Source organism: Rosa chinensis, chromosome 1, assembly GCF_002994745.2.
Source record: "Rosa chinensis cultivar Old Blush chromosome 1, RchiOBHm-V2, whole genome shotgun sequence".
NCBI lineage: Eukaryota > Viridiplantae > Streptophyta > Magnoliopsida > Rosales > Rosaceae > Rosa > Rosa chinensis.
The window spans coordinates 62,101,373-62,359,383 of record NC_037088.1 but is presented as its reverse complement, the minus strand read 5'-3'; the positions used below and the strand labels follow the sequence as shown (position 1 = coordinate 62,359,383).

Genomic DNA, 258,011 nt, shown 5'->3' with positions numbered 1-258,011 from the left:
GGACCATACTTAAGTTCTAAAAATTGGATCCAACCATGATATCTATTCCGTAAATTTATATAGAATGTTCTCTCTATAAAAGTAAATTGAGAATTGGAATTAGTGTACTCATTTCATTTCATAGTCCGGAAGAGAATTACAACAGAAATATCAATTACAATGATGACATTAAATGTTGATTGATCCGTAATTGTGTTGATTGATGGTAATTGTTGATTCCTTGATTTCCTCTCCGTCAATCGCTTTGACGAAGGCACATAATATATTTTTCCTTTAACACTTTCATATTTGTTCTTCTTCCATGGACATGGTCATTTCGGTTTCTCAAAACGCCATTAAGGAAAACCAATTATTTTCATTGGAAGTTTATGTTCAATGGTCACCACATCCTATTCAAGACAGTTTATTGTTGTAATTTAAGAACGTCAAACCAAGAATCAATACGAAATTATTACTATAATGAGAGGATTTTCCAATTTTGGGTCTGGATTTTGAAGCTTGAATGAAGGTAAAGTGATTGAACTTTACAAAGCTATAAGCATCTTTCCTTGAGGTGAGAGTTTGGGAAGATATGAGGGCAGTAATGTCACAGCCGCCCCACATTACTTGACAATTATACCCAAGATGGACTCTCTTCGATGTTATGGAGTTGAATTTTGTATGTTAATTAAATGCCCAAATAAGTCTATTTGAACAAAGAAGGCCCAATCGATCTTGGGTGAGTCTAGTTAGACCTCCTAATTTTCTATTTGGACCTCCTTTAATTTTTATAAAAATTTAATCACTATTTTGCCCCTCTTATAGAAAATACAAGATTTTGGCCCTCATATATGCCATTGTTAGTGCTACATTTTTAACAGACTAATAGATCCGATTCGATATTCAACTTCTTTTGTCAAAAAAGAAAAACATACAGATTGATAGTTGTAAATAGGCTCATGAATTCATGAATTCAAATTTTCAAATATGATGAAAAATGTAACTATTTCTATTGAGATCATTAAAATGATAATTTCATGAGGAATTTCTTATGAGATCCATTTTTCAATCATATTTTCGCAAATAGATGTTTAGATATTCATTTGTAGATCATTTATGTAATTTTTCAACCAAATTGAAAATCGTTAAGGTATTCATAATTGTGATTTATCATTTATGAACATGAACGGTTCATGTTTGACAGATTTGATTCGTCCATTGATTTTACCTTATTCGGTACCTTAACTATTAACAATCTGGAAGAAAGTTTTCAGAAGTGATCTACTCGTGCATACATAAACATCTAGCAGTTGATTTACAGTAATGTAATCGAAAAGTGGACATCCCAAACCGTTGATTAAAAAGTTCTCATGAAGTCCTTTTTTTATTGGTCCTCATTGGAAGCCCTCCCACTATCAAATATATATAAGGCCCTTTTACTAAGGGATCCTTTTTTTTTTCTTTCTTTTTTTTTAAAGGATTCTTTGTGGGCCTCACTTTTCACTCACATATCGGTATCTCGATCGTTCATTTCTTAGGACTATATTAGTCACTGTTAAGGTATTGAACTAGATTAAATCAATGGACGAACCAAATCTGTCAAACATGAACCATTCACATTTATAATTGTAAATCACAGTTTTGAATGTCTTAACGATAATCAATTTGACTGAATATTTGCATAATTGATTTACTCATATAGACCTAACAACTTGACGGTGGAGATGTTGATAAGTGATCAAAAAGTTGGTCAAATAATCAATTTCTTAAAATGGCCAAAAAAAAATTTTCTCTCACTAGAAGGGCCTTATATGTGTGTGTGTGTGTGTGTGTGTGTGTGACTAAATACTCGTTATTCCTCATACTTTTGCACTAATATTTAGTCCTATATTATATATACTTAGCTAAAATTAAACAGTTTAGTCCTTATTATTTCTAATTCTCACACAACATGTCCTAAAATGACTATTATACCCCTTACTTTTTATTTTTTTTTATTTCTCTCTTTTTATTTTTATTTTTTCTGCCTCTCTCTCTCTCTCTATACACACACACACACAATATATATATATATATATATATATATATATATATATAGAAAGAGAGAGAGGGTATAATAGTCATTTTAGGACATGTTAAGTGAGAATTAGAAAGAATAAGGACTAAGCTGTTGAATTTAAAAAATTTGGACTAAACTGTTTTTCCTGCAAAAGTATGAGGAGTTACGAGTAGTTAATCCATATATATATAACTATTATTATAGCTACATAGTCCTTGATCACAATAAAGTCGCAATTTTCACTAACCACCGTAATAAAAAATTCACTCATGATAACAACTTAACTTTAAAATCACACTGAACGATTCAAATTAATCGACCCTATAATATTTTGGGGAAATGATCATTTACCCAATTTCAGCTTAAAAATTGCCCACTTGCTCCACTAACAGTTTTTTAACCTCATTTATCTAAAACACTCTAAGGGATTATTTCCCTAATACCCAATTAATTCTTTTTTTTATTCTTTTTATTTATTTTTAGGACTTTTTTGCCCTCTCCTTCTTTCTCACTTAGAGAGAAGTCATCCTCCACCTTGCTGTGCTCCGGTGACCAGTGGCCGGCCGCTGTCTCCGGCGACCGGTGACCAGAGTCCGGTGTCCTACAACCAGTCACCGGAATCCTGAATCCGACTGCCGGACTGGTGACTGGATTCCGAAGTCTAATTTTATTACCCCCTAATAATTATATTATTGCCCCCCCCCCCCCCAATAAACCTAATTATTTTGGTTAATGAATCTAGCAGCATTGAAATGACCTGTAATAAATGAACCACAGTTAAGACATTATTGCAAGGAAATAATCTGTCTATTGCCTCCCAATAGACCACCCCAAAAATCACCAGTTTCTATCATTGACAGATTATTGTACTTTAATAAACTCAAAACAACATAAGACTTATCAAAACTCTAATTTAAGTGATTAATTAACAATAGTTATGAAATTATTGGGGGGCAATAATCTGTCTATTGCCCCCAATAGACCACAGTTTTGACGTCGTCTGAGACCTACAAACGAAGCCCAGACTCGATTCGGGCGTGGAGAGCTTCCCGGACATCTAACGAACAAAACCGGCGAAGCCCAGAGGGGTTGGGATAGTGGAGTTGGATGGCGTCATCCTCTGGTGGTCCGACGGTGGGATAGAGCGGCGGCAGTGGAGGCCGTCATTGACGGTGGAGTGGTGGGCGTGGTGGCTTAGAGAGAGAGAGAGAGAGAGAAAGAGAAAGAGAGCCTGAGACGAGGTTAGAGAGAGAGAGAGAGAGAGAGAAAGAGAGAGAGAGAGAGAAATCGATGAGGGGGAGGAGAGAGAGATATGAGTGTAATTTGTTAATTAAAATGAGGGTAATACTGTCAAACACTGTTAGATTGGGTAAATGAGGTTAAAAAAACTCTTGGTGGAGTAATTAGTGGACAATTTTTTGACTAAAATTGGGTAAGTGGTCACGGCCCCTAATATTTTTTGGTTTGTATGTAGAAAGATACAAGTATATGTGATAGTCTTGGATGCAATCTTTCCTCTTTCACTGGATATAACAAAATTTAACAGATGTTCTCATTGTATACTTAGAATCTCAATAAGGAATATAAATGGATTAACAAAATCATTAGTCAATATTGAAAAACTCAACAAAATATATGTCAACATGGATTGCTAGCTTCTATAAGATCCCAGCTACTAGTGCATTATGAATACATATTCATGGTTGAACCACTTGAACCGTAAAGAGAAGATATGTTCGCGTAGTTTACAAACTAACCAGAATAGCACATGGGGGGTTACCCTAAACTTAAGGCCTGAATATTGAGTAATCAAGAACATGGTTCACACTCCTCCCGTCCAAGAAACTGTTACTTTCAACCTACACATGATGATGATCCATGATCAAATTACTCAATCCCCCAGTTATCATAAACAATTTCGTACTACATATTGCTATCATGCGTACGGAACATGTTATATGCTTGTTTTTGATTAGTCTACTCCATGCATTTAGTTTCTTAATTTATTACTATAGTCAATGTGACCAAAATAATTTACCTACTTTTGATTTTCTTGGTAAAGTTCTTTGTAGTTGAGGAATGAGGATCTGTACGTTTAGAAGATATATTCCAAATTGATAGTCAAATCGTTTACTAAGTCTATATTTTCCACACAGAAAAACCCTAAGCCGGCAGCTCAGTTTTCATAGCACTAATTGTAATTAACACCCTGCAATGGCCTGCATTAGTAAAACATTATATCATCCTGCAATTCTTAATTTTAATTTTGTATGCAAAGAAATATCCCTTAAAGAAACAATATCATCCCTCATTCTCTCAATGCTAAGATCCATTATCTCTTCCTTATGACAATGTTAACATGCATTTTGCTTCATATATGATACATTAAGAAATATATTATATTTATTCATTTTTCAAAATATATTATATTTATTCATTTTTCTACCCAAGTTTACGTAAAGCCAACATGGTATATCTTGTTTTGCAATCTTACTCTATCATGCAATTTCACAATATTTACAAAATCTAATTGTCATCTATATGTCAAACAAGCACCAGCCTGCTTCTTCTCTTTTTAATTCATGATACTCTTACATAAAACTAGAAATCTCAAACCCCCTTAAGATAGACCCTCAAAAACCTCAATACCCCTCACATTCATATTCATACTCATTTCATTGATCATCAATTATGGCTATGAAACTAACTTTCCTACACTCTTTACTCATTTTCTCATCCATGCTCTTTCAGACAGCCCTATCAAGAAGCCACCACCATCCCTCCAATCGCATTCGAACATGGTGCAACAAAACCCCTCACCCGGAGCCATGCAAATACTGGATGTCCCATTACCCCCACCGTCTCACCCCGAAGCACTCCACCGATTTCCGAAAGCTGATGGTCCAGGTTGCCCTCGAGAGAGCCCTCAGTGCTAAATCATACGCCTCCCAATTCAAGCAAAACTGCGAAAGCGATCCCCAAAAGGCTGCGTGGACCGATTGCTTGAAGCTCTTCGACAACACGGTCCACCAGCTCAACCGCACCCTGCAAGGCCTAGACACCAAGCATAAAGAGACCTGCACCAATTTTGATGCACAGACTTGGCTCAGCGCCGCCCTCACCTACATTCACACTTGCCGAGACGGATCCAAGGAACTGAACGTATCGAACTTCATAACCCCTATTTATACGTCCAACAACAATGTGTCCGAGCTTATTAGCAACAGTTTGGCAATTGGTTCACAACTTCTGGAGAAAGAAAATCGAACAACCACAGACGAAGGGTATGAGTCTTTTCCCAGTTGGCTTTCAAACCACGACAGGAGGCTATTGGCAGCTTCTTCGATCAAGGCTAACCTCGTGGTGGCGAAAGACGGATCGGGCCACTTTCGGACCATCCAGGCGGCATTAAATTTGGCGGCAAAGCGAAAAAGAATGACCAGATTTGTTATCCATGTCAAAAAAGGTGTTTATAGGGAGAACATTGAAGTTGTCAACACCAACACTAACATCATGCTGGTTGGTGATAGCTTGAGGTATACGATAATCACAGGTGGCAGAAGTGTCAAAGGAGGTTACACTACTTTTAACTCTGCAACTGCAGGTATGCAATCTCTCTCTCATTATTAGAAAGATAAATTTCCCCTAAAGCAAAACTAGTTGAAAATCATTGAAATTCTAATGAAATTATACTTAAGTGTGGACTAAGCAATTGTAACGTTACAGGCAAGTCATGAACCATTGCAAACTACATAGGGTCGAGTCTCTTTCCATGAGATTGTAAACTAATACCCAATATTACTTTACTCACTCTATTATGTTTAGTTTTCTTAACTATGACTTTTGTTCTTTGTTCAAAATATGACTGTAGGCATTGACGGGCCTGGCTTCATTGCCCGCGGCATCACATTCAGCAACACTGCCGGAGCACTAAAGGGACAAGCGGTGGCCCTTCGATCCAGCTCCGACCTTTCAGTATTCTACCGTTGCGCCTTCCAAGGCTACCAAGACACTCTCATGGTCCACTCTCAAAGACAATTCTACAGAGAATGTTACATCTATGGCACCATAGACTTTATATTTGGTAATGCTGCTGTTGTTTTCCAGAGTTGCATTATTTACGTAAGAAAACCCTTATGGGGCCAAGTCAATGTCATCACAGCCCAAGCCCGAAACGACCCGTTTCAAAGCACGGGTATTTCAATCCATAACTCTCAAGTTCGGGCTGCCCCAGACCTTAAGCCGGTGATTCGCTACTATAAAACATACTTGGGCCGGCCATGGATGCAATATTCTCGGGTTGTCTTCATGAAATGTTACCTTGATAGCTTGGTCGACCCGGCAGGTTGGCTGGAATGGCAAAGAACTAATTTTGCTCTAAGCACTTTGTATTATGGGGAGTACAAGAATTTTGGTCCTGCCTCGTCCACCAGATATAGGGTCAAGTGGCCTGGTTTTCATGTCATTACTAGTGCAAATGTGGCAACATCGTTCACCGTCGGAAGCCTTATTGCCGGACGATCGTGGCTGCCCACCACTGGTGTTCCGTTCACGTCAGGCCTTTGATCATGTCCTATATGTGTAGTATAATTGGTTGTACTCTAATGTATTTATTTGGCAGAACAATTATTTGTGTGGTGCTTGTTGGATTTTGTGCATTTTTAGTACATTCTCAAAATTGAAGGAACTATTTACTGGCCAGCAGGAATGTCTTCTTGGATTTACAAAGCACACGTATTGAAACCCAAATTCATAGACCCCATAGAATGTTTGAGCAGAATATTTGCGAAGGTCGACTCTTCTTTAGTGGAATACCAATGGCTCCGAATAATTGCATATGAAGAAATGGTTGTTTGCGTATAAGTTTTAAGTATTAACTTATGCCAAAGTTATAGATTACGAAAGAGGATAACAGATTAAAGATGACTTGCATATGAGAATCTAATTAATTTAGTGGCGGGACAAACCCTACGGGACATAGTCAACTACGGACTCTATGCACCCAAAAATTGTTTCGTCTTCACACAAAGGCAAAAGCGGTGGCATGCACGTTAAGAAGCAACAACCACGAAGTGGCCTGGTTATATAAATATACATACATATTAGAATAGTTTGTTGGGTATTAATTTTGCAATTCTACCCTGCTCATTAATCAAAATGTTCATGTATGTGCATGGCTTTCTTAATTTGTTCTGCCCCGCATATTAAGGATACCTTGAGGGCTCAAATTCTATTCGGCTAATTGTCCAATTTGTCATAATTGTACGTCAAGTAATTATACGTCAAGGATACCCTCAGGCGTTAGGGCTCAAGTTAAGTCTGTTGAAAATACGAAAAAATATAACTTCTACGTACATTGGACGAATATAATTTTTTTTTTAGGCTTATAAAGGTTTGGATCACTTCATCCATTGCCAATTGATTTTGGATGCGAACCCTAGCTTAATTTATCATGGTATCAGAGTGAGTCACCCATGTGTATGGTTTTAGAGATAACCTCACGTGCTCATCGTCATCCAATATAACTTGTCCACGTGTATGGCTTGAGAAATCGCCACACATGCAAAGGCGTGTTGAGAATGTGAAAAGATATAACTCTCACATTTAAAAATATAACCTTTCATATGAGCTTATTTGGGTCACTCCATCCATTGGCAATTGGTTTTGAATGCGAACCCCAAATTATTTTCTCAAAGTCATTTAGCTACATTAACCTTGATTATCTTCAAGTTCCAGATGTAACCAAAAAAACAATCCATGTCATCAAATTTCTATTGAGATAATGTATCTTCTTAGTTCCATCTGGAACAAATTGATCTTAATTTTAGTATTGAAATATTCCATAATGATTATGAAGACACTTCATTAATTTATGCATGTCTATCCTAGCTTTCTGCAGTTGATTAGCAATAATATGGTGGACTAGTCTTTTTGTTTAGTATTTTTGTACATTAGTAAATTGTATCAACCTTTGTAGATTAAGAAAACGTAAGCGCTTAAATTACCACTTGGAACTAATTTAAGTAGCTCTGAATATATGTACATGACTTGGTTTATAAACTTTTCGCAAGCGTACGAATCGTTGTCAAGTAAGGGAAGTAATTGGACCTTAGTTTATCGTACCTTGGGGATTAGGTGTTGGATCTAACCAAGATAATTGGCAGTAGGATACTAAAAGCACAAAAGAAAAATAAAAAGTAAAATAAGACTATAAACAATCAAGGCACCAAGTCTTGGCAATGCTCGGCTTAGCTCACACCAAGCCTATTCAAAGCCACTAACTTGTAGCCTCAAGATGGGTATACACAAATGAGTCGATGGATTTAATGTTTGAGAGTGGACTTGAACTTAACAACAAGTAATAAAATGTAAAACGATTAATAAAAATGCAAGAAAATTAAACTAGAAAAGTGTGAACAATATAATGGGAATGTCGGGTGCTAGGGAGGTTCCTTCACCCAAATCTCATGTGTCGGAAGCTAATATAATGTAGATGCATATTTCCTACTTTGGCGGTAGTCGTATCCAAGGCGGTTCAAGGCTCAAGGACCGAAATTCCCTTTCATGGTATTCCTACTCCGGTTCAAGGGTGGTAGGAACTAACTTGACATGAATTAGAGCCGGTTCAAGGGTCTCTAATTCACATCAAGAGGCCTAAAGATAAAAGAATTAGACTACTAAGCGACCCGCCCGAGCATTCACGCAACGGGTGTAAATTACCATGCTTATAACCCCTCGAATACGAAATTGAAGGTTTCTAGCTTAGAAATTAGAGGGGGTCAAGTCTCTAACTCCATCCTAGACATGCTCAAAATACACACCCTAGAGTTGACTAGGCTCCTAGACATGTATTTTAACCCAACAAAAATATATATAAGCATCCATCATATGAAAATTGCATCATTATATTAAAATAAGCATTTTTTTACACAAGATTTGGACTAGGGCACACAACCCTAGCCCCCAACAACAAAACTACTCACTACCCATCATTAAACAAACATCAATATACATAATTTAAAGAGGAACAAAGTGAAGAGAAGTAGGAGTAACAAGAACAAGCCACAAATTGCTATAAAGCAATTATGGCTCCCCACTTTTACCCAAATTTGATTTGATGAAGATTTTGATGCTTGGGCTTCCCTTTGAATCTTGTGAAATTGATGATAATTAGTGGTGGAGTAGTGAAGAAATTATAGAAAATGGGTTGGTGGTGGTGAGTTTCGGTGTGAGAGAGAAGAAGGAAGAAAGAAATGGGGTTAATTCTTAATTGGAAAATATATGGGTCTGGGCGTGAGTGATAAGAAGAGAGGCAAATGGGGTTGGGTGCGGCGTTGTAGCTGTGTAGGGTTCTCGGGTTCTCTGTTGAAGAGTGAAGGGATTGGTGATATATATATATATATATATATATATGCCAGTCAATCATGTGGCCTGGTGGTGTGGTTCTCAAAGATAAAAAAAATGGATATCTTCACAAATTGTGTATGAACTTTAGGCCATTCTACATTTTGGTGTACCAACTTTCAAAACTATCAGAATGGTGTATCAAGTTTGCTCCAATCTTTCATTTTGGTGTACGCCGTTAAATTTTCCGTTATCTTTGCAAAAAAAAAAAAAATTCCGTTATATTTCCTTTAGTTTTGTCAGTTTTTTTTTTTTTTTTTTTGTAAAGATAACGGAAAATTTAACGGCGTACACCAAAATGAAAGATTGGAGCAAACTTGATACACCATTCTGATAGTTTTGAAAGTTGGTACACCAAAATGTAGAATGACTTAAAGTTCATACACCATTTGTGATATTTTCCCCAAAAAAAAACAATGGGTGAGGTGGCAGCATGGGAGAGGCTAAAGAGAGAAAATAAAAGAATTTAACTTAAATAAAAATTGGAAGATGATCAGGTCACGTGGCTTGAGTATGAGCCTGGTCAATTAAACATTGTTTAATTGACAATAGTTGCAGCACATTTTTGCTAATTAAACAATTAAGCAATTAAGCATAATTGTTTAATTAAAATATCTACTAACTCTCTTTTTGTCAAAAATCTCAAGTTGCTTCATTTTCGCACCATTTTGTCTCGCATCTGCAACTCCGCTTATTTCCTACAAAATAAATAAAAATATATTATTACATATTTAATTGACTTGAAGATTAGCTTAATTCTAGTGTTAGAATGTAATTACGCGCATAGAAATGCGTGTAATCAGTACATTCATACAATAGCAGATGTTGGCAACTTGGCATGGAATAGAATTTTCCTGGACACGAATTATTTGCATCAGAATGTTTGCGGTAGTTAGACAAATGATCACAAGCTAAATTAAGCCGTTGAGTATATTTGTTCAAGAGAAAAATCCTTGTTTACATGGTGGTTCATACAGAACTATCAATATTGGCCAGCTAAATAGTGGCAGGAACTGCATTTTAATTCATTTTCTTCTTGAATTATATGTTTTCATCGGCTTCTATTACAAATTAAAAGCCCTGATTCTGTGTATGAATTCTGAGATATTAATTGACCTAATTATCAACATTAAGAAATCGTCCATAGCGTTGAAACCAGAAACTAGGTGTGCCTTTCCATTACGCGTTCAATAGCTACTAGCATGCTTCTATAGATGTTAGAATATTCAAAGTTAGCAACCTAAAAAATTAAATAAAGGTCCAAAATCCAGCTGTGGAAAAACTGGGGGGCTACAGAAGTACAGAGTTTAAAGTCTACTATGAACATTAATATACATATGTATACAATTATAAGATTCGGCGGAGATATTTCAATTAATTAAGGAGCCTAATGTTTTGCAAAAGCTTCCATTGGCCCCTTTGACTAGAAAATTCATAATCCAATTTGTTTGAACAAGTAGACCATTTATTACAATTTTTTGGTTTACTTTTTATTCAATGCATAAGCTAGGCCTCCACATATAGGAATATAACTAACAAGAGTTAATTGTTCATTATGAAGCTTCTATTTGTTTAATTCCTTACATGACCAAATTATAGAGTTATTTTGAACTTGATACCGTACTCTGATACATTTTAACTGCGCTATCTTTTTTTTGGAAAATATCTGCGCTATCTTTGTTTGGCGATTTTATACCTTCCAGACTTAGACGCAATCAACTAGTCTGTTTTTCTGATGGTATTGCTCGTATATGACATGGCTTGAGGCCTTGATTTCGACCCTAGACCGATGCGTTTGTGTCTAATGTTTCCTCGTTGTGTGTAGAATATAGTATGTAGAGAAAAATGCCTTCAACGTTACCACACACAAAAAAAAAAAAAAAACTAAAATCAGCCAAGTTTAGTGCTTCAAAATATATATATATATATATATATGTGTATGTATGTATGTATGTATGTATGTATGTACATGAGATAGCTGTCTAAGTTAAAGGTTTTAATAGCTGAGGTATGTAATTTAAAAATAGAGAACCTCAAACTGCCGTGATGAAACAGGAAAATGTTTATTATGTATGTATATATGTATGTTTTTTTTGTGTGTGACGTTTATTATGTATGTTTTAGTTAGGAATATGCCGGGGATAGACTTGAATCATTTAAACAAGTGAATTCTAGCACGTCTTCATTAAAATCATCCGCGATCACCACTTTTTCTGGTTGTAAAAAATCTCTATGTTGGTGTGCTTGAAATTTCACAGATTAAATCCAACCAGGTTTCCCAAACGAAAATGGAAACTGTCAAGATCAGCGTACTGCACGATTTCTATTTTTTTCCTATGGGGATTGATTTTCGTTGATCGGGTGCGAACCCGTTGCGTAGCTAATATTTATGTAGTCAAACTCAAGTGCTTGACATGTTCTTCGATCGCCTCTCAAATTTGAAAACACACCCTTGATAATATAACTTTATTATGTATAAGAAATCATTCGCTAGCTACTCAGAAGGTACCATACATATTTTATATGAGAAGAAATCAACAAAAAGACAAGGATTGAGAATCTCTGTACTGTTATTTTGCGATGATTTCCACTGTCACCATCCTCCATGTTCAAATTAACCAAAGTCCAATCTCTGCTGTCCCTATCCCAATCCCCTATATAATCACCAAACTTCCCACTGAACAGCACAAAACCCTCAGAACCTAGCTCATCCAGCAATGGCGACCAAGCTAAGCTCATTCATTCTCTGCCTCTCCTTGGCTCTACTATCCTCAACAGCCCTTTCCAGTGTTCTCTCCACCGGCTTAGATTATTGGTGCAGCAAAACCCCATACCCTGCAGCTTGCAAAGCCACCTTCGCCCATGACCCTAAACACTACTCCATCCCCAAAAAGATGTCCGACTTCAAAAAAATCGCAATTGAATCCACACTGGAAAACGCCCTCAAAGTACAGAGCCACAACAAGTGGCTAGGGCAGAAATGCAGAACCGAAAAGGAAAAGGCCGCGTGGTCCGATTGTCTAAAGCTATACGAAGAAACCATCACCCTCCTCAACCGAACCGTGGACCCTAACACTAAATGCACCGAGTTTGACTCGCAGACCTGGCTGAGCACTGGCCTGACTAACCTCGAAACATGCCGCGCCGGGTTTGTTGAGCTAGGCGTGTCTGACTTTGTGCTACCACTCATGTCCAACAACGTTTCCAAGCTCATTAGCAACAGTCTATCCATCAACAACGGTTCGAGTACTCCAGCGGTAACAAACCAATATAAGGAGGGTTTTCCGGCTTGGGTTAAGCCCGGTGATAGGAGACTGCTGCAGTCTACACCAGCCACCGACGTGGTGGTTGCTCAAGACGGGTCAGGTAACTACAAGACCATCAAGGCGGCTTTGGATGCTGCGGCCAAGAGGAGCGGGACTAAGAGGTTTGTGATACGTGTGAAGAGTGGGGTTTACAAGGAGAACCTTGAGATTAAGTTGAAGAATATTTATCTGCTCGGAGACGGGTTGAGATCTACTATTATCACCGGTAGCCGGAGTGTAGTTGGTGGTTCTACGACTTTCAACTCTGCAACTGTTGGTAAGAAACTTTCTCCATTCAATCCTCAGAGTCACTAGTATTATGAAAATGTCAAGAGAGACGAAAAGTACTAAAGAATATAGAAGAAGTAAAGGAGAGAGAGGTTTCAAAACTTAATTTGATTATCTTTCACAATCAGAACTAATTAATATTCCAACCTCTAGAAGCCCTAAAAGTTCAAATTATGTGTGCCATATGTCCTATATTATTGATGCTAAATATTTGTGCAATAAATTATCTAATTATATTTGCACCGCTTCACAATCGAAATTATAATGAGCCACTATTCATCATCATGACGATGTGGTTCGGACATGTTAATATATATATATATATACACACACACTAGCGTGATAATATTGCGTGTCTCACTTTAGAACAACGTACGTAAAAGGTTACAAAACATAAATAGTGAGTGTGAGTATCGGTGTATTTTTCCAACTCGATCATGAAATTTTGTAATGCGTCTTACAGCGGTAACTGGAGATGGCTTCATTGCAAGCGGAATAACATTCCGCAACACAGCGGGACCAGAAAATCATCAAGCCGTAGCCCTCCGATCAGGCGCTGATCTCTCCGTCTTCTACCGTTGTAGCTTCGAAGGCTACCAAGACACCCTCTACACCCATTCCCAACGTCAATTCTACAAAGAATGCTACATATACGGTACCGTAGACTTCATCTTTGGTAACGCTGCAGTGGTCCTCCAAAATTGCATGATCTACGCAAGAAAACCCATGAGTGGTCAAAAGAACACAATCACTGCCCAAGGCCGGACCGACCCGAACCAAAACACAGGCATTTCGATCCACGATTCTCGAATCATGGCCGCCCCAGACCTTAAACCGGTGATCGGGTCAGTCAAGACGTTCCTAGGAAGGCCGTGGAAGGAGTATTCACGTACGGTCTTTTTACAGAGTTACCTTGACAGTTTGGTTGATCCAGCTGGGTGGTTAGAATGGGATGGTAACTTTGCTCTGAAAACTTTGTACTATGGAGAGTACAAGAACAAGGGACCTGGTTCTGGGACTAGTGGAAGGGTTAAGTGGGGTGGTTATCGTGTGATTACTAGTTCATCAGAAGTCTCCAAGTTTACAGTTGGTAACTTCATAGCTGGAAGCTCATGGTTGCCTGCAACTGGTGTGCCCTTCACTTCTGGCCTCTGATTAATTACATCTCATTAACTCTGTCTAAATTATTCTTTTTTTTGAAAGGGTGTCTAAATTATTCTTTATGCATGTAAATCTGCTTCTTTGGCAATTCAATTGTAATGTTCTTTCCTTATTTTAGTCCTAATGGGATAATAAACGTATTGTACTTCAATTTTTTTCGAATTTTTTCATGTACAGTAATTTGTTTTCATGAGGTTGCAACGTTAACAATAATTTCAATTTGACAGCATGCAGTAATAACACAAAGTTATACATAATTTTTTTTTCTCCAATAAAACTACCATAACATGTCATGACATGCATGTCAAAACATGCCAAATCTTATTGAGACTATTATTTATTGAAATAAAATTTAATGTCATAAACTCATAATCTCTTCATTGGTAAACCATAATTTTTAAGAGCTACTTTAAGTGATGGAGCTAAAATCTCGACTAGATACACCTTGGGCCTTCATGCAATTCTCTAATGCAAACGTCGGGCTTGACTCGGAAAGAGGCTTGACCCACAATCAAATTCAAATCAAGGGACTTCCAACTGCACTCCAAAATCTCATAACTACACCCATCTCACTAATAGTGTGGGTTTAATCCCTTTTCAAAAAAAAAAAATAGTGTGGGTTTAATTTGTTGGTAACATGCAAATCCATAGTGAATAGCTGGCTCACTAATTTGCATTTGTGCAATTTTGCTCCGTGCTCATAAATATTCGGTGAGTCATCTGTGACAGTGACTCAACATGGTTCTAATCATTTCAGCTTTCACTCTCCTAGCTTTATTTGTTGTCATTTCTTATTCACATGATCATGGTTATCATAGGCATTACAATTTTCGAGGTGACATATAAACCAAAATCCAATCATATGTAATATGCGATTATTTAATTTTAGGTAAGACTTTTGAATTTTAAAAAGTGACAACTGAATATAAACACAATTATTTAGAATGATGCTCCTCTTAAGTCAATAGGTTTGTTCTTTTTTTTGGGAATAATCTCTTGAAGATGCACAAATAGAATTGTCCACCGTGTGTAACACAACTCAACGTGACAAATTTTTTGTCACATTTTTGTTTGGATCTTACCTATGCTAATTACTCACTTCACTTGTACGAGTAATTTTATACTTGTATTTGTTAATTTACCTCTCATGAAATAAAAATAAATGTTTAACTAAATAAATTTATAGCCGCCAACACACTTCTTCATCCGTACAGTGACTTTGCTAAATTATCATTTCTTCACCTGCAATTTTAACCCCAACCCCTCCGCCCTCTATTTTCCCCTCTTTTTCACTATATATCTTTTAGCTTTCTTAGTATAAGGTCTTCTCCAACTCGTGTGGTAAAAGGGTTAAAGGGTTAAATTTTGGCCCTATTTATGACCAACTCAATTTGTTAAGGGCTAATAGGTCAAAATAGAGGGCTAAAGTACACACCAAATGGCTAAAATTAACCATTCATATAGCATTTTAACCCTTTAAAAAATTGGATCAGAAAGTGGGGAGGCCCACATATGGGGCAGCTGCCGTGCATACATGACATCAGCAAATAATTATGCTGAATTCATCTAGCCGTTGTTGTTGTTGTTTTTTTTTATTTATTTTTTAACATATAGGCGTTGTTTTGTTTTTTTTTTTTTTTTCACATATGATTGTTTTCATATAATTTTAGTTATTCAATTTTCCTTGTAATTTTTTTTTGTTACAAACGGGGCCTAGAAGGCCCAAACAGACTAAGAATTGGAGTAAACACTTCTTCTTGCTCTAGACACAGAGGCTATGTCATCCAGGTAAGGTTGAAATAAATGTTTGATAAAAGCAGTATATTGGAAAAATATGGAATTTGAAAAGTACAACCAGAAACATATTTTTTATCATAAAAATGATTTCTATTACTATAAGTAAAAATCTGATAAAAAATAAAAACTTATATATATATATATATATATATATATTGTTATAAAATATTGACTTACTTTGTAGAGAGTAAGAAATGTATAAAAAGATATGAGGAGAAAATTGAGAAGTATATTATTCAGTCACAGAGGCCTCCCTTATATATAGGTAGGGTTTACATGATAAGTGTTTAGACTATTGAGATATTACATGTAGATCCGTAACTAATAACGTGGACAGCCACATAAGAAATAATATTTACAACACTCCCCTTGGATGTCCACCGATTAATGATGGCATTGGACGCGCTTATTGTTGCCTCGTTAAAAACCTTGCCAGGTAACAAAAACCCAGTGGGATAAAAATAACCATGGTCGAAGGACAAAAATAGCACAACGCGCATATGTCCTAGGCAGCATGTTTCTTGATGCTCCCCCTGATTGAAATCTCCCTCTGATCTTTGCATGCGTCGCTTGATAGCTTCGAGAGTCGTCTCAATCCAATCCCTTCCACTAACTTTTGGAAAGTACACTTAGGTAGAGATTTGGTGAATAAATCAGCCAAGTTTTCGTCGGATCGAATTTGCTTCACTGCAATTTCTTGATTCTTTTGAAGCTCATGAGTGTGAAAGAACTTTGGTGCGATATGCTTAGTCTTGTCACATTTGATGAATCCTTCTTTAATCTGAGCAATACAAGCAACATTGTCTTCATACATGACTGTTGGATTGTCAGTTATTGAAGGTAAATCACAAGTGTTTCGAATGTGGCGAATCATGAATCTTAACCAAAAACATTCTCGACTAGCTTCATATAATGCAATTATTTCTGAATGATTAGAGGAAGTTGCCATGAGTGTTTGCTTAGATGATCGCCATTAAATTTCCGTGTCTTCACAAGTAAAATAAACAAATGGGAATTCTAAAGAGAATGAACTCATAGATCATGTTTTATAGTTCAAGGCAACGACGTTGCACCATAAAACATCTGGATCATCATAGAGTAAGAATATAAGAGCAAAACGTGCTGATAACGTGTTATAAAGTATTGACTTACTTTGTAGAGAGTAAGAAATGTATAAAGAGAGATGAGGGGAAAATAAAAAAAGTATATTATTCAGTCTCAGAGGCCTCCCTCATATATAGAGGTAGGGTTTACATGATAAGTGTTCAGACTATTGAGATATTACATGTAAATCCCTAACTAATAACGTGGACAGCTACATAAGAAATAATATTTACAACATATATAACATATTCAAAATTTTAAAATATATTTTAGGGCTTTAATTTAGCATTAACGGGTTGCAGGTGGTTGATGTCACATCGATAAATAGTAAAGAAATTAGGGCTAAAATTTGGCCCCAGACTATTTTTAACCCTTTCGGTTGGAGAATGCCTAATTTCCTCATGTAGATCTTAATTATTGCTATCAATTATCTTACATGATCACTTTAGTCTTAACAACTCCAAATCTTATTAGTTCAATTCTTCTTTTCCTTGAACAAAAAGGGATAATATGTACAATTATGTAACAAATTGACAGTGTATCAAAACAACCAGGTGGACATGGACAGAAAGGATTAAAAAAAGGTCCTACAAATTAGTGGCTGATCCGAGGTGGGGCCCAAGCAGTATTATAGAAACCGCTTCCTTATTGGTTGAGGTCAAGTTCAGCCAACCAAATTGTGCCACGTCACTAACAACGGAGTTCTACCGTCCACCCAAACGTTCGGACGGGAACAATGATGATACACATCCGTCATCATGAGTATACGGACCTACTTCATTATCTTTTCTTCTACAAGCTCACCTAGCTACTTCTTCCATTCCCACTGAGCTCATCTCCATGGATCTAAGTTCAAAACTTTGCAAAGAGCTTGTTCTAAAAGAGGATCGAATGTCCGTAATATGATGATACATAATTTCGTATCTAAATTTAGTATAGTCGGTCGTGACATATGAGAGTTGAAAATAAATCATAAAATTAAGCTTGGGATTTCTATAACATCGTTTTGTTATTTGAATTATACCTTATGAATTTTTATAAGAATTGAAAACATTTTAAAACTTAAAGGTCTGTACTGCATAATGTCGATAACTATAAATATGTAGTTGTCAAATATTTTGAATTGTATGTAAGTTATGCTTGAACTTTGAAGAAGTTGAACTCACCCATGTTATCCATTCTTCCTCTCCATTTGGGTACCGCTAATGGTTTTACTTTACATCGCTTCACAAATTTACCCATTAATCTAGCCTAGATAGTCTAGGTGAAATAATTTCTTTGTTCACTCAACAGTTTCACTAGTCAAAACTCAAAAGTCCCAACAGTTTACAAACGCACGTGGTTCAAATATGTTTCTTTGCCTTTCTGGGCTGGCGAGGGAAGCAGCTCCTGACACCGGCCAGTCTTAGTGACAGAAAGTGGGCCTCTTCCAAAAGCTTCCAAAAGCCCAATTCATGGGACCTACAATAGCCCGTTTGGGACAGCCGTGGGTCCTACTCCCCTCAACTAGCGAGCTCAATCATAGCGGCTAGCCCACGCCGGATCAGCAAGCCGCCAGGCCATCATTCCCCTCCTCTGGGCCCCACATTCCACCACAGTCGTTGCCGTGTTTTGGTCGCACAAAAAAACAGTCACGAACCGGCTCGGCTCAGCCGGCTCAGGAATCAGCCGCGGCTTTAGTGTTTGGAGGACTGTCTCCATCGGGATGTTGAATGCCGGTTAGCGGGTCCCACCTCTCGGCAACCGCTCGTGCAAAGCTAACTAACAACGGCCGGAGGTCCACGGATAAAGAACGCGGAACGTATACTAGCCAATAGAAAGCCGGCACGTATGCACCCGTGCAGTTGTTCTTTCATTATTACCCTCCAGTTTTTACAACATTTTCATGATGGTTGATTTCTAGTCCGGAACGGAACGGGGAAAATGAAACGTAGACTCATCGAGCTGTTGAAACGGAGCTTGAGCTCCGTAACGGTCGACTCAGCTGACAGTCGTATACTACAAAAACCGAGTAGAATGATGACAGCAGAAACGTATTGATCACGAGCAAAGATTGTTGAACTCATTGAAATAGGGTTTAGGGTTATAGAGGAGGGGCGGTTATTAATTAGACTAAATTTTGGTATTTGAAATATATTACTCTTTTCTGTGGTGGATTTAACACGACTATGCTTACCTCACCCACAATTCCACAAAACATGCATGTTATTGTCGCAAGCATTGATTAAAGTACAGGCTAAATAGAAATCGATGTGTTCAGAGCTCCTAGAAGAGCAAGTTATTTTGCTGGGATGTTGATTAAGTATAATTTTTGGATAATAATTACGTGAAAACATGATGGATTTAATGGTTTTGAGCTAGCTAGAACCATATCAACCGAACCAAATTAAGACTTTCTTCAAAAACACTTGAAAAATCATGCATGTAGCAAAGCTCAATTTCTACTTTAATTATCAGAGTAATTATAGAACTGAACAAACTTACTTATCATTAAACAAATTAAAGGCCACTGAGATAGAACCCTAACCAATTTGGACCCAGAAAAAAGAATGTAATGAGATATAAACCCAAGCTATTTTCCACAGTGCAGCCAATGACTGATCTGAAATTCTGAATCACTAGTCCAGAGTCTACACGTGTCGCTGCCCCACAAGAATGTCACGGAAATTACCATGAAACCGTGGGTCACTTGACACAGCTAGCTAGAAGGAACATCATCATCGTCATTTTATTGCAGGGAAGACTTACAAGGCCATGGAGGGGATGGAAATGGTAGGGACTAGGAATGGAGACGAAGTTGATGATAGGGCCACCATGCCTCATCTGTGCAACCCCAGCTTTTTGGCTGGTTGCTGTTCCATTACGTCACACCCGCCCATATAATCCCTTATATTTAACTTTTTAGCTTAATTTTTTAGGGGTCTTGTTCTACACTCTCAAGGGGCTTGAATTGGCTTTTTAAGATTGGTGACTAGTCTCTGTTAGTTGCTTCTATCTGACTCGCAGAGAGATAGAGAGCTCAGAAGTGAAAGATATACATTCATTCTTCTTAATAGTTTCTATCTCTTCTTCTTAATAGTTTTTTGAGTTGGGTCTCTATCAGTTGCGGGTAGAGGTGGCAGTAGAGAGAGAGATAGAAGCTTTGCTTCCTGTTCTTGAGCCAATTTTGCGCCACAATTTCTCTCCGGCCCCAAATCTTTCCCACCAATCTAGCTTATCCCGATAATGAGAGTGAGAGATAAGGAGAGCTTAAGGCATTGATGAGAAGCTTTGTGTTTTTTAATACCTGATATTTGGTGGCGTTTAGGGTTTTGCTTCTCTTATTTAACCCTACCTGTTCTCCATTTTTCCATTCGTCAACTTTTACCTTTCTTGGCTCATCCTCGGGATCGATACCCGACAGCTCGAGCGACATCCTTGGCCAAAGCTTTTTTGGGGACCAGAAAACCAAGTGCGGGCGGGGGTTCAATTCCCGAGGGTAGTACTCATGCATCACCGTACATGTTTCTGTTTTTGTCATCTTTGTTTATTTGCTTTGTCTGGGTTTTGATTTTACTTCCTTTGTGCTTATTAGGAGGGAAGAGTTTATCAGAAGCCACAAGCATAAACAAAGAACGAGTGAGGTAGACCAGTTTGATTCATAACACCATTCAATATCTTTGACGAAGAAGGATTTAGTTTCCTGTTGGAGGAAGACTGAAACACGGCCCAGATCGAACTGTACTGGTGTTAAGAAGGTACTGACTATAATCAGCTGCTTAATTATCTCTTAACTCTTTCTCGTTCATCGTTTTCTCTTAATGATACGAGCGCGTGCCCAAACATACACACACACACACATCTATTCATCTTCTCTGATGGATCAATCTTGGAGTCAGTTGGTTGATTAAGCTAGCTAGGGCACTAAAATCTTGGTTTAACTTGATGATCACCCTTATATCTAAATTACCTCTCCCTTTGTTTCCTTTCGTATTGTGTTTCTGTCTCTGATCTTTCAAAAATTTCTTGAAAAGATCGATCCTATAGCTATAATGTTTTGGCTAGGTTTCAAACCTTTTCCGTCTGTTTTTCTGTTATTTTGAAAGAGAAGAAAGGAACAAACGATATGATGTTCCAAAATTCTAGATAGATAGTGATCATTCAGTACCATCCAAGAAGTACAAGTGGCCTCTTGTAATTATTAGTGATTATGATTAACATGAATGTCATGTAATGCTGGTAATTGATAAAGTACTTCTCCATGTAATACCAAGAGAAGCAGTGAGAATGAATTTCCCAAGAAGTGCTTTCTTTGATTAGTTCATTCAACTAATATTATTGTTCATAATTAAACGCCACTTTTCATCATCTCATGCACATAGGTCAACTGCTTTTGTAGATATTTAGGCATAATTCAAATAACTTTCAGAATCATCAAATTTATAATCTCAATCATCAGAGTTCATTTTGTTTGAAAAAACCGACAAAACATAAAATTTGGGATAACATATCGAGTACAATTAGATTTACTTTATCATATCATGTATTACATATTTGTCTTCGAAGTTACTACACTGCCGTCATATCTATTTGATGAAGAACAATGCAAGGACCAATGACAATGGTACCACATTTCTATAGTTAAGGACAAATGACAATGTGTTACCTCCTATATATGATGGTTTCAGTATCACATATAGATTCTGTAGTGTTATCTTGTTTGGAAATATTAACTATATCTGCATAAAATATGAAAGTCAAGGGTTCTATCTTCTCCAATTAGATGCAACAAAAAAGAAACTGTGAGAGTATTTAAGTTTCAAGGATGCCAGACTGATATTAATATTTAATTGGTTGAATATTGGTACACTAATTCAAGCATATGATCATATGATAAATGAATTTCAGGACTGAACAGCGAGAAGCAGGATAACATGAACACATTCTCACACGTTCCCCCCGGTTTCCGGTTCCATCCGACTGATGAAGAACTCGTTGATTACTACCTTAGGAAGAAGGTTACTGCAAGAAGGATTGACCTTGATGTTATCAAAGATGTCGACCTCTATAAAATTGAGCCATGGGATCTCCAAGGTATATAGTAAAATTGTTAAAGGAGTTGTTTAATTTATTTGATCAAGAAATTAACTGTACCTACTAATATTAATACTGTCCAATATGAATGTACAGAATTATGCAGGATAGGGACTGAGGAGCAAAGTGACTGGTACTTTTTCAGCCATAAAGACAAGAAGTATCCAACTGGAACTCGAACAAATAGAGCAACTGCAGCTGGGTTCTGGAAAGCCACCGGAAGGGACAAGGCCATTTATGCAAAGCATGACTTAATTGGGATGAGGAAGACCTTGGTGTTTTACAAAGGTCGAGCCCCAAATGGACAAAAGTCGGATTGGATTATGCATGAATACCGCCTTGAAACTGATGAAAATGGAGCTCCCCAGGCAAGTATAATCATACTAATGAATTTCTTGCATTGTTCAGCTTCAAATGCTCATGTACTAGGATGCGCTAAGCTAATCAAATTTGTTCACCACCTATGGATCAAAGGAATGAAACTTGCCAACTTTGCATTACTACAGCTTTTCTTAGACAACTTGACATTTGACAAACACATTGTTTCAGTCTATATATGTGATGTGCCTCCCCACTCCTTAGCAAGTTTTCTCTTTGCTAAGCGTCCTCCAAACTCCTTAACAAACATGTAGATATTTTCATGGCTCCATAAAAGTATTGATTTAGAATTGAGTTCACTACCCTCCTTGGATCCATCAATTTATGTAGACATATAAGTATCTTAAAAGAAATATTGTCAAGATGATCGGTCTTTTACACACAATATTGTCATATTAGTGAACAAATTTGATGAGTGTAGCAGTGCGCTCAAAGATGATAATTAATAGTGAGGTTTTGTTTGTGCAATTGATGAAGCAGGAAGAAGGATGGGTTGTGTGTAGGGTTTTCAAGAAGAAACTCCCAAGCATGCGAAGGATGAGTGAACACGAATCCCCTTGTTGGTACGATGAGCATGTCTCCTTCATGCCAGACTTGGATTCACCAAACCACAACAACTCCAACAGCTCCATCAATAATCAGATGGCATACCATGGTCACTTTCCTAACTATCCTTGCAAGAAAGAGCTGGATCACTTGCCATTTCAGCACCATGTTCCGAACGAGCACTTCTTCCAGCTCCCGCTTCTAGACAGCCCGAAACTACTACTTCAATCTTCAGCCAATGCTGCTGTGAGTTCAAACTCTATGACAGCGGCTGCATATAGCATTGACATTAACCAGAACTTTCATGCAGTGTATGGTAATAGCAGCAATGAGCTGCAAGCTGTAGATGATGATCAACTAACCGATTGGCGAGTGCTTGACAAGTTTGTAGCTTCACAACTCAGCCAGGATGATGTTTCAAAGGGAAATAGCTATTCATGATACTCGGGACAAAGCAAGATATTAACTAATGCGTGCAGCTGGAAATGCCTCAATTGACAACCTATAGTTGTCAACTTGAAATGTGGAAGTGATGACACCTTGAAATCATTGTTTAGTGTATACTCTGATCATAGGATTTTAAGTCCATAAGGGAAAGTGGAGGTTATTGATTATGATCTCTCAAAGTTCCTGTACATTAATAATCTAAAACAATATAACCTAAGTTCTGATGAACTTCTGTCTAAGTAGTAAGTTAAGTCCACCATTGTTACACTTGTAATATGGGTATATATAATATATATATTATATAGTTAGCAGGTGGGCTCTGAAAGTGAATTTGATGTAATTGAAGTATTAATTGTATTGGGATGTAATGGGCATTATTTTCTGGCCCTATGGTCTAATTAATAGCTCCTTGTATGCTGTAAAATGGACTTAATCGATGAGGTGGTCGATCTATTGCAGATTTATATGTTTTGTATGTTAACTCGATGAAATATATTCATTTCAATAAGAATGTTCTTTTTTCCTTTAGTTTTTGTCAAAATATATGTTTCATTCCTCTATTAAATGGTTCTTAGTTTTTCCTTACGCAGATTGTTCTGAAAGCTTCTTGTTACAAAGAGCAAATTCATTTTCTTTTGTCTAATGAAAACAGATAAAAAAAATTTCTCACACATTGATTAGCCAGGTCTAGATAGCAGCCAGAAAAATGAATAAGAAGAGTGAAAGCACTATATATCATGAATCATGATGATATCTGAACTCTGAAGAGATAATAGATATGAATGCTTTGCAGTAAAGCTTGGTAAATGTAGGTGTATACAGACTTGGTCCTTTCAAGCGTAGAAGGCAAGTATATGTGTAGTTCAATATATACCATCCATATAGTTGGCACCACAGGAAAGGTAGCTTTCAAAATGCTAACAGAATTGCTTAGATTTAGATTCCTGCCACAGTGAAATCAACATCAACGTTTATTAAGCATTTGGACAGGCTAGAATCACTTGCATTCCGTCAACGCCCTAGATCTAAAGCTAGTAGAAAAACAGAGTCTATTACACTTCAGCAATATGCCAATATGTGTTCCTATTTCCAACTTGCATGAAAACAGAAGATGCATCCTCATATGCTTACCTTGATATATAAGCTGAACTGAACCGTACTTTAAGCTTGTTGAAGAAGTGAGCCATTGCGGCCAGTAGTACTCATTATCGAGCTCAGTGGTGACTAGCATTGAAACGAAAACAGATTGCTTCCCAAGGTTGGGGATTTGCAGTTGCAGTGAGGGATGGTGATCTGTGTCAAGTAATTAAGCACCGCAGCAGAATAGACCTGTTTGGCTAGAGAGCAGGAGTAGGAGGATAGCCTTTGAATGGTTTTGTAACTACGTTGCCAATGGAAACAAACAAAGGGTTGAAGTGAAATTTGAGAACTTAAACATTTAAGAGGAAAGACCAATTACTTGTATCGCAGTCAAGGTTAAAAGTCCCTTTTAAGCAATGAAAGTTCTAGAGCGACACACTCATTAGGCATGGCATAATATTTTCCAGAGTGAAAGAGACAGGTTAATTAAGAAGGGAGTCCCGAGTGTTAGTGAACTAAAAAAGTCGCTGCTTCTTTCTGACCAAGAAAGAGAATGTTACCCATACGAGACACATAGAGTTAAAAGCATGATTAAGGTTTTTACATATATTTATTATATGCATCAAATTTTTGCTTGTGAAAGAAGGAAGATATCATCATAAAATTAAGCACAACAACAGTCCACGGTCCACATGATACTATTAAAATGTGACTGCTATCATGTTCTTCATTTGACCCACAAATGCATCCCGGCCTTTTCTGATCTTTGTCCTCACCCAATATATCCATCTTTAAACATAATTCGGTTTGGCCGGTAATGCTAGGTTGATAGGTTCCTTGATACTGAATGAAATATGTCCCTTATGCTTCAGAGAAGAACAAACTTAATATTAAATTTATATGTACTCGGTGGAAAAATTGATGAATCTGCGAGGTGAACACTGGCCACGTACTTTCTTTCACATCATTTTAATCTTCCAAATTTTAAGGAAATAACCGTCCAACCATGTCATAACTAGGAAGAAATAATCACCAAACCATATAGTAAGAAGGGTAAAAGGATGTCAAATGGTATTGAGAATGGGTTAATCATTCACCAGTACAGATAACAACCAGAGTTGAGACGCACAAAGAATGACGACCGATCGAAAATGACCTAAATTACACTTTAGTATGGACTATGGAGTATCGCAAGTAAAAAAAATGAAGCAAATGTCACTAAAACCACCCAAAGTAAAAATGAAAATGGTAGTACCCATGACTCAATGTGCACACCTAAACTACAATATGTATTGCAATCACCAGCAACAGAGCAGGAAAAGGCAAGCTGCCACTGCACGGACTCATAGAACTGCTATCATCTATCACCTAAAAGTGCAGACCAATGTGAAGAAAGCCATCAGCAGAGAGAAGAATAGCTTGAAAGTTTCACTGGAAATTGATGATGCAGACGACTGTTTCTGTTGCCTGGATATGCCAAAAGAAAAGGTGATGTTAAGATTTCCGTCAATTAAGAGGGAGAGAGGGAGAGAGAGAATGAGTTAATGAATTTTATGTGCACATACTTCTGCAAGTTGGCTAAGGCACCACAATACAGAACATTATCGGGCGCGGTAAACTCTGTTTCACCATTCTCCTCCGGATTGACAATTCTCAAATAGGTCTCTTGTCCCAGATACCATCTATCAAGGTTTTGTGATCTAAGATTCCATGCTCCAGGATTGTCAAGTGAGATAAGCACTGCAGTCCATGCCCCAGGGTAGACCTACACACAGTAACAAAACAGAACTCAATGCAAGACAAACAACAAGCAACAAGCATTCCAAAGTAAACCTTGCAAGTAATAAAAGAGTAGCTCCAATAAGAAAACAGACCTGTGTAGTGCAGCGAGAGATTGCATCCCACTTGTTATAATTTCCTTGATTGTCTACTGTCCAATTACCATAACCCATCCTGCAGAAAATAAATCAATTTCTCAAAACGGATATTGATCAAAAGCAAATGATATAAAGAGATTAACAAGGAAAAAGAACTTACCCAACCACGAAAAAGGAATATCCATCTAAATGAAAAGTCTGCACAGTGGTGTCATTGTTCTGGAATACAATTTCAATAAAACCCTTATATGTAGCATTAATAACAGACATGTCTCTTCGGGGAAGTCTATTAAGTGACATGTTGGGAAAATCAAGCTTATATTCTCCTTTAACTTTATGCTGATCAGCAAGCCTGATTGGTGTCTGAGGATTGACAAAAGAGATGCCATTTATTGTTGCTCGGAGTTTCCCATCAATAGTGAGAGGTGGCACAATTTTTAACACGTAAGTATCAGTGATGTTAATTGAACCATAGTGAAATGATCCCTGAGGATTAGGGCGAGCTCCACTTGCAGAACCGTTTTGCCTGACAGTGAAAAAAACAAAACAATCAAAAACAAATACTTTAGAGGCATGAAATAGTAATAAATTCACACCACAGTACTACTAGACATGCTACAATAAATTTACTATTCAAAACTTAACTACCAGCTATCAGTATCATCAATTATAGAAAAATAAGTGAATATAATCAGTCAAATTGAAATGAAAAGAGCCTGACAACTCCTCTAACTTTTAACATATTACTAATACTAGAGCTACAAGAAATATAAACTAACCACAAATTTAAAAAAGCTAACCTGACAGTCAATGCCTGATTCATCGACCATTGTGGGTCAAAAGCATCCTGGGGAGCATCAGGAAGAGGACCACTTACCGGTCCTTTAGAGTTTGAATAGTGTAAGACAGCAACACCTGTAACCCTCTGCCAAAGTGATTCATTCACAAACCTTGCACTTGCCACAATGTAGTAATCACTACTGGCATTTTGATCCATGGTAACAAGAAAAGAATACGATTGTCCAACATGAATATCAAAGTTTGTATAGTTCTGCTGGATTGTATAATATCCCTCTGTTTCAGCTAGAAGCAGATTGTGACTCTGAATTCTGAAGTTCAAACTAGTTGAAACACCAACATTGTGCACACGGAGTCGATAAGTTTTCCCTGCAAATATCAAATACTTTAGAGACATGTAGCAATAGCAAATTGATTGCAGTTCAAAAAATTTAGCATCACATTTGGGTGCAATATGAAGACTAGACAATCCAATACTAATATCACTGATACACAGGAGGAAGGGATCTGACAGAAATTCCAACTCATGACACTGAACATATAAACCTCATAGTAACATGGGGTTTGTCAACAATTATTTAAAATTAAAAGAATATGATATTGGGGAACAGGTCTTGAGGGTGCAAATTCTATGTCTGAAGTTATACCTGGTTCAACATTGATGGTTTCATACTGAATCCCATCAGGTACTAGTGTCTTGTTGTATTGATAAGGCCCCTTTCCATTGATGAGAACTCCATCCGGCATCCCAAGGTCTTTTCCAGCATCAAGAGCAGTCTTCAATGCCTGGAATACAACAGAAAAGAAAAGGGCCATTCATGTACTTCCACCTCTATTCTTCACATGAAAATTCCAAAACAACAGCAGATACTAACCGTATGGTTCCGAGTATACCAGTCACCAATCATAATAGCAATATCCCCATCAGGCTTAGCAAATGGAATTTCAATTATCTCCCTATTATTGAGATGAAAAGAGCCAAAGCCACCAGCAGCCCTCTGAAAATTCAGCGATGGGAAGTAGAAGAAGCTCCCGATCTGATCCTTGACTTGGAAGTTATAAGTCCAGTTCCAAGTTTTTGGGATTGGGCAATTTGTACCAAGCACACCATCCTGCCATGAATTCCGCCGCATCTGGATTCCAGACCTGGTACATACATTCAATTCATAAACTTCCAATTCAAGAAATCAAAGGGCTTCAGAAAGAAAAGAAAAGAAAAGGCCATGTAGAGCTGAAGCCTACCAAGTCATGAGGAGGTCTTCATCCAGCCCATTATGCACATTAACAACAACATTGTTGTTCGTAGTAGCGTTGATAGGATCACCCGGAAACTTCCCGTTAATTGCTATAACCTGCAGTCAGAATTCCATGATAAACAAGACGAAAACCAGAAACTATTGTGATCTAATTACAAATTAATCAAACTCCAACCCAGAAACTACATAGTTATCCAAAGTTAAACAAGAATATATGCAATCATTTTAGTAAAAACACTAAAAGGCCAGGAGTACAAGAGTTTAACACAGTAAAATCTCAACATCAGGATTCAGGACCACACATATCCGCATGAATTAAAGCAAACATCTTTAAAGACCCAAGACCCCCAAGAAAATTACCCTCTGGTAAAACCCCAAAAATTTCACTGTAGCTAAAACCCTCCTCTCTGATACAAAAACCAAAACCCATCAAGATTTCACAAAAAGCACAAACCCCATAAAAGATCCACAAAACTTTAACCAACAGATCCAAAATTAACATGAATCTTTAAACCGCGTAATGAATCACCACCAAGAACCAACTAAAACCCAGTGAAAAAAAAAAAAAGAGACAAGGGTATCGAGCACAAACCCTCTGAGGAACGCCGAGCGGTGAGGCGGTGATGTAGGAGACCTTGAAGTCGTAAAACACATAAGGGTCCGCCGCGAAACAGAGAGTCGAAAGCAGAGCAATGTGGGTCAGAGAAACCAGAGCCAACAGAGAGAGCCGAGAAGCGGCCATGAGAGCTTTAAGGATTGTATATCGATATGGGTATGTGAACTCTGTAAATGATTGAAGGTTTTGGGGAGACTTAATGAAGGAGGGTTTACATGATCAGGCAGAGAGAGTGGGAAAATGGAGAAGAGAGAAGAAAGAGAGGAGAAGAGGGCAGTGGGGCACAGCACCACCACAACCACTCTGGGCGCATATATTGAGGGTTGACTGGGCACCGCTTCACACGGTTGGGTTCCTACTTAAATGAGACGAAAAAAGATATTCGGCCATTGAAAAAAAAAATGAATCAAATCAATGGATCATGTAAACTGTAAAGTGTAAAAAAAATTGAGAAAATGTGGTAGCATGTAAAGTGAAACACGCCGATTAATCAGAAGATTTTTTTATATATTTGAATAGATCGATGGACTAAAGTATTTTTGACACACAAATAATTTCTTTGATTAGCAGATATGTTAGAAAAAAAAGTGGAAATTGAGTTGACAGCAATGTATTAAGACAAGTAAAAAATCAACTATTATTGGTTTTTCCTTAATCTTTTTTCTTTTTGGTGAATGGGTTTTTTCTTAATCTTTATAGTAGGAAATACAAACATTTTTCTTTTAACATTAATTTAATTTATGTATACTAGCAACTTGCCCGCGTTTCTCGCGGGTGATATTATGATATTAATAGAAAATAGATAAGCTAAAAGTAATAGTTGTTATTTATTTTTTAGATATAAAATAATGGTAGTTTGGCTAATTACACTTTTACACTTTTATCTATTTATATTATATTAACTTAATTTGATAATTATGTTATTGAAGGGTATTATAGGTACTTCAAAATTTGGTTAAGCCGTTTGACACCCAAAGAGGACCTCGATTTATAGTAGTAAAGGTAACGATCTCCTCATCATCTTGTAACCAAAAATGTCATGATCACTTACTGTTTGATATATAATTAAGAGATAAGGCTAAAACACCAAAGTTTATTCAATTTTGATAGAAATATCATAAATATTTACCCATTTAATGCCATTAAATTTTGATCACGCATAAATTTCTAATAGAAGTAAAAAGAAACAAAAAAAGAAAAGAAAAAGGAAACATCAAACTAATTGCCATCACTAGACTCTTCTCATGAAAGGAAATGATTATGACTTTACAATTCATTCCCCCTCACTTTGCACTTAGGCCATGTTTGGTTCATGGATTTGAGGCATCAGGAAAGGAAAGTCTTTCCTTTCCTTTATTTGGTAACCACAAAATCTGGAAGCATTTTCCTGACAGAGGGGAAAATTGGGGGGAATGTCATTCCACTCAAGACCCATGGGATTGATTTTCCCCTATTCTTTCCCAGCATTTATGACTGCAGTTTTGGACAATAATAACCCTACTCAAATATACAATTGCCAAATTTACCCATTGAAACATAGCTTGTATTTTTATTAAAATACAAGGGTATTATTGAAACATAGCTATATTTTTATTTTCATTTCCTTCACCAACCAAACACTGGAAGGGAAATCAAATTGTCTTTCCTGGATGTTTTCTCTGCTTTACCAAACACATGAAAGGAAACATGACATGAACTTTAGTTTCCCTTCCCCACCGGAAAGACAAGGGAATTGATTTCCCTTCTGTGAACCAAACGAGGCCTTAAATAATTTTTTATCTTTCATGATTTATGTGTCTAAATAATTGACTTTAGAATATGAAAATTTATTTTGTTGTGATTAATAACCGGGTGTCGCCGGTGATACCGAGTGAGGTAACAACTGGCCCACTAACGGCACAAGTTTCGGCGCCTCTCGCTCGCTCAAATTTCCTTAACGTTCTCATATCTGAAAAGCAACCACATGCACAGCTTCGGGGCCCACTCTTGGGGACCCACTGTGCTGACGCTGGAATTCCCTATTTTAATCCCCGTGGCACGTACCACGCAGACAACACGCCGTTTACTAATTCCACGCGAAAAAAATAATTATAAGTAACAAAATTGTAGGGATCTTACTGTCGCCTGTCGGTAATGGAAAATGATTAATATTGATAAATTTTTTCTTTTTAACAGTTCTTAATTCTACTTAATTATGAGCAATTTTTTGCGTGATTAACTAAATCTAGATTTAAAATCTGTCATTCGTTACTTTCCTCAGTTAAAAGGATTTCTTATTTTCGTTTACATTATGAGGTTTTGAACTTTTGATTAACATATGGATCCAAAAAAGAGCAGTTGAAATTTGGTTTTCATTTCATATTTGGTTCATGTAGATAATATACTCTATTAATTAAAAAAATTTATAATGACATACCGTTGCAATAATATTGTGAGAATATATAGATGTTGCATGTGCGATCAATTGTACCATGCACCAATTCCCTTCTTCTTCTTCTTCTTCTTTTTTTTTTTTTTTTTCTCATAATTTAGTGTCAAATTATAAGATTATAGCTGGTGGAAATTAGTCAGCTTGGATAATTGGGTTACAACTAGGGGATTAATACTAATCGTGTAGAAAACAATGACCAAAAATGGAAGGGAGTGGGCAACGGTTGGTGGAGAAAAATTAGTTTCTTAAGACAATAATTATTGTCATTAAGGATTGGTGTAAGTTAATGATTATGCTGTTCTTGGTGGGAAAGTGATGCCAGTATGCATGTATGGTTCAGTACTAATTAGGGTTGTAATACTATTACTGCTGGTCATTAAGGTAGGTGAAATTTTGATTTCATTCATTAATTCATCGTAACCTTTTGTTTTTGTAATCGGTGTTTAGAACGAGCATATATCAACTTACGGACAGATAATTTATGAAGAATTGAAGATCATCACCAAAAATAAAAAGCTTATGATAATAATAAATGTAATGGTTAATATGAAAGTGAGTAGTTTAATTACTAGTTGTTTCATCATCACAACTAATTATAAGAATGAAATTTTAGAAGTTCAAAACATTTAATAAAGAACGAAATTGAAATGATAACTCGAATTTAGAACCTCTCAGATGTAAAATAAGTACATAAAAGTATGCAACTTGTATAAAGTAAGGCATTGCTATCTTGGTCTTACTATCTCGATACCCATGCAGGCAAAAGAACCTAAGGGCTAATATGGGATAAAACACAAGGAACCTTCTAGTTCATATGTTAATTGCTAAAGGCATTTAATTAAAAGCTTGTAGTGTTACTGCAAAAACACTTCACCCCAGCACACATCCACAGTAAAACTTTTGACTCTCTTCTGTGCTCTGTTCTCCCTATAAGCATAAGAGAGGAAAAACGTTTGAGTGATTCCTACGCGGCATTAATTCTCGGGGCAACTCGATCAATAGGGAAAGTTGACCCAGAAACAACAACAATTGTGTCTGTGATAATGTAAAGAATCAACCAACTCGTCTTTTGGTGTTTTTTATATATACACGAAGGAACCAACTAACTCTCACATGGCTTCTCATTCTTTAAGCAGGCTTTTTCTTAACTTGTTCAACTGTCTCTTTTATCTCCTTGCTGGCTTTTCGAATCGTTCTAGACAACTTTGACACCGGTTCCTCATTTTAATCAAAAGTCATTGTGTATATACAATAACAAGAACAATTCAAAATGTCTGGGCAAGTCATGGAGAATTGTAGATTAGTATGAAGGACTAGCCAGGACAGAGAGTCATAGTCCAACTTCACAGTGATAATGATTAATCCAGTTTGACACTTACTGCCTAATCTGTTAGGTCTCTGAGAGTAATGTATTCAAATGTTAATTTACTGAATTAATAACCTAATCTCCTATGTTTAACAACCTTAAAAGGGACATTTGATTTTAATGCAGTGTTTTGCCCTCTTGGTATATTTGTACTAATTGTATGATGCATTTTATAATCCACTTTTTAAATTATAAACTTCCATTGAGATTCTATAAAACCCAGGTTTCAAAAACACGATCAAAGACAAATTTTATAAAACCCTGTTAAGATTTTCATTGGGATATCCATCAATCCATGTATCATGTATGCATGAAGTCGGTTGCTTGGTTCAAACTTCTAGTACAGGTGCAGAACCTTCATACTTAATGTCCATATGGAATTCGCATCTTGAAAATTAACTCTAGCTAGGACAAACTGTCATTGTAAAACAAGAATATAAAGCCAACAAATCGTTACAGGGAGGAAATGACAGTTGAAAAATATATAAAATTAAGTTTATCGATAAGAAGGAAATGACAACATCGAAGACAAAGGAAAGGGCTGGTTTCCATTCATGAAAAAACCCAGAAAGATAATATAATAGTTTAGAACGAACAGAGTTGGCCATGATCCATAAATTAAGCATAAAATGGCTGCATTTTGGGGCTAATGAACAGTTTTGGCTGCATTGATGGAGCCAAAATGTTCTCTAATTCAAATTAAAAGTCAAATAGGCACCTTATCACTTTTGAAAACTTTGGGCTTTGGGAGTTTTAAATATACAGTAACGGTCGAATAGAGAGAGACATGCACATGTAGGACGGGATTTAAGAATGAAATGGAATAAATACACATTTTGTGAATGGTTAACACATTTGGCATAAGCATCGTTCTAGATGATGACATTTCGCAACTAACTAGTTATTTTGAGTGCCCATATCCATTGAGATGATTTATGCTGCCGACTATATGATGACAATGACAATAGGTTTTTATTCCTTTTCTAGTACTCCTTCCCCATTGATTATAACTTGCAATGTGTCGATACATTTCTTGATAATGAAAGCCGTGAACAACCAACTAGAGTGATCATAATTAGGGCTGGGCACGGGTCAGATCCAATAAAAATTATGATGGACCCGAGATCGGCCCATTTTTTACAATTCAGGTCCAAAACCCGTTTTGCAACCATCAAGGACCGGCCCGTTTCATTTCGGGTTGGGCTGCCGGGTTTTCTATATATTTCCAGATTTCAACATATTCAAAGTTAAAATACAAATCCATTAAGCCTTTAATGCCTCCATCAACTTTGGCTAAATAAAGATACTTTTTATTTCCTTTTTCTGGGCTTTAAGCCTTTAATGCCTCCATTAATAGAGATAAAAAAATTATAAAAAAAAAAAAGAGAAGAAGATCAGTAGCGTGCTAATTCCAAAACAACTTAACAACATAACAAAGACAAAAGTACCATGTTCGTATAGCTATCAACGAACAACATAACTAATCAGATCTTATTTTTACATAAAATAAAAATTAACTGATCCAAGCAAAGGAACACAACGGGCAGGAGAGGAAGAGCGGACTGTGGGATCCATGGAAGAGGATGATCCAATTGGAGAGAGAAAGAGATTATGGAAATATGAGCGGGCCAAAGCGAAAGGTAGGGGACGAGTGAAGACGGGGCGATGAGATCGGTAAGATGGTGGCCGTGAGGAAGGTTCTGGATTTCAAAGATGGGAAGTTTCCAAAGAGGAAGAGAGAGAAATTGAGTTCTTATAATGAGAATAAGAGAGAAATGGAGTTAAGAGCAGCTCCAGCAGCTTCTCTATAATTTCTGTATAATAGGGAAGTAAAAGTCAAAGCTTTAGCATCTTTTTCTTCTCCAACTTCAACAGATTCTCTATTTTACAGCAATCTCTAAAATCTCCATATTCTTCCTTAAAATTTTAGATATTGATGTAAATATAGGGAATTTGGTTTTCTCTTTCCTCACTTTCTCTAAAATATGGATAGTTATAGGGAATCTGTTGGAGCAAAAGAGGCTTATTTTTCCCAAAAGTAGAAAAAAAAAATCAAAATATGGGAAAGCTGTTGGAGTTGCTCTAAGAGAGACAAAGAAAAAAGGAGGAGAAGAAGAAGAAGAGAGAAATGGATTTCTAACTTATGCAGCAGAGTGGAAAGTAGGGCTGGGATTTGGAACCGTAAAACCGATGGAACCGCACCGAACCGCACCGAAAGTCTCGGTTCGGTTCGGTTCTACAACATATGTATACCAATTTTTTTCGGTTCGGTTCCTAGAGTAATATGATCGGTTCGGTTCCGGTTCTTGTTTTTAAAACATGCTTGGAACCGAATTACACATGTCACTGTATAAGTGGACATTAGTGGTGAGCTTATTTCTGTAAAATAGACCCTTTCTCATGTGATCGGGCCTTCCAAATGCAATAAGAGCCTTCCATCTCTTCTCATACTATCCTAACCGTTCGATCAAAACCCTATCTGACTTATCTCTTCGACTCTCCCGAGTTCCCTCAAACTCTCACTCTCTCTGTCTCTCGAAACACAAACGGCGCTCGGGCCGCTCCCTCATCATACATCGATCAATCCAGTCATCCGGTCCTCGTCCAGTCGTCCAGTCGTCCTCATCGTCGTCCAGTCATCCAGTCGTCCTCGTCCAGTCGTCCAGTCGACCGAAACCCAGACGACCTCCGTCGAACCGAAACCCAGACGAAACCCAGACGAAATCCAGTCCAACCGAAACCCAGACGACCTCCGTCGAAACCCAGACGTCCTCCGGTCTCCGCCTAGGTATCTCACCATCTCTCTCTCCCTCTCCGAGCCCCGCTCCTCCTCTTCTTCTCTTCTGAGTTTCTGAATTCTAATACCAACTAATCTGTACAATTGGGTTCAATACTTGGATTTCCATTTAATCTTGTGGGAAATACTTCGATTTTGAATGGGTATAGTTGACTAGGTTGATTCGGCCGAGTTGGGAAGATAGTCTTCTATGGTTGAATTTTTTTTGCAGACTTCATGTGTTTGTGATTTTGTTTGATGATGAGAATTTCGGCCTATTGATGATGAGAATTTGATAACTTTGAGATAGTACTGTTACTGTTTTAGAAGATGAGAAATTTGGTTTTGGAAATGGATGAGAAGTTGCTTCGTGAGGGTCTGTGTGGTGGAGTGGAATTGCAGTGGCGGTTTGGATTCGTAGATTATTGTGTTTGTTAATGTGTGAAGTGTGAACTTGTATGTGTGATTTGTGTGGAAACTGGACATAAAACCACTATACCAGTCCATTCCCTTGAGCTTGTACAAATGATCAAAATAGGTTCTTTAGTGCCAGTGAAGTGTGCTCGACTTTTTTTAAGTTTGCAAGTTCAAATGTTCAAAGTTTGCTTTTGTTACTTTTGGAACTGAGTGTCAAAAAAATTTGGTATAATAGTCAGGTCAGGATGCAACCGAGGTGATTAAGGACACAGACGAAAACAAGAAGTTGACTGCAGAAAAAAAAGTTGAAGTTCGAGAGGCTTTAAACCTTTTGAATTCAAAACACTGTTATTAATATTGATAACGGTTGTACACTAATTATTGAGTTTTGAATAATATTTGATTCAGAATGGGAATGTATATAAGGTTTCCTATTGTTGGGTTGGGTATAAACTAATATCGTATAGACAAGAGTTTATTAGAAATTAATCTGTTGCTTATACATATATTAGAAATTAATTTCTAATCTGTTGGGTATAGGATGTTTTACGGTATACATATGTTTGATCGATTTTAACTGATTTGATCTTGATGTTAATTTTAAATGTTGTTGACTGGTCAGATTGTCAGAGGAATCTTCATGTGTAGCAGTGCATATACTAATCAGGTCTGTTTTAAACTTTTAATTTGGCCTTGCTTTTTAGTCAATTTGGTGTCCTGTGTTTACAATTTAGCTAATTTGGTCATGTTTATCCGGATTGGCAGGAAATCTTGACCTACTTTCGTGGATCTGAGTCGCAGAATTTGTAGGTACAGATTGCTTCTTGCTTACTGCCTTGGAGTTGGAGATCTAATTCCATGTCCGAAGCATCTGCTAGCTCCTCTGACCCATCTGCTAGCTGGTATGTGTTTTTGATGTTTTTAGTTTACTATTTTTGAATATGGTACAAGAAATTAGTTATAAAATCTATGTGATTTACTGTTTTGTGTTTTGACATTGTGCAGACCATGAAAAAAAGGATAGAGAGAATGATAAGGGCAAGAACACTATCGCTGCTGCATCTGCATCTGCATCTGCACCTAGTGGCAGAGTAACTAAGAGTTCTGAGGCTTCAGCTTCAGCCCCTACAACCAAGAAGAAAAGCCAGAAAAAATGATGCAGCTGCAATTTAGTTTGCTGCAAATTGATTTATTTTCTGCAAATTGATTTATTTTCTGCAAATTGATTTAGTTTTCAGTATTTTAGTTTGCTGCAAATTGATGCAGCTGCATTGTTTAAATTGGACTAAGTTTATTCACTTTATTGTTTAGTTTTATTTGCTGCATGTGAGACTTTGAGTTTGCAGTTTATGCATGTGAAACTTTGAGTTTGTATTGCTGGAAATGTGTATTATTGCAGACTTTGAGTTTGTAGTTGTATTGCTAGAAAAGTAGAAAGTGCTTGAGTGTTTGTGTTTGATAGTTTGAGAGTTTTGAACTTTTGATTGTTGGATAGTTTAATGCTTTCATCACTTTCATGCTTTGACAGTTTTGGAGTTTGCAGGAAATTGTTAATTTGCTATGAAGCCTATGTTGATGTTGATGTTGATTGTTGAATATGTATATTGTAGATACTGTTTTGAGTTTGAATGAGTGAATAAATTGTGATATATTGAATCATTTGAATGTATGTATGGAAATCAGGAAAAGTGAAAACTAGAAAGTAGAAACAGCTGAAAAGCAGTGTTTCTATATGGAAAAACTGAGGAACCGAACTTGGAACCGATCCGAGTTTGGAACCGAAAAACCGAGAATGGAACCGATCTGGAATGGAACCGAAAAACCGAGGAACCGAACTTGGAACCGATCTGAGTTTGGAATCGAAAAACCGAGAATGGAACCGATTTGGAGTGGAACCGAAAAACTGAGGAACCGACCCGAGAATGGTCGGTTCGGTTCCGCATCGGTTCTTCATATAAAAAACATCAAACCCGAACCGAAAATCATATATCAGTTTCGGTTCCGGGTTCAGTTCTTGACATTGCAAAACCGACCCGAGTCCAGCCCTAGTGGAAAGAGAATAGAGGAGAGAGAGTAGGGTTAGGAATTAATATTAGAGAGAATGATTTGGTGTGGGGGAGGTCTACATTAGTAATGAAGACCAACAATATAAAAATATGATGCCCTATTTTATAGCCAATAATATAGAGACACTTGTCTCTTTTTATGTAAAACGGGCCTGACAGGCTTTTTCATTTCTAAAAATCTAGGCCCGAGCTTGAACCATATTTTGAAAGTTAAGACTCGGCCAGAACCGTTTTGATAAAAAAAAAAGAGACAAGTATCAGAGAAAGCGCCACACGCGCGGAGAAAGAAAACATACGAGAGAGAGAGAGAGAGAGAGAGAGTCCTCACCTGACCTGGCATTTCCAAAGACCTTGCCACAGCTTTCCTGCCCCGGGAGAGGTAGATATTTTGTTATGGTAGGCCATGGCTGCGGCTATGATTGTATTGGCTCCTAATGGGGCTTCGGCAGCAATTCAAATTCGATAGTGTTAGCATTAAAGCCACCCTTAAGTATAAGGACAAAATTATAGTGTATAAGATTTAGAATAAGAGATACCGTACCCAAGAGATTGGTAAATCTCACTTTAGCAAGGGAAGACCTAAAGGAAAACTAGAAGGAATTAATATGCAAAGTTACATTCACAAACAAAGGCTCACAAGTAACTCAAGTTCATGGTGAGTATGTTCAAGATGGTGTGTAATGATTTGATTTGATGTTTGGAATAGTTTTGATTCAAATTGAAATAAGCAGACCAAATAAAGTAAATTAAGCTAAGCTAAACAAATTCCATTTCACATGGAAGTTAGAGCATATATTGTCCGCCATATATAGCCTCCCTTACATGCGTTGATGTTCAAACCACAAGTGATGAGAACCCAGAAGTAGAGTGAGTTTAGATCCACAAAAAGTTCGAATCCACGGCTAATAACATTGATTCAATTGGCATTGACATAATAAGAATATTTCGTCTATTAAGGAGGATTCCCCGAATACCTTAAATAGAGATGATTATAGAAAATGTAAAATATTTGATAAGATCCGTTTCGGAAATGTAGAATGTCAGAGAAATTCAAATGTTATAACTCCCCCCGGCCAGTACGTCAGGAAACCCCAGCTTCTTACAACTTCACATTATTTCCACCGCTCTCGGTCCTTTAAATACGTGTTCAGCGGTGCAATACCATCGTACTCTTGTAGAACAAAAGGAGCATGATTGAATCTCCATGGTCAACCTCTCAAAACCTTGTTTCTATCCGGGAGCAGATAAAAAACCAGCACAAATCTGTTTTGTGTCCGGTCCTGAATCTTGAAGTCCCTATCACCCCAAACACACTTTAAAAAGTGCCTCAGATTGTTCAGTGCCGCTGGTTTGGCGGCCAGAGGCCTAGCTAGTAGATAGGACTGTGAAACTTGACATTGAGATCCGCCAGCCATCTTGGAAATATAAATGACCTCGCTGCCTGCGAGGGACAGGGAAGCAGCAAAAGATGTGGTGACATAGTCAATGGACGACATACTGTGAAGGTTTGCAGTGAAAAAATGGACAGGAAGAGGCCGTCGTTGGTTTAGGGTTTTGGTGCGGCTTGCAGTAGCGGCTTAGGGTTTTTTTTTAATATAAAAGCTATTGTCCCTCGATCTGCTGCTCTATTGAAGAAAAATTAAGCCTTTAACTATCCGATTCCTAACACATCATCGTCTTCTCATCTGCATAGTCATCCATTCCTTAGCAGAGCCTCTAGGTTGCTTCCGGATCGATCGAAAGCGCGTGACTCTCAGGCCAGTTTACCCTTTCCGGTAGATTACTTTTGTTTTAATGATTTCATCTGCATCGTTTCTCTTAACGATCTGTGATCTGTAATTTTATCGCAGCATACAATCTTCATAATCAGTTAATAGGTCTGTTATCACATGTCACTCAAAACAAAAAACAAATCACTTGTTTGTTCGATTTAATTAACAATTTTGTACCATTGATTGAATTCTATAAGTACAAAGAACATCTATCAGCAAGGCAAATGGTAGCTGTTCGTTTGATCTGCCTGGACACCATGTTTTTAGTCACACGATCTTTGTGACATAACAAAATTTAATGTTATACCTGAATAAAAATCTTGACTCTCAATTTTGTTACTGTTAATTGTAGATAGCGATATTAAAGTAGATTGTCTTGCAATTGACTTGCTTTGTTTACTTTAGGTCTCTCTATTTAAACGGTGAACTTGGCTTGTACGTTCAGCTTGGCCATGGAGATGAGTGTAAACCAGCGGAAAGATAAATCCATGTTTGTTCTGGTGAGTTTCTATTGTGGTCCATACCATGGTGCACTATATGAAGTAAAACTTGAGCATGGAGAATCCGGTAAAGCTTCGAGTGGTACACGAGTTGAATCCCCTCCACCAGTACTCGTCCCAGTAATTAAGTTTTTTGATAAGCATTTGGATCTGCCAAAGAATTGTTTGTTTGAGGGTGTGAGATTTGGCAGCTGCTCCAAGTTATATCTGATGGCAAATGGACACGGATCACCTTGCAAGCCCATCACAATCCCTAATTCGTTTATTTTTGACACAGATACAAACTCAGGCTCAGGCTCAGGCCTCCAGCACTTCTCTCCATCCAAAGCAGCTAAACCGTATGGTGTTGTTATATCTGCATATGGGATGCTATATTACTTTGCACATCCATCATGCTCCCCATGCATCCCAGACTTGTTGTTCGAGCAATATAATTCCGCCACTAATTTATGGGAGTCCTTGCCTTCTTGTCCATATAAGACTCTACCAAAGCCAAGCATGGAGGTAGCGTTATGCCGTCTGTTATGGCCATATATTGATTTCAATGTATAACTGTAGAGATTTTGTAGTGCTGGCTTTTCATATTAGTACAGAAAAACTGGCATGAAGTCCAAGTCCCCAACTCCAGATATTATCCTTTCCTGGGGAGGGCCGTGGTTGTAGACGACACTATATATTCCCTATCTTTTACTCTGAATCAAGTTTTAGCATTCTCTTTTTGGCGGGATTCAGATGATAATTGTTTCCTAGGCACTCCCTTGCCTTTGCAAGTAAGGAATGCCTCGAAGCCACCATTCCTGATTGGGGAGCAGATAACTCAGAATTTGGTTCATTTGGGGAGGCTGGACTTTTGTCTTGTACAGACAGGCCGGAACGAATATTCTATTGAGCATCAATATCTTTGTATCACTACATTTCGAATCCTCCGTGAAGGACGAGGAACAGAAATCAGAACCCTAAGTTCATCTATTTTTCAAGTCGACTTGATGGGCAGTGGCCTTTTCGAAGTTAACTTCAGCTTTACACCGTAAGTTACCCCACACATGTGCTTGTTTTAATTCTGTTCCTCTTGTCATATTGATACATCGGGATTCTATTTGTCTGATGAATTATTTGAGTCTCTGCTGATTGTTATTTTATTTTAAAATTCAGAGGTTGTGAGGATGTTGAACCAGCAGAAGAAGACTACTGTCCGACTGCATCAGTTAAAAGTAAAAGTCAAACTACCAGGATGACATCGGAGGACGAACTAAATAAAGCAGATCGGAGGTTGTATATATGTTGCTACAGGCAGACAAGAGGACTTCTTTTCCATTCCAACCAAAGTGGCAATTCTTAGCTAGATTTGAGGGCGTTCTGCCGCATTACATTAGTTTTGGGAGCAAGTTGATTGATTGCTTTTTTATATTTATTTGGGTGATCATTAGTCAATTTATTCACCTTTCAACCACTACACGTGGCCTAGTGATTCTTACCTAGTTGGATGTGCTCCCCAACCTAGGTTCGAACCTCGAATCTGTCAAAGTGGTCAAACACTGTGCTGCAATGCACAGTTAGAGCATTTCACATGCGCTAAAAGAGTTTTTCTTGGGCCTAAGAAGCCTTTAGGTTCCTATTGACAAAGTCATGCGCTAAAAGAGTTTATTTTGGGCCTAAGAAGCCTTTAGGTTCCTATTGACAAAGTAAAAAAAAAAAAAAAAATTTATTCACCTTTCGTTGGCTTGTAATTGGTCCAAAGCACAACTTTTTGTAATTTTTGTACTTGCATGCCATATATTCAAGGGTGCGGCTATTGCCACCATACTATTTTCTTTGTTCACCCTACTTACTCATTACACCCTACATTTTAATTTCAATTATTAAAATTACTTATCTAACCCATTTCTCTTTCCAAGAGTATCCTTATATGATATATCCAATTAAAAAAATATTTTTTTTAAGAAAAATCTCTTATTTAATTTATACCAATAAAAACACTAAAATATATTCAAGTTTTCTAAGTATTTTTTTTTGTTTTGTTTAGATGTTCCTCTATTTTAATCTATGTCAAAAGGTTAGTAAGTTAACAACTAAGAGCAATAAAAAAAAAAGATTGATTTTTTTTCGTGTTTTAAATTTTACTTTTGTTGTTCACAAAGGGTACTTGAAAGATTTTGATGAAGTTAACGTTAATAGTTTTGTGAATTGAATGACGAATTAACGATGAGGATGCAACAAAAATGAAAAAAATAGTAATAAATTCAAATTTGAATGGAGAATATGAAGATTATTGTTATCCAATGAGGAATTAAGTAGTTTTTGTATTTAATTAATTAGTTATCTATTTATTTTTCTTACAGATTTGGATTTTAGAAAATCAGTGTACTTATTAGTCATTTTGTACTTGGATAATATAGTCTTTCTATAATTTAAATGTTTGTAGGGTGAACTAAGAAAATAGTAGAGTGGCAATAGCCGCACCCTATATTCAAACTCCTGTTTCAATTTTCAATCTCTGTGCTGTGTTCTAATACAAGGTAGCATACAACAGGGGGGTAATTGGCTTGGTGAAAGTAAATGATTAAGGATGACTTTAGTCAGCAGGAACTTTATATTCCAGTTCAGAAAATGTCTCTTAGTTAGTTGCAATAAGACTTAAATTTGAGTACTGAGCAGGTGTTCCACATCCATCACGAGGATCCGAAATGTTATTCTTTGAAAGAATATTTATCTTCCAAAAAAACAAAAATTCTAGTCTTAATGGAGAAGCTCTAACTAAGCTTAACGAAGGGGATACCCTAGTTACAATTAAACTGAATGGGCACATTTTACATTTCTTTAGTCATTCCTTGCAGACAAATGTCAGTGAATGCAACTCGATCCGAATGAAGGAGCTACGAAAATTGTTACAACAGAGATCCAATTCAACTGGCTTCCCTACAAAAAAATGTACTCTCAATGAATCTGGTCTAATGGGAAAGGGTGAATGAAAGCTGAGTTTAGCTGCCAAATCTTGAGGCTGGCCTTAACATTCACTCCTGTTGCAATATTGTTGAACAAAAAGAATCGCGCTGCTCCGTAGATTGCTTCCGTTGGAAAATCCGTGATGTAAACACCGTCCTGCTCCTTGTGCATAGTTATCTACAATTGAATGATCAACCTGCAAACATTCTACACCCGGCAAATTAGTTTAGATCGACAACCTAACATGTTAGACTATTTGGCTCTCATTACTAAAAAGAGAAAATATAAACTTGTCAAGGAGATTAAGATACACCAATACTCTCGCGAAGTAGTTTTCACCATCCACACAGGAACTTCACTTCCATAAACGTTTTTGAATACGTCAGGAGCCTTAGATGACCTGCATTGGTAAGCAACTTCCATCAACATCAGAACACTACACATACAAATTTAGCAATTTCTCATAAGCATATATGTGCAGACCTTTCGTCTGCTCAAAAATAAGTTGTGACATCCCCATCAGTTGAATTGGCGAGCTGTTTAAATAGGGGTTAGCCAAGAAAGAGTCTCCTCTGCAATGACCGGAATACCAAATGGTCCAAATGTGCTTCTATATATCTACAGCACCACCACCACAACCTACACTGCTATTCACAGTCTGATGAATCTAACGATTCTAATTCAAACTCCACAAAAATGTCCAACTGAATATCAACAATAGAAAAGAAGCAGTTAGGTGAGTCAATGTGATTGATTATGTAACAAAATTGCATGTGTAGCGAACTTTACCAGACAATAACAGATTTTCTGTCAAGATTTTCATTGGGATATCCTTGCATGCATCAAGCCGGTTGCTTGATTCAAACTTCTAGTACAAGTGCAGAACCTTCATACTTAATGTCCATATGGAATTCGCATATTGAAAATAAACTCTTAGGACAAACTGTCTTGGTAAAACAAGAATATATGGAGTCAACAAATCGTTACAGGGAGGAAATGACAGTAGAAAAAAATATGTAAATTAAGATTATGGATAAGAAAGAAATGACAACACTGATTGAAGACAAAGAAAAGGGGAGCTTCCATTCATCAAACAGAATTGGCTATCATCCATAAATTAAGCATAAACTGGCTGCATCTTTGGGGCTAATGAACAGTTTTGGCTGCAATGATGGAGCCAATTAAAGAGGATCTCTAATTCAAATTAAAAGTCTAATATGCACCTTATCACTTTTGAAAACTTTAGACTATTGGGAGTTTTAAATATAGGTTAAGGATCGAATAGAGAGAGGCATGCACATTTGGCATTAGCAGTAGTGGCGGATTCAAGATTGGAACCTTGGACAGGCTGGATTTCTTAAACAAAAAAAAATAAATTATATATATATATATATATATATATATATTCAGGATTGGAACCTTGGACGGGCTGAATTTCTTAAACAAAAATAAATAAATTATATATATATATATATATATATTATGGAGAATCTAGATGGTGCGACAGAATTTTATTAATTTAAAAAAAAAAAGCTAGTCAGGGGGGACGTAGTGAGCCTTACCCCTCAAATGTATATCTATACAAAACTAAAAAACTAAATCAACAATCACCTAGTCAGAAACCACATTTGAACTTGAAGACTCAACATTTGTTTTTTTAAACCATGTGTCAATGAATTTTGATCGCTTCGGTTTTGGCTCATGATTTGACATTTTACTCTAAGTCTCTAACACCTATAAATTAAGAAATTAATTTTGAATTAACTACTTTTCATAATAACTAATTTAACAAAAACAAAAGCCACAATATAAGCCACAAATTTATATGCACAATGAAAGAAAAGAAAAAAGTACCTTGGAAAGCATTAGATTGTAGCTACTCTAATAATAGAGTCCAGAAGACCAGAAGTACTTCCATCCTGGCATCCTGCAGAAGATCATACATAGATGCACACATGAACAAGAAATTAAAACAGAGAAACCCCAAGAAAGCAGCGAATCTTGAAGTAGAAAAGGTGCAAATCTTTAAGTCACCGAATCAGCCCACAAATCTAACTCAAATTCCAAGAAATTGAAACTGAAGACGAATCCTTCACAAGACGAATCATCTTGACTACAGCCTACCTGATTTCCAGTCTGCAACCTTCATTCTTCAATCCACGAAAGCTTCAATCCAAATATCCAATACAACCTACGAAATTGAATTTCACATCAATCCTTAACCCTAAAAATTGCCCCAAATTGGATTGATTCAATTAAACAAAATTGAACTTACAAAATTGAACTTGATCAGTTCATCAGTTGATCTCTGACTCTCTGAGATAAGTGGAGAAGGGAGAACCGGCTGAGCCACAGGCGGCGAGAGGAGGAGGAAGTGGGAGAGAGTAAGACTGTGAGAGACGATTGCCGTAGACCCGTAGTCGATGAGTGGACTAGTGGAGTCGGGAGAGTTGGCTGAGCCGCAGGCGACGAGAGGAGGAGGAAGTGGGAGAGAGTGACTGAGTGAGACTCAGAGACTGTGACTCTGTGAGAGAGTGAGAGACGATAGACGATTCACTGCAGATGAGAGGTGACCTATAGTCGATGTCGATGAGTGGAGTGGGGAGTTAGTTCGGGTCGTCTACTGCGGGCTGGACAAACTCCAATTAAAAAAAAATGCATACATCTATATTTTTTTTTTTTGGGCTTCAAAATCTCAGACGGGCTCAAGCCCGTCCTAGTCTATGCATGGATCCGCCACTGATTAGCAGAATATAAGGGGATTTAAAGATGAAATGGAATAAATACACATTTTCAGAATGGTTAGCACATTTGGCATTAGCATAATAGCATCGTACTAGAAGTTCAACAATGGGGTGTTTTAGAGAACTAGACATATAGAAGTAGTATGTACGGTGATACTCTTACTACTATCTGTTTGGCTAAGAATCGTTCATGGCCGTTCATCCCTCTTCGGTATTATTAACCGCTGCAACTAGCTAGTTAATTTGAGTGTCTTCTTACCCATTTCCATACAGATAAAATTATGCTGCCGACCTTATGATGACAATGACTATAGGTTTTCCATTCCCTTTCTACGTACTCCTCCCCATTATAACTTGCAAGTTGCAAGGGTTTGGCTAATGATGTTATAACTTCTAGCTTAGGGCAACTCCAACCATGGGGTTCAAACCCAGATTTGGGAGAATTATAGGACTTCTCATCTACAACCATGGTTTTTGGGGGGTGTTGGTCCTAAATTTATAGGACTTGGGCTCATCCCAAGTCTCAAATATGTGACTTTTTCAAGACCATAACTCGTCACTATAGCTACGGGGCCACCAAGTGGGCTGTCTCAGCCCAACAGACGAAGAGACTCGCCTGGAGCTGGGCTTGAAGGAGACACGCGCGTCAGGGGAAGGTAGAAAGAGAACGCGCGCGTATGCGCTGGAGAAAGAGAAGGGCCTGATGAAGTCTGGTTCACGGGCCCCACTAGAGCTGCGTTTTGTCCCCTGCCGACCGTTGGAACCCCCAACGGTCATCAAACTGAAGGGCTCTGATCAAACCATTTTGAATATGGACGGTCAGATGTTGGGTTAATTTGTTTTTATTTTTTTTGACTGAAATGGATCTATTTTTAATCCAATGGCTCAGATTTTTTGGAAAAAAGTGATCAACGGCTCTTATTAATTGAAGGGTTATTATTTCCTTTTTGTTCCAAAAAAAAATAAAAAAATTACCAGAAAATTGAGGGAAAAAAATATACCCGTTGGAACAGTAAATTGTAGGAAATTCTATAAATACCTACCTGTTCTTTTCTATTTCCTCACACCAAATATCCTCCATCTCCTTCACAATTTTCCATTCATTAACCCATCTTCTTGTTCTTAAATATATCATCCTTTTTTTTTTTTTGTCTTGGAAAAAATGGCTGCAAGAGGGGATTCTTGGAGGCACAATGAAGAAGTTATTCTTTGCCAAGCTTGGATCACCGTTGGGGGTGATGGTTGCGTCGGAAAAGATCAAAAGTCGGACTTATTGTGGAGTTGTGTGGTGGAGGAGTACAATGCTCACAAATCAGCCGATTGCATGGATAGAACACATTCTAGTTGCCACGCTCGTTGGAAGAAAATAAGTCCGGCATGTATGAAGTGGCGCCAAACGATTAATTGCAGAAATGGTTTGACAAAATCAAAACAGAAAAGAAAGTATTTGGATATGAGAAGTGTTTGTGAATTTGTGAGAGATGAGGATGACAATGACCCCATATTTATGGACGGTTTGAGTTCATATCATTATATAAGATATGACACGTGGCGGGCAAAGACTCAACCGTAATTTGGACTGCCAATTAGAGATTGACACTTGGCATTGAAATCACATCGAAATTCGGCTGTTTGGCATATATGCCGACACAAAACATCAAAATATCTTCTAAATAGTTAGATTCTTTGTCATATGTGCTAACATATGCCGACAAAAAAATATTAAAACATTTTTTTAATTCATTAAATAATAAGAATAATTTTTAAATATTATGTTAAAATGTTAAATTATATATATTTTTAACTTATTTAATTAAATTAACATATTTTTAATATAATATTCATTAAAATTATACTCATATTATATTTTAATCAAGAATAATGAAAATAGCACCCCCATATAGCACCTCATGGTTGTAGATGAGAATTAAGTAATATAAATGAGGTGCTAAAATGAGAATAGCACCCCCAAATGATGTCAATGATTAGAGTTGCCCTTAGCTAAATATTGACATGCTCATTTAATTCATGTTATTTGTTGGGCTTCAGCTTAAAATTGTATGCACCACAAAACAATGGAATAAATACACAGAAATTTACTTTTGCCGGTGAGTTTTTCCATAATTTGGGCCGTCGGAAGTTTATTGCTCAACTCTCAAGGCAATAGAAAACAACCCGAGCTGCCTTCAATTTGGGCCCTTAGGAGTTCCTATAGCCCAACGTAATAGGTAATCCAGTTGCCGAAGATGAGAATGTTCTTGGAATGAAATACACCAGCGCACAAATCAGTATTCCTTCTCGTTAATTTCTATCTTTGTACGAAGAATGTGTCATAAGAGATTGATATAGGAAGTTGTAGGATAACGAAAGCCGTGAACAACCAATAAGGGGCAATCATAATAAGAATTTTGAAAGTGTAATGAACAAAAAAGTAACATATGAAACTCTTGAGTTAATTTGCGTTATAATCGTCCCGTAGGCACCTAGAACTTGATCATGTGGTCATTGGTCACCAATCTCCTTTCCTCACACTCTCATGCCTATGACGGAATGAAATGGTTCGATGGGCTAATAGATCAGAAAGAGGATCTTACAGGACATAGAAACCATGAAGAAATTTTCATGGCCAAAAACAAAAACCATGAAGAAATTTAGTTCAGTGGACTAATGCAGCAGAGACGAGGTATTCCAATAGGCAAAATTTATATTTCATTTTCAAGATGATTATTCCTTTGAACCAAAAAAGTCCAAAACAAACAGATATACCCTAGTTACATACTGAATGGGCAACCAAAGAATATTACAAACCACATTCTACACTCGTTTGCAAGAAAATTTTTCATTCCTTGGCAGACAAATCTCGGTGAATTAATGCTCCTAATGACGGAGGGAAATTGTTACAACAGAGATTCAATTCAACTGGCTTCACTACAAAAATTGTACTCTTATTGAATCTGGTCTAATGGGAAAGGGTGAATGAAAGCTGAGTTTAGCTGCCAAATCTTGAGGGTGGCCTTAACATTTAGACCTGTTGCATTGTTGAACAAAAATAGCCTTGCTGCTCCGTAGATTGCTTCTGTTGGATAAACTCGTGATGTAATCACCGTCCTACCTCCTTGCGCAAAGCTCTCTACAATTGAATGATCAACCTGCAAACATTCAACACCCGACAAATTAGTTTAAGTCGACAACCTGAAATGTTTGACTATTTGGCACTCGTATATACTAAAAAGAACATATAAACTTGTTAGGGAGATCAAGATACGCACCAACACTCTTGCGAAGTGTTTTTCACCATCCAACACAGGAACTTCACTTCCATAAACTTGTTTGAAGACATCAGGAGCCTTAGATGACCTACATTGATAAGCAACTTACATCAGAACACATAACAATTTAGCAATTTCTTAAAATCTTAAAATCCTAAAACGTTGATGAATTCGGAGATGCAAACCTTCTTTCGTCTGCGCAGAAATAAGTTGTGACGTCCCCTTCAGTTGAATTGGCGAGGTTGAAATAGATAGGGGTTAGCTCAGTAAGAGTCTCATCTGCAATGACCAGAATACCAAATGGTCCAAACGTGCCTCTATCTACAGCACCACCACCACAACCTACACTGCTATTCACAGTCTCTGATGATTCCAACGGTTCTACTTCAAACTCCACTAAAATGTCCAACTGAATATCAACAATAGAAAAGTTAGGTGAGTCAATATGATTGATTATGTGACAAAATTGCATATGTAGCCAAGTTTACTAGACAAACTAACCTGTGTAGCTGTTCCAATATCTAGCTCAACAACTGTTCCTGCTTCAACTAGAACATCACTGAAGTCGGTATTGTTCAATCTCAACTCCTCGATCTCTTCCACCGGCCATTGGATCAAATTGGTGCCGGTTTTATTGTCAAACAACACAGTCCTCGGAATAGTCTGTAATATTTATTTGTTAGAATGTGATCCACAATTTTATCAGCAAATAACTAAATATGGTACAAATAATGTTAGGATAAAAGAAATCATACCTGAACAGATGCCCAACCTTTTGCCAAGTCATCAGATTCGGTATCAGTCTCATTGATCCAACCCCACAGGATCCTTCTCTCCTTGTTCTGGTCATAAAATGTCTTTGATGCATAGTATCTTCCATAGTCATACTTCAACCCAATACCCACATCAAGAGCCGGGTTATCGGGTACCCATGTTTCATTCTCCTCAAAATAAGTCCCAAGTGCATAGTGATCCACTTTTGTGTCGTCCAAGCTCGCCTTCAGGACATGCTTGACGCTCGGGTTATTCACGGACGTTTCCACACCCTTCGACCCGTTTATGACAACCGGGTAAAAGTCAATGCACTCCCACATACCCGTACCCGGAACAGCATGCAAGACCCCCTTCGACATATTGTAGGTTTTGAAATCCTCTGTGTGGTACACAAAGGAAATACCGGTTGTATTGACCTTTGAGCCAATAGTAATGCGCCACTTGCCGTCCGGTCCGGTCCAAGCTGTGGTGGGGTCACGGAAATCGGTGGTTAAAATGCCGGGCGGAGGAGTCAACACCGGGTTACCCGAGTACTTGACCCAATCTATGAGTAAGGGATCAGAGAGGTTGGCCGGGTGCGCAAGGCACACCACTTGAACAGCATCGACGGTGTCCCCCGTGTACAACATTACGATCTGACCGTCGGGGAGAAGCGTGGCGGACCCGCTCCACACGCCATTCGCATCGTACCATTGATCGGCGACCATTGCGAGGGGGAGGTATAGCCAGTGGATCAGGTCCGTCGATACGGCGTGGCCCCACGTGATGTTGCCCCATATGGCTGAGTCCGGATTGTATTGGTAGAACAGGTGATACCAACCCTTGTAAAACAATGGACCTACAAAATAAAAAAAACACTGATTAAGTTTCATGAAAAAGGTTAAGTAAGATCATGTGTAATATGTGATTTATGGATTATGATGGGCCCAGAGACACCTAACTCTGTCACAAATTGAATGGTGGGTGGGATGTACGGTTGGGGGATGAGCACATGACAAATCTAAAATCACATGTTCAAAAATCCATATCTGTTAAATCACTATCACCGATTTTATGGGGATTTTGGTGCCAAATGGCAAGGGATGATTGACAAGTAGCTGTGTTAAGGTGGGCCCGGACTAAATCCAGGTACAACACCTAATCATGATGCTGGGCCGGGCCGGAACGGTTGTGGCTCTTGATTGGTCCACAACTCATAAAGCAATAGTCCTCTGCTGGATTTCCATTCCACATATAACATATAACAATAATATAATTTTTTTTATTCTTTTAGTAACAACAAAGAAAAGTATTTGGTGCCGTGGTTGACTAATTCTTGGTAAATTTTTTTTTTTTGAATAATAATAAAAAACAATTTTTATCATAGAGAAAATTCAAAATTAGTTGAGTATGGACTTCCACCATCAAATGGAGAAAAAGAAAATGACTACTATGACTTAATGTATAGTATCTAATTTATATTTTGATTGACTACAAATTTTCTAATTGTTACAACTGTGCAAAAACGACTCTCTTTTTAGATTTGATCTAAAGATGGACATATATACTATATATTATATTATCATAAATACCCACCACAAATTTTTGTGAATGCAAAATAATTGCTCATGAATATTCAATTTGTCTCGCTATTTGCACTGTTCTAGAACTTCCCAAAGCAGAAGCAGTAATAATGGGGTTTATTATTGTGCTCTAATGAAAGAAGCCAAGTAAGGAAACTTACCATTAGGATCTGAAGTAGAGCAAAGCCACATTCCCCCACAGCGAAGATGGATGAAACAAGACAATAAATTGTGATTAGTAACAGTAAAACATGACCAAAAACAAAATCAAAATAACTAATTATAGAATTTGGATTCATGTCGCTTATGGAAAGCGAATCAATCATTGAATAGAAAAGTGAAAGAAACCTAGCCGTGCTGGGTTGTACTTTGTACCTACCATTCATCCAATTCCGTTCCGGTTGAAAGTGAAAAGCTGTTCTCTGCCAAGAGAACATAGCATTGGTCCAGTTATACGAGAGCTCGTCGGAGACCGGCGGGTTCGACTTGGCCGAGACTCCTAGTGCCTTCCCTCTCGGCTCCCAGGACGACGTAGTCTCTGAAGCTGGAGTAGTTGACTGAGGATGATGATGTTCATCTTGTTTATCCGGCATTACATCTGGCGGTTGTTGCGGGCCTTGATGGATGATTAGTCCGACCAAAGACAAGAGAAACAAGACGGAGGCGAAGATCACGGCGAAGCCCTTCCAGGATCGTCGGAGACTTGCCGGGGGATGACCGGAAAATAAAGGGTCTTCTCCCGGCAAGGGAGCGTAGGCAGAAGTACTAGTGTCCATTATGAGCGTGGTTTGGTTTGGTCGTGAAATTTGTTGTGGTGTTGATTATGAGCGTGGAGAAGAATAAAGCGGGGGGGGGGTTTAAATAGGTGTGGATTGGTGGTTGTCAAAATTAGATGTGGAAAACAGAGAGAGATCGGAGAAGGTATGTCATTGAAATTTTTTGGTGAGTGGAAATTACTTGACCTAATTTATTATGGGGTATGTATTTTAATTTTGATTTTATGAAAAGAGGGACAAAAGTGAAGGTTAAGAAAAGTAGAAAACTGTAAAGGCCTGGTTCACCTAAGGGACAGTCAACTGTGAGGGACAAGTGAATCTGACGGCTGAAAATAAATACACAGTTTTAAGTTGTTATAATTTCTACTTTTATATTTAATACATGTGGTTGAGATGCATTTGTCCCTCACAGTCCCTTAAAACTGTTCCTTAGGTGAGCAAATCTGCATACATATATATATATATAAAATATTATATATTTCAGGAAATAATTATCCACATTATGTTGTCTTGGTTGACAGCCTTATGTTTGTTGGCTAGTTTGTACGAAAATTGACGCTTAAAAAGGAAAATATATCTATGAAACAACTTTTTTTTTCATCAAGCTATTGTTTTTTTTTTTTAATCGAATGAGGTCAATCAAATTTATAATTCAGCAAGCAGTACCAGAAACGATACACCCCAGAGAAGCTGACAGAAAGAGCCGTCCTTTAGGACATACAAAAGACCTATTATAAGAAAAATAGAACCTCGCACTCCCGGGTACATCATCCTCTTAAGGACAATTAAACACTTTTATTCTAACAAAACCTAGGAACTCAGAAGCAGAGTAAATAAATGTAACAACCGAGCAACTAGATCTTGCTACCCAAATGAAATTTAAACAATAAACAAAGAAGCCCTAAGGGCCTTTTGCACCCAAAGCAGCCCAGTCCAATCCAAGCCCAATAACCAAGATGGAGTCCAACAGTCCAATGTTGCAGAAACCCTAGCACTCGACTGCTCCACCCCGCCGCCGCCACTGACGACTCTACTGGCCATGCCGACAACCACCGTAGAAAGTCGAGACCAGGCCACAACATCATTCCTGGAAGGCCAAATTGGAGCTTCACTTTCACCACCTATGCTCAAGAGCAAGACGCAGGCATGAATTCGAATTCGAATTCGACAAGAGAACCAACTCCGACTGATCCCAACCCCAACATACCAACCTTCAAGGACAGAAACCACTCTTGAGCCCAAGCCCGAAAGCCGGAGCCTATCTTGATCCTGTGCTCAAGAGATGATCCCAATCCCAAGCTCGACGCCAAGGAAACAGACTTTGCCATTGAAGTCTTTTGACCTAACCCCGAATCAAAATCACACCAATCTATCATCACACCAGCCTACAGAGAAGACCCCGCCTGGAATTGCACTGGAGGCAAAACACCCCAGCCAGAGATCAGATCAACACTGAAACCAAGTAACAAACAGAACCCAAAATTCAGGACAACACGATGAAGGAAACCTCTGCCGCCGCGGTTCTCAGGCCAACCAGAAAAGATAAAGGAGAAAATCTCCGCTCTCCTAGCCGCAAATGCATCACCAAGAGCCATGATGAAGAAATTTTTCGATGATGGAAGTCATCGAGTAAACCCTATCAAGCTATTGTTTTAAAATCTAATTAAGAAGTACGAGTTTGTTTTTTCGGTGACTAACAATATTTATCCTTATTATTTCAACTATTTTTGTGTTAATCATATTATTTGGAAATCACGAGTCTTGTTACAAAAACGAGCTTTACTTTGCAGAAATCCTGCAAACAGAGTTATTTTTTTAGGATTGTTGAGCCCAAGCTCATTTAGCTAAAGAATGAGCCTGATGGGCTGATTACTACTACCTTACAATGATTTAAATCATTTAATTGTAATCCCTGTTCTTCATAGTTTGATTCTATGGCCCCCAATGTACTAATGTAGTATTGTTGAGATTGAAGTGATAGCAAGGGCTTAATCCATTTCTATAAAAAGTAATGTTAAAATTAAAGCTAGCAGTACTTTAATGTCCTTATCTTAACATGTGAACTTGATAAACTAATTAGTTGGGCACATGAAAATTACAACAATTAGTTGAGTATCACCTCCGATTTGGAGAGAAAAAGACTTGGCTGGTGAAAAAGACTTGATAAATTAATTAGTTGAGCATGTGAAAATTACAGCAATTAGTTGAATATCACCTCCGATATGTAAAAAAAAAAAAACAGTTGGCTGGTCTTGTCAATTCAAGATTATAATTAGGAAAGTTACCTTCCTTTTTCATCCACCATAATTTATTAAAGCTAGAAAATTGATGAATTTGTGTATGGGTGATTCTATTGGACCTCTAAATTTAATATTTGGATCTCCAACATTTTTCAATTATTAATAGACTTTATCAAGTCATATGAAAAGACAAATAAGGACAAAGTGAGAAAAATGAAAAAAAAAAAATTACTCTTCTTACCTCCACATATATAACATTCAATTAAATTATTTTTTCTTTTTCCGGAATTTTCTTATATTGCCATATAGTTTTATAATTTACCTAAGAGTTTTTCTATTTGAACCTCCAAATTTACTCACTTGAACTCTATGCTTTTTACACCTTCTATCAAATTTTCAAATACTAAATTTACTCATTAAACCTCACTAAAGTTCCTCAAATAACCTCACTCATATAATTAATTTACAAACAAACTAAGATCTTTATAATAAAAAAAACTTAGTCATTTCAATGATTTAATTACTCTATAAATCTTAATTACATCTCCATTCCTTAATCAGATAACATAAATCTCTTATCCAATAAAAAAAAAAATCAAACATAAGGTATTGAGTTTTAAAAATTAATAAAAATAAAATAACATGAACTATTATGTGATTTTTTTATTACTTTTTATTTTTTAGTTGTTAAAAAAAAACAAGATTAATCATTTTTTCTTAATGTTTCTCTATTTTTTGTAACTCATGATTAATTATTTAAATATTTTTTATTTATTTTTATTTGCTAGCTCTTTTTTTTCTTCTTCTTCTTTTTACAAATATAATAGATAAATTTAGATTTAGGGCATAATACAATTTATTTTGTTCTCCCTCATTAGTATGCGTTCAATATGCATATCATACATTTTTATCTTAATCATAGTTTTATTTCTTAATATATATATATATATATATATATATATATATGAATGGTTTAATGAGTACGTAGTGAAATTGAAAAATGAAAATAGATAGGGAAAATAATAAAGAATGCAATCTAATATTATTGAATTGGAAAGTCTAGAGAAAATAAATATAACCATTTTTTTGGTATAATTATTGTTCTTAATAGTCATTTTATAGTAGGTTATATATGTCATTTAATAATTCATAATAGAGTAAGGTCAAGTGAGCAGATTTGGAGGTCCCAATAGAAACTCTCTTTACCTAAAACAATTAAGTAAAAATAATAATTTCTATACATGACCCATCATTTAATACAAAAGTAAATTAAAAACAATCTGATTTAGAATTTTCTTAAATAAATTAATTGAATATGATATAGTTATTATTCAATCTTCTAAGCCAAAACCCTTGAAATCATTCTTTTAGCAAATTCAAAGTGATTCTAGCAATATATCAAGATCAAGAACCAACCCTCTGATTAATTTTGGTGGAGGAGAGACATACTCATAAGAGAGCAATATCATGTGATTTTGATTCATTCTTTTTCTCGTGGTTGAAGATAGAGATAAAAAATAGAGTAACAGATTATTGTATCTTATGTTCAAGGATGTTTTGGTAAAAATAAAGAGGTCTACTTATTTTTTCAAGTATTATAAAAAGTTAATGTACTAAGTATATAAGGTCAAAATAGCAAATTTGGAGATCTAACTATAACTACCCTTTGTATATTGCCCTTAGGAAAGGAAAAAAAAAGAAAAAGAAGCTCTTAGTTGAATATTAACTTTACTTTGTAATCATCATATAGGTTGGAATGAACATAAGTTTGAAACAAAACCCACATTAGTATAAACGTAAGTACATGCCAATCTTTGTCCACTAAAAATGGCTTAGTATGGTTAGTTTTCTTCCAACTATGTTACGTGCAAAAGGGTACTTAAAATCGTCATTTAGTTCGATTCTTCAAGCAAGGTCTAAGGATCTTAGTAACACGCTTGGGGCATTACTAGTTACACAAAATTTATTTATTTATTTTTCAATTTGAGTTTCAGTTTATTTTGAGGTCGAAGAAATGTCATTTTGTTCACGAAAACAAGCAAGAAAAATTATAGATGTACATTAGTTAGTACAAATGTATAAAAACTCTTATGACAGTAATGACTCAAAAGTCTTGGACTTAGTTTCGTAGATTAGACCCATACGCCAAGAAATTTTGACAAAATACAATCCTCTAAGTTTGATAGACGTGCACGTGTAGGTAGCATTTAGCCACTCTTCAATTTTGATACGATTACAAAAGTGATCTTTCATCCTCATAGAGTTTAGCTAAGTTATAATTAAACCTTTTTTGAACTCTGGCAATTTTGACTGTGGGAACGTTATATTCATAAACCTAGGATTTGATCAGTTTGAAAGTTTTCACTATTTGATCAGTTTCATCCAACAAAATTGGAGAACGAAATTATGAAAGGAAAACTGGAAATAGAACAATCATGCGCAGGACTTTTCTCTGCTATAATAATCTGAAAGGGGTTTCCATCAGACGGCTCTACACTGAAACGTGGCTACAAGTGTAATGATAGGAGCATAATGTGCGATATTTATATTAATATTTCCTTAAATTTGGTCACGCTATTTCTCTTAATAGAAAGTATTAATGTTTGTTTTATTATTTTATGATTCTTGTGGAGTATAGGAGAAAATAAAGGAGAAAAGACGCATGAAAGGCGAAATCAGGAAATCCTCCTGTGCAGATCAGTCAACTTCGACAAAGTACAGAGAGCATCTCAGAACGAACCAGATAATGATCTTTATATTGTTGGAAAGCCTCAGATGTCTCGTTTCCACATCTTTTTACGATTTGTCGATATCATTTTTCTAGAAGAAGTTATGGCCGATTTAGTACAGGAAGGTCAAGCTGAGTGTGAATCTGGTTTTTGATGGAAATTTATATTTACATGAAGATTCTAGAGTCTATGACGTCCAAAGGCTTCCCCAATCATACTTGGATACAAATTGGAGATGATGAATCAATCTTGATGACATGGAATTATTTTATTGTCTTGAAAGTAATTAAATTGTGCACCAATCGAAGGAAACCTCAACCAAATTACAAGTAGAGTTGAATAAGGAAACTAGGGTTGAGTATCTCTTATATAAAGAGCCTCTGCAACACAATGAGAAGTACCGCACCCTTCACCTTCTCTTCTATCTCTCTTTCTTTTTCCTCCACCACCATCTGTTTCTTTATCTCTATTTCAATGTATAACTAAATTACTCTTGTTAGGGGCGAGATTTGAAGCCCCTAAGATATGTTTTTGACAATATTTTGATTCCTAGTTTCGTGATTGCTTTGTTGTGAAATTGTTTATTTAGTTTTGGTTTACAGATAACTCTTACATGTTTATGTTTTATGAATGCGCACATAAAATATTATGATCATGTGAGTGGGGCTAGAAATAGGTATTTTAATATCCTAAATGGTTAATAATACTTATTTCATTGGTAGTAAAACCTATAGGACAATAGGTGAAACCAAATAAAAAGGATTGCATGCTAGGTATGCGTTCCACACTAGTTTTGCACACTTTTTTCGATCAAACTTCCACATGTGATTAATGCTTAGAATAAATTGTTGATAGGATAGCTTTCTATACCTTGATTGTTTATTCTAAATGCTTGGTAATGGTGCGTTCATCTTGCTTAAGTAATCTAGGGAAGTAATAAGAACTTATGCAGTGCATTCACGGTTTGTTCTTGATTGAAACTTTTTCATGACTTAGTAATTGAAACTAGGATAATAAATTTGTCTTGAGCATGTTTTGGTGATGGATTTCTGAATCTCTAACATCTTCATTCATGTTATTGTAAATCCCGCATTGTTTTATGTTTTACTTTAATTTTCTGTGTTACAAAACCTAAAAACCCCTTCTTTTTTTACAATTTCATGTTCATACATTCTTTCACTATTTTCGTACATACTTATATGGGTTAAATACTGTTTACTCCCTGAACTTTTACCCAAAAAACATTTCAGTCTCTGTCATTTTAATTTCACACGTTTACTCCTTGTACTCTCAATTTTGGACCAATAAGTCCATTCCGTTACTCTCTATCCAAAAATTCCGTTAACTCGCTGATGTGGCAGACTTTTTTTGTGGTAAAATGTCCATTCTACCCTTACTTTTTTAAAATTTATTTATTTTTGAAAGTTTTTTTTTTCTCTTTTTTATTTTTTGTTTTTTTTTGTTTTGTTTTTATTATTATTAAATTTTTTTATGTTTGTCTCTCTATCTATTGGATTCCCATTTCACCTCCCTCAAATTGCTTCTCTCAGACCTCAACCATCTTCTCCAAACCTTCTCTTCCGCCACCACCATGCCCCCAAAATCAAAACCCAAAAAAATGCAAAACCCCAAAACCAGTAATCATTCCCACACCAGAAAACCCAACCTGTCGGAGTTCTCCACATCCATAGCAAGAACCGCCATCACCCAGATCTCCACCCTCAAAATCCCAACCCGAAGTCGCTTACGTTCGAGTCCGATGTTTGTGAGGAACAAAACACGATCGCCGTCGAAACCCAAGAGCCGTCGTCGCCGAAAATGACCTACATGGGCTAGGTTCGGGTCAGGTGGTCATCCTTCATGGCTTCTTCGCGACCCGGAAGGTGAAGCAGTTGCTTGGAGCTTCGATTCAAACCCAAAATCGAGGTTGAGAGAGAAGATGATCCGATCTGGGGAGGAGACGATGACTGTCGGCCCGGGGTTGTCACAGGTTGGGACTATGATACTGCCATAGTTCTTTGTCTTCTCCATTCTTTAATTTTGAAAATTGAATCAATTTCTAATTCATTGAATCGAACAAGAAGGAATGGTAATCCAATCATTCTGGGTTCATCGAACATGCCTAATCTCTTGTCGAACCCACTGTTTTGTCCGACTGTGGTTGCCGGAATCTGGCTCCTCATGGATTCTCGACCGTGCTTGCCTGATCTGGGTTTTATGATGGTAAATGGTATTGTTGTTCAAATTTGTGATTGAATTAGGCATTTTAGTTTGTAATTTAATGGTAGCCTCTTGCAATTGCTCTGTTTCTAGTTCCTGTTGTTGCTGAGGAAGGCCAGGTTTGAAGTTTGGTGACCAATTGCTTGTTAGTTTTGGCAATTTTGAGTTTTAGTTTCTTTTTTGCTATGTCTGGAGTTTCAATTTGTTGGAAACGAAAATTGAAAGGAGGACAATAGTATGGCGAAGTTGAAGAAGAGAGAGAGAGAGAGAGAGAGCTGGAAGAAGAAGAGATAAACAGGAAAAAAAAATTTGATTAATTAATTAAGAAAATGAAAAAAAATTATTAAAAAAAAAAATGAACCGAGTAGACAGTTTAGCCGGAAAAGGATTGCCACGTCAGCGATTTAATGAAATTTTTGGACGGAGAGTAATAGAATGGATTTATTGGTCCAAAATTGAGAGTACAAGGAGTAAACGTGTGAAATTAGAAGGACAGAGCCTGAAATGTTTTTTGAGTAAAAGTTAAGGGAGTAAACAGTATGTAACCCTACTTATATTCATACTTTAATTCTTTATTGAGTTAATTTGTTACGTAATTACTTGTGTACCCTCAATTCTCGGCTTAAAAGATCCCTACTTATTCTATACTAACAACTACATTTTTGCAGGGTTAAGTTGAGCGTCTATTTTGGGCATATCATGTAACACACAGTTACTTCTGGATAGGAACTGGATGATCATGTGGTAAACTGAGTATATATATTGATAGATGGTCCATACCAATAAACATATGTATGGTGCCTAATCGATAATAGTTGCAATGCCAAGAAAACCCTGATAATTCGTATATACTAAGAAGCAAACAAATACAGCGGATTCAATTGTAGCTATGTGCCTAGCTAGCTATATGCTCCATTTGTGGGATGGAGCTATTGGGTTGATTATTGAAAGTGAATGAAAAGTTACGAGTAATAGTGTTCCCCTGGTTTGATTAAGAAAATATACATCAGCTATCAATAAAACATACTCTAGAGAGATTTTTAAGTTAAATTAAGTTGTTTTATTTTAGATTTTACATTTTAGATTCAAATTTAATGTTGAATATCAAGATCATTTAGATCAGATTAGGAGAACGCCACATAAAAAGCACTGTAAGTTTTGACTAATTGAAAAACATTTGTTTACTATTTTTACGAGAAGTAATACCAAGATTTTTTAAATGATGACACTGTGAAAATGACAAGTACGCATTAGCGGGGGAAGGCAAAGAGATTTCATATACAATGACTGGAGTAACCTAAAAGACAATGCACATATCATGCATTCCAACATGGGAACATGTGGGTATGTCTCTGACCTATAACAAAACAACATGTGAGATCAGATCTTGGAGTGTGTTATAAACTAACCCTTTGTTCGAGCTGACCCAAATCTAACATGGAAGGTCTCAAACCTAACATTCTTCAGAGCACTCTTGATGATTATTTAGAATGTTTATTGAGGATGGAATGGTAGGTCAAATATCAAATATATTGCACTTTTTGACACTAGTTGACTAGCAATTAACGGAAAGCCTCGACCAGATTGTGATTTGTGCAGTAGGTCTTTGTCGATTATGTACTAATCACTTTCTTTAGTACTTGCATCGAATTAGATTAAGATGCCAAATCCGATATATGTGTTATGTGGCTCTTTAAAAACGGCACATGTACTGAAGGGGATCCAAGGAAACTAGATTCAATACATGTTCGATCTATCTAGCATTTAAGGTGCAATTCTTTTTGTCAACAAATAAATTGCTAATTAAACATGCGTTACTTGATTGCATTTCCTAACAACATACAAAGAATGATTTTTGTCACACTATAATTAACTTTAATTATATGTTCATCATGATTCAAGAATTGTACTTCATAATTCACTTATTCTTTACTTCTATAAATTTTGTCCACACGCAGAAAATATAACGCATACATTATTAGTTAATTAGGTACAGACAACAAGCGTACATAAAAGTTTCAATAATAATAATAAATAGAACTCATGCTTCATGCTTTCACACTTGTTGTGAACCTTCATGATTTATCACTCCTTTAATGGATATGCAGACATTTTCTTGTGAGTGGATCACACTAGAAACTTCAGGGTTATTGGCAACATGTGATACAAACACTTTATGATCAAGATTAGGGTCATTTCTGATCAAATGATCATGATTTATACAGTAGATATGGAAAGCTACAACAAATTTTCTTTACAATTCTAAGCATTACTAAGAGATCTATGCAGATGACCCTCTGATAGTGATCGATTTGTACTATTTTTCACTACTGAAGACTGAAGTTGAACTGAAAAAGTTGCTAATTTGGGCTATTTACATACAATAATTCTGTTTCACTACAAGACCAACAGGTTCTTTTCATGTTTGAGAAAAAGGCCAAAAAGAGGAAGCTGGCACCTTCAGCTATAAGTGATCACTGATCAATCACCAGGCTGTCACCTAGTAGAGGGTGTTTCAGTCGCATAGTGATATATTCCTGGTGATGGGAAACAACAATCCTCAATCTTGATCCTGTTCCATCCCCTCACTCTTCGATCACACAAGGGTCGAGGGTCTAGCCTCCAAGCTTGACTGCATTCCAAGTTTTAGGTAGAAATTAAGACACAAGCCTTTTACTACCATAACGGCTAAACTCTTCATGTATTGCCAGTGACAGGGAAACAATCAATTATCAACATCTAAAGAACTAAATGGTTCATTCTATTACCAATGACAGTGAAAGAATCAATTATCAACATCTAATGAACTAAATGGATTCATTAAAAATAATCAAGGAATAAATTAGATATCTGTAGAAACCTCACGAGGGAGACAATATACTTGAACCAAAATCGAAAAGGAAAAAGAAGTGAATAATACATCTCAGAAGTGAGGATGAACCTCGCCTTCACAAAGAAATAAAAGAAAGAAATAATGATGGCATTCCTTTGGCATAAATATAGAAGGCCCAGATACAAATAAACGCAAGGAATTTACAAATTAAAGCAAGCTTTGAGCAGAGACAGATAGACGGACTCAATTAGGCACCACCAACATCTTCGATATTGATGACATAATAAAGGTCTTCTTCTATGCAATATATCCTACTATTCCAAAAACTTAGTATACTTTTGCATTCTAGACAAGTCAAAAAAAACGACGGGCTGGCTTTGGCTTCATCACATCGTGTATAATGAATCAGGCCAACAATCCTGTCTCCTCTTTCTCTATTGTATTAGTATCTCATATTTATAGAGCACTTGACTTCCTCCATATCACCAGTGACTTCAGAAACTCCATCACCTACATAAATTACAATGCTTCAGTGACTAAACTAATCCGAAATCCCTTATCTGAAGGAAGTCTAGACCGAAAAGAAGGGAAGCCTACAACGCAGCAAATTATTGAATATAACACATTAAACTTTGTACCTCTGAGGGGTCCCTTAGTGAGTAAAATGCATTGCTTTCCTTTGGCACAGCAGAGACTAAAATGCCATAACCCCTGTTTCCTTCCCTCAGAACCTGTCACAAGTCTCCATTAATTTATTTGATATTCAACGGAAGATTAGAATTCAAATCCATCAAAGCATATCCACCACAACTTTCCAAATTTTACCTTGAATGCATCTTCATCTGTGCGGTCATCTCCAATATATATTGGGAGCACATCTTCACAATCACTTAGCCCTAATATAAAATTTCATTGTAGTGACAAATGAGATGGAGTTCAATGATATTGAAAATCTACTTCAGAACAGTAAGAGATGCGAAGAGGAAAGAATACTCAATACTCACCAAGAGATTCAAGTAAAAATGTGACTGCCTTCCCTTTATCCCAATTTATCACTGGTCGGACCTCTAAAACCTACAAATACAGAAAAGACAAAAAAGAAAAGAAAAAAAGATAATATAATTACAGTTGCAAAAGAAGAACAGATTATAGTTGAAGTCTGAATTTGAGGCTTTATACCTTCCGTCCATGAGTCAACCGCAGGCGTGGGTAGTTTTTAAGAATGTCATGAACACGCTGTGCAACTACAGCCCAATACTGGAAACAAAAGTGTAAAGTAAATAAAGGTAAACAAGAAGTATTAGTTTTGTTATGGTCCCACTGCTGGGCTAAATAAAGAGAGAGAAAATCCCACTGACTCAGTATAATTGAGATTACCTTCTCATCTACATTGCGGTAGTGTACAGAGACACAGAACTTGTTATTCTCAACTTTAGCTCCTTCAATGTCTTTGGTAGTTTCTACTAGGGATTTAAGAACCTGCTCAAGCATAAGCAACCAGAGGTTAAACTGTCAATTACATAGAGAAGAAAAGGGGAACTTGTGGTTAATTGCAATAAAGCACTCTATTGCAGATAACAAACTTTACGAACCTCGCCAATCATAGGTAAAAACTCTGCTGCAGGCTGGAACAGATTAACATCCTTGCCCTGAATTTTCCACAAAGAAAGATTATGATAAGAGATAAGAGGGGAAAAAAAAAATCAAACATATAGTCTATGAGCTACTTGTAGCTATCTACCTGTCTGTCAGTAGACTGAAAGCCATGTCTATGGTCACCAACTACTGACTGTCTAACAGGGCCCATTATGTCCATCCCATGACTACCAGCATAATATAGTTCATTTAGTCCAACAAACTCGTATACCTGATAGAAAAAATCATTGGACATGCAACAGTCAAAATCAGCACACCAAGACAGATTGTTGAATTTTATAATTAACTAGGAAAATATCAGGATATTATTTATGGCATCAACTAGAGATTACCTTGTCATGGCTTCTTCCACTAATTATTGCTGTTGGGAAATGTTTTGCCACTCTTCTTACAGCCCTTCGCATCTGAAAAGATTAGAATACCTTCTATGAGCAAGTAAAAGAAAAAGGGTAAAGTTTTAGACGAAAATCACACAATCTAGAAATTCTTACAGCATCAGACATAAAGGCACAGTCAGGGTTATCTACAATTGGCGAAAGAGTCCCATCATAATCGAGAAACAATGCTATTCTTTTGCCCTTGGCATAATTAGTGATTTGCTCAAAAGATGTAAGAGCTGATGGATACTTAACCTGCAAGATTAGACACATGTGGACTACTGCATAAAAAACTTGTTTAGAAGGTTGCCAAAACATCAGAGGTAAAACAGATGAGAAGAAATAATTATTACCATCCATGTGCGATAGGCAATATCATACTCAGTTGCTGGAGAGTCATTGTTAACATCCTTAGTTATCTTTCTGTGAGGAGGCGATGAAGATTTCATAGCATCAAGCCAAGAGCTGGAGCGAACATCATCAAGAAATCCATTCTTCCTCCTAGGGATGGTTAAGAGTGCTGGAAAAGCTGTTCCTGACCCTGAATATGTTAACAGACTGGAATGTACGCCAAGTCTTGACTTGCCTAAAGGCGCAGGATCAGTGAGAACAGGAGAAGTATGGTTTGATTTCAGGTCCATGGGATCCAGATTTGTTGCTCGTAATCCAAAGCAAAACTTTACAACTAAACCAACACTGCAGTGTAAAGCAGTTTCTAATTCTGTTATATCTTCTTCGGTGTCTTCTTGTTGCTTCTATTTAAGCAAGCTATCCATCAAGCGCAGAGCTCCTTAGATCTAGTGGACCAAATAAATATCATTAGTGAAAGACCAATGAAAATTTTATATATAATTGCACATGACAAAAGGATTTGCACTTCTCATGTATTTAGCAACCAGTGGAAGCAACAAGGAAACAACATTATTAGCTTTCTATTTTCATAGAGTATGTATAAGTTACAAAACATTAATAAGAAAAGGAGAGGTATCTGAAGGTATGAAGCACATGTTCAGGCAATATTGAAAACTATCACAATGCTTTGATGTTCTAATTTTAGTACGAGGAAATGCTAAAAGCTAAATGAAACTCAGACTTACACTTGATGTTCTCATCAGAAAAATGTAAAGAACGAGGGTGTTAAAATATTAACGACTACAGCCCTCTGGAAATTTAAAAAAAAAAAAAAGTATTTAAGTGGACGTCAATATATGTTATCTTCGGATAATGATATTTGCTTAAACAGTAGTGGCAACATGTTCAGTTGTTTGTCTGAGTTTCCCTAATCGAAGAAGACACATGAAGCATTTTCAAAAGGAAGAAAAATTACAAGAAACACTCCCATATATACAGCAATGGTAAAGAGGTAAAAAAAGAACTGGCCTCAAAATGTTCGTCATAAAGAAATGCTTCAATCACAACTCCAAAGGTTGTAAAAATGAAATGCAAAGTTATTTCACTTATTTGCTATGCCCCAAATAAGGTCGAGAATCATCTACTATACAAGGATGGCAACTTCCAGCAAACACAAACATAAGTTTCGAACACTGGTACTTTCATATTGTAATCTGCTAGTAACCTTCGATAAACACAAAAATATACTATACAGAACATCACAGATTCTTCTGCTTGAATATGGGAGTATACTAAAAACAGGACAGATCTGGTATAAAAAATTTGTGCTTGATAATCTCATACCATAAAAAGCTTTCATGTCCCACATATATGGAAACAATCACATACAACCACAAAAACAAGGCCCTACTTCGATAAATGGAATCTTATATAACATTATGGACACAACATATAAGATTGAGGTATGAAATAGACAGACATAGATGGAGGAAATAGACAGACATAGACGGAGGGACAAATGTGACCCACCAACAAAACCTCCTAAACGAGAAAACACATTTCGAAAGTTTACATACAGTTATATACTATTCAGGCACGTATAAAGCAGGACAGAATATACAGTTTTACTTTCTGCGCATTCACGAAATTAACACCATAGACCAAACCTAAGATGAAAAATACTATATTAAAGTTTTAAGGTCAAGATTTCCCAATCAAAAATATGACCTCAATGATTATGACTCTTCATTTTCCTTTTCATTTCCTGGTTTAGAACAGTTCACGCGATTACGACACAAATCGATATTTGACCAATCATTTTGCCTTCAACTCTAGAAGCAAAGAAAAAATATACATAAACAAAAACTCAGCATTTGCTTAAATAATTCAAAACATTAATACAATATCTATATCACATCAGCTCAACTGAAAACAGCTCCAAGACATTTCCGACAGAATCAGTTTTTCCGGTTACAAAATCTGAAATATATCAATTCATTCCAGAAAATCCACTCTAACCACAAAAATTAACATAAACCCAGTTAAAGGTCAAAACTTTGATAGCTAATAAGCTCCAAAACACAAAAAGCTTCGACCTTTCTAACAAAGAAGTAAGAACCCAGAACTTGAAAAAGGATCAAACGACGACGTACCGAGTTCAGGAGGCTTCAATCCGAAGTGGGAAATGCAGGTGCGGCGGAGGAAGAAAACCTTCAAAAAAACAAAACTAGCTTTAATAAGGCGGATGGAAAAGCCCAGAATGCTCTGTTTGGCAGCCAAGAAAACAGAGGAAAATAAAATGGGGAAAATAATAAATCATTCTTCTTCTGCAACCAAAAAAAAAAAGCTCAAACTCAAATTAAGAAATTCGAGGTTTGAAATGAACACAACCAAAAAGTTCAAATCCAAGTTTTCTCGGCGGCCAAACAGATATACCAAAAGCCAGAAGCTTTAAGGGAAAACCACCCAAAATTTAAAAATGACATTTACCTAATATCAGCGAGGCTTCGAAATTTTGAAAGAAACCCAAAAATGAAAAAACCCAAACGCCCAATTAGAAAATGAGAAACTTTGATTCCGAATCAATGAGCGAGATTTGGTGAGAGAGAGAGAGAGAAGGAAAAAACCAGAAGAAAGAAAGTCCTCGAATTTAGAGGTCGGGTATTTATAGAATTTTCGGGTATCCGCCACAAACGTGCTACACAATCCAACCCGGAAAAAAACCACCCCCAGCCGGCGTTGACGCGCGTGGTGCACACACGCCAATGTACGGGCGAGTGATGATGATTAGGAGCGTGAATTTGTTATGGCGGGTTTAATAAATGATTTTGATTTTGTTAATTTCGGTTGTAACTGACGGTCTAGAATGATTGGCTTGTTTTTATACTGCTTTCTAATTTTGAGTGTGGTTAAAATAATAATAAAAATTTAGGGGGAGGGGGAGAAAGTGGGGCCCAGAGGATCCAGGGAAGACACGCACGGCTGAGACTTTCGCGGGCAAAGCGCGTGTGCGCACATACTTGTGTGTTGCGTCGGATCTGACATGGCCACGTTATGGGTCCCGCCAGTGAAGTGATGGACGTGTGGGCGACGTGTCATCACTATCAGTAATAAGTTGGTGGTCGTCGGTGGCCGTGGGGCCTAATGACGATAATGCCCCTCCAGGGTGGCGAGCTGGCATTACGTAGTGGTATGGGCAATTGGGCACGGTGGACCTCACGGATATTGAGGGGAGGACGTTAAACGACAGAGAGAGGGGTGATGTTAGAGGGCAAAACGACATAGCTTGATGCAACTCGTCCGCATGTGAGTGGTTAGAGAGAAAAATGGTACATGGCAAGTTGGCCAGATTAGCTTTGCAACTTACCAAAAAAAGAGTTTGGGATCGATCGTTTTTGGTGTTAAACTGTTAATCTGTGTTCCTCTGTAGAACTGAGCTGTTTCCCACACAAGAAATGGAGGGTAGGAAATAGACGATACACAATAATGTGTTCATGTAAGTTTAATGTTTATTAAACTATCATTTAGGTAATTTCGAAACTTAAATCAATGAAATCAAATCTCCTCACTATTGAGTTCTCTTATCACCAAAACTTATCTGACACTAATAAATCTAACAAATATGATGATTAGATCCGTCAATCACGATTGAAAAATTTTAAATCGTATTCGAATGATTTAGATTTCGCTAAATATTTTAAAAATATCTTTGATGTCTACCTCATTTATATACATGTAAGTGTATGATTCACCGAGATCTTTCCAAAGATAGCTCATTTTCTCTAGGATACGTAAAAGAGAACATTAGCGTCACGATTTCACGAACATATATGTCACCATTTTCCGGCGCACAAGAAATGCTACTAGAAACTTGGGCAACGTGTGGGATACGGCGGGACCCAAATCCGAGCTGGAGACACATAGATTTTTGTCAGTTGGTCAAAGACAGAGACAAGTGAGGAACCAAAAGGGAAATGGAAATTACGAGGAAGACTCTGTTTAAAAAAAGTTGGGAAAAATTTATTGGAAAAAGTGAGAGTTGCCTTTTCAAGAGGCTTGACTGACTTTTTTAGAAAGGGGGTAATTAATTATTCATTAAACACCGCCATGGGGCCTAATGGCGGTTGGTCATGGTAGTATCCTGGAACCAACGCGGCAGCTGCGGTTAGCGTTACATGACCATTGTTTATATTTTTACTTTATTATGCCCACTTAAAAAGAATTTTAATAATATGGTCGTTCGAGCGGCTTATCATGAAACCTACACATCGTTCAAGTTTCAACTCTCAACGTTTGTAGTAAGCAAGTTTGAAGGGTTTCTGGGTTTATGCACCTGCAACGGGAGTTTGGTCTACTTTTATTAGAATGTCCTCGTGAACCTTAATATAAATGCTAATTGAATAGGTGTGTTGCTAACTCACATAAGTAACTAAAGTGAATTTTTTTAGGTAAAAAAAAAAGGAGGATAAGAGAAAGACGTTTGTAATAGAGAACCACAACATTTATCATGCTTCTTGATCCTCATTGACATCATTATTTTCACAAGCACAGTGTTTAATATAATAATAGAATTGGTGATTGCACGGGTGTGGTTGGGAGTTAGTTGAAGCATATGATACGAAGCACTATATCAAGTTTACATCACCTACTACAAAAAGGTAGCTATAAAGAGCAATAAAGTCAATTGAAAGCCTAATTAAAATCTTTTGCGTGATTAGTTGAATTAGACATTGCTCAAGGCATCCCCTTTCCATCGCTGTCAAGCCCTTGAGACTAATATTAGGTGCAATCACATATTGATTTGCACATGTTTATTAGCTGCATTTTGCAGATAAAATAACAATGAGGAAATAGTAGAAGTGGGTATCACTGACTCAATGGGTCGTGTACTCGTGTTGTATTGTGTCATATCCGATCAAAATATTTATCGTGTCAGAAGAAACAAACTCAAATATAAACTCAACTTAATTAAGAATCGTGTCAAAAATTTAAATTCAAACTTAACATATTTATTAAACATGTTACTTATTTCCAGCCCGCTTAACCCATTTAATAAATAGGTCGTGTCGTGTTAAACAAAATGACTCATTTAAGGGTTAACATTGCGATCTATTTACTAAAAAAATACATAAATGGATTAAATTCACTAGTCTTTATAGCGTTCACGATGAACTGGTAACTCTAGTTTAAAGACTTATTCGACTTTTATATGCATATAATATTACTTTTTTATAAATGGGTTGTCTACTAGGGTTATATATAATATACAACCAGACTCATTTAATAAACGAGTTGACTATTTAATACATAGGTAATGCGGGTTCACTTTGTGTTGACGTGCTGACTCATAGCCAACTCATTTATTAAGTAGGTCATGGCGGGTTGTATTAGAATTGACAGCCCTTAGTATGTCTTGCCTGTCTGCAATTAAGGGTCGAAGAATCCTGTTTATTTCGTGCGGGTTGAGAGCCCTAATATCTGGTTGAACCCGCTTATTCGTGAGGGTTCAACTTGTTTTATTTCGTGCAGATTTCGAGTCATGTTATTGGATCGTGTCAGAATTGACAACCATACTATCACATAATCACATCTGTAATGATCGATTTACTTTATACTAGTATGCAAAATAAGTTGGGAGTTTTTAAAATAACTTAGACTAATACTTCCCTATACGTTTGGGAACATGAAGAACAAATGGAAGTAATAAAGTAAAATTGAATCCAAATATGCTGAAGGGCTTCGAACCTTTGTTTTGGGGCACATGCTTTCTGGTGTACCATCATCTGTAGTTCAAGGTCGAAAATAGCTATACGTTTCCGATTCTCAAAACAGTAATTTGCGTATCAAATTGAGCCTAAGAATGTGAAGAACACGTTAGCGGCCATATAGAATACATTCTTCAAGCAAAGACAAAATCTTCAACAACGAGTAATGATGTGTTAAGTTTCAATATTAATATTCAGAGATTTTCTTAACTCCCAAGTAATAGCATTGCTTTGACTTCAACAGCTATTTGTTTATGTGTTCTACGTGCAGCATTCGAAGTTTCGAACCCGAATCTCTATAAACAAATCCATCGGCAACGAGAGAATCAGACAGCTAGCGAGTTTCTTCCTTTGTAAGAAATAGAATACTGTACTCCTAGCAGACTGCTGACAAATTTTCAACTGCAATAAAAGAAGGGATTTAAAGTTGGCCTTTTCTTGTTCTGAAATTTCCTTCATTCATTCACTGTGACCGAAAACGAAAAGGCAAAGCAAGCAGGGACCAGCTAGCTGAGGGCCACATTTGGCCCTGCCCTTTTAGGCTTTTGGCATGGAGTTTTTGAATGTCTATTCCGTTCATACTGCTGGGGTCTCGATCTGAGAGTTGAATATTTGACTTGTTCAATATCAGAGTTTCAATGCATGTCTTGACTGTCTGCAATTAGGGGTCGAAGAATCGCAGAGTTGAGTTGATTTGTTCTGGTTTGATTTTTATATTTTCTTCCAGAAAACTGAATCGAGTAGCTAGCATTGCCAGTTTGCCACCGATGTTGTTGTGCGGAAGCGTCAAACATGTATGAAGTATCAGAAATATGAAAAGATAAATTAATAGAAAAAATCTAAAAGACTAAAGATTTACGTGGTTCACCCCAAAATCAAAGGCACTGGCGGATCTACATACATCATGGGGTGGGCTCAAGCCCGCCCGAACGTTTTGGAGAAAAAAAAATTCTATATATAGTGTCAACAAAATGTTGTCGCCTTGATGTTAAAGCCCACCCGAAAATAATTAGGAATAGGTTTTCAGTCTCCTCTCCGACATTTTCATCACTAATCAGCGATTAAGTCTTCGTTTTATTCTTCACTCAGGTTTCTCACTCTCGTTATGATAGCCACTAAACCACTGCTTGTTCTCTTCCAAATACTCTCGCCTCCCAACGATAATACAGAATAATATTTCTAACATTTGTGCATAGTTGTACCGAAAAAAAATTTGTTCTCTTCCAAATACTCTCGCCTCCCAACGATAATACAGAATGATATTTATTACATTTGTGCATAGTTGTACCGAAAAAAAATTTGGGCTTCGCCCAAAAGAAGACACTTGAATATGTAGCCCACCCCAAATTTGAATCCTAGATCTGCCACTGATCAAAGGGTTACATTCACGGGCAGAAACAGTGAGGAGATTCCACTAATATCAAAAGGAGATTACAAGGTGTTTAGCACTCAAAACCAAAACCCAATTACACCCGAATACACTCACGGAAAGAGAATGACCAAATAGAAGAACAATTACCTCAAATATATATTGTCGCTCACAAGAACAAAAGCAATAAGGCAAAAGGTAATTTTCTATAGAACCCAAAACTGCGGCTACTTCTCAATAACCCTAAGTTGTGACTTTTTCTTTTCTTTCTCACATCTTAATTGGTGACAGAAAGCATATATTTATATGTGCATGAGGCATACTCCAAAACCTAATTGGTTTGATTTTTATATTTTCTTCCAGAAAACTGAATCGAGTAGCTAGCATTGCCAGTTTGCCACCGATGTTGTTGTGCGGAAGCGTCAAACAGGTATGAAGTATCAAAAATATGAAAAGATAAATTAACAGAAAAAATTCAAAAGACCAAAGATTTATGTGGTTCACCCCAAAATCAAAGGGTTACATCCACGAGCGGAAACAGTGAGAAGATTCCATTAATATCAAAAGGAGATTACAAGGTGTTTAGCACTCAAACCCAAAACCCGATTACACTCGAATATACTCACGGAAAGAGAAAGACCAAATAGAAGAACAACTACCTTAAATATATATTGTCGCTCACAAGAACAAAACCAACAAGGCAAAATGTAATTTTCTATAGAATCCAAAACTGTGGCTACCTCTCAATAACCCTAAGCGGCTTTTTCTTTTCTCTCTCACACCTTAATTGGTGACAGAAAGCATATATTTATATCTGCATGAGGCATACTCCAAAACCTAATAGAATTAGGTTAATCATGTGGGCTTAGTCCAAAAGATAATTGATGGGCTTATTAATTTAAGCCACAAACTAACAATATCTACCTTGGCTTATATTAACTAAAATCTCCTCCGAATGTCTCCTCCATCAAACCCCAAAGGGGTACTAAATGCGAATAGCAATCAAGCCCAAGCCAAGCTTGAACTTGCAAACAGGAACTGGCTTGATCAAAATTATATGACTCTGACGAAGAGACTAAATTTCTTCATACAAAGCAACCTTGTAGAACTGAAGTTGCTTCTCTTCAATATCACCAACAAAAACAAGCATCTCCTGACTAGGCTGAATAAAAGTGCAGTCTACCACTTTCTCTGAAACTTGAACAAGCTCCACCTGCTTACTAACACCGTGGCTCGAACTTGCATCAATAGACTCTCCTCCAAATAGCATGGCATACTCTTCAAAGTTCATAACTTGGCCGATTACAAATTTGGGTGACTTAGATTGAACACACCACAAGTTATAATTATTCACCCCATACACAAATCCATGGAATTTAAATTTTCCCCTCCACTCAAGCTTACCATCACTCACATGAGCACCAACATGACAACTAATATCAGAATAATAAGCATGGGTACCAAACCGTACCTTAATTGGAGTCTTCATACAAAATGCGGATGATGGAGACCAATTAATCAAGTAGTAGAAACTAACAGATTCAACATCAAAGTCCTTAGATCCAAGTTAGAAAGCATGCAAAGCACTTTCTCTATAAGGGAACATAAATATGTTCTGCAATTTTTATATGTGGTGTTTTCAAGATAGTGTGGTGTCTCACTATCTGATCTTCACAGAACTGATCAAATTAGCCCTCAACAAATACACCTGTACCAAAATCTGAATATGGACTTGATGAAGAGGCAACTGATGAAGCACCAATAATTGTGCTACCCTGAATTACGTAGAGGTCATGGCAAATCAACTTTCCCTGAATCACAATAAGAGCACCCTAATTACTAACTCTTAAAACTCCACCTTGAGACGAATACTTATAGCCTTGTGAGTCAAGAGTACCCAAAGATATCAAATTGTTCTTCAAATCTGGGACATGCCTAACCTTTATCAAAGTCCTGATAATTCCATTATGCATCTTAATTCGAACTGTTCCAATCCCCATTACTTTATTAGGAGTATTATCCCCCATAAAGACGGACCTTCCATCAATAGACTGAAAATTGTCAAACCAATCTCGATTGAAGCACATATGGTGCGAGCAACCCGAATCAAGAAATCAAGCATTAATAGAAGAATCACTAGCAAATAAGGCAAAATCAAAAGTAGTAGACTCATCATCCACATAATTCGCATCATCACCAGAAGATTTTTCATAAGACTTACCTCTATCTTTGACTTTAGGGCATTCAGATTTCCAACGACCTTCTTTGTGACAATAGTGGCATGTACCTTTTCTAATTCGAGACTTAGATCTCGAACTTCCTCTATTACTGCTTTCTTCTCTACCTCGAACTACCAAACCATGATCTTGATTATCATTCAAATTCTCTGACACTTTCTTCTTTAGTTATCTAGAACTCAAAGCTGCTTTGACATTTCCTAAAGAGATAGCCTCTCTTCCATACAGCATGGTGTCAACAAAATTATCAAAAGAAAGAGGCAAAGAGCATAGCAAAATCAAAGCCTGATCTTCATCATCAATTTTCACATCCATACTTCTCAAATCAGATATAAGCTTATTAAATTCATCAATATGGCTTTGAACAGGTGTACCTTCAGACATACGAAGAGTGTATAGTTGTTGCTTCAAATTAGAGGTGGCAAACGGGCCTAGTGATAGGAGCATTTTAATGCGACGTTTTAACTGCATTTCCCTACATTTCTTACGTTATTTCCTTATTAAAATCCTGTTTAGGAAAGTTTCCATTCTTTGATTGGGAAAGTTCCTATTTGTAGAAAGTTTATATTTTTGTAGTTTCTATTTATCATTTTTAGTAAGTTGCCATTTTTCATTTTAGGAAAGTTTCTATTTTCTTATTAGTTTCTATTTTTAGGACCTCCAAGCAAGTGGAAAATCTTGAGGAGGAAAATCAAAGTTGCAACCAAAGTGGAAAATCTTGAGGAGGAAAATCAAAGTTGCAATCAAGTGGAAAATCTTGAGGAGGAAAATCAAAGTTGCAAGCAAGTGGAAAATCTTGAGGAGGAAAATCAAAGTTGCAACCAAGTGGAAAATCTTGAGGAGGAAAATCAATTCAAGTTGAACAAGTGATAAACAAGTGGGAAGATATTTTTTACAAATTTGTCTAACATATCTAGCCCTTCATTTATGTTCATCTCCACCCTCCATTCATCATTTTTTGGGCTATAAATACACTTCTCCTCTCACTCTCAAAATACAAATTCCTTCATCCATTTCATCTTCTTTGTCTCTCCATTTCCTCTCCATATTTCTTTTCCATTCTCTAGTTTTCTTGTTCTTCATTTTCAAGCCAAGAGAAAGAGAAGCCATGCAATACATCAATTTCCTAACCGCCATCCACCCTTGTGTCGTCCCTAGAAGATTGCTTGCTTTCAAGGATCTTCAAGTTCTTCGTCTCAAGGCTTTATCATTCATCTTTCAAGGTGTATTATATCCTTTCTCTTGTTTTCTTTGTTTGATTTTGTAAAACTATGAATTCTAGTTAACAATAATGTTTAGGGCAAAGTTTAAGCCCAATTTCTATGTTTAAATAAAGTTTTCGAATTCTATAATTGTGATTCTAAGTTGCTTATGTGAGTTTGTTCGATTAAATTTGCTTTACAGAAAACTTTTATATGTTTATCTTATTTGGGTCGACACTTATAGGATTTGCATGTAATTGGTGCTAGGTTTAAGAACATGAAATCGACTTTTCGTTTTGTGTAACTTGAATCAAAAGTAGTAAAGGTTCTGGACAAGAATCCAATTTAATTGAAGAGGATTACAATTAGGTGGACTTTTCCATAACTAAGTTGTACACTTGAGTTGATAGCCTTTCTCTATGTGTAATGCGTTAAACATGACATGATTGACTAGCTTTCTAGGGTTTGATTGCATGTTTAATAGGATTAATCTAGGTGCTTTCACTTAGATTAATTAGCATTGAAAAGTAAAATATGGGAAATTGTTTGCTTTTAACGTTTCACATGATCAACTCCTCTCTCATGACTTGGAAGAACAATTATAGGGTTTGAATCGAATTTGATTACATGGAATTGATTTTGATCTTTGTTCCTTGCGTTCCACCCTTGTATATATGTTTTTACGTTTTCTTTATTTTATTTATTTTAATTTTAATTTTAAGAATCCTAATCCCCCCTTATTTGTGTTTACTTGTATATATTTATTCTTTATTTTATTTTTGTAAATAATACTTTTCTTTATTTGTTTCACAATTACAAGTGTACCCTCAATCCCCGGATAGAACGATCCCTATTTGCTTATACTACTAACGATATTTCAGGGTTAAATTATGCGCTTGCTTCGAGCGCATCACCTAGTCGTGCTTGGGCTAACCCATTTATTTTAGTGCCGACCTATTTACTTAAACATTAAGCCCAGTCCGGCCCATGGCCCGAGCCCATATTGTGCAGGGTCGTGCTCGTGCCGGGCCAATAAACTGGTCGTGCTCGTGCCTACCCAGTATAAAGCATGATTTTAAAATCTTAATTTGAATAAATAAAAAATAATTTTATTTAACTATTTAGAAAATTCAAATAAATTAAGTTCTACAATGTTTTTCTCAATCTCAGCTTTTTAAGATTAGTTTTCTAATAATTTTTTATATTCCACTACAAGAAAGAAAGAAAGAAAAAAAAAATAACTCAAAATATATTGTTTTTAGTATATTATTGTGAGATTAATCTTTATTAATATAATGAAGATTTATATCATATTATTATTATTTCCTTCATTCTATAGTTGTATTATTATGAGATTAGTCTCTATTTATAAACATATATTTAATATTTAGAAAAAATACTTTATGTCAAAACAAGGATATAATGTCTTTTTTCACTATTTTGACAACATAAAAGAAATAACATTAGTGGAATTGTCATGAGATTTTTAATATGGAGGTCTAATATTCAAGTCTCATCATTGTGGTTTTTTTAATATTTTAAAAAACAAAATGAAATTTTGTGTTTGAAATGGGCCGGCCCAAATATGTCGTGCTTGGGCGGTGCCGGGCCGGGCCAATGGGCTAATATTCCTAGGCCCAATCCGGCCCGTTATTCTAACGTGCTCGGGTCGTGCCGGACCACTAACGGGTTTGGGCCGTGCCGGGCATCTTTTAAGCTTGCCGGGCCCGTGCCGTGCTCATGCTTAGCGGCCCGTTTGCCACCTCTACTTCAAATATAGTCGACTGGTCAGAGATTTGGTCATATATAATTTCTCCAGCTTTAGCCACAATCCAGATGCAATTGTCTCATCAGCAACTTCATGCAGAACCTTATCAGATAGACACAACAAAATTGCACTATGTGCTCGTTCTAACATGTCTCCTTTTTCTTTTTCTGACAAAGTAGTTGGCAAAGCATTCACACATTTTAGCGCCTTTAATAACCCTTGTTAAACTAATAAGGCTCACATTTTCAAAAGCCAAAGGTTGAAATCATCCCTCCCGTTAAATTTATCAATCTCATATTTCATCGAAGAACCAGACTTCATCATTGAATCAAATAGCCCAAGCGTAGCCTGAGCTTTGATACCACTTGTTTTGCGGAAGCGTCAAACAGGTATGAAGTATCATTAATATGAAAAGATAAATAAATAGAAAAAATTCAGAAGACCAAAGATTTACGTGGTTCACCCCAAAATCAAAGGGTTACATCCACGGGCGGAAACAGTGAGGAGATTACAAGGTGTTTAGCACTCAAACCCAAAACCCGATTACACCCGAATACACTCACGGAAAGAGAAAGACCAAATAGAAAAACAACTACCTCAAATATATATTGTCGCTCACAAGAACAAAAGCAACAAGGCAAAAGGTAATTTTCTATAGAACCCATAACTGCGGCTACTTCTCAATAACCCTAAGTTGAGGCTTTTTCTTTTATTTCGCACATCTTAATTGGTGACAGAAAGCATATATTTATATGTGCATGAGGCATACTCCAAAACCTAATAGAATTAGGTTAATCATGTGAGCTTAGTCCAAAAGATAATTGATGGGCTTATTAATTTAAGCCACAAACCAACAGATGTTACGTAGAAGCTTTTTGGCGCTATTAACTCTGTCTATGAGCTTAAGGAGATTCTTTTGACCAACTTAAGATCTAGATGTCACGGAAAATAGAAGTTGAGTCCAAGTTATGCGCACACAACACAATGTACGAGAGGGAGTTGAACACATTGTACTCAATTCTTAGTAGAACTAGTATATATAGTATTTGAGCTTGATTTCACCATCGTATATATAGAGTAGAAAGACGTGTTCGCGGTGAAAGTTTTGTGAGGAGGCCTCTATTAAATTCAGCATAACATGATCACAGTCTTTATGATAAACTTCTCATACTATTTGCAATTGCGTACAGTCATTAACATGACATTGAACTTAATTACAAGAATGCATGAAAACTATATGGGTTGTGCCATTTAAAAGGAAAGGGGATGAATGAATTTTGTGAAAATCGTTCAACTCGCTTATATTCATATAACTAGCCTTCCTGCACGCGCGATGCGCGTGCGGAAGGGCCGCGCTCGCGCGTGCGTATTGTCTTTCCTTTCTTGCTACGCATGCTTGAAATGTTACTCATGAGTGAAATATAATTTCTGTGTTGCATGTTACCTAACTCTTTGAATGGTGTACGTAGTTTGTGGGATGAATTTTATCCATTTCTGTGCAGAAGGGTCGCGCTCGCGTGTGCGATTAGGTTCTGTGTTTTTTATATTATTTGCGGGCTATTATCTTTGTACGATGTTTTCACTATTACTTTTGCATCTTAAATGTGTCTACTTCCAATCTAGTGCCGTAACTATTATGAAGCCGCATCTTTAATTTTATATAAGAAAACCTCGAAAGTGCGAGGAAATTTTTTTTTATTTTTGAAAGAAAAAAAAAACACTTAGTCAAGGGGACGTGAAAGCCTTATCCCTTGAAAAAAAGTTTGCACCGGACAAAGAGACCCTCTTAATCCTCTACAAACTAAGTTGAGCTTCTACTACCATTACCTAAGAAACAATGACTTCCAATAACAGTGGAAAAAAAAAAAAAAAAGGCATCTCATATATTTGCTGTTTGTACCCAGATTAAATAAACACAAATGACAATGATAAGAAAAAAAAAACTAACAAAATATAAGTACCTTATATAATGCTGCCAATACAAAAAGCTTTAAAAATATAATAAAAAGTATTATGATCACCGTAACATGAAGACCAGTTTCTACACACTTGCATTCACAGATTCTTTTTCCTTTGAAAAGTTATCTTCCTTGCGGCTCTTAAGATTAGCAATCTCATGGTGTCCTGAAAAATATAAATGTCTTAAATATGCAGCTTTATCAACTAAAAAAAATTTCTTTTATAAAAAAAATAATCAATTGTCTTAGGTACCTTCTAAAATTGCATTATGTGGAAGGAAGCAAAATTTCTTTATACACAACGTTTGCTGTGAATACCCCTTCCTCACCCTCTAATGAACCTTTTTTTACCAAAACTTTGGTGCTTGCCTCTGAAACTCCTCTCGATAAAGCCACGTACAGCTGTCCATGGCTGAACACATGATCAGGAAGGTAAATACCAACATTTGGTATTGTCTGGCCTTGTGATTTATTTATGGTAAGTGCAAAACTCAACTTTACGGGGAACTGCTTTCTTGTCATCTCAAACGGGAGTCCAGAACTTTCGGCACTCTTAAGAGCGATTCTTGGCAAGAAAATTCTAGTTCCCGAAAAATGTCCTGTTAAAATCTCTGCATCAATTAGATTGTTATATGCTCCGCGGCAAGTCAATCTTGTACCGTTGCACAACCCCATCTTTGGGTCAATATTCCTCAAAAGCATAATTGGGGCACCTTTCTTTATAATCAACTGATGTGGCGGCATACCAGAAGGTGAAATCGAATTTAAAAATTCTTGTTGATACATATTTCTGGTGTCATCCTCAACTGAGTCGAAAGAGTATAAGATTCGTTCAGGCCCTGGAAAGTGTTGTATGATTCTTTCATTGAGTACGTCAACATCATCATTTTTTGGAGTAATTATTGCTCTTTCAACCATGTACCCGGCATCATTTACATGACGATCCAAATTAGGGAAGACTTGATTAACCAACTGGTTGATTGATTCTTCATTCTCCCATGGTATGATCATGGGCCAAGGTATTTGTATTATGTCTTCAACCACAGTTGGTTGTTCTCCATTACCAACACGAAGTAAGAACTCTGAGAAATCTGGATCGTTGATGGATCTCATATTCTGTGTCAAACGAAGAATCTTCACATCCTTCCAAAATGAAGCATTAATCAAACTGGCTTGCACCATCTCAGATCTCGTACCCTTATGGATAACAGGAAGAACTTGTCGGAAATCACCCCCGAAGATCATCACCTTTCCTCCAAATGGCAAATCGACACTTGTTATGTCTCTAAATGTTCGATCAAGAGCTTCAAACCCATATCGATTCATCATTGGTGCTTCATCCCAAACAATTGCCGATGACTTTCTTATCAACTCTGCTAAATCAGATTGTTTACTAATACAACATGTTGAAGATGCATCAAGATGAAGGGGAATTTTAAACCTAGAGTGTGCCGTCCTCCCACCAGGTAGTATTATTGCTGCTATGCCAGAAGTTGCTGTTGCCAATACAATATGATCATTGCTTCTCAAGCTTGCTAATAATGCACGATATAAGTATGTCTTTCCAGTTCCTCCTGGACCATCAACAAAAAATATGGCATTGTCATGACACTCAATAGCAGATATTATGGAATTGTATGCAAAAGTTTGATCCTCATTCAAATGATGAACTGCATCCCGGTCTTCTTGAGGAATGTTAATTGAAATTTCATCTTGTATTAGCCTTGGCATTGAAGAATTTTCACCACCATCTTGAGTCATTTCTGGCAAGTCATAATCAAAGACGGACTTACTGTACTGCACCAACAACTCGTTCAAGTCTCGTAAAAGTCTATTTGTGATATGTACATTGTCCGTGGTGCTCGAAGAAGGATAATCCTCTATCATGAATGGATAAAATTCATCCCACAAACTGCGTACTCCATGGGGCATGCAATAAACCAGGATGGTGACAAACAATCTTCTTAAAGATGACGGCATACGTATATTAGAGGCCTCACGTAGACATTGTCTAATACTTTCGTCATCTTCTAACAAACCACGTTCTTCAACTGCTTTCTTGAATGTCGGTTGTAAGACCCCATCAACTGTCCTTAAATCCTCAAATGACTTAGGTCCTCGAACATGATTAAGAAGAACACGCAAGTAAAACTTTTCTCCTTCTGAAGGTGACACTGTGTAAATTCTTCCAATGACTTTTTGGTTGGACTCCCTTGCTTCCCATGTTTTATGTCTCCCATCCCATTTGTAATGCTCAGGAAACTCTCGATATAAGTATTGACGTGCACTTTCAAAATAAGCATTCTTAGTAAAAAATTCTGTGAGCATTGTCATCGAGCTTCTTTCATTTGCCAGAATTGCTGTTACACTTTCAGTGGCATTAAAGAAAACATTGTGTCGATTTGGAAGATGAATTTGCAATCGTTCCACTGATGGATACATTCGATTCATCACGAATTTAAACATCCTCCACAAAGCTTCTGGTGCACAAACCCATCTTGCATCAACAAAGTTTCTTATTTCATCTTGATTTGCTTCAGGTCGAACTTCAAATGTTACTCTGTCTGGACCTTTGTAGACATATTTATACAAATACTTGACGCTCTTAATGCTGCAACAAATTTCCACATTGATATGACAATCATATTTTGTGAGTAACCATGGATTATAGGGGATAACCCAACTATTATCCAGTGGTCTATTTTGATTGCCATTAGATTGCATATCTGATTGATTATCTCGTCTACGATAAACAGGATAAGAATCATTTCCTTGAAATGTGGTTACTGAAAATGGCTTTGGATAGCCTCGTTTGCAGCTCCCACGCTTCATACATGGAGCAGTTCGCCTATGTACCCCACATGGACCGTGTATCATGTGCCCCAACACTGCATTGTATAACTCTGGCTCTTCATTTTGATTTGGAATTTCAGCCCGAACAATGTGGTCATAATCATCTGGGTTGTTTAGTTTATCATCGACACTCAACATGAGAAGCATATGAACATGTGGGAGACCACGTTTTTGAAACTCGATGACATATACGTATGCAACAATAGTACCCAAGACTCCTTTTTTAATAACATCATTCTTTAACTCTTCAAATTTGGCACGAAAAATTCGAGTAGTTAGATCCGGACGATCTTGTGCCACTTGACCAGGTAATAACTCTGCAGTTATTTCTTCCCAATTTGGATTACATGTCATTGTGAGAAAAATATCCGGTTTTCCATATTTTTGGACCAAAGCCATTGCATCCTGATATCTTTGGTGCATATCACGTGGACTTCCAATAAAAGATGATGGTAAAATAGTCTTGCGACCAATGTTACCTGTTTTCAATGCATTTGATTCATCTCTACTAAAACAAACTAACTTGTATAATAAAAAAAATAAAAAAAATAAAATTAAAAAATTTAAATTAAAAAATTAAAAGTTGAAAAAACTCATACCTGCATTATTTTCACCAGCATTAAGTGAGTCATGTAGTCCGTCATACAACTCACGTCGAAGAGTACTTTGATTGCTGCGAATCCATCTCAACTTTTGTGTTTCAATTTTGACGTAATTATCCACGACATATTGTTGCAATAGACGGCCCCCTCGGAGTAAAAGTGAATCATCATATTGACGGATCTGAAATGATAAATTTAGTAGTTAACGTGATATTCTTAATCATTCACAAAAATAGAATACAGGGATGTCCTTTAAGATTAATTATTTTTAATTCATAGTAAAAAGATGAAGGAAAATTTATTCACCTGCAAAATATACGCATAATAGTCACGACACGTCAATTTTTGACCATTATTATTCCTACTATTCACATCCCATCCATATGTTCCATATGGGAACAATAATGGATATTGTAAGGGATCATAGTACCCAACACAATCTCGAATATTTAGAAGCTGGCCTTGCTTTGTTTGCACAACAATATCACGACCTGTCAGATTTTCCACATCATTTGTACCCACTATTATTGCAGCAACCTGGGATGCTGAAGGCAAACTGTACTGATGTTGGTTTGCAGCTTGCTCTCTAATGATGAGTCTGCAATTTTGCAAATCCGGACGCTGAGCTAGGTGATGAAATGTTTGCACAAATGGGTTATGTTGATTCAAAATTCTCTGTATTTTTTCAACCACATCTCTATGTAATGCTGCATTCTCCAGCATACGATTGTCCACTTCATGGTCAGTATCATATATATACAATTGTAGATATCTTGGTCTATCATTGACATTTGGTAAAAGACTTCCTATCTTATGATATATGGATCCCTGAGCACGAAATGTGAAAGTACCACCCCCGGTTGCAAGACTTTCATCGACATGCACACCCATTGATGTGAATGAAAATACATGGTTGTAGGCTCGAATGTTTTGCCTAAAATGTGCTCCTTGTGGAGATTCAGAGGAGAATAGCTCTATCATATCTGGAGGAGAATGTATGGGAGGCAAGACAATCTTTCCATTGGAGCAACACATGTCTCTACTTTCGTGATAGAATAAACAGGCATGACAATGTGGACATGTCGTCGATGCTGGCAACTGAAATTTTGTGACTCCGATGGCCTCATTAAAATTTCTAGCACAATTATGAGTTCCGCGCCCGTGCCTGCGTCCGCGACCTCTACCACGTGCTTGCGCAGTAACATTACTACGTGGCCTATTGTTTGGATGAATAGGATCGAGACTACTTCCTGTTTTTAAATAGTAATGTTAACAATAAGCTACTATATTTTTAAGTGGTAATGTTAACAATAGGCTACTATAGTTACACACATAATAATTTTAGATTTATAAATTACTTGTGCTGCACATGTAAATTGTATTGTTCGAATAATTTCTTGTATTCGAACATGAGCAGTAATAAATGGTAGTGAAATTCAACAGCTTTAGTAATTTTTTTTTTTTTGCCAGGAAAGGAACTAAAAAGCTTGTTTTCTTTAATTTTGTTTTTCATTGTTCGATCCTTGTCTATACTATTGATAGAAAAGTTTTGTATTTCAGCAAATTATGAACAACATAAAAAACGATAGTGTTTGCTAACAAATATAAGAATTGAGACACACGAATTGAATAAAAATATTCAATAATCAATTAGTGGTGCTTGGTTTTTTTTGAAAAGATTTAATACATTCTAGTTCTAGAAAGCCAAGTCAGTAAGTTACCCTCCCTTGCTTCCACTTGATTTCCATTGTTACTTATATTTTCCATAGTTCGCCGCATTTGATAATTGGCGCGTCTTCGGGCTGAACACTCAGCTCGTTGTGAGGAATTTAATGACCGTCGCCTTTCTCTTTGTCGGGCATTCCTACGATGCCTTTCTGCCTCTAATGCATGTAGCATTGTGTTTCCCTATATTGTTAACCACATAAACATAATAATATCAATTATCTTTCTCAAACCTATCTAGCAATGGAAGTCAGAACTTGTGAATGTACCTGATCTCCATTAAGTGGCAGCTGAAGAGACCGTGACGAAGAAGCCATTTAACCAATGCGTACTTCACTGGAAGCATACCATAATTCAGCAACTATGTCTTGAGACCTATAAATGTAGTTTTAGTTTGATATCAAACCACTACCTGAAAAAAGTTCAACACACCAACCAATTGACAAAAAACAAAATACAAATTGAAACCATGTATGAAAATTGGGCATCCAAATAAAACTTGGGAACCCAATGTATACCAGCAGAAGTAACTGATACATGAGAAAAAGACATAATGTTTATTGAAATTCAGTTGCTTACCAGTCCTTTTTTTTGGAAGCAAACCACCTCACTTTGTTTGTCAATAGTCTTCACAACTCTAGTATTAATAACAAAGTAAATCAGAGAACAAAAGAAAAGAGATGGAGAGATTTTGAAATTCATTAAAAAGAGTACCTTAAAACTTGTAGATGTATTCTTCTTTATTTCGTCAATAAAGTTTATGATTTTAAATGTCCTGCACCCCAAAAACAATATAAGGAAAAAAAAATAAATGACCTTTGTACTAATGGGAAAATCTATTAATTTAAGGAGGATACTGCATTCTCATGACGACTGCAACTCATGTAACATTCCATGCACCTACCCACAGATTTGCAGCAATGATGTCTTAGTAACATCAATGACCTCTGTACTACTGACAAAATCTACTAATTTAAACATATATACTGCATTCTCATGACCACTGCAACTCTCATGTAACATTCCACGCACCTTACCCACAGATTTGCAGCAATCAGCTACTCCCCAGCTACCTTTGCAACATCAATCAAAGCCCCAACTTGATTTGTGTAGGGTATACGCGCACCGAGCGAAGCAATTCAGTGGTTTGCTTCACCGTTGCCTATGAACTCTCAACTTTACTGCCACCACAGAGCATCTGAAATCAATTTTACTAAGTAAAACAAAATCAAAGTAAAGCGAAGCACTCAATAAGCAGAAAGTCACCTCATTTTGTTTGTTAAGAATCTTCACAGTTTCAGTATTAGAAACAAAAGTAAAGGAAACAAATAACAACCCTCTATAATCAATTTTGACCGGTAAACAATATTAGAAATTAAGATTAGAAAAAGCCAACAACATGAATGAGGTAGAAGACACAGAGAGATCTGGCCTTGAATGATTAACTTTGAGCAATAAAAAGAACACAGTTTGCATGCCATCTGACTGTTCCTAGTAATCTGCAGAAGCAATTACTTCCTACGTATACAGTGAACATAACATTTATATTATTTTAAGAAAATTAGATGTTTTAACAGACTCTAGAAATCAAGTAATAACCTTAAAGCTTTGTTCAATATGCTCCTCAATTCCTCACAGCTTCAATCAATTCTTCCTTAATTGCTCACCCGTCCTGTTAATCTGATATGGAGCAAGTTACCAATTCTCCTCTCTCAAATGATGCATACACAACCAATCATAAATTAAGTGTAAAAGAAAACTACAAACCAATGGAATTGCTAATCAAGCATGTAATGGCATACCTAATAAGGACTTGAATTCCAATTTCATCAACCTTCCTAAGATCCTTACTTCCAATTGTTGCTGATAACTCTAAAAGAGGGGCTGGGTTAAGGCCTATGCTGGAATCAATAGCTGCATTAACATGAAGGTATTGCACATCTAGCTGCAATCACATAAAGAAAAATAAAGATATGAACTGATTCTAGAAATCAATTAATATAACCTTAGAACTCTGTCCAAATTTGATACCTTTTTTTTTTTTTTTGTAACGACCAAATTTGATACCTTAATTGCTCACTGATTCTCACCAATCCTGTTACACATATAACAACACCATTAGTAGAATCGAAGGAATTTATTTTTCTTGTTTCCCTTTTTCTGGGATGTACCAGAAAAAAGAAAAAGAAAAAGAAAAAAAAACAAAGAGTACGATTATACCTTCTAAACACGATTCAGTTGAGTGCTCTTCCGAACCAAATCGAAATCCAAATTGAAATTGCAGGAATTTGATTCTCTTCTTTTTCCTTGTTCTGGGTTGATCATCCATCTTGCCTCTTTTATAGCTGGTAAATCGTGGTGAGCCCATTGAGCGCCGATAACTTCCCACGTTCGTGTTAAGATCGTGAGTTTTCTGGTTGGTTATTACCGGTGAAGGAGGCAATTCTCAGTTGAGTGGGTATTTCGTGCGTCTCCCACGTCCGACTCTCTCCCCGGATAAACAAATTCAATTTCTTTTTGTTTGGTTTTTTTACAGTAATAACCTTGTGTTTGTTTGTCAGAGTCAGATGAAATATGGGTAAATTCGGCAGTTCAAAATTTGGTGAAGCTTTTAGACGCTTCGCTTTATTGTAGTAGAGATTTGTTAATTGTTATCTTAAAACTCTTTTTCATGTGTATTGGGAGAAACTGATAATTCATAAAAAATTTGAAATAGAATAAATAACATTACCATACGAGTCATTTGTAAATTTTGTCATCTACAGTCTAACGTTGGTTGTGACATTGCGACTAGTTGCCACACTTTTAGGTAATTTATGAAAAATAATTTCATGGCATATATATGCCACAATCCTTAAGAGATGACTAAATTTATATTATGAATTTGAAAGGACGAATAATATACAATATATATTTTTCAGATTTCAGTCATGAATGTATCTATGTAAAGTATATATACCACCCAGTTGCAGTCTTGCAGAAAAAATCTGTTCTCGGCTTTTGTATGCAGAACAGCATTAAGAAGTAATATAAAGCCCAAATCAGTTCCTGGCTTTTGTATTCAGAACAGCGTGAAGAAGAAATATAAAGCCCAAGAACTGCCACGATTTGTACCCAAAGCACGTAAGTCAAAGTAATCAACTTTTAGTTTAGTCCATATATGACAGTACCATTTTGTTTAGGTGACTTGATTCACAGGGTTCTTTTACTACACATAATCACATATTTTACGATATTTGGGGTGATTTTCAAGGATGATGCGCCATTTGACTACTACTACTACTAGGAGTTTCATGCAATCAGAATCGTCTGTTTGTTGATCTGGTTCAAAATTGGTAACTTGCTCTGAGAAAGAACCACTTTGGAGTAGGTTTTTTGATTGGAGATTTTCTAGTGGCCCATTTTCAAAACTAAAACTTGAGCCCAACAGGCATACACAGTTCCAGTGCAAATAAAAGGTAGGGAGGTTATGGATTATGCTTCGGCATCAGAGACTCTCATTTCGTGAATGCTCTTCACACAAGGACGATGAAGGTCTGCTATGCATTAGTACAGTATCAAGGACATAAAACCAATCTAAGCACAAGTTATAGGATAAATTCCTCGCCGGATGAAAGAGCCAACATTCCGCCATTAATCAATAGTTTTGGAAAGGAAGGACGGAGAAAGATCAGCAGAACAACATACATCTACCAAAGAGATACCACTCTGATTGCCCAACAAAGTAGATTTGAAAACCAAATGATCTAATATATAAATAAGGCAGCACTTCAAAGATACAAGTCTAAGCACATAATGAGCAACAAAGTACACAACAAAGTAGATTTGAAAACCATTTCAAACCCGGAGTTGCTAGAGTAGGAGAAGATCATGCTAGTTTTAAACAAACTTATACTCTCATAATAAGCAAGTCCTTCAAATTCCTCGTCTAGACTACATCTTTCTAGTAACAACTACAACATTGGAACCTCTACAAAGAGAGGTAAACCGGGGCATTATCATGGGGTTCTCACTTCTCACAAACATGCCTCAAAGGTAGAACTGTTCTCTTCACGATCAAGCATTTGGACAACCTGTGCCACACCTTCAGCGATCTCCCTTTGAATGACACCATCTGGCATATCAAAGGTCCTCCTCCTCATGGACAATGATTTTCCAGCTGGTTGGGGGTCAACCACTTCAAGCATAGCTTCCAGCTCATCCACCATCGACCTCTTTGCGGATCGCACCATTAAATCAGCACCCTAATACAATGCGAAGTGTCAAAACCATTCAGTAACTTTTTGATTGCTTTATTTTTGAGGTCAACTAGGCGAAAACAAGAAACCTAACATGTCGGCCAGTGAAACAGTAAACTTTGTTAACTTAGGAGCTTATGAGGTTCACTATCAATTAAACTTCTCAACTCAGAAAGAACATATTGTCAAAGCGTCAAACCAAGATTCATGGCAGGTGTTCCAGATTATCGTAGGGGCATGTTTTGTATTAAAACCCATTAATGGTACACACCTTTTGACCAAGTAACACAAGTTGGAAGAAATAAAGTTAATTAACAAACCACACCTGTGGTTCAAATAAGAAGATGGAATATTGTCCCCCCCTAACCCGTAATCACAAAGGTAGTGAGTCCAGATTCCTAATGATTGATTGAGTAACTAGTTTGAGTTTAGTATCCTTTGGAACAAAGAATTTTACATGAGCATAAGATGATTTAGCCAATATCCATTCAAATTATAAGAATCCCACAATAACATACTATATGGAACAACATCATTGCCATCAAATTCAAGTTTTGGTCAAATTCTGGTTTTGATCAAATTTGAATTCAGAAATATAAAGCTTAATGAAAGATCAGGGTAGTTACCTCAATGGCATCCACAGTAAGGAGCAGAACAATGATTTTTTCAGTGAACCTTTGACGCTCAGCTGTATCATGGGCTACACGGCGGCGGTAAGAGAAGTTATTAAACAATGCTCTCAGCTCCTTCAGCTTGGACTTGGCAACAGCCAGGTCTCTAAGGGCCCGAAGAGCCTGTGATCTACGGATCAGATAAGCTCTGAAATTCCCTTGTATCATCATGGCTGCATCCTGAGGAGACAGTTCCTTGTTCTTTCCCTTAGCAACTTTACTACCTCCAGTTCTCTTAGCAAAAGCCTACACTCATCATGAATCATATTACAAAACCACATCAAAATAAACCCCTTCATAACAACTCTACTTGAACCACAGGCAATCAAAACCCCATCAAGAAGTTTTCTCCAAATTTACTAGCTTCAAAGATAGTGAAATATTAACAGTAACCTTATCCTAACTTTGACTAATTGACATGATGACTTCAAGGCCTATATAACCAAGTAATCAAAAATCTAAGCAGATAAACTGAGATTCCAGAAGTAATCTAGAGCTTAAAGTTTAATTTAAGCATTACCTGTCTTAGAACCACAGCTCCATGATCAGCTGCAAGCTCTTCAATCTCCACCACACGAGAGCCACCCTCTTCCTTCTTCACCTTATGATGCTTCTTCTTCTTCTCCTTCTTCTCACTGTGATCCTCTGCATCGCCACTCGAAGCAGTAAACGTGTACTTCCTCGAGATCTCTCCCTTGCCTTCAACCTCCGCCGTCCACTTGTACTTCCTCTCACTCTTCTTATGCTTCCCCTCCTTGATCTCCGTCGTCCACATGTACTTCTTCTCCGGCGCCTTGATCTCCGCCGTGTACGTGTACTTCCGATCGCCAAGTCCGGCGGCGGCGGCGGCGGCCTTGATCTTCGCGAGGCGATCGAATCGCGACTCCAGCTCAGTGACTCGGTCGCTCAGGCTCTGCAAGTAGAGCTCGCCTCCAAGCCTCTCCACGCGCTGAATCAGCTTGTAGGACAAAAGCGACGGCGTTTTGACGGGGCTAGGGCACAGCAGGTCCAATGCGTATCCGAGCTCGAAATCCTCCTCCATCACCTCTTCGAAAAACGAAGGGAGTTTCGGCGCGGCGGCGAAAATGGAGGTCTCGCGGACGAGAACCGCCGGCGGCGGCGGGCAGTAGTAGTAGGGCTCGATGAGGTCGATTCTCCTGAGCCAGCTCATGGTCAACTCGGTGCGAACTCAGTGAGTCAACTCGGTGGATTTGGGGGAATGTTTGGGTAGGGGTAATCTGTGTGTGAGGTGGTGATGTGATCTCTGGCGATGTTGAAAGCTGAGGTTAAAAGATGTGAAAAGGAGAGAAGGCGACAAATGTGAGAGCTACGAGGCCAGTGAAAAAGCAGAGGGGAGGGGTACAATCGGCAATTTGGTGTGAAAAAGCAGGTGGATTTGGGATTTTCTGATTTATGAGGATAAGATTTTGCATGTCGCCGCGTAATTTAGGGGAGTGAAGGGACGGATTTGCCCTCGCCGGGGAGTTGAAATTCAGGGGGCAGAATCTCTGTGCGTGACTCAGCGATTTGGGATTTAGTGGAATAAATGGTGGTGACCCACGTGAGAGTGTGTGTTTTTCTGACTTTCTGATGGATCTTGACCCCACGTGAGGCTTTCGGCGCCCATGGGCTGTGGTTAATTGAGTTGGGTTATTCGGCTTTGAGGCCCATTAGGCTTGGTTACAAAATCCACATCGGTCATGTCTCTCACAACGAGTCACCTGCCCATTCACCATACTTTTTTTGGTGGATAGACTTCGAAGTTCAATTAATAAAGACCCAAGGAAGAGCCCAAAGGAAGGGAAAAATCACCTCTGCAACCTGGTTCGACAAGAACAGGACAAGGAAGGATATCGAAAGCAAAAATAGAAAACTCATGGAGGACCAGGCAACCCATCACTTCTTAGAACTCGAAAAAGTGAAGGTGGTGGTCGGTCAACCCATCTTTGCAGACCCACCTCCTCCTTATCAAGAGAAGCCGTCAAGTGCCCGCTCACTCTACTTGTGAATAAGAATTCTCACCTAGCATTTTAATCATCATAACTGGTCATGTTAAAATGCATCAATTGAAGATTTATCATGATGATCTTAACTGTTGTTGAAGTCGTGCCTATTTGTTTGTATAATTGGATTACTGAACGACTTTAAGACACTTTTACTTGCCTACAATGAATATTTCAATAAGGAAATCGATTCTAAAACATGTTTTTCCTAGCATTAGCAATGCAAAAGGAAATCGGAAAGAGAATGGGTCCCACACACTTATTCCTTAACAATTAAAGTTCAAAATCCAAAAAACTTTTAGAGTGGTGATAATGTTTTTCCATTTCAAGTAAAAAATGTGTCTCTTGGGGTGTTCTTTTGGGGGTCTTTTTTAGTCCTCAGCTTTTTCCCTTCTTTACATATAGGAAGATTTGCTGTCTTTAATGTTGGCAATTTCAGTCTAGTTGTATTGTTTCTTGGTATTGGGAGAGGTTTTGGTTTATGTCCCCCTCTTCCATCTTATTTTTTGTTTTTTATTTTTCTAATAAAATAAAATAGAGGGACGGGGGGTGGGTTTCCGGGTGTAGTGGTCCCTTCTTTATTATGGGGAGGGTAGGCGCCTTGCGCAATAACCGCTAACGAGGAACTAATATCGCCTAATCCTCTATTTTAATTATATATAAAAAAAAAGTCAAAAGTTTGACATTCGTTAATTACAAGTGAGATAAACGAGCAAGTTACGTGGATCTATTTGATAAAAATAAAAAAGTTACGTGGATCTAGAGATTGTTCCGCAAGGAACGGGCCTTGGCTCATAAGAGATGGGTTAAGAGCTATTCGGCTTTAAGGCCCATGAAACCACTTTCCAAACTCTATTTTCCTTTTCGGCCATCACCTACCAAATTCTCAACCGTCACGTCTCACGCCGAGTCACGTACTAGTATAAAACTACGTAACCGCCAAGCAACGCTCTTGAAATATCACAACCCTAACCTCTGTTTCAGAGAGACACACATCGATCTCCTTCAACAATGAGGAACAAGAGGCCCTCAATTTTGCCGAAGAAACTCAATGAACTCGACCACCTAGTCAACAAGACCTTCTCTGTTCAACCCGATAACCCCAGTCTCCAACGCAATGAAGCAGAAATTGAGCAGAGTCTGACGTTCGTGAAGAATCTGCTATCGGCGGAGATGGCATCACATCCGGCGAAGCAGCACTACTTGGAGAAAATGTCGGAGAGAGTACGGGAAATCGAGGCGGCGTTTCGCGGCTTTGGGACAGGTTCCAGTACGACAACCTCGACGCTCGACCATGTCGATAATGTTGGAGACGACGACGACGACGATCATGCATCGAAGTGTTCTTGCAACAAGTCTTCTCTCCAGGACGAGGAGGAAGGTGACAGTGTTTCAGATGATCTTGAGTCAACGCTTGGTCAAGATACGGGAGGTTGTGTGGATTTGGTTGAAGAGAAGAAGGCTATGCGGGTGACGGTGTTTAATAATGAATTATTTGAGGAAAAGGTTGATGATGATCGGGTTGAAGATGAGTCTCTTGATCGGGTCGAAGATGTGTTTGATGATATGTCTCATAATGGCGCTTCTGTTGAAGATGGGAAGGAGGAGAAGGAGATTGGGGCTGACATGGATTTGAAGGAGAGTGAAAAGAAGGAAAATGGTTTAGGGTTTGGGAAGTTATGTGGGGCTGTGGTGAGTGGGTTTGTGATTGGAATGTTTTCGATGGCTTTGATGACGGAGAGCCTTGATTACGAGGGCTATGAGGGACATGGACACTTTCTTACTCCTACTTAGAATTACTAGTCAGAGGTGTATTGCGTTATAATTTTACGTTTTGGATCTTGGTAATGAACTTTGTATTATTGAAGCTTGTTTCTTTTCTTTGATAATTTGCCACATTAATTTATTTATTTAACCAATTTGTATATGTGATTATGAGTACTTATTTTCTAATATGTAATGTTATGGAATATATTAGTTTCATCGATGTTAAGCATGCATCTGAATTATTTGAAGATTAATTTTTTGGAGACAAGTAAACTACTGCATGCATCGATTCGTATGGCTGTGAGGGACACGGACACTTTCTTGCTCCTCCTTAGAACTACTAGTTAATTAAAGAGGTATTGCATTATAATTTTACGTTTTGGATATTGGTAATGAACTTTGTATTATTGAAGCTTGTTTCTTTGATAATTTGCCACATTAATTAATTAATTTAACCAATTGATATATATGAGTATGAGTACTTGTTTTCTGATATATAATGTTATGGAATATTTTAGTTTCATCGATTCGTATACATCAATGTTGAGCATGCATCTGAATTATATGAAACTTAATTTTTTTTGGAGACAAGTAAACTACTGCAAATTATGGAAAACGAAGAAGAAAATTCACATTGGGTTGTACTAAGAGATTATAGTATTACAAGGTGAAAAAGCCCATTTCCGTTTGTTTCTCCGAACTTTGATCAACGATCAACAAAGTAATGCCTAGACTCGTACGTAGTTGTACGTTAGTCGTATCCCACCATCCAAAAACCATATTTCTATAATGAATTGCTATTCCAACATATATCACCACCAATTAGATCAAGTTCTTCTGTTGTGAATGGGAGGTGTCTGATGTGGTGGCTTATAATCGTCAAGCACCACACCATCATCATCATCTTCTACTTTGTTAGTCTGTCTTTCTTTAGCATATAGCCCTCTCCTTCTTGATTCCTACATACAATGTTACGAACACAGAACATATTACCAATCTAAAACGATAAAATTAATTTTTATGCTCTGTCTATCAATGAACACATTGGTGATCATCTTGTTTTTGGAATGAATTTAGTTCAAAGCGTGGTGGTTCATGTTCAAATCCGATCCTTCCAGATCTTTTCTTTTATATATATATATTCAGTTTTTGGTGAAAAGATTTTCGTTATGATTTTCCCCCGTGGGTTTCATGCTTATACTATGTGAGTCTATTTGAGACATGACCAGTCTATGGCATGCATTATTGCATTAATGAATTGCGACATACACAGTTATACACATCAAAGATTATTCTGCATAGAGACAATCTATATGCTTTAGCTTGTCACCATCGAGCAGGGACATAATGAAAGAGATTGTTTTGGACTTTCATTAGCTCAAACCAATTGATAGGTGCCGGTATGTTAACTAGCTAGGCCTTTGTATTTGAATATATGAATAGTTAGTTACCTTAGTGACAGTAGTTGTTGCTTTATCTTTATGCAAACCCATGTGAGCAGAAGTAGAACTAGAAGACTCAAAAATCTCACTTCCTGCGTATTCCAATTTCCCTATCAATGAATAACAACAAAAACCAAAATAAGAAGATCATAATATTAAGTTCTGGGCGTTTATGAATCTGGGGAACATTTATGCTCAATATTGGTGAACTAGCTAGCTAATCAGAATACACACAGCTGAGTCCTGATCAGAGATAGAGCAGATAAATTTCCTAGGCCCTTTTCTGTAAATACTTAGGAAAGCTAGCTTTAAGACGCGTATATACTTGTATATATGATTTAGAGAAGGAAATAAGTAATGATCTAGCGATAAATAATCAAAAAAGAGCTAGAGAAGTTCAGTTATGGGAGGGAGGACGCGTTCTTGGTCTTGAATAATCCGAGTAAATCCCAGGATTACTACTACTTTTGTCACCAGTGTTGACGATCTTGTCGCGATTTTTAATCTGATGCGGCACAGACCAAGAAGCTGAAACATGAGGCTTAACATCTGGAATAACAACATCTGATTTTGTAGTAGTACTAGTACTAGTTCTTGAGTAATCCTTTGTACCTTTAGTAGTAGTAGTAGTAGTACTACTACTGCTACTACTACTGACAACTCTACCATGATTACCCTTCTGCTCACCAGCTAGATCATCATCCTGCTTAACTAGTACCGACCCTTTCGTACTCCAATCTATTCCAAGCCTCAACTTTTCCACAACTAGAAACTGACCCTGAACATTCATTACATATGCGCATAAGCTTCTGAACATCAATGTTTAATTGCTTGATTGATGGAAATGGAGGAAAGAACTTGAAATTATTGGAATTAACAAACCTTGTCCGAATGAGGGAACAGCGCTCGAAAACCCCTATGGCTGCGGCCAAGTCCAATATAGCGAGCCTCAGAATTTGCATGCATGGAAGAAAAACACAGAAGGGTGAAGAAAAGAGAAGACATGATGGACATGATGAGATGGGAAAGTACTCGATCCGGAGGTTCAAGATAGATTAGAAAGCACAAAATCTAGGGCTATTTGAGCTACTTGTAGTACTAACAACTACAAATAATTTTGAACCAAGAATTGATAGATGGAGAGCTATGGTGCTCCTAAGCATATGCAGAAACAGTGAGTTTGATGAGACTTATGAAGGGGAAAGAAAACGAAGGTTTTGTTTGGCTTTCGTCGTCGATCACCTATCTACCACAAAGAGAACAAACCAGGCCGGGCCCCCTTTAATTACCCACACAGAACAGAATATGCAGGTTAAGCTTGAATGGAATTGAAGTATATATATGTTTGTGGACTCCAGACATGAATGAGAAAATTAAGCCACAACTTCATCTTTTTAATCCATATTCATAAAAAAAAATGAGATTAAACAAAGACTCATGCATGCTTAATTTCCTTTAGTTGCGGAAGGTGATGAGCGTCTCCATTTCCAACTTCTTTGAACTAACAGTAGTACACTAGCTACTACGGCGTTGTACTTTGTGCCCAAAAAGGTAGAGAAAAAAAAAACAGGTTTTGTTGAACCGAGGCATGATTAGTCAATCACATCCCATGTGTTTGCCAGTTAAACATTTGCACTTTGCTCATCATTAATCATCTAGGGTTCAACTATTAGTCTTTTACATTTTACCACCATCTGATACTGTCATACAGTCTTTCAGACTTTCAGTCAGTGTTTTGTTTTTTTTTATTTTTTTATTTTAATTTATCGTTATTTTGAAGTTTAATACATTACAATTTATTGTTTTTTAACTGGCTTAATAATATTGTACTTTTCAAGATCTTTTCCTATACAACTTCATTTCAAATTTAAGATATTACTTGCTTTCCCGTCAAGTAAGTGTTTGATTAGGTCCCAAATCCCAATTAATCAGCATGCGGAACACTTCTTTTAAACACTAATGTTGAAGTAGTTAAAATGAACATGCAACACAATCAACTTTTTAGACTACAATAGCTTACACAAGTAAAATATGCCAATACATTGGAACTACATAGTTGTAAATTCAAATTTCGAGGGGAATGTGGTCAAGTCCATAGTATTAACTAATTAACTACTAAATACATGATAATACTTGATCAAGAAAGAGGGACAAGATGTATGTAATTGTGCCCTATAAAGGGCACAAAAGATAATACACATGTAGGATTACGAAGTTAGAGTGAACTTGTAACTATTTGTTTGTATCGAAAACCTTCATCAAAATTTCCGTCAGATTCTCATGCTTGTCGATCCGTGTCTCGTGCACCTTCTGGTTTCTACTCACTTCACTTAACCTAGAAAAATTTACATATCACTTTACTACAAGGGACTAGTATACATAGCTGGTGCGCAAAATGGGACAATGGATATTTAAAAATGGCAAAATGGGACCGTAAAAATAGCTTCATTGTCAATGTAAGATATAGAGAGGATTAACCACCCCATTAATTGACAAGGACCCCCACTGTGAAAATGGGAGACCATATCAATAATTTCAGGTAGGGCTGGGCATGGGACGGGACGGGACGAAATTCTGGTGATCCCGGTCCCGGACCCGGAAATAAAACTCGGGACGGGACGGGACGGTTTGGCACTTTTTGAGAATTGATCCCGACCATCCCGAACCCGAACGGGACCGGGACGGGATCGGGACGGGACCGGGACATCCCGAAAGGAAAAAAAAAATCTCCTGCACTTTCATCAATTTCCCTGTTTTGCATTTCTACATTTCCATTAAAGCAAGCTACAACTCAAAGAAGACCAAAGTATCAAAGCAAGTTGCAACTAAAGCTAATGCATTTCTACATTTCCATTAAAGCAAGCTGCATCTAAACCTAAACAAGAAGAAAAACATGATATAATAAGCAAACTGCAACTCAAAGAACTGAAAGAAGACCAAATCTGCATAATTTTGGGATAATTTTGGCAATGGAGCTAGGAGCAGCTTCTTCATTCCTTTGGGCAGACGTAAACTTTGGGAAAACTTCAACACTCCTTTGGATAGAAGTAACTTTTGGTAGAACAACTGCACTTGGTTTAACATTGAACGAAGCAGGTACATTACTTCCTCTGTTACTGGCGCTAGCAGGAGAACCCTTTTTCACCTTGGCAATCTTACTTGCGCATGGTACCTTCAGATATGAAATTCATTCAATTAATCATCTTTTCAACCCACAATGAGACCACAAATGTGTGAAAATTTAAACCCAGAGCAATCTTTCACTAAAGGCAGGAGATGCTTCCAACTCTTCAAGCTTGCTCTAGACTTCACAAAGAGCAGAATACAATACCCTATATATACACATGAACAAGCTCACCAATTTCAACTAGGAATACACTAGGCACACAAAAAGTAAATCTTTCTTTCATTCACAGAAAAGGGAAAGTAAAAACCAGTTCAACATTCAAAAAACAACCAAGAAAACACTCAAATCAAGCAAAGATTCAAACTTTCCTGATCTCTTTTCTTCCCCACATAAACCAAACCAAGAAACAAGAACCAAAAACAGAAACCCAATTCGAACGTACCAACGAGCTCTTCGAAGCACTATTGGACACATTGCTCCGATTCGTCAGATTACTCAACGGCGCTCGCTTCTTGGCCAATCTGGGCTCCGCCACCGGAAACTTCCCGACATTCGACGACGACGACGACGAGGCCTGCCGATGACATTGATCATCTGAGACACAAACATGCAATTGGACGAGTTTAGCCCATGATTCATTGGTTTCAGTTATGACCTTGAGAGTTAGATCACTGGTAAATTATCATCCAAAACGGCAAAACAAGAGCAACCCAGAATAATTGATTAATTGAATACCCAGCAAAGCAGCAACTTACCAAGCGTCCAAGCAAGACTTCGACTGAAGGTTGAAGAATCGAACCCAGAAGGTCAGAATATGGAAGAGAGCAAAGGAGGAGAGGCTGGAGTGCAAAGGAGAGGCTGGAGAGCAATCGAACCCAGAAATTCGATCGGTGAACTGAAATTGATGACCAGGAACTTTGGGAAATTGCAATCGATCGGTGCGTCCGCCACCACAGCTTTACTCTCAGACTCTCGGTGTCGGTGATGCTTATGAGCTGAATTGATAGAGGTGAATTGCAGATCACTCGGCCTTGTGCCTTGATGGAGGTGAATTGATCGGTGTCTCACTCGGTTATTGTTGATCGGTGTCTCACTGGCTTGTGAACGACAGAATGAGAGGTCGAGAGGAATGAACGAGAGGTCGAGAGTTATCTGCTAGAAGAAACAAAATGAGTTTTAATACATCGGGACGGGTCGGGACGTTACGGGATTCCAGCGACTCAAACCGAAGCCCGTCCCGTTAAAACGGGACGGGACGGGACGGGCCCAAACAGTGAAAAATTAAGTTTTGAAACCGTCCCGTCCCGGCAATTTTCGGGACGGGTCCGGGTCGGGTTCGGTTTTCCGGGTTCAAGTGCCCACCCCTAATTTCAGGTTATAATGAGACAACAAATAAAAACATTGTTACAATATATTAGGGGGATGAAGGTGATGAATCAGATTAATCAATTGGTGACATAGAATTCATATATAGGATTCATATTCACGTGTTCACTGCTTGAGAATTGAGATCATATGAGATCATATAACAAACTGTTTGAGAGATGTCACACGCATGGTAGACTTTGTTTAACTAACATGATATTTTTATAACAATTTTCAAAGTTGACCATACAAAAGGCAGTGGCAAATCCATAAATATAGTGCATTGATAAACGTTTCTTATATACAAAGGACATAAGTAGGCACGCACAAGTTTTACTGTAATTTTTTCCGTTACTCTCATCGTCTTTTAAAATAGAGTTTCATAGATGATACATAAATTTTTCTTCTGTCTTATTAATAATATATGAACTTCAATTTTGATCATAACCAATACTTAAATTTTCTGATTTCATTTTAAATGATACAAATCACTAACTTTCGTTCATGTTGTGACAAAACGACCAATGTACATATAATTGTAACATGTTTGCAAGCTCATCCTCCTAGTATATCACCATAACACTCCAGATCCTTTACTTAGTGGTTTATATTTCTCTAGTTAACAAAAATTCTTTACATGGAAAAGTCAAATCAGATAAAACAAACTTGGGTTGGTTTATTTGACACGTGAATGTTGACTTTGACTCTTTGAAGAACTACTCCCTTTGTTGTTTTGTTAACGGCTTCTACAGACGGCGCGCGACATCACGAGCATCGCTACTCGTGCTTTGACGAAAAAACCCACCTCTTGTCTTCTACAACCCCTGCATCCCCGGTTGCCTCGGCGGCCATGTTTTTACGACGCAGTTTCCAACTTCCACGTTCCCACCGGAAGGAAATCTGCTGTCCCAAAAACCCTCTCCCAACACTATCCCCATGTTTTGATTGGCCTAGAATGATTAAAAAAATCATTATCTTAATCTTTCTTTCATTTTTTAATCTTAATGGACCAATCAGAATATGGGGACAGGCTTGGCACATGATTTTTGGGGACAGCAGATTTCATCCCGTTCCCACCCAACCTTAACGTAAATTTTACACCAACGCAACAACATTGCAAAGTCTAATTGATCAAGACCACAGAAGGAGATTTACTGATGAACTGAAGTTATCTGGCCGAGCCAAGCGAAATGGTAAATAACAACCTATCCATCTGTAAATTGTAATGATACAAAGCAAATTTATTTTTCACAGGGGAATTACAAAAATAAAGACTATACTTGTGCCTCCTTTTCCTTCTTCCTTTGGTAAAAGTGATTCAGTGAGCAGCCTTTAATCCTTTATATACACTGAGCGAGCGAGCGGCCTCAACTAGTTTTTGAGTACTCGGAACACATTACAACAAAAACGAAAATACAGCGCCTCGTTACATTTGAAGAAGATTATTCACAGTAACTGTAACAGAATTTGTCCGCTGCAAATCCTGCAAAATGAAAAAAGATATAGAAGGTGAATGCACGCCTTCAGTAATATGTAATGTAGCAATTATCACATCATGTTGCAGGAAAACTGTACCTGGAATATTATGTCATCGGGCATATGAGGCAAAACTTCCCGTACTGTCTCGGCCATAGCAAGTATGTTTGCTATGTTGTCATTCACAGTGCGTGAGGGGGACCTCATATGTAAATTGCGCGTTCCTACTGGGTATCTTCCATCGTCAGCAGGAGGAATGGGTTGACCAGTTGCGGCAGCTTGAGACGGATTCATAGGCCAGAGGCTCCACGCACCATCTTCAAGGGCTGTCTGGGCATAGGTTTCTCCAACAGAGGCAAGATGCCTCATCATCATCTGTACTCTCCCCAGTCCAACAGATCCGATAGCAGTAGAAGGACCTGCCCCATCAACTCCCTGGCTTGGCCAGGTGTTCAGCCAATTTGGATCCAGTCCTGCAGTCCTATGGGTCATAAGAAGAAATGTGTCATGCTTCATGTATGAAATATTATAGATAAAACAGTAAGAGATAATGACAATCCTTTGCATGTTGAATTCACTCTCTAACTTATTCCCTTCTTGTACAAAACCTAATAGGGAGAAAATACTTTGCTGCTGTTACTTGCAATAAAATAGTTTTACGGCAAAACCAGGAGGACGACTTTGGTCACACACGAAATTCAAAGGATTATGCAACCACATATAGAGTTTCACTTTTTCCATGAATGAAATTCAAGTACACATTGATATATTTAGTATAACCAAAAACACCCAAACAAAAAATTCCCCAATTTAACCTAGATACGTAGATGCAGCTAGTCTGATGGTACAGATAGTGGCTGTTGGACCCCAAAATCAGGGTCCGTCTTCCATGAAATTATAACAGTTGCCTTGAGCATATATAATTTCAATATCATTCGGTCAAAAAAGGATATTCAGCAAGAATTTAATGGCGGGAAAGTAATTGCCAATAGTAAGGAAGTGTACCTCCAAGGACCTTCTGCAGGGCTCTGAGTCTGATTGGGGAAAACACCTGTAGGGAGTGTATGTCCAGAACTATTTTGTCTATCAAGTCCTGAACTTATTTGACGAGCCAGCTGCTCATCACTCGAAGTTTCTTCATGGCGGGGATGTGCCTCATTTTCTGGTCTGCCTACAAACAGTGGCTTGCGACAAGTTGGACAAGAATATACCTCATTTAAACCTTGATCCAACCTGGAATAATTAATAATTTTCAGCATTTTGTTTATCCCACACTCGAATATTAAATAAATAAAAAGTAATAAAGACCATAACAAACAGTATAACCATACCAAGATCTCAAGCATGGAAGATGAAATAGGTGACTGCAGTGTAATTTTTTAGCCTTGGCCATAGGTTCCTGACATTTCCAATAAGTCATGGAAATCAAAAAGCCTGAATGATAAGCAAAAAGTACAAAAAATAAAAAAGCTCAGCATACCCTGCAGATCGCACATTCATCATCATAAGCTCGTAGTTCATCAGATGTTGCATCTGGAAGGGCTGCATGGAGAGCACCCAAGGCTTTTCTCAGTTTCATGAACCCTCTTATACGTTTTATAATAGCACTTAACAAGGCCTGCCCAAATTTCAATAACGAATCCCATTAGTAGAAAGTTATATTCATTAATTAACAAAAGTAAATAGATCTTCTAATGTTCAAATAGATGTGGAATGAAATATTTACACAAATATTTACACGTATGTTTAGAAAAAGGATCGCATCCACAAAATGAAATGCCATGCCGTGGAGCCACCAAATATGCACGTAGTGACCAAGTGCCATTAACAATGTTGCCATGTCTAGGACAAAACCCAGATTCCGAGTAAGACTGCCTTTCCATTCCAACAACAAACCTGCACTTAGAAACCACGATGAAAATAGTAAATAAAAAGTCTAAGCATGTAAACATCCCATAAAATAAAAAATCAATAATTTGAGAATTACCAGCTGCTGATGTATCAAATAATTTCGATCTTTCACAATTTGCATCGCTCCATGCTGAATGATGGAGCCATATATCAAGTAACTGAAATCCATGGACCAAAATAGCCTACAACAAAATTGTGACAAATTAAACAACCCCGTCAGCTCGAGTTATAAAATTGCACAAAAAATCTAATAAAATTACGAATAGATCTATTCATTGACAAGGTTGCCAGTAATGTTGAAAAAGCATTACCTGCAGTGTCTCAAATCCAATACTGAAGGGCTCAAATAATAACAGGAGAAACATAGATACACCCAGTGTTCTGTATATCACCACACAAAGCCTTATCCTGCAAGCACCCCCAAAAAAATAATGCAAATAATGTTAACAAACGATCAAGAATTACTATATTACTCGCAAGATAAAAAGTTAGTGACTGAAACATATGTCCACGGAAAGATTTGAGAAGAGATAAGGTAACACTTTGCTTCTCAGCTTTAAAGAAACACAGACAGAGAAAACGGAGGAATTAAGCAATACCAGAAAATATCCACAGTGAACACAAACAACAACACTGAATACACACGAAAATATGTCAATGGTGTAGCTGAAGGAGATGCATTCAATCGTTCAAGTCGATCTCTAGCCAAAGCTTGAAACATCTGTACAAGTATAACATGCAAATAAGTCCAGTTACTTTTGTACTCAATCAAATAAGCAGTTTTTTTCTTCTTTTGTAAGAAAATAAACAGCTTGTTCTTCAAATTATGAAATATACCTTTAAAGAACAAAGAACGATCAACCAGACTGACCACAGGCCTGCATGATATATCGTTGGAGGAATAACCAGTGGTAGAAACGTACCCTGTTTGATATTTAGTCATATGCACAAATAATTATTGAGCGGCACATATTCCATGAAGGAAAATCTGTGATGGTAACTGTTATTTATCTAGTCAATGAAGTCCTCAATCGAATGGACATGCTTGAAGGTGCAGTTTTCTTGAGATGTCTAAGAAAATCACAAGTCAAAAGACTTACCTTGTAAACTATATAATTGAGAAGGCGTTCGAACAGTTTCCGAGTTTCAGAAGGATACAACTCCCCGAAGAATATAGTCTGTAAATTAGAAACAGGCATTTCAGTGATTAAAACAACCTTACCTATATATTTTCATATTCATCCAAGGCAAACAGAGGCAGTGGTCAAAGGGCCTAACACTCTTGTCGGCTCATTTAAATAACGGCCGTAAACACTCCATTCAAATCCTGGTTACATGTGGTGTCTCAAAACAAACAAATCGTCTCTATAAGACAATGCGTGCAATTCATTTCTTGACCTTTCCATCCTTAAAGAGGTACATTCACACAGCAAAATAAAGTAACCGCAATATCACGGGTAAATACTACAGGCTGCAAATCCACCACAAAAAGCTTAAGCAAACTATAGGCACTAATGTTCAATTATGCACATTTCCCACAAAGAGCTTAAGCAAACTATATCGAACTTACAATCACGAAATGTTTCAGAATTCGGTAGAATTACCTTGAGAGATAGAACGAGTAAAATAAATGCATTGAGTACAAAATTTGCCAACAGTGCAACAGTGGCATAGGAGTCCAAAAGCAGATCAACAACATGGCCAACATTGGCCGCCGGAATCAAATTCTCCGCAAGTAATCCCTCCGATTTTAGTTTAACTAGCGACGTTTCCGTCCAAAACTGGAGACCAGCAAAGCTCAATGCTGTACACACCACAGATATGGCTAGATACCGCAACCCCATCGGTAACAAAATCAGTGTCTTTACTAAACTCCAACTCCAAAATTCTCATCACCACTGAATTATCATGATCCCACACGACTTCAATTCAGCTCGAAAACCCCACCAAACTCCAAAATAACCACACAAATGGTAAATTCCCCAAATCGAAACCCGATAACCTGCAAATAATCCTTCAATCAGCCTCAAAAAATCACTAATATCAAGAATGCTAACTATTAAAATGCTTCTAAACTACAAATTTAGTGAAATTGACCCAAAAAAAAAAAAAACGATCCGTGGCGATCAAAATCAAAATCATCGCAAAACGTCAGAAATGGATGATCAAGTTGATTCAAGACCTATACAACCAAAATTTCAATCACAAAGGAGAGCTAATTCCTATAAAAAAAAAATCTGAAAATTACAAAATAGAGGAGGTCGAATTGAAAATTGACAAAAATTGAAGCGTGAAGAAACGGGTTTCGATTGAAGAAGGGAGGGAAAATTGGAAGGAATGGGGAACCTGATTTGAGCTGAGAGACGACGCTGACGCTGTAGCGTCGGTGGGGCGGGTTCTGCAATTTCCACGCGCGTCGCACTTTTTTCGCAGAGGGGGAGAGAGAGAGAGAGAGAGGGATGGGGTTTTTTATTTTATTTTTTGCTCTGGGTTTTATATTTTGAGTTTTTGACTCGTCAATTTTTTTCGCAGAGTGGAAAGCAAGAGCAAGATCCCCAAAATCCCCAAATTCTTAACGACTATTTAATGGACAACTGACAACTATTACAAGAACAGCAAAATAATCTTATAAAAAAAAAAAACAACAACAAGATAATCCATGATTAGATTTTTTGTCATCTCTAAAGATCATGGTTTGGGAATCTTTAGGTAGGCCAAAATGCCAAATGATTTTTTTTAAATTTAGTATAACATTTTGAAACATCGTCTGTATGTGATAAATAATGTATCTTGTATGAATTCTTCAACATTGTTTTAAGAACTAAAATTCAGAGATATGGATGATCAACTGTTAAGACTAGATTACATAATTGAGTCTCGTTCCCCTGGTCGGCTACTGGCTGGCTGTTACATAATTTGTAAATGATGAAGGTAGAATGTGATTCAAAAGTATGGTCAAATTTCTTTGAAATATCTATAGTGGTTTTCTTAAAAAGTTAAAAGCTTAAATGTGCATCGTATCTAGATACGTTACTTTATTCTAAAGCTTAGTCATCAAATCACCATTCATTTAGTTTGACCTTGCCAATGCGTTTAAGTCTCTTTACCCCGCAAGTAGAGAGACGGTTTTGCCCCTCAGTTTTCTCTGTTTATTTAAAGGGCCTCTAGGCAATTTCTTTGTAGGCTATCTCTCTCTCTGTCTTTGCATGTTGGTTGATCGATCTTCGCCACCGGGATTGTTGTCGGTTATGGCTCTTGCCCCACTCTTTGCTACTTGAATTCTCTTATTAGAGTCGCCTTTTCCTACCAGAATATTTTGATTGGCACTAGTTAACTCTATATATAATCATTGAAAGAAAATACATAACCGATGAGATAAAAACTATAACGAGTTGTATAGATTAGCCGTATTAGTTGGCAAAATTTTACTTACACTACTTTTAAATGACAAGTTAGAACATGACGTGAATCTCAATATATATAAACAACACTTTTCTAGCAATCTGAATATTGTAGATATACATTATATGTTCCTTGTCGTATATCTATAGGGAACAAATTGTGGTTGCTAACAAGGTTGTTGATGAAGGACCATTATTTTGGGGCAGGCGTGCACATATTAGAGAGTTCTCACATCAATACTGTTGAGCTCCTTAACTAGCCTATTTACAAATAAAAAAGTAAAAAAAAAAAAAAAAAACAAAAGCATAAAAACCTTAGCAAAATAAATAGAGTCGAGTAGAAACCAATAAGGACATTTAAGTCATTTGACAAATCTCTCCTTTCTCGTAAAGAAGGAAATGAGGCCAAAATTCCTGAAGATCTGAGAGCCCAAATTCGTCCCCATAAAAACCCGGCGGATTCAAAAAATCCCAAAAACCCTAGAAATCGGTGATGGGGATCATAAAGAGCTCCTTCTCCTTCATAATGGGCACGGTCACCGGAGTCTACATAGCCCAAAACTACGCCGTTCCGAACATCAAGAAGCTCGCCGACACCGCCCTCTTCATGGCCAAGCAAATTGAGGAGAAGTACCGCAAGCCCAAGAAGAGAGACGACGACTAGGATCAGTAGCTTGATCAATGATCGAAAGATTGTGCGGAGTTTCGAACCCAGGTTCTGATTTTGGGAGATTCCTAATTTTTTTATTTTAGTTGATGAAAGAGATATTAGTAAAGAAAAAGTGATATAATTTGGGGTGAATTTGTTACTTTCAGGCTTCAGGTTTACTCTGAGATGAAAAATTTGTACCCTTTTTTTTTTACTGTTAGTGAAAGGCTTTGAAGTAGTTTTTGCTCTACATGTGATTAGTGTTTGGTAGATATGAGGTTTCGAAAGGAAAAATGGGTATTGGATTAGAGATGCGTTACGAATCATTATGATTTTGATATAGATTTGAGGGTGTTCTTGTAGTTATCAAGTCTGAGGGTGAAGGGTTACACATTGAGAATGGTCATCAGTTGGAGTTAAAATGAATATGTAGCTTTTCAAATAAAAATGGGTGTTGAATTAGAGATGCTTTATGGCTTGTTATGGTTTTAATCAAGTATTGAGGTTGTGCTTGATTGTACACACTCATTCACCATTCCAAGTCGGTGTGTGGGGGTTCATATATTCAGAGTAGTCATTAGTTATAATTCAGCTTTTTTTGTACTTGGAAATCAAAAATGGGCATGTATTAGATCCCATGAGAGTATGAGGTGACTATAGATTATTATTCCATTTATAATCAGTAGAACAGATTTTGTCCTCAGAAAACATGTGCCTCAGCTTCATGGTATGTAATCAGTCAACCTTCATGAAAAGTTTTTAGAAGACTTAGAGAATCGTTATATGCTTGTATGCTAAGCTAAGCTGTGAATTTACATGATTGGAAGCTGATGGTATTTGAATTCCAAATCGTGTTCAAATTTGGGCAAGAGCATTAGGTCAATTTCTAATGATTTAAAGGTAGACTGATTTCCAAAACAGAGTTTTGACTTCTTGAAATCGATCTTTACATGCTTCCTTGCCTCAATTGATGTTAAGAAGAGTCCCTCTGATCTGATTTATTATATTTCCTTTGATCACCCTAAAAAGTGTGGAGGAGTTCATATCAGCTTATGAAGTTATGAAGTGCACATCACCTTAGAGTAGATTAGTCCAAGTTATAAGTTGGCTTTATCCCCTTTTAAGGCGTTTAGCCCTGTTACTTTGACACTTCGTAGTTTAACTGATATGCTCTGAATTGTTTGTTGGCTTTATCCACGTGTTAGCCTTGTTGAGCATCATGTAACTGATGAAGAATAAGCAGTCGGGTCCTTTTTCTGTATGTTTTAGTTTTTATATTGGTTGATGGCTCTCTTGCTAGGTCCATAGTTTTTGCTTTTAAGTTTATAAACCCTCCTGTATTGGAACTACAAGACTGAGCTAGGCCACCACTTCCAGACTTCCAGGCATGATACCCTAGCCAACATCTTACCACATTTCATTTGTAAATTACTGAATTTACGTGTCCCGGGAGGCATAGCATGATAGCCTCAAGCGATAGAGATGATTGGAAAGTTTACACAGTTAGAGCTTGGTAAGTTGTTGCATGTAGTTTTCAATAACTTTGTATATTTACAAGTGCTGGAGTCACTTGTATGAGGTATAAGCCACTCTTGGGCTGGATAAACATCTAGATGAGGGGTTTTTCAGGGCTATTGTCTGAGCTTAAAGCTTGTGCCCTTTTGTGAGACTCAGCCCAGTTCAGCCCATGAGTCAGTCATATATTGGCTTGTCTAGTACCAAGTTAATCTGGTGAAGGCATTACTCATCTCTAATTTTGAAAGCGAACCCAACACAAAGTTTGGAACAAGATTAGGTCACAAACACTTTTATAATGGTGATTCGAGACTTGATATCTTGTTTGTGGTTCATGCACGGTTGGAATCTCATTAATAAATATTAACGAAGGTCATTACTTTAATCTTAGTGCTTGAATAATTTAGTAAAAGGCCTAGGTCAGTATCTAAATATGTGGTGAATAAGAAACCGAATCTGATTGATTAGCTTTACAAGAATTGTTTATATAAACCCATTGTCTAGGCACACTTTGTTGGATGAGGAAGAAAACGTCGAAGCAAAACAGAAACTGCGTCACCATCGTTGTCTCCATCTATTTTTCTGGCAATTGTCGTAACCACGAATGCAAGCATCACCTTGAATATTGTTTCCTTCTCCAGCAATGTTATTCCCTATTACCAGTTTTATAATGCACCAACCAATGTCATCTTAAACGCAGAATCGTATTTAAATAGGGTCCCGTTCAATTCTAGGACCAGGGGAGGCAAATCCCTACACTATCGGATTCTTGGAAACAAAATACAAAATGGGAACGTTGAACGTAATTTGTTTGTGTTTCGGGTTATACAAACGTGTATAAGACTTAAAGTGGCGTGCAAGTGTTAAAATGTGATGCTTCAATGTCACTCCTTTAGTAATAGTCGAACTCACTCCCCTTACTTGGGCATTAGCAATGTATCCTTTTACATTGGAACTAGGCAACTAGCTAGTAAACAAAAGACTGGATAGACAACAAGGAACGAAACAAAACATGCCGAATCCGAGGAGGCTTTACCACCAAACAATATAGTTGGCATCTTCAAGCTTTTGTTAAGAAAGACCACCAACCATTTTTCAATGGGAAAAATCTGACTCACAGCTGATGATGAATACACCAGTTCCATACCAAAGTCATTGTCTTTTACTTTAATCCATTATCTGAGACCCAAATTCAAACTTCCCACCAATACTCATCTTTTGGAGACAAAAGCCATTGTTTTCCACCATTCGTTTTGGTAGCTGCAGAGCCAAGCACTCAGGTGCTCAAAGGGTTTTGGCTCCGAACCTACATTCCACTTCTATGGTTGCCCCACAAAGCTCAGGGCTTCAAAGTGAGGATTTGAGTGGTCCATGGGAATAGTACAAACAAAAAAGGAAGTTTCTGCTGTCACTAGTGGTGTTGCTTACTTTAGATAAGCCTTTGCCAAATTGAAAAGGATCGAAAGCTCCTTTCCTTTCTGTTTTAACTGGTCATCTTCATCACGTAGCAACAAGAATTCGGCATGAATCGTGCCATATTAAGACATATAACAGTATTCTAGCGTCGGTAGTTATCAATGCAGAGTTATCACGTAGCGTCGGGAGTGGAAAACCTCATCAAACCTTAAAGAAGTAGCACATTTCATCACGTTTGTCACCCTGCATGTGGTTGGTTACCGGAAAGAGTCCGATTTTCATTGCGTTTAGTTCTTCATTCTCTCGTCTTTGCGTGAGCACTTTTTTCTCTCATCGTTGAAGCAAATTGTTTAAGGGAGTAGGGTGTGTAGAAATATACGGGCAATTGTCATCACTAGCACCGCTAATCCATTTCGTGTCAAATCATTTTTAAGTGTTTGATCGCCTGAACAGAGGTTAATATGAAGCAGAGTTAGTTTGCAGATGGTGTTATTTGCAGAGCATAGAAGAAGAGGGACAATGACAAATTTCAATTTTCTGGTGAGCTTGTCACCATTCTGAAATCTGAATCATGCTGAGATTAATATCATAAGACATACAAAAAAATGTATACACATACATATATTACAAACCACAACACTAAAAACTCCCACCCCTTTTCTATTCTTTCCCTTCCTGAACTTCCAGTTCAGTTCTATAAGTAAATCAATGGGGAAGGCTTAAGAAAATCATCTCCTTTGTCCCTAAATAGAGGTTCTCCTCTTCATTTGATGAGCAAGAACTCTGAACTTTGAAGCAGAAGTTGTGTATACAATAAAAGATGAAAACCACCACAATCTGCTTATATATCGTCACACATCAACTACAGCAGGTTGAGACCTTGAAGTAGAGCCCCTACGCATTCTTGATTCTTCGATCTTTGCAGAAACCTCGGCTATAACAAGCCTAGTTAGAAGCAACCCTGCAATTAGAGCTGCTCCCATCAGCATTGTGAAAACTGCACTCCAGCTCTCAGCAGAAATATAGCCAGTTACCAATGGACCAATTGCAGCCCCTACGGAGCCAGTTCCATCGATAATAGCAGTTACAGTTGCCAATGCCCTCGAGTTTCCACGCAACGAGCTATGTGTTCCCAGGTCTGCTGAGACGGCCGTTGTTATTAGGGCATATGGCCCGTTAACAAACATGCCGGTGATGAACATAAGGATAATGTTTACAGTCAAGGATATGCTTCCATAGCTCCGGTATAAAAAGAGAGCAGGGATAGCACAATACATGAAACTAGCAGCTGTTATTGCTCTAGCATCTAACCGGTCAGAAATATGTCCGGCAAGGATTCCTCCAAGCACACCTCCTACATCAAACAATGTCGATAAGGTACCAGACGCCGCATCTGATAAGTACTGCCCATCAATAGCTGCAATATGTGTGAAAATTCAATGTTAGTCAACAACAAAGTTTGATGAATCAAATCACAGATCCAAAACAACATATGGAGGTTGAAATTACCTGTATGGCTAATGTAGAAAGGAAGCCAATAGAGAAATGTATAAGCCACCAATTTGGAAAAGAACAGGCAAAGAGCAAAAGGAGCAACACCAGGAATTTTCCAAGCTTCAATGAACCCCACAGGTTGATCCTTCACCTCTGCCCTTGATGTCAACAATGGTTCAGTCTCTTCCGCCCCGCTTTTCTTTGGAGAGTCTAATTCATCCTCTTCGCTAACTCCCACAGACTCAGGACTAACCGGTAAGAACAGAAAAACCACCACACCAATTGTAGCAATCATCAAACCAGGCACTACAAAAGACCAACCCCATCCATATTGCAATAAAGCAGAAGCAACCAAAGACCCAGTAATGTTCCCAACAGAAGTGTGAGCATTCCATATCCCCATTATCAACCCTCTCTTCTTCTTCCCAAACCAATTACCAACCACTGCAACCACCGAAGGCCACCCCGTCGATTGGAACAAACCAGCAACCATTTGAACCCCAAGGTAGTAATAGAAGCTGTGAATGTTTCCCCAATACCCAATTCCAAACAGCGAAGTAAACACACCCGTTCCCACCATTCCTATAGTCAAAAAAATCCTCAAATTTAATCTATCACCCAAATGACCAGAAAAGTACATTCCTATAGCATAAACAGCTAGAAAAGCTACATCAATTTCACCAAGCAAGGCTGTTCCATCTGATCCATCAAATGGTGCCCATCCATCTCCAAGAATCCACGAAAATCGTCTCCTTCTTTCCCCTGGTTGACCCAAGTAACTCATCCTCCATGACAAGAACCTCAACCCCACCTCATCGGATGCAGGATCAAGAGTACTCTTGACCACACTAGTGGTTTTCCGGGCAGCATGGTAGCTTGCATAGGCTAGAAAAGTAACAATCAAAACAATAACTTGGTGGGTTTTGTATGAAATCTTCGATCTTTTTATGTACTCTATGTATCGAATCCCCAAGGGCTTGGTGTAATTTGTCTCAGCAGCTCCCTCTTCCATTGGTCCCATGTATTGATTTCTACTTTCAAGCTGCAAATAGCACCATAAAGATTAGAGTGCAATTCAAATTAACATGATTTACCAGATTGCACCAGAAATGTAAAGAACATTTTAAGACATCCAAGAAGCCAAACTAAAAGGCAATCAGCAACTCAGACTTTCCAAAATTTTAGAGACCGAAAAAAGAACCGATCTTTTTCGACAATCAGAACTAGTACTCTGATTCATCTAACCAAAATCAAATTTGGAACAAAAACCATTAATTTTCAGGTCAGATATCTTTCCTGGGAAGAAAAACAAAGCCCACAAAGGTAAAAAGAGAGAACATACAGAGAAAAACAGAACAGTCAAAAAGAAAAGTCTGAAAATCAGTTTTCCAGAATAATTAGATACATGAACAGTTACCCTTCATGCTTTGACAGAAACGCAGACGTTAAAAGTAGAGATAATCGAAAGAAAGAAACGATGAAAAAGATGGGACTATCCAGAGAACCAGAAACGGTCAAAAGTTTGAAACATTCAGGTGATGATTACAAAGATACATAAAGCTAAGAAACATACCTATTGGGTAAGCTTGAGTGTGAGTGAGCTTGAGTGAAAATGGGTTGCTGATATTATATTTGGTTGATGTTTCTCTTACTCCCTAAATTCTCTGGTTTGGTTGGAATGGAAACTGGAGAGCAGGTCGCTGAGAGGAGAGAGAACTACTTTGTTCAAAGCTCTAATAAAAGGCGCAAAACTAGGAGGAAGCAACGTTAGCATTCTTATTCCCGTCGGTAATAATATTTTTATGGCCGGAAATTCCAAAATTGCCCAATATTTCCTTTCTGGTGCCTTCTCGGTGAATCGTCCTGGAAAACTGAGATGACGGAACTGCCCTCTGCTTGGTGTTGCATTAATCAATAATGGATAGGTTTCTTTAATATTTGTTTTGTGCTCTATTGTTATTTAGAATAAATACTTGGGACTGCTAAGTGAAATTAAGATGATGGTACTTCAAAAAAAAAAATTAAGATGATGGTTTAGTACCAGGGTTCTCTATTGAGAACAACTTTTCCCCAAACTGATGTAGCCTATTATGAGTTAATAAAGTTATATTTCAGAAGGGAAAAAAAAAAACGTTCTCATTTAGAGCTCTGCAGAGAATTTGAGTTACATTCAGGAATGTTTCTTTAGCTTAATAATCTCAATTTTAAAAATAATCACAACTTCATTATAAATTGACCTTAAATAAATACTTTTAAGTTATTAAAGTGCCGTAACAAAAGAAAATTAGAAAAAATCCTCGCCAATTTCTTGTAAGTTAGATCATGAACTCTGGATTGTTAAGTTAAAGACAACAATATGATACCATAAAGTAGAATTATATTGATCAAACTGCGTAGTTAAGCTACAAACAACAATATAACATTAAAAAGTAGCAAGATAATAATTATTGTATATCTTCATTTCTCTTCACATAATTAAATAACACATTTATAACTAGAGAATGTAAATACAAGTCTAAAATAATTGTGAAATGTATCACTTTCTAATTTATTTTTTCTTCACCCACTTTATATTTTATACAATATTCTCATGGCTCCCATGTGCTCAATGAGTGACAATTTCTCTAGTCCACTCGCTGAAGCCAATAATCATGAGTTGAGTACAAGGCATGCTCACTAGCTTGACAATGGTGCAATCCTTACCGTCTCACTTTTGATGTATCTCCAATAATGTTTCGCATAATTAATTGGTTGAAAGCTATTGGTTAGAAATTAAATGACACAATAGTATATGGCATATGATTAGTCATAACAATGGAAACTTGGGAACTAGAACACACCGACTAATGGGTCCAATTGACGAGGCCAGATCTCCAGGGTAGCAATGCACGTCTCTCTACTCAAAAGCATCTCGAGTGATCTAAAAAAAAAAAAAAACTTCCACGTAGTTACATTATAAAAAAATCACTTCTCCAACAAGTTAGTTCTGATAATATATTAAGTACGCGGTTTTTTAAAGTTTAAATTGCAATAGTGAAATCTTCAAAATTAAAAAACAAAAGTTTTTTTTTTTTCAACTAGGATTCAAAAACAAATGTTGCTTATGTAATTTACAACATCACATTTAATTCACGAGGTTTATAAATTTCTTTTTTCTCATGTTAGATAGAAAGTTGGCAATATCAGCTCTTCGTTGACAACCATCATGCGGGGCTTCTCTTCTCCCCGTGAAGTGTGAATTGATAGCTAGGTTAAATAGTGGTCACTATGGTTTCACATGAATCAGGTGGCACTGCGATGGACCATGTATATAGACTTTTGATCTTATGGTGGGGGTTTACTTTTATTAATTAATTTGGAATATATCTTTTATAAAGCGATGTCCGATTCCAACTGCTTTTTATAGCCCCAGGGTAAAATGTTGTGTTACTGCGCACGAGATGCCTGGTTAAAAGGGCAATCAGGTCAAATCAATCAATGTTACCAGCCTCATTAGTGTGGGCAAAAACGTAATTCCGCACACCACGGGAGGCAACTAGACATTCAAGTATTCAACTCTGTCGCCGGGGTAAGTACAAATCGGGCGGATCACGAACGAATATTCGCATATCAGAAACGGAATTATGCCGAGCTAGTTTCGTATATCCTCCCTGAAATTTCGGGGCCCACCAGGGGCCTTTTTGGGCTTACCGTTTCAATGACGTGGCATAATGGCAGTCTCTTGGCGCCATCTGGCGCGGGATTCTTGGCTCTCTTTGGACCTCCAGTCGACGTCTCGTTTGGGCCAGTAATGGTCGCCCACGCCTAGACATGCGGAAGGAGATTGGAAATTTCCGCTCTTGGATCTGAGTTACTTATTTTGGGCCCTTTTGCTTAATAGTTGCATTTGGACTATCGCATTGATTGATTCTTAGGCCTCAAGCTATTCTCCCCATTCATTCATTTATTTATGGATATATAGTTTTCTTTGCATTATCTTCTTGTTTATATATGAGAAGGTGAGAAGGTCTTCAGGCGATCAGATCAGTCGATTTATCTGACTGACTAAATAAAGTACACCGCACGTAGTTGTTTGAAGGTATAATCTGTCTAAAACGTTGACATTGAAAAATTTAATCAACCGATGATTTGAATGTTTCTTTAGCTATTTTTGTTCACAAATTCTGTTGTCCTCGCAAAAGAAAACAAAAAATGTAGCAAGCACCATTTATCGACTCTCCAATGTGCCCACTTGATGTCTCAATTTTTGTATGGGCATTGATAACTCCAACCCAATACCTCTTTCCCGTAAATATTTTTCTCTCCATCTCTTCAGTCTACTTAATTTGACCTAATTTTGGTCCTTTTCTCTCCTCTACCAAAAGAGAGTCAAGCTTTAGGGCCACAGCCCAAGGGTCAAGGCCCACGAATATTTGTTGCAATTGTAAGAGCGGCCGTCTAGGGTTCTAGTCTAGTTTGGGTTTTCAATTGTTGAGCTCGCAATTGAATTTTCAGATCCAAAAAACAGAAAAGCGCAAGAGCTTGCAATTAACTTTCTCACGGTGAAAGAGTAAAGCACGTGGATTAATTTCCCAAAAAGTTACCATCTTTCATTCATTCCTCGAATTGAAATTTGTGGAAATGAAATGAAAACCTTACACTAGCTCAGTCAACACTCATCACTATCACAAAAAACTCAACAATTATTCACACGGCCCAAAACGACGTAGCACAATCCCTACACTACTCCACCCTCACGTGAAACACGTCGCTCCTCTCCTCCTCCTTAATCTTCGGCACAACCACCCTCAGCACGCCGTTCTTCATCTCCGCCTTGACGCCGTCCGTCTTGAACATCTTCTCCGGCAGCTGAATTCCGGTGGAGTACCTCCTCGGCTCTTCTTCACCGTCCACGTGTCCGCCTTCGCCTCTGATCACCAGAGTGTTCTTCTCCACCCAAACCTTCACGTCCTCTTTCCCCAGCCCCGGCATTTCGAACCGGAGATGCAGACCGTCCTCCGTCTCACGCGCGTCCCAACCGCGGCGCGTGGCCGAGAGGAAGGGGTTCTCCGAGATCTGGTCCACCAGATTCAGAACCTGGCTCAGGTTCCGGTCCACCGAGAACGGAGGAGGAGCAAACACATCTGTAACGATAAAGCAAACTCGATCAGAAACGTAATTGCCGAAAATTTAAACGAATAAACAACGGAATTGAGAAAGTTAAGTAGACGATTACCCGAGATGAAGTTGTCACGGCGGCGAGGGAGAGAGCAATCGTGGCGGCGGTAGGAGTCCAGGTCGGTTTCGTCGCTTTCATCGGAGTCGTAGTGGCGGGCGGCGTTGGTGTTGAAGAGTTTGGCGTCGCGGATTGGGCGGAATGCGGAGGAGGAGAGCGGTTTGGGGAGGAGATTGGAGAAGAGGAATCGGCGGAGGGCTAGGGAGGAAGCCATTGAAGCTGAGAAGCGAGCTTGGAGAGCACGCAATGAAATTAGAAGTGAGAATAGTGAGAGAGGATTCTTTGGATGTGGACCGGAGTTTTTGGAGGTTTTTGTAGGACTGGGCACGGGCCGGGACGGGCCAGTTTTGAGGTATACCCGATCCCGGGCCCGAAATTATCTTTCGGTACGGGCCGGGCCGGTAAGGCACTTTTTGGATTTGATACCGACTGTACCGAACCCGACCGGTTTCGGGCCGGGCTCGGGCCCAAATCGGGACTGAACAACAACCCGAAAAAAAAAAAAAAAAACAAATGCTTTCAAAGTTTGCAAACTGGGCAATTTTTTTAGTTTGCAAACTGGTAGCTTTCAGCCTTTGAGGTCTTCAACTCTGCACATTTGCAAATGAACAATTCCAATTTCCATCATTCCAGCCCTATGAATCAATGAATGTATGAAATATGATTCAAATGAACAATCTCATCATTCCATGATTCCCAATTTTCCATCATTCCATCATAAATCAAGGGTAATCCAATAATCCATCAAGGCTGATCTGAAGCAACAAAAGTAGAAAACAACAACAGTACAACTTACGACACTAACAAAGTAACAAGCACACAACTGCAAAACAAGTTACAAGTCTGCATAAGTGCATAACAATTAACAAGACAACAATTACTCAAGTAGACAATCTTAACTTCACATTCAGTTCACATTTCACAATTCACACATCAACTAAACTGCTTAAAAGTTTAAAATTACTAGACTGCATTACAAGAAATCAAGAATACAAGCTGCTACAATGTTCACACTTCATCCATTATAGTTCATTATTCAATAGAATCAATACATAAACTCATAAAGTTGGGACAACATTAAAAATTGAAGACAACTAAACTGAAACAGTTTAGATAACAATTACATTACCAGCTGCAACAGACTTTCCCTTCCCTTTAGCTCTTGGAACTGGAGCAGGACACACATTTTTGCTAGATGCAGTGCTTTCATGCTCTGCAAAAATAAAAATTACTCATCAACTCTCAATGATACAAGTCAAAGCACTGAAAATGAAAAGACTCTAAAACTGAAAACAAGACAGAAAGTTATACCATGCTCAACAGCTTCATAAAACTCTATGTTTTCAATGGTGCAATCATCTTGGATCTCTGCGATTTCATCACCTAACATCCAACTTTGCATGCAAATGAGTCCCTCCACAGTTTTTGGAGTTAATGAGCTCCTAAATGTGTCAATAACCCTGCCTCCTGTTGAAAAACATGACTCTGATGCCACTGTTGAGGTTTGAATGGCAAGAACATCCCTTGCTATTGCTGCTAACACAGGAAACTTTGGGCCATTGACCTTCCACCAACACAAGATGTCAAAGCAGTCTTCATCATCAGTGAATTCCAATGGACCATTCAAGTATTGATCTACTTCATGAGCCACCACAGCCTCTGCACTTGATTGTACAACCTTCCTCCAATCATTAAGGAGCTGACCCCTAACACCTCCTCTACTATTGTTGCTTCTGCTTGTAAGAGTACTACATGAAGAGCTTGGAGAGCCTTGCCTCACCATGTGTCTGCCTCCATCTACATGAATTACATACTAAGAAAAAAAAGGCAGCTTATTAATATCCAATTAAAACCAACTAAAAGACTGAAAATTATAGAACAAACAAGTTAAATACCTGATCATAGAGAGCCATAAGAAGGTTTCTAATCTCCAATGTTCTTCTTTGCACCTCATCATCACCTAAACCCTCAGAAGTGAAGATGTGAGTCACATTCTTCAACTTGAACCTTGCATCCAATACTAGGCCAATGATCACCATGTGGTTAATTTCATGAAATGATCCATAATACTTTAACCATCTAGATCTCATATTTCCTGCCATGTCCATCAACACTTGCTTAGTTTCTGTTCCAGTTGCAAACCCAGGTAGAACAAACATGCTTTCTATATTTTTTTCCATGGTAATCACATCATGGAAAGTTGTGTGCACAGTAGGGTGCAATGAAGCACTAACCCTCAATGTGACATCATAGAACACCCTCAAGAAATCCACAAACACTTCTGCCTTATCCCAATCTTCATCTTCTGGTGGTCCAACTCTATTCCTCTTATTCCTGCTTGGTACTACATTCCCATCATCATCATATTCTTCCTCTGGTTCTTTAAAGTAAGCTGCAAAGCTGCTATCATCATCATCATATTCTTCCTCTATAAGCTTTCCTATAGTAGGCCCTTGGTGATTTTGAATCACACAGAAACTAATGACCCTCTTATGCATTTTCTAATCAATGTCAATGAAATGGGCAGTAAGCACCATATAATTGACATTTTGAACACTTGTCCAAGTGTCAGTGGTGAGGCTCAACCTATACTGCTTCAAAATCTTCTTCAATTCCTTCTTTGAACTGTCATACTTACCTAGAAAGGTTCTGCATAGTTTCCTTCTAGAGGGAACATCAAATAGAGGACAGACTTTGTCGCAAAATCTGTTAAACCCTTTCTTTTCCACAAAACTAAAAGGCAGTTCATCAATCACAATCATCTCTACACAAGCTTCTAGATAATCATCCTGGTTATAAGCTACTGTGGTCAATCTATTTCCCTTTGATTTATCACCAGCAAGATTTTTCTGAGATTTATCCACATTAGGTGGATAATATCTACAATTTTGGTTGATATGCCTAATCATACCAGAAGTACCATTCTTAGAACTATCCACAGCAAAATCACCTACCTTTCCCCTAGGGCAATATTTGCAATAAGCTCGTTTATGAACAATCTCAATATCATTTCCCTCAGCATCTTTTTGAACCTCAATCTTATCATATTCAATAAAATGCTCCCAAACAAAACTACGTTTGATACCAGATGCAGTAGAAGGACACTCACTTACAGATGGAGGAGCTTCAGGTTGACTTGCACCTTCTTCAGCTTGAGCTTGAGCTTCAATCTGCTGAAATAATTGTTGTTGTGCTTCACCAGCTCGAGGATAAGATGGTGATGTTCCTGTGGAAGAATCCTCAAGACCAGAAGCTGTTGGTCGAGGTCGAGCCACTATCTTCTTCCCTCTAGCCATACTGTTCTTCAACTGTGATGTTGAATTGCAGAATTTGTGATGAACTGATGACTGGTGAATCAACCATGAGATGAGGATTGTGATGAGATTGTGATGAATTGGTGATGGTTGTGATGAATTGCTGAAAGAGTGAGACTGTGAGAGTGTGAGAGCTGGGGATCGAACTGGGGATTAGGTTTCAGAATTGGGGATCGAACTCATCGAAGTGGGGATCGAACTGGGGATTAGGTTTCAGAATTGGGGATCGAACTCATCGAATTGGGGATCGAACTCATCAAACTGGGGATTAGGTTTCAGAATTGGGGATCGAACTCATCGAAGTGGATAAAGTGATCGTGGAGACGTAGACTGGTTCGTGGCGAACTGGCGATAGCCAGAAACCCAACCGAGTTGACCGTTATGATGCATTCAGTGTGCTCATGTCTATACTAGAAGTATAGACTCGAAAATGGACCAATCAGATATTAAATAAATAGAATTAATCAAAATAAATATAATATTTATATAATTCGGTACGGGTCGGGCCCAATTCGGGTTTGAGTTTTGGGTACCGAAGCCCGTCCCGTTTTTACTGTTTCGGTTCGGGACGGTACCAAACCGAGAAATTCAAAAATGAGGCCCGTACCGTCATGCATTTTTCGGTTCGGGATCGGGCCGGGTTCGGTAACTCGGTTTACTATGCCCAGCCCTAGGTTTTTGTAGTTGTGAAAAAGAGTATGGAAGGGTCAGGAAGGGAAGAGAAGGTTCTGGAAGAACGTTGGGCTTGGGCTGGACTGAAGGCTGATGCTCAATGTGGATTAGTAAAATAAAATGCACCATCAGTCCCTCAATTCTTATGCACCGGCCAGTTTGATACTCAGACTCACAACACTATTAATGTGATACCCAAACTCAAAATTTCGTATCAGCATGATACTTCCGTTAATGTTCCGTTAAAAATGATCACGTGTCATACATGTGACTAAAATTTTGAGGGCAAAATCATACTTTAAGCATTTAAAAAAAAAGAAATAAATTATTGGCTTTTTCAACTTGGACCTGACAAAAAAAAGAAAAATATCCAAACGAAAAATCCTAAGCTAGGAACCCAGATTAATTCAATGAGTTCATTAATCCTCTCACTCTGAACTTAATTTCGCAGCCAAGGCCAAATAAAAATCCATCAAGCCGGGGAAATCAACAATAAGTTCTGGAAATAAGCTTACTGGATAGTGCCTCAAAATAGGAAACTGATTTCTCGGTGTTCTTCCTCGCCTCTTTCTCTGCAATGTTGAGGTATCTCAATTCATGACTTCATACAGGTTGTGGTTCTTGTTAGATACAATCACAAGAAGCCAATCCCTCACGTACATTGTGCTTCTAGATTATTGGAACTACTAGAAATATTCATCCTTTACAATTAGAAGGTGAAGGTTTTAATACTCTCAACCTTCTCTATTCTCATGGCCAATTCCTCAGCACAATCATAAGCCCAGAATCCAAAAATATACAGATTCACATCAACATCAATTGTCTTGTCTTTTTGAAATTTTCTTTCCATCTTACGTAGAAACCTTGAGCTTTTAATTGGATTTTGGAAGAAGTTGTTGATGAGTGGGTGGATGAAGATATCCTTGACTCTGGGCATCAATGTTAGTTTGTTCTTGTTGAATTTGCTGACGATATCCTCGAACAATATTGCCCGCTTCTTGATGAAGCAGTGGATCCAGAAATCCTTGAGCAAAGTTGCATGTTCTTGATCATATCCTTGACTTGCATTGTTAATCTGTTCTTCAAGATTCTGTAAAATCACAGGAGATCAATAACAATTGCTCCAAGTTGATGACGCAGATGACATACCACCCATCGGTAGTTCTTTCCTGGCAACATAGGTACAATTTTTGGACTCTACCCTTATACATCGTCCATCTGGTTCTCCAAGAGACAGGAGAAATTAGAAAAACGATCTGCAAATACAAAGCCACAGAGGAGAGGCAAAATGGATCTGGATTCTTTCTCCTCGATTCGCAGGTCTCTAACTACCACTGCGGTGGCAACACTTTTTGTAAAACTTGAAAAGAAGCAAAACCCAGATGAGATTAGAGCTGCTCAGATCTGATTTTGAGTGGTTAAAGATCGAAATGCATGAACAATGGACAAAAAGATCAGAGCTTTGAAGATATTTTCATTCAGTGCTTTAGAAACACAATGGCCCATGGCATTAAAACTGAAATGTGCAAAACCCAGACGGTGATTTGAGCTGTTGAGGACCTCATAATTGAAAATGGCACCGGGGTTCTATTTTTCTGGTTTGTGTTTTTTCCTTTCTTTGTTACAAGTTGCCAACCAAGAAAAAAAAAAGAGTTAATTAGATCTAAGTCCAAAATTCACACCCCTTATTAGATATAGTCCGGTTGATTTTTTTTGTTAATCGCGGTCCTATGACTCAACTGTCACATTGGATTTCTTTCCATTTATATTTTGCTGACTCAACACTACCAATTTTCATTTTCGTGCATTCCGAATATACCCTTATTAAATATCTTAAAAGCTGAAAATACTAATTTTAAAGGCATTTATTGTATTCTTGATTAATTGCAATGTAATCAATATTTTGAAATTTATGGAAAAACGTAACATTAGCAATATTTTATTGTCCAATTGATTTCTTGTTTGAAATTGATAACTAAAGTATATTACCTTTAGTCCAAAATCGTAAACTTTATAATTGTTCCATAATTAGTGATCTGCAATTATGATATTATCTAATCACAACCATTGACTAAAACACATTCATGATTCATGATGACGATATCCACTATTAAGATGTTAGAAGATTGCTGGATTGCAGAATGGATTACTGTGAAGAAGAAAGGGAAGACATGGAGTTGCCGCTATTTGACTTCACCACTATTGCTGATGCCACTGATAACTTTTCAAGCAATAACAAACTGGGACAAGGTGGTTTTGGACCTGTGTACAAGGTAATGCAATTGTATGCAAATTGAAATGAGCTACCCTTATGATAAATTTCATGACTTTTATGAACAACGATCAATAGGGTACATTGATAGGAGGGAAAGAAATAGCTGTAAAGAGGCGATCCAAGGAATCTGGTCAAGGAATGAGGGAGTTCAAAAATGAAGTTATACTGATAGCCAAACTTTAGCACCGTAATCTTGTAAAGCTTCTGGGCTGTTGCATTCAAAATGATGAAAAATTGTTAATATATGAATACACGTCCAACAGGATCGAGCTTGGACTTCTTTATTTTTGGTATGATCCTTTTCAAGCTCAACTACATGGATTTACAGTCATATCATCCTCCATTGGTTTTACTAAATCCACTAGGATTTATTCATAGTGCCTTATATTTGTCATAGAATTTGATTAGACATTTTTATTTCACATTTATATGCCTTATTTATAAGTAAGATTTCACATTTATCTCTATATCTAAGGTTCTCTCATTATCTCACATTTTCTCTTTCATACATTTTATCTTGTAATTAGGTATAAGTTCTATATATACATATTTGTACCTTTTGATTAGATTGAGAATATATTCTATGTTTTGTTTTCCTGCTTCGTATGCCTAGGTAGATTAAATCTCTACGATACAACTTCAAATACCTACTATATAGATACAAATGAAGCAATAATGTTTGAATTTTTGTTCTAATGTTTTTCATCCTATAATGTAGGTATATACGTATTAGACCTACATCTTAGGTATATTGAGTTATATGAATGCATTCAGTCTTCTTTGTCTGAAAATTATTATTGATGAATTGTAAATTTTGGAATTTGAATTTAAAATTTAAAATTGAGCTAAAATTGTGATCTAATTAGTGAATTTGAAATTATTTACCTTATTTGGTTCCAAGGGCAAAATGGACTATTAAAAAAAGCAAATGGACCGCAATTAACAAGAAAATATGTGCGGACTAGATCTAATTTTTATATAACAAAAAGGACTTGAATCGAATTTTTATATAACAAAAAGGAATTGAATCGAATTAACTCAAAAAAAAAAAAAAGGAAGAAGAAGAAGAAGAAGATGAGAGAGGAAATTATAAAAAAAAAAATTAAATAATTAAAATGTGGGTAAAAATTGAGGGTTATTTTGGTCATTTGGCATCTCTGTTTTCTTCACGTGCTTGCCACGTCAGCTCTTTAACAGAACCGTTACGGAAATTTAACGGAAGTATGTCGTTGATAGTAATATAAGACTTTAGGTATCACATTGATACATTTGTGAGTCTGGGTATCAAACTGGTTGGTGCACAAGAGTTGAGGGACTGTTGGTGTATTTTTATCTTTGAATTGTATACATATCATATCATCCGAGTGTAGCTCAAACAAAATTCTATGGTTAAGAGTTTCCAGGTTTGACTCCTGGCACCGGAACTATTTTTCTTTTCAAACAACCTTTATTTATTTATAGTTATCTAAATGACAATAGTTGTCAATTATGTAATTTTGATAATGATACTGCAGACCACCTATTTGGTGACTTCCCCTTCATAAGAGAAGTATGGAGACTGGTCAATCTGAGTAGTCAGATAAACAGGAGCAATGACTATAAATATTTTTAAGTCCCTTTTTATCAAGAAGAACTATGATAAGAATCTCTTTATGAGAATGCTAACCATCTGCTGGCAAATCTGGAAAGCCAGGAATGACTATTCTTTCAGGAATATCAGAAGACAGCCAGCTTCTGTCATTATTGCTGCTGCAGTAACCCTAAAGAATTATGAGAATCACAACCTCCCAAATGCTGGAGGAGTTTCACAAAAACCCCAAGGTGCCATAAGATGGCGTCCTCCTCCAAACTAGTATGTAAAGATAAATTTTGATGGGTCTGTTTCAAGTTCGTCAGAGGCTTGCGGATTCATCCCAAGAGATCATGAAGGCAAGCCAATTGTTGATGTCTCTAAAAATGGCGGAAGAGCTTCAGTGCCTATGGTCGAGGCTCTTGCTCTACGAGATGGCTTACAGCACACAACAAGGAAAGGAGTGAGGAAACTACAAGTTGAGGGAGATTCAAAACTAGTCATTGATGCAATCACAAAAAAGTTTAGCCCCCCTTGGAGAATACAGCAAATCATTGAGGACATTCACAACATTGCCTCGAAGTTTGAGGACATAACCTTCAAGCATATATTTAGGGAACCAAATTTTACGGCAGTTGCTTGTGCTCATCTTGGCTTAAACTGTAATAGAGAAAAGAGTTGGGAACCTTGGCTCCCATCTAGGATTGCTAGGGCTGTTCATTTTGATAATCTCGGGCATGGTTGTCTGAGAGGAGACTATTTCTAAGTTCCTTGTATTTTCTTATAAAAAAAAAACCTTTATTTTTATTTTTTAATGTCAACATTAAGCATAATCATTGAAGATTGCAATTTGTTTCATGAATTACGAAGAAATTTACATCAATGTACCGATTAGAAGAGAGAAGTGTCCTAAGAGATTGTACTAGTTGTGGGTTTTGAAAGCCTGTGTTGATTGATAATGAGAGCCTTAATTATATGAAATTATTAGTTTTGTTTTTCTTTGCTTTGCTTGCTTTGATGAATTATAATTTTTAACTTTTTTTTTGTTCTCTGATGTATTAAGTCCTTTATCAATTACAATTTAAAGGAGAAGAGATATAGAATTATGATTGGAGGGGTATTATGGCTCGACTCTCCCCAGACCCTAGGCTCTGGACCTCTGTGTTCCATCAATGGTGGCAGTCACCGGTCTCCCTCCTAAGCCACCTGATGATGGCCCTCCAAAGCCGATCTTGTATGGCGACCACCAAATCTAGCCCTCAGATTTGCATCCCCATGTTTGCTTTGCGCCAAAGTGAAATGGGTGATGTAAATGAGATTGATCGATGGTCTACTCTGTTGAAACCCAAGGATAGATGGGTGCAAAATTAGGATTTTTGGATTCGTCCATGTAAGGCGCGGCTCAAACCAAACCAAGGCCCAGTTTGGGATTGATTTTGGAGGTGCTTTTGAACCTGCTTCTGCTTTTGGGCTAATGCTATGGTGTTTGGTAAAGTGTGTAGAAGCGGCTTTTGGTCCGAATTGATTCTCCTCAAAGCTGAAATTGAGAAGCAGCCTACTACCAGCTTTGGAAAACTGCTTCACGGAAACACGGAGTGAACAGGATTCATTTAATGAAATTTTACTCTCTTTTCCAATTATGTCCTCATCTTTTAACCTCGACCCAGATAGGGTTTTATTATTCTCAGCTTCTCTCTTCCAGTCTTCCCAGCCTCCTCTAGCGTCAACACCTTCTTCCCATCGATCGATCTCTCCTATGTCTTCAAAACCCGATTCCGTTGCTCCTCCGCCACACGCCCCAAACCCAAAGCATTCCCGGACCTTCTTCAACCTCCTTTCGTACTTGGTAAGCTCCTCATCAGAACCACTCTCCACATCCGGCCTCCTTCTTTTTCCTCCTCCTAGCATATATTATCCCATTCGAAGTTCCTTCTTTTTCCTGGATCTGTTCTAGTCATACAATCCGGCGAAAACCCCACTGACATGAGCGGCGGAGGGAACCGAGTAACCATCAATTTCGCCTAATCACATCTTCGCAAGCCTACGAAGAACCACTGTATCAAACCCAGCAGCAAATTGAGTCGCAAGTTCTTACTTTTCTCTATATGCGTCCCCTGCAGAACAAGTAGTAACAGATCGAAACAAGAGCTGCGGCCCTGTTTCTAGATTTGGTCAATTTGTTGTATTTTGGGTTCTAAATTTCCGCAGGCAGAGACGGGGTAAGTAAGAATCACTCTTTCAATTCAATTCCAGTTCCTCCACATTTTCGTAGTTTGATTTCATTTCTTTGATTATGATGCTACCTGGGATTTTTTTTTTTTGCGCTACTGGTTCGTTTATATGTATATATTTCAACCTTTGTATATTAGTGTCAAACTTAAAGCCCTGCAGAATAACGTGTGTTCTGTGTGACAATGGTTGGGTTGATGACTTGATTCCACAACAAATATGGTTGAGCATCATAGAGTTCATATTGCAAGATTAGTTTGTTTTGGTTGGTTGTTTGAGTTCGTGTTTCTTTTTCTGTGTGTTCTAGCTTTCTCGATTATGGGATGGAGCCAATTGAAATTGGGTTTGTTGGAGCCAATTGAAATTGGGTTTGTACTTTTGTGTTTTAGTGGAGGATTCTTGTGTGTTACTGGAAAGCCATGGCATCATGGAATAGGAAAATGATAAGTTACGATATTGTAATGTTTAATCCATTACGTTTGCCATTTCTTTATTGTTCTGTTTGGTTTTGAAACGATGCTGAAACAAAAAGTGGAAAACCCAGGTTCTAGAGGTTGAAGAAGAACAAGTAAAATACTGGTTTCGTAATTTTGGCATCTTAAGTGGAAAACCCAGGTCCTTCTATGTCCATGCTATCTCCCCAATTTTGGTTTCTACTCATCTGGGATACAATCGTCCTCTGATATTCTAAATTGGGTTCATTCATTCATTCATTTTTTTCAGTTGTATAACACGTGCAAGGCATTTGATTCATGAGAGTTGCGATATTGCAATGTTTAATCCATTGTTTGCCATTTCTTTATTGTTCTGTTTGGTCTTGAAATGATGTATAGCTGAAACAAAAAGTTAGTAGTGAGCTGTTCAAATCACTATATTGCTAACTGTCATGGCCATAACGAATTGCAGGTTGAACTATGCTCATCATCGAAACTTGGTATCTCTCATTGGTTACTGCGATGAAGGTGACACTATGGCACTTGTTTTTGAGTATGTAGCCAATGGAAATTTGCAGCAACATTTATCAGGTGATAATTAATGATCATTAAGATGAGTTGGTTAATTAGATTGATGTTCTATGTGCGTATCTAGTGTACTTCATTAATCCAGGATCATCTTAAGAAAAATAGTTGAATTCTATAACCTGTAACTAGTGCATCACCATATCTAACTAATCTTTGGAGCAGATCTAACATTGGACTTTTTGACTTGGAAGGATTGCGGTGGATGCAGCACGAGGTTAAACACTGAATTGCAATTAAATTTTAATAAAAGCATCAACGTAAGAACTAATTAAGTCGATCATCATCAGTTACCATAGTTGAAATGTCATTTTGCAGGGTTGGATTATCTACATAATGGTTGCAAGCCACCTATAGTCCATAGAGGTCTGAAGGCTTCCAATATCTTGTTAAATGAAAAGTTGCAAGCCAAGATAGCTGATTTGGTCTTTCTAAAGTTCTTGCAACTGAAAGCGCCACTCATATATCAACTGATGCCAAAGGAACATCCATAGATTTTCTGATTTTATTTTTGTAAACTAGGATCATTCTTATTTGTATTATTCTTTCGCAGGTGCCATACTAAGCTTTAATATACCACTTCAATTTAATCAGATGTCGTCACTGAGAGGATAAGTTCGTGGATATGTATATTTGTACTTTGTTGTAGAATAAGAGAATTTGAGAGACGAAGCTTATAGTCAAACATCTCTTTTGTGCATTGTTCTGTAGTTTTGCTATTATACTTCTAGTTCATGCACAATTTGATCAATCAGGTATTTTTTGATTGATTATCTAAAACTTGAAATATTGAACTTGATGATTAATGTTAGCCAACTTGATGATGGCGTATCCTTGAAATGGAGTATGGAAAAAGAAATGAAGTATTTTACGTGATATGCCACATTTTCCTTATGAAAAACAAGTGAAGATAGCTATTGCTATTATGGCTCTTCATAATTACATAAGAAGATATGCTCAACTAGATATTGATTTTGATGAAAGTGGAAATTACTCAAGTGAAGAGACTAGTGAAGAGATGGGGGATAATGAACATGATGGAGATGGTCCAGGAAGATAAGAAATGGAGGTGTTAAGAAATGCAATTGCACAAAGTCTAATGAATGCATCTATTTAGCATTTAGTTGCAAATTTCAAGTGACTTTAATATATTTTGTGTAATGGTTCTATTGAACTATGGTCGGAAAATTAATCCAAATATTCTAGATGAGATTTTGTGTAATAGTAAAACATAATATGCATATTGAAGGGTTTAAAGTAAATTTTTTATTTGGTCCAACCAAGGGTACAAGAATAATATATGAGATTTTTTTTAATTTGGTATGGTTACATAATCAAAAAACAAAATTAAGTATTTTAGTAGCATATCTTAGCATGTATGACCATTTTGGTAATTATACCCAGCCAAAGCACTTTTGCCTTGCAACTTACCAAACACCTATAAATTGCTTTTGGACCTCACAGCACTTTTAAAAACAGTTTACCAAACACCTCAGCTGCTTCTACTCACAGCAAGTTCGGAAGTGCTTCATCTCACAGCAAGTTCGGAAGTGCTTCCCCTCACAGCACAGCAATCCCAAACTAAGCCCAAATCTTGATGGGAGACCTGATTCTAGAAGCGGCTGTGAGAGGCAGTGCAGATCATGGTGACTTGAGCGCATCTGATGGCTGGCTGAGACAAGCTAGGTCAGAGGCAATGGCTGGGCCATTTGGTTCGGTGCACGCAGGCGAGGCGATGGTACTCAGATATGCAGATGGGGGCCGAGAGGCTGTGGGAAGCTTCATGCTCCATTCAATGATGGTTGCGGAGAGTGGCTCTGAGCGTTGTCATTTTTGTCACGACTCTGTTGCCCAAAGCTGGGCTGCTTGGGTCTGTTATGCAGGTGAAGCAAGAGGCTCAGATTTTGCAGACGCCGGCGATGGGCACCTGCTTTGATCAACAATGGCAAGGGCACGAAGTCTTGCACTCTGTCCTCAAGGAGCGGTGGTGGAAGATACTGGTGTGATGGCTACCGGTGAGGGGATGTAAACTTTTGGTGGGGTGTCCAAATCATTTAGATGGCCCAAATCAAAATGGAGGCCTTTGTTTGGGGTGTCCAAAGCAAGTGGGGCTAATTTTTTGTTTTGGGCCCAACTGTGGCCCAACTTGATGAGCCTGAGTAATTTAGGGTTTCGCATCTGGGACCCCGGTGGATTGTTTCAACTAAATACGCTTCTATTTACCGCCAATGACTCTAAGAATATTCTGGAATAATACTGAAGGAGGATTCAATTTATCCTGAAATAGCAACGCACTGGATGTTCAATGAGTGGACCTATCTCTATGTACTACCGTGGGTACTAGCACACCTTCTTGTTCTGTCCCTAGATGACAGCGAAAGGGTATGTAATGACCACTTTGGCTTGAGGCTAGCACAATTTTCTTATCGCTTGATGGCACTCCAAAATTATTTTCTGGCGGTGTTACACTACGATTGTAATAAACTCTATTGAGTTCCTATTATATGAAGATAATTCCTTTATTCAAAAAAAAAAAAAAAGTCCTTTGTCAGATCCAAATAGCATAGGATCAAGATACTTGATTCTTGAAACCAGAATGTTTTCACTTTTATACTAGTAACATTTGAAATACAATATTTTTTTTACTATAATTCAATGTTTTGGGTTAAAAGATGAAACCTGTTCGATTCTCTTGCTTTAGAGAAGGGACAAGCAGTATCAGGTAAGTCATAGTTATTATTATGTCCCTAACAAATAAACAAATTATGGTTCTTTTCATGGTCTTTTTTCAGCAACATCACTTATTAGTTTTGTTAGTTGTAAATGATTTTTGAAAGACATATTGTTAGCTAGTGTGCTTATTATAGATTTGAAATCAGTACTACGGTCATTTTGTTCCTAGTTATATGGAAAAAAAAAAAGTAGGATAAAAGAATTCCCAAGTTAATGTCTGTCCTTATTCATGAAGTGTTATAATCATTGAGGCTGGAATAAGAGGTATATATGCTAATTCCACTTACCGGGTAAGGAGACATTTGTTAGGTCTATAATTATCTAGTAATTATTCCCCTAATCTTGCATTTTTTTCTTAACCTTTGTGTATAATTATAAATATGGGTTATTATCACAAATGGTACCTGAACTATACCTCAATCTTATCGATGGTACCTGAACTTCAATTTTGATCACAACCAGTACCTGAACTTTTCGATTTCATTTTAAATGGTACCTAGAGCCACCTCCGGTCACTATTCCGACTAAAAACTGCATGGGAGGCAATCATAGTGATGATTTTTGATGATTTCAAGGGTTGCAATCATATATAGTGATGATTTTTTAGTAATAGACTTGCCTTGAACTTGTTTTTTTTTTTTTTTTTTTTTTTTAAGATTTGACTTTTTTGGCCGGAATAGTGACTGAAGGTGGCCTTAGGTACCATTTAAAATGAAATCGAAAAGTTCGGGTACTGGTTGTGATCAAAATTGAAGTTCATGTACCATCGATAAAATAGAAGATAAGTTCAGGTACCATTTGTGATAATAATCCTATAAATATTTATTGTGTTTTCTTTATCATGTTAGAAAATGATGGGGAAGTTTGGAAATGTCTTAAAAAGTCAACTTTAGCACATTTTCCTACTCCGGCTAGGAAAAACCGAGTTAGGCAAGGAGGGAGGAGCGGCAACCTGACCAAATAAACTCCAAATGAGATGAAATTTTACAGAAAAATTTTAGACATCCTGAGAATAATTTCTTATGAAGAGTACAAGAACTGTTTCAGAATAATTTCTGGCCAAGTTAGCCGCCAAGAACATGTGTAGAGGATAAGGAAGAGCTGTTGACTAGGGTTAGAGACTTTTGGTGGGAAGACTTTAAGTGTAGGTTATTTTGAAATTCAAAATTTAAGAGATGACAAGTGGTCCCCCTCTTACATCTTACACATTTGTCTCCCACTTATTGCCTTGTTTCCTTGCACAATGATCCTTATACCCTTACTTTATCTCCACCACCAAAATATCTGTGGGCTTTCTAAGTCATTTTTATATGGAGTCAAAGACTAGATCCATATTTTGTGCTTACACATTTGTCCATCACATCTCACCATTGATTCCTTTTGATCTCCACCCTTGATTAGAATTGCCTTTACCTTTAAATAACCCTTCTTCTCTACCAAAACCATGCATCCTCATTACTCCCCCATTTTGGAGCATCAAAATCTCTATTTTCTCTAGTTTTAGATTAGTTTTTCATACCTTGTACATAGTTATTTGAGTTTTGTGTAAGAGAAAGGTGTGTAGACACTTGGGTTTCACCTAAACCGAAATTTCTACACACTTTGATCAATCACTTATCTTGTTTCTCACACATTCAAGCCTTGTTCTTACTTTGTTCTTGAGATTTTGTGGATTTATATAGTGATTTGAGTTTTAGAAATTGAAATCCCTGTACTTTGAAGCATTTCTCTTCTCATATAGCATCTAGGAGGCAAGGAGACATCTTGTACTTTTAGTTTGACTCCAAAAAGAGTCAAATCCGTGGGTATATCACTTGTTCTCCACTCTTTGCTCTCTTTGATTTGTTTATGATGTTTATGGCTTATAGTTGTGTAAATATGAGTTGTGAGTAGTTGAATTTGGGGCTAGGGCTAAACTTGTGCACAAAACAATGTAAATTCCTATGTTCTTTGATGTTTATGCATGTTTTGAATCTTTTGGCTACTATACATTCATGTACCCTAAGTGTGTTTATAGATTTATCACCTAGAAGCATGCTTTAGGAAATTAAGGAATCGGAAATATGAACTTGATAAACTCTTGATTCCGTGATCATGTATAGCTAAATAGGTGGTGGCTTAGCTTATTCCTACGGGAAGAACTAAGTTGCTTGACTTTCTTACCTAGAAATTAAAGCATGATATTGTGAGTTTAGGTTCCGGAAGAAATTAGGCTCATGGCATCATAGGCCATTTAGGATCCGGAAGATTTGAATGATATAAAGGTTGTGTAATTTAGCTTTGCTTCGGAAGAGATTGTTAAATTGCATGAATAACTTGTTGGTTTCTTGGTAACTTCATCAAAGCACTAAAGAGAAATGTATCAAAGCATGTTGTTACATTAATTTTAGTTTTCATTATGTGCATGAGTAAGCCTAGGTGTGATGTCTGAGTCTCTATTTATCTCTTATATCAAAGTCTCTATTTTTATTTGCTTACTTTATTTTTGTTTACTTTAATTTGCTTGCGTAAATTCTAAAATCAATCAATCTAATTCACCACTTTACCATTGTGAATATCATTCTTGCTGGGTTCTGAGACTATTGATTTGTAAAAAGGTAGATTTGCATGTATTTTATAGGTTTATTTTCGTGGTAATCTAGTTAGGGTAGAGTTACTCAATCCCTTGAGTATGATACTCTCACTTTCCCTTTACTAAAGCTTGACCTCCTATACTTGGGAGTAGGAGACATCATACACCAAATTTACACTTATTTTATACTCAATGATGTCTCCAACAACATTCATTAGTACTGGTAAGAGACCAAGGTTTTGGCAACTTCAGGCTCTTCGATCAAATAGCTTGAAATTCTTATTGTTGTATGAGATTTAGGTTGATTTCATTCCAACCTTTTGCATATCATAGAGAGCATCTGCATTCTCTTTTCAGTGTGATCAATAGTTGCAAAGAGTTTAAGAAATTCAAACCCGGAAACTCAATATCCATTTCCATATGCAAAAACTGATTAGCTAGTTTTATATATCTTGAGTGTCTCCTGTAATAGATATTGATGAATATTAATGTGGCTTTTGTCGGCTAAAAACTACATTGTGCTCCAAGAGACATGAATACTTTTCAAGCAGAGAATTGCTTATGAACTATTAACAGAACTGTGAACATAAAAAAGTTTAAGTGATCTTATTATATCCTAGGCATCTAGCATAGCTCATCACTAAACTTTGGCAACTGAGTTTCTAGGTTCAACTCCTGGCACCCAGATATCTTTTTGTTATATTTGTTGAAGAATGTTGACTTTAGTGTGCCTTGTCAAACTAGGTTTACTTTCTATTGTTGAAATAGGAGAGAAAATTCTAGATTCCTAGTCTACTTACGAATTTCTAAGGTGGTGTTGCCTCTGGAAAGCGTAGGGGACCAAGTCATTTGGCCATCAAACGCAGCTGGAGTTTTAACAATAAAGGATGCTTTCATGTTTCTCTCGCCACCTAGGCCTTCAGTAAATTGGTGCAACTTGATTTGGAATAAGGCTTTGCAGCCCCGCAAAAGCTTGGTGACTTGGAAGGTCTTAAACAAGAGGATTTTAACTGATGATTTATTAGTAAGAAGGGGAATCTCTCTTTGTTCTCAGTGCTCTATTTGCCGAAGACAAGGTGAGTCTCTAATCATCTTTTCTTTGAGTGCTATTTAATCCATGATTTCTGGAGTTGCCTTGCTTCTTTCTTCAGCAAGAGGATTCTGCCAAGTACTTCCCTTGTTGATCTTCTCTCTCTAGACTTTCTAAATGGGATGGCTAGCTCTTCAAAAATTCTATGGAGTTTTGCTTTCTGTAATGTTGTCTGGTGCATATGGACAGAAAGAAACAAAATCAGGTTTCATGAGACTACTTTTAATTTAGCAAGGTTCCAGCATTGGTTTCTAATTTCTTTGTGAGAGTCTGCCTCCATTCACTTTCTGCCGTGCTCTAATTCTTTGAGAATGCAAGGTTTATTTGCTGTTCTAGGGCTTTCTTCTTTGACTATAAAGGCTCCAAAATATATTCCAGTACAATGGACTCCCCCCCCAACTCGTTGGTTGAAGGTTAATACAGATGGTTCTTTTCGTGACAATAGCACCGCTAGATCTGGGGGGATATTTAGAGATAAAGAGGGTCAGTTTCGAGGTGCTTTTGCTAAAAATGTGGAGGCTCTTAGTGCAATTGATGCGGAAGTGTTAGCAGTTATTGAGGCTTTGAGGATAGCTTGGGTTAAGCGTTGGACCCACATCTGGCTTGAAACAGACTCTATGCTTGTGGTTCAGTATTTCAAGAATCCAAAGTTGGTTCCGTGGAGACTACGGATTACGTGGTCTAACTGTTTGTTTTTCACCCATACGATTCATTTTAGAGTTTCTCACACTTTTCGGGAGGGGAACGTTGTAGCTGATGCTCTTGCTAATCATGGGGCGCTCAATGCTGGTTATAGATGGTGGGATGATCTTCCTTCTTTTATTGCTGGTCATTATGGGCGCAATCAGTCTTCTATGTTTTATTATAGGTTTTGTTGATGGTTTCTTTTGTATTTGTATTTTTGTTTTTTCACTTGTTTTTTCTTCCTTTGCTTGTTTATGGCAAGAGGGTTTGCATCTTCCTTGTTTATTTCAGTTTGGGTTTTGGTTTGGTCCCCCCAACTGTTTTTGTATTTGCTTCTTTTCATCTAATAAAAATAGGGGGATGGGGGGTGGGTTCCCAGAGTGTGGCAGACCTTTCTCCTTAGGGATTGAGGGTGGGACTTGTTCCCTACATTGTCTGCCTCCAGGGAACTAATATCGCCTAATATCTTATTATTTAAAAAAAGAAAGAAAAAAGAATAGGATTCCTTGTATCCCAAGAGTCAAGACTATGTACATTGTAATCCTTATATATAGGGCTCCTATTATCAATGAAAAAACACACAATTCTCTCTACAATCTCTTTCGAATCTCTTATTCTTAAACAATATTATTTCTTTATTTTTCTCCATTTCGTTTCCAATAATTACTTTATGAGGCAGCATGTTACGATATTTACCTACCAAAATACCAATTTTATTCAAGTTTATGACATGGTCTGATACTCTGATTGGTCTTAAGTTGACTTTTGCTGTGCTCATCACTGCAGTCTCAGGAAACTATATTGAATATTGATCATCATTTTCAAAATAATGTTCTTGAAGATAATTTCTAGCAAAGGATTTTCTTCATGATCAAGCATTGCCGTCTTCTCAACTGTTGTGCTGATCGATAGAGGATATCGCCCAGTCATAATCATATGTTAGCTAATAGTGTGACATATCATCTCTTTTTTCATTTTGTTACATATAATTTCCTCTACCATGGGATGGAAAATTTATGCCAAAGACTTTTCAAAGTCTTTCGTGGGTGAATTTGGTCATGTTCTTACAAATCAGTCGAAATTGTCAGGAAAAGCAAGAACAGTACGTGCTATTGGAAGCAGGTCTTTGGAAATTTGTGCAAGCCAACAGTGCTTGTCCTTTACTTCCTTCAAACATTCAACCAACCAAGGTGTCTTTGTTCATGTATTTCCACATCAATCAACATTGCCCTATTGGAAGCAAGTCATGTCGTCTTTGGAAAGTAAGTCAACATAAGCAATTGTCCGTTACTTCAAACTTTCAACCAACCATAGTGTCTGATGCAGATTCATCTGAATCCTATTTGCTATCCTATAAGTTAGTCGTCAGGCCTCAAAAGGAACTTACGAATCTCAACACCATAACCAATTCAAAATGGTGGTGATTTTGGAGATGAAATTCACCTCATCATACTTTTTTTTTTTTTTTTTTTTTTTTTAAAAAAAAAAAAACCCCACCCCATTCCCACCCATGATGGGGCTCGAACTCCTGACCTCTTATATATGAGACCAAAGCCTTACCACCCCACCAAACACACACACCCATTCACCTCATCATACTTACTTTCCAATGCATTAGCACTAGTACTAGTTGCTCTTGTCTGTTGCTGCAGCTCCATGGCCTCAACCATGGCACATCAACCAAGACGACAAACAACATAATATAGACATTTCATCAAACACATAATTATTTCATTTAATAACATTATACCAGTAAAGAAGTATATATGCTAATTCTACTAGCCAGCCTAGGAGACAATCATTAGTATTGGTAAAGAGGCCAAGAGTTTGGGCGATTACTTTAGGCTCTTCAAATAGTTTGGAATTCTGGTTGTTGTATGATAAAGATTAAGGTTGATTTCAATCTAAACCTCTGCATATTATAGTCAGCATTTACAGTCTTTTTAGCATGATCAACGGTTGCAAAGAGGTTGACAAATTCAACCCACGAAGTGGTGTTAGCTCAGTGGTTAGAGCACCCACTACCTATGTACGAAGTCATGGGTTCGAGTCACCATGAGGGCAGGAGTGAAACCTTTTGATCCTCTTAAAATAAAAAATAAAAATAAAAAACCCGGAAACTCAATATCAGTTTCCACAAGCAAAAACTGATCAACAAGAAAACATATTTTGGCTTCTTGCTAAGCCTCTTGAACTGATCAACTAGTTTCATATATCTTGAGTCTCTCCTACATCGCCAGTCATAATCATAGGTCTGCTAATAGTGTGACATATCAACTCTGTTTTCATTTTGTGACATAATTTTCTCTACCATGGGATGGAAAATTTATGTATGAGACTTTTCCAAGTCTTTTGTGGGTGAATTTGGTCATGTACTTCCAAATCAATCGACATTGTTCCATCGGAAGAGCAAGAACAGTTTTTTGGAAGCAAGCGAAGTCGTCTTTGGAAAAGCAGGTCAACACTGCTAGATTGTTCGTTACTTCAAACTAAGGGAGAATTTCACAAATGGTCACTCAACTATGACTTATTCGACACTTTGGTCACTCAATTTTCAAATATATCACTTTGTCACTCAACTATTACTTTTCAATCACTTTAGTCACCTAAGGGACATTTTGTCTCACTTTAATTACTTATTCCAATCATTCCAATTTAGACTTCTCAATATTTTACAATTGGTTGGACGAAAATATCCTTGATATTGTGGCAAACAAAGTTTTTTTTTTAATGAAAAAATTAACGAAGTGACTAAAGTGAATAATAGAGTTAAAGTTGAATGACCAAAGTGATATATTTAAAAAGTGAGTGACCAAAGTGTCGAATGGGTAAAAGTTGAGTGACCATTTGTGATATTCTCCCTCAAACTAATTTCAGCCAAGCAAAGTATCTGATGTAGATTACCATATTTATTGTTATTTCAAGTTACACCCACTCTACATAAGCAAACCTTCCATATAGAGTGTATGCATATAATTAATAGTTTTTCTCATTTTTTTTGATATATCTAAGTTGCCCTTTTGATGGTAGAGAGTTAAATTAAGTATCTTCCTTAATCTTATCATCCATTTAAATTTGAAATATTAATATGAAAAATCAATTTTTTTTGACTTTATCATAATCAATTACATCCTTAATTTCTCCCTTGGTTTATATTGTGATTACTAACTTGAGTATATATTTCTATATATGCACAAATTTCAGTTCTTGTTTTCCTTATATGTAGGTATTTTCCGAATAGAATTTCAATTTTCTTTTCCTTGACTGGATCAATTATTGTTTCAAAAGATGGAATGAGACTTTGATTCAAACACTGAGAAAGAATATTTTTCTTGCTTGAAAGAAAGGGCAAAGGCAAGCATGCATGATACTTCTCACTTGTGTCTCTGAGGGAGAACTAAAGAAATGTTATGAAAGAAAAGAAAAGGTTTGGAGATGGGGTTAGGAAATGGGCAAAAAGTTTTGTTATTGTGTTTTCACTCCTAGGCTCACATTCAGTGCCTCTCTACATACTCGAAAAATGTCTAATTGTAAGGTATGTATCTTGTTCTTGGATTACTTTCTTCTTCTATTTAGGTATATTGTCATATTGATCTCATGATAGCTTTTCACTCTCAACTACTATATTTCTAATTTACCTATGAAATAGTTATATGCAAGTGAGGCTTAAACACCATAAACCTTCAAGCTACAAAAGGATCTATTCTTCTACGATCATAGTTATAATATAGTAGAAAATCTAACAAAGAGGTATATGATACAAAAAGAAAAATTTGATTCTAATATAGAGGTGTCATACAAAAAGAAACAAAAAATAAACCTCCTATATATTAGATACATACTTGAAATCAAATTAACTAGAAAAAGTATTTTGATGATCAGGTACCTTATTATATAGGTATGCATATAGGTATAATATGCACAGAGACTTTCAACCTAATAAACATGGTCAACTTGCAATTATAAAATACCTAAGAAAGAGGTTGATGTGAAAAATGATTCTAATAAATAGGTTGATATGAAAATTCCTAGAATTCAGGTTAGCTAAACATATATGTCTAATCTTTAGGTTGTAATTAAAAAAAAATATATATATATATATATATATTAGTTGGGTTAAAAACTTAAACCTCTACCTTTAAGTTAGATTGCAAGTAAAACATAAAATTTAAGAGTTAATTTGATTAAAGTCCAAAAGCTAGACCCTATATTGATTGTAGTCTGCATCAATTTTTTTGTTAATTGCAATTCAATGACTCAGCTGCCACCTCAGATTTATTTCATTTTTCATCTTGCTAACTCAATCCTCATCAATTTTTCTTTCTTACATGACTAATATGCCCTTATTGAATGTCTTTGCACATAAAAGGCAAGAATTAATAGGATTAAAATTAACAATCTGATTAGTAATTTAATATTATATTTGATATATATCTTTCTTAAATTATTCTTATTGATCTAGCATAAAATTATGGAATTGCTATATTTAATGTAAATCATTCCTAAAATTATTCTAATTTAAAAGAAGTTTTCTATAAGTTAGGAATCTTTGTAAAGCAATTTTTTGGTAATGCTTTTCTTCTTCAACACCAAAGCTTCTATGGCTATGGCTGTTATGGCTCTTGTATGTAATGTCATATTTTTTATGAACGTGGTTCTCCTTCTTTAACATTAAGCTTTCTATGGTCAAGGTATTTTCTTGTCGGCCCTATACGATTGTGATCATTTTGGTGTTCGATTTTTTTTTCCTTCCATCCGTAGGTGGTTGCTCTTGTTCATTTGGATCTTCTTATTCTTCTTCATTTTTTCTTTTTACATTTCGTTCTTAACTTACCTTTAAACTAGAAATGAAAAAAAAAAAAACACACACACACACATGTATATATATATATATATATATATATATATATGTATTGTAGGTTGACAAACCACTATTGTAACCTTATTCTAAGGTAAACATTACGCAATTTTTGTGGTAGATGTATTAAGAGCTCAAAAATTCAGCATTTCAATATACCTCATAAATAGGTAGTTTTTCTCACCGTATGTATCTCTATTAATATTTATACCTACAATAGAAGAAAACAAATTCGTAAATTTATATCTCTTGCTTAGGTACATATCTCAATTACAGTAATAGAATAATATTAATCCGTAAACATATATCTCTTACTTAGGTACATATCTCTTATTTATGGTATACCTACAATAGAAGAAATCTAATCCGTAAATTTGTATCTCTTACTTAGGTACATATCTCAATTATAGGAATCAAATAACATTAATCCGTAATCATATATCTCTTACTTAGGTACATATCTCTTACTTATGGTATACCTACACTAGAAGAAATCCTTAAATTTATATCTCTTACTTAGGTTATACGTATCTTTTAGCTAGAATGTTTTGATGAACTTTTTTTTGTACCTCCCAGTTAGGTTGATTTCCCATCTTTATTTACTAATTTTATAGTACTAATTATATTTTGAATTATTTGCAGGTTCATCATAAGTTCAAAATTCAAATTGTAAAAAATGAATAAATTAATGCTTAAAAGCAATTAATTTTTTTTCTATACTTTACTCAAGGGGCAAAATGGGCATGAAAATATAACGACAAAAGTCAATGGACCTAGATTGATAAGAAAATTACCTATGGCTGCATCCATTATGAAGGAATGAAATTGGACTTATATTAAAAAACCTCAAAATTTAAATTACCGAAAAGTAAATTTAGGAAATTATATAAAGAAAAACTCCATAATTTTAGCAATCACGATTTTTTTTGAATCGGCCCGAGGGGCAATAATATCATTAATCACAAGCTAGAATAGGCCGTTACATACCATTCCGCTGTCATTTAAGGACATAGGCAGACAAGAAGATAGTGGTAGTACCCACAGTGGCCACAGTGGTACATAGAAATAGACCTACTCATTAGACATCAAATACGTAGAGGTAGCAAGGATCTTCCATTGGTACTACGCTGGAGGCGCTAGAGATCTAGGTTCCTAATACAAGAAACATTATTGTAATTAGACTAAAGCTAAAAACATAGGGTTGGGCCAGGGGCCTAAACCCTAGCCCAAATAGCAATGGACTAGGGCAAAACCTTAGCCCAACTGTTCGCGGCCCAACATGGGTAGTCCACCAAGGAAGCTTGCTCCAGGTCCATCATTCTGGTTCGGGCCAGTCCGCCTTGTCCGCCCACCATCCCGTCGTACCTCACCCTTCCGGCCGAGCTCCGTCGTTGACCCACGTCGATCGCCTGACCCGTCACCACGTTGAACCATCATTCAGGTTCTAGCAATCATGATGAATTTAATGAAAACTGCAATTATAATGGGACCAATAAAAAAATTTACAATTAAGGTATTTAAAGATGACATTAATCTTGTTAATTGACTTATGTTTGTCAGATTTAAATTATGGCAATTTGTGTAATTCTTTGAAAAACGAAATCCAATATTTTATCCTAATTGGCAATAATTGGGTGTAGATTGAAAAAAAAAAATAAGTGGGTTTTTTTCCAATAAATGTTTTAGGAATTAGGTGTATAATGAATTGCCCCTATTTGCTATCCTATAAGTTAATTTGTCAGGCCTCAAATGGAACTTACAAATTTTCGCGACCCCATTACCAATTCAAAATGACCGCATCATACTTTCTTTCCAATGTACTAGCACTAGCATTTGCTTTTGTTTGTTGCTGCAGCTCCATGGCCTCAACCATGGACAGCAATATGTTGGGGCTCGGAGGAGGAAACGAGACAGATAGGTTAGCGTTGCTTGCCATCAAAGCTCAAATACACCAAGATCCCAACCGGCCGGTCATGAGCTCGTGGAATGAGTCCACTCATTTTTGCATGTGGCATGGTGTCACCTGCAGCCGACGCCATCTTCAGAGGGTCATTAAGCTGAACCTAACCTCCCTGAAGTTGTCCGGGTCCATATATCCTCACGTAGGAAACCTCAGCTTCCTAAGGGAGCTAAGCCTCTATAATAATAGCCTCACCAACAAAATTCCTCCAGAAATTGGGCACTTGCTGAGGTTGCGGATATTACGTCTAGAAAATAACTCACTCAGTGGTCCTATTCCTGCCAATATCTCCAATTGCTTCAACCTCATTATTCTCGATGTTTCTCACAACATGCTGGGAGGTAACATTCCTCCAGAACTTGGCTCCTTGTCTAAGCTTGAGTATCTTAGTTTTCTATTTAATAATCTAACAGGAGAGATACCTCCCTCCTTGGGTAACCTTTCTAGTCTTGGCTCACTTGATGCTTATAGTAATAACTTGGTGGGAAGTATTCCTAGTTCTCTAGGCCAACTGAAAAAATTAACACATTTCTGTAAGACCTTATTGAACTAGACATCAACACTTTCTGCAAATTGACATTGTGAGGAGTTTTAGAGTTTTCAGTTTGTGACATCAGAGTATGTAATAAAGCTTGTAATCGAAAATAGTTTTATTGATGCGATCTGTTTTTGAATTTGAATTCAAACATGTATGGTTATTTAGATTAATCCATTCAGATAAACATAAGGAAGTTATAAGGCAGTTGCTTAATGGAAGGAACTGCCACAACAGTTTTTCTGATATAAGGTGGATTACAACGTCCTCATTGATCCCTGCTAGAACACCAAACCTCAAACAAAATTGTCCCATTAACAATATGAGATTGAGGGTGCATCTAGGAGAAGCATCAATGGATTCTGGAACCACATAGTGTTAGTTTCCTAGACTTTTTTTAGTTTTGTTTCTGGATTTAATATTTGATACATTGCAGATAATTATATTTTGGTCTTGATTCGTATTGTTCTTGAATTACAATCTTATATTTGGCATAGCTTTCTTAATTATCTAGTATGATGATGAGTTTAGAATTCATCATGATTCATATACTCATTTATATCTGCATAACTTGCACAACAGATTCTGATAAATATTGTTGCAGATTTGATTGTCTGAGTTGCTATCCGTTCAAGTATTTACATGGTCAGAAATAATTGTTTCTTACAATTGGTATCAGAGCCTACTATGCTCAAATTAAGATTGTTATGGTATTTGTTTTTGTTTAATTCTCTGGATCATCTTTACATATTGCTAAACAACAGTTTCTTGAATTAGAATCCTTACTGCAATTCAAATTTGTTTGACTTACGCATGAGTGGTGCTTTTAGATATTTAAGTTGTGATTCTCAAATTGCACTGCAGAATCAATAAGATCATCATGCTTTATCTATGATACTTATCTGCAAGATGATACAAAACAATGATCTTGAAGATCTATAAAATAGAATATTTTCAGAAATTACTGCTTATATGATCCTGAGAACACACTTTTGATATTGCTGCACATGAATTACATATTCTCTTACTGTGTATCTCACTTTTCTGATTTGCTAAAAGTTACTTACACAAAGAGTAATCCTCTTCATGAATTCTGTAATATTCAAATTATTTCATAATAGTTGTTCTATATATAATTGTCATCTGCAGAACTAATTGCAGGATTGCTTCTTACTGATAATAATGGGAAGTCCCATCAAATGCTGCATATTTTCATTGTATTTTGTATGCTGCCAAAGTAGCCACAAATACAAATTCATATGCATTCTGCAATGTTTTCTGGAATAGTTCATGCACATTGTACTTCATGTCATCAAAGTGACTGTTGTACAAGCATATGAATTAATCCATTCATTAACAGAAAACAAAAACTCAAACAAACTTAAAATAAATTTGATTCTGGTTTCCAAAGAAATTAGTATTCAAACATTTGGTTATTTGAGTTGCATATACACGTCATTAGACATTCATATGATATCAGAGAAAAGTGTGTCACAAATGACACCAAAATTCTTGAAAATATCATAGTCTGTTGATCACTGTATTTGCACTTCATTAAAATGTTATTCAAAATTTGAATTAACATTTGGGACATATATTTCTAGTGCATAATTTCAGTTTACAGCACTAATATGACTGACATAGATTGAATTGCTTACAGTCATGCATTTTCTTGTGAGTATCAATCAGATTCAGTTGCTCAATGAATTGAACTTAAGAAATGAAATGGTGGTATAGACCTGCATCTAGGAATCCAAGATTTTGATCATATGTTGAGGGAGGAACCACCTGCATAAATTAATAGTAAAGCAGATGAAAGAGTTTACAACATGGAGAAGAACAACAAGTTAGACTCTCTCAATTAGTGCAGATTGTATTGGATATGATGTTTGGAATGAGAACTATAACGGTTGGAGTCTACTACGGGCTCTTTTTATTTCTGGGGCTGGAGGAAGCAATAGATTCAGAGGAATTGAATAGCATCTTGATTAGCAATATTTGGGAGCTACCCTGTGATAAAAGTAGTATTCTTCCAGCTCTAAGAAGGTTTAGTTCCAGAAACTGAAAGTGAGCGAGAAAGGTGGAGAAAAGGTTGCTAAGAAGTACTTTCGAATTAATATCATGACCATTATTCCAAAGATCAAACACAGATAAATCAAGATTCACCATGCATGATCTCGTGAATGACTTGGCTACGTGGTTGTCTGTGGGATTCTACCATGGGTTGGATGGTAATGGATCACATAAAGTTCCAAAAAGGGTTCGTCAGTTATCATATATTAAAGGACTTGATTATGATCCTTCTTCCAAATTTCCACCATTACTAGATGGGCTTAACTGTTTGTGGACCTTCCACATTTTTCTTTAAAAGATCGTCAAAACATCTAAACTACATTAAGTAGAAGAATTATGCATGAGTTTCTGCCATCAGTAAGACGTTTGCGTGTACTATCACTGTGACATTATAGAAATATTACCAAGTTACGAAACTTTATTGCTGATCTCATACACTTGCGCTACATGGATACTGGCATGAAAAGGTTAGCAGACACCTTTTGTACCCTCTACAATTTGCAGACACTATTGTTGTCAGGTTGTGCTGCCCTCACTGAATTGCCTGCTGATATGAGGAAACTGATTAATCTGCATCTTCTTGATATTATGGAACTAATATAACAGAGATGCCACTGGGAATGAGTACTATCAGAGTTGAAGGAGTTTCCACATCTTCAAGGAAAGTTTTGTGTTTCGAATCTGCAAAATGTGGTTGATATTGTGGATGCATCATTGGCCAATTTCAAGGAAAAGAAAGATGTCAAGATCTTAGAGCTCAGATGGGGAGAGGATACCAATGATTCCCAAAAGGAGAGAGATGTATTCGATGGGCTGCAACCTCCCATAAATTTAAATGGTCCATCTCCTGCTGTAAAAGAGTATCAAAACTTGACAACATGTTAGAAACTCGCTGGTACTCAAGACCACCACCAAGAATCATGAACCGAGGTTTCCCCATTTGAGATGAAGAGAAAATGCACGATCAAACTGAAACTGAAGTAGAGGTTCCAGCAACTGTAGACGAAAATCAAGTTCAAAGTCAGAGTGAAGTGCATATTCCTGAATGCCCTCAAAACACTAAAAAAAAAAAAAAAAAAAAAAAAAAAAAAAAAAAAAAAAAAAAAAAAAAAAAAAAAAAAAATCTTTGTTTAGTATTGTGAACATATTGACATTTAGTGCAAAGCCAATGTGGATACGCTCTGTAGGGGCTCATTCTCTGAAGTGTGACTGACATGCGACGTTGGACAGTGGCTTCACAGGTTCCAGGTAAATATGCAAGTTACTGTGTTGAAGGTGATCTGAAAATTACCTCTGCAATCTGAATTTTGTGTTAAGAATTATTACACACAACTTGAGTATGAGAATCTTCTACCAGTTTGCTATAAATGTTGGTCAATTGGGCATGTTAGAGATGGTGTGTTGAGAACGATGATTCTGAGATGGCTGTGACTCCTATGGATAATGTTGTTGATGTTCCTATGCCTACTAGCTCTAGCTCTTCACTTTATACTACTGCTGGGAAGATTCTGAAGGATGTTATTATGGTTGGTTTGGGGCTTTGGGATCATGGAATGTTCTGAGTAAAAGGAAAGGCTAGTGGGAGTGGGAGTGCTGCTATGGAAATGGATTCTGAAGACAAGGAACAGCCTTTTGGTAGGTGTTGTAGATTTGGCTGCAACTGGGATCACTAATGATCAGTTCATTCAGTTATCTATTTTCCATTTGATGGTACTGGTCCACTGAACAATGGATAATGCTGAAATATGTCAGTTATTTGTTGAAAAGTCAAATGGCAATGCAGCTTAAATTGTTGAGCAAGTGCAAGAATGAAGTTGGACTTTAGTGTATAAAACATAAGACTTGCACTCCACATTTTATCATTAAACAAAGTTAAAAGAAAAGCTACAAGAGCTCTTAAGAATCGTTCTTTAATATCCTGATCCACTTCATCACTTGAAGTAGGACACAGATAGACAAGTTATATGCAGCACATCATCGTTGACCAAGTGTGCCATCAAGTAGAATGTTGAAAATAATGTCTAGCAAGCTCTCCTGGGAAGAGAAAGTTTTACTATTCGCATAAGCACTTCCTCCTGGCCACTTCCACGAGCATAATATTTCAGCAGCAAGCCAGGATCGAGTCGGTTTTTCATTTATTGCTTCCACAGAGAGAGGGAGAGTATATCTAACATAACTCCCAACAGCACTATCAATCCCAATTTCTGATATCATTTTGTCAATAAATGAAATAAACTTGCAGTGGCCAAAGTCTTGGATAGAGAAATTCTTGGCAACTATTTCCTCAAGCCTGCAAGAGGTCTGAACTATCAATAAAGGCCATCTATCACCTGGGCAGAGAAGTTGGTCCAGCAGATTTTGTTCCTTATAGAGACCCTCAGAGATACAGCCCAGAATTTCAAGCTGATTATATTGTGTGAAGTACTATCAGGCAATGTATCTACTTCAGTCAGTCATTTATGAAGTCATCATTTGATATCTATCATTTGAATAAAATTAAGTTTCAACATTAGGTTGCTGTATAGGTAGAACATGTACATATGCAGAATCATGTACATATAAGGAGCCTGATACTGATATACTAAATCAGTGAATATGTACATATGCAGAAAAACTTGATACTGATATAATCAGTAAGTTAATACAGCTCTTTATCTAGTTGAAATTAATTTTGGATCAAACATGTTTTACAAATCGATTACTGTAAATAAAGTAAACATGTACAAGATCATACTTGAGGTAGTTTCATGTAATTTTACTTGCTGCATTGTGATCATAGAAGACTAGTGATTTTCCAATTCATTGTAATCTTCTGTAGTTCAATGCAGTTTGGCAAAATTGACAGGACTTTGAAAAACAGATGATGTCCTTGAACTCTTGTGCACGCTTAAGAAAACAACTCAGCAATGTAAGTTGATTTTGTATGATATCTAGTTCAGTGGGAGATTGTAAGACCTTATTGAACTAGACATCAACACTTTCTGCAAATTGACATTGTGAGGAGTTTTAGAGTTTTCAGTTTGTGACATCAGAGTATGTAATAAAGCTTGTAATCGAAAATAGTTTTATTGATGCGATCTGTTTTTGAATTTGAATTCAAACATGTATGGTTATTTAGATTAATCCATTCAGATAAACATAAGGAAGTTATAAGGCAGTTGCTTAATGGAAGGAACTGCCACAACAGTTTTTCTGATATAAGGTGGATTACAACGTCCTCATTGATCCCTGCTAGAACACCAAACCTCAAACAAAATTGTCCCATTAACAATATGAGATTGAGGGTGCATCTAGGAGAAGCATCAATGGATTCTGGAACCACATAGTGTTAGTTTCCTAGACTTTTTTTAGTTTTGTTTTCTGGATTTAATATTTGATACATTGCAGATAATTATATTTTGGTCTTGATTCGTATTGTTCTTGAATTACAATCTTATATTTGGCATAGCTTTCTTAATTATCTAGTATGATGATGAGTTTAGAATTCATCATGATTCATATACTCATTTATATCTGCATAACTTGCACAACAGATTCTGATAAATATTGTTGCAGATTTGATTGTCTGAGTTGCTATCCGTTCAAGTATTTACATGGTCAGAAATAATTGTTTCTTACAATTTCTCATTGGAATCAAATAAGTTGTCTGGTACCATCCCTCCCTCCATCTATAACATCTCTAGTCTCGTTGGATTTATCATAGGAATAAACCAAATTCAAGGGAGCATGCCCCCAACCTTGTTCAGAACCCTTTTGAATCTCAAATATTTTTGCATTTCCGATAATCAGTTTACTGGATCACTTCCTCTGTCAATAAGCAATGCCACTAATTTAGTGGTTTTTTATGTTGAGGATAACAAACTAACAGGGCAAGTGCCAAATTTACAAAAGCTTTGTACCCTTGTGACATTCCATATTGCTGGTAATCATCTCGGAAGTGGCAGTGATGGGGACTTGAGTTTTTTCTCAGACTTGACCAATGCTACACAGTTGGTGTGGTTAATTATAGCATCCAACAATTTCGGAGGGACGCTGCCCACATCAATATCCAATCTCTCAACCCTTACAATTCTAGAAGTTGAAAGCAACCAATTACATGGAAGCATCCCTGCAGGGATAGGGAATCTGGTCAACATGAAATCATTGGCTTTGTCTGGTAACATGTTCACAAGTAACATTCCCACTGACATCGGGAAACTTTCAGGTCTTGGGGGATTGCATTTTCAAAACAACGGATTATCAGGGAGCCTACCATTTTCTCTAGGAAATCTGACATCGTTAGTTTATCTCGAAATGCAAGGAAATAATTTTAATGGTACCATCCCTACAAGCCTTGGGGAATGCCATTCATTGCTAGTGTTTGATCTTTCACGCAATAATCTTAGTGGCCACATACCTCCACAAGTTATTGGTGTTCCTTCTTTATCAATATCTTTGAACTTGTCTGAAAATCGTCTCAGTGGTTCCCTTCCCTTGGAGCTAGGAAAGTTAAAAAGTCTAGGTGAGCTGGATCTCTCTAATAATATGATATCAGGAAAACTTCCTAGTAGCCTTGGCAGTTGCCTGAGTTTAGAAATCCTGCACTTGGAAGGAAACTTCTTTGATGGCTCCATTCCTTCGGCTATGGTTTCCTTGAGAGGGATTCGAGATTTAGACCTTTCGCGCAACAATCTCTCCGGTGAAATTCCTGAATTTTTGGCAGGGTTTAGAGACTTGGAGAAACTTAACCTGTCTTTCAATGACTTTTGGGGTGCAGTATCAATTAAAGGTGTATTTAACAATGCAAGTGCTACTTCAGTTGTCGGAAACACTAGGCTCTGCGGAGGTATTTCTGATCTCCACCTTCCAAAGTGCAAGTCTAAAGAATCGACGTCTCGTAGCATGAAACTAACAATCTTATTAGTATCAGCATTCACTCTTCTTGGAATAGCTATGCTCCTGACATTTCTGTTTCTTTGTTTCTCCAAAAAGAAATGCAAAGTAACTTCATCAAGCACATTTGCTGACTCTATTTTGCAAGTGTCCTATAATACTCTCTTGAAAGCTACTGATGGCTTCTCTGCAACAAATTTGATTGGTGCGGGTAGTTTTGGGTCTGTCTACAAAGGAGTTCTCGGCGAAGATGGAGCTCAGCTTGTTGCTGTGAAGGTGTTTGACATGTTACGCCGGGGAGCTTCCAAGAGTTTCCTAGCCGAATGTGAGGCACTCAGAAATATCAGACACCGAAATCTAGTCCCGATTATAACTGCATGTTCGAGTGTTGACTTTCGTGGTAATGATTTCAAAGCTTTGGTTTACGAGTTCATGGAGAATGGGAGCTTAGAGGAGTGGCTGCATCCAACTACTGGGACAGAAGACGCACCGATGAATTTAAGTCTCGTTCAGAGGCTAGACATTGCCATTGACGTTGCTTGTGCACTGGATTATCTTCATAATCATTGCGAAACACCAATAGTTCATTGTGATCTCAAGCCGAGCAATGTTCTTTTGGACAATGACTTGACTGGACATGTTGCTGACTTTGGATTAGCTAGATTCCTCTCAAGACTAGCCAATAACGTTTCAGCAAATCAATCAAGTGACATTGGAATAAGAGGGACTGTTGGTTATGCTGCTCCAGGTATGCACTTGTGCTATTTTGCTCTGCTATTTTTCTTGTAGCTTGGTAGTTTCACTAATGAGAGTTGCTTTGCTAACAACTGTGGTGTTTGAACTTTGAACCACAGAGTATGGAATGGGAAGTGAGGTGTCAACATATGGAGATGTCTACAGCTTCGGCATTCTCTTGTTAGAGATGTTTACAGGGAAGAGACCCACCGACCACATGTTCGTGGACGGTTTGAACCTTCACAAGTTTGTAAAAAGGGCTTTCCCCGAGCGTGTTTCAGAGATTGCAGATTCATCACTTGTTCAAGTAGGCAAACCCAGCCAGAGCACCAATGATGCTCTTGAGGAATGCTTGAGTTCAATACTGGGAATTGGAGTTGCATGCTCTGTGGAATTCCCAATAGACCGAGAGAATATCGGTGATGCTGTAGCTGAACTGAAAAGAATTCGAGCCACTCTTGTTGGATAGAAACTTTGCTATTGTTTTGTTATGGCTTTCACTGCCCTTCATGTTTTTATTTGTGCCTGCTTTCAAGTCTTGTTGCTGATAGATATGCCCGAAGAATGTTTAGGTTAATACTACATCTTGTATTTTGTGTTTGGCCTTGAACTGGAGCACTTCAGATGATCAAGTTCATTACAATGAATAGAAAATTCGTTCCTCTGTCTCCTAATTCCTATACATCATATATTTCAAGTTTTGTTTTTTTCTGTTATCTTCCTTTAGTTGTAATTCAATTTCTAGGCCATTGATTCAAATAAATGATGCAATAGGAATAGGACCAAGTGACAGTTCACTTTCTTTCCTCGACATATGTAGGCAGCTCAAACATAGTTCGGATTTTTAGGCCATACGTACCAGTAAAGAGACCAGCAAATGAAATATGTTCAAATGTAGATGAAATTTCTTAACAATGCCTGATTGACATTGAAACATTTACAATTCAAGAGTCCGCTAAGGCAAGCTGAATTGATCGACTACAGGGTTTTCAAGCTATTCAGTCAAAATTTAGGCCGGATAATCTCTAGATTTTGAGCAACAAACAACAAACAACAGTAAATTGACATTTCATCGAACACATTGCACTTTACATGAAAAGACTAAAACAAACTAACGGCAGTACCCAAGTAACCAAACCCATGAAGTGGACAAAAATACTGAAATTGAAATAGTTTCACCCTGCAACCAAATAACACTATCTATCCTGCAACCAAGTAAGAGTATTCATTTACTATGACTCAATGATTTGGTTTAAAAGATGAAACCATTTGATTTAATATAGATATATACTTTGTGGGCTCAAATTTACAGTGTGCTCTAACATCTGAATACTTTTCGAGTAGAGAACTGCATATCTACTATTAACGGACTTGTGACTAAAAGTATAAATAATTTAGTGATCCAATATTGCAAGAATCCGGTGTAGCTGATCGATCACTAGAATTCAGATTTGAGTTTCCAAATTTGACTCCTGGCACGGGAATATTTTTTTAAATTTCTTTTCAATTTTTTTCTCCAGCTGGCAACAGAATTGCCATATACCTACCAAAATACCAATTTTAATCACCAAGACACTTTTTCTGCTGCTCATCACAATAAACCTCTGGAAACTACGGGTCATCATTTTTGAAAGTAATGTTCTGGAGCAGAAGTGTAATCTGTTCCAAATTGTCAAAGTCATTAATATAAATAGAATGTCTAACTCTTTTTCTTCCTTTTGATACACAAATCGTCCACAAAAATGATGAACCAGTCTGACCACTCTATCCTGCATTTATCTATCATATTAATCAACTCCATTCATGGTGCTTTCTTATCATTGGCACCGAAACATCTACAATTCCTGGAGGTCTTTAAGGCAAGATGAATAATTGACTGACTGAAGCTTTTTGGCAGTTCAATATTATTATGGATGTAGCGTTTTCAAGCATTCCATACGAATGTAGGCTGCAGACAATAGGCATTCACCAAGCACATTGTACTCGTCTTGAAAAGATGAAAACAATCCAAACAGCTTATGTGTGTGCTTATGTTACAATAAGCAACGTCGCATCGCATAACATTATTGCCCTCAACATGAAGAGACCAACGGTAAAAAATTCGAATACCAAATTGCAGATTTTGGAATGTCAATTTTGGAAACCAAATAACACCAGTAATCTCAACAAATGCTTTACTTTTTCATTCATCACTAGTCAAGTCAGATACAAAACAAAGCCCCAAAATTTCACATACCACCGAGAAAAAGCTACTATCTTTGAGGCTTTTAGTCTTTTACAGAGCTTCGCAAACTACCTACCTACTTTGCAATTGGAATTCAACCTAGCTCTACTCCTCTCCTTTCTTCCGCTTCGGCACAACCACCGTCACCATGCCATGCTTAACCTCCGATCTAGCCTCGCCGCTCTTGCAACCCTCCGGCAGAGGAACCAGGGTTTCGCAGCCGTCGCAGTCCCGGAGCTTGATGCTGACGGTGTTCTTCTCGACGTCCACCGCGACCTTGACGATTTCCTTCCCGAATCCCGGAAAGGCTCTCGTGACGGTGAAGCTGTCGTCGGAATCTCTGATCTGGACGGCGGGGAGGGGGCCTTTGTCGTTGGGATCGTTCCGATCGGCCATGAAGATGTGGTACCTCATGGAGGCAGAGGCGGTGGTGGAGATTGATCGGGAAGCGATGGCCGGGAAGAGGTGGTCGCCGGAGAAGAGGACTCGCCTGAGGGTTTGAGAGAGTAGAAACGCCATTGGAGGAGGAGCTGAGACCTGACAGTGAGAGGGTGTGTCTTGGTGAGTGAGAGCAGCGTGGCATTTGTACCCGCGAAGTTTCTGGAATACAAATTAGATATTTTCAGCCCTTTGGGCTGGTAGATGTTTGGGCTTCGTTATGGGCTAGAATCCACAATGTGCTCCAAACCCGAATCAAATATAGCTGTCTTTTGTTTTTGTTTTGAACACTAAATATAGTTGTCTTTAGACCAAGGGTGGTGAAATAGGTTTTCGATTTACATCATCGAAAATTTAATTCCTTTATATAGCACTTCTATTAAAATGAATTTCATTGATACTCGGTGATAAAAACCTCTTAAAAAGACACCTTGAATGAAATTGAGAGCATAGAAGAAATATGAGTGGTTGAAATCTAAATTAAGTGTCACGGAGTTAGGACATGTGTCTCTTAAATTGAGAAATATCTCTTCATGACTTCATCTTAGAACTCGATAACTTGAACTAGCTGTATACTATAACTTTCAAAATGCATCTTATCTCATCTTCAAAGTAACGAAGTGTGATGCCTACACAACTGTGCTCTCAGCCTAATAACAATTATCACTCATCTTCCCTCACCTGTATGGTTCTATCGATTGCAAACTATCTATTTCTCTCTCATTCATTTGTTTATTGTAGTTTCTTTAAATAATTAATTTATCATTACGTTTAATTTGAATAGTAATTTTATATTAAGTTCGACAATAATTTAACTTGAGTCATGTTCATTTAATAGATTCTTACTATTTTACTCGAATTCATTAAACACACCGAGTAAAAAATCATGAATTTCTCTTTCTTTTTGGTAATTTTTGCTGGTAATGTTGTGAAGAGTCATAAACACAAGGCACATATTAGATTTAAGTTTCCACATGCCTCTCATGTGCAGTCCAATTTCATCATCGTCATCCTATGGACTCCCCATGCCTGAAACTCGGCAGTTAAAAAACATTTCGGTTACGCACTCCACCGAGTCGGAGCGACTCAAGCCGCACGATCCGAACCCGAGTCACTGAGCTGGAACCATGTTGCTGGATCTCGGTCCGTTCTCCGACGAGAACTTCGACCGTAAGAAGTGGGTGAACTCGGCGTGCCAGAGTCGCCACCCGCAGGACTCAGTCGACAAGCACCTCGTGGGTCTGGAGATGAAAATCCAGATGGTCTCGGAAGAGAGTGTGGAAAGGTCAGGAAGAGAAAGAGAAGCTTCTGGAATTCTGGAAGCACGTTGGGCTTGGTCTGAGACTGATGGCTTATGGAATAGTTAAATTTATTTTGAAAATTCTATTTGTATCACATCATCCGGTATCAGGATTACATAAAAAAAAATGTAGATGAAGAAAATTTTCCAGTTGCTTGGTTTTTTTTTTTTTTTTTGGCCTTTCTCTTGCTTTAGTTGTAGTTTGATTTCAAGGCTGGCCATTGATTCAAATGACCAATGCAATAGGAATAGGACCAAGTGACAGTTCACATTCTTTCTGACCATAGTTTGGATTTGAAGGATTACCAGTAAAGAGACCAGCAAATGAAATATGTTGAAAATTTGAAATGTAGATGAAATTCCTTAAAACATTGCCTGATTGGCAGAAGCATCTACAATTCCAGGGGCCGATAAGGCAAGCTGAACTGTCTAGAGGGTTTCAAGCTTCCTAGTCAAATGTAGGCCGGGTAATCTAGCACATTACTATTTCATTGAACAACATTATACCAGTACGTAAAGAAATATATATGCTAATTCTACTTGCCAGCCAAGGAGACATTCATTAGTATTAGTAAAGAGGCCAAAAGTTTTAGCGATTTTTTTAGGCTCGTCAAATAGCTGGGAATTCTGGTTGTTGTATGATAAATATTGAGGTTGATATCAATCTAATTGTCATGAACATCTGCATTCTCTTTTTAGTATGATCAACGGTTGCAAGGAGGTTGACAAATTCAAACCCGGAAACTCAATATCCGTTTCCACATGCAAAAACTGATCAAGTAAGGAAACAAATTTTGGGCTTCCTGCCAAGTCTCTGGACCTGATTAACTAGTTTCATATCAACTCTGCTAATAATGTGACATATCAACTCTGTTTTCATTTTGTGACATAATTTTCTCTACCATGGGATGGAAAATTTATGTAAGAGACTTTTCCAAGTCTTTTGTGGTGAATTTGGTCATGAACTTTCAAATCAATCGACATTGTTCCGGTGGGAAAACAAGAGCAGTATTTATGGAAGCAAGCCAAGTCGTCTTTGGAAAAGCAAGTCAACACTGCTAGGTCGTTGTTCATTACTTCAAACTAATTTCAGTCAAGCAAAGTGTCTGATGCAGATTACCATATCTCGAATCCTATAAGTTAATTTGTCAGGCCTCAAATGGAACTCACAAATCTTCACAACCCCATAACCAATTCAAAATGACCTCATCATACTTTTTTTCCAATGTACTAGCACTAATACTAGTACTAGCAATTGCTTTTTTTTTGTTGCTGCAGGGCCATGGCCTCAACCATGGACAGCAATAGGTTAGCACTCAGAGGAGGCAACGAGACAGATAGGCTGGCATTGCTTGCCATTAAAGCTCAAATACACCAAAATCCCAACCGGCCAGTCATGAGCTCGTGGAATAAGTCCACTCATTTTTGCAACTAGCATGGTGTCACCTGCAGCCGACGCCATCTTCAGAGGGTCATTAAGCTGAACTTAACCTCCCTGAAGTTATCCGGGTCCATATCTCCGCACATAGGAAACCTGAGCTTCCTAAGGGATCTAAGCTTCTATGATAATAGCTTCACCAAAAAAATCCCTCCAGAAATTGGGCACTTGCGGAGGTTGCGGATATTACGTCTAGAAAACAACTCACTCAGTGGTCCTATTCCTGCCAATATCTCCAATTGCTTCAAACTCATTATTATCGATGTTTCTTACAACAAGCTGGGAGGTAACATTCCTCCAGAACTTGGCTCCTTGTCTAAGCTTGAGTATCTTAGTTTGCTATTTAATAATCTAACAGGAGGGATACCTCCCTCCTTGGGTAACCTTTCTAGTCTTGGCTCACTTGATGCTTATAGTAATAACTTGGTGGGAAGTATTCCTAGTTCTCTAGGCCAACTGAAAAAATTAACATATTTCTCATTGGAATCAAACCAGTTGTCTGGTACCATCCCTCCCTCCATCTATAACATCTCAAGTCTCATTGGATTTATCATAGGAATAAACCAAATTCAAGGGAGCATGCCCCCAACCTTGTTCAGAACCCTTTTGAATCTCAAATATTTTTGCATTTCCGATAATCAGTTGAGTGGATCACTTCCTCTGTCAATAAGCAATGCCACTAATTTAGTGGATTTTTATGTTGAGAATAACCAAATAACAGGGCAAGTGCCAAACTTACAAAAGCTTCGTACCCTTGTGACATTCTATATTGCTGGTAATCATCTCGGAAGTGGCAGTGATGGGGACTTGAGTTTTTTCTCATACTTGACCAATGCTACACAGTTGGTGTGGTTGGCTGCAGATACCAACAACTTCGGAGGGACGTTGCCCGCATCAGTATCCAATCTCTCAACCAACCTTGCAGGTCTCGATGTTCACAAAAACCAATTACATGGAAGCATCCCTGCAGGGATAGTGAATCTGGTCAACATGGAATTATTGGTTTTGTCTGATAACATGTTCACAGGTAACATTCCCACTGACATCGGGAAACTTTCAAGTCTTGGGAAATTGGGTTTTCATAATAACAGATTATCAGGAAGCCTCCCATCCTCTCTAGAAAATCTGACATCATTAGTTTATCTCGAATTGCAAGGAAATAATTTTAATGGTACCATCCCTACAAGCCTTGGGGAATGCCATTCATTGCTAGTGCTTGATCTTTCACGCAATAATCTTAGTGGGGACATACCTCCACAAGTTATTGGTGTTCCTTCTTTATCAATATCTTTGAACTTGTCTGAAAATCGTCTCAGTGGTTCCCTTCCCTTGGAGGTAGGAAAGTTAAAAAGTCTAGGTGAGTTGGATCTCTCTAATAATATGATATCAGGAAAACTTCCTAGTAGCCTTGGTAGTTGCCTGAGTTTAGAAATCCTGCTCTTGCAAGGAAACTTCTTTGACGGCTCCATTCCTTCGGCTATGGTTTCCTTGAGAGGGATTCGAGATTTAGACCTTTCGCGCAATAATCTCTCCGGTGAAATTCCTGAATTTCTGGCGGGGTTTGGAAGCTTGAAGCAACTTAACCTGTCTTTCAATGACTTTAGGGGTGCAGTACCAGTTAAAGGTGTCTTTAACAATGCAAGTGCCACTTCAGTTGTCGGAAACACTAGGCTCTGCGGAGGTATTTCTGAATTTCAGCTTCGAAAGTGCAAGTCTAAAGAATCGAGGTCTCGTAGCATGAAACTAACAATCTCATTAGTATCCGCATTCACACTTCTTGGAATTGCTATGCTGCTGACATTTATGTTTCTTTGTTTCTCCAAAAAGAAAAGCAAAGCAACTTCATCAAGCACATTTTCGAACTCTATTTTGCAAGTCTCATATAATACTCTCTCCAAAGCTACTGATGGTTTCTCTGCAACAAATTTGATTGGTGCGGGTAGTTTTGGGTTTGTCTACAAAGGAGTTCTCAACGAAGATGGAGCTCAGCTTGTTGCTGTGAAGGTGTTTAACATGTTACGCCGGGGAGCTTCCAAGAGTTTCCTAGCCGAATGTGAGGCACTCCGAAATATCAGACATCGAAATCTAGTCCCAATTATAACTGCATGTTTGAGTTTTGACTCTCATGGTAATGATTTCAAGGCTTTGGTTTATAAGTTCATGGAGAATGGGAGCTTAGAGGAGTGGCTACATCCAACTACTGGGACAGAGGACGCACTGAAGAATTTAAGTCTTGTTCAGAGGCTAAACATTGCCATTGATGTTGCTTGTGCACTGGATTATCTTCATAATCATAGCAAAACACCAATAGTTCATTGTGATCTCAAGCCAAGCAATGTTCTTTTGGACAATGACTTGACTGGACATGTTGCTGACTTTGGATTAGCTAGATTCCTCTCAAGAATAGCCGATAACGTCTCAGCAAATCAATCAAGTTCCATTGCAATAAGAGGGACTATTGGTTATGCTGCTCCAGGTATGCACTTGTGCTATTTTGTTCTGCTATTTTTCTTGTAGCTAGGTAGTTTCATTACTGAGAGTTGCTTTGCTAACAATTACTGTGGTGTTTGAACTTTGAACCACAGAGTATGGAATGGGTAGTGAGGTGTCAACATATGGAGATGTCTACAGCTTCGGCATTCTCTTGTTAGAGATGTTTACAGGGAAGAGACCCACTGACCACATGTTTGTGGACGGTTTGAACCTTCACAAGTTTGTGAAGATGGCCTTCTGCGAGCGAGTTTTAGAGATTGCTGATTCATCACTTGTTCAAGTAGGCAATCCCAGCCAGAGCACCAATGATGCTCTTGAGGAATGCTTGAGTTTAATACTGGGAATTGGAGTTGCTTGCTCTGTGGAATCTCCAACAGACCGAGAGAATATCGGTGATGTTGTATCTGAACTGAAAAGCATTCGAGCCACTCTTGTTGGATAGAAACTTTGCTATTGTTTTGTTATGGCTTCCACTGCCAATCATGCATGTTTTTATGTGCTGCCCGCTTTCAATTCTTGTTGCTACTATATATGCACGAAGAATGTTTAATTAGGTAAATACTACATCTTGTATTTTGTGTTTGGCCTTGAACTGGAGCACTTCAATGATCAAGTTCATTACAATGAATAGAAAATAAGTTTCTGTTTCCTAATTTCTATACATCGTGTATTTTCAAGTTTTGTTTTTTGCTTTTATCTTCCTTCAGTTGTTCAATTTCTAGGCCATTGATTCAAATGAATAATGCAATAGGAAGAGTACCAGGTGACAATTCACATTCTTTCTTTGACATGTGTAGGCAGCTCAATAAATCGCCTTTCTCTTAGGCGTGTTTATTGTTCAATCAAGGCTTGGATTAAGTTTGCATCCCCTCACTTTCCTGGTTGTGCTTCGGGGAGGTTGGATTCCAATTTGCTTTTGGAGCTTGGGGTGCAACCGGTGGCTAAAATGGTGCGTCCCCGCCTTGTTTTCTGGGTTCCTCCAAAGCGTCCATGGATAAAGCTCAATGCTGATGGTCTTGCCAAAGGCAATCCAGGTCCAGCTGCTTGTGGTGGAATTTTTAGGGGAGAAAATGGTTGTTATATTGGGGGGTTATTGTGGTAGGTTGGGTATTGGCAATGCTTTCTATTCGGAGTTGATGGCTGTCATTATTGGGGTTGAATTTGCATATCTGCATCGCTGGCATCATTTGTGTTGGAGAGTGATTCTACCAGCGTTGTCAATTGTCTCGTGTCATCAACCTTTGTCCCTTCTTGGCCTATGTGAATCCTTTGGAGTAATTGCCTAGCTCGCCTTCGAGTAATGCAACTTCGCTGCTCTCATGTTCTCAGGGAGGGTAATGCGGCTGCTGATGGTCTCGCCAACTTGGGTTTGGCTTATCCATCTGTTTCTTGGTTCTTATTTCCTCCAATGGAGATTCACGGGTTGTTGTTACGTGATGCTTCTAGAGCTTCACATCTTCGCCACAAGTAATGTTTTATTGCACGAACTGTTTCTACATAGTAATCACAGCTACACACAGTTTGATTTCTTTTTACTCTCTCTTTTGGAGGAGTTTTCTTTTTTCTTCTTTTGTTATTGCTCTTTCTGGGAAAGGTTTTGGTTTGGTCCCCCTTTCCTCTTTGTATTTTTTCTTTTATCCTTTATTTTTTAATAAAATTAAATGGAGGGATATATGGGCGGTGGTTTCCGGTTATGATGGCCCCCTTTCCTTCGGGGATGTGGTGGGTGCTTGACACCCAAAATCGGCTGTTGCAGAGGAGCTAATATCGCCTAATCCTCTATTTATATTATAAAAAAAAAAGGTGTAGGCAGCTTAAACATAGTTTGGATTTTGAGGCCATACCAGTAAAGAGACCAGCAAATGAAATATGATAGGAGCAACAATTAGAAAGCATAAAAGAAAGGAAAGAGATTCAAATCATAATTCATTCATACCCATCTCTGGTTACAGCATACAAGCTTAAAGGAGTTGAATCCAGATACAAACAAAAGGAGAGATGAAAGGAGAGGTAGACACATGGTCGAGGTCCACTGTGGATGTATTCTAACTCTGTCTCTTGTGCAGTACTTCTGAGAATGAGGAATTGGGTTGCTTAAGAGGGAAATTAAGTGGGCTTGTTCTATCAGGTCCCCCCCCTTGAGATGCAAGTAGGGCTGGGCGTTAGGACCCGAAGGACAGAGAACCCGACCCGGACCGACCCAAAAAGCCCGAATCGGGTCGGTTTTAAGAAGAAATATTTCGGTTCGATGCAAAGCCCGACCCGAATGACTGTTTATCCGATCGGTGTCGGGCTTGATATTTTCCGGGACCGAAAGACCGATTGGAACCAATTTCCCCTCCATCTCAGCCTCTCGAAACTCTCCTCCCAAGCCAGCTCCTCCTCCTCCTTCTCCATACTCAAATATGCAGCTTACCAATCACCAAACCATAGCCAACACTTCAACCGATTCACATCGGAGAACAAGTTCCAGTCCCTGCAACAATAGCCCGCAGCATCATCCTTGGAACAACATACCGCTCCATTTCCCAAACCTCACTTGCCTAACCCTGTGATCCTCCCCATCAAATCAAAATTGACAGAAGCACTATGGGTCAAAACAACCCACCTATCTCACCGACTCACCCCAGTCACCAAAATCAATCAAAAGGACGTAGCACACACCATCACTCAGCGAGAAAGAGAGAATTGCATAATGGATTAATGGGGATTGGGGAGGAAGAAAAAAGGGGAAAAAAAAAGAAAAAAAAAAGAAGAAGACGGCTAGAAGAGAGAGAGCAGAAAGTGAGAAAGGGTTCTGCCGTTCTGGAGTTTTAAGTTTTGTTTTGTTTCGTTTCATTTCTCCCGGCTAGGATGAAATAAATATAAAGTTTGTACAAGTTATACTGAGAGCGTCTCGTGCTCCAGTGGTTGGGAGCGAGGCTTTCGTATGGGAGGTTGAGGGTTCAAACCTCGCCTCTCACCCAATTTTGTGTGTATTTTGCATAAAGCTGGGAAACTGGATTTGGGCCCGAAAAGCCCGAAGACCGAACCGGCCCGTTTGAGGTCGGTTTCTGTCGGTTTCCATTTTGAAAAAGCCTGAACTGACAAGGCCCAATTGTTTCGGGTTCGGTCTCGGTCTCACCAAATGTTAGGCCCGGCCCAGGCCTAGATGCAAGCCGTCCACGGTTGCAGAAGTCCGGAAAATGAGCCATGATGAGATGGGTCTCCTCCCAGGTGGCGTCCTCTTCAGGAAGGCCATTCCATTCAATCAACCACTGAGTAATAGGACGTTTCTTCTTGTGAGTGACAGCCATGTCCAAGACTCGAGATGGAGTCTAGATCATGTTGCCCTGTGGATCCATCTGGGGGAGTGTTTGTGAACGAGGGATATCATCTCTAAGGCGCGGTTTGATGAGGGATACATGAAAGACCAGATGGATCTTGGAAGATGCCGGAAGAGCAAGGCGGTAAGCGACGACACCGATCCACTCTGTAATCTGAAAGGGACCGTAGAATCTGGGGGACAATTTGTGGGAGGAACGCTTGGCCACCGAGCGCTACCGGTACTGGTGAAGTTTAAGGAAAACCCAATCACCGACTGTAAATTCTCTCTCCATGCTATGGCGATCGGCTTGCTGCTTCATGCGATTATGAGCCTGAGACATGTGAAGCTTGAGGGAGGCTAGAAGTGCATCTCGGTCGCTCAAGGCAACATCAACAGTGTTCACCGAAGTGGATCCAGGTAAGTTTCGAGAAATTGAGAGTGGTGGGGATCCATAAACAGCCTGATACGGTGTCATTTTGATGGTGGCATGATAGATGGTGTTATACCACCACTCTGCCCAATGGAGGAGGTTGCGCCAAGCAGAGGGTTGTCAGCCACGAAGCATCTCAGGTAGTGCTCCAGGGATCGATTAACCACCTCCATTTGAACATCGGATTGGGGGTGGTACGCGGAGCTTCTACAAAGCTGTGTACCTTGTAATTTATAGAAGGACTTCCAAAAGTGACTCAGGAAGATTGGGTCACGATCGGAGGTGATGGTGCGAGGCGTCCCATGGAGCCTAAACACTTCCTTCATGAAGGTTTCGACTATCTGAGCTGCGGTGTAAGGATGGGTGACTGCAATGAAGTGGCCGTACTTCGAAAGTCGGTCTACCACTACCAGAATGGCATTGGTAACCTGAAAGTTAGGCAACCCATCGATAAAGTCCATAGATATGTCGACCCAAACTTCTTCCGATACCGGCAGAGGTTGGAGAAGGCTCGGGGGGTTGATAGTCTCATAGGTCTATCTTTGACATTGATCGTAGCGATGAAAGTTTTGACGTCCTTCCTCATGCCTGGCCAAGCAAAATTCAGAGACAAACGGGCAAAGATAGCCTGAATGGCCAGCCTGCAGAGAAGAATGAAATTTGTGTAGCACCTTTGCACGCCATTCTGAGGTTTGGAGAACGAATACTCTGCCTTTGTAAATTAGCTTGTTGTTTACCCATGAGAAACCCTTCCTAGTAGGGGCTCCTTATTGCAAGGCTGCAGTGATCTGTTGGGCTTCTAGGTCACGGGTGCAGGCCTATAGGATGTGGTTGACACCGTCAAACATGGGGGAGGAGAGAGCCTGAATGGCGCACAACTCAAGTTGGCGAGAGAGAGCATCGGGAACAGTGTTAAGATGGCCAGCCTGGTATTCAATCTTGTAATTGTAGCCGAGGAGCTTAACCAGCCACTTGTGCTGGGAGGGCGTGGTAATATGCTGATCAAGTAGGTTTTTGAGCGTCTGATGATCCGTAAGGATAGTGAACTGATTACCCAATAAGTAAGGCCTCAATTTATCAATTGCAAAAAGCACGGCAAAAATCTCTTTGTCATAGGTAGATAGGATCTGATTCTTGGGTAAAAGAGTTTTGCTGAGAAAGGTGATAGGGTGCTTTTGTTGACACAGAACAACTCCAATCCCAAGGCCGCTGGCATCAGTTTCAATGGTAAATGGCATGGAGAAGTTCGGAAGAGCCAGCACGAGGGCGGTGGTTATTGCTAATTTCAGCCGGTAAAAAGCATCCTTAGAGGCAGTTGTCCAAATAAAATTATTGGACTTGAGCATGGAGGTGAGAGGTTGTACAATCAGCCCAAAATGAGGGACAAACTGGCTGTAGTAGCCCACTAGGCCGAGGAATCCACGCAGCCCTTTAACAGTTTGGGGTTTAGGCTAGTCTTGTAAACATTGCACCTTGTCTGGGTCCATAGAGGTTCCTGAGTCCGAAATCACATGACCCAAGTAGCTGACCTTGTCTTGGGTAAAAGAACATTTCTGCAACTTAACTTTTAAATGATGACTTTATAATAAATGAAATACTTCCTCAAGATGAGTAATGTGAGAAGGTAAATCCGAGCTATATATCAAGATATCATCGAAAAAAACTAAGACAAATTTCCGTAGAAGTGGTCTAAAGATGTGATTCACTAAAGCTTGAAATGTAGAAGGAGCATTGGAAAGGCCAAAGGGCATTACCACAAACTCGTAGTGGCCGTTATGAGTCCGGAATGCGGTTTTATAGATGTCATGCTCATGCATTCGGATTTGGTGGTAACTCGAACGAAGATCTAACTTGGAGAAAAACTTTGCACCATGGAGCTCATCAAGTAGCTCATCGACCACGGGAATGGGAAACCAGTCCTTGATTGTGGCGGCATTAAGTTGCCGGTAATCCACACAAAACCGCCAAGTGCCTTCCTTTTTCTTGACCAAAAGCATCGGAAAAGAAAAAGGACTGCGGCTCGGCCGTATCAACCCATTTGCTAGTATATCTTGAACTTGTATTTCCAATTCTTCTTTTTGGGAGTGAGCATATCGATAAGGTCATACATTAATTGGGCCGGTGTTGGGCATAAGAGGGATACGATGATCAAAGGCTCGGCTTGGGTGTAGGTTAGTGGGTGCAGAGAACAAGTCTCTATGGTTGTCCAAAAGAGACTGGAGTGGTGGAGGGTATGTGGTTGGTGTAGAAATAGTGGGCCTGGGAGGATTGGAAAAGAATTCTTGTTGGTTAGAAGGAAATATGGTCATGATGGTTGTTTGGTCATTTTGACTGGGCTTTTTGGTGAGGCCCTGAAGCACATGGCATTTTCCTTGGGCTGTGAACATCATGACCTTATCTAAGAAATGCCACCCAATAACGCCTAAGGTATCGAGCCATTCTGCTCCCAGCAATAGCTCACAACCAGGGACTTGGAGTAGAAGGAAAGAGTTAGTAAACTGATAACCCTGAATTTGGACCGTCATGTCGACTGCTTGCTCGGAGGGTGAGATGGGTTGGTTGTAGGCTGAGGTAAATTGGAGTTTCGATGCCGGCCGGATAGTGAGGCCAAAACGGTGGGCTACGGCGGGGCTCAAAAAATTCCGAGTGGAGCCACAGTCAACGAAAACTGCGACTAGGTTGCCATTGATGTTGCCTTCGAACCTCATCATCTCACTTATGGTTGTGTTTGTGATGGCATGGAGGGGAAGTACTTGGTCTTCGTCGGAGTGGTGGTCCTCCTCATGGGATCCCTCGGCTGGGTGCTCCTCCAACGGCTCTAAGGATTCCAGGATGGCCATGATAGGTGTCTTGCAGACGTGTGATTTGGACTAAGTTTCATCGCAACCATAGCAGAGGCCCTGAGCTCTGCGTTCCCTCTGTTCTGCCGGGGACCATTTGCGAAACGGGCCCTTATGTTTTGGCTTCGGGGTGGTGTGTAAGGACTGGGTAGTGGGTAGGTTGGTGGAATTGTGAGTGTGGGGGAGGGAAATTTGGCATGTAGTGGGGGTAGAGTAGAGGTGGGAGAATTGAGTGGGTTTTACCGAGTGATGCCAAGAAGTACGGTTGTGTCGGGAGGAACGGATGTTGGCCAGTTTTATTTTAAAGCGACGTGCCAAGCTCTAAGCCGATACCAGAGTGTGGGGCTCCAAGTCAATCACGTCGTGCCTGATTTCCTGTTTCAATCCAATGAGAAAGATGGGGAGCAGTTCGGATTCCGACCAACCTCTTGCCCTTCTGGCGAGCTTCGTAAAGGCCATGATGAATTCATCCACAGAAGAGGACTACTGCAATTGGGAGAGAGCAATCTTGAAGTCGACAACGTTGCCGGCATCGTGATGCTCGAGGAATGTATAGGCAAATTGCTCCCAACTGGCTGCCGGATACTGTTGCTCGAAGGAGTTCATCCACATGCAAGCATCAGGGCCGAAGAAAGGAGGCTACTGTGGAGATGTACTCGGAAGGGTGAATCCGGTGTGTCCGGGGGTACCGCTCAACCATCGTTAGCCAGCCAATGACATCGTCTCCGGTGAATATGGGTAGGGTCATTTTAGGGGGTTTGGAGTGGTAAAAATCATGGTGATGTGGTGGAGGGCCTCTGGCGTATGTGATGGTGGTGGAAAAGGGAATAGAAAATTCTGGTAGAGAGAGGTGTGGTTGAGGAGCAGATAGACCAGAAGAGACAAGGGGTTGGGGAAAAGATGTTATGGTGGAGAAGTGTTGTGGGCTGAAGAGAATGATGGTGTGTGAGGAGAAGAGTCATGGGGTGTTGGTGAAGGTATGGAGCCAAAAGTGATTTGGGGAAGGGTGGAAGGTGTTTGGGGAGGAGGAGGGAGGGAAAAAGATGGTGTTGGTGAGTAGGATGAGACTTTTTTAGACGAGTGTATCAATTGGTGTTGATGGGTAAGAGCCTGCACTATGGTGCTCTATAGGGCGGCTATCTGGGCGGTTATTCGGTTTTGAAAGGAAGAGTGGTTGTGGTGGATGCCGTCGATGGAATGGTGGAACTCATCTCGAATGAGCTCTAAAGAGTGATGGAATTCCTCTCTGTGAAGTTGTGAGTCATCTCCGGGTTGGTTGGGGCAGATGGTATGGTGGAGATTGGTGGGAGGGGTGGGACAAATGCGGAGGTTGTAGGGGTGGAGGAGGGGGCGGAAGTTTGCACGGTCCGGGAAGGAGCCATGCTTTGATACCAGATGATAGGAGCAAAAATTAGAAAGCATAAAAGAAAGGAAAGAGATTCAAATCATAATTCATTCATATCCATCTCAGGTTACAGCATACAAGCTTAAAGGAGTTGAATCCAGATACAGACAAAAGGAGAGATGAAAGGAGAGGTAGACACATGGTCGAGGTCCACTGTGGATGTATTCTAACTCTGTCTCTTGTGCAGTTCTTCTGAGAATGAGGAATTGGGCTGCTTAAGAGGGAAATTAAGTGGGCTTGTTCTATCAAAATATGTTCAAATGTAGATGGAATTTCCTAACATTGCCTAATTGACATCGAAACATTTACAATTCCAGAGGCCGAAAAAGCAAGCTGAACTGATCAACTACAAGATTTTCAAGCTATCCGGTCGAAAATTTAGGCAGGATAATCTCTAGATTTTGAGCAACAAACAACATTAAATGGACATTTCATCAAACACATTACACTTGACATGAAAAGACTATAACAATCTAATGGCAGTACCCAAGCAACCAAACCCATAAATGGAGGAAAGGGGTCTGAGGCAGTATGAGTGCGTCAGGCGGGCTTGGCATAGCGATAGGCACCAACCCATGAGAGGCTCCATTATTCAGCAGATGTTCAAGGTCGTCAGTGAAGTTCATAGCTCCAAAACGAAGAACAACAAGGAGTGGCAGGAAAAGCTGGCCATGGTGGTTTTGAGAGCAGAGAAATCATGTATTCCAAAGACAATTCAGAGGCTGAGTGATGCGGAAAGCATGAACACGATAGCAAGAGACTCCGTCAAGCGTCGAAAGCCATATGAGATGAGCTGGAATCCACTAGCAATTACGGGCACAGCCGTAAGAAACATAGAGAAACTTCTCTAATATTTGGTTTTTTTTATTGATAACTTGAATGAAAATTACAATCTAAGAGGTGCCTTATATAGGGCATATAGCATAAACCTAATACAATTAGAAAACATAAAGAACAATGAAACCTAATTAAACCTGATTAAATAAAAATCGGAAATAGAATCCTGGATACTAAAGAATATTACGCTTGGAATCCTAATCAAGATTTTGCTCAAGAATCCCGATATATCCAAAAGAGTAATTTATGATTAATTCCATCATTAAGAAGCCTATTTGAATACCAATTTCCAATATTCAAATTATTCTTCTTAATGTGAAGATGCTTCTTTCTTTTCAAGATTTTTTGTTGAAATTGGCTAAAATCTCGTCCTACATCAGTCTCCTCCACTTGAAAAGAACTCGACCTCGAGTTCCTCTTGTATGTAGCCCGATCATTAGTAGGAATAAAACATGATAAGCCATCAACTTCAATATTCTCAAAATTAAAAGGTATCACCATGAATCCAATACCGTAGACAAGTTTAGAATAAGCATCTTGAAACTTGAACTCCTCCACTTGAAAAGGAATAGGCAATGACTTCTCCTTGGGTTGATCTTAAACACAATTTGGCATACATGACATGGATATTGATGTGATGAATGAATCAGCTTCCTTGTCCTTAATGAGTTTCTCTTCAATCTTCAAAGTGGCTTCTTCATGTTCCTTTTCACATACCTTAGGATGGTCATTCTTGTTGTTCTTCCTTCTAGGCTTGATTTTAATTTTGTGCGACTCCCACCTAAATAAATATGTGTTATCTTTGCAATAACCACCTTTGACGCTTTCATGCCATGGTCTTCCAAAAAGCACATTAGTGTCGTCCATGTCAAGTAATCTCTTATTTACAAAATTTTCCCATAGAGACAGGAAATTTACAAACCTCTGTTACTTGTGCATATTCATCATCTCCAAATGGAATCCAATATGGATCCCTTAGCTTCACTGTCGGTAATTGAAAATAATCTACAACTTTATTTGCTACAAAGTTCTCTCATAGACCACTGTCAATTATTACAGAGCATACCTTATCTTTGATGATACATGTAGCTCGGAAGTCGTCGTAATCCGGCATTGTGAATATCCAACGTTCCATGTTCTTTTTTTTTTTTTTTTGGATTGATGAGGTTGTCCTAGGGTGAATCCCTTGGCATATTCCTCTTCAACGAAACTTTCTTTGATAGATACTCTACGACCAGCGTAGTTGAGGTTGGTGGTAGTGAACTTCTCCCTTGGATCGTCGTCTGCTAAGAAGCGGGCGATACCCGCTTTGATACCAAATGATGCAGGAAGCTTGAACACGATAGCAAGAGGCTCCGTCAAGCGTCGAAAGCCATATGAGATGAGTTAGAATCCACTAGCAATTATGGGCACAGCTGTAAGAAACATAGAGAAACTTCTCTAATATTTGGTTTTTTTTATTGATAACTTGAATGAAAATTACAATCTAAGAGGTGTCTTATATATGACATATAGCATAAACCTAATACAACTAGAAAACATAAAGAACAATGAAACCTAATTAAACCTGATTAAATAAAAATCGGAAATAGAATCCTAGATACTAAAAAATATTACACTTGGAATCCTAATCAAGATTTTGCTCGAGAATCCCGATATATCCAAAAGAGTAATTTATGATTAATTCCATCATTAAGAAGCCTATTTGAATACCAATTTCCAATATTCAAATTATTCTTCTTAATGTGAAGACGTTTCCTTCTTTTCGAGATTTTTTGTTGAAATTGGCTAAAATCTCGTCCTAAATCACTAAGTACATGAATTCTGATACACTATGATAGAGCAAATGACGCCATTAACACAATTATTCCAAGATATGAGGGCACTGAAACCGGGGACCTTTTGCCGCCGTGTGTTGAAGCTGCACTTAATCTGGGTTGTGTTGCGGTAAGAGCTTCAAGAAGCCAATGCCACAGTAATCCAAGGAGTTACCACATTTCGAGACCACAAGAACCCCCTTCTCCACCCACTAGAATTTTAGATAGACCATCTGATGAACGACGCCCTCCGTTTTCTCCTCCACATCACCCGGGAAATCAATCAAACTTTGCAAGACCCTCAGCTGTGAGTTCTGCACATTTGGTCCCAGAAGCTCACAGTCATGCCAACCAAGGTAGTAACCTGACTAACCCTCGGCATTACCCATTTTCACTTGAGAATGTTCCTGGTGGCCATAACCAGGTAACAACAATGTCAACCAACAACCAATTGAACTTAGGTTCAGTATATCCATTGTGTTATGGATCTCACTATCAAACTGAAGCATCCCAGTTAGGTCCTCAGGTCCCAGAAAATGCACATTCTGGGACTATATATGTTGGTACACCAGTTACATCAATTCAGGAGCCTACCAAGCATAATATTTTCACCTGTCAAAGGGCTGAAAATGTGTCACACAGAATTCCCCAAGTAGATGTTATGGACATCCAGGAGAAGCCACGAGAAGCAGAATATGTGGAAGTAAAGCCACTTGTGCATCTTACTTCATGCTTAAGTTCGTGATAAGCATGATCTTCTTGATTAGTCAAAAATGGAGGCTTGCTTCATGCTTAAGTTCTTGATAAGCATGGTGTTTTTGATAAGTCAAAGATTGTGACTTACTTCATGCTTAAGTTGTTGATAGGTAAAAGATTGTGACTTACTTCATACTTAAGTTGTTGATAGGTCAAAGATTGTGGCTACTTTCCAACATATGATAGTTGTAAAGATTGCATTTACAACTCATCTATAGCTAAGTTTCTTAAGCTTTAAGAAGCTAGTTGTAACCTCCTCTATGTAGTATAAATAGAGGTCTTGAGTTATAGAGTTGAAATCCCATGTTGTGGTGAGTGAAAACAAAGAGAGAGGGAGTGGAGTTTAGAGAGAAAATGGAGATTTCTCCTAAAACTCAAGTGTCTTTCCTTTGTTAGTGTGTATTTCCTCCTGTTATAAGAGAGAGGGTATTCTCAATTGTGCTCTCCTTAGTGCAAAGAGAAATTGTTGTATCCTTTTGCTCTAATAAAATCCTTCTACAATTTGCTTATTATCTTGTGCTTCACTCATTTTCATAGTTTCTACTTTAGTTGTAATTGGGTGCCCCATACCACAACGTTCCTAACAGAATATGATTTATCTTTGAGGTTGGGTCCTGTCTCACATTTATGTACTGATAGAGGAAGATATTGGCTCGAGTAATTCTCAAGAGGGCGGAAAGTTCAACGATTATTCACCATCTATAAGTAAGGAGTTCTGTTTCTTTCCTACTAAGACTGCTTATGATCCCTCTGAGTCCACTTCAAGCATGTGGAATCAGAGGGTGAAGATCGGAGTTTGAAGCCAACTTTAAAGAAGCGCAAAGCAACTTTTAGAAACAATGAAGAGGATGGGCAATTTTTCTGCCAGCCACCTGGCCAGCCCAACAGGTTTCCTGGTCGATTTACAGGGCCAGGTTTGTAGGCATTCTTTTCTTTTTGTAGTATTATACTATAATCTAAAGCCGAATAATCTTGACTGTTTATCCCTGTTCATTCAACTGTTCATACGTGAAGTGGCGGTTTTACCCTTCTGTTTCACACTATAATCTAAAGCCGAATAATCTTGACTGTTTATCCCTGTTCATTCAACTGTTCATACGTGAAGTGGCGGTTTTACCCTTCTGTTTCTCTCATTTACGGGATGCCATCGTTCTATGGTCAAGTCGAGTTCGTTCGTGGTTTCTGGAGAAAGCAGTCGAAACAGAGAGAGAGAGAGATAGCGAAAGAGAGCTAGAGAGAGTGGAGATTCCGTTTTTCTGTGAGGAGGAAGAAGATCTGCGTCTTGGATAGTTCTGCCGTCTACCTTTTGGGTTGGTTTTTTATTCGTGTCTTTGGTTTATAGTTTTGATTGAGGTTTTTCGCCGTGGTTGGTTTTGAATTGAATTGGGTTTCGATTTTGTAAGGGTATTGTACGGTTTTGCTGTGAGGAGGAAGAGGACCTGCGTTTTGGATAACTCTGCGTTTTGAGCCAAGGAGAAGATGAGGGATTTGGGTATATGGTTGTGATCGATACTTAGTTTTTGGGGTAAGTTCAGGTAATTTCGATTTTGATTGAAATTCTGGTTTCGATTTCAATATGGGATCTGTTTGATTGCTAGGTAAGTGAACAATTTTGAGAGTTGTTATACAATTTCTGTGTTGTGTTCAACCATAAGCATAGAATTGATTAAAAGATTTGAGCTTCACTCTGAGAATGATTGAATAGGAATTGGGCTTAAGACGAGTATTTGATTTTCTAATTCTGGGTATTGATTGCAGAGATTAGTTTCAGCACCAACCCAGTATCTGACATCTGAGAAGTTAAGCATTGGAAAAACCAAGTTCAAGGCTTTTGATTTGGGTGGCATCAGATTGCTTGCAGATTTTGGACAGATTTTGTAAGATTTTGATCAAAGGTCTTTTGCTGTTATTGGCTGAGTTGATTGAATGAGTTGCCAGAAAAAGATTGGTAGAATAAGATTAGTGTTTCTGTCTTAGTTTGATGAGGTCAAGTTAGATATTCTCTGCTAAAAGAAATGCAGAGTTTACACACAAAAACTCTACTGATGAGACCCATTCTCTTCAATTTATTTGTCTTTTGGGCAATCGCCAACTAAATTTAAGTGCCAGAGAGGAGATAGTGAAAAATGGTGAAGGCTGTGCACTATTGTAATTGTTGTGACCGATTAGATTTAGTCCTTTCCGTTTTCTGTTTGTGGATTGATTACTTTAGGCACTATCCTTATAAACACTAAAGTTTTAGATCAGTTACTGGTTCTGTTTGCATTCATTATTATTTTTTCTATATTGTTTCAAGTTGGTTCGGTTGTTTGGCTTCTTTTTGTTAAACAGTTGACAACTTGATTTTAATTCTTTTCTGATAAAACCAATAATTTATATTCATGAAAAAGATCTTCATTTCTTGCTCAACTACATCATGTTTTCGAACCCACTGTTTCTTGCTTTCATACTTTGAACTTCCTTCTTGCTCAAGTACATCATTATCATATTCATGCGTTCTGCTATTCGCCTATCAATTTAATCATCAAAGAATTCTGATATTTACATTTGTTGACACTGTATAGCAAATTAATGCTATTATCAAGAATTTCTACTCACATAATGCAACTAATTTCATTTTCAAAATTACTTTGTGCAGCATCAGCTCTGTTTCACAACTGGAAATCACTGAGCAAGAGGAAAAAAATCAAACAATAGCTTCATCTGTTCACTGTCAAAGATAAATGAAGCTACAGGTAAAGGCTTTTATTCATGAATTTATAACATTTCTATTTGTTTGTACTCTACAACATATTAATCGTATCAATAGTGTTAATCAATGATAGTTTGAGGTTTAGGCAATAGATATCATCCTCAGCAATGAATGTTGACATGAATTAGTCACTTGATTTTCTGACCTTCTGTGACATTTGAATCGTAAAGGACTCATGAGTTGCCTTAACAAGAAATTCAAACCAAGCTCAGAATGTTTTAGCTTTCATTTCAGTAATGTTTTTTGTTTAAATGTTTGAGTTCAATGAATATCGACTCAGATACGAAATTCATTTTTTTCATTCACTTTTGCCTATAGCACTATCTCAATATAACTGTTTGTTATACTCAGTTATTGCTTAAGATGATGTATCATGTATACCAGTGACCTAGCTTAAACTAATTATTTAGGATTGAGTTAAATACATTTTGCATTTTGTATAGGTTTCCAAATATATCTTGCATTGGCATTGTAAGCTCATCCCATTCATTCATCTGATTTCAATTTTTGTTTTGTTTTGTTTTTTGTTTTTTTTTTTTTTTTTTTTTTTTGGTATTGCAATAAATTCGTAACTGGTTTTCTGAGATAGTAAATTAAGAGACACTGATCTTTTCTATTTTGAAGTTATAAGAAAATGAGTGACAGTTCTTATTCCAATGGCAATGCCAATGTGAATGGAAATGGAAATGTTGTGAATGGTTACTAGAAGAGCTGCTGGTACGAGAAGGAAATCGAAGAAACCTTAGGCTGGAGCTTTGCTTTTAATATGTATAGTTACTTATGTATACATTTTCAGTACAATCAGTTACATTAATTTAGTAATCTTGGCTTCTACATCATTTTTTTTTCTTTTTCTTTTTCTTTTTGTGGTTCCTATTTCATTTTATACTTGAATGCGGAAACACACACACACACACAAAACAAGAACTAGCTGACTTATGGCCCTATATTAAAATTTGAGAGTGAAAGTTCTTTACTTTACAAATTGAATGAAAAGTTTCATAATTTTACCATAGTAACATTTTTTTTTTTTGACAACAAATATTGGTTGGATTAGAGGTACCGCAGCATATAAATAAACCCGCGGCATCGCGCGGGATACTCTGCTAGTATTCTACATATACTAAATGTGGTCGCACTGTTCATCCCTGTTCATCACTGTTCATAGGACAGTGAAGTGACGATTTTGTCCTCCTTTTTTCTCCATTTGTTCTACAACGTTCTGCCCTCCTTTTTTTTCTCCCTTTGTTCTACAGGCTTCTCATTCTATTGCTGCGATCAAAATAATCTTGAGAGAGAGAGAGAGAGAAATAGCGTGTGTTTGTTTGCTTTGTGCGAAGAGATGGAAAGATCGATTGTTGCTGCAATCACGTAATCAACTGCGTCGGTTTCTGAATTTCTGAAATTTCGTTCGCATCTTTGTTTGGTTTCTGATTGAGTGGGATTTTTTTTATGTCGATTTTGCAGGAACAATTTGAGGATCTTACAGCCCAGGGTTGCGATCGTCTAGCCCGTGTAGAGATAGGAAGGGATTGGTACAATAGGAAGGGATCATCGCCATTGTTGAAGATCCACCTTCCAGGTCCAGTTCCCTTCCCTCTAACTCATGTATATCTGTACATATAGCTTCAGTTTTGTTTATATCGTTCTTCGTCAATGGTGTGTTTGATTTGTTTGGAAAAGCTGAGAAACTATACGAAATTCATTCGAGTCTTTGAGTTTTGGGTTCTACAGAGAAAACCCAAAACTGGGTTCTGTATGGTTAGTCAATCAAGTTGAATTTTTTGATCCTCTGAGAAGAATTAGTAATAATATAATGGACCCTTTTTTTTTTGTTGGTTTAATTTTGGACGTGGTGTATATTATGGTTTCAGTTCTGTACAGGAGTGTTTTATTTTCGATGTTGAGATTAAGTGTCGATTAGGGTTAAGTAGAAAATTAGAGGCAGGAAACAGTATAAAAGAAGCGGGCTGAGTCTAATTAAGCTTTAGGTTTTAAGTATGGATAGTGATTAAGGTTGTTTACTTTCATTGCTGTTTGTTTGGCCTCTTCAATTCTCACCCAAAAAAGAAAAAAGCTTCTTTTTTTTCAGAAACTTTTACTATGGTTTTCTTGCTTTGATTTTGTGTATCCATGGTAATTAGGTATTGTGTAGTGTTGTTCTAAGTTGGAGATTATGTGTATCCATGGTCGGCAAGCTCTTACCTAACAACAACATCACTCATTGCTAGGATTTTGGTTTCTGAACTTTCTCTATATTTCCTTTGCTTGGTTCTGTTTTCAGCTTTAGTTGTACATACTTTGTTGCTAAGCTTTGCATTTGTAATTTGGTGAAGACATTGGGGATTCAAAATGTGTTTTTAACTTAACAGGAGCATTGACTTTTGAGGCTTCAAGAAGAACTACAAGTACCTTTTGACGAGACTCACCCTGTATGCCTCTATCCTGTTTTGTGGCTCTTACCTTCCTTATTTCTGAAGTGCACAAAAAATAAGTTGGTACTAATTTTATAAAATTCAAAGTGAAGGTATCTTTCGGAGATTATTGTTCAAGCAAGGTGGGAGTCGAGCAACTTGGGAATACCCATTTGCTGTTGCTGGCATAAACATATCATTTATGTTGATTCAATTGCTGGATCTTTGGTCAGGTTTGTAAACAAGTTTAAGTATCATCTTAGACTTTTCCTATATGTTAATAACACAAACAACTTTGTAGGTTAAAATTTTATTGACATCATGTTACCCTGCAGCAAGACCAAGGTGTCTTCCTGGGATAAATTTCTTGCACTTATTAGGAGGTAAAGAAATTTACACCTCACACTATTAGGCGGTGATGATCGACTATGTTTAATAATGTGATATTCAACCTCCTGCATCTAATACTTATGAAATGCATGCAGAAGATGAAGCTGCTTCTGATGTACTGTTCCATATAGCTTTTGACATGGTCTATGCTCAGTGGCTTGCTATGAATGCATCATGCATGCAGTTTAATGTAACCTGTCAACTAACACAAAGCAACCTTTTTTTTTTCTCAATTTGTTTCTGATTATTATTAGAACTTAGCATTCCTGAATCCTAAATTTGGTGAACACTGAATTTTTTGTTTCTTCTCAGGAGCTCTCCAGATGACCAACTCATAGGGCTTTCAATTCCTTCAAGATGTTCTGCAAGCAATGCGGACGTAGTTGGTAAGAGAACCATCTTTAGAAGATATCAAGAGTATCTAAGATTTACCAGCTTATAGTCTGTTGTACCAGTAGCTTTTTGGTAGTACAGAAAAACATTAGCACTGTGCTTGGACTCGGAGAAATTTCAATGAATTCAAAGGGTTACCATGACAACAACGCTTTGCATAAAACAATGGGACATCTTTTTCATGGCCTCATTTCCGCTTTGATATCCGCTATGATTTTATCTGAGTTGTTCCCATTGGATTCAATTTGGTATTTTAACATTTGCCATTGGATCTTAATAGCATGCAAAGTTTTCAGAGACACAGTTGACTAAACTCAAGTACATTTCACATCCCGCAGCAAAGCGCGGGCGCCGTTGCTAGTATGCTTTAAAGTTCAATATCTAAATCCTTTTATGAGATTTCACACAAGTTCATGTTACTTGCTCCTTTTATGAGTCATGCTATATGATCAATGTAAACGTGACATAGCTTAAGGTTGAAACATGAAACTTTCTGCATATCTGACAGAAACTACTAAGATCAGCCAATATTGAATTTCTTGGATTTTTAAAGTTGAATGAAAATGATAGAAACAAATTTGTGTATTTAAAAAAAAAAAATGGACAAAAATACTGAAATTGAATTAGTATCACCCTGCAACCAAATAACACTATCTACTCTGCAACCAAGTAACATTATTCATTTACCACAATGATTTGGTTTAAAAGATGAAACCATTTGATTTAATATAGATGTATACTTTCTTGGCTCAAATTTACAGTGTGCTCTAACATCTTAATACTTTTCGAGCAGAGAACTGCATATTCACTATTAACGGATTTGTGACTAAAATATAAATAATTTAGTGATCCAAAATTGCAAGAATCCGGTGTAGCTCATCACTAAAATTTGGATTTGAGAGTCCAGGTTCAACTTCGGGAATCTGAATGTTTTAAAACTACTGGTCATCATTTTTAAAACTAATGTTCTGGAGCATAAATGTAATCTGTTCCAAATGGTCAAAAGTCATTAAGATAAATAGAATGTCTAATTCTTTTTCTTCCTTTTGATACACAAATCGTCCACAAAGATGATGAACCACTCTAACCAAAACCATTTGGGAGGATACAGAGACTTTGATATATCAATTTTCTTAGCATTGGCACGGAAACATCTAAAATTCCTGGAGGCCTTTAAGGCAAGATGAATTGACTGACCGAAGCTTTTTGGCAGTTGAATATTAACACCAGTAATCTCAACAAAAGCTCTACCTTTTCATTCATCACTTGTCACGTCAAATACAAAAGAATGTTGGGAAATTAATCCCCCCGTCACGCAAGTACTACTAGTAGAGATGGAAATAAGAAATAAGCAAGCCAATAAGACAGCAAGATTTAACGAGGTTCGGCCAATATCCTTGCCTACGTCCTCGGAGAGTTTCACCTTCACTAATGAGAGATTTACACAAGTACAAGATTACACCGCTCAAATTTATACACAATTCGAGCACTCAAGTTTATACCCAACCCGAGCCCTTGTATCCAATCGGATACCCCTTGTACACCCTCTCTCAACCTAGAAGATTACTCTACCCCAAGAGCTATTCACACAACTCACTTTATCTTCTATACACGAAGACCCGAGTTGCTCACAAAGAAAGTTTCTGCTCTCTCCTTACTCTCTTTGTGCTTCTGCCCTCTCTCTACCTCCATGTTGCCGATATGGGGAATATATATCCCCCTCTCTCACACTCTCTCTCTCCAGCTCTTTCTCCAAAGCCGGCATGCTTTCTCCTTTTCTTCTTTTCCCTTGCATGCTTTCTCCTTTTCACCTTTCCTTGTCTTCTGCCTTGTTTTCTTGCATGTTTACATCTTTCTTGTCTCCTTCAATAAAGGAAGTGTGAAAGGAACCATTAGAAAAACACTCTTGTTTTTCTTCAATGCCAGCAACATGCCTACGGGCTAAAAAAGAAAGAATCCAACTCTAGCTTTATTCTTTCTTTATTTCCTACAAGACAAACATCATTAATAATGATGTCTCTAGCATGAGGAGGGAACCCAACAATCTCCCCCTCCCGACTTAGGTGGAGAGCTCCGCATCACTACTTCAATTCTTGAAGTCATCTCAATCCGAGACACAACTTGTTATACCCACAAGCATTCTATTGGCCTTCTCGTTGCGCAGTTACACATAATCAGAGTCAATTGCATTTGGTCCTAGCTCCCCCTGATTCAGTCGGCCAATACCATGTGTAACTGCCCCGAGGCAACGATCACCTGTTGACTCTGAAGAGGGACCTCGACTTGACCCCTTCCCTAGCAGGATTTACCCTCTCACCATCGTCTGAAACTTGGAAACTTGTCACTGGAGTCTCTGCTATGCTCGCAAACGAGACCCGCTTCAGGTACCTGAATCCTCGTGCACACCGTTTCCCTTCAACCTTCGAGGTCTGAGTTTTTCCTATCAGACGGAACATACTTCCACACTTTTCTCCCTTCATTAGGACCATGCATCCACGTGATATTTTCATAGCTCCCCCTGCTGACAAAACCCTGCAGCCCTTGGAGTCTAGCTGGCTCAAGGATACTAAATTTCTTCGGAACCTTGGGACGTACATAACATCACCCAAAGTACGAACCGCTCCATCAAACATCTTGATCTTCACCGTTCCAACACCCATGACACAACGCCTTGTGCCATCACCCCAAGTCACAAATCCTTTGACTTCTTGGAACGTATCAAAATATTCTCTCCTGGAGCAAAGATGATGAGAAGAACCAGTATCCAATATCCAATCACGTTGAGAACAAGTGTAATTACCTTTGGAGACTGTGAGAAATTCTCCAAAATCATTTGAAGCTTGTGCTATACCAGTCATGGAGCAATCTGAGCCCTTATCATCCTTCTCTTTCCACAACGGACAATCCGGCCTTATGTGTCCCCACTCCTTGCACTTGTAGCACTGCTTGCCCTTTCCCCTGCCTCTGGATTTAGACCTGCTATGTCCACTAGATCCCCTGGCAGTTGACCTTCCCCATCGATTCTGATCTTGAGCAACAAAGACGGAAATTTGGGAATCATCGGCTTTCCTCCGCTTCTCGTGATTTAAGAGAGTCGATTCCACCTCCTCCATCTTTAATGTATCCTTACCATACAAGATTGTAGTGATAATATTCTCATACGAATCGGGAAGTGAGGTAAGAAGTAGAAGGGCTTGATCTTCTTCCTCAATCTTTACATCAACTTTTGCTAGTTGATCTACCAATCCTTTGAACACATTCATGTGTTCCATGAGACTCGCACCTACTCCCATCTTGAGCTTGTAGAGATCCCGCTTTAGATTCAACTTCGTCTGCAAGCCTTTCCCAAGATGAAGCTTCTCCATTTTTTCCCAAAGCTGAGTTGCCGAATCAACATTATTAACATTATTGATAATATTGTCAGCAATATAAAGCCTAATAGTGCTGACACACCGGGACTCCAACTCTTCCCAATCTTCATCTGACATCTTCACCGGCTTCGCATCCTTTCCCTTCAAAGGTTTTGCAAGACCTTGTTGAACTAGGATGTCCTTCACCCTCCTTTGCCATAGAGTGAAATTTCCCTTTCCATCAAACTGCTCCACCTTGAAATGTGAGACGCTAGAACTTGCCATGACAAACAATCCACGACCGATAAGCCGAAGCTCTGATACCACTGTTGGGAAATTAATCCCCCCGTCACGCAAGTACTACTAGTAGAGATGGAAATAAGAAATAAGCAAGCCAATAAGACAGCAAGATTTAACGAGGTTCGGCCAATATCCTTGCCTACGTCCTCGGAGAGTTTCACCTTCACTAATGAGAGATTTACACAAGTACAAGATTACACCGCTCAAATTTATACACAATTCGAGCACTCAAGTTTATACCCAACCCGAGCCCTTGTATCCAATCGGATACCCCTTGTACACCCTCTCTCAACCTAGAAGATTACTCTACCCCAAGAGCTATTCACACAACTCACTTTATCTTCTATACACGAAGACCCGAGTTGCTCACAAAGAAAGTTTCTGCTCTCTCCTTACTCTCTTTGTGCTTCTGCCCTCTCTCTACCTCCATGTTGCCGATATGGGGAATATATATCCCCCTCTCTCACACTCTCTCTCTCCAGCTCTTTCTCCAAAGCCGGCATGCTTTCTCCTTTTCTTCTTTTCCCTTGCATGCTTTCTCCTTTTCACCTTTCCTTGTCTTCTGCCTTGTTTTCTTGCATGTTTACATCTTTCTTGTCTCCTTCAATAAAGGAAGTGTGAAAGGAACCATTAGAAAAACACTCTTGTTTTTCTTCAATGCCAGCAACATGCCTACGGGCTAAAAAAGAAAGAATCCAACTCTAGCTTTATTCTTTCTTTATTTCCTACAAGACAAACATCATTAATAATGATGTCTCTAGCATGAGGAGGGAACCCAACAAAGAAAGCCCCAAAATTTCATATACCACAGAGAAAAACCTACAATCTTAATTTGAAGGCTTTTACAGAGCTTAGCAACCTACCTACCTACTTTGCAATTGGAACTCAACCTAGCTCTACTCCTCTCCTTTCTTCCGCATCGGCACAACCACCGTCACCATACCATGCTTAACCTCCGCCCTAGCCTCGCCGCTCTTGCAACCCGCCGGCAGAGGAACCAGGGTTTCGCAGCCGCCGCAGTCCCGGAGCTTGATGCTGACGGTGTTCTTCTCGGCGTCCACGGCGACCTTGACGATTTCCTTCCCAAATCCCGGAAAGGCTCTTGTGACGGTGAAGCTTTCGTCGGAGTCTTTGATCTGAACGGCGGGGAGGGGGCCTTTGTCGTTGGGATCGTTCCGATCGGCCATGAAGATGTGGTACCTCATGGTGGCAGAGGCGGTGGTGGAGATTGATCGGGAAAGGGTGGCCGGGAAGAGGTGGTCGCCGGAGATGAGGACTCGCTTGATGGTTTGAGAGAGTGGAAACGCCATTGGAGGAGGAGCTGAGAGCCACAGAGAAAGTGTGTGCCCTGGTGAGTGAGTGAGAGCAGCGTGGCAGTTGTACCCGCGAAGTTTCCGGAATACAAAATTAGATATTTTCAGCCTTTTGGGCTGGTAGATGTTTGAGCTTCGTTTTGGGTTAGAATCCACAATGTGCTCCAAGCCCGAATCAAATATAGCTGTCTTTTGTTTTTGTTTTGAGCACGAAATATAGTTGTCTTTACTCTTTAGACCAAGGGTTGTGAAATAGGTTTTCAATGTAACTTAATATTTATCATCGAAAATTTAATTCCTTTATATAGCATTTCTATTAAAATGAATTTCATTGATACCCGGTGATAAAAACCGCTTAAAAAGACACCTTGAATGAAATTGAGAGCATAGAAGAAATATGAGTGGTTGAAATCTAAATTAAGTGCCACGGAGTTAGGACATGTGTTACGCAAATTGACAAATATCTTCATGACTTCATCTTAGAACTCGATAGCTTGAACTAGCTGTATACTATAACTTTCAAAATGCATCTTATCTCATCTTCAAAGTAACGAAGTGTGATGCCTACACAACTGTGCTCTCAGCCTAATAACAATTATCACTCATCTTCCCTCACATGTATGGTTCTATCGATCGCTCAAACTCGATTGCAAACTATCTCTTTCTCTCTCATTCATTTGTTTATTGTAGTTTCTTTAAATAATTAATTTATCATTACGTTCAATTCAAATAGTAATTTTATATTCAGTTCGACAATAATTTAATTTGAGTCATGTTCATTTAATAGATTCTTACTATTTTACTCGAATTCATTAAACACGATTGAGTAAAAAATCATGAATTTCTTTTTCTTTTTGGTAATTTTTGCTGGTAATGTTGTGAAAAGTCAGAAACACAAGGCCCATATTATTATACTATAATCTAAAGCCGAATGTCCTTGACTGTTCATCCATATTCATTCAACTGTTCAGGAGTGAACAGTAAAATGACGACTTTGCCCTCCTTTTTTTCTTAAGCTACAGCTCTAGATATTATCTCTGTTTTTACTTTTTAGCCTCCACAGTCCACTGACCCGACCCTTCCAGAAGTTCCATGACTTCCAAACGTCTACTGATCCAAATCTACAGATAAGAAAAAGCGCGATCAAGAGGGAGATAGAGAGATCGGGTGTGTGTTTTTTGCTTTGTAGAAGAGATAGAGAGATTCAGGTACTTGCTTTGAACCGTCTTCGTTTAGTTTATTCAGGTAATTTCTGGGTATTTTAAAAAGCTAGCGACTCTTCTATTTTCACTCACAAACAGAAATTTCCATATTGATTTCCGTTTCATTGGTTTTTGAAAGGAAGAGATAGGCTAGATGAAACAAGAGGTTGATCTGAATATTTTCTTGATTCAAGTTCTTCTGGACTCGATTATTCTGGGTTTTGTTTAAAGTTGTGGTCGTTGGATGATTGGGTGAAAACTAATTTATAATCTGCTGACAGGATAACCTTCAACTTTGTCATCAAGATCGATCTTGATCAAAATTCGGTAAGGTTTATGAATTATTTTATTTTATATTTTTGGTTTGAGTTCAGTTTTTGATAAAGTTTGCATCTTTTGTTTGAGGTGAAGGACAACTAGATAGCTATTAGTTCGGTTCTCGGATTATAAGTTGTGAGGTTGCAGGTTTGTGATTCGCTTTTACCTTTTTGTTCTCTCTTCTTTAATCTGCTACTTGCCCATCTTTCTTGCTTTCGTTAATGTTCATAACAATCATAAAGAGGCTAGCTTTGTCATTTCTATGTGACTTTGATTGCTGTTTTGTTTGGCCATTTGAGTTATTTCAGAGAACACTTCTTATGGTTTGTTTTATATATGAAAAGATGTACACATATACGTATATAATTATATATACGTACACACGTGATGAGTGAAATTTCACCGTCAGGTTTTACTTTTAAACTTCTCATACAACGGTTCCTATTTGGCATATGAATAATCTCTTTACTATTAATTGTTGAAATGAGATTAATGTGAAAAGTAAAAGAAAAGGCCAAACACTGATTTGTCATGTGTTTTCTATGAATTTGTTCTGTCGAACTAAGAATGTACTTTTATGAATTAGCAAGTAGGCTTTTCTATACAGATGGCTGAATTTAAAGTGGGTATTTGAACAACACCAAAGTAGTAATTGATTACCAAGCAGGGGACTTGATACTGTTGCCGAATTGCATTCGCTATTGGCAATTGCATGATTTCTGCAGTGTCTTTATGAATACCTTAGCTTCTTCAATATATTGGTCCCTGCATCCCTACTATGTAGAAATTCATGATATATTTCCCCATATGTTTTTCAGTGTGCCAAACTTGATCGGCTTGCACTTCATCTAGATTCTCATATTGCTTCATCCTCCATGGCATGTTAACAAGCAATGGGAAGATTTGATTCTATCAGAGTTTGTTCAGGTATGCCCAATCACCTCTCTTTCCTTGGTTGATCCATGGAACACTTGCACACACATATTCAAGTTTTTTTTTTTTTTTCCTAAACACATTGCTTATTTTTTTACTTCAGGTTTTTAGATTTGGTACTATGGGTACTAAAGATGGTAAACCAGTGAATAAATTGACTAAGAAGCATACTTATGTTGCAGAACCATTTTCTGGTAATCTACATTGTAAAAGAAAATTCCAACAAGAAGATAATTACATTATCAAAACTAAACTTACTGATGAGCATGTTCAAGGTATCAGCACGACTGCAACATCAAACGACTACATTTTAGTGATTTTACCTTCTTTTTGCATTTCTATTCTGAAACTTCAAGTAAGAATTACTTAGCAAGACTTGACTGTTATTTAATACTGTAATTGTTGTTTTCTGTTGTACCATTACTTTTGCAGGCTTTTCACCTTTTGGATATATGTTTTCTTTGGGATTCTTCTCTCAACAGCGTCTTCCTTAGCCAGCCAAAGAATGGACGATGACCAAAGTTCATTTATCTAATGTGCAGCAGTTATATATGCTGGAAATCATGTGCTTCACAATTATCTGTGATTCCAGGTCTTGGTTGCATTGATAACTTCTCACGCTACAAGGTAAAAGCATACCTGTTTAAATATGAAATTATTTTTAAGATATGCTGCATCATTAATGAATAGAAGATTGTTACTAAAGGACTCCTTTTTTTTTTTTTTTTTTTTTTTCAGCTGCTAGCAAAAGTGCTGAGTTCTTGGACAATTGAGGAAGTTGAGGAGGGAAACTTCATATATAAGCTTCAAACGTTCTTCAAATACTCCATGGCTGGAGGGACGGAATTTCCACTCTGCAAAGCTAAGGTGATGACCTTTCAGATCAGTATACAAATGAGCTTCGGGGCTGTTGTATAAAGTGTTAAATGAACATATGAAAGATTTGTTTGAAACTGAAAACTTTTTATTATTATTGTTAGTTGTTAGGTCACTTAAAACAACAGATATTGATAATTGTTATACTGTTATACACCCCTAAATGCAGTTATTTGTCTATACAAGGGGTTTTATTTGTAATAATAGTAAGTACTGCGGCAAAGCGCGGGTAAATTTTCTAGTACTATAATCTAAAGCCGAATGTCCTTGACTGTTCATCCCTGTTCATTCAACTGTTCATACGTGAAGTGGCGGTTTTACCCTTCTGTTTCTCTCATTTACGGGATGCCATCAGTCAAGTCAAATATGTGTAGACTTAGTGCGTGAGAGGGAGTGGTGATTCCGTTTTGCTGTGAGGTGGAAGAAGATCTGCGTCTTGGATAGCTCCGCCGTCTACCTTTTGGGTTGGTTCTTGATTTGTGTCTCTGGTTTATAGTTTTGATTGGGGTTTTTTTGCTGTGGTTGGTTTTGAATTCAATTGGGTTTCGATTTTGTAGGGGTATTGTTCGGTTTTGCTGTGAGGAGGAAGAGGACCTGCGTTTTGGATAACTGCGTTTTGAGCCAAGGAGAAGATGAGGGATTTGGGTATAGGGTTGTGATCGATACTTAGTTTTTGGGGTAAGTTCACGTAATTTCGATTTTGATTGAAATATTGAAATTCTGGTTTTGATTTCAATATGGATTCTGTATGATTGCTGGGTCAGTGAACAATTTTGAGAGTTGTTATACAATTTCTGCTTAAACCTTACTTTGGTGTTGAATGAATATGGTTAATGGTTCTAAATGTTTAATGAATGCCTTTGACGTTTCGGGCTGTCTAATTAATCCCCCCTATTGCGGCTTTTGTCATCTGCAGACGTGTTAGTGCAATAATGTTTGTGAGAAGTGGTTCTTCTATTTACACTGCTGGTGCTGAAGGGATGATTTGTGAAATCGATTCACTGACAGCAGCAAAGGGTAAGTTATTTAAGATTTGTGCTTTTGTGGTTTTTATTTTCTTTCATTGGAATTTAATTGGTTGTCATTTTGAATATTTTTCTTTCTTTCTTTCTTTTTCTGCAGTTTCTGTTAAGTCTGGAGTTTGTATATATTGAAGTTAGTACAACAAATCTTGGTATTATTGCTGGTGTGGCTGCTCTAATTTTGGGATCCAAGAAGTTACCTGAATTGGGCAAGAGGTTATGAAGACTATCAAGAGTTTCTAACAGGTGGGCTTCTCTATCTGGATATGTTTTGTTGGTTTGAAACGTTCATTCCATTAATGACTTAAAATGACAGGTTAACTCATTGTAATTGTTTTGCTCTTTGCTGCAGGTAGATTTTCTGATGGCCTTCTTGATTTCTTATCTGACTGGAAATTTACAGCTGCCTTCGACATTTTATATCTCTGTATTCGTAGTTTTATAGAAACTGAGGAGTTGTTTGTAGAAGTTGAATTGTGTGCAAGAGGCACATATGTCAACACAAACTACTCTCTAACTACTTCGTATCCTTGCTTTGTATTTCAGTCAAGGGAGATTAGAGTTGCTTGGAGAGTGGAGAGCTAAAAGTGGTGTTTTCTTGATTGGCTAGACAAATTTGTCATTCGGCTCTGAGTTCTTTTCTTTGGTTGCACGCACTAAAAGGTAGTTTCTGTATTTTAACATAGCATTCAATATGCAACTCTTTTTAAATTTTCAGCAACTGAGATATTCAGGGCTGCCACTTGAATTATTCCTATTATTGTTCCTTTTATTTTGAGAGTTTCCATAATATCCAAGATGGTTAACCTGATATTGCATTAAATATTTTCTTCATACCTGTAAGCGTTGAGATGAATTTTTGTCAAATCTTTTAAGTCCTTTATGTATCAAAGTTGTGTTATTTTGATTTCTGCTATGATCTTGGCTAAATGTGGAATGAAGTAATTTTTACATGTGGGTGCATATAATTGATTCTTCGAATGTTATTCAGGGACATGACTAACACAAAAGCTCTTACTTAAAATGACAAAGAGTTAAAGTTCTTCTCAATTCCATGTTATTCTATTACTTTTACTTTTAATAGTCTACATGCATTTGATGTCCATGTCCAACAATCAATGAGAGATTAAAGTTATTGATAATAAAGACTTTGTGGTAAGTAGGCTACATATTAGTAATCCTGTCTTATAGAATTCCTCGGGTAGATATAGAGGTAGGACTACTAAGCTGTTATTTACCAAAGAAAATGTACAAGTGAATTCTATCTAATCTAAAGGAGTTAATAAAAATGTTAAATGATGTCAAACAATTGACAGCTAATTATGCTTAAACTATCCACAATGAAAGTTGTAGATTAATTAATTTTGAGTCACAGTTTATTCATGAAAATCTGTAAACCATCTTTATATTGTTTTTTTTTTTTAATTTTATTATTTGAGTTATCAATTTGGTTATATTTCTGCATTTACCTTCATGCTTTCGCTAAGAATTTTCTAATTTGATTCAAGGCTTCCCTCTTTACCTGTGCATATTGGTCGTATCAATTTATCCACAACAATGCTTATCAAATCGGAAAAGGAACCTTCATTGTTTACAATTGACATTTTACATCTGTCATATCAGTATACACAATAATGCATATTACTGATAGTTGACAGAGAATATGGCCTTTTGTGTATGGATCGATAGGGTCAATTGATTGTGCTAAATTTTGAGTATAAACAATTCACTTGCACATGCACATGCACATGCACAGAGAGAAAGAAATGTACATATTAGTACATATACTTCATAATTGGCATGTAGAAGTAAACAAATGAGTAAAAGTCATTAGACTTGCATAGTTATATAGTATAATACTTTAGAATACAGGTTAACATATACAGATTAACTAGACTTGCATTATGTACAGATTAACTGAACTAACTTAGCAGTATCACTATGGAAGTCCCAGTTATCTATATACATGTACAGATTAAAGCACTGTATTAATTCAGCCTTTTCCCATGCTCTTGCAGAGATAACTAGATCTTTAGGTGGGTAAGAAGACTTCACAGATTGGTTGGAGCTAATTTCAATTTCACATTGGTTGACTTACTGACAAATCAATTATAAGCACCATTTGATTGTTCTTTTTCTTCAAGCAGTGAACAACTGAATAGTAACCATTTATCTGTAATTGTACTTCTCCCAATTGTTCACATCAATAGAGCTTTTCATACAAAATTATTAACAACAACAAATCCCGCAGCATCGCGCGGGGACTTTTGCTAGTTATAATTTACTATATACTAAAGGAGAGATACTGTTCATCTAACAGTGATTTGGCTCCAAATGGTTTGACGCTTTTGCCCTCGCTTCAGATTTTTTTTCCAGCTCTACCTCGGTTCTGGATACGATATCGTCATTTTGCTCTTTCTTCTACACTCTTCTGACCATCTTTATCAATTGTTGAGAGAGAGAGAGAGAGCGGTTGTGTGTGTTTGCTTCGCACGAGGAGGTAGAGGGATAGATTGGAGGGAAAGTTTGAAACCTCAATCCTGGTTGAGAGAGAGAGAGAGAGTTAGAGAGATCGGTTGTGTTTGTTTGCTTGGGACGTATTAACTATATTTCGTTCTTGGTTTCTACAAGAAAGCACAGTCGAAACAGAGAGAGAGAGAGAGCGAGAGAGAGTCAGAGAGGAAGGAGATCTACGTCTTGGATAGCTCTGCCGTGTACCAATTACGAAACACCCAATCTACTATCTTCGGGAAGCCTCTATCAGCCATGTATCGGAAGTGTGCAGAAGAGAAGAGGTTCGTCTGGATTTCGTAATAGCGGTCTTCTGCGACAGAGTGAGGCCGATCCGAGAGAGAGAGAGAGGAAGAGCAGGAGACGGGAAGAGGTAATGACTTCGCCTGAAATTTCAGTTCTTTATTGAATTTTGGAAGTTTGGTTTGCCATGAATGGTGAACGGTTTGTGGGTTTTGAAGTACGATTCGAGTTGTCTGATTCGAAATTGAAAAACCCAATCAAAAATTCAATTGGTGGGTATTTGAAATTTGGATTGCGAATGCTCTGTTTTTTTGTTCAGATTCATGGCTGCTAATTATTAGCTGTTAGAGATGAATTTTAGCCCTGCATAAAGGCTTGATAGAGGTTGGCTTTATGTTTGATGAGAGCTCATAAAACCTTTTAGTACGTCACTGATCAAAATAATGGTTTGTATGGAATCTTTTTCTAACTTCAGTTGAATTGATTATGATGCAGCTCAATTCAAGTTTTTATGACAGTCATCAAATGTACTACCCAGGTAAATTGACTAAATTCAGTACTCTCCCTTAGGTTGTTCATGTTCGTGTCATTTGTTTCGAAATTGAAAAACCCGGTCAAAAATTCATCTTGGTGCATTTATTTTAATTCAATCCATGAAAGTTCAGTGCATACATTTATAAAAGTTCAAACAAATGTAGAAGTGCCCATTTGAGTTCTTTGTCTGATCGAAAGTAAAACTTGGTGTGTTTAGATCAATTTGCATTTGAGTATTCAGCAGTTATCATATTGTTGGTTCCTATGCTTAATCATTCTGCATTTTTATGTTACATGGCAATTGATTGCCTTAAGTAACAAAGCAAAGAAGTGTAAATTTACTTCCAATAATTACTGTTACAATTCTGATATCTATTTGTTCTTCCTGTTTCAGAAGTTCTATGTATGCTTATTGTATCTCCTCTGATGTGAGTTTGAATGTTGGTCATGAAGTCTTTATTTTGTTTGATTTATTTATTGCTGTACATTTATCTATGGATAGAGATTTCGAATGCAACAGTTACTCAAGGAATACTTTGAGTTACTGGAATTGATGTGTATTTGTCATTCAGCTTATAATGATAACTTAATTAAAATATCAACTTGGTTCAACTTTTGAAGGTTCAAGTAGGAGAATCAATTTTTTTTTTTTTTTCAAAACTTCATTTGCTTTTGTAGTGATCAAATGATGTAGTTGAGCTGAATAGGATCATAGTGCTACCACATTAAGGACTGTAGCTCACTCATTTTTCTCTATGTATCATAGCCTGATTTTCATTCATAAAATCCTCTCTCTCTAAATATCTGTTCTTTAAGACTTCATACTTTTTCTTTGTTAATTTTCTTTCAGTTTCCATTTGAAATTTTCATGGCTTTGGAGTCATAATGTGTAGTTATATGAATACATACTTTACTTTTCTTATTTTGTGGGAAAAAAATTTAATATGAGACAGAAGCTTAATTGAAACAAGCCATTTGTGTTTCTTCATTGTCTTAGTTGCTGAAATCAGAACATATAAAATAATGCATTCATATTTAATCACTTATACAAGTTATGAACTCATATTTTAGTTTTTTATCATTAAATCAATTTATATGATATTTTCCCTATTTGAAAATCATCATGTCAATGAATATTAACTAATACTAAGTTGTAAATCATGATCTAACTGCTTTTGTGGTAAAAATCCCATCTATAATAACCAATTTATGTAGAACAATTAAAATAGAATAAAACCTGCAGCACATAAATCTGGTAATCATTCAATATTTACAAGTGTGACGAATTCATATTGATGTCTGGTTTGGAAATCAATCAATTCTCTTTGAATTCTATTTGACAGTTGATTTTAATTTTAATCAATTAACAAACTAGCCTGTTCAATTTGATAGACATGTTGATATTCAAAACCACCTGTTTGGTCAAAATTATAGATATATTCACATTGATCACGTTACCCTGTTTTAAAACATTAGTAAAGTCTATAGACATGTTCACATTGATTGAAGTACCCTGTTTTGAAACATTATCTCCAACATTCTTTCTATATCTATAGGCTATTCTGCAACTTTGGTAATTGCTATAAGCATGGAAATTTACTAAATTCACATTTGGTTTCGCAGCCATCAAACTCTCAGATAGAATTTTAGCTTTTTCGCGGAGCCTCGATCGACATCCATCTTCACTATTTCGTAGGATATTTGTCTTTTATACTGGTGGATTACAGGTGATGTAACAGCTCAAGTTTGATGACAGAAAAGACATGATTCATTCATTTCAGTAAAATTATAAAATATGAGTAAATTCACTTAACTATTATGTATGTTTTATGATATGAGAGCGAACAAACTATATTTTGGTTTTATATTTGGGTTTTCGATTGTTCTGTTTCTTGGTGAAATTTTGGGTTTGGTCTGTTTGATCCTTGATTGTGGAAAATGAGAATAAGGGCTTGGTTTTGGTGTGCTTTGGTTTTTACTGGGTCTTTTCTTTGACTTAGTTTTGGAAATCTCAGTATTTGGTTGCGTTTTGCAGTTGTCAGTATTGTGGACTGGAGTATCTGCCTGTTTTGCTTCCTTGATTGGATCTTGCTGTATCTAGCGTGAAGCTGATCATGTATTAGCCTTTGTTTTTATTTTAAGTTCTTGATTGATTGCTCTGTACTTTTGGTTGTTTTGAGTTCAGAACATTGGTATTTGGTAGCAAAAAGAAATTTGTCTTTGTATTTATTTTTAAATTAGTGTGGTGGCTTTTAACGTTATGTCACTGATCAAGTTCTATAAGATGATATAATCAATTATAGTTTTAACTAAGATTTGAGAAATTGAAATATTGAGGTTTTATGTTTTTTATGGTTTTGTTGTCAATGGTTTGAAGTTATGGTTTGAGGTTTACAATAGTGGTATGTATTTCTGAGAAGAAAATTTTGGCAAGAGTTCAGCAAGAGAAAGTCATTTGATGTTTCCATTTTAGTTTCTTAACAAATAGGAAACCAATATTTTGATATTTTGTACTTTTGCTTTTTGAAACATGGTTAAAGAATGCAATGGTGTAAATATTGGAAGGTGAATTTCGTGTGTTGGGGATATATCAGAATAGTATCAAAAGTGATACATCATAAAATAATTTGATTGTGACGAAGATTGAGACTGCACCTATTTGTCACCTATTTTCAAAGGTGTTATCCTGTTTTGAAACATTGTATAGCTTTTTTTTTTTTACCTGGTAAGTTGGAGATAGTTCTCTGTTTTTGCCCTTTGGTTTTGTCTCAATCACAGTTTGCCATCGTTTGATAGTGTTGTTGTGCGATGGGTGTTTTTGTTATTTTGGTTTCCTCCCCCTTTTTTTGTTCCCTAGTTAGAATTTTAAGTTGGTCTTTACTCTGTCATTATAAGCTGCACCTCAAGTTTCTTTAACTTTTCCCTTTTCATTTTCTTTGGGTTCTTCTTCATCAATTTTGTTTACTTCTGTAATGAGATCAGAATTAATTTATCCTTTTTTGCAGCTCTGATGCTGTTACTAGATTTACTGCCCTTGATCTTCCATCTATTTCGTCTTTGACATATACCTGCACCCTTTTATGTTAATTCCTTTCTCTATTCATTATCAGGTAATTCAAACTTAGGAACTGTCCATGGGGTAAAGCTTTGAAGTTCGAACTCGATATAATCTTAGGAAAAAACTCGATATAAAGTGTTGAAACACTTAGAAAATCCTGTACTGGCTTACAATTTCTATTACATCATTTGATGCTGCAATAAACTAGAATAGAAATCTCAACATGAAAATTTTTGGATCACTTTATTTTACATATTCCTTGCTTCATTTAAAGATCTCATTCATTTTTGTTAATCAAACCATACTCACTTACAAAATCTGCAACTAAGTAATCATCGCGTAACAATTCTGCCCCGCAGCAACGCGCGGGAAACATTTCTAGTAAATATATGAAAGGTGAGTTAACTGTTCACAACTGTTCATGTAACAGTGGAGTGACAGTTCTGCCCCTGGTTTTCAACAACAATTTCCAGGCTGCCAAGGAGAGTCGGTATTTGGGCTTGATTTTTTTTTTGGTGTGTTTGGATAACTTTAGAATGATCGAGAGATAGCGAGAGAGCGAGACAAGCTAGCTTGAGAGAGAAAGAGAGAGTTTGAGACTGAAGAAGAGGAGACGGGAAGAAGTTGATGCTCGATTCGAACAGAAATTGAGTGAACTGATCATCCCAGGTATTCTACGATTGGTTCGAATTTGTTTGATTCAGTTTTTTGTCGGTCTCTCAGCTTTGCCATCATCATACATCACCGTTTTGGGTTTTTCCTGTTCAAGAACCGATCTAAATGGTGGCTTCCTTGATTTCATGGATTTGTTTTTTGATTTTTGATCAGATTAGTGTATGCGATTTGGCTTTGTTTGATAGTCTGGGTTTTAACTTTTCAACGGTTCCAAGATCCAATCTTTTTTGAAGATTCTGAGGGAAAAGGATTGGGTTGAAAAGAAATAGAACAGGTTTTGTTTTTAATCTTTCTCAGAAATAGTGATTCCTGTTTCATTCATTAGTTGAAATATATACAAACAAAAAACGGTTTCTGTTCAGTTTATCGATTCAGATTTCATATATTGGTTTCAGAATCCATAATTAAGAGAAATATTTCAATTGATAGTGTAGGGTGGTCCTGTTTGTGTATAAATGACAGTATTATTTTGATTTGAAGTTAAGTTGCTCAATAAAAGTGTCAATGAAGAAATTGAATTGCTTTGTGCATAGTTGTTGAGAAATTTTAGTTTCTGAGTTGATCAGAAACATTTTAACGTTTTGCTTATTTTTATCAATTGTGATTCAATTTAATTTGCCATATATTTGCAGGGTTGTTTGAATTGGGAACAAAGAAACACAAGTGCAAGAATTCTGTCTCTCTCAGGCAAGTTCTTCTTATGTTTCTGTTTTTTCTGCATGTTATGATATTATGGAGAAAGATAAGAGGAAATATACGAACAGTTAATGCTTTTCTGATGCACTTCATAGTAGAAACAGAATGGATGTTACAGTTGATGAGCTGCTAAAGGTTGCAAGAAAGGCCATCATACAAGTCAAACATGTAATTGGTGAAGATTAGAACGAATTGTATAAGTAGGAATTAATCCGGGTAGATGTGTGAACTGTCAAAATTAGTAACTTTATTTTAATAACAAGTAACAACCAAAAAATTGAAATGTTCTGTCTGTTTGGAAATGACAAGAACAGTATGTTGGGTTATTCAGTTGAGTGTGAGGGAATAGAGAAGATATTGATTAGTGTTTAGAACATTTTGTCTCATTACATCTTCTACTTTGCTCTCTGTTCTCAAGCATTTACAGACCTACATAAATTACCTTCAATGTTTGTTCGCACAAATACTATATTGCTAACACTTTATATTATATATTTCAACTGTATTATCAAATCAAATTTTATTGAACGGATTGCTAACACTTTAAATTATGCAGAGCAGCCCCTACGCTGGAACTCTATTCATCAATCCAGCTACGCTCTTTCGCCTGCCCTGCTTTCGCTCACTCTTAATATACGAAAATTTGAATAGCAATTGGAGTGAATTAGTGTGTGCATGTGATAAATCTAAACTTATGCCAAAGGATATAAACTCTACTAATTCTTAGACAGATTAGGAAGAGGAATAATGATTTACATGGATGCATGTTAAAGTTAAACAACACGATTTAGTCATGTATTAGAGTTTCTGATTGAAATTGTTTATTGGTGACAATGTTTTCATCTTTTTGGCTATCAGAAAAACTTTAGCTGGTGTAATATACAAACATCTTCTCTACCTCAAGCAACATTTCTTAATTTCATCCATAATATCGAACCCCGCTGCAATGCGCGGGCAATCTTGCTAGTTAGATTTAAGTTTCCACATGTGCAGTCCAATTTCATCATCGTCATCCTATGGACACCCCAAGCCTGAAACTCGGCAGTTAAAACATTTAGGTTACGCACTCACCGAGTCGGAGCAAGCCGCACGATTCGGCACTGGGAGCTGGAACCATGATGCTGGATCTCGGTCCGTTCTCCGATGAGAACTTCGACCGTAAGAAGTGGGTGAAACTCGGCGTGCCAGAGTCGCCACCCGCAAGACTCAGTCGACAAGCACCTCGTGGATCTAGAGATGAAAATCCAGATGGTCTCGGAAGAGAGTGTGGAAAGGTCAGGAAGAGAAAGAGAAGCTTCTGGAAGCACGTTGGGGTTGGGCTGAGAGCCTGAGACTGATGGCTTATGGAATAGTTCTTTTTTTTTTTTTTTGGTTGCCTTTCTCTTCCTTTGGTTGTAGTTTAATTTCAAGGCCGGCCATTGATTCAAATGACCAATGCAATAGGAATAGGACCAAGTAACAGTTCACATTCTTTCTGAACATAGTTTGGATTTGAAGGATTACCAGTAAAGAGACCAGCAAATGAAATATGTTGAAAATTTGAAATGTAGATAAAATTCCTTAAAACATTGCCTGATTGGCAGAAGCATCCACAATTCCAGAGGCCGATAAGGCAAGCTGAACTGACTACAGGGTTTCAGGCTTCCTAGTCAAATGTAGGCCGGGTAATCTAGCAAGCAAGACAACAAACAACAAAATATGGACATTACATCAAACACATTACTATTTCATCGAACAACCTTATACCAGTAAAGAAGTATATATACTAATTCTACTTGCCAGCCAAGGAGACATTCATTAGTATTAATCAACAGGCCAAGAGTTTTGGCGATTTCTTTAGGCTCTTCAAATAGCTGGGAATTCTGGTTGTTGTATGATAAAGATTGAGGTTGATATCAATCTAATTCTAGTGAGCATCTTCATTCTCTTTTTATTCTGATCAACCGTTGCAAAGAGGATGACAAATTCAAACCCGGCAACTCAATATTCGTTTCCACGTGCAAAAACTGGTCAATAAAGGAAACATATTTTGGGCTTCCTGCCAAGTCTCTCGAACTGATTAACTAGTTTCGTATGTCTTGAAATAACATGGGACATATGAACTATGTTTCATAGGTCTGCTAATAGTGTGACATATGAACTCTGTTTTCATTTTGTGACATAATTTTCTCTACCATGGGATGGAAAATTTATGCAAGAGACTTTTCCAGGACTTTTGTGGTGAATTTGGTCATGTACTTCCAAATCAATCGACATTGTTCCGTTGGAAAGGCAAGAACAGTATTTTTGGAAGCAAGTCAACACTGCTTGTTCGTTACTTCAAACTAATTTCAGCCAAGCAAAGTGTCTGATGCAGATTACCATATCTCCAATCCTATAAGTTAATTTGTCAGACCTCAAATGGAACTCACAAATCTTCACAACCCCTTAACCAATTCAAAATGACCTCATCATACTTTCTTTCCAGTGTACTAGCACTAATACTAGTACTAGCTATTTCTTTTGTTTGTTGCTGCAGCTCCATGGCCTCAACCATGGACAGCAAAAGGTCAGCACTCAGAGGAGGAAACGAGACAGATAGGCTGGCGTTGCTTGCCATTAAAGCTCAAATACACCAAGATCCTAATCTTCCGGTCATGAGCTCGTGGAATGAGTCCAATCATTTTTGCATGTGGCATGGTGTCACCTGCAGCCGACGCCATCTTCAGAGGGTCATTAAGCTGAATCTGACCTCCCTGAAATTGTCCGGGTCCATATCTCCTCACATAGGAAACCTGAGCTTCCTAAGGGATCTACGCCTCTATAATAATAACTTCACCAACAAAATCCCTCCAGAAATTGGGCACTTGCGGAGGTTGCGGATATTAGGTCTACCGAACAATTCACTCAGTGGTCCTATTCCTGCCAATATCTCCAATTGCTTCAACCTCATTATTCTTGATGTCTCTCACAACATGCTGGTAGGTAACATTCCTTCAGAACTTGGTTCCTTTTCCAAGCTTGAGTACCTTGATATGCATGTTAATTATCTAACAGGAGAGGTACCTCCTTCCTTGGGTAACCTTTCTAGTCTTGGCATACTTGCTGCTTATGGTAATAACTTGGTGGGAACTATTCCTAGTTCTCTAGGCCAACTGAAAAAATTAAAACATTTTGCATTGCACTTAAATAGGCTGTCTGGTACCATCCCTCCCTCCATCTATAACATCTCTAGTCTCCTTAGTTTTTCCATGGGATTTAACCAAATTCAAGGGAGCATTCCCCCAACCTTGTTCAGAATCCTTTTGAATCTCCAATTTTTTAGCATTAGCCAAAATCAGTTTACTGGATCACTTCCTCTGTCAATAAGCAATGCCACTAATTTAGCAGTCTTTCAGGCTTCGGGTAATAAACTAACCGGGCAAGTGCCAAATTTACAAAAGCTTCGTAGCCTTGTGAAATTCTATATTGCCGGTAATCACCTCGGAAGTGGCAGTGATGGGGACTTAAGTTTTTTCTCAGGCTTGACCAATGCTACACAGTTGGAGTTGTTACATATAGCATCCAACAATTTCGGAGGGACGTTGCCCACATCAATATCCAATCTATCAACCAACCTTGCAGTTCTCGATGTTTACGAAAACCAATTACATGGAAGCATCCCTGCAGGGATAGGAAATCTGGTCAACATGAAACAATTGGGTTTGTTTGGTAACATGTTCACAGGTAATATTCCCACTGACATCGGGAAACTTTCAGGTCTTGGGAGATTGGGTTTTCATAACAACAGATTATCAGGGAGCCTCCCATCCTCTCTAGGAAATCTGACATCATTATTTCTTCTCGACTTGCAAGGAAATAATTTTAATGGCACCATCCCTACAAGCCTTGGGGAATGCCATTCATTGTTGCTGTTGGATCTTTCTCGCAATAATCTTGGTGGTAGTATACCTCCACAAGTTATTGGCCTTCCCTCCTTATCAATATATATGGACTTATCTGAAAATAGTCTCAGCGGTTCCCTTCCCTTGGAGGTAGGAAAGTTAAAAAATCTAGGCGGGTTGAATGTCTCAAATAATATGTTATCAGGAAAACTTCCCAGTAGCCTTGGTAGCTGTGCGATTTTAGAAGTTCTGGTCTTGCAAGGAAACTTCTTCGACGGCCCCATTCCTCCGGCTATGGCCTCCTTGAGAGGGATTCAAGAGTTAGATCTTTCGCGCAACAATCTCACCGGTGAAATTCCTGAATTTCTGGCGGAGTTTAGAGTCTTGAAGCAACTTAACCTGTCTTTCAACGACTTGTGGGGTGCAGTACCAGTGGAAGGTGTCTTTAACAGTGCAAGTGCCACTTCAGTTGTTGGAAACACAAGGCTCTGCGGAGGTATTTCTGATCTCCACCTTCCAAAGTGCAAGTCTAAAGAATCGAGGTCTCCTAGCGTGAAACTAACGATCTCATTAATATCCGCATTCACTCTTCTTGGAATAGCTATGCTGCTGACATTTCTGTTTCTTTGTTTCTCCAAAAAGAAAAGCAAAGCAACTTCATCAAGCACGTTGGCGGACTCTATTTTGCAAGTGTCATATAATACTCTCTTGAAAGCTACTGATGGCTTCTCTGTAACAAATTTGATTGGTGCGGGTAGTTTTGGGTCTGTCTACAAAGGAGTTCTCGGTGAAGATGGAGCTCAGGTTGTTGCTGTGAAGGTGTTTAACATGTTACGCCGGGGAGCTTCCAAGAGTTTCCTAGCCGAATGTGACGCACTCCGAAATATCAGACATCGAAATCTAGTCCCGATTTTAACTGCATGTTCGAGTGTTGACTCTCGTGGTAATGATTTCAAGGCTTTGGTTTATGAGTTCATGGAGAAGGGGAGCTTAGAGGAGTGGCTGCATCCAAATATTGGGGCAGAAGACGCACCGATGAATTTAAGTCTTGTTCAGAGGCTAAACATTGCCATTGACGTTGCTTGTGGACTGGATTATCTTCATCATCATTGCGAAACACCAATAGTTCATTGTGATCTCAAGCCGAGCAATGTTCTTTTGGACAATAACTTGACTGGACATGTTGCTGACTTTGGATTAGCTAGATTCCTCTCAAGACTAGCCCATAACGTTACAGCAAATCAATCAAGTTCCATAGGAATAAGAGGGACTGTTGGTTATGCTGCTCCAGGTATGTACTTATGCTATTTTGTTCTCCTATTTTTGTTATAGCTAGGTATTCATTAATGGGAGTTTCTTTGCTAACAACTGTGGTGATTGAACTTTGAACCACAGAGTACGGAATGGGAAGTGAGGTGTCAACATCTGGAGATGCCTACGGCTTCGGCATTCTCTTGTTAGAGATGTTTACAGGAAAGAGACCCACTGACCACATGTTTGTGGACGGTTTGAACCTTCACAAGTTTGTGAAGATGGCCTTCCGCGAGCGAGTTTTAGAGATTGCAGATTCATCACTTGTTCAAGTAAGAAATCCCAGCCAGAGCCCCAATGATGCTGATCTTGAAGAATGCTTGAGTTCAATACTGGGAATTGGAGTTGCATGCTCTGTGGAATCCCCAACAGATCGAAAGAATATCGGTGATGCTGTATCTGAACTGAAAACCATTCGAGCCACTCTTGTTGGATAGAAACTTTGCCAATGTTTTCTTATGGATTTCACTGCTAATCATGTTTTTATGTCTTGTTGCTGCTATTATGCATGAAAAATGTTTAGGTAAAATACTATACTACATCTTGTATTTTGTCTTGGGCCTTGAACTAGAGGACTTGGCTTCATCGTGTATTTTCAAGTTTTATTTTGTTTTATCTTCCTTTAGTTGTTTTTTCAATTTCTAGGCCATTGATTCAAATGAATAATGCAATAGGAATAGGACCAAGTGACAGTTCACATTCTTTCCTCGACATATATATGTAGGCAGCTCAAACGGTTTGGATTTTTAGGCCATACCAGTAAAGAGACCAGCAGTGAAATATGTTCAAATGTAGATGGAATTTCTTAACATTGCCTGATTGACATCGAAACATTTACAATTTTAGGGGTCGATAAGGCAAGCTGATATTATCGACTACAGCGTTTTCAAGTTATCCAGTCGAAATTTAGGCAAGATAATCTCTAGATTTTGAGCAACAAACAATATTAAATGAACATTTCATCAAACAAATTGCCCTTAACACAAAAAGACTACAACAATTTAATGGCAATACCCACGTAACCAAACTTATTAAGTAGACAAAAATACTGAAATTGAATTAGTATCATCCTGCAACCCAATAACACTATCTACTCTGCAACCAAGTAACAGAATTCGATCATTTACCACAATGATTTGGTTTAAAAGATGAAACCATTTGATCTCTATTTTTCACTTCACTTTGGTGAGTGAGCGACTCTCACTAGCATTTTGTACCGGCGAAGTTTATGGAATACAAAATTAGATATTTTCAGCCTTTTGGGCTGGTGGATCTTTGGGCTTCATTATGGGCTGGAATCCACATTAATTGTGCTCCAAACCCGAATGAAATATAGTTGTCTTTACTCTTTAGATAAGGGGAGGTGAAATAGGTTTTCAAGTGTAAATATTTCCTTAATGTAGTAATTCTTTTAAAGTGAATTTTATTGACACTTTGTAGTAAAAGGTAAAAACCACGCAAAGAGATATCTCCAAGGAAATTGGAGGGATCGAAGAACTATGAGTGATTGAAATCTAGACTAATTGTCTACGAAGTTAGGACATGTGTTACCCTATTAGCACGACGATTTACATGAGTTGCATGGAAGTTTGGATATTGAGATATTGAAAATTTAATCCCTTTAATCACAAAACCTAGCTAAGAAAGATATTCATCTCGAACTCGATAGCTTGAAGTCTTGAGCTAGTTGTAGACAGTAACTTTCGAACTATATCTTATCTCATCTTCGAAGTAACGACATGTGACACCTAGGCAACTGTGCTCTCGACCTAAAAACAATTATCATTTTCATTCCCTCACGTCTACCGCTCTATTGATCACTCATACTCGATGACAAACCATCTCTTCCCTCTTATTCATTTGTCTGTTGTAATTTCTTTAAATAGTTCATTTTGTCATTGCTTTTAATTTGAATAGTAATTTCATATTAAGATCGACATTTGAATAGTAATTTCATATTAAGATTGACAATAATTTAACTTGAGTCATGTCCATTAGATTGATTCTTACTATTCACTCTGAATTCATTAAGCCCGAATTTACTAAGCACAACTCTCGGTAGAAAATCTACGACATGGATTTCTTTTTCTTTAAGTTTCCACGTGCCTCTCACGTGCAGTTCAGTTTCATCATCGTCATCCTATGTACTCCCCAAGCCTGCAACTTGGCAGTTGAACATTTTCTGTTACGCACTCAGCCAATTTCACGGAGCCAACCCGCCCGATCCGAACCCGAGTCACTGAGCCGGAACCATGATGCTGGATCTCGGTCCGTTCTCCGACGAGAACTTCGACCGGAAGAAGTGGGTGAACTCGGCGTGCCAGAGTCGCCACCCGCAGGACTCAGTCGACAAGCACCTCGTGGATCTGGAGATGAAAATCCAGATGGTCTCGGAGGAGATCGGCGCCTCGCTCGAGGAGCAGAGCGCCTCCTCACTCCTCCGTGTGCCACGCGCCACGCGCGAAGTCATCCGCCTCCGCGACGACGCCGTTTCGCTCCGCTCCGCCGTCTCCTCAATCCTCGACAAGCTCAAGAAGGTAGGTAACTGTTTTACTTCGCTGATTTTCGTTCACTTCTGTGAAAATTGAATGCGATTCGGTGATGATCGGAATGTGTGGGCATTGTTTAGGCTGAGGGATTGTCAGCTGAGTCTGTAATGGCGCTTGCGAAGTACGATATAGTGAAGCAGAGAATGGAAGCTGCGTATGAAACATTGCAGGTAAAGAAGAAGATATAGATTTCTCTTTGAAATTTTGGCTTTGAAAATGTTTCTAGTATTGAGATAGAAGAAAAGTTGTAACGAAATTCAAACACCAGGATGCTGCTGGATTAACTCAACTGAGCTCGACTGTGGAGGACGTCTTTGCCAGCGGTGATCTTCCTCGCGCCGCCGAAACCCTAGCCAACATGAGGCATTGCTTGTCAGCTGTAGGGGAGGTAATGCTCTGTTAGATTTCCGGTTTATGATTGATTACCAGCTAGTTTTGCATTTTGGTGCAAAGTATCAAAAATATGAAATGCATTGTCGTTTTTATAGGTTGCTGAGTTTGCTAATGTGAGGAAGCAACTTGAGGTCTTAGAGGACAGGCTTGATTCAATGGTGCAACCACGTCTCACAGACGCAATATCCAATCGCAAGGTTATTACATTTCACGACTTTTTGCTTAAACAGTTGCTTGCTTTCTATCATATATTGCCTGTTTTCATCATTCAATGTTGACATTACATGGTATGTGTATTTACTTGCAGGTTGAAGTTGCGCAAGATTTGCGGGGAATTCTCATTCGAATTGGGAGATTCAAGTCCATGGAGCTACATTATACAAAAGTTCACCTAAAGCCAATAAAGCAGCTCTGGGAAGATTTTGACACAAAGCAACCACCGTCTAATAAGCTTGCAACTGACAAAACTAGTAATGAGTTTCAGTCAGCTGCTCCCGGCATTCTGTTTTCCACTTGGCTGCCAAATTTCTATGATGAATTGCTGCTTTATCTTGAACAAGAATGGAAGTGGTATTATTCTCACTCTTTGATTCCCAAATTTAACATTCTCAGTGTTTTCTTTTTCTTCTGGGATAGAAACAGTGTCTTCGCATTCTAGATTTGATGAATTTCATTCCGATCTACTTAATCTGATATATGTTCCAACTAAAGCTTCGATATTTCACATGTGTGCCAGTTTAAAAATAGTGTTTCACATTATCCCTTTGGTTGTCTAATGCTGTTAGGAACCTGATCATTATTGTTTAATGCTTTGCATAGTTCTGAAGGAGCTGTTTTTAGGTTATTTTTTTATTTTGTTTTGAAATTTAATTTGATCTAATTATATTGGAATCTTATGCTCAAAATTTTGAGAAACTGAATACAGCTGTGTTTCCTTGTGTTCTTTCATTGGTTATACTATAAAAAACTAGTGACAAGGCATATTATATAATATATACACTTCTGCATATGTATGTTATTTATTTTGATCTTTCAGTTTGTTGATAAGATTTCATTATATATATATATATATATATATATATATATTCAGCATTAAAAAGAAATCTTGCAAGAATTCTCAGGATTTTAATATAGATCTTTCTTTTTTGGGTTATAATTCTCTTCAACTGTTTTTTACAGGTGCATGGTTGCCTTTCCCGAGGATTATAAATCCCTTGTCCCAAAGCTGCTAGTTGAGATGATGGTAGCTGTAGGGGCAAGTTTTGTTTCACGCATCAACCTTGCAACTGGTGATGTTGTTCCAGAAACAAAATCACTGGGAAAAGGTAGCATTTGATTTTGTTATCTAGTGCTTTTTTACATGATGTGATCAGAGACTTCCAGTGTTTGATCATTCTATTCTCTGATGTGTATGGAAATGGGGAAACTTGGAATCTTACTTCCATACAGTCCTGTTTACCATCTTTTCCCTTGAAACTTACTGAGTCCTTTGACTTGCATAGTTCATTTTTACTGGATGGAGTACCAGTAGGGGGTTGACAGTTGGATCTCGTAGTTGGATAAGTTTCGGTCTTGATTATCAGAACTTAAACTCTTTATTTATAACTTCAGGTATATTAGATATTCTCTCCGGTGATATGCCAAAGGGTATCAAAATCCAGACAAAGCATCTGGAGGCTTTGATTGAGTTACACAATATGACCCAGACCTTTGCAAGGAATATTCAGCACTTGTTTTCAGAATCTGATCTTCGTGTCTTGATGGATACGCTAAAGTCGGTGTATTTACCCTATGAATCATTTAAACAGAGGTAAGAAAGATCCTTGTTTTTGAGTGGTTATTTGGGGCTGTCAATCTGTGTTTGTGTTAGAGTAATGGCTTATGTACAAGAGAAGCTGGTTGCCATTTCTTACATGCATTATTTTGTTTTAATTTTTGCATCTAGTCAATTCTTGTAGCAGTCAAGTCCCTTCTTTGTGATATTTGGGATAATATCCTGCCATCTTTATCGCTGGCTATTGTTTTTGGCAAACTGTGCCATCTTTTATTAGTTGATCAATGATGGAACATGTGATCTAGGTATGGGCAGATGGAGCGCGCTATACTTTCTGCTGAGATTGCTGGGGTTGATCTAAGAGGAGCTGTTACTCGTGGTGTGGGAGCTCAGGGAATTGAACTTAGTGAAACGGTTCGCAGAATGGAGGAATCCATTCCCCAAGTTATTGTACTTCTTGAAGCAGCCGTTGAGAGATGCATCAGCTTTACTGGAGGTTCCGAAGCAGATGAGCTAATTATTGCAGTTGATGATATAATGTTGCTTTATATCTCCACCTTGCAAGAAACCCTGAAATCATTAAGAGTTGTCTGTGGAGTGGATCATGGTGGTGATGGTGTTGGCTCAAGGAAGGAGATGGGATTGGATAAGAAGGATGGCCAAAGTTCACGGAGAAGTGACTCGATTTCAAATGAGGAGGAGTGGTCCATTGTGCAAGGTGCTTTGCAAATCCTCACAGTTGCAGATTGTCTAACTAGCAGGTCCTCTGTTTTTGAAGCTTCCTTAAGGGCTACTCTGGCTAGGTTGAGCACAGCTCTTTCTGTTTCAGTTTTTGGTTCAAGTGCGGACCAAAACCTGTCACATGCTGCTAGTGATGATGGAAACGGGGAACCATCTTTGGGTGGAAGAGCTGCCTTGGATGTGGCAGCTGTTCGGCTAATTGATGTTCCCGAGAAGGCTCGGAAACTCTTCAACCTCTTAAGTCAGGTATGATTAACATTTTAGACTTTTATATATTGCTCTTCTCTCTTCTGTGTTATAATATAACGTTTTTGTTTTTTTGGTTATGCAGTCTAAAGATCCCCGGTTTCATGCACTTCCACTTGCATCTCAGAGAGTTGCAGCATTTGCTGACACCGTCAACGAACTTGTATATGATGTTCTCATTTCTAAAGTACGGCAACGCCTCAGTGATGTTTCTCGTTTGCCAATATGGTCCTCAGTTGAAGAACAGAGTGCTTACCATCTCCCAACCTTCAGCTCATACCCTCAGTCCTACGTGACTAATGTTGGTGAATATCTTCTTACTTTACCCCAGCAGTTGGAACCACTTGCAGAGGGCATTGCAAATAGTGACACCAACAATGAGGAAGCCCAGTTTTTCGCAACAGAATGGATGTTCAAGGTACCGATCTCCCGAGTCCTAAATTCTTTATTATCATCTCAACTGCTCTGCTTTAACGTAATTGTTTAGATCATTACCCTTGACTTTGGTTTTAACAATGCTGCTTTCCGTGTAATGAAGGTCGCAGAGGGCGCCACTGCTCTTTACATGGAGCAGCTGCGAGGGATTCAGCATATCACAGACCGAGGAGCGCAACAATTATCTGTTGACATAGAGTATCTAAGCAATGTGCTTTCTGCTCTGTCAATGCCAATTCCTCAAGTGCTATCCACATTCCATACCTGTCTTTCCACCCCAAGAGACCAGCTCAAAGATCTTATCAAATCAGATTCAGGAAACCAGCTTGATCTTCCTACTGCAAACCTTATTTGTAAGATGCGGCGTGTGATGATAGATTAGTCCACCCTTCTTTTGTATTGATATTAAAGGTTAGGAGTTGTGCGATACTTGTACCTCTTTTGAGGTCCGGTAACGATCTATGTTCTTACCATCGGAAATTTTTTTCATCTGGCAGCAATTTTTTTGAATTGCTTGGTAAAGTATTATACAAAAGGTCATGTAAAGCAGCCAGCAGTCCCAATTTTCAACATTTTGCTGTAATTACTGCTCTTTGGAAAGATTTGTAAGATGAGTATATAATCGGCCATTACAATTTTTTTTTTGTTATTTCATTTTTCCATTATACTTCAAAATTTATCAAATTGATGCTTTTTAAATAAATCAAATTGTATTTTTTGAAATTTAGAAAGTTCGCGAATGTTCTTTTGTTAGGCTTCATTTGATTCGCGAATGGGGGACTTATTATGAAATCAATTCTTTTCCTTTTACATGGACATCATAATTCAGAGTTGTTATTATTCATTATTTTTAAATAAATCAAATTGCAATTTTTGAAATTTAGAAAGTTCGCGAAGTTTCTCTTGTTATGCTTCTTTTGACGAAGTGGTGTTAGCTCAATGGTTAGAGCACTCATTACCTCTTAAAAAAAAAAAGACTTCTTTTGATTCGCGGATCGGGACTCATTATGAAATCAATTCTTTTTCTTTTCCGTAGACATGAGATTTCAGAATTCTCATTATTATGTTACTTTTAATAAATCAAGTGAAATTATTTAAAGTTTAAAAAGTTTGTGAATTTTCTCTTATTAGATTTCATTAGATTTGTAGATCGGATTTATTATGAAATCAATTCTTTTCCTTTTCTATAGACATGAGATTCCAAAGTTCTCATTAGTCATTACAAGAACACAATCATGAAATCAATAGCTTTTAGAGGTGCTAAACTTGAGTTATGCAACCAACTATAGTGGCAAAGAACTAAAGCTAGATACAATAAATTTATAAAACTAAAATTACTTTAATAAAACAAAAAAATTACCGCGAGTAAAAGTTAAAACAGAACACAACCACAGTAAAAAAGCAACAACTATATAACCAACAAGGCCTGAAGTTACCGCAGACCACCTGGCACAATTACCGCCATCACCGTTTCTGTGTCTCTCTCTCTCTGATGCTTCTACTCCTTTTGAGCAAACCCTAGGCTCCCTAAAACCATCGCACCCTACTTCACTACCCAATTCCTATAAACCCTTCTCAGTTTCTTCCTCTTCAATCAGAATCACATAGTTTTCAATTCAATTTCAAAATCTTCGTCGCTTCGAATAGCCATGGATGCTCAGCGAGCTCTGCTGGACGAACTCATGGGCGCAGGTACCTCCAACAAACCCTAATCAATCCTCGCTGTGCTACCTACATGTTTGTTATTGTCTCTTCCACAATTTGATATTGTATTTCTGTGAATTTGGGGTTTTTGTTTATTGATTTTGTTCATTGCTTCGGGTTATTGTTTGGATTTGAGTTTTTTTTTTTTTTGACTGGTGTGTGGTTCAATCCAGCTCGGAATTTGACGGAGGAAGAGAGAAAAGGGTACAAGGAGATCACTTGGGACTCTAAGGAGGTTTGCGGAGCCTATATGGTTCGGTTTTGTCCTCATGATCTGTTTGTCAATACCCGAAGCGATCTAGGTGTGTTGCAATTACAATTTGTGTTGAATTTCACTTGTTTAAGTTTGATTTTGGTTGCTGACAGTAAAATTTTTGATTTTGAATCAGGGGCATGCCCCAGAATACATGACTCTAAGCTGAAAGAAAGGTGATTAGCTGATCGTTAGGGTTCTGCTTTCGGGATATGTTATCTGAGCTTTTCGTATTTGATATTTTTGAGAGTTTTATGCGCATTTAGATGAAACAAAATCAAAAGATGGTGATGTATGCATGTTGTCGCAGTTTGTTTAATGCTCCATATATATGTCGTAGAATTTAAGCTCTGCTCAACTCGTAATATGATCAACTCCTGATCATTTATCTACTTTCTGTTGGAAGGAGGCTTCTTATCTTATCTTTGTGTGGATAAGTTTGGTGCTGGATATGAGATTATGAGTGGTTTAGGTGGAAGATAGAAACTTTTATATGCCTTGCATGGTACATGGCAACCCAGTCAGTTGGTTATGAGTCACATATGATGATCTACTCCCGTTTTTTCTTTTCTTTTTAAGGTTCCCAATCCTGGTGATTGAATCCTTTGTAAGCCTAAGATTTATTTTGTTTACCTGTATATTGTTAATGAATATGTTATCAATATTTTTGCACAAACACGAGGGAGAGTTTCTAGATGGGTTTTCAAAAAATATAATGGAAGTTATGTTGATGATCAGAAGTAATCTAATAGTTCAGTCGCCAAATTCATAATCCAAGTTATTTCCAGTTTTTTAGTTACAATTCAAGGCACCACATTCTTCTACTCTTTTACGGTTTTAGTTTTCTCTCTCTCTTTTTTTCCTTGCTTTGGGATGTCAATTTCCAGCTTTAATTTTTACTTTTGTTAATGCATTTTAGTTTCGAGAAGTCTCCAAGGCATGCTGCGTATGTGCCAAGGTTTGAAGCTGATCTTGCTCAGTTTTGTGAGAAACTGGTAAGTTAGCTGTCCTTTTATTGGTCTTTGTTTTCTCCAATCTTCTCCTGTCATTGTTTGTCATATGCCACTTTCATTGCAGGTGATGGATTTGGATAGAAGAGTTAAGCGTGGGCGAGAACGCCTTTCTCAGGAGGTGGAACCTCCACCACAACCTCCTCTGTCAGCTGAAAAGTCTGAACAGTTATCTGTTCTGGAGGAAAAAATAAAGAACTTATTGGAACAAGCGGAGGAGCTTGGTGCATCTGGGAAGGTGGATGAAGCTGAGGCACTGATGAGAAAGGTGTGCCTGAGTTTGTCTTTGTGCATCATCTAGTTTTGTATTGCAAATAATTGTCCAGAAAGTGGATAATTTTGCTTGCATGTTTGTTCCATGCCATACTAGTTTTTTTTTTTTTGTTCTTGGTTATCTGTTCAGTAATAATCAGGTAAAATTTGAAATTCTGATTGTTTTTCCCCCTTTTGGCAGGTGGATGTGCTTAATGTTGAGAAAACAGTCTTGGCTCTACAGCCCCCGAATGCTCAACCATTGATGGTTCCACAGGAGAAAAAAATGGCACTCTGTGAGATCTGTGGTTCATTTCTTGTGGCCAATGATGCTTTAGAGAGGACTCAATCTCATGTCACTGGGAAGCAGCATATTGGTTATGGCATGGTCCGGGATTTTATTGCTGAGTACAAGGTGAGTCTCTTGAATAATGGAGTAGTTAACTTAAGAAGAAAAAAAGTTTATTTCTTAGTGACTGAAGGACATGGATTTCATTTTTCAGGCAGCTAAGGAGAAAGCAAGGGAAGAAGAAAAGTTAGCTAGGGAGAAAGAAGCAGAAGAACGGAGGAAACAGCTGGAGAAGGAAAATGAGAGTAGAAGGAGAAGTGGTTCAAGTGACAGGGACAGGTATCGTGATAGAGATCGTGACAGATATCGAGAACGTGATTTGGATCGTGAAAGGTCAAGAGAGTGGACTGGTAGGGGTGGTCGGGATGGTGGAAGAGGGGTGGATTGGAGGTCCAGGAATGGAAGAGATGCAGGCAGGGATAGGTACCGTAATCGAAGCAGGTCACGTTCCCCTGTTAGACATACCCACAGGAGGTCACCTAGGAGTCCAGTTCGCCCGTATTAATGAGTTGTGTAGATAGATGTCTGAGCTTTGAAATTTATTGAGGTAGATTTTCATATCTCTAAGGTTTATGATGAACATGTGCATTTGGAGTTTTGAACTAAATTGTCATCATGGGTGAAACGTTTCTTTGCCATCTCACAGCTTTTGTTGAGACTATATCAACTCCATTTCATCAATATTATTAGCGCAGAAAAGGGTTGAGGTAGGTATTATTTACTATTGTAACTCATTTATAATTCATTTGACTTGGGATGAGGTAATTTTTCTTGTTTTGTATGAAATTTCTCAAGGAATTGTTTTCAGAGTCTCATATCCCTTTTTGATGGGTAAGTTGTTGTTGGCTACTTCTGTGTTATCACATACTTAAGACTTCAGACCCAAATTGTATGCATGATTGACACAGCAGCTGGGGAGAGGAAAAGCTATTTAATCATTGTTGAGGTAACATATATACATATATCCTATATTCTCTCCATCACGAACCCATAGCTGATTTCCTCCCTCTTCTTTCTGGTTTTGAGTTTTAACCACTTTATTGCAAATGCTGCTCATTTGGCATGGTTCAACTAGCGGAAATGCAAGATGCCAATCATGCAATGTGATGATTTGCTACCTGTTTTTAAGGTATTTAGGGATTTTTTATACATGCTAGAAACAATTGGTTTGGTTTTGTCTGGTTTAGTGGTCTTCTAGCTTTCCAGTTGTCAAAACTCACTACTTTGTCCTCTCCTCACCGCCTCTTAGGACATGGAAATCTAATCATGAAGCGGGTGCTGGTTCAAGCATTCGTTTTCAGTAATAGGCAGTTGGATGAATAGGCCAACAACGTATTGAATGGTAAATCTGTGAATTACATTATCATGTGAATTAGGTAGCTTTGGAGTTCAAGTTCTCGATCACAATTTGGTCTATCTGGAGGGGCTTTCGACAGAAGTTTTGTTTCCAAGGCTGTTTGATAGGGGATGTGAAATGGTATCAGTGCATGGAGGTAACTGCCAGTTATAATGTGCAGAATGAAAAGTGTATTGCATTTATAGTTCTCATAGCACGGAAATCTTTGTGCAGGGTAAAATGAGTCGCCTAATGGAATTGAAATTTCTGGTAGTCCAGGAGCCATTTTCTGAGTGATAGCCTTTACGTTTTTATGGTAATCACCTTTATCAATATACATTTGAGTCTGTAATCTCTTCAATACACATTTATCGAGGTGCTCATGGCACTCTTCTTATAAGAACAATGACATTTATTTTTTCAAAAGTGAATGGTACAGTGCTCTCATACGAAAGTTCACAAAAGTTGAATTGACAAAGTCTTTTGGTGCATTCCAATTGCCTGATAATTATCCAATTATCATAAAATTTCCAAGTTATGCATGTTTAAAATGCGGTGATTCGAGTTGTGTTGATATACAGCTTGGGAATTTCTCTTGCAAGAAATTTGAAGAAGTGGCCTGTTTCCTGGTCATGCACTATGAGTGAAAACTAATCAAGAAAACCATCTCAGAGTCTGAGTTACGACTCGGTACGCCAGTATTTGGTTTCAACCAGTTTATGGCCCGCTGCCGATATGGTATATCTTTGTTATCTCAAGGTGTTCTGGAGATTGTAGAGCTCCGCTATTTTTAGAATTATCATTAGGAGGGTATTTTTTGGTCCGTTGATCTTGGGCATTTTAACTCTACATGTAACACTTCCATTTGAATGAATTTCATGGCAGCATGTTAAAACTCCAATTTGATCTTTACCTACCAATTGTAAAAGGGACTGGAGTTCAAGGTAAGATACCCTAATTTGACAAAATACAAAACAACACTAATATGGGACGCAGTATATTTGTTAACTAGATTTCCAGGGGCACCCCTACAAGGGAAGGAGTGACCCTATTCAATAGTAACAACGAACATGAAGCAAACAAGGCAGAACCCCACAATCAGGCTATGAACGGCTATCAAGTGATGAGTAGCTAACAATCATGGCTTGATCATGAGGTTCTGATCTGTTGCTCCATGACTTGAATGAGAAAACTTATCATGCATAGTTGCTCGGATTTGTAGCGGTGAGACCAATCTATTCTCCTTTCACTTCTGATATGGTACAATTTGCTATAAGTCTGCTAAAGACAAGAATGCCAAATGTTGAAAAATACACCAATAAAACAGATAGCACAGAAACTACTGGTAGCAAGGAGCTTAACAAGGTCCAACCACAAGTATATATGCATGATCATATCCAAAATCCTCAAAGCTTTTGTGGTGCTCCTTAGTTCTGTTTCTTCTAGTAATCCAACCCAAACCCTCTGCTCACTTCAACCATGAATGACTCGGTAGACAAGCTAGTGATCTTCCTAGCAAAGAGAGATGGCATAGACAAGCTTGTCAAGACGTTCCAATATGTCTCCAAGCTTGTGCACTGGCATGCCGAGTCCACTAACCCGAAGATGGCAGAGAGATTCAAGCAGTGGGAGGTTTCGTCTGGCCTTAGCCGAAAGGCTTTTCGGACTGGCAGGTTCCTCACCGGATTCAATGCAATGAGACGAAGCCCTGGATCAACGCCAACTCTTCGGTTCTTGGCTGTTCTTGCTAATGCTGGTGAGATGATATACTTCTTTTTCGACCATTTTCTTTGGTTGTCAAAAATTGGGACTTTGGACCCAAGTTTGGCTAGAAAGATGAGCTTCATTTCCGCATTTGGTGAGTCCTTTGGGTACATTTTCTTCATTATATCTGATTTTATCGCGCTAAAAGAAGGGCTTGAGGAAGAGAGGAAGGTTATGAGTTTGGAGGACAAGTCCATTGAGAAGAAGAATGAGAGCATAAGAAAGATTAGAAGTGATAGAGTGATGAGGTTAATGGCTGTAGCAGCTAATGTTGCAGACTTGCTTATTGCAATTGCTGATATCGAGCCTAATCCATTCTGCAACCACACTGTGACTCTTGGGATCAGTGGATTGGTCTCTGCTTGGTCCGGTTGGTACAGAAATTGGCCCTCATAAGATTTCTACCATAGCCATGTAAAACCTCGCTAGCTGAGCTTTGAAAATGAAACCTGCACTTGCTGTAACTGAGAAATTGCTTTGTGTGTGTGTCTCAAAGTTGAGGTATGGATGCATCTTATCCAGATGAGTCTTGCTACTGTAAATTAATGTCTATGAGGACTATATGCAATTTGGACTTCTCTACTGTCAAAGTTTTTGTTTACTTCTAATGTATATCACAAAAATGGGTAACTTCGTAATACTATTACAATTGGCGTGCTTACGATTTCCTCCAATTGTTTGTTTCATGAAGAAACAAAAAAAAATGAGAAAAAAAAATTGTTTATCAAATGATTGAAATTAAAATACATAATACTCTAACACATACAAGTACACAAACCGTTTGTACCATCTTTTCTTTGCTATAGAAAATTCTTCTAATCCCACATCGAAGAAAGGTGAAAGAAAATGAATCCCAAGAAACATATATGATGCAAACTTAACATTTTGGGCCTAGTGTCTTTTAATTAGGACTGTCAATTTTAACATGATCTAATAACACAAACTTAACATTTTGGGTCTAGTGTCTTTTAACTAAGACTATCAATTTTGACATGATCTAATAACACGATTTTAAACTCACATGAAATAACGGATCATCATCACAGGTAACTCGTTTAATAAACAAGTTGAATTTGAGATTGTATTTTACTATTTTTAACACAGAATAGGTTTTAATTTCTCTACTATAATACGTGAAGACCTTAACATGATACCAACCCCCGACTCTAATGAAAGTAAATCAACCTCGATAAGTCAATAGTGTGGACGTACCAAATTCCTTACCTAACCAAGACGGCATGTCGTACATAACTACGGAAATTACCAAGAGTCCAATACATAACGCGAAAAAAGAGGGCCACCTGTAAATTATCCAAAATATAAATTCTGAAACCGAAGAAGAAGAAGAAGAGAGAGAGAGAGTCCATTAGACTAGAGAAGGACTCAGAGACGAGTTAATCTTACCTCGAAAGAAACCCAAAGAGTCAGAGAACCAAAACCAGAGTTGACTCTTCTAATTCCCGATCTCATTTCCTAGATTCGCTGCATTTCACTTCCCAATTAGGGTTTGGAATTCAGATCAGATGGCGGACGGAAGCGGTCACTCGCGCTATGTGAAGCTGACGAAAGATCAAGCGCCGCTGCAGGAGGACATTAAGCCCGGCGAGCTCAATCAGCCCATCGATGTTCCTCAGGTGTCTCCTCTTATTCCTCTTCGATCTAATTTTACGCTTCTTTATTTGTTTCTTGCCGACTCTGAAATTAATTACCGGTAAATTTATTAGTGTAATTTTGTGACAATTGGTATATGTAAGCAGGAAATTGATACAATTGAGCTGATTGGAAGACTAATTATAGAGGAATGAGTTTTGAGAAAGAAAGAAAGAAAAAAATTGGATTTTTTTTTTTGGTAGAGAATTCTATTTTCATGGATCAAGAAATTGCTGTATTGCATATATAGATCAGAGATGGTGGGAGATGAATGTGACAACTTGGATGTGGATTGTAATTTATGGGGTAGATTGCGTGTGATTATCTCTAGAATGGGGATGTTTGTTTTAAGTTATCGTATATTGATTTAATTGGTGAGTGATATTGTGTGTTATGGGGTGCAGTTGAATGTTAAGAAGTGTCATGAGTGTGGACAACCTTTACCGGAAAGCTTTCAGCCCCCGGCCGATGAACCTTGGACGACTGGAATTTTCGGCTGCAGTGAAGATAGAGACAGTTGTAAGTTGATATGAGAACTAGCTTTTCATTTCTTGTACTCAAAGATGGGGAAACTTTGGAATCTGATAGTTAGGCAGGGTTTGAAGCTTTCTTCACGTTTTTTAAATCTTATGGCTCTAGCAAGTATTTGCCAAAATCTACTACGTGTATGCTGAGATTGGATTTGATATAAATTTGATTTTGGAGTATTTTACATCTCTTTCAGTTTTCATTAGAAATATTAAGTGCTCAGAACTGGATTTTGTGCTTGCCCTTCAAAATAATGATAAGTTTGGCAATGCAGTTTTGCAAATTATGTTATCATTGTGTATCAGTGTTAGGCTCTGAATTCAACCTTTAACTTTATGATGTAGGATATTCATGCCAATTCAATGGTTTACCATGGCCTTATGATTACCAAGTACAAACTTCTGTGCTTTTATTTTGTGTAACCAGACTCTAGTTCAACTTCTGTTTTGCTACGACCTACAATAATCATCCATATATATCATCCCTAGCAAAATGTAGTACTGATTAATGATTATGTGAGATTAAACACCGTGTCATTCTTTACCTTCACAGGCTTGACAGGACTATTTTGTCCCTGTGTTCAGTTTGGGCGTAATATTGAAAACTTAAGAGATGATGTGCCATGGACCACACCATGCATTTGTCATGCCGTTTTTGTTGAAGGTGGCATGGCTGTTGCAGCAGGAACTGCAATCTTCCATGGTGTTGACCCAAGAACTTCATTTCTTATCTGCGAGGGTCTGTTGTTTGCATGGTGGATGTGTGGAGTGTATACAGGTCTTGTTCGGCAATCCTTGCAGAAAAAATATCATCTTAAGGTAGTTCTTTTGTTTTCCCAGTGCTCCAATCAATTCACTTAAAAGATATTCTGTGAACCAAAGCTTGTTTATAATTTGTTGGTTGCAGAACTCGCCATGTGACCCTTGCTTGGTGCACTGCTGCCTGCACTGGTGTGCCTTGTGTCAGGAGCACAGGGAGATGAAGGGTCGCCTTTCAGAAAATTCTGTTATGCCAATGACCGTTGTCAACCCTCCTCCTGTTCAACAGATGAACAAACCTGCTGATGACAACGACAACCAGGACTCTGCTGCACCGTCCTCTACTACCAACAATGGGCATACTAATATAGAAATGCAGGCATTGTAGGACTACTATATAAGTATCATAATATTTCAGTAGGGATTTATTGTGTTTGAGTTCTTCATTGTTGTAAAATGTTCAGATCGCATACATGAGAAGTTATCATCTTTGCTCAAAACATTATACAATATAAATTAGACGTAAATCGAAAGAGTTTATCCCTTCTCAGTGTGTATTCATTATTCGATAGTCTGTTTTTTTTTTTCTTTTTTAAATCTTTGAGTTGCTCTTTTCTTCCTTTTATTCCTTAACATCTAGGAGATCAATTCTTCGGAAAAGAATCTGGGAGATCAATGTGATAATAAATGATTCAACGTACGGCTAAGATCAGCGGATATGCGAGTGCAAGGCAATTGTGACGCACCAGATCTTTAACCCACAAAACAAATGTACCTAGCCATGACACGATCAAAGATTTTTTTTTTTTTTTTTTTTTTGCGCCCCTTTTTCTCGATTTTCTTAGGGGAGTGAAGCCTCTGAACATTTTACGATCCAAGCTGTTTATTTTCTGTTAGACTTCGTATCAATTAGAACAAAACCATTTGTGCTGTAGTTGATATAGTTAGCTGCCCAATTCACTTATGGTCTTTCCATCACATTTAGCTTTTCTGTCTTATGCTAGCAACTTTATTTTTTTTTTCAAAATGTCATGAAAAAGATTTGATATGTTCATTTAGAACGTCCTCTATAGAAAATGACAATTAATTAAATTGGAAACCAAAGAAAATTAGATCGATGAGTATGTCGTACTAATTACTTGTGGTGAGGGCTAGCTTAAGTATCTCTCATAGGTATATCAACTTGAATAATGTCAACACTAAACTCTTTCTCAAAAAAAAAAAAAAAATGTCAACACTAAATTCTTAAAATTAGACTTGCTTACCAAGTCAGCAAATGAAGTATGTATATGATCATGCCATCTAAAACGTGGATATATACAAAGAAGTTCTTATGGCAAAGGTCACTTGGACTCGCTCCAAGTGATATCCCAATTGAATAGTCCGGACACCGGAAAACAAGGGTTGCAAGCTAGCAGTTTTGTAATTCCAGTCCTACAAGAACTCTGTTCACATTAAACCTTATTCCAAATTACTGTCCGGCACTTTGATTTCACTGCTAGAAGAGAGAACCTATTATACTGTTGCTTTCATGGCTGGAGAAGTTTCTTTATGTTAATAGTGCTGATAGCAGAAGTGGCGGGGGCCCGAATAAAGAAACGACCTTACTGCCAGGCTAACTTCTCCGGCTGGGAGTAGTACTAGTACTGATGATCATGGGGAATATTCCGGTGAGGCAGTCGTCGAGGATGAGATCGATGATCTGCTGTACGTATGGGAAAGAAGATGTGAAAGGCATTAGTGATTTTATCTGCAAACAAGACATGGTAGATGTCGATCACTACATGAGGAGTAGAAGGGAAAGACAAGCCTCGCTTGCTGATTGCTTCCATTTCTTGGAGCGTATTACCTTCTATAAGTTATTTTAGAGACACCGCCACAATGGCCTTTTAAAGTTTTAAAGGGTGTTTTAAATCCTGATCATAGGATAATACGTACGTTTCATATTTATGATCTAAATTTTTACCTTTTGTGAAATCATGGTTGAATTCTATTTATTTTCGCGGTTGTTCGAAACTCGTAGTTCTATAAATATATATATATATATATATATATATATATTCAGATTGATCTTTTATATTATAATCCTCCATACTTTTTGTTAATAATAATGCCTACTCCTAAGATCTCATATCATATCTTCCTGCTATTTCGAACCATTCAGTTCAGTTTGTCTTTGACATTTCAAAATCAGTTGCACCTCATACGATAGATGGAACGATTTCTATAGACGTCTGGGAATCATGGGGCGCTATTGTTGGTCCTTCTGTGCTTTTTCCCCACAACACAATGTACAGCCTGCACACAATTAGAACTCCCTCCTAATACTGTTTGACCAGGACCAAGACTCACAGACATAAGCAGTTCAATATTAGTTCACAAATTTGGATCCAAAATGAAGAATTTACTGTATCTGTAGCACGTCCATATATGTAAGTACATACCTTCGGAGGGTGAACTTTTCCTCCAAGAACAAGGAACTAGCAAGCGCTACCAGCAAAAGTGTAAGTGGATTGAAAACTACCACAAATAGCGGTCCTCACTTTTGTACACACCAAGACATCATAACCACTGCCATTCCAGAAACCACAATTCCCTACATGATGAACAACATAACTTCACAATGTCAATATAATGCACGTAGCGGTGCATCGGATACACCATTTAATTAGCTGCAGGAGTAATATATTGTTACGAATAGGCTAGGCAGCTGTCCACAGTCTAATATCCCGACCAAGTCTAATAGGCTAGGAACTAGCAAGCGCTACCAGCTGTCCACAGGAGTAATAGATCCCGTGAAAGACATCAACGCCATGCTTGAGTAAGGACACGGATATATCTTACTCATCTTTGCCTGCATACAGATGAAATCCATTAAATCATTTCCAAATACATGAACACAGACAATCTATTTGTTTCGGATAATTTATGGTCAATGACCTGAACTATGAGACATATTGCGAAGCACACCATGCTTCCGAGGCCAGCCAAGAAGAGTAGAAAATAAGGATTCGATGTGTTTAGAATACTTCACTACTTTTTCATCTCTGAATAGGAGGTTTATATAGAGATACAAGTGTAATCCTAATAGGAAAATAATCTCCTACAATTATACAGAGTACGTAATCTACACATACAAGGAAAGTAAATATTTACAGAATATTCTACACTCCCCCTCAAATTGGTGCATAGATGTCAACCATGCCCAACTTGTCAATTGAGTTGTCAAACACTTTCCTTGACACTCCTTTCGTAAGAACTTCTGCTAATTGATCTTCTGTATACACAAAAGGGAAACGGATGATCTTCATGTCTAGGTTTTCCTTAATGAAGTGCCGATCTATCTCCACATGCTTAGTCCGGTCATGCTGAATAGGATTATGGGCAATTTCAATAGCAGATGTGCTATCACAATGCAAGTCCATAAGTTTCTTGAGCTTAAAACCCAAATCTTTCAATACATTACGAATCCACAACATCTCACAAACTCCATGTGCCATGCCTCGAAACTCAGCTTCAGCATTGACCTAGCAACAACCTTCTGTTTCTTACTGCGCCAAGTCACAAGGTTTCCTCCAACAAATGTAAGATACCCAGATATGGACCGTCTGTCAGTTTTATCACCAGCCTAATCTGCATCTGTGTACCCCACAACTTCTAATTCACCCTTTTTTTCGAACAACAAACCTCTTCCAGGTGCCATCTTAAGATATTTTAGAATACGACACACTGCATCCATATGCTCTTCACTGGGGCAATGCATAAATTGACTAACCACACTCACAGCATAAGTAATATCAGGCCTAGTATGAGAAACATAAATAAGCCTCCCTACTAGACGTTGGTACCTTCCTTTATCTATTGGAACCTGATCCGAATAGATGGCAAGGTTGTGGTTCATCTCGATCGGCATCTCAATAGGTCTGCAATCAAGCATCCTAATCTCAGCTACCAAATCAAGTACGTACTTACGTTGGGATAAAGAAATCCCCTTCTTTGACCTTGCAACTTCAATTCCAAGAAAGTACTTCAATTGCCCAAGGTCTTTCATCTCAAAATCCTTAGAAAGATAATTTTGTAGAGCTTCCATCTCTTTTAGATCATCCCCTGTTACAATCATATCATCAACATATACTACCAGAGCGGTAATCTTACCCTGACTACGCTTGATGAATAAGGCATGATCCAAGTTGCTCTGTCTATATCTGAATATCCGTATAGACTTGGAGAATCTCCCAAACCAAGCTCTTGGAGACTGCTTCAAACCATACAGAGACTTCTTCAACTGACAAACCTTGCCAGCATTGCAAGGCATATTTTTGACTCCTAGCGGCATGTCCATATATACTTCTTCCTCCAAGTATCCATTGAGGAAAGCATTCTTCACATCAAACTGATGTAGAGGCCAATCTTTAGTTGCTGCAAGTGAAATTAGAATTCGAACAGTGTTGATCTTTGCTACAAGGGCAAACGTCTCTTCATAATCAATTCCACAGCGCTAGGTGTATCCTTTGTCAACTAATCTGGCTTTGTACCTGTCAATGCTCCCATCAGCTTTAAGTTTTACTGTAAACACCCATCGACGTCCAATAGTCTTCCTTCCAGCAGGCATGGTCACAATATCCCAAGTTGAGTTTTTCTGCAAGGCCTCTAGTTCTTCATTCATTGCTTGAGTCCACTTAGAATCTGCCAAAGCATCCTGTACACTACTAGAAATAGATACATTGGATAATTGATCAATAACAAGTGCATGTGACCCAGACAACCTATGGTTAGACATGTAACTAGCTATAGGATACTTAGTTGCTATAGGATACTTAACTTTGGCTTTGATATCTGGTTCATATTGTTTCTTAGGAATACCCTTAGTAACCCTCTGTGATTTCGTAGAACTAATATTATCTATCTCAGATGATTCATTCGTAATTAAAGGTACCTGAGAAGGAACATATGCGGCGGATTCTTCAGTGTAGAGAAGGGAAAAAACTCAGACAATTGGGAATTCTGAATTAGATTTTCTTCATTGGAAGTATCATGAATGGGCCAGTAAATGGGTACTTCGTCGACCTATGTTGTTTCATATAGTTCAGGATGTAATAAAGCGTCATAGTCATCCTCAGGATGTGTACCAAATTTCTGGCGTGTAGCATCTTCCCTGTTTGACCGGTTGAGGTCACTTTAGGGATATGCACTAACGTTTTGGGGGTGTGTTGCATCTGTTTGCTGGTCATGATGTTGACTAGAAGAAAAAATTGGGTGGTTACCAGTTCTGTCCTCATAGCAGGTCGAGGACCCCACCGATCTGTCCTTGCCGCAAGCCACTGGGCCGACATCAACACATCTGTCCATGCAGCAGGTTAGGGACCCCACTGGTCCAACTTCAATCACCCCATCTTCTTCGTTTCCTACTGCCCTTGGAGACCCCACTGGTCCACCTTCAATTGTCCCATCTTTTCCTTCATCTTTTTCGTTTTCCATTGGTCTGAGAGGCTTCCCAACTCCAAATCTCGATTCCAAGGCTTCTAATTCTTCAAATGCAAATAAATCTCGAGGATTTCCTTCACAACCTCTCTCCCCTGAAGGGAAGACTCCGAATCTCCCCCTGAATAATAAGGCTCAGATTCATGAAACGCAACATCAAGAAAGACATGTATAGTGCCAATAAGAGGATCATAACATCGATAACATTTCTGAAAATCAGCATAACCAACAAATATACACTTAAGGGCACGGGGATCAAGCTTGCTAGTTGAGGCTTGGGAATATGAACATAGGCTACGCATCCAAATACACAAGGCTCCAGGTTAGGTAATGACGGAAGTGAAAGAAGTTGTTGAAGTTGCTGCTGAGGGTTTTGAAATTCAATCACCCAAGAAGGAGTACGATTAATGAGGTAGGCAATGGATTTCACAGCTTCTCCCCAATATTCACGAGGTACATGCATGCCAAACAAAGAGGCACAGACAACTTCAAGTAACTACCAATTCTTTCTTTCTGCTAATCCATTCTGCTGTGGAGTATACGAGTTTGAAGTCTGATGTCGAATGCCATGAGATTGCATAAACTCCTGCATAGTGCTAGTAACATATTCTCCACCATTATCAGATTGAAAGACTCGAATAGCATGTTTGTATTGTGTAGACGCTATCTTGTGAAAGTCTTTGAACATGTAACACACATCACTTTTGTTCTTCAATAAAGACACCCAAGTCATACGAGTACAATCATAAATAAAAGTTACATAATATCGAGCTCCAGAGTGAGAAGGGATCTTGGCAGGACCCCAGACATCAGAATGAATTTTCATGAACGGAATAGGACTTTTATTAAAACTGGGTGAATATGAAATCCGATGACTCTTAGCCAGTTCACATACATTACAACGAAAATCTGAATCACTAACAACCGAAAACAAATGAGGTTGCAGTTTCTTAAGATAACTAAAAGATAGTGACCCAAACGACGATGCCACAGCCACACTGTTTCCTTAGCATTCTCTACTCCATTGACCTGATTCATTTGTCCTAACAATTGTTGCTCTCCACTTTCTGTTAGATCCAAGTAGTAGAGTTTTCCCCATCAATGGCGGAACTAGGAGCCGAACCTTTGACGGGCCGGAAAAAAAAATACAATAACATTTTTTTTTTTTGGGTTTGGAACCCAGTCAAGGTGGGAGGCTCATCCCCACTCCTATTTTATTAGTTGCATAAATTAAGTACAATGGGGAGGACTTGAAACCTAAACCCCGTCCATAAAATCACAATACAACAAATTTTAGAAGTGCAAAAATTATTTAAATAATACTCTATGCTCTTTCATAGAACTGAAGTCATCAAGTATAGAATCAGAATTGAAGCTCTTAGCAATTTCTCTCTCAATGTAGACCGCCAAGTTATCCGCCAAAAAATCATCCTCCATTTTGTTTCTAAGCCTTGTTTTAATGATTTTCATCGCTGAAAATGCTCTCTCACTAGTAGTCGTAGATACTGGAAGAGTTAATATAAGACGAATCAATCTATCAATAAGATAATATCTGCTTACCCTTTCAGTCTCCACTAACCTCCGACATAATTCTGGAATAGATGACAATGATTGCAATTCCGGATGACTATGCACATCAATCTCAAAAGACCTCAATTGGAATCTCAAATTAATTTTCTCTTGCTCAGTAAAATCAAGAGGATAATACTTCTCCACAAGAAGACATATGGCATCAATATTGAATGACTTGTATGCATTTTTGGGTTCCAAAGCACTGCTAAGTGTTAGAAGTTCCATAGCAGATTCACCAAACCTGCAATTAAGCTCATGCAATTGAACATCTATAGCAGCAACAAATATATCAACATGGAAATGATGCTCCAATGTAACATCTCTTTTGCGACGACGACTTCGACCTTCAAAATAAGGAGCACTCAAGTCAGGAATATCAATTTCATATTTATTTGAGAATGAAATGACTTCCCCAAGAAAATTTTCCCAACCATCTTTTCTAAACTTTTGGATAAGTGCCTTTGTATCTGAAACTAAATGCATAGCATTCAAAATGTCTTGATTTTTCTGTTGCAAGGCTTGACAAAAACCATTGTGATGCCCATGATCTCCTTCATCAAATGTAGAATGAAAATAAACTCAAATGAAGTAACCATTTTGCAAGCTGCATTAGCATCACCACGTTGACAATAATTGGAGCTTTCTTTCTCAATTTTTTCAAGCACTGCAATAGTTGGACCAAATAGCCTCACTAGGCTACATAAAGAATGAAAATGTGAGCTCCATCGAGTATCGCCGGGTCATTTCAAAGTGCCAATTTGATTAGCTCCCTTTCCACTTTCAAGTTCATCAATAGATAACAAATGTGCTATTTCTTCTATTTGAGCATCTTGTAACTCATCATGACGTTTACAAGAAGAAACAACCACATTAATAACAAAACTCAAATTAGAGAAAAAATGATGGACAGGAATTACCTCTCGTGATGCAGCAACTAATGCCAACTGCAAGCGATGTGCGAAGCAATGCACATAGTATGCATATGGACAATCATTTAGAAATAATGCTTTCAATCCTTTCCACTCACCACGCATATTGCTTGCTTCTTCATACCCTTGTCCACGAATATTTTGAACATCAAGTGAATGACGGGAAAGAATGACACATATTTCATTCTTTAGAGTTTCAGCTACAGTGTCTTTAACATGAGAAAGATCAAAGAAGCGCTCTTGTATAAAACCTTCTCCATCAACAAATTTACAAACAAGAGCCATTTGTTCTCTCTTAGACTCGTCATGTGCCTCATCAACAATAATACAAAATTTAGAATCTCCAACATCTTCTCGAATCTTGCTTCGCACTTTGCTTGCAATAACTTGCAAAATCTCCTTTTGAATTACAGGTGATGTATACTTAGCAGATTTAGGAGCATTTTCCAAAACAGTGTGTGCCACTTTTTCATTATATGATGCCAAAAGTTTAATCAACTCAATAAAATTACCTTGATTTTGTGACTCTGGAGTTTCGTTGTGACCTCTAAAAAGCACATCCCTGAACTGCAAGAAAACGAATAGCATCAATAGAAGTCTTCATTCGCAATCGGTTATTTAAAATCTGCTCACGTGTTTGTATATTGATCACTTTGTCTATATGTCTTGATTGCTTCAATAAATCCTCACAAGCTTGCACAGCTTTGTTATGAGGTCAGCAAGAATCCTCTCCAATATGATTCAAAAATGCACATCGATTTCCATCATTCACTTTCTTCCAATTTCTAAATCCCTTGACACTAAATACGTCCTAACCAGGACGACCAGCTGCTTTCATTGTAAAAAGATAACATGGTAAGCAATAAGCTGCATCTTCAGAAGGAGAATATTCGAGCCAAGAAGAAAATTGGGTGTACCATGACTCTTGAAAGCGACGAGGATGCTTCTTTCCAGACTTTGGATATTCACCAAGACGAATTTGATATGGCCCTAATTTCAAATAAGCATGTCTAATCTCATCGCGCTTGTTGGGTGGATATTCCCACATCTTCGGACGTTTTCCAGGATCTCGTTCAATAGTAGCAATATCAACTTCATTAACATCACGTCCAAGATTTTCCAATTGAGGTCTTAGATGTTCTTCAATATTTGGAGGATTAGAAGGAGGCTCGGCGGAACTCAATGAAGCATTAACACCCGAAGTTGTATTGTTTGCGGCATCCCCAACTTCTTTTCTTTTGAAGAATGAATCAATTGTTTTTAGCTTAGCCATGAACCTAGAGTTTCCAAACATGATCATACCAAATTATAAAGAATACGATTATACGATAAAAATCTAAAATTGAAATTAATAAATAAAAAGTCTATTACGGTATACACGTACCTGGGGCTCTTTATAGTTTGAAATTAGACTGATCACTGTAGAACAGTAGAAGACATCTCTACAACATTTTTTTTTTATGACTGACCTTGTAGAGCTTCTTGTAGAAGACGATCTGACGATGGGTATTGGATAGAAATAGATTGACTCCCTTTTGGCCTTTTCTTTCTACTTTCTATACTCTATACTAATGACTATTTAATTACTTATAATAATAAAATTTAAAAAGCCTAGAAAGTATGAATGGTAAAGTTACATGGGACATTCAAAAGCCACCGTGGGAATAGCAAAAAGCTAGAAAAGTAAAGCCTCTAGTAGGAAAACTTAATTAAATCAAGAACTTCTGAAAACTTGGGGAGGCCACAAAGGTGCAAATATATTGACTTTATATATTTAATATATGCCTTGTTAAGAAAATGTGAACACGTTGGGGGGGGGGGGGGCCAGGGCCCATACCCACCCCTATAAGGTTCCGCCATTGTTCCCCATCTAACACCATAGCCAAGAATCCGCCGAGTCAGAATGTCCTGAAACACACAGAAAGAGGGATAAAAGTTCACAATACATGCTAGTGCTAGAATAATTTGGCCAACAGATAGAAGATTATATGCTAATGAAGGAACAACTAACACAAAATCAAGGGTTAAAGTGTTAGAAAGGACAACAGATCCTTCTCCGGTAACCGGAGTTGGAGTACCATCAATAGTAGAAACAGTATTTTGAGAGGAGGGTTTCAATTTTTTCAAGAGGCTAGGATCATTAGACATATGGTCAGATGCACCTATATCAATTATCCAAGAACTATTCATAGATACCTTACCCTTCATACCTGACTGTGCTACATTAGCGGAGGCATTAGATGGTTGTTCCTCCTCTGTAGTAGCCACGACAACTTTTCCAAAATTCTTCCGTGGTTTCTTGGTGAAATCCCACCAATCAAGATAGCCAATTACTTCATAGCACCGTTGCTTGCTATGACCCAAATCTCCTCAAATTGGACACTTGATATTTGCATATAGATTTGTTTGACCTGGAGGGCGGCGTTGTGGAGGAGGACCCTGTTTGCATTGGACAACCATGATAGAGGACTCAGAAGCATGTCCCATTGCCTGCCTCTCAGAATGCACCTTCCGAACATAGGCATATCTTTACTCCAAGTTGAATTTCGGGTCTTTGCACAAAATCTCACCACGGACTTGATCATACTCTGAATCGAGTCCACTAAGATACATGTGAACTCCCATCCTTGCCATGGCAGTAGTTTCTTGAACAACTGCAGCCACCGTGTTATTTTGAGAGGCCATACACTGACCAATCTCCTGAAACATTCCCACCAATTCATTGTAATAGGTAAGAAGAGTCCGGCCATTCTGTTTTGCTCCAAAGTACTTCTTGTTTAATTTACAAATTCTTGTCTCATCAGAATCATCATAGAATGTCTTCTCAACAGCTTCCCAAACATCTTTGGCTATTGGGAGTTGGATATATCAATTCATGAGTGATGGCTTCATGGAATCAATGAGCCAACTCTTCACTTTTTCATTGTTAGTGGCTCAAACTTCAAATTCAGGGGAGTTCTCATCTGGTGCAGCTCTGGCTCTAGTAAGGTAGTCGACCATTCCTCGTGCTCTAATCCTCATCTTCATAAGAGGTGCCCGTATGGTATAGTTGGATTCACTCAAGGCAACGCCTGTTGGAAACACTAAATTATCATGAGTGGTGGTATGATAATGGTTGATGATTGGAGGCATGTTGTGGATTGCAAGGGTGGCAGCGTCGTCTTCCATTGACTAGAAAGCAAGAACCCTACACGTGACCAAGCTACAAAACCTGCAGGAAGTCAGAAGGTCTTTGTCGGCTGGATTTAATTAACCTGCAGGAAGAAGGTCTTGTAGGAGGTCTTAATTGCAGGAGGCCTTAGTCAAACAAAGTGTGCTAGACTTAATTAAAAAACTGCATGATGTCATGTCAGCTATGTTGAATCAACCAAAAACGTGTTCAGCAATTTCAATTCAATTGGTGATGATGACTTTCAGTGGTGCAGTAGTTTCAACTCAATTGGTGACTTTCAGTTTCGCACTTCAAGTTATTTTAGTCTTCAATGGTTCTGGCTTCGGGTTTCAGCTTAGCTCTGATACCAAGTAGAAAATAAGGATTCGACGTTTTTAGAATACTTCACTACTTTTTCATCTTCAAATAGAAGGTTTATATAGAGATTCAAGTGTAATCCTAATAGGAAAATAATCTCCTACAATTATACAGAGTACGTAATCTACACATACAAGGAAAGTAAATATTTACATAATATTCTACAAGAAGCCCAACACAGGATTGCTCATTTGGGGTAAGAATGGCACACTACTACTTTTATGATATTGCTTTAGAAGGTCAACATGAGTGGACCAGATGGTATCCATCACCAAAAAAAAAAAGTTTTAATTAGTTAGAGCTACGCAGGAAGTTTGTTATAATATATGAATGAAACTTCAAGGAGTGTAGAGCTTAATGCAAAAATGTATATGTATGTAAAACATAGAGCTATCACAAAGATGAAGCTTGGGAGTACCACGTGGCGGTGCGGCTGACCAATCAGGATCTTAGCGGGGGGTATTTTGAGTAATTCACCTTTAATAAGTCGGGGAAATTTTGGAATAAGGAGAAAATTTTCTAATTTTGGATTGGTCAGCCGCACCGCCACGTGGTACAACTGACCCTACCCAAGAATGAATCTAAAAAGAAGTTTATATGTACGATTAGTTAAATAGGGTTATATGTACCTTTCGAGTATTAGAGCCAATGGAACCATAAAGGCATCCAATAACATCAGTCGGTAGGCAATGAAGATCATGAAGCTCATGCCTGATACTGCATTCAGTTTGTACAATACTTTAAGTACAGACTATAGAATCGAGGTCACCACCAGTGGCGAATCCAAGATTAAAGCTTTGGGTGGGCTTGGGTTTCTTAATAGAAAGAAAAAAATTATGGAGAATCTTGACGGTGCGAGAGAATTTTATTAATTGAAAAGAAAGATATACAGAGTCATCAGGCACCCTACGCGGGAGGGGGGTGGGGGGAGGAAGGGGTGATGTAGTTAGTCTTACCGCTCAAATGCATATTTATACAAAACTAAAGAATAAAATTAACAACAAAATAAACATGCACTGCAATACTAGGTAGATTTCAGCCTTAAAAAAATAGACTATCAAGCTGCCCAGTCTTTTATCAAAGGTGTATTTGATCTCCAAACAGCATATGTTGTTTTCATCAAGAAACTGGAACACACAAAAAGAAAAAAGCAAAATTAATCAACAAAGTAAATCAAAAAGATAGCTATAGCTCTCTGACCCCAAAAAAAAAAAAAAGATAGAAGTTGTCCACAATTTAAAAATGCTTTCTGTAATTCCAGAAGTAAAAAGGCCAGTAAGCTTTCTATCTATAGAAATCAATCAAGACATTTTCTACCAATAATTGTTCTAGAATAGACATTTAGATCCAAGTAAAATGTAAACAGTAACATTTGGCTCACAAAGAAAGCTAGAAGCCTAGAATAGTGATCAAACATCCAACTAAAAGGGTCAACTGTAACTCTTCAAGCAACTTTAAAACAATTGTAAATAATTAACATTTGAGAATCTAATCAAAGCTACAGCTTCTCAACTATATAAGGAATTTGAACAAACTATATTTATACACAAAGGTGTAGGCTGGGCAGCTTCTCAATAATTAACATTTAATAACCAGAAAATGTGATCAAAGAGAGTACGCTATCACGCTATCCTAATTATTCAACATATTCAGCTAACAAGCCCAAGGGAAGAAACACTCTGAAAGTCTGAATCCAATAAGCAATACACAACGAATTGGAAGGTAGAAGCCATGCCATTTCAACTTTTTGTAAGCAAGTTCCACAGCAAGGCACACACAAAAAATCTTCAATCCACTGTTAAATCAAAGGCCACAAAATTGAATTTGACATCAATTCTTTACCCTAAAAATTGCCCCAATTTGAATTGATTAAATTGAATAAATTTGAATCCTACTTACATTCAATTGATTGATTGCCTCCAACTGAAGAAGAAGAAGAAGAAGAGTAGAAGAGAAGGTGATTTTGATCTCTGAGAGAAGAACAGAAGGTGAGACTGTGAGAAACTGAGAGGGAGTGAAACTGCGTAGCAGCGAAAGGAATGACAGCAGAGCCGATGGTGGTCGAGGTTCAGGTTAGGATGTTTAGCAGTTGGGACTTTGGGTGGGCTTGACCAAGCCTATACCCATAAAAAAATAAAAATAAAAAACAAAAGTATGTTCAAGTATATCTGGATTATGTGTTTGGCCCAAACTCAAGTTACTTGTTTGTGTTGTAATAGGGTTAATCTTAGAGATATTCTCGGAGATATTTTCGTAGATATTCAATCATTGTACGATTATATTTCCTTGTACAACTCTAATTCTTTGCTTGTAATCCTCTATATAAAGAGACCCTTATTATCAATGAAAGTATAGTATATTCTCTCTCAGTTCTCTCTGCTCATTCTCTCTACTATTCACTTTGCATCTCTTTTCCTAAATTACGATATCAGCACGAAGCGTTAACCCTGAAACAAATAGCCAAAACCTAATTTTGAATACAAAATCTTGAAATCCTTTCTGCCTCCGCTGTACAGCTTAAAGATCTTGATTCGCATGAGTCTAGAATCAGCTGCGGAGTCCCAAGAACTCTCTAGAAAAGTGCTGAACCGGCCCTAAAAAGCAGAAGTAGATTCCATCGGTCCACCGGCTTCCGAATGTCTGATTGCCACCAAATTTTTTTGGCAGAAGCATCTCGATCCTAGGATTCAGGAATCGGAAGCAGAACCGGTCTAAAAGTCACCTAATCGGCCGCCTAAGTGGCTGAAATGCAAGCACAAAACCGGACAGAAACCATTTAGGCCAAGCAAATCTAAACTAAAGGGGGTGTATTGTATTTAGATTTGTGCAGACTTTTTTTTAAATGACATACTTTTTAAAAAGTCCACATAATCTTTAAAAAGTTAATAGACTGTTATGGATTTCTTAAAACCACTGATTTTAGCAACAGATTTTTATTGATTCATGTCTATATACTTTATTATGAATGACTTCTACAGATTTCCTAGCATGTACAAAATATAAAAACAAAAAACAAAAAACAAAACAAATGCAGCCCAAACACAAAACAAGATAATAACTCGTTGCTAAAATCAATGGTTTTAAGAAATCCATAACAGTCTATCAACTTTTTAAAGAATCTATGGACTTTTCAAAAAGTCTGTCATTTAAAAAAAAATCTGCACAAATCCAAATACAATACACCCCCCTAATAGAAATTGACTCAAATGAATGTTGTTAGTCTATCTGGCGAGTTTGTTCTCATTCCTAATCTCCGAACAACATAAATATACAATATAGATTACTTGATGTTTATGGTTAATTATTCTTATCAATTTTATTTTCACCAATTAACATATATTGTAGCAATATTGGTCAATGTCTTGATCTATAATCAATCAATTGAAATTTAGTTGCTCAACCTTTCTTTGAACCATAATATAAATTCAAATTAATGAGAATAATTAATTAATAAGATAAAATTTAGTATGTCATAGCAACACTGTTTAAGGTTTTAGGGGTAGACCACAATATTTGGGTTTTAGGGTTTCATAAATCATTTTTATTGCTATTAGGATTCGAAGTATCACAATTGAAAAACAAAAATCACATTCAACGACTACAATGAACATGTTGGGTATCAAAAAACGTTGATATCATAAAAGATTAGAGAAAAGACAAAAAAATTAAGAAAGAGAGATGATGAAGGACCAACTTCTTCGTGCGTAGAGAGAATAACTTTGATAGACATTTTTTTTCTTTTTAAGAGGAAACTTTGATAGACTTTTTCAAATCTTTGGTCTGGAGGCTAAGAAATTATTGGAGTTTGGTATGTATAGTTAACACTACAAAGTCCATGATTATCCATGATTTTCTAATTCCGTAAGTATGAATGATATTTTGAATACCTTTGTACTTTTATTCATTTTTAAAAGTTCTAATTGAATGCCCCTAGATTTTGGTGGAATTCATGAAGTCTTTAAAAATCCTAATTGAATACCTCAAGACTTCCATGGACTGCTAAAAGTCTATATTGAATACACCCAGACTTTTAAATTCCATAGATTTCTTTGAAAGTTCCACTAACTTCATACTAACATTTATCCACACATGCTCTGCACGACTGCAAGTGCAAATTATTATTATCTTTTTTTTTTAAAGAAAATAGAGTTGGTTATTGCAGAGAAAAGAAAATAGGAGAGAAAAAAGTGGGTTGTGGTATTTTTTTGAAATTTTTTAAATAAAAAAACATTTTGTAAATGTCTCAATTATCCTTATGATTTAATTCATTTTCAAAATTTATTAATTTTCTATAGTCACTTGTGTCAAAAGTTTAGATTTTGACTAATAAAACCTCTTCTCTTATTAATAGTATAAATACAATACACCCCCTAAACATATTCATAAACCCCGGAAAATTTCGAAACTAAAAAACACAATGCAATCAGAACGGCATTGTAGTTTACCCTCCTCTTCTTCTTCTTCTTTTTTTTTTTTTTTTTTTTTGGCTCCCCGGACTCCCGGAGACGAAGAATTGGATTTTGCAGAGAGAGAGATATATAAATGAAAAAGTGGACGCTATTCCCGTGTCTCCCATGTAAAGTAAGATATGAGAGGAACGTGGGCGCTATTGCCGTGTCTCCCATGTAAAGGAAGTAAGATATGAGGGGAAATGCAATCAGAACGGCATTGTAGTTTACCCTCTTCTTCTTCTTTTTTTTTTTGGCTTCCCGGAGACGAAGAATTGGATTTTGCAGAGAGAGAGAGAGAGAGAGAGAGAGAAAAGAAAAGGAAGTAAGATATGAGGGGAACGTGGGCGCTATTGCTATGTCTCCCATTTCTCTAATTCCTGTAAAGGAAGTAAGATATGAGGGCCGGGAACGTGGGCGCTATTGCCGTGTCTCCCATTTCTCTGATTCCTGTATAAACTAATGCGGGGAAGATGAACGTGGTTGCTGTTGCCGTGTCTCCCATTTCTCTAAACCCTGTATAAACTAATGCTGCTCATCTCCTTGGCTGAAGAGCTCTAATGCTAAACTAACCGAGTTCTTCTTGATGGCGCTGCGACTCTGACTCACCATGTTTATATTTCACCTTTCCTTCCATTGATTCTCATCCCTTAGAATTGGTGAAATCAGTTGGGGAGAGAGAGGCTCTATCTTTGACTCTCCGGTGTCCATTGACTCACACGAACATTGCGTCTCCGGTGTCCATTATAGTCATACATTGCATGGTGCATGGGTCAACCAGTCTTTTTCCTCACAGCTTCCTAACTCCCATGTAGTCGCAGACACTATAAAAGGAGATGATGATTCAAGAACATTACAACACCAACAACATGAAGTATACTAAAATTGATTTGAAGGCATTAGCCCTCCAAATTCTTACAAAACTCGGCTGGATTCATCATCCAGATGAAGAAGAAACCGATCAACCACCAGTAGCTAGAAACCGCAGCTTAGACTGGATGAAGATATTTGTTGTGTTTGGCTCGGCCTCCGCGATTGAAATGGCTCTTCTATCCGCCCAAATCCACTCTCAGCTCCCGGCAATCTTCTGCGTCCTCGGACTCACCATCATAATGTCCTTTACTTGCTTCTTTGTTAGCAATGCCATTCAATTCAACTATCTGATAGTGGCTGATGTGCTCGAGCGAGTTGGCATTTTCTTTGGGGTCACGGCAATCTTCATATGCATCAGTATTCCATTTCCCTTGTGGTTCAAATGTGTCACGTGCTTCATCTATGTGCTCTGTTGGTTTACAATCTTGTTTTGTAATTACTTCCATTCTTAGAATCTTAGGAGGAAGGAAATAAAAAGCGTCTTTGTCACTGATGTAGTTGAATTCTTGTTTTGTCTCTTCCTCTAGATTCTGCTTAAAACTTCTCATCCTTAGTAGCATTTTTACTCTCATCTTCAAGCTGTAGATTTCATTTTGGGCGGCTTGATCAAACTGTTTGGGCTTCGACTTGTAGAATCTTGTTTGAGCTTGCCTGCTTGTAGTTGACAATTTGAGCTTCAGGCCTTCAGCCCCGTCTGTTTCCTCTCCGCCTTGTAATTTGTCCCAAAAAAATGTGATAAAAATCATTTGAAAGGTCATTTCTTTCTTGACTTTTTGGATCAGAACTAGGTACGTTTATTATAATAAGATAATAACCATGTTTGATTTTAACCAATAAAGAAATTGGCGAATTCCTGCCATGAGAGAGATGAAGCTCAAATTGTCAAATACAAGCAGGCCCGACATTGTTCAATCTAAAAAAACTTGCCCGACATGGTTGATGATCTATTAGATTGTGACGTTTATATATATATTGTTATTAGTAGCCCATAATAGATTTAACAAATAAAAGAAATGGAAAAATTCTACAAATGGTCACTCAACTATGACTCATTCGACACTTTGGTCACTCAAGTTTCAAATATATCACTTTGGTCACTCAACTATTATACTGTCAATCACTTTAATAATATGTAAAATTTTGATTCCCGGCCACTTAGGGTGATAATTCACATTGTAAGATTTAAAATTTTGATTCCCTGTCAAAAATGAAAATCCAGAATTTTTATGAAAGAGAGGCACCACCTAAAGATGTTAAAGAAATGATTCTACAGAACATGAACCTTTGTGGTCTGTCTGTGTACACTTAAGCAGCTTCTGCAAGTCTGAGCAGTCGGTTTCTATGAGAAGAGGGTGAGACATTCATGCTCCACCAAGTGTCCCACGGTGGTAGATGACTCACCACCGTCATAAATTCATAATCACCGGCTTCAAACAAGAAGAAGCTTCTTCATTCTCCATCATTAAGAGCTCTGAGAGGGAGGGACTGAGGGAGGGAGAGAGATTTAGAGAGAGAAATCGAGAGCGAGATAAGGCGCACTTAATTAGGATGATTTGTTACAGGCAGCTGTGTTTTACGTACAGATAGAGTTCTATAGCTTGGCATTCAAGTTACACTGTAACGATGACGTCAAGGATGATGAATAATGTTTTTTTTTTTTTGTGCGCGGGCCGGTTAATGGTGGCAAATATTCAATGAAGGAGAAATTTAGGAAATTTAACAGTGATGTCAGCGTTGACGTACTGCCTCTGTTTCGGGACGGTAGTTAAGGAAGTAATTACCGTAAAAACTGTGGTGGACAGTGGACTGATAGTTCGTCTTTTTCTGTCTTGTATTAATTAATTTCACTCATTACGTGTTGGGAATGGGGCATAGTGTGTGTGTACACGACAGTTTTTTCTTGAAATGTAAATTGATGACTTGATAAACCCTTCTGGATATTTATTTAGAATTGGAAGGTTAAATATGTTCAAGTCAAACCATGCAAATCTAAGTGTTTGCTGTAATTTAATCGGATTCTGTACGTTACATTGACGATCAAGACCATAATTAGGTTTTTGAATATTGCTCCAGCAGAAGTTAGTTAGGTTATTTGTTAACCGATGCGCGCAGGTATGAGAAAATGAGGAAGAGACTAGATAAATTACTGTTGCCCTCCCTCTTGTTGGAGGAACCGAGGAAGAGAGTAACTCAGCCTATTCTTCTGCCTACTCCCCTACTCGATGGGGTGGTAATTTATGAAGACAATTCTTGCTGCAAAAATACCTCCATGATCCGTAAAAAAGAGCCATAAATCAAGAACCATGTGCTGGCTTGCTTATGAGGTGTAGGGCCACTATATGATTGTGTAGTTTCTATGTCTCTAGGGTCTAGGTAAAGCAATCAGTAAAAGCCTCGAGATATGTTTATTTATTTATTTTTTATTATCAAGTTTAGCCTTTGGATGTGATTCCAAAATGTGTATCTTTCATTGAAATTGATATAAGGCTATATTACAATCGATATGATCACTGGAGTCATTCCAAATTTCGAAACAAAACGTTTGATAGTGGGAGTGTGTGATGTTTCTATAGTACAACTCCAACATTCAAGTCTCTAAAGAATTTCTCCCAAAATGAAAGTCTCAGCTGCATGTACATTAACAAGAGCCATTCCGAAATTATACATATACTAAAGCCCCTAGAGCTAGCACTGTTCATAGTACTGTTTGACTGAACGGACGGTTTTGCCCCTTTTTTCCCCTTAATTTACGACCTGCCATTGCAGATCTGCCTTTTTCCGCGATAGAATATAAACGAAAGGTCTTTGCATGTCAGTAGAGTCTGCAAATCCACATCCCATCGATAACTTTTTCGATGTAGAATCATAAACATGGCTTTGATACTAGTTTCTCCCTAAAATCTCAAGTGGTCCTTCAGGGCCCACTTTCTAAAAAAATTCGACAGAACTTCCGTAAAAAGTAAGTAACCCTAACCTGATAAAAGAACACAAAACACACTTATATGGATAAACTCAAATTCCGCTCCTGGAGCCACCTTACTCCCCAAAACACAACCGCTCAACCAACTAAAATAAACAAAATTGAACCTTCCTCAATTTTTACAACAATCTCAAAGTATAATCAAACTCAATCTCAACCCATAATTATATAAATATTAATCTAAATCCTCCCCAGGTTATTAGAGCAATCTATGGTAATACATAAAATAGGTTAATGAATAACCTACAGAGGATAGATGACTGTAGTGGTGCTAGGCCTCAACTCCTAAGCCGAATAGCAGCACTGCGAACTGGCCATTTTAAAACGAAAGGGCCTAGGAGAAAAGTATTTAAAAACGTTAACGTGAGTAGACGAAAATAAATATCATAATAAGAAAATCTCAACAATTGATACTTTCCCCCAATTTAAATTAAAATAACATAAAACGTGATGGATACTAATAATATAATTGAAATTTTAAATAAATAAGTAGGCTAGCCCGCTAGCCTAAAAATAACAAAATATAAGTATAAAATAATTAGGGGAAGACGATGGCCATATAAGTGAGCCTCCCAGGCTCGGCTGATAGCCTCTCAGGCTAAAGTATTCCCATACGCCGGTTATGTACCCTTACACCACTAAGTGTAGCGACCAAGATACTGGGCTTGAGTGTTACTGTCACAAATAATCACCCAAAGTATGGCATAAGAAAACAATATTCGAAAATCAGTAAACCTAAAAACTATATTAGACTTTCCCATATATCGCAAATGAATTTCCAAGGACATCTCAAGTTCAAAACAAATAGGAGAAATAATAATAGAAATGTTATTCCATCGAAAATCCTTTTCCGATAATATTCCAAAATTCTCATAGTAGACTAATAACATTGTTAATATCTAAGATTTAGCGATATCTAAACCTTGGTTAACGCTGGTTTGATGGGCAGACCGCTACTTAAGGTGTTCTTATGACTTATGCTACCTGTCAAATGAAATACAAAGGGCGTCAGAGGGAGACCGCGGTTGTCGGTTTTCTCTTCTTCTCTTCTCCGATGTCTAAGTTAGTCAATGTATTTATGTTGACAAAATAACAGTAGGTAAGTAGTAAATGCGTAATTAATGAGGAGAGAGGAGTGAACCTTTTATAGGTGAAGAAGTGGCTGACCTCTTCTTTGTTTTCGATGAGGGACTGACATGCTTCAGTTCCCAGCTTCTGATGTTTCAGCGAAGTGATTTTGGCGGGGCGCATTAGCTGTGATCTGGGGGTGAGCCAGGGCTCAGGTGATAGCCTGTTTTGCTGTGTTTCCGTAGGTCACACTCTTGGTGGTTGTTGGTACCGCTGGCGGTAGCATGAGCGTGGCTCATTATAACAAATTATGCTTGACAAATGCTCATGTAAGTACAAACATATAGTAGTAAATACCGGAAAATAATTCATTGAAAATCACATAAAGCATAATTTCAAATAATAATCAAGATAAATCATAACTTTCGCAATTTAAATCAAAATCCCAAAATTTCCAAATAAATAAATATAGCTATTACGAGTAATTCCAAAAGTAACCTCTAGATATAAATCATTCAAAATTTACGAATTTCATAAAATTAAATAAAGAGAAGTTTTAAGTACACACTCCATACTTAATACACCACCAATTTAATTTCTCATTCTAATAATTTACTAAATACACAACCTAAAGTACCTAAAATATCCTTAATCTCAAAAATCATGAAATATCCTACTTTTTTACTATATTATGGTTACTATTTAATATGATTAGTATATTCTAGTATATTGATTTTGTAAATGACCATATTGATTACTTGTGTTAGTTATTGAGAAATCCATAAAGATTTATTATTGTTCACTTTAAATAGATGCATATAAATAGGTTTTGTGTTATTTGAGCTCTCATCCACCAAACACCATGTTAATCAAGTATAAAATTATGAGTTGAACATTCAACTAAAACTATATCAGTAGTTTCTCCACAGTAGTGGCGGAACTGAAAAGTTGTCATTAGAGGGGCCAAGCAAATTAACAATTACAAAGTTTTTTCACATGTGATATTTTATATTATAAAATAAATTGATTAATCATAACTCTTAGAACAAAAAAAAATAACTAAAAAATGAGAGTAAAGGGATACGTTTTAAAAACATTTAATGCCATTGATTTTGAAATTCTAAATATTATGGTTTCTAACCTCATTTAATTACAATTTATTTAAGAAAAAATTAAATTAGATAATTTCTAACTTTATTCTTGTATTAAATTGGGAAGCCATGTACAGAATTTTTTTGTGTTTATCTAACTATTTATACATAAATAGAAAAATATAAGAAAAATATGACTATTTTTTTCTTCTTCTAATGCATAGATGTCTGCTTTGGTAATTTAACCTACCTACAAAATCTAATTTGAAATATAAAATAATGGGGATGTGTATTAAGTGATTAGGAGTGTGTATTTAAAATTTCTCTTAAATAAAATATAAATCATATTCTCGTATGAAAAATATGAATCCAAGGCCGAGCATATCAATTTCATAAATATGATTCACAAAGAAGATTTAATTTATCCCTTTAAAAAAAAAAAACAAATAAAAGAAGATTTAATTTCTACCAAAATTATAATTCAAATCCGAATTAACATGCTTGGTGAGTTGACTCATAATTAAATAGTTAAACTATTAATTCGATAAGTTATTTGCATGCATTATTATTTCAAAATAAAAGTCCACTCACGTTTTTAAAAGCTAATCCTACCGTCGGTCAATATTTTCCTCTAATGGAGGTTCCTCACGTCCAGTGGTGGAGCCACATTGGGGCACACTGGGTCCCGTGATCCGGCCCAGTCAACTTTTCGCTATATATATAATTAATCTGCTCAGATAGCAAACAACCAGCTTAGTGCAATGGGTCTGACATGTTCTAGCTATATTAAGGTCCAGGGTTTGATTCTAGAACCCATGAGTAATTTTTGTTTAATTTTTTTTGCAAGGTTTAATGCTATCTTGCAGCACTTAATTTTATTACTATTTTTTGTGTGTGGCTTGCTATTATAAACTTGACATAATTTTAACAGTATTCTTATCTTAAATTAATCTTATTTTTAGATTATAATATTCCTCTCATATTATTTTATCAGAACTTTCATTAAATTTGATATATAGAGTTCTAATTTTTTCCTGTACAATTTCTAAAAATCCTCACCTGGGATGAAGTTCTAGCTCCATCACTCGTTGATACTTTTTAGTGATGTGGAGAACTCTGGTAAAATAGAAAAGCATAGTTGCAACATGTATCATCTTTTTACTTAATCACAAATTTCTTGTTATTTTCTAAGATTTTTTATGTTTTGATATTTTTTTTGTTTTTTTTGTGCCCCAATAATCTTATGTTTGTGGCTCCGCCACTGCTCACGCCCTGTAAAAATTTAATAATCGTAAACAACAAAACTAATTTCGGAAAAATAGCATTTACAATGAAATTATAAAATCTCTACACGTAAATTTGCGGATAACCCCTCCACTTCTCCTCAGATTAAATCCAAACTTTGGCAACAATATCAATTCGTCGATTTACAAATTCTAAGGCGAATTTGAAAGAAATCCGACGGTCGGATTCTCGTAAATCCATAATCAAAATTCTAAACTTTTGGAAATTTATAATCAATATCAAAACTCCTCCAATCTTCACCAAACTTCATATATATACTCTACAACAATTATTGGATTTAATAGGCTAAAAATCGAAGTCAGAAAACAGCCCTACGTGCCTCCACGTGCCACTGGTCACCACATCCAATGGCTACCAAATTTTAGCAGCAACACATATTCATCAAGCCCAACACTTTTCTCAACTAAAACAAATTCCAATTTTACCTTGAAGTGCTCGAAATTGGCCTGTGAAAATTTTTCAGAAATTTCAAACCCTAGAATCGGGTTTTTGCTTGATTCTTCCTCTACACTGCAAATTGCTGCTTAAAACTTGAGGAAAAATGTCAAATGGCTCGAAGGGCTCCTATTGGACTTGGTTTGGTGGCCGGAGATGGCCGGAATTGAGAGAATTTGCCAGAATTTCCAAAAATGCTACAGTGGAGGTTTTGCTTCTATTTGGGATTTTCCGGCCAAATTGCCATAACCCACGCCCACCAACATGTAGGGGAGGAAGAGGCGGTCCTCCAATGACCGGTGACACGCCGTTAGGTGGCTGGACACTGGCGAATTGGCTGGTAGAAGGAGGAGGGCCGACAGGGAGAGAAAGATCGGGGAAGGGGAGAGAGAGAGAGTTACTGAGGTGGGTTTCTGGAAATGGAAACCTACCACAGTAACTTTTCCTTTTTATAATAACTTACTCCAAACAGTAACTTTCCCTTCTTATAATAACTTACCTCAAACAGTAACTTTCATATTTCGCCTATAACTTTCGCATACGAACTCCGATTTTTACTAAATACATATGCACGCGCTCGGTTTAACGTCCTCTACGACTTTTATGAAAAAATATTTCTCAAATTTTGACATGAACAAAAAATCGACTTTTAAGGTTACTAAAAGTATCGAAAACAGTTAAAACGTAACGAAATTGTCATTTATTGTTTAATTACAATCAAACATGTAAAATTTTGGTTGGGGACATAACATATATGTTGCCTCATCATCCAACATTCAATGGAACTGGAACGCTATCTATGTTCTTGGAATTTCGGGGAGCTATTGTCGATGAGGGTAATACAAGTGATGATGGTTCTTCTTTGCTTTTTCCCCACAGCACCATGTATAGCCCGCACACAATTAGAACCCCTCCCAATACACTGTAGAAAACAATCGACCAAAATACACACATCATTGACAAATTCAACAAGACACAATTTTGGAATTGAAAATTTACTATATATCATACAGATTTATACCTTCCGAGGCTAGATTTTTCCTCCAACAACAAGCAACTAGCAAGGGCTACCATCAACAGTACCAGTGGAGCGAAAATTGACACAAAAAGTGCCCCTCGCTTTTGTACAGACCAAGACATCAAAACCACTGCCACTCCAGAAACCATGATTCCCTACATGATGCACAACACGACTTCAAATGTTAATATAAACCATGCGTGTGAGCATCAGTGCATCGGATACACCAAATAATTAGCTAGCTTCTAAATAAATATTGTACCGAGTATGCAGCAGTCCACAACCTAATATCCCAACCCATCTTCCATTGATTCCAATCTCTCTCCATGCAAAGCGCAAAAATAACGGACTGGATGGATCCCATGATGCACATCAAAGCCGTGCTCGAGTAAGGACAGGGATATCTCTTGCTCATCTTCGCCTGCATCAAATTGAAATCCATGAGATCATGTCCACAGACACAGATAAATCAAATGTTTGGAAGATCATGTGCTTTATTTGTGGCCGCTGAAACCTGAACTGTGAGCCATATTCCGAAGCACAAGATGCTGCCGAAGCCTGCCAGGAACCCCAACGCATGATTGTTCTTGTGGCTTGAGGATGAGACGCTATTAGTGTTGTGATATTGCCGTAGAAGGTCAATATGAGTGGACCAAATGGTAAATACAGGTCCTCGGTAGAAAGTGAAAAGCATTGCTCCTCCTATCCCAACCACGGTCCCAACAATTTTGGCTATGCCGGAATATCCCAATGTCAACTTCTCCTGGCTAATCAGATCATTTATCACAAATTATAAATAAAATAATCCAATAATAAAGAAAATATGTTTGCTAAAATGTCTGAATGGGACTTGAGAGTAGTCGGGAAGTAGTGCAAACTGTATATATATATGTACCGGAAACATAGAGCAACCACGAAGGTAATGGCTGGGAGGAGATTGGAGATGGCTGCAAGAAATGTGGGTGACGTCAGCGCTAGACTCACAATATATAAGTTTTGTGTCGCGGCAGCCCTACCACAATCAAAATGAATTATCAAATCAGAATTTAAATTTGGATATCAAATATTTCCTACTATATTTTGTTCTGGTTAAAGAGATATAGTGCTATACTGTATATACCTTAATGGAATGCGACGAAAACTTACCCAATTAGGCCGCAGAGAAAAGCTTGAAACAACACAACCCAAGTAAGTTTTGGCCTTCTCTTCCTGATTATTACAATACAGATATCAGTGATGTGTAAAATAAAGTTTATTCTACAATTAATTAAATAGACTAGACGAAATGAAGACTTGGAGAAATATATTACCTCTCAAGTATCAGAGCCAGTGGAACCATAAAGGCCGCTGAAAACATCAGTCGGTACTCGGTAGGCAACGAAAACATTCAAGTTCATCCCTGTTACTGCAACTAGTTTGTACATTATGTTCATCACAGAATACAAAATCTGGGTAACCACCATCATAATCACCGGCTTCAAATTAGAAGAAGCCTCATGATTCTGCACCATTAGGAACTTTTTGAGAGAGAGGGGGGGAGAGATAGATTAAGGCTTTGATTATCAGTTTATGAGAGGCAGCGAGCTGTTATACATATTTATAGAGAGTAGTAGCCTGGACGTTCAAGGAATCTCTGCGTTTTCGTCATAATTAAACCATGACGTCACCGATGATGATCATATATATATATATTGGGGGGGGGGGGGGGTGGTGTGTGAATGGTGAAAGATTCCTCTATCATCCCCCTCGTACAATTGGTAACTAAACTTGGACAACTTTGTGCTAGCCAGCTCTCCACTTCTTTATGTTTGATACTGCAGTATTCATTAAGGCGGCACTGTAAATTGATGACGTTGCAAAACCCTTTAGGAAATGAAGCAATTGAATTAGAAGTTTGTATATATCTCAGTCAATTAATATATCATGTTAGTACATGCACATGCTTTTCATTTTTTACTAGGCCAGTTGAGTTGTAGTTGTTGAATCTATACATACGTATTTGAGTTCCTTTGTTGGGTATCTTTTTTCATGATTTTTTTGTGATGTTATGAACGGAATTTGGTGGCTTGCGGCACTTGCATGAAATGAGTACAATAGAATAAATTAAAACAGATCGCGCAAGGTTACTATACACTCCTTTTTTCTTTTTCTTTTTTTAAGTACCCTTGTTAATTTACTTTCAAGTTACAAATCCCCAATTAGGTCTAGATTTATTTCATTCTTTTTTTATCGTCCAAATGGAGAAAATTTCATCCTACTTTCTAAATGACCCAAAAATTATTAACCCAAAGACCAATAACATTTGAGATTACGCATTTTTCGCCTCAAATTGGTTTTCGCAAAGGAACTAATATTACTTAATATTCTATTTATTCAAAATAAAAAAGATGGAGAAAATTTCATCCTACTTTTCTAAATGATCCAAAAAAATTATTAACCCAAAGACCAATAACATTTGAGAGTAAGCGTTCTTTGTCTCAAATTGATTTCGCAAAGAAATTAATATCACTTAATATTCTATTTATTCAAAATAAAAAAGATTAATGAAATTATTTAATGCATCAGGAGCCTCTCAAAGTCTTTAGTAAAACTACTGTAAATATGTTTTTGAAATAAAACTACAGGGAAAAAAAAAAAAGTCCAAGAAGCACAATAGGATTGGGAATTCAAGCGAAGCAGGAGGGGCTAGGGAATATAGTTGTAATATTTATTTTAAATTTATTTTCAGACAAATTTTCAAATGTTATGATAAGAATACCATCAAAATCAAGCAGGTTTGGGTTATAATTTTGCCTTGGGCTTCAGCTTCGGTTGGGCCGTAATCTATCAAGAAAACTGTCCAACTTGGACATGCACCAATTACCCATTGCTTCCAGGGCCTCAGTCTCCGCCAACTCAAATTTGACTTCTTTTTTAGCGGTTTCAAGATGTTGTATTGCAGACCAAATATTACTGAAGCAGTTGTCAGAATTGGGTTCGAGGGCCTTTTTTAGTTTCTTCAATTCATCCTCAATGTTCTTGCTGCTGCACAGGAGGCTCGAACAGCGAGATTTAGTCGCCAATGACATCTGTCTGCAAAACAAAGAAACAATGTTAATCGTTGACTAGTTAAAAACATAATTCGTGCTTCAATTTGTATGCTAATTGATCGAGGTGAAAGCTATAGTACTTACTCCCGGACGAGCTGGTGTCGAGCCCTCTCGAGGTTTTTTATTGCCGGACAGTTTCTTCCAGCAGCATAGAGACGGTCCAGTTCCTTGAGTCTTTCCAATTCATGGTCAATCTTCTTGATACTGTTTAGAAGGATTAGCTCCTTTTCAAGATTTTTGATATGTAAAGACGCATCTCCGTGACGGCCTTGTGATTGTAAATTTCTGAGGTGTTTCAAATCCTGATCAACGATCTCCATTCGAGTTTCAATATCCATTGTTGGTAATTACTAGCTAGCCACCGATCGAAGAGATAGAGAGCAATTTGTTTTGTGCTTTGAGTGAGTTTATGTCTCCGGTCATGATACCTTTTTAGAGCAGTCGAGGGCAGTCCATATTCAACTTGGACTAGAAGTTGTATATAACTATATAACTATAATTATACATATGCGACTCTATTCCAAACTCATTGGACCTAGCCTATGAAAAGTTATCTCACCGATCCAATTCTTATTCTGCTGGGATTGATTTCCAATAGTTATATGGATCAAAGATCCGGATTGATTATGAACAACATGTATAAATATTAAGATTGATATTAGAGGCTGTACAAATTGTTTTGGCAAATAAAACTTCTCCTAATGACATTTTTACTCGATACTTCACACCGTAAGAAGTTCGAAAATGATATGACAGATAATTAATGATGTGTGTATTATGTGGAACTAGCCTTCCTGCACGCGCGATGCGCGTGCGGAAGGGCCGCGCTCGCGCGTGCGTATTGTCTTTCCTTTCTTGCTACGCATGCTTGAAATGTTACTCATGAGTGAAATATAATTTCTGTGTTGCATGTTACCTAACTCTTTGAATGGTGTACGTAGTTTGTGGGATGAATTTTATCCATTTCTGTGCAGAAGGGTCGCGCTCGCGTGTGCGATTAGGTTCTGTGTTTTTTATATTATTTGCGGGCTATTATCTTTGTACGATGTTTTCACTATTACTTTTGCATCTTAAATGTGTCTACTTCCAATCTAGTGCCGTAACTATTATGAAGCCGCATCTTTAATTTTATATAAGAAAACCTCGAAAGTGCGAGGAAATTTTTTTTTATTTTTTGAAAGAAAAAAAAAACACTTAGTCAAGGGGACGTGAAAGCCTTATCCCTTGAAAAAAAGTTTGCACCGGACAAAGAGACCCTCTTAATCCTCTACAAACTAAGTTGAGCTTCTACTACCATTACCTAAGAAACAATGACTTCCAATAACAGTGGAAAAAAAAAAAAAAAGGCATCTCATATATTTGCTGTTTGTACCCAGATTAAATAAACACAAATGACAATGATAAGAAAAAAAAACTAACAAAATATAAGTACCTTATATAATGCTGCCAATACAAAAAGCTTTAAAAATATAATAAAAAGTATTATGATCACCGTAACATGAAGACCAGTTTCTACACACTTGCATTCACAGATTCTTTTTCCTTTGAAAAGTTATCTTCCTTGCGGCTCTTAAGATTAGCAATCTCATGGTGTCCTGAAAATATAAATGTCTTAAATATGCAGCTTTATCAACTAAAAAAAATTTCTTTTATAAAAAAATAATCAATTGTCTTAGGTACCTTCTAAAATTGCATTATGTGGAAGGAAGCAAAATTTCTTTATACACAACGTTTGCTGTGAATACCCCTTCCTCACCCTCTAATGAACCTTTTTTTACCAAAACTTTGGTGCTTGCCTCTGAAACTCCTCTCGATAAAGCCACGTACAGCTGTCCATGGCTGAACACATGATCAGGAAGGTAAATACCAACATTTGGTATTGTCTGGCCTTGTGATTTATTTATGGTAAGTGCAAAACTCAACTTTACGGGGAACTGCTTTCTTGTCATCTCAAACGGGAGTCCAGAACTTTCGGCACTCTTAAGAGCGATTCTTGGCAAGAAAATTCTAGTTCCCGAAAAATGTCCTGTTAAAATCTCTGCATCAATTAGATTGTTATATGCTCCGCGGCAAGTCAATCTTGTACCGTTGCACAACCCCATCTTTGGGTCAATATTCCTCAAAAGCATAATTGGGGCACCTTTCTTTATAATCAACTGATGTGGCGGCATACCAGAAGGTGAAATCGAATTTAAAAATTCTTGTTGATACATATTTCTGGTGTCATCCTCAACTGAGTCGAAAGAGTATAAGATTCGTTCAGGCCCTGGAAAGTGTTGTATGATTCTTTCATTGAGTACGTCAACATCATCATTTTTTGGAGTAATTATTGCTCTTTCAACCATGTACCCGGCATCATTTACATGACGATCCAAATTAGGGAAGACTTGATTAACCAACTGGTTGATTGATTCTTCATTCTCCCATGGTATGATCATGGGCCAAGGTATTTGTATTATGTCTTCAACCACAGTTGGTTGTTCTCCATTACCAACACGAAGTAAGAACTCTGAGAAATCTGGATCGTTGATGGATCTCATATTCTGTGTCAAACGAAGAATCTTCACATCCTTCCAAAATGAAGCATTAATCAAACTGGCTTGCACCATCTCAGATCTCGTACCCTTATGGATAACAGGAAGAACTTGTCGGAAATCACCCCCGAAGATCATCACCTTTCCTCCAAATGGCAAATCGACACTTGTTATGTCTCTAAATGTTCGATCAAGAGCTTCAAACCCATATCGATTCATCATTGGTGCTTCATCCCAAACAATTGCCGATGACTTTCTTATCAACTCTGCTAAATCAGATTGTTTACTAATACAACATGTTGAAGATGCATCAAGATGAAGAGGAATTTTAAACCTAGAGTGTGTCGTCCTCCCACCAGGTAGTATTATTGCTGCTATGCCAGAAGTTGCTGTTGCCAATACAATATGATCATTGCTTCTCAAGCTTGCTAATAATGCACGATATAAGTATGTCTTTCCAGTTCCTCCTGGACCATCAACAAAAAATATGGCATTGTCATGACACTCAATAGCAGATATTATGGAATTGTATGCAAAAGTTTGATCCTCATTCAAATGATGAACTGCATCCCGGTCTTCTTGAGGAATGTTAATTGAAATTTCATCTTGTATTAGCCTTGGCATTGAAGAATTTTCACCACCATCTTGAGTCATTTCTGGCAAGTCATAATCAAAGACGGACTTACTGTGCTGCACCAACAACTCGTTCAAGTCTCGTAAAAGTCTATTTGTGATATGTACATTGTCCGTGGTGCTCGAAGAAGGATAATCCTCTATCATGAATGGATAAAATTCATCCCACAAACTGCGTACTCCATGGGGCATGCAATAAACCAGGATGGTGACAAACAATCTTCTTAAAGATGACGGCATACGTATATTAGAGGCCTCACGTAGACATTGTCTAATACTTTCGTCATCTTCTAACAAACCACGTTCTTCAACTGCTTTCTTGAATGTCGGTTGTAAGACCCCATCAACTGTCCTTAAATCCTCAAATGACTTAGGTCCTCGAACATGATTAAGAAGAACACGCAAGTAAAACTTTTCTCCTTCTGAAGGTGACACTGTGTAAATTCTTCCAATGACTTTTTGGTTGGACTCCCTTGCTTCCCATGTTTTATGTCTCCCATCCCATTTGTAATGCTCAGGAAACTCTCGATATAAGTATTGACGTGCACTTTCAAAATAAGCATTCTTAGTAAAAAATTCTGTGAGCATTGTCATCGAGCTTCTTTCATTTGCCAGAATTGCTGTTACACTTTCAGTGGCATTAAAGAAAACATTGTGTCGATTTGGAAGATGAATTTGCAATCGTTCCACTGATGGATACATTCGATTCATCACGAATTTAAACATCCTCCACAAAGCTTCTGGTGCACAAACCCATCTTGCATCAACAAAGTTTCTTATTTCATCTTGATTTGCTTCAGGTCGAACTTCAAATGTTACTCTGTCTGGACCTTTGTAGACATATTTATACAAATACTTGACGCTCTTAATGCTGCAACAAATTTCCACATTGATATGACAATCATATTTTGTGAGTAACCATGGATTATAGGGGATAACCCAACTATTATCCAGTGGTCTATTTTGATTGCCATTAGATTGCATATCTGATTGATTATCTCGTCTACGATAAACAGGATAAGAATCATTTCCTTGAAATGTGGTTACTGAAAATGGCTTTGGATAGCCTCGTTTGCAGCTCCCACGCTTCATACATGGAGCAGTTCGCCTATGTACCCCACATGGACCGTGTATCATGTGCCCCAACACTGCATTGTATAACTCTGGCTCTTCATTTTGATTTGGAATTTCAGCCCGAACAATGTGGTCATAATCATCTGGGTTGTTTAGTTTATCATCGACACTCAACATGAGAAGCATATGAACATGTGGGAGACCACGTTTTTGAAACTCGATGACATATACGTATGCAACAATAGTACCCAAGACTCCTTTTTTAATAACATCATTCTTTAACTCTTCAAATTTGGCACGAAAAATTCGAGTAGTTAGATCCGGACGATCTTGTGCCACTTGACCAGGTAATAACTCTGCAGTTATTTCTTCCCAATTTGGATTACATGTCATTGTGAGAAAAATATCCGGTTTTCCATATTTTTGGACCAAAGCCATTGCATCCTGATATCTTTGGTGCATATCACGTGGACTTCCAATAAAAGATGATGGTAAAATAGTCTTGCGACCAATGTTACCTGTTTTCAATGCATTTGATTCATCTCTACTAAAACAAACTAACTTGTATAATAAAAAAATAAAAAAAATAAAATTAAAAAATTTAAATTAAAAAATTAAAAGTTGAAAAAACTCATACCTGCATTATTTTCACCAGCATTAAGTGAGTCATGTAGTCCGTCATACAACTCACGTCGAAGAGTACTTTGATTGCTGCGAATCCATCTCAACTTTTGTGTTTCAATTTTGATGTAATTATCCACGACATATTGTTGCAATAGACGGCCCCCTCGGAGTAAAAGTGAATCATCATATTGACGGATCTGAAATGATAAATTTAGTAGTTAACGTGATATTCTTAATCATTCACAAAAATAGAATACAGGGATGTCCTTTAAGATTAATTATTTTTAATTCATAGTAAAAAGATGAAGGAAAATTTATTCACCTGCAAAATATACGCATAATAGTCACGACACGTCAATTTTTGACCATTATTATTCCTACTATTCACATCCCATCCATATGTTCCATATGGGAACAATAATGGATATTGTAAGGGATCATAGTACCCAACACAATCTCGAATATTTAGAAGCTGGCCTTGCTTTGTTTGCACAACAATATCACGACCTGTCAGATTTTCCACATCATTTGTACCCACTATTATTGCAGCAACCTGGGATGCTGAAGGCAAACTGTACTGATGTTGGTTTGCAGCTTGCTCTCTAATGATGAGTCTGCAATTTTGCAAATCCGGACGCTGAGCTAGGTGATGAAATGTTTGCACAAATGGGTTATGTTGATTCAAAATTCTCTGTATTTTTTCAACCACATCTCTATGTAATGCTGCATTCTCCAGCATACGATTGTCCACTTCATGGTCAGTATCATATATATACAATTGTAGATATCTTGGTCTATCATTGACATTTGGTAAAAGACTTCCTATCTTATGATATATGGATCCCTGAGCACGAAATGTGAAAGTACCACCCCCGGTTGCAAGACTTTCATCGACATGCACACCCATTGATGTGAATGAAAATACATGGTTGTAGGCTCGAATGTTTTGCCTAAAATGTGCTCCTTGTGGAGATTCAGAGGAGAATAGCTCTATCATATCTGGAGGAGAATGTATGGGAGGCAAGACAATCTTTCCATTGGAGCAACACATGTCTCTACTTTCGTGATAGAATAAACAGGCATGACAATGTGGACATGTCGTCGATGCTGGCAACTGAAATTTTGTGACTCCGATGGCCTCATTAAAATTTCTAGCACAATTATGAGTTCCGCGCCCGTGCCTGCGTCCGCGACCTCTACCACGTGCTTGCGCAGTAACATTACTACGTGGCCTATTGTTTGGATGAATAGGATCGAGACTACTTCCTGTTTTTAAATAGTAATGTTAACAATAAGCTACTATATTTTTAAGTGGTAATGTTAACAATAGGCTACTATAGTTACACACATAATAATTTTAGATTTATAAATTACTTGTGCTGCACATGTAAATTGTATTGTTCGAATAATTTCTTGTATTCGAACATGAGCAGTAATAAATGGTAGTGAAATTCAACAGCTTTAGTAATTTTTTTTTTTTTTGCCAGGAAAGGAACTAAAAAGCTTGTTTTCTTTAATTTTGTTTTTCATTGTTCGATCCTTGTCTATACTATTGATAGAAAAGTTTTGTATTTCAGCAAATTATGAACAACATAAAAAACGATAGTGTTTGCTAACAAATATAAGAATTGAGACACACGAATTGAATAAAAATATTCAATAATCAATTAGTGGTGCTTGGTTTTTTTTGAAAAGATTTAATACATTCTAGTTCTAGAAAGCCAAGTCAGTAAGTTACCCTCCCTTGCTTCCACTTGATTTCCATTGTTACTTATATTTTCCATAGTTCGCCGCATTTGATAATTGGCGCGTCTTCGGGCTGAACACTCAGCTCGTTGTGAGGAATTTAATGACCGTCGCCTTTCTCTTTGTCGGGCATTCCTACGATGCCTTTCTGCCTCTAATGCATGTAGCATTGTGTTTCCCTATATTGTTAACCACATAAACATAATAATATCAATTATCTTTCTCAAACCTATCTAGCAATGGAAGTCAGAACTTGTGAATGTACCTGATCTCCATTAAGTGGCAGCTGAAGAGACCGTGACGAAGAAGCCATTTAACCAATGCGTACTTCACTGGAAGCATACCATAATTCAGCAACTATGTCTTGAGAACTATAAATGTAGTTTTAGTTTGATATCAAACCACTACCTGAAAAAAGTTCAACACACCAACCAATTGACAAAAAACAAAATACAAATTGAAACCATGTATGAAAATTGGGCATCCAAATAAAACTTGGGAACCCAATGTATACCAGCAGAAGTAACTGATACATGAGAAAAAGACATAATGTTTATTGAAATTCAGTTGCTTACCAGTCCTTTTTTTGGAAGCAAACCACCTCACTTTGTTTGTCAATAGTCTTCACAACTCTAGTATTAATAACAAAGTAAATCAGAGAACAAAAGAAAAGAGATGGAGAGATTTTGAAATTCATTAAAAAGAGTACCTTAAAACTTGTAGATGTATTCTTCTTTATTTCGTCAATAAAGTTTATGATTTTAAATGTCCTGCACCCCAAAAACAATATAAGGAAAAAAAAATAAATGACCTTTGTACTAATGGGAAAATCTATTAATTTAAGGAGGATACTGCATTCTCATGACGACTGCAACTCATGTAACATTCCATGCACCTACCCACAGATTTGCAGCAATGATGTCTTAGTAACATCAATGACCTCTGTACTACTGACAAAATCTACTAATTTAAACATATATACTGCATTCTCATGACCACTGCAACTCTCATGTAACATTCCACGCACCTTACCCACAGATTTGCAGCAATCAGCTACTCCCCAGCTACCTTTGCAACATCAATCAAAGCCCCAACTTGATTTGTGTAGGGTATACGCGCACCGAGCGAAGCAATTCAGTGGTTTGCTTCACCGTTGCCTATGAACTCTCAACTTTACTGCCACCACAGAGCATCTGAAATCAATTTTACTAAGTAAAACAAAATCAAAGTAAAGCGAAGCACTCAATAAGCAGAAAGTCACCTCATTTTGTTTGTTAAGAATCTTCACAGTTTCAGTATTAGAAACAAAAGTAAAGGAAACAAATAACAACCCTCTATAATCAATTTTGACCGGTAAACAATATTAGAAATTAAGATTAGAAAAAGCCAACAACATGAATGAGGTAGAAGACACAGAGAGATATGGCCTTGAATGATTAACTTTGAGCAATAAAAAGAACACAGTTTGCATGCCATCTGACTGTTCCTAGTAATCTGCAGAAGCAATTACTTCCTACGTATACAGTGAACATAACATTTATATTATTTTAAGAAAATTAGATGTTTTAACAGACTCTAGAAATCAAGTAATAACCTTAAAGCTTTGTTCAATATGCTCCTCAATTCCTCACAGCTTCAATCAATTCTTCCTTAATTGCTCACCCGTCCTGTTAATCTGATATGGAGCAAGTTACCAATTCTCCTCTCTCAAATGATGCATACACAACCAATCATAAATTAAGTGTAAAAGAAAACTACAAACCAATGGAATTGCTAATCAAGCATGTAATGGCATACCTAATAAGGACTTGAATTCCAATTTCATCAACCTTCCTAAGATCCTTACTTCCAATTGTTGCTGATAACTCTAAAAGAGGGGCTGGGTTAAGGCCTATGCTGGAATCAATAGCTGCATTAACATGAAGGTATTGCACATCTAGCTGCAATCACATAAAGAAAAATAAAGATATGAACTGATTCTAGAAATCAATTAATATAACCTTAGAACTCTGTCCAAATTTGATACCTTTTTTTTTTTTTTTTGTAACGACCAAATTTGATACCTTAATTGCTCACTGATTCTCACCAATCCTGTTACACATATAACAACACCATTAGTAGAATCGAAGGAATTTATTTTTCTTGTTTCCCTTTTTCTGGGATGTACCAGAAAAAAGAAAAAGAAAAAGAAAAAAAAACAAAGAGTACGATTATACCTTCTAAACACGATTCAGTTGAGTGCTCTTCCGAACCAAATCGAAATCCAAATTGAAATTGCAGGAATTTGATTCTCTTCTTTTTCCTTGTTCTGGGTTGATCATCCATCTTGCCTCTTTTATAGCTGGTAAATCGTGGTGAGCCCATTGAGCGCCGATAACTTCCCACGTTCGTGTTAAGATCGTGAGTTTTCTGGTTGGTTATTACCGGTGAAGGAGGCAATTCTCAGTTGAGTGGGTATTTCGTGCGTCTCCCACGTCCGACTCTCTCCCCGGATAAACAAATTCAATTTCTTTTTGTTTGGTTTTTTTACAGTAATAACCTTGTGTTTGTTTGTCAGAGTCAGATGAAATATGGGTAAATTCGGCAGTTCAAAATTTGGTGAAGCTTTTAGACGCTTCGCTTTATTGTAGTAGAGATGTCATACCATTTTAACGTCTCAACTCTTAAGCCTTTTAGTGTCTAAGACCGCGCCAGTTGGTTTGGTAACAGAAGTAAGTCGATCTTATTCTTGCTAGTGAGTCGATCCCAAATTTGACTCTAATAATCGTCTACCATTTGTTGTGCAAGCATGAATTTCTTTTCTTTATCTATCAAGTTTGATGTGATTTTGTACAAAAATTGATATACACAAATGTATAAATTTGTATATTTTGTTAAAAAATAATTTTAAGAGTTTATTTTATTTTATCTTCCTAACATTTAAAGCATTTTTAGCAAATTCTCTATTTTGGCTCATTAGTTATTTTGGAGAGCATGTTTAGATTTGCATCTATTTTACCAACTGCACCACACTCCTCAGTAGCTCTCTGATAGGAGCATATTAATGCAACATTTTAATAGTTAATTCATCATATTTTGCTTAATTATTTCCCTAACTAAATTGGTTTTTAACTTAATTTCTATTTTTAGGTACATTAAAATAAATGACAAGAAAATGAGCTTAAAGGCACCTGAGAAGTAGAAGGCACAAGGGATGCAAAAATGAGCTGAAATGAAGAAATGAAGTTTTTATGGTCCAACCAGGAAATCCTGGTCTGACTAGGAAACCCAATCAAAGTAGGAATCCTAATGACACAAGGAGTCCCAATTGAACTAGAAAAGCAAAAGAAGATTCCGGAAGGTTCAAGAACATTTTACATGAGAAGTCCTGATGAGGCTAGTAAACCTGAGAGCATTAGGAGACCATGTGGCTTCAAGATTACTCAAGAAAGCTCAAGATTCTTCTTGAATATTTTGGGATTTTCGGCAATTGAAGTAACCTAATTACTCTAGGGCTTTTGGGATGTGAAAAAGAGTATTTTTGGGGATAAACACTTGATTTACCGTGAAAATAAAAGAAGATTCAAGAATGTGATGTTTTGAACTTATCCTGGAGAATTTAAAGGAATACAACAAGCAAAAATGTTGAAAACAGGTTCAGATATATTCCTTGAGCTCCACACTCCATCCTTGACCGAAATTAAGGAGATAAATTAGGAAATAATCATATAATTTTGGCAACAATAATTTTCCTAGAATCAAGGTGCTACTTGTAAGGCTTCTTAGAGGCTGGATGTAGGGCTGGGCACGGGCCGGGACGGGCCGGTTACTAAGTGATACCGAACCCGGTACCGAAAATATGATTCGGGACGGGACGGGACGGGACTTCGGTTTTTCAAAGTTGGTACCGAAGGTACCGAAACCGATCGGGATCGGGTCGGGCCCGGGCCCATTTCGGGATCCCATATATATATTTTTTCCTATACTTAAGTAATACAAAAAAAAAAACTGGAATGAAGTATTGCAGATTATGAAGTAATGCAATATAGCAACCAAGTCAAAAACTGGAATGCTTGTTTGCTCCTTGTTTTATTGATTTCTATCTCATTGATTCCTCCAAACATATGCTTGTTTGCCTCTTTGGTTTGCTGCCAATATGTTCTTCACTGGGTTGCTTCTGCACTTGGATGGCCTTATAAATTATTGGAGTGCTGCTGCTGCATTATTCTTCTATTGTTGGTGCTGTTGTTCTCTGCTTTTGCTGCTGCAACTTTTCTCACATTATGGTGCTGCAACTTTTCTCACCTGGTGCTTGGTTGCTACTGTCTTGTGCGGGTGTCCTACTGGAATTTGCATCCTTTTGCTACTAGTTTGTATGATCATACGGACTGGAATTTGCATCCTTTTGCTACTAGTTTGTATGATCATATGGAAAACGTACACATGCACATGTCTATATTAATATATGCATATAAGCAGACCAAAAACTAAATAAAAAATTAAAGATTTAGTTTAATTAATTTAAACGGGACGGGACGGGATCACCCGGTATCGATTGGGCTAATACCGGTACCGGGCCCGTTTCCACGGGACGGGACGGGACGAGCCCAAACAGTAAATTTCAGATTTTGATCCCGGCCCATACCGGCAGATTTCGGGACGGTTTCGGGACGGGACCGGGACTTCGGTTTTGGGTGCCCACCCCTAGCTGGATGATGCAGGATTGCTGACATGGAGTTATCTGATTGGTTGATGTTGTGTGGATCAATCTGATAAATCCTAGAAAATAAAAAGAAGAATTTTGAAGGCTTGGATACTAAGTTGCCATCCCCTATAAATAGGAGTGTCATTAGGACGTTTCATTGATCAATTCTTTCATTCTTTTCACACACCAAAATTCTGTTCCATTCTCTAGTCTTCAGAGTTATGCGTCTTCAAGCAAATAGTAGTAGAAGAAGAAGCCATGAGCAAGCCCTAGCCATCATCATCCACCATTGTGCTGTAGCATTGAAGCCTTGCTTTCAAGATTCAAGTATTCAACGTCTACAAGTGTTCTTCATTCATCCCTTCACGGTGTAATTCAATCTTATTCCTTGTAAACTCTTTTGTTTTTTGTTTTGTTTTGAATTCGTGAACAATGATTTTTAATTAACATATAACATTAAGGAAAAAGTTTAAAGCCCGTCTCTATGTTTGAATAAAAGTTGCATTTCTTTATAGTTTGTTTCTATGTTGCTTATGTGAGATTACTTAATTGATTTTAGATTATATAAAACTTTTATATCTATGTGTTCTTTGGTGGCCAACTTAATATATATGTATTTAATTAGAGCTAGATTTAAGTAAACAATTCATCTAATAGTTTTGTGAACTTATTTCATAAGTAGTAAAGGCTTTGGACAAAAGTCGAAATCAATTAAGGAGGATTGCAAATAGATGAACTTTTTCATACTAGGTTGTGCACTTTGGTTGACATCCTTTATTTGTTCTTCATGCGTTGAATGTGTTCTTGATTAGCTAGCTTTCTAGACTATGATTGCATGTTCAATAGGATTAATTTAGGTGCTTTCACTTAGATTAATTATTCAAAGAAAATAAAATATGGGAAATCGTTTGTTTACTAACGTTTCAGATGATCAACTTCTTTCTCGTGACATAGATAACCAACTATAAGAATTGTAACCGGATTTCTTGCGTAGGATTGTGGTTTTGATCTTTGTTCCTTGTGTTCCAACCTTGTATATGTATTTTAAGTATTTATTTTAATTTTTAATTTTTAATTTTATAATCCTAAAACCCCCCTCATTTCGATCTCATGTAACTTTGTTTATTTTTGTAAATAATACTTTATACTTTCTATTGATTCTTTATTTGGCGGTAAGGTTCCTCGTTCTCATTCATATATGGGATATCTCATTGGTGGTTTGGGTGGTTAGGAAAGGAGAGATCGCGGCTATCGAACTTCGTTGTGTCCCTCGCTAGCCTGGTCGTAGAGTGCTTCAGTCTTGTGTAGCCAGAGGCGACTTGGGGGTGTCATAGTCGTGGCAGCGCAGTTTGGCTAAGGTTGAACATATCTGTTTGGGTTGGATTCCTTAGATCTGTTATCGATCTAGGGAAGGTTTTGTTTGGCTAGGCGGTGCTGACCAATGGCACAACGATGGTTGCACGATGATTGCGGTGGTCTGGAGTTACCAACAGGGAGGTGCAGATGGCAGTCCGGCAGAGGTGACCATTGTGGGGATGGGCCAGGCAGCCTGTTGTCTTTCTGTTTCCTGCGTTGAGACTTGAGCTTGGGCCCTGCCCGTGCTGGCTTTTTCTTTTATGTTTTCGATTCTATTTATTTTAGTTGGTTAATGTTGTCTCACCTTTGGTGGGTAATAAGTCCCTGTACATAAATTGTAGGGCTAGTCATATTAAATGCTTGTGTGAGCATTGTAAGTGCCTTGTCTGGCATAGTGAGGCGGCGATCCATTGTTAAATTGTCTCAATCTCTTAGTGGCAAAATGAAACCAAGTATCGTTGGATTTATTCTCCGGCGGCAACATGGTAGGATTGTAGGAAAGCTGTGTTTTTGGTAATTATGCTTCATTGTAATTGAGTTATCTTTTCAGTATGTTACCGCTTCGTCAAAGTAAATAGAGTAGTTAGTAGAGCACTCTTTGGTTCTTTACTAATTGGTACATGTTTGAATATATGTATTTTGTAAAGTTTTCTAATATCATTTCGAGATGTATTCTAGATGTTTATTTTAATTAGAAGTTTAGGCTCAATATTTCCTCTTGTATTCGACAATTTCATTAATCTTGGAGGCAACTGCACTAACCCTTTATTTTATAAAAATAATAATAATAAATATCTTTAAACCAGACACGCCTTTGAAATAGAATAGTGCTGCATCCAAATTCCCGCCAAAAGAAAAGGTTAGTTTCTTTTCCCACGTGGCATAACTGAATGGGTGGGAGTGAAGTCCTACCGAAATGAAATGACGAAAAAACCCATCGGATACCAAAGTGTCCAACCAACTCCGTTAACAAACCATCATTTTATTTCTCTCTGGCAAGACCAGCATAAACCATTTCCGGCGGAAAAACAAGACCCTCGCTAGAGACACCATGGATTCTGACCAAGCGGGTGTAGAGAATCTTCTTCAGGCTCTAATAGAGCTCAAGTCGGCCGAATCTTCACTGGTGAAGGCTTCACAACTTTACATGTCAGGGGACGTCAGTTCCGATCAAGAGCTTCGCCTGCACAATGCCACCGCCGAAGCACTGTGGCAGTACGAATCGATAGTTGCAGAAAAGCTGGTCGATCTTTTGAGCAATATTATGGCTAAAAGAAACCTGCTTTGTTTGCCAATCAAGAAACCAAGGAATCCACAGGAGCTTGATTTCTTGGTTCAATTCTCCAGGTTATTCGCCAAGTTTCCAGAGGCTCCAGCGTCGGACGACGTCGTTTCGGCAGTGTCGAGAAAAAGCAAGGGGATAGGTAAATTGTGGGAGTGGTTTTTACAGCATTTAAGGAGCAAGATGGTGGCCGTAACTGAAGGAGTCGGCATGCGGTTGAGGGGTACCGGAGAGAAGGTTGATGAAGAAGTGGACCAGTTGATCAGAGAGCAGGCCGTCTCGGAGGTTCTTTCGACCATTTTCTCTCTGTTTAATTTCCTTAACTTGATGTCAAAGATTTCCAGAACCTGCCGCCTTTCCGGCACGACCAAAAGAAGAACGGCAGAGACTGATGACGGCGCCGGAACCAGTCAGTTGGCGGGGCGGACGATTGGAGGACCAGAAACGAGCTGCCGCCGGAAGGGAACAAGTTCACTAGACCCGGCCCGGTCGAAGACGGACATTAGATCTAAAGCAGGACTTTCGGCCCAACTTAGGCCCAATCCGTAGTCTCAAGCCCACCCAGAGTTTCGGGATTTTACTTTTCTTTTTACATACTGTAGTCTATAGCGACTTCTAAAGAGTACAAGCGAATTTGGGATCGCTCATATCTGTGACTTCTTTTTCTTCGTCCGTTTCGTGAATCACTGAGTCCTGCATCAACCCCTTCGTCCTTCTTCGGTCTCGTCACTCTTGACTCCTCAGAGAAGTGCAATTGTAAGCCTCCGATGCGTTTTGTTTTCTCAAAATTCATTGTGGTGAAGGGAGGTGAGAGGGAATAAATGGGTGTGAAGAGAGTGATTTGAGTCTGTGTATTGTAGTGTGCGTGCGACTCTGTGCATCTAGCTTTGCTTTGTAAGATATGAGTGAGTGAGAGAGAGTGCCATGTTATTCAATTTCTGTTCATTTCATTCGGTAGAGTAGAAGTTGTGGTTTTTCCTATTTTGGGGCAAATTGTAGTATGCCCAAGTTCGACTTGCAGTTGTTACAGGTGAGCCTGAATTTTGTATTGCCAATGTTCTGTTCCTAGTTGTTTTACTTTTTGTTTGAGCAGTGATCTTAGTTATGGCTGTAGCTTTGTTTAATACCTACAAAAATGATTAGGGTATGTGAATTAGTGCTAATTGCATTTTGACATGTTGGAATTGTTGAACCTTTGCATTTATAGATATATAGATGTGGTTATGATGGCTGGATCGTGTAGCTAGGATGCTGAAAACAATGCATCAGCCTTTGTAGGATAAAGATGAGGAATTGAAAGTTAACTGTAGATGAGATGTCTCACCACATGTTGAGGTAGATATCTTAAGTGTCTCTGAAGGTTGTGAGTTTTAGATTGTGATAGAGATCCATAGGTTGCATTTATAAGATCTAGCTAATTGAAAAAAAAAAAGGAATTGTGAGTATGGAAGTCATATTTGCTTTCATGGCTTGCTATCGTGCTCACCTGAACATCGATTTGTCTTTACAGGTATTGGTAGGATTGTAGTATTGGGTCAGAAATTACCTCACAGTGCACGTAAAGATTTGTGTCCTGGCACTGCTAGGTTAATCGTCACTCAACACCAAATCACCATCTGTTTTCCTAAGCTTAGAACTCTGTTTCCCTGGTTAATTTATGCGATCTTCAGTTGAAGTTAGTTTCTGGTAATGATATTTTTGACATCTTTTCTGCCATGTCCTAGTGTCTTTCTGCAGAGACAAAGAGACCTTTGTATGTTGCTTTTACCTTTGAGAGATTTAGTTCCTCCAGCTTCTTTGGCTGAAAATGATAAAGTATGGCCTGCTATTTTGTATTTTGAAGGCCAGGCTTCAAATAGCCGGACGCGCACCAGTTCTCTCTGTCACAGTAGGTTCTTAACTTCTGTTTTCATACATATAGCCTACACGCTTTCCTTTCTGTAGCATTATCTCCACCTGGAAACAGAGCTGGCTAACATCCTGCACGGATGAACTTTATCACTTTTCTTTTTGAAGAAATTGATTCTGGATGTGTATTGCATATATGCCTGATCTAACATTGGGTATATGAACTGAAGAAGTGGCGCTCTTTCTCTTCTCATTATTAGCAACCCATGTTTTATCTATTACCCCCATTCTCATCGATATTAAGGCCCTGGCTAACCCTTCTCTATTTCTCTACCTTTGTTTGTAGAATTGTAGTAACATACCTGCCTTATTGTTGAGTATGTATTGACCCCTTTCTTAGCCGTCATTTCGTGTTTTCATAGATTTGCTCCTTTCAATTTGACCATATGTCCCTCACCTGACCATCTCCTTAATTCCTTATAGCTCAACCTCCATGGTCAAAACCTTGTGGCTACAAAAGATATGGATGGGATTCTGGAGACTCAACTATGTCTTTTATGATGCTTTAAGTTACAACTTTTGTAGGTTTAAGTTAGGATATGAGTTTTTGTTTTTGTTCAGGAGATTTGAATTTTTTCTACTTTGGAGAAGTTGGGAGTTATTTTTCTCTAAGCCTCTGATTATTGGAAATTTTTCCGAGTTGCTTTACCACTTGCGTGTTTAAATCAGATTGAGAGGATTGTACGTAGTTGAGAATGTGCAAGCAGATATCGAATTATACAAGTCATAATTGCAACTCGTATTATTATTTATTCCTGACGTCATTTTGAACCCTGTTATCCTCAGATGTTCCCTATATATCTATAGCAAATCAGATATGGTACTAGCAAAACTGCAGAAGTGATGTAATAAGATAATGCACTTTTGAGTTGTGATTATATTTATAGTCATCGGAATGCCAACACAGTTCACACTGCACACGATTTTAACACACTATTGACTAATTCTCGAATTATAGCAATCTATAGCAGCCCTAGTTACTCTTCTTGATCACTTGGCCTTGTCTGCTGATTCGGCACTCGGTCACGCATGTATCCTTCGGCAGTACAGTATGCTACCTGTTGTGACCGCGGTAGCTTAATGCCTTACACTTCTATCCGCTCAAGTGAGATGTATGGGAGGGATCCAGTTAACCTCTAGAAGGAAAATTAATATCTATGTTGCTTAAACTGCTTAGGAATTAGGATGCTTAATAATTTATGTCCAATGTTCTGTGAGTCATACGTTCTTCAGAGATTCTCTTTCGAAAAAGAAAAAAGATGGGCAAATCTACTAGGTATCCTGAGCACAACGGTAATATATATGTATGCTTGAAATGAGTTCTCGCGACCTCATGACCGGATGACCCCTATCTATTGAACTTGCTCTTTTTATCTTTTTGGAAATTAAAGGTCGGCCGAAGGGAGAGCCCCTCAACAGCCTGTTGACACCCCACAGACACCTTGAGTGATCAGCCTAACTTCCAATCGAGAGATTGCTGACCGGCCTGCCAAAGTATAGGAGTGAAAAAACCCCAAGTCTCGAAGCCTGTCATCAGTCACCTGTCAATAACCGCGGTAATTGTTAGGACTTGAACTAACTTGAATGGGGTTCCATCCAAAAACAATTCTTGCAGATGCTGCCAATACGCGTAAAATTTAGTCGTAATTTTTTACCTTAGTTTAGGGTTTAGGTATTTTATGTTAATTAAAATATGAGTAGTTTCAGAATTCAATTAAGAGATAGAGAAACATAATTGGTTAAGCGTACCAGTCACGTGACACGTTTGTCCTACTTAAAAATTACTCATGAAAAAAATATAGTTAAAGCTTAGATTATATTAGTTTATACACCATTACATG

General features: G+C 37.6%; 25 protein-coding genes, 10 long non-coding RNA genes and 2 pseudogenes across 65 annotated transcripts; 19 read left to right on the top strand and 18 right to left on the bottom strand.

Annotated features, from left to right (window-relative positions):
* The first annotated feature begins 4,567 nt into the window (after positions 1-4,567).
* Positions 4,568-6,747, top strand: LOC112181674 (probable pectinesterase/pectinesterase inhibitor 60). Its single transcript, XM_024320058.2, has 2 exons — positions 4,568-5,642; positions 5,910-6,747. Exons 1-2 carry the CDS (start codon positions 4,730-4,732, stop codon positions 6,602-6,604), a joined length of 1,608 nt encoding a protein of 535 aa, XP_024175826.1. The 5' UTR covers positions 4,568-4,729; the 3' UTR covers positions 6,605-6,747.
* Positions 6,748-12,107: 5,360 nt separating this feature from the next.
* LOC112174050 (pectinesterase 2) lies at positions 12,108-14,359 on the top strand. The gene is made up of 2 exons (XM_024311753.2): positions 12,108-13,024; positions 13,499-14,359. The coding sequence occupies exons 1-2, from the start codon at positions 12,160-12,162 to the stop codon at positions 14,188-14,190; spliced, it is 1,557 nt and encodes a 518-aa protein (XP_024167521.1). The 5' UTR covers positions 12,108-12,159; the 3' UTR covers positions 14,191-14,359.
* A 5,667-nt stretch (positions 14,360-20,026) lies between these two features.
* Positions 20,027-24,019, top strand: LOC112200207 (NAC domain-containing protein 7). 2 transcript variants are annotated; one of them, XM_024341264.2, is made up of 5 exons: positions 20,027-20,575; positions 20,672-20,834; positions 21,985-22,170; positions 22,267-22,538; positions 23,029-24,018. In XM_024341264.2, exons 3-5 carry the CDS (start codon positions 22,011-22,013, stop codon positions 23,533-23,535), a joined length of 939 nt encoding a protein of 312 aa, XP_024197032.1. In that variant the 5' UTR covers positions 20,027-20,575; positions 20,672-20,834; positions 21,985-22,010; the 3' UTR covers positions 23,536-24,018. The 2 variants fall into 2 exon arrangements, with proteins under 2 accessions (XP_024197032.1, XP_040368085.1); XM_040512151.1 differs by lacking the exons at positions 20,027-20,575; positions 20,672-20,834 and having other exon boundaries at positions 21,988-22,170; positions 23,029-24,019.
* Positions 24,020-25,663: 1,644 nt separating this feature from the next.
* LOC112200126 (monocopper oxidase-like protein SKS1) lies at positions 25,664-29,461 on the bottom strand. The gene is made up of 9 exons (XM_024341172.2): positions 29,145-29,461; positions 28,539-28,648; positions 28,172-28,442; positions 27,944-28,082; positions 27,299-27,665; positions 26,659-27,024; positions 26,496-26,574; positions 26,187-26,386; positions 25,664-26,088 (listed from the first exon to the last, which is right to left on the bottom strand). The coding sequence occupies exons 1-9, from the start codon at positions 29,292-29,294 to the stop codon at positions 25,986-25,988; spliced, it is 1,785 nt and encodes a 594-aa protein (XP_024196940.1). The 5' UTR covers positions 29,295-29,461; the 3' UTR covers positions 25,664-25,985.
* A 19,406-nt stretch (positions 29,462-48,867) lies between these two features.
* On the bottom strand, positions 48,868-52,632 carry LOC112199944 (acid beta-fructofuranosidase 1, vacuolar-like). Its single transcript, XM_024340972.2, is given in 9 exon segments — positions 48,868-49,332; positions 49,453-49,540; positions 49,638-49,861; positions 49,954-50,115; positions 50,208-50,891; positions 50,894-50,953; positions 50,955-51,064; positions 51,950-51,958; positions 52,168-52,632. Coding segments are annotated over 9 exon segments (1,938 nt in total). The 5' UTR covers positions 52,565-52,632; the 3' UTR covers positions 48,868-49,128.
* A 9,948-nt stretch (positions 52,633-62,580) lies between these two features.
* LOC112199816 (trehalose-phosphate phosphatase A) lies at positions 62,581-67,621 on the bottom strand. Of its 3 annotated transcripts, XM_040512789.1 has the most exons (13): positions 67,461-67,621; positions 67,124-67,181; positions 64,973-65,416; positions 64,734-64,874; positions 64,575-64,646; positions 64,328-64,453; positions 64,179-64,235; positions 63,964-64,065; positions 63,766-63,843; positions 63,591-63,660; positions 63,412-63,482; positions 63,225-63,317; positions 63,043-63,096 (listed from the first exon to the last, which is right to left on the bottom strand). In XM_040512789.1, the coding sequence occupies exons 3-13, from the start codon at positions 65,258-65,260 to the stop codon at positions 63,043-63,045; spliced, it is 1,152 nt and encodes a 383-aa protein (XP_040368723.1). In that variant the 5' UTR covers positions 65,261-65,416; positions 67,124-67,181; positions 67,461-67,621. The 3 variants fall into 3 exon arrangements, with proteins under 3 accessions (XP_024196575.1, XP_040368723.1, XP_024196638.1); XM_024340870.2 differs by lacking the exon at positions 67,461-67,621 and having other exon boundaries at positions 67,124-67,413; XM_024340807.2 differs by lacking the exons at positions 67,124-67,181; positions 67,461-67,621 and having other exon boundaries at positions 62,581-63,096; positions 64,973-65,260.
* An 11,605-nt stretch (positions 67,622-79,226) lies between these two features.
* On the bottom strand, positions 79,227-81,419 carry LOC112181854 (ATP-dependent DNA helicase pif1-like). Its single transcript, XM_040513094.1, has one exon. The coding sequence runs from the start codon at positions 81,247-81,249 to the stop codon at positions 79,537-79,539; it is 1,713 nt and encodes a 570-aa protein (XP_040369028.1). The 5' UTR covers positions 81,250-81,419; the 3' UTR covers positions 79,227-79,536.
* A 2,274-nt stretch (positions 81,420-83,693) lies between these two features.
* On the bottom strand, positions 83,694-86,959 carry LOC112181855. 9 transcript variants are annotated; one of them, XR_005804727.1, is made up of 11 exons: positions 86,670-86,959; positions 86,481-86,544; positions 86,252-86,394; positions 86,049-86,129; positions 85,716-85,948; positions 85,482-85,630; positions 85,164-85,224; positions 85,029-85,086; positions 84,719-84,824; positions 84,446-84,632; positions 83,694-83,974 (listed from the first exon to the last, which is right to left on the bottom strand). It is a non-coding gene; the product is annotated as an uncharacterized LOC112181855 (long non-coding RNA). The 9 variants fall into 9 exon arrangements; XR_005804728.1 differs by lacking the exon at positions 85,716-85,948 and having other exon boundaries at positions 86,049-86,160; XR_005804724.1 differs by lacking the exon at positions 85,716-85,948 and having other exon boundaries at positions 85,482-85,647.
* Positions 86,960-88,182: 1,223 nt separating this feature from the next.
* On the bottom strand, positions 88,183-90,672 carry LOC112199733 (BAG family molecular chaperone regulator 7). Its single transcript, XM_024340728.2, has 3 exons — positions 89,879-90,672; positions 89,314-89,604; positions 88,183-88,693 (listed from the first exon to the last, which is right to left on the bottom strand). The coding sequence occupies exons 1-3, from the start codon at positions 90,527-90,529 to the stop codon at positions 88,466-88,468; spliced, it is 1,170 nt and encodes a 389-aa protein (XP_024196496.1). The 5' UTR covers positions 90,530-90,672; the 3' UTR covers positions 88,183-88,465.
* A 3,109-nt stretch (positions 90,673-93,781) lies between these two features.
* LOC121049641 lies at positions 93,782-95,850 on the bottom strand. The gene is made up of 4 exons (XM_040507490.1): positions 95,453-95,850; positions 95,183-95,348; positions 94,580-94,680; positions 93,782-94,087 (listed from the first exon to the last, which is right to left on the bottom strand). Exons 1-4 carry the CDS (start codon positions 95,582-95,584, stop codon positions 93,956-93,958), a joined length of 531 nt encoding a protein of 176 aa, XP_040363424.1. The 5' UTR covers positions 95,585-95,850; the 3' UTR covers positions 93,782-93,955.
* Positions 95,851-97,287: 1,437 nt separating this feature from the next.
* On the bottom strand, positions 97,288-98,850 carry LOC112181802. The gene is made up of 3 exons (XR_002929108.2): positions 98,453-98,850; positions 98,140-98,291; positions 97,288-97,742 (listed from the first exon to the last, which is right to left on the bottom strand). It is a non-coding gene; the product is annotated as an uncharacterized LOC112181802 (long non-coding RNA).
* Positions 98,851-100,189: 1,339 nt separating this feature from the next.
* LOC112199162 (E3 ubiquitin protein ligase RIN2) lies at positions 100,190-105,010 on the bottom strand. Of its 2 annotated transcripts, none has more exons than XM_024340236.2 (13): positions 104,796-105,010; positions 104,054-104,451; positions 103,550-103,627; positions 103,287-103,373; positions 103,049-103,170; positions 102,761-102,857; positions 102,526-102,631; positions 102,265-102,434; positions 102,019-102,156; positions 101,870-101,937; positions 101,544-101,771; positions 100,638-101,019; positions 100,190-100,545 (listed from the first exon to the last, which is right to left on the bottom strand). In XM_024340236.2, the coding sequence occupies exons 2-13, from the start codon at positions 104,291-104,293 to the stop codon at positions 100,489-100,491; spliced, it is 1,773 nt and encodes a 590-aa protein (XP_024196004.1). In that variant the 5' UTR covers positions 104,294-104,451; positions 104,796-105,010; the 3' UTR covers positions 100,190-100,488. The 2 variants fall into 2 exon arrangements, with proteins under 2 accessions (XP_024196004.1, XP_024196044.1); XM_024340276.2 differs by having other exon boundaries at positions 102,277-102,434; positions 104,796-105,005.
* A 1,207-nt stretch (positions 105,011-106,217) lies between these two features.
* Positions 106,218-106,751, top strand: LOC112175877 (short transmembrane mitochondrial protein 1). The gene has a single exon (XM_024313626.2). The coding sequence runs from the start codon at positions 106,344-106,346 to the stop codon at positions 106,512-106,514; it is 171 nt and encodes a 56-aa protein (XP_024169394.1). The 5' UTR covers positions 106,218-106,343; the 3' UTR covers positions 106,515-106,751.
* A 3,242-nt stretch (positions 106,752-109,993) lies between these two features.
* LOC112199085 (putative glycerol-3-phosphate transporter 1) lies at positions 109,994-112,670 on the bottom strand. Its single transcript, XM_024340168.2, has 3 exons — positions 112,498-112,670; positions 110,940-111,966; positions 109,994-110,847 (listed from the first exon to the last, which is right to left on the bottom strand). The coding sequence occupies exons 2-3, from the start codon at positions 111,943-111,945 to the stop codon at positions 110,282-110,284; spliced, it is 1,572 nt and encodes a 523-aa protein (XP_024195936.1). The 5' UTR covers positions 111,946-111,966; positions 112,498-112,670; the 3' UTR covers positions 109,994-110,281.
* A 2,821-nt stretch (positions 112,671-115,491) lies between these two features.
* On the bottom strand, positions 115,492-116,440 carry LOC112180939 (heat shock 22 kDa protein, mitochondrial). The gene is made up of 2 exons (XM_024319522.2): positions 116,140-116,440; positions 115,492-116,047 (listed from the first exon to the last, which is right to left on the bottom strand). Exons 1-2 carry the CDS (start codon positions 116,351-116,353, stop codon positions 115,647-115,649), a joined length of 615 nt encoding a protein of 204 aa, XP_024175290.1. The 5' UTR covers positions 116,354-116,440; the 3' UTR covers positions 115,492-115,646.
* Positions 116,441-117,136: 696 nt separating this feature from the next.
* On the bottom strand, positions 117,137-118,637 carry LOC121049843 (zinc finger BED domain-containing protein RICESLEEPER 2-like). Its single transcript, XM_040508090.1, has 3 exons — positions 118,035-118,637; positions 117,451-117,952; positions 117,137-117,352 (listed from the first exon to the last, which is right to left on the bottom strand). The coding sequence occupies exons 1-3, from the start codon at positions 118,635-118,637 to the stop codon at positions 117,249-117,251; spliced, it is 1,209 nt and encodes a 402-aa protein (XP_040364024.1). The 3' UTR covers positions 117,137-117,248.
* A 22,344-nt stretch (positions 118,638-140,981) lies between these two features.
* LOC112171523 (putative receptor-like protein kinase At3g47110) lies at positions 140,982-149,998 on the top strand. Its single transcript, XM_024308697.2, has 3 exons — positions 140,982-141,644; positions 147,345-149,343; positions 149,450-149,998. Exons 1-3 carry the CDS (start codon positions 141,015-141,017, stop codon positions 149,797-149,799), a joined length of 2,979 nt encoding a protein of 992 aa, XP_024164465.1. The 5' UTR covers positions 140,982-141,014; the 3' UTR covers positions 149,800-149,998.
* LOC121051595 lies at positions 142,074-145,777 on the bottom strand. Of its 2 annotated transcripts, none has more exons than XR_005806178.1 (3): positions 144,500-145,777; positions 144,203-144,404; positions 142,074-143,438 (listed from the first exon to the last, which is right to left on the bottom strand). It is a non-coding gene; the product is annotated as an uncharacterized LOC121051595 (long non-coding RNA). The 2 variants fall into 2 exon arrangements; XR_005806179.1 differs by having other exon boundaries at positions 144,203-144,719; positions 145,015-145,777.
* Positions 149,999-154,444: 4,446 nt separating the features above from the next.
* Positions 154,445-158,104, top strand: LOC112198490 (probable LRR receptor-like serine/threonine-protein kinase At3g47570). The gene is made up of 3 exons (XM_024339657.2): positions 154,445-157,206; positions 157,316-157,777; positions 158,021-158,104. The coding sequence occupies exons 1-2, from the start codon at positions 155,310-155,312 to the stop codon at positions 157,663-157,665; spliced, it is 2,247 nt and encodes a 748-aa protein (XP_024195425.1). The 5' UTR covers positions 154,445-155,309; the 3' UTR covers positions 157,666-157,777; positions 158,021-158,104.
* Positions 158,105-165,711: 7,607 nt separating this feature from the next.
* Positions 165,712-168,604, top strand: LOC112171514. The gene is made up of 2 exons (XM_024308688.1): positions 165,712-165,983; positions 167,884-168,604. Exons 1-2 carry the CDS (start codon positions 165,712-165,714, stop codon positions 168,602-168,604), a joined length of 993 nt encoding a protein of 330 aa, XP_024164456.1.
* A 1,087-nt stretch (positions 168,605-169,691) lies between these two features.
* LOC112198572 lies at positions 169,692-172,456 on the top strand. 2 transcript variants are annotated; one of them, XR_002936020.2, is made up of 5 exons: positions 169,692-169,925; positions 170,019-170,140; positions 170,374-170,492; positions 171,254-171,350; positions 172,425-172,456. It is a non-coding gene; the product is annotated as an uncharacterized LOC112198572 (long non-coding RNA). The 2 variants fall into 2 exon arrangements; XR_002936021.2 differs by lacking the exon at positions 172,425-172,456 and adding an exon at positions 171,992-172,206.
* A 170-nt stretch (positions 172,457-172,626) lies between these two features.
* Positions 172,627-174,880, top strand: LOC112198761. Of its 3 annotated transcripts, none has more exons than XR_005803584.1 (7): positions 172,627-172,738; positions 172,835-172,949; positions 173,740-173,799; positions 173,890-174,014; positions 174,083-174,164; positions 174,267-174,361; positions 174,484-174,880. It is a non-coding gene; the product is annotated as an uncharacterized LOC112198761 (long non-coding RNA). The 3 variants fall into 3 exon arrangements; XR_002936032.2 differs by having other exon boundaries at positions 173,895-174,014; positions 174,117-174,164; positions 174,484-174,878; XR_005803583.1 differs by having other exon boundaries at positions 173,895-174,014; positions 174,484-174,878.
* Positions 174,881-180,675: 5,795 nt separating this feature from the next.
* Positions 180,676-182,484, top strand: LOC112198916. Its single transcript, XR_005803586.1, has 5 exons — positions 180,676-180,772; positions 181,011-181,056; positions 181,141-181,194; positions 181,866-181,974; positions 182,413-182,484. It is a non-coding gene; the product is annotated as an uncharacterized LOC112198916 (long non-coding RNA).
* Positions 182,485-182,490: 6 nt separating this feature from the next.
* On the top strand, positions 182,491-183,215 carry LOC121050706. The gene is made up of 3 exons (XR_005803585.1): positions 182,491-182,607; positions 182,719-182,847; positions 183,166-183,215. It is a non-coding gene; the product is annotated as an uncharacterized LOC121050706 (long non-coding RNA).
* Positions 183,216-183,416: 201 nt separating this feature from the next.
* Positions 183,417-184,531, top strand: LOC121050709. The gene is made up of 4 exons (XR_005803587.1): positions 183,417-183,534; positions 183,773-183,873; positions 183,979-184,124; positions 184,425-184,531. It is a non-coding gene; the product is annotated as an uncharacterized LOC121050709 (long non-coding RNA).
* A 1,634-nt stretch (positions 184,532-186,165) lies between these two features.
* Positions 186,166-190,475, top strand: LOC112198684. Its single transcript, XR_002936023.2, has 4 exons — positions 186,166-186,762; positions 187,128-187,170; positions 188,790-188,893; positions 189,202-190,475. It is a non-coding gene; the product is annotated as an uncharacterized LOC112198684 (long non-coding RNA).
* Positions 190,476-190,736: 261 nt separating this feature from the next.
* On the top strand, positions 190,737-191,586 carry LOC112198963. Its single transcript, XR_002936035.2, has 2 exons — positions 190,737-190,893; positions 191,532-191,586. It is a non-coding gene; the product is annotated as an uncharacterized LOC112198963 (long non-coding RNA).
* Positions 191,587-192,653: 1,067 nt separating this feature from the next.
* Positions 192,654-197,354, top strand: LOC112198409 (probable LRR receptor-like serine/threonine-protein kinase At3g47570). Its single transcript, XM_024339555.2, has 2 exons — positions 192,654-196,749; positions 196,854-197,354. The coding sequence occupies exons 1-2, from the start codon at positions 194,037-194,039 to the stop codon at positions 197,204-197,206; spliced, it is 3,066 nt and encodes a 1,021-aa protein (XP_024195323.1). The 5' UTR covers positions 192,654-194,036; the 3' UTR covers positions 197,207-197,354.
* A 1,549-nt stretch (positions 197,355-198,903) lies between these two features.
* Positions 198,904-203,556, top strand: LOC112198321 (conserved oligomeric Golgi complex subunit 7). The gene is made up of 10 exons (XM_024339453.2): positions 198,904-199,306; positions 199,399-199,488; positions 199,587-199,706; positions 199,807-199,908; positions 200,019-200,281; positions 200,891-201,036; positions 201,323-201,521; positions 201,791-202,472; positions 202,558-202,890; positions 203,011-203,556. Exons 1-10 carry the CDS (start codon positions 199,022-199,024, stop codon positions 203,287-203,289), a joined length of 2,499 nt encoding a protein of 832 aa, XP_024195221.1. The 5' UTR covers positions 198,904-199,021; the 3' UTR covers positions 203,290-203,556.
* A 794-nt stretch (positions 203,557-204,350) lies between these two features.
* LOC112197791 (luc7-like protein 3) lies at positions 204,351-208,275 on the top strand. 6 transcript variants are annotated; one of them, XR_005803580.1, is made up of 10 exons: positions 204,351-204,599; positions 204,785-204,913; positions 205,001-205,040; positions 205,784-205,859; positions 205,942-206,142; positions 206,329-206,541; positions 206,630-207,022; positions 207,122-207,182; positions 207,852-207,968; positions 208,046-208,275. XR_005803580.1 is itself a non-coding variant. In XM_024339219.2 (8 exons), exons 1-7 carry the CDS (start codon positions 204,557-204,559, stop codon positions 206,978-206,980), a joined length of 1,053 nt encoding a protein of 350 aa, XP_024194987.1. In that variant the 5' UTR covers positions 204,351-204,556; the 3' UTR covers positions 206,981-207,022; positions 207,122-207,303. The 6 variants fall into 6 exon arrangements, 2 of the variants coding, with proteins under 2 accessions (XP_024194987.1, XP_040367497.1); XR_005803579.1 differs by having other exon boundaries at positions 207,725-207,968; XR_005803578.1 differs by having other exon boundaries at positions 207,349-207,968.
* A 753-nt stretch (positions 208,276-209,028) lies between these two features.
* On the top strand, positions 209,029-210,176 carry LOC112177388 (peroxisomal membrane protein 11B). Its single transcript, XM_024315685.2, has one exon. It carries the CDS (start codon positions 209,291-209,293, stop codon positions 209,969-209,971), a length of 681 nt encoding a protein of 226 aa, XP_024171453.1. The 5' UTR covers positions 209,029-209,290; the 3' UTR covers positions 209,972-210,176.
* Positions 210,177-210,883: 707 nt separating this feature from the next.
* On the top strand, positions 210,884-213,055 carry LOC112195281 (cell number regulator 6). Its single transcript, XM_024335672.2, has 4 exons — positions 210,884-211,209; positions 211,630-211,744; positions 212,306-212,571; positions 212,660-213,055. Exons 1-4 carry the CDS (start codon positions 211,099-211,101, stop codon positions 212,897-212,899), a joined length of 732 nt encoding a protein of 243 aa, XP_024191440.1. The 5' UTR covers positions 210,884-211,098; the 3' UTR covers positions 212,900-213,055.
* A 6,245-nt stretch (positions 213,056-219,300) lies between these two features.
* On the bottom strand, positions 219,301-223,018 carry LOC112171506 (annotated as a pseudogene).
* Positions 223,019-236,987: 13,969 nt separating this feature from the next.
* On the bottom strand, positions 236,988-238,751 carry LOC112171498 (annotated as a pseudogene).
* A 3,254-nt stretch (positions 238,752-242,005) lies between these two features.
* LOC112182225 (ATP-dependent DNA helicase PIF1-like) lies at positions 242,006-243,576 on the bottom strand. Its single transcript, XM_024320671.2, has one exon. The coding sequence runs from the start codon at positions 243,515-243,517 to the stop codon at positions 242,024-242,026; it is 1,494 nt and encodes a 497-aa protein (XP_024176439.2). The 5' UTR covers positions 243,518-243,576; the 3' UTR covers positions 242,006-242,023.
* On the bottom strand, positions 243,546-247,340 carry LOC112171489. The gene is made up of 6 exons (XM_040508067.1): positions 247,206-247,340; positions 246,933-247,119; positions 245,517-246,460; positions 245,208-245,391; positions 243,775-245,088; positions 243,546-243,553 (listed from the first exon to the last, which is right to left on the bottom strand). Exons 1-6 carry the CDS (start codon positions 247,251-247,253, stop codon positions 243,546-243,548), a joined length of 2,685 nt encoding a protein of 894 aa, XP_040364001.1. The 5' UTR covers positions 247,254-247,340.
* Positions 247,341-247,521: 181 nt separating this feature from the next.
* LOC112182226 lies at positions 247,522-249,450 on the bottom strand. 10 transcript variants are annotated; one of them, XR_005804998.1, is made up of 8 exons: positions 249,157-249,450; positions 248,967-249,031; positions 248,738-248,880; positions 248,535-248,615; positions 248,202-248,434; positions 247,968-248,116; positions 247,650-247,710; positions 247,522-247,572 (listed from the first exon to the last, which is right to left on the bottom strand). XR_005804998.1 is itself a non-coding variant. In XM_040512945.1 (4 exons), the coding sequence occupies exons 1-4, from the start codon at positions 249,302-249,304 to the stop codon at positions 248,088-248,090; spliced, it is 402 nt and encodes a 133-aa protein (XP_040368879.1). In that variant the 5' UTR covers positions 249,305-249,450; the 3' UTR covers positions 247,717-248,087. The 10 variants fall into 10 exon arrangements, 2 of the variants coding, with proteins under 2 accessions (XP_040368879.1, XP_040368880.1); XR_005804997.1 differs by lacking the exon at positions 248,202-248,434 and having other exon boundaries at positions 248,535-248,646; XR_002929339.2 differs by lacking the exon at positions 248,202-248,434 and having other exon boundaries at positions 247,968-248,133.
* Positions 249,451-258,011: the final 8,561 nt, after the last annotated feature.

Coding starts and splice junctions, on each gene's coding strand:
- LOC112181674 (XM_024320058.2), top strand. CDS start 4,730: ATGGCTATGAAACTAACTTTCCTACACTCTTTACTCATTTTCTCATCC. Junction 5,643..5,909: donor TTTTAACTCTGCAACTGCAG/GTATGCAATCTC, acceptor ATATGACTGTAG/GCATTGACGGGCCTGGCTTC.
- LOC112174050 (XM_024311753.2), top strand. CDS start 12,160: ATGGCGACCAAGCTAAGCTCATTCATTCTCTGCCTCTCCTTGGCTCTA. Junction 13,025..13,498: donor TTTCAACTCTGCAACTGTTG/GTAAGAAACTTT, acceptor TGCGTCTTACAG/CGGTAACTGGAGATGGCTTC.
- LOC112200207 (XM_040512151.1), top strand. CDS start 22,011: ATGAACACATTCTCACACGTTCCCCCCGGTTTCCGGTTCCATCCGACT. Junction 22,171..22,266: donor TGAGCCATGGGATCTCCAAG/GTATATAGTAAA, acceptor ATGAATGTACAG/AATTATGCAGGATAGGGACT. Junction 22,539..23,028: donor ATGAAAATGGAGCTCCCCAG/GCAAGTATAATC, acceptor TTGATGAAGCAG/GAAGAAGGATGGGTTGTGTG.
- LOC112200126 (XM_024341172.2), bottom strand. CDS start 29,294: ATGGCCGCTTCTCGGCTCTCTCTGTTGGCTCTGGTTTCTCTGACCCAC. Junction 27,025..27,298: donor AATCAGGCATTGACTGTCAG/GTTAGCTTTTTT, acceptor TTTCACTGTCAG/GCAAAACGGTTCTGCAAGTG. Junction 26,387..26,495: donor TCTCTCGCTGCACTACACAG/GTCTGTTTTCTT, acceptor TACTGTGTGTAG/GTCTACCCTGGGGCATGGAC.
- LOC112199816 (XM_040512789.1), bottom strand. CDS start 65,260: ATGGACCTGAAATCAAACCATACTTCTCCTGTTCTCACTGATCCTGCG. Junction 64,875..64,972: donor TTGCCTATCGCACATGGATG/GTAATAATTATT, acceptor CTAATCTTGCAG/GTTAAGTATCCATCAGCTCT. Junction 63,844..63,963: donor ACCGCAATGTAGATGAGAAG/GTAATCTCAATT, acceptor TTTTGTTTCCAG/TATTGGGCTGTAGTTGCACA.
- LOC112181854 (XM_040513094.1), bottom strand. CDS start 81,249: ATGCCGTCATCTTTAAGAAGATTGTTTGTCACCATCCTGGTTTATTGC.
- LOC112199733 (XM_024340728.2), bottom strand. CDS start 90,529: ATGAGCTGGCTCAGGAGAATCGACCTCATCGAGCCCTACTACTACTGC. Junction 89,605..89,878: donor GAGCTGTGGTTCTAAGACAG/GTAATGCTTAAA, acceptor TGATGAGTGTAG/GCTTTTGCTAAGAGAACTGG. Junction 88,694..89,313: donor TTACTGTGGATGCCATTGAG/GTAACTACCCTG, acceptor GCATTGTATTAG/GGTGCTGATTTAATGGTGCG.
- LOC121049641 (XM_040507490.1), bottom strand. CDS start 95,584: ATGTCCATCATGTCTTCTCTTTTCTTCACCCTTCTGTGTTTTTCTTCC. Junction 95,349..95,452: donor TGTTCCCTCATTCGGACAAG/GTTTGTTAATTC, acceptor ATGAATGTTCAG/GGTCAGTTTCTAGTTGTGGA. Junction 94,088..94,579: donor CAACAACTACTGTCACTAAG/GTAACTAACTAT, acceptor CATTGTATGTAG/GAATCAAGAAGGAGAGGGCT.
- LOC112199162 (XM_024340236.2), bottom strand. CDS start 104,293: ATGGGGTTGCGGTATCTAGCCATATCTGTGGTGTGTACAGCATTGAGC. Junction 103,171..103,286: donor TCGTTCTTTGTTCTTTAAAG/GTATATTTCATA, acceptor ATACTTGTACAG/ATGTTTCAAGCTTTGGCTAG. Junction 102,157..102,264: donor ACATACGTGTAAATATTTGT/GTAAATATTTCA, acceptor AAATTTGGGCAG/GCCTTGTTAAGTGCTATTAT.
- LOC112175877 (XM_024313626.2), top strand. CDS start 106,344: ATGGGGATCATAAAGAGCTCCTTCTCCTTCATAATGGGCACGGTCACC.
- LOC112199085 (XM_024340168.2), bottom strand. CDS start 111,945: ATGGGACCAATGGAAGAGGGAGCTGCTGAGACAAATTACACCAAGCCC. Junction 110,848..110,939: donor TTTCTACATTAGCCATACAG/GTAATTTCAACC, acceptor CACATATTGCAG/CTATTGATGGGCAGTACTTA.
- LOC112180939 (XM_024319522.2), bottom strand. CDS start 116,353: ATGGCTTCCTCCCTAGCCCTCCGCCGATTCCTCTTCTCCAATCTCCTC. Junction 116,048..116,139: donor CCGTGACAACTTCATCTCGG/GTAATCGTCTAC, acceptor TTATCGTTACAG/ATGTGTTTGCTCCTCCTCCG.
- LOC121049843 (XM_040508090.1), bottom strand. CDS start 118,637: ATGCATAAGAGGGTCATTAGTTTCTGTGTGATTCAAAATCACCAAGGG. Junction 117,953..118,034: donor TTATGGCTCTCTATGATCAG/GTATTTAACTTG, acceptor TTTTTTTCTTAG/TATGTAATTCATGTAGATGG. Junction 117,353..117,450: donor TTATGAAGCTGTTGAGCATG/GTATAACTTTCT, acceptor TTATTTTTGCAG/AGCATGAAAGCACTGCATCT.
- LOC112171523 (XM_024308697.2), top strand. CDS start 141,015: ATGGCCTCAACCATGGACAGCAATATGTTGGGGCTCGGAGGAGGAAAC. Junction 141,645..147,344: donor AACTGAAAAAATTAACACAT/TTCTGTAAGACC, acceptor GTTTCTTACAAT/TTCTCATTGGAATCAAATAA. Junction 149,344..149,449: donor TGTTGGTTATGCTGCTCCAG/GTATGCACTTGT, acceptor TTTGAACCACAG/AGTATGGAATGGGAAGTGAG.
- LOC112198490 (XM_024339657.2), top strand. CDS start 155,310: ATGCCCCCAACCTTGTTCAGAACCCTTTTGAATCTCAAATATTTTTGC. Junction 157,207..157,315: donor TATTGGTTATGCTGCTCCAG/GTATGCACTTGT, acceptor TTTGAACCACAG/AGTATGGAATGGGTAGTGAG.
- LOC112171514 (XM_024308688.1), top strand. CDS start 165,712: ATGGAGGAAAGGGGTCTGAGGCAGTATGAGTGCGTCAGGCGGGCTTGG. Junction 165,984..167,883: donor GACTCCGTCAAGCGTCGAAA/GCCATATGAGAT, acceptor ACACTATGATAG/AGCAAATGACGCCATTAACA.
- LOC112198409 (XM_024339555.2), top strand. CDS start 194,037: ATGACCTCATCATACTTTCTTTCCAGTGTACTAGCACTAATACTAGTA. Junction 196,750..196,853: donor TGTTGGTTATGCTGCTCCAG/GTATGTACTTAT, acceptor TTTGAACCACAG/AGTACGGAATGGGAAGTGAG.
- LOC112198321 (XM_024339453.2), top strand. CDS start 199,022: ATGATGCTGGATCTCGGTCCGTTCTCCGACGAGAACTTCGACCGGAAG. Junction 199,707..199,806: donor GCTTGTCAGCTGTAGGGGAG/GTAATGCTCTGT, acceptor TCGTTTTTATAG/GTTGCTGAGTTTGCTAATGT. Junction 200,282..200,890: donor CTTGAACAAGAATGGAAGTG/GTATTATTCTCA, acceptor TGTTTTTTACAG/GTGCATGGTTGCCTTTCCCG.
- LOC112197791 (XM_024339219.2), top strand. CDS start 204,557: ATGGATGCTCAGCGAGCTCTGCTGGACGAACTCATGGGCGCAG. Junction 206,143..206,328: donor CTGAGGCACTGATGAGAAAG/GTGTGCCTGAGT, acceptor CCCTTTTGGCAG/GTGGATGTGCTTAATGTTGA. Junction 206,542..206,629: donor ATTTTATTGCTGAGTACAAG/GTGAGTCTCTTG, acceptor TTCATTTTTCAG/GCAGCTAAGGAGAAAGCAAG.
- LOC112177388 (XM_024315685.2), top strand. CDS start 209,291: ATGAATGACTCGGTAGACAAGCTAGTGATCTTCCTAGCAAAGAGAGAT.
- LOC112195281 (XM_024335672.2), top strand. CDS start 211,099: ATGGCGGACGGAAGCGGTCACTCGCGCTATGTGAAGCTGACGAAAGAT. Junction 211,745..212,305: donor CAGTGAAGATAGAGACAGTT/GTAAGTTGATAT, acceptor TTACCTTCACAG/GCTTGACAGGACTATTTTGT. Junction 212,572..212,659: donor AGAAAAAATATCATCTTAAG/GTAGTTCTTTTG, acceptor TGTTGGTTGCAG/AACTCGCCATGTGACCCTTG.
- LOC112182225 (XM_024320671.2), bottom strand. CDS start 243,517: ATGACTCAAGATGGTGGTGAAAATTCTTCAATGCCAAGGCTAATACAA.
- LOC112171489 (XM_040508067.1), bottom strand. CDS start 247,253: ATGGCTTCTTCGTCACGGTCTCTTCAGCTGCCACTTAATGGAGATCAG. Junction 245,392..245,516: donor ATTATGCGTATATTTTGCAG/GTGAATAAATTT, acceptor TTATCATTTCAG/ATCCGTCAATATGATGATTC. Junction 245,089..245,207: donor TGCTGGTGAAAATAATGCAG/GTATGAGTTTTT, acceptor CATTGAAAACAG/GTAACATTGGTCGCAAGACT.
- LOC112182226 (XM_040512945.1), bottom strand. CDS start 249,304: ATGGGCTCACCACGATTTACCAGCTATAAAAGAGGCAAGATGGATGAT. Junction 249,032..249,156: donor AACTGAATCGTGTTTAGAAG/GTATAATCGTAC, acceptor TATGTGTAACAG/GATTGGTGAGAATCAGTGAG. Junction 248,881..248,966: donor TACAAAAAAAAAAAAAAAAG/GTATCAAATTTG, acceptor ATGTGATTGCAG/CTAGATGTGCAATACCTTCA.